We start from the raw sequence: 279,261 nt of genomic DNA on the forward strand, positions 1-279,261 counted from the left end.
ACTCCCAAAAGGAACCTCATTTTTAAAATATATTTTTGAAATGACAACACGACCCCATTTTACTAAGAAGCAGCGTGAAGGTCTATGGGAACCTCAAGTCACGTGGCCTTGGGCCCCCGCCGGCCCAAGCAGAGCGGCGCTGAAGGGGGCATCGGGCCCTCCGCTGGATTCGGAGAGATCCGGCGGGTCCTTAGGGCTGCTGCCAGGGTTTGTCCCTCTCTTCAAACTTTTTTCTCTTCTCCACCTCCCAAATCTCTCCCTTTGACACCACTTGATCCCTCTCAACGTTGCCCTAGAGTGAGCATGGTAGAAAAAAATTTTATTGATTAAATGTGCTTTTCTATTTCGCTATTTGTAAATGAACCCAATAAATGTTATGCAGGAACAATGCACGTTGTTGAATTTGTTTCTCATATGAGAACCGCATTCTTAGGGGTGCACTCCTCAAAAACTGGGACCAGGAAGGAGGACCCTGCCCTGAAGCTGCCCCAAACCACCTGCAGTTCCAGAAGGCCTGAGGCCAATGCCTGCAGCGCCAGTCACTCTACGGATCATGCCCTCCTCCTCCTCCCCAACCACATTTCCTTCTCACGCATAGGGATTCCTGTGGATTTGTCAGGCTCAAGATTTTTTAAACTTTTTTTATTTATTTATTTTAGAGAGAAGGTAGGGGGAGGGATAGAGGGAGAGGCAGAGGGAGAGAATCTCAAGCAGATTCCTTGCTGAAAGGAGGAGCCCGATGCAGGGTTTGACCTCATGACCCTGAGATCAGGACCTGAGCCCAAATCAAGAAGTGGACACTCAGCTGACTGGGCCCCCCAGGCGCCCCTCAGGCTCAAGCTACTTATTCACTGTCCAGTCTTCACTGATCTCAAATTACTCTCTCCTACAAGGCTTCTAATTACTTGTATACCATTCCTTCATTCATCAAATACTAATTAAAACCCCTACCTGATGTTAGTTATACTTAGAGGAAAAAATTATGTTCCTATCTTAACCGAGAATCATGCTTGGGTGGGGAACAAGCTTGGAATCCACTACCACTCTCGGACAATTGAGCCAACTTAGTCTTCACTGAGATGACAAGGGAAGGGGCCCTCTTCTGCTGGCCTGCCCAACGGAAGGTCTAGACCACCATAAGGAAGATGTGGTTGCCAAGTGGTCCAAGAGAAAAGGGGTTGGTGATGGAGAAGGAAGAATTCAAAGAGCAGTGTGTAGCCTCCATTTGTTTTCCCTTTTGGCCACGGGAGTCTCGAGGTCTGCGGCAGGAAGAGCTCGTAAGCGTGTTCATAAGGCAGCGGAGACGGCGTGTTCATAAGGCTGCGGAGACGGCGGGCTCTCTCTGGGTCTGTTCCCGCATCAGTACACGTCCAGCATCTAGAACAGGCTCTGGGCACAGTGCTGGCTCAGTAGGTCGGTCCTGGTGCCGCAGAGTCTGGGAGGTCCCTGGCCTCATCCCAGGCCTTGTGCTAAGCAAGGCTTCAGGAATGACTCTACGGGGTAAGATTAAAACTCTGCAGACACAGTACTGGCTCCGCCAAGGCTCTTCCTGGCTGCCTGAGCCCTACAGGAGAAAGCGCTGCGTGCAGCTTCAGGAACGGGCGTCCTGAGAAAGCTGAGAAATCGCCACTACAGACGCGGAACAGGGGACCACGCGGGGCCTTGATCAGACTTGAAATGGAGGCAAGGAGAGCGAGATCTTTAAATGGGATCCTTGGACCGCCGTGATAGATGAAATACTAAGGTCAAGTACGTTGATTCTATATCCAGAATTGGAGAGGAAAGTGGAAGAGTGTCTACTGCACTTAGAAAGGAGAAGAGGGGAAAATCTGGCCTTTCTTTCAGGCTAAAGGCAAACTATTATTTCACACTCGCTACCCCCACAGATACGCAGGACCGGGAAGGGACTGACGCCTGCGTTGCCTTTCCTAAAAACTGTCACTCCATCAAACCGAGCAAAGCTTGTGTTGTCACTTAGACCCACTGGCCTCCACTTTGTCTCCCAGCCGCTCCTCTTGTCCCCATCCTGGACTACAGGCTTCACCTTCAGGAAGTGGAACAGAATCAGGTGTTGGGTTTTCTGGGGCTTCTATAGGAAATGGGAATGGGGCTTCCCAGGGGCCTGGCCCGGGGTCACGACACAGAGGGCTTGGGGCCCTGGGCTGGGAGAGGCTGCCCACCGCGGTCGTGGGCAGCCGTGCCTGCAGTGACCGGTAATGATCACTGGCTGGAACCAATGTGCTGTGTCCACATCTGGACTGTGTTCTCTTTACTTCCAGGAGATCAAGGAAGTGAAGACTAGGCTTTCCAAGGGAGTCCTCATTCCTCACACTCCAATGGCTGATAATGTCTGTCCTCCCTCTGGTCCTGGCTGGCGGCCCCCCCTGGTAACCAGGAAAGCGAGTGGGGTGCGGCCGGTCTGCCTGTGGGCCGGCAGGGCGTTAGCTCCAGCGGTAAGCACTCGCGTAGCATCCGAGGTGTTCTCTCCCACCCTCCCCCTTGGTTTCTATATTGCTTGTTCTGTTTACAAACCCGGAGCTTCTTACCTGCGAAAAGATCCGAGAAACTTTGGCACCTCTGCTGTACCCTTGTCACTGCTGCTCGTGGAGACCCTCGGCCCACCTTCCAGCATCCCTTCCCTCGCTCCTGCCCCAGGCTCGGCACTAGCTCAGGTCTCAACTCAAATGTTCCTTCTTCAGACGTGTAGCTAAAATGCTGCCTGCCCGGCCTCTCGCGCCCCGTTCCATCTCCCTCACAAACATCAGGGCCTCCAGAAAGTACAGTGAGTTATTCGTTTGTTTTTCTCCTTCCTGGAATGGGAGCTTCCTGGGTGCTCAGGCACGGTCTGTACAAAATGCTGGAACGTACTGCATCCCCAGCGTCTAGAGCGAAGGTCCTACAACCTACGGCTACTGCTCTGACCTGATGGAGCGGGTAGTGCGGGAAAATCAAACACCAGTTAATTCTTCAAAAAATATCCCACCACATCTCCAAAATCTTAAAATAACATTCACTAACTCATTTTGCTTCTTCTTTGTGCTTTTTTCATCTTCCTGTCTTTCTTACATTTGACTGATAATTGGCTATTTTAGTTTTTTTTCAAATGACGGACTAGATTTGCTGTATTCCAGCTAAGCCCGTGTTTCCATTTACCATTCTTTTCTCTTGCTTGCTTTAGAGTCTCTTTTTCTTACTCCTTATGTTACATGCAGATTATTTATTGTAATGCTCTGTAACTAGAGAGTATTTAAGGGTAGAATTTTAAACTAGAGAGCAGTTTTTGCAGAACCTAAGAAACAGGTCATTCAAAATTCCCATTTTTATGAGTCTGAGGGTATGCTTTTGATTTTTCTCCAAGGTGCTCATTTGAGAATTAATATTTTGTTTGCTTTTATGTTTATTCTTTTAATGATATTGTCAAAGTTTATTTTGTGTATCAGTTTTATGTATCAATATATGATTATATACACAAGATATATGGTATGTATGTGACATTTGAGCCCATGTATGAACGTTACTACTGATGACTAAAAATGGGAAAGTCAGACATTACGCCCCTCATAAAGTGACGCACACAGTACCTCTCCAATTTTATTGTTGAAATATTTGATCCTGAATCTAAGTGAGCCGCTACCTCTAATTACCAGTTTACAAGAAATCGAGCAAATCAAGAAATATGTCAAGGGACACCAAGAAGATGCAACTGAATTAATCAACAATGTGGGAAATGATGTAGGATAAAGACTTAGCTCCTTCAACAAATCTGTTGGCATAAATTCCCACTCTGTAGGATACTAGAATAGTGGATACATGTTATTATACGTTTGTCAAAACACATAGAATGTATAACACAAGGAGTGAACCCTAGGGTTAACTATGGACTTCAGTCAATAATAATAATGTATCAATATTGGTTCACTTGTTATAACAAATGTCCCACGCTAAGGAGTTATGTTAGGAATAGGAGAAACTATGCAGGAGGAAGAATGACGTTGTTTACTGGGACCTATGTACTTCCCGCTTGATTTTTCTTCAAATCTGAAAGGGCTCTAAAAAATAAAGTATATTAGTTAACTAATAACAATCTAAAAAGAAAAGCAAGAGACCTTCTATGGAGGAAAGGAGACTTAAAACATTGAAGAAAGTGTGGATTATATTTGGTTTCTTAGTCACCTGTTAAAGGAGATTGTGTCTGTAAAAATCAGAAGTCTGGAAAAAAATGTGGATATTAGATCAAGTCATGATTGTTCATTAATTAACAGCAAACTCTGTATACACACAGATGTAACGTTCTCCTTGAGCTAATTCCCTAATTCCACTTTCAAGAAATTGGCACATTTTCAGCCTTATCTCTACTGCCAAGTTCCAGAAAGAGAAATGTACATGAATGTCCAGCCTTCCTTCAGGCCACAAGCTACGTAGCAGGACACCTGCGTGTGGCATTTCATTGAAACTGCCTTCATTCAGGCCACTATGATCTCCTTAAAATTGTAAAATCCAATGGGAACTTCTATATTTTTTCTTACTTAGGGTTACAGTTTTTGAAATAACCCCCCGCCCCCCCCCACATGAATGATCTCTTCCTTGGGTTTAGACAGCACCATTTAGTTCTTTTTGAACTCTTCAGGGTCCTTTGTGTCCCCATTTTTTCTCCATCTTTCTTGATGATTGTTCTCTGAGGTTCTGTCCTTGGTCCACTTCTCTCATGCTAATTGTAGGGGGATGTGACCATTCTTTTTTTTTTTTTTAAAGATTTTATTTATTTATTTGACAGAGAGAGAGAGACAGCCAGCGAGAGGGGGAAGTGGGAGAGGAAGAAGCAGGCTCATAGCGGAGGAGCCTGATGTGGGGCTCGATCCCATAACACTGGGATCACACCCTGAGCCGAAGGCAAAGGCCCAACGACTGAGCCACCCAGGCGCCCCAGATGAGACCATTCTTAGATTGCATGTAAATCGCTCTATAAATGTGATCCCCTGCTCACAAGAGGCTCAGAACAATTACCTTACACCTGTGCTACCCAACAGAGATATGCATCATACTTACAATTTTAAATGTTCTAGTAGTCACATTAAAAAGAGCAAACAGAAACAAGTGAAATTAATTTAATACTGTATTTTATTTAACAATATATCCAAACTATTATCGATTCAACAAGTAATCAATACAAAACTTATTAAGGAGGTGCTTTACCTTCTTTTCCCTGTGCTGTTTTTGAAATACGGTGTCTATTTTACACTTGTAACACATCCCGCTTCATAGTACATTTCAAATACCTTAGAGCCACCTGTCGCTGGGGGCTACTGTATTGAGTGGTCCAGCCCGAGACAATTTATTTCACTTTGCTTCATCACAAGCACTGTCGATATTCTGGAAGGCCATCTCTCCTGAGTTCCAACCTTTATCCATAATCCCTCACTGCTGTCTCCACTTGCACATCCCATGAACATTTCAGAACTAATAGGACATGGAAAGAACCTAATAATTTCTTTCCCCAAACCTGCCTTAGTGAAGAATATCAGTCTTGGAGAAAAGTACCACCTTTGGGACGCCTGGGTGGCCCAGTCAGTTAAGCGGCTGCCTTTGGCTCAGGTCATGACCCCAAGAGTCCCCCATCCCGTTCCCTGCTCAGTGGGGAGTCTGTTTTTCCCTCTCCCTCTGCCCCTCCCCCTGCTTGTGCTCGCTCTCACTCAAATTAATAGATAAAATCTTTACTAAAAAACAATTTTTAAAGCACCACCATCCATACAATGGCCCAAGCCAGAGACCTGAGGACTTCTCTATCCCTCCTCATCACCTGCTTTCAGTTTCCCACTACACTCTGTCAATTCTACCTTCCTGTAGGAATTAGAAACGCTAGCTTCTTCGCAATGATTCCTTCATTAACCCAAGCGAATTTTGTCACGAGGCCCTTGCGTTACTACTCATTCTGCTTCATGGCTCAGGAGTCTTCGCGCACTTGACTCTTCCATTTTTAGGCTAACCTCAGAACCTTCTCCTCAGAGCACTGGCCCCTGAATCATCGGGTGGGTACGTCCATCATACCTGAAACTATCTAGTGGATTATTCTGGTTTTACTTTTCTCCCTATACAGGAATGGGAGGCGTATGTCTGGCTTAATTGTGACTGAACCCCCAAGACTCGTCGATGGCATGGGACCCCAGAGCTAATGGCTGAGGGAGGCCCTCGTCCACGTACGCTGAAGGGATAAATGAGTCTGACTGAAGCCAGTGCTCCGTAAGGCCATTCCGTGTCTCTTCGGGTCCACGAAGGTGATGCCCTCACGCTTCTCCTGACCGTTGACCTGAGCTGTCATCTTTGCCCAAGCCGTCTTTTGCACAAACGGCTGTCATTTGAGAAACGCAGATGCGGCCACGTTGCCGTCCAGGGTGAAATCACTGAACGGTGACCTTTCGCGGGCAAGAAAGTGTTCAGAGCCCCTTATCCTCTGCGACGTCGTCCCACTCTCCCTTGTCCGCGACTGAACCACTCCTTAGCTCCCCTCCTTTCCGGATGGCTTCATTCCCCCGAGACCTTGCCTGGGCCCCAAATGCCCATTTCTAAGTCAGTTGTTTGGCTCGGTATCCAATAAAATGTAATTAAGGTGTGGCCTTGAGAAGAAGAGGAAAGAAAGGGGAAGAACAGGAGCAAATGTTCTTTTTTTAAATTCTTTTCTAATTTTTTAAAAGATTTTATTTATTTATTTGACAGAAAGAGAGGGAGTCAGCACAAGCAGGGGGAGCGGCAGGCCGAGGGGGAGCAGACTGCCCTCCTCTCCTCACGCAGCCCCCACCCCAGCACCCCACTCTCGGCAGGCAGGTCTGGACTCATCTCAGATGGAGCTCGGCAGGCCCCCTGGGACTTGACACTGGGTCCAGCCTCAGATGCCATCTGGAACCTGACTGCCCAAGGGATGGAAGAGGCGTTCCGAGTCCCTGGCCTTACCAGGCTTCTGTGGACGCGAAGACTCCATGAAGGCTGCGAAGGGGACACGTGGGTAACTCCTGGGAGGAAGAGAGAAAGGCGCAGGCCCCTTCCAGGTACAGGAACAAGGAGAGTGGGGGGGTCTGCAGGGGGAGGGTCGGGGTGGCAGCACATCCTTTATTTGTCTTACAGTCACCCCCAGAGACCGACGTGTTCCTGAGACGTGGCCTTCTACCCACCAGCAAGGATCCGTGCGTCTTCCCTGCTCCAAAATGTGCCCATAACAATGTTGGGCCATTTGAACAAATGACACTTTCTCTGAGAATTGTCTTTTCTCTAAGTAAATGTCAGTATCTGGGAAACCTGATATGTTTTCCTCCCTGACCAGAAAGGGTCAGTTCACTTCACTCTCAACTCCCCCAAATCTTGCACATCACTTAATGGAGCGCAATTTGGCCAAATCCATCAAAATTAACCCAGCCACTGCGCTTCTAGGAATTCATGCTACAGATACCTTACATGTGCCCCAAGTGTACATAAGATAGCAACTCTAGCGTTATGTGTAACGTCAAGGGACTGGAAGCCCCCTAAAGGCCCATGGACAGGAGAACAGTTACATAAATACGGTAAATCCATAAGATAGAATCTTTAGCAGGCTTGAAAGGGGGAAGAGGAGCACAAGGTGAAAACCTGAAAGGTCCAAGGTCTATTGTTAGAAGCAGCTTTTCACAGAACCTACGGTGAGGAACCAGATACATAAAAATACACTTAGCTACGTAGATAGCTTCTCGTATGTTCCTTCAGCGTCTGTGGAAAGACACATAAGCATTTGCTAACTCTGATTGCATTTGGGGAAGGGAGTTGAACACTGGGAACCCTGTGTCCCACACAACTCTGTTTTTGAAAAGGAAAAAAAGAAAAGCAAAAACAAACCCATTGTATTCTTTTTTTCTAAGCAACGTGGAGCCCAACACAGGGTTTGAACTTACAGCCCTGAGATCAAGAGTCAGACACCAGCCAACCTGGCCACCCACGTGCCCTGGGCTCACGGTAATCTCTAGCCCTAACATCACTGACGGCGCTTCTTACTTTCCGGGCCGGGCCGAGCGGGGACAGGCGGGCTGGGGTCGTGATGAGAGGAGGGCAGGGGAAAATCCGACCAGGCAGCCTCACGGGTTCCCACGGGGCCCTAGCGACCTGAGGGCCGGACGGTGGGACCTCAGCTGCTCCACCAAATGCCCGTGGGAGTGGAGAAGGTCAGGCGGCAGAGACCTCAGGCCTCGCCTGTATTGCCCCCACTGCACAGCATGTGGGTGTAGGGCCTGCTGGGGTGTAGGGCCTGAAGGGAGGTAACAGAGTGCAGCCCGTGTGACGTCCCCTGCAGGCCCTGAACTGTCACCCGATGGGGCGTTAGCCATGAGCTCGGCCTGTAGCTGCGAAAGCCCAGCTGGTGACCAGCCAGGGGCCAGTCACCCTGGAGCTACCTGCTCGCATCTGTTCGCGTCTCAGCCCCTGAACGGGCGCCCTGCACGTTTACAGGCCCTGGATGGAGTCTCTGTCAGGCTGTCCCATCACCAAAGCTCAGTTAACCCCTCTTCTATTTGCGTCACCTAAATAACGTATTTATTCATTCAGTATGGAGTTTGTGGGATGAGCTCTCTGTAGTTGCCAGGAATATGCCGTGAAAGTCAGAATCGGGATCTGTCCCAGTGACTGAGAGAACTGAGCCAAGGCTGGGGTGTGCACCCCCCGCCCAGATCTCACAGGAAAGCCCACTGCTGCTGCTCCGGCGGAGCTGATGGCCTAGCCGTGGAGGAGACGGACCAGAGACAGTGTGAAGCACAGGGGACCAACAGTACCGTGGGGTGGAGGGGTGGGTCAGAGTGAGAAGCAGGAGCCAAGATGACCGTCTCCAGACACCGCACGGTCCCCATCTGTTTCCAGATGGATCCTGCAGCATCAAAAATTAAAGCTGAACCTTGATTTCCTTCTACCAGTTATTTTGTTCAGCAATTAAAAAAAATAAACCAACAACAAAAAACCCACCACATTCCTTTTTATGTCTAAAAGAATGTTTAACTGGCATTTTAAACTAAAATAAAGTGCTTATCTTGAATTGCACATAAATGATCATTTTTCCTGTATTCATGGCCTTTCCACTTACGCGTGGACGAGACACACCAGGAACAGATGTGCAAACTTGGAGCCTGGGAGGGCCTACCCCAAAGCCACCTCCCAGACAGCCGTGGTGTCAGCCACAACACTCAGCTGATAATCGTAACTGAAAAATGCGGAAGGAGATTCTGGAATCTCCGTGTTAACTCCCCAGGCAGTTCCTGATGTGGTTGTCCCCAGATGGAACATGCTGCCTTCCGTGAACCTGGCAACCGCGCACCGTGGTGGAGACAAGGAGGCCCATGCTCTGACCCAGGGCCCTGTCTGGGATGTTAGGCAGTTATTTGGTCCTCACTCCACCTGGGTGGCCCTAAAAATCAAGGGCTCATCGCACTTGTGGATCTGAGAGACACGATACTCTCTTAGTATCCAGAACCGCCTCATGCCATCAGCATCACCCTCGGAAGTCTTGGGGCTTGGGCTCATGTTGAAAACGTGAAAAGATCATGAGAAAGAGCCGGAAGGCAGGGACTGTCCCACGGCCCAGTCCCATCGAGTGAGACCCTACCCTCGCCTGTCTGGACCTCTGAGAAAGGATGGGGTGGAATTGCTTCTCTGCTGGGAAGCTTTTGCAGATTTGTTTCCATCTCCAGGAGCCTCTAAAACAAAAGGGGGAAACTATTTGGGTTCTGTGTATGGCACCGACCATGGCCCCTTTGTCTCCTTCTCTGATTTTGAAGGGTTTCTGGAACTATTGCTCAGGACTGGCATTACAGTGGAAATAGGGAGGCCGGGCGGTGGTGAGGGGGTCCCAGTCAGGTGGGTCAATACTCCGTTAATGACAGACTTCCCAACCCTTCCTTCCTTCCTTCCTTCCTGTGTGAATTCAGTTTCCACAAATTCCATTGGGGTCGTAACCTTCCTTTGCCGGAGTCTCCAGTACTTTGCAATCCCCGCCGCAAGCCAGGGTCTGTTTGGAGACCCGGGCCCCTCGTGTCATAAACAGTCTGGCTTCTCTCGGTCCCCGTCTTTGGCCTTCCTGTTTTCCCAGGTTAAACCCCAGGAAAATCCCCGATCCGGCTAGCGGAGAGGGGCTGCCACCACTAAAATTCACTTCTCAAGGCTGCTTGTGACGGGGGTGGGTGCCCGCCCGCCACACTGCACCGCGCACGGCTGACACCAAGCGACCGCGCCTGGCGCGGACCTCCTTCCTCTCCGAGCACCTCCGCCCTCGTGGGGACCCCCATCTCTCTTCCTCTGTGTCCCCTCACCGTCCACACGCGGGCGGGTGGAATGTGGGTCAGGACATCGCCAGCCCTGCGTGGAGCCAAACGGGAGAAAAGGGCAGAAAGAGCCAATTTACTAGGCTTCAAAGATGTCCAGGATTTCCCTGGCTTCTATGTGCGCGTAAAATGAAAAGCAGGCCCAGGTGGGGCACCTGTGCGACGAGATGCACCTCGGGGCCCCGACCTCAGCGCGCGAGGGCGCCCCCCCGCGGCGAAGTGGGGAAAGCGCAGCGCCCGCGGCCCCGCCCCGCGCTGCCCGCCGTCCGCGCACGTGGTTGTCGCGCCCCGGCCGCCGCGGGCTCCGCCCGGCTTCTCGGGACACGCAGCTTCCCGAGCTTCCCAGGCTGCTTCCCGGAGGTGGATGGGGACCCGGCCGCCTGCCGTGGCAAGCTCTGCCCCTCGCTTGCCATCCGCTTCTCCATTTGGGACCGGAGAGTGCGTCCCAGCCGCGAACACGCGAGCTCTAAAAGGAGTTGTGATGTCACCTGCTGTGTACAAAAAACACATGCCCTCTCTGAGGCTCGAACTCAGGACCTTCAGATTATGAGACTGACGCGCTGCCCACTGCGCTAAGAAGGCGATGGAAAGCTTGTTTTTGCTTAGATTTAAAGGAGTCATCTAATTTCTGGAAACCATGATGTACCCGCTGAACAATTGTGCTTGACCGTTGGCCGTTATTTTCTTATTTCCTATTGATCTGGATCGCCTTTCCCTCAGAGATCGATTTTTTTTTTTTTTTTACTGTCCACAGTCTTCCTCGGTTGGAGTAGCAGACTCAGTAAATAGTAGTTGAATGAGTCTCTCCGGAACGTGTCCATAGTCTATACCTACCTGTCAATTAATTCTGCATTTCTACCTATGTGTCCTGAGGTATTCTCCTTGAAATATCACAAACTGATGTTATAAATCTCCATATTTTCTCCACCTCTATACAACCAAAAATGCTGTTAAAGACCCTCTCCCCCTCAGGAAGCCTGGCTGGCTTGGTGGGTGGAGTGTGTGGCTGCCTCATCTTGAGCTTGTGAGTTCAAACCCCATGTTAGCCAGTACTTATACTGGCCAAAAAATTTATACACGTAATTTCATTCAGTCCAATTCATTTTTTTTGCCATAAATCTATATATCACTATCCCCATTTTACTGATAAAACTGAGGCTGCACAGAATTAAACCCATAGCTGCTCAGTGGCAAAGCCGGACCTTGAAGCAGATCCTGATCCCAAAAAGCATGCTTTCCCCGCTCGAGATCATTTTCTCTCCACCATTCTCCACATCACCGCATTCTTTAAAGCAAATACATATACAATTAGGGATTCTCCAGTTCATTCGACAAACATTCATCCACAACCTGCCATGTGCTTGGCAACTGGGTTCAAAACTTCCAAGGCAGGCTTGGCCCTTCGTCCCGCAAATCCCCACACGCACTTGAGATCATCAGTTCTCAACGTGAACAGATCCACGGAGGTCCTGAGACACTTTCAAGGTGAGGCCAACAATATTTTCATAATAATATCAAGGCTTTATTGGTTATGAAAAAAGATGATGGTGCAAAAACAGTAGGTAAACTGCGGCTGCGTCCTACGGATCCAGGCCGTTTATGAGGCGGCCCTCGCCCTCACTGCGTCCACAGCAATAAAAAAAAAAATTAGCTCTTACCCTTAAGTACACGCCTTTTTAGTAATCCATGTGAATGAATGCTAAGTGCGGAAAAAGCACTTCAGCTGTGTATGAAAGTAAGACAGTGGTCTAAGAAAAGTGTTGGGTGACTGTTGACTTGCAACCTGATCTAGATGCTTTGTTTTGTTTTCATGAACACCATTTTTATTCGAAANCAGCGCGGAGCGGGCGGGGGGGGGGGGGGGTGGGTGTTACTTCAGAACATCCTTGAAGAAGCAATAAAAAAAAAAATTAGCTCTTACCCTTAAGTACACGCCTTTTTAGTAATCCATGTGAATGAATGCTAAGTGCGGAAAAAGCACTTCAGCTGTGTATGAAAGTAAGACAGTGGTCTAAGAAAAGTGTTGGGTGACTGTTGACTTGCAACCTGATCTAGATGCTTTGTTTTGTTTTCATGAACACCATTTTTATTCGAAAGAAAAATAATAGACAAAACTATGATATATTCAGACATTTTCTCAAAATTAAAGAAATCGGTCTGTAAAAAATAATAATTCAAAGAAAATAATTGAGAGGATTTGCAATGACAAATTATTAGCTTTCAGGTGAAAATTAGTATTTGGGAAACTTCAAGAACTTGCAGCTTCCCAATACTTAGAGACATTTCTGATGAAATTGGTGATGGTATTAGTGTTCTTTTCTGTTTGATATTATATACTGAAATGTTTCAACGTTTCGAAAAGCTGAATACCTCCATGGACCAATATGACCAAGTTGTTACCAAATCACGCAGGGGTAAAAGATCCATTCAAAGTTAGTGCTAAGGTCTCAGATTCCACATTACAACCAACCCTAAAGAAGGTGCCACCTGTCAAGTGTTGGTATGAAATCAGAGAAGAGTGTCCACAAGTACCTGAGAAAGCTATGAAAATACTCTTTCCTGGGGCGCCTGGGTGGCACAGCGGTTAAGCGTCTGCCTTCAGCTCAGGGCGTGATCCCGGCGTTATGGGATCGAGCCCCACATCAGGCTCCTTCGCTATGAGCCTGCTTCTTCCTCTCCCGCTCCCCCTGCTTGTGTTCCCTCTCTCACTGGCTGTCTCTCTCTCTGTCAAATAAATAAATAAAATCTTTAAAAAAATAAAATACTCTTTCCTTTTCTAACAACATATCTGTGTGAAGCCAAACTTTCCTCAGATGCTGACAACATTTCGAATGTAGAAGCAGGTTCGAAAATCTGTCTCCTACTCAGCAGTCATTAAGGAAAGTTAAAGAAAATATACATATAGTTCTTTTTCATAAAATGTTACTTATGATAATACCTAATGATTGATTGCTTTTATTTTAGAAAAAATTAACAAACACAAAAATTTTAAGATTTTTAAAATTATTGCTTTTAAGCAACCTCTACACCCAACATGAGGCTTGAACTCACAACCCCAAGATCAAGAGTCCCATGCTCCACAAACTGAGCCAGCCAGGCGCCCCAACTAGTAAGTACTTTTAAATGTGCAATTTTAAATCTTAACATAGTAAATATTGATGGATATAATCCACGAAGATCTTTGGGTTTCAAAATAATATTTAAGAGTGTAAAGAGTCCTGGGGTGCTTGGCTGGCTCAGTCGATAGATAGATAGTTGTAAGATAGATAAATAGTTGTAAATTCAAGCCCCACGTTGGGTGCAGAGATTACTTAAAAATTAAAAAAAAATTTTAAAAAGAGTCCTGTCACCAGAAAGCTTGAGGATCAGTACAGTAAATTATTTCTACAAACCTCTCTTAAATCTCTCTTCCTTTTCATTCCATCATTCATTCTGCTGATCATTATTGAGAACATGTTCTGTGCCCAGCGTTGTACTGAGGTTGGGGATTCACAGAGAATTGAGCAATCCTTGACCTCAGGAGCTGACAGGATGAGAAAAGGCCCAGTTCCCATGCTCTCAAACTTCCTCATTCTTACAATTAAATATATCCTCCGAAATACTTCATTTTGATAACATAACCCTTCCGCTCTGGATTAGCCAGCTAGGGCCGCCATAACAAAATACCACAGACCGGGTAGCTCAAGCAACAGGAATTTTTCTCAGTACCCTGGAGGCTGGATCAAACCCAAGTTCAAATCAAGGTGTTGGCAGGGTTGGTTTCTCCTCAGGCCTCTCTCCTTGACTTGTGGATGGCCACCTTCTGTGTCCTCACGTGGCTTTTCCTTTGTGTGTGCACATGTCTGGTTTCTCTCCGTGTCCTAATCTCCTCTTCTTATAAGATTAAGGTCCACTCTAACAACCTCATTTTAACTTAATTCCCTCTTCAAAGGCCCTATCTCCAAATACAGCCACGTTCTGAGGTACCCAGCGTTAGGGTTTCAACATAGGAGCTTTGGAGGGACACAATTCAGCCCATAACATGCTCAAATGTTCTACAAAACTTTTACCCCTGGATTTTCAGCCTTTGCGGTCACTACTCCCCTTCATGAGTATTTTAAAGCCCCCTCAATTAAAAAAAGTCACACACCTTTCCTCATAGAAGAATTTGCCTGGTCCATACAGCCGTGATTTCTCATCTTCATTCTTCAAGGCCCGTTCTTGATATTTTGATTCTTACACGATCTTGTCTTTTTTTGTCTGAATGCTGTGACTCCTTGTCAGGAACCATCTCATAGGCGTGGTGATTATCGTGTTCAGTATGGATATGTTGTCTCTTTCATGACTACCCTCCAGTAGTCACCACACCTGGAAGGAAACGCAGCCACTGCGCAACAGTCCAACACCTCACGGACGCGTGGATTCATCATGGATTCATCGTTTATGTGGCCTTGAGAAAGGACTGGCTCCGAGTCCTGCTTCCGAAGGTAGTTGTAAACCGCAATTTGTTATCTTTTTGTTCCCTCAGGCTCATGTCAAGTCTATGGGATCTAATGCAGACCCCAGGAAAGGGAGGGAGAGTGTAGTGCTGGGCCTGCTCCTGTTTCTACCTGCCTGGTTGCCGGGCGGAGCTCTGGAACATCCACGCCATGTGGGTTCTGAGATGGTTTTCCTCTTTTGCCATATTTGGATGAATCTTTTTTTTTTTTAAGGATTTTATTTATTTATTTGAGAGAGCGAGAGCGCACAAGCAGGGGGAGCAGCAGAGGGAGAGGGAGAAGCAGGCTCCCCACTGAGCAGGGAGCCCAACATGGGACTCGATCCCAGGACCCTGGGATCATGACCTGAGCCGAAGGCAGACACTTCACCAACTGAGCCACCCAGGCGCCCCGGGTGAATCTTTTTTTTCTCTTAATTTAGGGAAGTCCTTCCATTCCTGTCTCACAGTCTAGTCCAATAAGCGTCTCTTACAAAACTTCTCCATGCTACAGTCCCTGCAGACCCTTCTCAGTTCTTGTCTTAGACCTTTGGGGGGAGGGTGAAAGGTTGGCCAAAACCACTTTCTACATTGCTGCACACCTCCATTTGAGCTTGCATAGTGACCTAACATGAGGGGGGAAAACCCACTTATTGGTATCACAAAATATATAGGACAAACGCAAATAGGGAACTGCAGATAATAGGCCAGGAATTATCTGCTTTCTGCTCTGGTTTAAAACGGTTTTTACTTTGTGGTGTGTTAAAGACAGACAACTGGGAGCCATTGGCCAGAACAAGATATTATTCCAAAGGTGCAAGAATCAGGACACAGGCAACTCCTGGCTTATACCTAGAATGCTCTTGTTGTAGGGGAAGGAGGCAGGCTTCGACGCACCCATTTTCAGCTGACATGGTTCTAACAGACAGCAGGGCAGTTTCTTCTTGATCTCTGAATCTCTGCAAAGACCTACAGGAAATGGCCATTTTCCGATTGCCTCCCTTCCTGACGGTGACACCCGGCAGCCTCCCCGGAGGACCTGTTTCATACGGAGGCTACGGTGGCCGGCCCGGAGCCTGGCCCTCCAGCCCCTCCAACTATTTAATAATTGCGCATGTCCCTCTATTTAAACCATTTCTTAAAACTGCTACGCTCGTTTCAATCATCTGTAGCAGAACTCTGCCTGATGCTTTTCCCCGATCCATGGGAAGCCTGGGTAACAGCAACAGGCTCGACTGACCCTGCGACTTGCTGCTTCTCCTTAGATGTGCACAGGGAGACTTTTGCCTTCCCAACAACACCCCCCTTGTCTCCATGCAACTCCAGGGGCCTTTTATCTTAAAAACATCTCCACACACATTTCTTAACACCAAAAAACATATTTATGAGAGGCTAAAACCTTACATTGCCACAATTAGTACTTAGAAACTAAAGTACACATTTGGTGAAGTACGTATTTGGTTAAAGGCTATTTATTTGTTTTGGCTTACGATTAGGCCATGGAAAGATAAATGTCAAAATTTGTTTTCATTCTCAAGGTAACCCTTTTGCCTATAGAAAATGACATTAATAAATTATATGAAGTACTATACATTATGTATATTAAAATGTCTTAATCCAGAAAGAGAAATTTGTTTTCCTTGCCTTATGGGGCAAAAGGAGGTGTAAAAAGAGAGGTTTTCTTTATTTATTGAGGTGTAATTGACATATAACATTATATTAGTTTCAGGTGCACAACATAATGATTTGATATTTGTATGTGTTGCAAAATGATCTCAATAAATATAATTAACATCTGTATCCATATAGTTACATTTTTTTATGATGAGAACTTTTCTTTTTATGATGAGGACTTTCTTTTTTTCATGAGGACTTTTAAGATGTACTCTCTTAGCAACTTTCAAATATAAAATACAGTTTTATTAACTATAGTCACCACGGTGTACATCTCCATAATTTATTTATCTCATAACTGGAAGTTGGTACCGCTTGACGACCCCCTTCACCCATTCTGCCCACCCTCACCGCATTAAAGAACTCTTTTTATCTTTCTTGCCATTTCTAAATAAAAATAATATAATGTTTATACCCATAGTCAGAAATTGAAAATGTCAAGTGGCTTCTTTATGTTATGAACATTATTGTATCTGCCATATGCGTTTGGATTACTCACATGGGGCACTGTCTCTCAGATCCGTGAGATGTCTTTTCTTAGTATGATAAAGTCATAATAATGACAAAACTAATTAAGAGACACTCATACTACTGTATTAGTTAGCCCTCTCCAAACTCAGTGATATAAATGTGACCATCCCCTGGGATAGACCATATACTTAGGTCTTCCCTTATCATTTTATTTCCATTGTGTCCACTGGGACACATTTTTCCCTACCTCCATATGAAGACCTACACAGTTTCATGATTCATCCTGAGTAATACAGTCTCAATCCCAAAATTAAAATGTTGATTTCCCTGTAACACCCTAAAATTCATACTTGACATAAAGATCAAACTTCTCCCTTCACCCATTGGAGACTGTTGAGCAATGGTTACTTGGATAGTCCCCAGGGAAAATGTTTCCTTTCTCTTTCCTCTTGCTTCTTTTTCCCTGAGTTACTTTCGTTTCTCCACTTGGCCCATTTAAGCTGGCTTTAAGTTAATCCCACGCCAATGCTCCCTCTCTCCTGTTTCCCACACGTGTTGTTCTCTCTTATTAAGGAAATTATATTAATTAGTTTTATAGTATAAAATTATATTTTTATAGTGTAATATTAAACTAACCGAATAAATCCAACTTAACAAAAAGGATGTATTTTATTACTGGACTTTTATATTTTCTTAAGTTTTATTTAAAATTTAATTCAAATTCATGTGTGAGAGTAAATCTTATTTTCATTCTCACATAGTCTTTCTTAGGTTTGGGGTATCAAAATCACTGCTAGTCTCACAAAATTTGTTGAGCTATTTTTTCCCATTCCTTTTCCTGTAAGTTTCTATAAGATCAGAAATATCTTTATAAATGTTTGATAAATTCACATCTCAGATCTTTTTGGTCAGGTATTTTTTGTGGAAGATGTGAAATCATGGGGGCGCCTGGGTGGCGCAGTCGTTAAGCGTCTGCCTTTGGCTTGGGGCATGATCCCGGCTGGGAGCCTGCTTCTTCCTCTCCCACTCCCCCTGCCTGTGTTCCCTCTCTCTCTGTCAAATAAATAAATAAAATATTTAAAAAAAAAAGATTTGAAATCATGGGTTCTTTGTTAATACGATGGAAAGAATAAAATTTTCTACAAAAAACATTTAGTGAATCACATTTTTCAAGAATATGTAAGTTTTGAAGTTTATTAGCACTAAATTTTCATCATCTCCTCCTAGCTGTTTAACCATGGGAACATCTGTGGTTGTATCTCTTTTCAAGTATATTCTCCCCTGTTCTTTATAATCTTGCCAAATGTTTGTCTACTCCGTGATCTTTTCTTTGGCATTGTTGATCCTCCCCCTTGTAGTTTTGTTTTAATGTTTTATTACTTTATCTTTTTATCTGAAAGAGAAGTAACAACTGATACCACAATATTGCAAAGGATTATAAGACACCACTATGAAAAATTATATACCAGCAAATTGGACAACCTACAAGAAATATATAAATTCCTAAAAACATACAGTCTTTCAAAACCAAATGAGGAAGAGATAGAAAATCTAACCAGACCAATTACTACTAGTGAAATTAAATTAGTAATCAAAAAACCGCCAAGAAACAAAAGTCCAGGACTAGAAGATTTCACAGCTGAATTCTACCACACATTTGAAGGAGAACTAATACCGATAATTCTCAAACTATTCCAAAAAATACACGAAGGAATGCTTCCAAATACATTCTATTAGGCCAGCCAGCATTACCATCATCCCAAAACCAGACAAAGACAATAAAGAAACCCTCAAACCAATGTCCCTGATGGACATAGATGCAAAAATCTTCAAGAAAACATTAGCAAACTGCACTTAACAATACATTAAAAGGGGGCACCTGAGTGGTTCAGTCGGTTAAGTGTCTGCCTTCAGCTCAGGTCATGATCCCAGAGTCCTGGGATCGAGCCCTGTGTGGGACTGGAGAAAAAGGAAGCATCGTGCACCGTTGGTAGGAATGCAAGCTGGTGAAGCCACTGTGGAAGACAGTATAGAGGTTCTCAAAAAATTAAAAACGGAGCCGCCCTGTGATCTCATAATTCCACTACTGGGTATTTACCCAAAGAAAACAAAAACTGTAATTCGAGAAGATAGATGCTCCCTTATGTTTACTGCAGTATTTACAATAGCAAAATATGGAAACAACCCAAGTGTCCATCAGTAGAAGAATGGATAAAGAAGACGTGGTATATAGTATAGATACGGGAACATTACTTGGTCTTAAGAAAGAATTAAACCTTGCCATTCGTGACAACATGAATGGACCCAGATGGTATTATGCTAAGAAAAATAAGTCAGATAGAAAAAGACAAATACCATGTGATTTTACTTATATGTGGAAACTTAAAAACAAAAGAACAAATACAAAAGCAGAAACAGATTCATAAAAACAACAAACAAACTTGTGGTTGACAGAGAGGAGGAGGTGAGAGGGATGAGCAAAATGGGTGAAAGGGACTGGGCGGTACAGGCTTCCAGTCACGGAATGGGTAAGTCACAGGGATGAAAGGTACAAACAGCACAGGGAACCCAGCAGTCGTCCTGTAAGTGCCTTACATGGCGACGGAGGGTAGCTATGCTTGGGTGGGCGTAGCCTAACACGCAGAGCCGCTGAATCACTGTGTTGTACACCTGAAGCTGGTGGACTATTGTGTGTCAACTATATGCCAATGAAAAATTTTAAATTAATTAATTAATAGTTAAAATAGGCAAAGGATTCGAATAGAAATTTCTCTAAAGAAGATATGTGAATGGCCAATGAGCACATGGAAAGATGTTCATCAGGAATCATCAGGAAATGCAAACTGAAACTACGATGAGATATCGCTTCATACCTGCTAGGACGGCTATAATTAAAAAGAAAAGGAAAGTAAATGTTGGCAAGGATGTGGAGAAACAGGGACCCTCACACAATGCCAGTGGGAATGTAAAGTGTAAACTGCTGTGTAAAACAGAAGCCCGCCGTTTCTACCCTAGGTACGTACCCTAGGTAGCCGAGATCAGATCCACATAGACACTTGCACACCAGTGCTCCCTGTAGCATTGTTCGCAAGAGCCCCAGGTAGAATGACACAAATGTCCATCAACAGGTGAGTGGATAAAACCAAACGTGTGTATATACCACAATGGAATAGTATTCAGCCATAAAATGGAAGTTTTCGCACACGCTAAAACACGGATGAACCTTGAAAACATTATACTAAGTGAAATAAGCCAGACACCAAAGTATAAATATTATATGAATCCACTTATATGAAATATCTAAAAGAGGCAAATTCATAGGGACAACGTGGACTTGAGGATATGGGGAGTTGGGGGAAAACAGGTATGAACTGGTCGAGTGTCTATTTGGGCGATAGATAAAGATTTGGAAATAGTAATGATGGTTGGTGAACATTGTAAATGTAACTAATGCTTTTTAAATGTACACTCAAAAGTGGTTACAAATGGCATGCTTTATGCTATATACATCTGACCACAACATAATTTTTAAAAAGAAAATGAAATTTGATTTCTTAATAACATACCCCAACACCACAAAATCAGTCAACATTGGAAAAACAGGAATTCTGACGTGGCAAATGGCTGACTCCAAATCATTGCCTGGAAATGACTTAAAACCAGCTGTTTGCACATAATCCACTTGAAATAAGGGGAAGGAAGCACAGGGTGGTGGTCTGAGGTTTTTTCTCCCAACCCCACGGATCCAGCTGTACCCTAAACTTGGGCTCACTGGTCTCCTTTACAGTCTGCTTTCGGAAACCACGGCACCGTATGGGCATTCAGCCAGGGGTGGCAAAATCACAGGGGTCCTAGGCTTAGAAACAGTATGCAGATGTACACGGGGCTGTGCAAGCGGTTCCACCAGCTCACCTGAGCTGAGAATGAATCTCTTTAAACCACCTTCTTGTCTAAATCTGAACCTAACTCCACGGGCGGAATGGACAGGATTTCAACAAAAGGATGCATAAACTAGGAGACGGACTCCCAGAGCACAAGCGAGGCTGGCAGAAGCAACTCAAAGATTCAGGGGCTCTCACTGCACATGGGGAATCTCGTAAGGGTTCAGTCTATTCCAGGAACACGCTTTAGGCTCAGACTTCCCAGGGTTTACCCTCTTTGGGCTGTGTTCATCCCCTCAAGGCTAGTCCTCCAAGTGTATCTGGTTGAGGATGAGCTGAAAGAAAGGAATCCTGAGAAATAGAAGGAGAAAGAGAAAAATCATAAAGTCACTGAGATATGAAGACATCATGAAGTGGAGACAAAAAGAGAAACGAGCAGTCTCAAAATGTCAGTGTTTGGTGTTTACTGGGTTTAGAACAGTTTGGAGCCAAAAGAAATCAAAGGCATAGTTCATGCTCTTTAGAGAACTATCATTTTAATGAGTACCTGCTTCGTACCCAGCCACTGTGCTGGCCTCTGCACAAATTACCACATTGCATCCTTCCCACAACTCAGGGAGGGGGTGCTGCGTTGTGAACTTGTAACAATCAAGATGGAAAGACAAATGAGAGTTGCAAAACAGAGACTATGGAGAGCTGGAAAGAAAACACAGAAGGGCAGTCAGCTGGTATTCAGGAGAAGGATAATGGATGTCTCCCTATGGGTAGCCAGATAGACTCACTGAATGACAGAAGAGGTAAATTAAGAAGAGGTGACATCGCAGGGCACCTGGGTGGCTCAGTCGGTTAAGCACCTGCTTTCATCTCAGGTCATGATCTCAGGGTTCTGGGATCGAGTGCCACATCGGGCTCCCTGCTGAGCGGGGAGTCTGCTTCTCCCTCTGCCCCTCCCCCCACTCGTGCTCTCTATCTCACAAAAATAAAAAATCTTAAAAAAAAATAGAGGCGTAAAAGCTTTCCCTTGACTAAGTTAAAATCTGGCTGGGTTCACGGGTGCGAGGACAATCACCAGAACTCAGGAACAAGATAAGTGCAAAGTGAGGACGCTCTCAGGTGATGTGGGGTCTGACTGCGCCAAAATCTTCATTGGCAGGGCGGGCTTCAGGATCCCAAGAATCACAAATGTATCTTCCACATGGACATAAGAGAAAGTACATCTCTCTGGAGTCCACCCTTGGTGCGAGCTTAGAGCTGAGCTTGGGTGTGAGCAGGAAAAACCTCACCCCTTAGCCCTTCCTTTAAAGTTCCGCTTTGATCTTGATTATGTCCCATCCCTAAGATCATCCGTGTTAGTGCGCGTCCTAGTAAAATATGCCTGCCTCTTTAGTGTGTAAGTTGCTTCGAGGGATGATTTAAAAAAAAAAAAAGAAAGAGAGAGACTGCATAGAGTCTAAGGAGGATTTACAACCTTTTCAAACGGAATTCCAATGTATCTATAAAATGTATCCTTCAAAAAAGCTCATTGATCACTTCCCTCTACAACTCAATTCTCCACACCTTAAATTGCCAAGCGCAACTCATACCCCCATCCTGCCGACCCACTTGCCTGATCATGCTTGTCCAACCAATGTAAATCTACCATCCACTTACCTGAAGTCACTTCCCAACCAAATTCACCCTTCCACCTAAGTGTGGCCCACACCCAACACCTCCGCTGGGCCCTGACCGGCCCCCTCCCCCAGACGTCCAACGCCTTATTCTCCTACCTGCCATTAGCCCAAACTCACATTTCTTCTTTCCCAAATCACCGCACCCTATTCTTTCCAAATATCTGACTCCAGCCACAGAGCTAACTCTTTCTCTCCTATAATCAGATCCCATTATCTTAAAATACTCACAGGATCTAACTCTCTCATGTGATATCTTCTCACCATCCCAAATAGAGGCATCCTAGGAAGGTGTGGAATTTTCCGCCTCATCTTATCACAAATCCTGCTACTTATAAATTAATTCCTTTCACACAAGTGTCTCTCCTTCCACACAAAGGCTACTTCTAGGGCTGCCAAATAAAACACAGGATGCCCAGCTCGATTTGAATTTCTGATAAACAATGAATCATTTTTTAGTATAGATGGCCCCATGTAAAAAAGCTTAAAAATACATTATTTATCTAAAATTCAAATATAATAAGCCGCCCTGTATTTTTTTTTTTTTCTGAATCTGGCAACCCTAGACACCACACACGCTCCTTGGGGCCGAGGTGGCATCTCATTTTCTAGCGTCTCATCTCAGAAAAAGGTCTCAGACTGATGAAATGTGCCTGTTCGGGGTTGTAGGTCACAATTTCTAACCATTCACCCCTACTCACAATGGTTGTCCCTAACCCTTCATCTCAATCCCCAAACCCAGATGCTCTTCAGAACCAAAGCAACCAGATGGTGATTCCTTACCCAAAGTGAATTCCCAGATGGCAAAAACAGGTGACTCTGAGGGAAAAAGAGGAAAGGTCTGGAAGGATGCTACCAAAATGAGGCATAAGAAGGAGAGTGCAATGGCAAAGACAATAAAACATCAGCCACAAATATTCTGAGGAGGAAATGGGAATTCCAGCTTGGGACAGGGGTCAATTCTTTTAGCCTCCAAACTCACATGCTATCCCCCCTCCACCTGCCCTGCTTATATTCACACACTGTCAAGAGAGGGGGAGCAGAGCTGAGAGAGAACTCAGAGAGGGACAGGTGCGCTCAGGGGCAGGATGCTGGAGGACTCAGAGAAGATGAAGAAGGTAGAGAGAATGGAGGAGTTTGGGTTCTGGGATGAGAGGAGTTCGGTAAGGGTGAGAGCTCAGTCTGAGCCGGTGGCCTGTTGGCACTTACCTGGAGATAAGTCTACCTGGAGGCCAGCATTTCTTAGAGTCTTCCTACTATCACAATGGAAGATCTGGGTCAGGAACACCCACCGCATAGGAGACCTAGCCTACAATAAAGGAACCACTCCCTACAGTTGTCACAGGGTCCTGCTTTCCCTTTGCACCAGGAGAAAGTCAAAGATTGCCTTCAAAACAGATGTCGCAGACACTGCTGAATGTCAGCTTGTCGAGAACATGACAGGTAGCCAGTCTAAGGAGATATAAGTCTATCTCAGCAAGAGGATGGCCATGAAATTGAGGGCCAAGCCAGACACTTGACCTGCTTCCTTGAGTTCTTCTTGGGGGAGATGCGTGTTCTGGTGAAGATGGAATGGAGCCACTAATGGCATAAGACAAGACATCCTTGGCAATAGCCCTCCGCTATCTCTCCTCCAGACTGGAGCTGGCTCCTTCCACTTGAGCTCTTTTGAGGGGAGACTTCACATATGGCCAAATCTCCCGTTGCTTCCCGTCAGATCGCCCAAAGGAAGTTCTGCCCTCCCCATATAATCCACTCCCTCCCTGTGTAGGGGACCCTGCATACTACCGACTTTATTTCTGGTTACTTCCTTAAGCTGATTCTCTCTAGGCTTTTGTTTTGTTTTGTTTTGACCTCTTACTCCTCTTACTCAGTGGATATCACTGTTTCTTCATCCTCCCTTGCTGCAAGGGAATTCTTATTCCACTGTCCATTTACTTAATTATTTGGGGTTCTATTCCTATGGAAGAAGACAAATACATATATTACATGTCAGGGGTTGGGCATTCTACATACAAGAGTCATGCTGAAAATAAAGAGACCACTTACCTTGACAAAACCACCATTTACGTGACTCCCTCCTCCCCTTCCTCCACACCCGTCCCCAGGTAATGTCCATATTCATCTTCTTCCGTAGGAATAGAATTTGCGAGTAGGTGTGGCTATGTGACTAAGGTCTGGTCAGTGAGAGGCAGGTGGGCTCCCTGGGCTGCGGCTTCTTGGAGATTTCCTTTAATAAGAGCTGGCAATGCCCTTTGCCTTTTCTTGTCTCTTCCTCCATCTTTCTGTCTGAAATCTGAATGTGATGATTAGAAATCTACCCACCAGATAAGGGATGATAGAAAATGAACTGGAAGGAACCCAGGTCCCCGGAGACTTTGTGGAGCAAAGCCATCACCACAGCCACAGACTGCTTACCTCTGTTTGTAAAGCTTCCTCCGATCCCCCCGGGCAGAAACACCCTCTTCCTCCAATGTTCTTACTGCCCTTCGCACGATCATTCCTCTAATACATATCTTTTCGAATTAAACTTTCTCTTATGCACAGGGATTTACCCAAATCAAAGCCCATTCTGACTGACAGGCAGTGGGTACCGTGTTGAGGAGGAACCAAGCCTAACTTTTCGTTGCTTGGAAAAGAAGGTCACAGGTGATGGGTGTTACCTGCCTGGACTACGGCGGTGAGACCTGTAATATGCCCCATAGATTTGCCACCTCTGAACTCGGCGTATATCTATTTTATTTTTAACTATCATTTCTAAAGGATAAGGAACAAATCTTTTCTTATTTTCTATTTCCAGCGCCCAAGTAGACTGGAGGGTAGGATGCAAACTGCATGACTTTTAAAGATAGAATGAGACCCCTGAATTAATGCTCCCGGCAAGGAGCGGCGGGGCGGCCAAGCCACATGGCGGAAGCTGCCGGGGCCGCCGGGCCTGCACACCGGCCACAAACAGCACTCCACGGGCCAGCCGGGGGCAGGGGGAGCTGGGGTCAGCGAGGCACCCACAGAACGGGGAACAAGCACCGGCAGAGGCGGCGGTCGCTGGGCCCAAGAGGTGGCCCTGCGCAGCTGCTCCCTTCCCCTGGTGACCAGCGGGAGACTCTGCAGGAGCCGCTGCTGGACACCACGGAATACGGGGTCGGTGAGCCACACAGGACGCGACCGGTGCGGAGCAGGACACTGGGACATTCGCAGCGCGGCAGACTCGCGCCTCTCTGGTCGCCACTGCAGGATCTGCAAGAAGCCGCAGGACAGACGCTCCTCGCTCAGGCGTCTCAAGCCTGGGGCGCCGAGAGCGTAAGCACACGTGCATTCAGAGCACGCGGGGCCTGGCACGCCATCCAGCCAAGGGAACAGACCGGTCAGAATCTCTAAAAGAAAGAGTTTTATTTGAGCCCAGCTTAGGCCAGCCGCCGGGGAAACAGGCTCTTCACAGGGCAGAAAATGTTCTGGAGAAGGAACAGTTTTTACAGGGTCCTATACTTTTTTGCATCTTGTGAGAGCTCAAAGGACGATAGATGGGCACACAGGCAGGAATGAGTTTTACTGCAAAGGAATGCCAGGAGTAGGAGCACTGACCTCGGTCTCGAGGACAAGCTGGTTTTCCTTCAGGCCACTCCTTTACAAAGCAGATGTACAATGTATGCGTCGTGGGCCATGCATTAGGCTTTTGGTTCAACAAAAGTTTATGCACCATTACACTAACTTAGAAAGAAATTAAAAATGGCTTCCCTTGTGTATGAGGTCTTTAGAGTTTTTCTCCCATCACCTTCTGTAGAGCGGTGTCATTCAAAGCTTTTCCATGCCCCGCGCACACCCTGGGGGCTCTGGAATGGCCCCACACTGCCTGGAGGAGGGCACTGTGTGGAGTGCGGTTGCTGAGGGATTCTAGGGCACGAACTGGGAGAAGGCCACGAAAGAGCCCAAACGCATCAAGACCATGTCTGAGTGAGCTCCTGCTTCTTTCCTCAAGTTGCAGTGATTGGGGCCGGCAGCTCTGCTGCCCTTGATGCCCTTCAGTGCTGCTCGTGAACGTGGCTCGTGAATATGGGCCCAGGCAGCTGGTTCCACGGGCTGGTGGCCATCTTGACCTCTGTGGTTTGTTCCAGCTGCTCATTTCTTCCTCCTCAGCCCAGATTTGGACGCAGACTAGTTGACATCCGTCTTTCTCTTCCCAGCTTTTGTGTGACCTATTAGGAAAATAAATATTTTTAACAGTGCAGCAATTACTGTGGCTTAACAACAACAACAAGATAAAATGAGACCCTCAAATTTGGCACCTATGACAAGGCACTTTGAGGCACGTGTTCATTTTCCTCTTGCTTGGGAGTCCTTCAGTGAGAAAATCCGAGCTGCTCTAGGAAATCAAGAGATGAAGAACAGCAATGCTGTCCTCTTGGAATTGCTGGACCATCAACATGGTGATTTTTAAAAATATGCTGTTGGTTGTTATCTTTGGAGTAGACCAAACAAGAAATACTTTTGAGAGAATATAACTCCACTGAATCAGGGTTTTGGTGACTAATAGAACAAACTGGAAGCCTGATGAATATGGTACCTGTGGCTAGTTGGGATTCCTTCAAACCCTAAAAGGGTTTCTGAACAAGACCCAAGCAACGCAGATGTAGTTTCCTTCCTCTGATCTCAGATTGCTTCTCTGGTTAAAGGATCGATTCTCCCCAGCATTTTAGAACCCAGCCTCTCCTATCTCCCAAGTGGCCTCAGATACCCCTTTTCTGAATCTTCATCCTCTCCATTGGCATTTTTCCTTTAGCAACTTAATAAAATCTCTTGCACCCTGAAGCTGTAGGCTTCCTTGTACTTCATTCCCCTCATTCATAAGATGGGTTGTTGTGAGGATTAAATAGCAAAGGGTTCTTGGATGATTGAATTAGTACACAGAAGGAGCTTATAACATGCCTAGAACATTGGAATTCTCAACTAATCTCTATAATGAATGACACTGCTGTCATCAGTCTTTTATTTGAAACTCTCCTCTCTTGGTTGCCCTGACCCATTTTTGTTTGTTCATTTTCCTCATAATTTGCTGGTTGCTCCTTCTTATTCTTTATCCTTATCTTTAGGTTTCCTGTTTTGCTTCTCTCTATATTTTAAAATAAAATCATCTTTCTACACAAATAATAAAAATAAAATCATCTTTCTAAAGATTTTCAGTTTGGAGATAATTCAGGTGTCTTACGAATGTTTTCCGTTTCCTACAAGTCCATTAACTGAAATCACATTCAACTATCTCCTTTTTCTCATCTTCCACTCCAGTCCCATCTTCAACTCATTGCTTCTATTCTTTTAAGCTTCACCTCATATTTCATACCCTCCAGAGTCTTCTCTGAAGTTTTCTCAAACAGATTCTTACCTAAGTACTCCTTCTCTATGCTCCCAGACTATGTCATGTAACTTTTACCTCTACAACGCCACTCATGACACCTGCTGTCTCCATGCTAGGGTGTGAGCCATTAAAGGAATGGGACTGAGTCTCACCTGTCTTTAAATTCCTCAAATCTAATATAGAGTCACACAAATTGGTAGTGCTCCATAAACATTATTTGAGTGAATGAAGCAATAAATACAATGAGCACTCTGATTGCGCCAGTGTGTCTTGAAAGAAAACACTGAAGAGTTCACCACGTATTGAGACCTTCTTACGTGCAGTGCGGGGATCAAAACCATTTGCTTGACTTTTATTCCAGTACTTTCCCCCGGTACACTCACCACTATCGAGGTAGCTGTACAAGGAGTGGTTGCAAGCACAGGCTCTGGTACCCGGCTGTTCATCTTTCAGCTTCACCAGTTACTACATGTGTGACCTTGAGCAAGTCACTTAATCTCTGTGCACACCAGTTCCCTCCTTAGAGAAACATAATAATGCATATCAGAATTTTTCTTACAAGGTAATGAGATAACACATGTAAAGTGTTTAGAACAGGGTCTGGAACATACCACATATACAACTTAAAAATTATTTCAAATATTAAGACGACTCTGGATAGAGTATTTTGGCCTTACATCGTTTTCATTAAAAACAAATACCAAACTATGGGGCATCTGGATGGCTCCGTACCTTAAGAGACCCACTCTTGATTCTGGCTCAGGTCATGATCTCAGGGTCCGTAGATCAAATCCCCGGTGGCCTTCCCCTCTCAGTGAAAGTCTGCTTGAGGTGCTCTGTCTCCCTCTGCCCCTTCCCCTACTTGCACCCTAAATAAATAAATAAAAATCTTTAAAAAAAACATTAATGTAAAATAAACTGCCGCTCCCCTGGAGAATTCCAGAATTAGAAACATGATTGGTTAACCCTGAAGGCGTGCCTGGTAAAACCCCGATGATGTTCTCACCGCTCCCCATCCCCATCCCTGGCTCACAATCGAATTCCCTGGCTGCATTACCCAGGCTTTATTCCTTTATTTTCTCAGTATTCATCCTTCCTCTTCGCTGAGGGCTTTTTTAAAAAACTTGTGTTCACTGAACAACTGAGCAGGGAAAACAGATCTCCATTGATATTTCACTCTGAAGGGAATGTCTGCTCCAACCCAAACAGAAGTGATTACTGTTCGTTCATTCCAGCCCAGAGACGGTACTGGGGACCCTGATGCCAGCGCAGCCGTGGCCTCTGCGGCACCTGCCTCCACCTGCACGAGGCCGCCACCACCCCGGGTAAAGCATTTCCTCCGTCTCGCCGGCCACATCTTCGCTGACCGAGCGCTTCCGCTGCGCTTCGGGATCCTCCATTTCTCCCGGATCCTTCGGGGTGTTTTTCTCAGGGTCGGCGTTCGTCCCCGTGACGCTACTTCTGGCTCGAGTCCTCTTTTAATTGCTTTGAGGAAAGAGCACAGGAGTCGGACACCGTGATATAATCAACGTTGTTTCTTCTTAGACAAAGTGGCAGGGGAGGCCTCCCTTCAGCCCAGGACCCCGCAGGCTCCCGCGCGCTCCCCGGTTCCCGGCCCGCTCCGCCCCGAACCGCCGAGGGCCTGGAGCGCAGGCGCCCCCGGGCCCCGCCCCGACACCGGGGCTCAGCCCCCATTGGCCCAGACGCCGGGGGCGGGGCGCCCCGGCCTCCGAAGCAGGGGTGGTCATGTGACTCGCGGGGGCGGGGCTGCGCCGGCCGCTTCCCAGCCTGGCTGAAAGGGCTCGCGTAGCCGGCCTTGTCGGCCCTTAAAGCGCTCATTGGGCGGCCTGGCCCCAACTCCCCTCCCGAGCCGCGCAAAGGGAGCTGCTCCTGGCTCTCGTCGGCCCCCCAGGTTTGCTTTCCTTCTTTTCCCGGAGGTGGGCCCTGAGGTCCACCGCCGCGAAGCCTGCGGCCGCCGGGAAACCCAAACCCGAGAGTCCGGAGACTAACCGGAAGTGCGGTCCCAGGCGGAGGGGCGGTGCCGGCTGCCGCCGGGGTAAGCGCGGCCCGCGGGGCCTGGGAGGGGCGCGGCCGCGGGGCCCGGGGGAGGGGGAGGGGCGCGGCGGGACCAGAAACCACCCCCCCCCGCCCTCTCCGGCCCCCTGGCCTGCGCAGGGGAGAACAGCTCCTGCCGCTCGCCGCCGAGCGGGGTCCGGGACCCCCCCAGACGGCGGACCGAGAGGCGGTCAATGAAAAGTTGAAAGAAGAGCCGCTGAGTACGACCGTTCTTGGAGAGATAATAGTAAACATTACCAGGCACTTTTCTAAGCGATCGGTATCTCACATATTGGGGAGAAACCCAAGGACATTGAATGAAGTCCCCCCCACCATCTTTAAGACAGAGAGTAGTTATGTTGTACTCGAATCTATATACAGAAGATTGTTTAAACATTTCATGACTACGGTTTGGAAAACTGCACTATATGTAACATTGTACTATATGCACGTATCAACCACGTCTTGGGGTTTATAGTGGTAGAAGAATGGGCCCTTGACCTTAGAAGTTGAGGTAATGCAAACAAAAAACAATCAGCAGAAAGAAAAATTTAAACAAACGAGGAAAACAGGACTCAGGGCTTTCTTAAGTTAAAGTTAGCTAGCCATTATCCAGAAGGATTCTTGATGTTTTATCTAGTGCTACTTGAGAAGGAAGTGATGGCTACCAGTGGCAGCTGCTTCTTGCAGGAGAAACAGAATGTAAGCAAATGTGGGAAGAGGTAAGATGTGGTTGAAGGATGCCGACTGGGGAGTAAATGAGACCGATATTTAGATGTCCAGCTCCAGAAAAAATAAAATTTCAGAAAAAAATTATAAATTTTGACATTGATTTTTCCTCTAGGAGAGGGAAGAATTAAGTGTTATGAATACTTATGGACTAGAGACCTTTTGAAGCCAAAAGGAAGACAGTCTTGAGTCTTCGTTGTTATGGTAAGTGGCATACCAAGCTGTATGTTTCTGTATACATGTGGATTTTGGAGCAGTTGGTGGGGGTTACTAGGGGAGGGCAAGAAGGATTGGGAGAATATAACATGAAAAAGGGATTGATACTTTCTTAGCTCCTGAGATAGCAGAGTGATAAAACTGGATCCTGTTCCACCAATTTGAGTGTATTTTCTACTTCTTTCCAACATGTGTATTCACAGTAGGCTTGTAGTAATTGCTTCTTGATTGATTTTCAGCCCAAAAGAAGGCAGTATGCCCAAAGCTTAGGCTCCATAGTTAGAAGATTGAAATTTAAATCATGGCTGTGCTACTTACTAGCTGTGAGTTCTTGGGTAATTATTTAATTGCCCTAAGCATCAAGTTTTCTGTTAAGTGCAAGTATTGATATTAATACCTATTTTACAGAGTTCTTGGGCAGATTAAATGAGGCAATCCATGCAATCAATGAAAAATAAATGAGATAACCCCTCGCCTCTGGCCTGATGCAGTAAGCATTATTTATTTTTTAGATTAATGCTTTATCGGCTTTGCTTGTCCCATACATCCTTTAACTGTCAGAATAACCTTGAGCTTTGAAGTTCTATACTCAGCTTCTCTGCTTGGACTTTTATTGTTGCCTGTTTATTCTGCACACTCTGACCCTAGCCATGGAAGGGAGAACCAGCCTCTTCCTAGGGTGAGGTAGGAAAAATCTCTTGGAGGAGGGTACCCTGGTGGGCTAGCCAGGGCTACTAGCCTAGCCTGTTGCATTGCTAGGAGGGCTCTAAGGATTATGGCGGTCCTTTTTTTGCTGTGGCATTTATCATATTTTTCATTCATTCAACAAACGTATTCTAGAGTCTAGGGATATTGTAGTGAACAAAAGAATAAGTCCTAACCCTAATGGAAGTTACATCCTAGTAGGAGAGAGAGAGAAATTAACAGATGTAAAAACATGCCACAAAGTTGGATGATGATGACTGCTACGAAGAGAAATAAAATAGGATAAGAGAACACAGCTGTTCGGTATAAAGTAGTCAGGGTGTGCCTCCTTTTGAGGAATTAATTTTCAGGCAGAGACTTGGGTCAAATCAAGAAACAAGCTACCTGGGGGAAGAATATTCCAGGCAGAAGGAACAAGTGCAGAAGCTCTGAGGTGGCTTGTGAGGCTAAAGATAGGCGGAGGTGCCTCATTATATGGAACAGTGAGAACCGGGTTTTATTCTGAGTCTGATAGGAAACATTTATAATATCTTGAACTAGGGAAGTGTCATGGTCTACTTTAAGTTTTGACAACCAGACTATATTTTATTTTCTAGGTGCTGACATCTAAAAGACTTAGATAAGAATAAGAAAATGATTTCCTTTTTTTTTTTTTTTTTTTTTTTTTTTTTTTTTTTGATGCCCCACAGTTTATTGGCTACTTTGGGCAAATTGATAGCCTGGGGTGATAACTAGAATCCTTTATTTCTACTCTGCTTTCCTTTGGACCTGAGCAGTAATACAAATTTTAAAAGACGAAAGCTTCCATAAACCCACCATCTTATACCAGCTATTTGTCTATACGCCTGCATATCTTTACTTAGTAGTGATTCTGAATTTTTCCTTTTCTTCCTAACATTTCTCCATAAATGTTTCTAGTTTTTTCATAATCTCCATATTCATCATTAACTGGCTGAGTTATTTTATTGTTCATGATTTAGTTAATTATTTTTTGTGGATTTTGATCAAGGCTTTACAGAAGAGGCAGGTGCAGAGGGTGAACTCGGTAAATAGGGTTTTTGTGTGTGTGTGAAGATGGAATGCAGAAAATAATAGAACCTGTCATTTATCGAGTGAGTATCTGTTGAGACACAGGCCCTGAGCTGAGTCCTGTAGTGGCGACATCTACGTTCTCGTGGCAGCTCCGTGAGGCATGTAGTAGTATCTTACCTATTTTATCAAAGGGGAAATTGAAGCTGAAGGAAGTTAAGTAATTTACCCAAGTTCTTGCAGCTACAGAGGAGCACAGTGGGAATTTGAACCAAAATCTGATTCCAGAACTTGAACATTCAGTTTTAACTAACATAATATATCAACCCTCAGCTGCCGTGTTCTTTAAAACCAAACTAAAATACCTTTTAATTTTGAAACAATTTCAGGCTTATGAAAAAGTCGCAAAACAGTACAAAGATTATTCATATACCCTTTGTCCGTGGTCCTAAATGTTAACGTTTTACTATATTCGCTTTATGATTCTTTGTGTCTCTGTTTACACATACATAATACGTTTTTCTCTGAACCTTTTGAGAGTAAGTTATAGACCTAATGATTCTTCTCAAACTATGAGAGAATTAAGCCCTAAAGTCTTATGACATGCTAAGCCCTAAAGTCTTAAGAGAATTAAGCCCTAAAGTCCTAAGGTATGTTATGAATTAATTTCTCTCCTACGCATGTACAGTGCTCCTAGCTACATACCATCCTTGGAAGAATTAAAAAAACAATTACTCAAATCATTTTCTATAGGGCTTCATTCTTTCCCAGAACCCCAGTTAAGAATGCCTGTCCTAAAATATGCAACAGTTTATTTCCTAAAAACAAGGCTGTTCTCTTACCATTACAACTATCAAAGTCAGGAAATTAACGCTCAAAATACTATTATCTTATTCAGATTGACCCAGTTCTTCCACTAGTGTCCTTTTCAGGAAAAGGAAAAACAGTTTTTGTTGTCCAAGATCAATGCATCAGTCCCCATTTCATTTAAATGTCATGTCCTTATTGTGGAATATATATCCTCAGACTTTGTCTTTTATAATCTGGACTTTTTTTTTTTTAAGATTGTATTTATTTATTTGAGAGAGAGAGGGCACAAGCAGGGGGAGGGGCAGAGGGAAAGAGAAGCAGACTCCTCCCAGGACCCTGGGATCATGACCTCAGCCAAAGGCAGATGCTTAACTGACTGAACCACCCAGGTGCTCCATTGACTTTTTCTTTAAAAAAGGTTTGGCCATGTAATTAATAGAGTTTGTCTCAACTTTGGGTTTGCCTGATGTTTCCTCATAATTAGGTTCAAGTTATACATTTTTGGCAAGATAGCACAGAGGTGATGTTCTGTTCTGTTCTTTACCTTCTATTAGGCAAATTGGACACCATGTTACTGGTAATGGTAACTTTGATCACTTGGTTAAGGTGGTGTCTTCCAGATTTCTGTACTGTGAAGTTACTCTTCTGGTCTCTGTAATTATTAAAGAACTAGTAGGGAGATATTTTCAGATTGTGTAAATATCCTGATCTCATAAACTTTTCACCCACAGATTTTTACCTGAAACAATTAAATATTCCTTTGATTGGACATGGTGATTTTTAAAAATTCCATCATTTCTTCTACATTTAATTGTTGGCTTTTTTAATATAAGAAAAACTCTCTTCTCCATCTTTATTCACTTTTTTTTTTGATCTGTGTAGATTCATGGCCTCTTACCGTGTTACTAACTTATCACAGTTACTGTTTATCTTGATGTTCTGTTTGTTCCAGATTCATACAGTAGCAGCCTCTTTAACGTGGCTTCTGGGTCCATTTGGCACATTGTCACCACTTTTTGAGCACTTCCTTATCCTCTGGCACAACAAGATGTTCTGGGTTCATCTTGTACTTTCTGAGCCATTTCTCCCAGGAGCCCTGATAGCTTTCAGTGGAGAATGGTGTTTAGAAACCAAGACCTCAATGTATGGTATGCTCATTATTACTAGGATTTCATTCTTTTTATGATCTTTCAGCAGATGTTACTAGACAAATAAAATGAACACACACTTTGACACATACACGTATTTCTATTTTTTCTTTATATACTGTAAAACCTGGGCCTCATACTGATACTTCTAACTCCAGTTAAACACTACAGGGTTCATTCTTATCTTTCCCTTTTCTATATTTATAACCCCCTTCTCTGACAATGAGGAATCTGTGTGCCATTTTACCCATAATATATTTACTCATTTGTTAAGTCCTAGGGTATACATTAAGCAGTATATCTTTACTACCTTGGAGAGGAAAAAACCCTTCTAATGAGAATTCAGTAATTGTTTATAGTTCTTTTTATCTTTAGCTTGAGTTTATATAGTCCTAATACTGTATTAAAGTACTATTTGAGTTATTTGAGGGTTTTTTTTTTCCCCCTTCTGGGTGTTGTGTTATTCATTTGAAACACAGACTCATTTGTTTTTGTTTGTATTACATTTTAACATTTCTCTGTTGTATCTTGTCTATTTATTTATTGAATATGTGAAATGTAACAGTTCTAAAAGTAAAAATGTTGTGTGTGTGTTACAAAAACGTATAGTCCTAGAAGTGTGATTCTCCCTCCTTCCACCTGTTTACACCAGTTCCACATGTCCTTTTAATACCATTTCACCTACCTTGTGGTGATAACCACAGTCATTAGTTTCTTTTACCTTTTCCAAATTTCTTTTTGGCCAAATGAATAGATACATGTGTAGTTGTTTGTTTTTTAAAGATTTTATTTATTTATTATTTTAGGGAGAGAGTGTGCACTAGCAGGGGGAGGGGCAGAAGGAAAGAGAGAGAACCCCAAGCAGGCTCCACACTCAGCACAAATCCTGATATGGGGCTTGGTTCCCACGACTCTGAAATCATGACCTGAGCCAAAACCAAGAGTCACGCCACTCAGGCTCCCACAGATACATGTGTAGTTTTTTATTTCTACTACATTCTTACACAAAATGTAGCACACTTCTTTATACCATTATTTTTTAAAATTTACGGTATGTCCGGAAAATCACTGCACATCAGTTCATAAAGCTTTTCTTCATTCTTTTACAGCTTCATAGTACTCTGTTATACGTGCATATCTCAAGTTTGTTCAACCATTTTCTAACATATGGGCATTTAAGTTTTAAATATTTTCAAATTATAAACATTGCTACAGTGAATAACTTTATACTTCTATATTTTTATATTGTTGGAGGTGTATCTTCAGAGTCAATTTCTAGACATGGGATTCTGAGTCAGATAAAATGCGTATCTAGTATTATTAGATGTTGTCAGATTCCCCTCCAGAGAATTGTATCAATTGACTTTCCCTCTAGCAACATAGGAGAGTGTCTGTTTCCCCACAGTTTTGACAACAGAATGTGTTGTCATGCTTTTCAGTGTATGAGAACTTGATTGGTGAGAAACAGTATTTCACATGCCCTTTTCAATTATTTCATTTTTTATAATAGCCCTTTTTTTAGAGTACTTAGGTTCACAGCAGAATTGAGTAGAGAGTACATATTGTTGCTGTATGTCCTCTGCCAGCCCCCACCTGCCCACCCTGGCCTCTCCAGCTATCAACATCTCAGCCCAGAGTGGTACATTTGTTACAACTGGTGAATCTGCATTGAGATACCGTTGCCACCCAAAGGCCATGATTTACTTTAGTGTTCATTCTTTATGTTGTACATTTTGTGGGTTTTGACAAATGTAAATGACAAGTATCACTGTATATAATGTCAAACGGGAGTTTCACTGCCCTGACAATCCTGTGTTTCATTTATTCATCCTCCCCTCCCCCCCACCCCTGACAACCACTGATCTTTTTCACTGATTCCATAGTTGCCTCTTCTAGAACGTCACATACTTGGGATTGGACAGTTAGTAGCCTTTTCAGACTGGTTTCTCTCACTTAGCAATATGCATATAAGGTTTCTCCATGTCTTTCCATGGCTAGACAGCTCACTTCCATTGTAGCGGTGCTGAGCAAGCTGGCGCTGCCTGGATGTAGCAGTTTATTTATCCTTTCGTTGACTGCGGGACATGTTAGTTGCTTTCAAGTTCTGGCAATTATGAATAGAGCTGCTATAAACATCCTTGTGCAGGGTTTTGTGTGGACATACATTTTCAGCTCCTTTGGGTAAGTACTAAGGAGCACAGTTGCTGGATTGTATGGTAAGAGTATGTTTAGTTTTCCAAGGTGGCTGTACTGTATTGCATTCCCATTGCTTTGTAGCCTTATTGGAATTTAGTATTGTCAGTGTATTGGATTTTGGTCATTATGTGTCTGAGTTTTTTTAAAGATTTTATTTATTTATTTGAGAGAGAGCTTGCACACAAATGGGGGGAGGGGCAGAGGGAGATGAAGAAGCAGACTCCCTGCTGAGCAGGGAGCCCGGAGGAAGGGGCTTGATCCTAGGACCCCAGGATCATGACCTGAACTGAAGGCAGGCATTTAACCAAGTAAGCCACCCAGGCACCCCGGATTTTGGTCATTATAATTTATCATAGGAGCTCATTGTTTTAGCTATCCGTTCCTTAATGACATACAGTGTTGAGCATCTTTTCATATGTTTATTTGCACATCTGTACATCTTCTTTGGTGAGGTGTCTGTTTAGATCTTTTCCCCATTTTTTATTTTATTTTATTTTATTTTATTTTATTTTATTTTATTTTATTTTATTTTATTTTATTTTATTTTTTTAAAGATTTTATTTATTTATTCAACAGAGATAGAGACAGCCAGCGAGAAAGGGAACACAAGCAGGGGGAGTGGGAGAGGAAGAGGCAGGCTCATAGCAGAGGAGCCTGATGTGGGGCTCGATCCCATAACGCCGGGATCACGCCCTGAGCCGAAGGCAGGAGCTTAACCGCTGTGCCACCCAGGAGCCCCTTTTCCCCATTTTTTAATCAGGTTGTTCCTTGTTGTGTTTTAGGAGTATATAAATATATTGTATATTTTTGATGACAGTCCCATATCAGATGTTTTTTGCAAGTACTTCTCCCAGTCTGTGGCTTTAGACTGTGTCTTTTGCAAAACAGAAGTTTTTAACTTTAATAAAATCCAGATTCTTACTTCTTTTAAAGACTATGCCTTCCTTTGGTGTTATATCTAAGAAGTCATCATTGTCTTTATTCTCCCCCATGTTATCTTCTAGGAGTTTTATAGTTTTGTAAGTCTATGACCTATTTTGAGTTAGTTTTTGTGAAAGGTATGAAGTCTTTGTCTATTTCATGTTTTTGCATGTGGCTATCCAGTTGTTCCAGGACCATTTGTTGAAAAGACTTGTCTTTCTGCATTGTATTGCCTTTGCTCCTTTGTCAAAATATCAGTTGACTGTATTTATGTGAGTCTGTTTCTGGACTCTGTACCACTGATCTGTTTATTCTTTTACCAATACCACGCTGGGTTACAGTAGCATTGTAGTAAGGCTTGAAGTTGAATAGTGTCAGTCCTCCCAGTTTTGTTCTCTTTCAGTGTTGTGTTGGCTATTCTGGGTCCTTTGCTCTCCGAATAAACTTTAGAGTCAGTGTGTTAATATCAATAAAATAGCCTACTGGCATATTGATTGGAATTGAGTTCAGTCTATAGATCCATGATAGGAACAATTGTCATCTTGACAAGGTAGTCCATGTTCACGGATAGGAAGACTATCTGTTCATTTATTTAGTTCTTTTTTAATTTCTTTCATCAGAGTTTTATGTTTTCTTCATACAGATCTCGTTAGTTTTATATGTAATTATTTCATTTTCATTTTGCAGAGGTGCTAATGATACTGTGGTTTTAACTTGAAATTCCAGTCTTTTATTGCTGGTATGGAAGAAAGTGATTGCCTTTTGTATATTAACCTTCTATCCTGCATGCTTGCTATAATTGCTTAATTAGTTCCATTTTTTTTTTGTTGTTGATACTTTTGTATTTTCTACACTGACAATCATGTGGTCTGTAAGCAAAGGCAGTTTTTTAATTTTTCCCCCATTCTGTGTTATTTTTATTTCCTCCTCTTGTCTTATTGTATTATCTGAGACTTCCTGTATGATGTTGAAAAGAAATGGTAAGAAGGGACATCCTTACCTTGTTCCTCATCTTAGCTAGAAAGGTTCTAGTTTCTCACCATTAAGTATAATATTAGCTGTAGTTTTCTTGTATTCTTTATCAATTTGATGAAGTTCCTCTCTATTCCTAGTTATTTCATGTACTTTAATTTTGAATTTCTCTAAATATAAGTGAGATTGAACATCTTTACATATGTTTAAGGAACATTTTTTTTCTATTTTGTGTGAGTATTGTCTTTTGCCTATTTTTCTCAGGTTTTTGGTGTTTTCTCTCAATTTTTAAGAGATCTTTATATAATAGATATATTATTTCTTTATCTCAAATATATGTTACAAATTTTTCTCTCAGTTTGTCCATTGACTTTTGACTTTGTTCTTTTTACATGCAAAATGTTTTTAATTTAGTCAAATGGTCAGTCTTGTGTCATAAGCCAAAAAACCTTTCTGTACACTGATATTACCTGTATATTCAGTACCATATTGTTTCAGTTTGTAAATTTAGATCTTTGATCAATGTGAAGTTCATTTCGGTATATGGTGTGGGGTATAGATCAAATTGTATCAGTTTTCATGTGACTATCCTGATATTCTAACATTGTTTATTAAGAAGTTCATTTTTTCCCTGGTGATTTGAGATATCACTCTTACTGCATACTAAATTTCTGTGTATGTTTGTACCTATTTCTGGATTTTCTGTTGGATTCCACTTATCTTTTTATGTATTCATGTACCAGAACCACATTTTTTTAATATTAGAGGCTTTATAGCACCCTTCAATCTTTCTTTTCATTGTTTCCTGGCTTTTCTTGCATGTTGGTTTTTCTAAGTGAATTTGAGTAATAACTGTAGTTCAGGCATTGTTGGTTTTTCTGTAAAGGGTCAGAAAGCATATACATTAGGCTTTGGGGGCTATATGTTCTTCAACTATTTAATTTTGCCATTTGAGAAAGAAGCCATGAGCAATACATTCATGAATAAGTGTTACCTTGTTTCAGTGAAACTGTATAAAAACAGGCTGCAGGCCAGAATTGACCTGCGGGCCATCATTTGTCCACTTTTGGTTTAGTTCATGAAGAAGCTTATTATTTTTGTTGCAGTTGTATTCATAAATGTTTTAGGAGGAACTAACATCTTCATTATACTGAATCATTCTATCCAAGAACAAAAGATATCTTTCCATTTGTTCAGGTCTACTTTTGGGTCTTTCGGTAGTGTTTAAAAGTTTTCCTCTTCTTCATTTTACATAATTACGTACATAATTTACATAATTATTGTTTAATTTATCTTTAAGTATTTCTATGTTTGTTTGTTGTACAAGGAGTATTCTCGTCTATACTCTAGTTGGTTGTTACTTGTGTACAGAAAAGGGCTGTTCATTTCTATGTGTGAGTTTTATATCCTGCGGCCTTATTGAATTCCTTTGAGTCAGTTTTAATGTTGATTCTCTCTAGGGTTTTCTAATTATACCCTTCTATATCCAAACAGATATAATTTTCTCTCTTTTCTATTCTTATACTGCTGATTGATTTTTTATTTTCTAATTGCATTGGCTAATACTTCCAGTTCAGAGTTTAATAACAAGAAATAGGGGTCATTCTTGACTTGTTCCTGATCTTATCAGAAATGACTAGTTTTTCTCACTTAGGTACTGGCTGTTAGGCTAAAGAATGTATATTTTATCATTTTAAAGGAAGTTCATTAATTCCTACTTCCTCGAGTATTTTCATCAGGAATGGTTGTTGATTTCTGTTGTGAGTTCCTTCAGCATCTTTGAAGATAATCATGATTTTTCTCCATAGACCTGTTAATATGTGTTATTATAGTCATGGATTTCCTGATATTTAACAAATCTTGCGTTCCCTGAATAACTCCTACTTTGTTGTGGTATGTTACTTTTCTTAATGTGGTTTTAGATTTTTATTAGTATTTCTCACACTAATACTGGACTATAAACATTTTTATACTCTTCATCAGGTTTAGCTGTCAATCTTAAACTATTTTCACAAAAGACTAGAAGTTTTTCTTCATTTTTAATGCTCTAGGAAACATTTTTGAAGCATTGGGTTTATTTGGTCTTTGTAAGTTTGTTAGACTACCCTTACGAAATGATCTAGATTTAGTGCTTTTTTGTGGGATAATTCCTTAATGACTTTCTATTTATTCTGTGCATATTACTGTTTTAAAACTTTCTATCTCTGATAGGGGTGATTTTGGTGAAAAAAACTCAGTCTGCTTCATAGGTTATTACATTTATTTGTATAGAAGTCTACAAAGTGATCTGTTAAGTGTATGTGGGGCTTTTTGTTTTATTTATTTAACCCTTATCTTTTCCTTTTTTGTAAATATGTACTTTCTCTTTTTCTTCATTAAGTTAGCTAATAATTTATCATTTCTTTAAGCTTTCCCAAGTAAGTAGGATTTTGATTTATAATTAGGTGGTTTTCTCTTTAGTTCACTGATTTCCATTTTTATTTTCTTCCTTAATTTCTTTTTTTTTTTAAAGATTTTATTTATTTATTAGAGAGAGAGAGACAGCCAGCGAGAGAGGGAACACAGGCAGGGGGAGTGGGAGAGGAGGAAGCAGGCTCCCAGCGGAGGAGCCCGATGTGGGGCTCGATCCCAGGGATCCAGGATCACGCCCCAAGCCGAAGGCAGACGCCCAATGACTGAGCCACCCAGGCGCCCCTCCTTAATTTCTTTTGATTTACCTTATTCTTAGCTCTTTGATCTGAGAATCTAGTTTGTTCACTTAATTCTTTTTATTGATATAAAAGTATTAAGACTATAAATATTCCTTGATGACTGCTTTAAATTTTTTTCATTGATTATAATCTGTAATAGTTTTAATTATCAGTATTGAGAAATTTTGTTTCACCTCCCCATTTGCTGAAGAGTTGTTTTAAGTTTATTTTCCCCATTTAGGTGAGGCTTTTAAATTTGGTATTTTAATAAATTTTTAGTTTCATGTCACTTTATGGAACTTACTGATGCTGTGTCTATGACCTAATACATGACAGAATCCTGTGACTGATCCATGTGTGCTTGAGAAGAAAGTGTCCTTCCTATTACGAGGGTGTAAGTTTCAGTAGCTAGCCTGAAGACTTTCTCATCAGATTCTCTGGGTCCTCCGCGTCATTACTTACTGTTGTGCTTTAGTGTGTCTTTATACTGATAGTGGTATGTTGTTTTATTAATGTTTCTTGTTATCTTTTGTAGTTTTTGCTTTGTAAGGGTGACTGCTGTGTAATTTGGTTCAAAACCATAACTTTATAAGCTATATTATGTACGATTATGATTTTTAACATTAAAAAGTGTCCTTTATCATGTTTAATGTTTTTCAGCCTGAATTCTCCTCTTCCTGATATCTTGAACACAATGCCTTCTTTTATTGGTTCTCTTTGCCTGTATTCCTTTTTCTGTCCCTTTAGTATGAGCCTTTCTGAATCTTTGTTTTAAGAGTCTCTTGTATTTAGCATATAGTTGGGTTTTCGTGAGCCCTGGTAAAAACATTTGAATAGATGAGCCAAACTCATTCGCATGTACTGATATGGTTGATAAGTTTCCTCTCAGCAGGATCATGTTAGTTTTATTTGTCCTGTTTTTTCAGCCACTTGTTGTGTTTTCATTATAAATTTTTTTAGAATGTTTGATTTTTGTTACCGTGACTACCATTGAACATAGATCTTTTGTAATGCCTTAGTCCCATTTTCTTATTTAGCCTTTAATTGTCTGGTTTTTCAGTTTTCAGTAGTATCCTTTAACCCCTGCCTGCCATTAATGCAATGACCAGTGAGGTTATTTTAGTTTGTTCTGTCTTCTTCTCCCAGTTGGATTATGTCTGTCTTATTAGAGTATGTGTGTAGCGAGACTGCTAATTCAGTGACACTTTGCTGCTTTTGCCATGGTGGTAAAGTTTTGTGGATTTTTTGTCTTTTTTCTTTTTTTTTTTTAACTAGATGGCTTTTTTTCTTTTTTTTAAGATAGTGGGGACATGGATTGTGCCTTTTTATTTTCCTTTTTTCTAAAAAAAAATGTTCTCTTCATCTTGAAGGATCTTAAGTTTCTCTCTGCTCCTTTTTTCCTTACTGTGCAGTCCAAAGGGTTCCTCTCCCTTACTTGCTCCTCTCTTTCCTAAAGAATTGCCACTCCAGGACTGCCTCTTTAAGTCTGCTGTGCGAGCTAAGTCCCTTCCTAAGACCCTGTTCTGATCAGAACTTTAAACTTTTGTACTTTCTGGCAGGACTCTCGGGTGATTTTGTGCACCGCGAGCCCTCCTCTCTACCCCGCGTTTTTGGATCACTTTTGCTCGTTGGTAGCCTGCAGAGCTTGCAGATGAGAGCGAGCTGCTCATTGGTAGCCTGCAGAGCTTGCAGATGCTTGGTGAAGGTGTGGGTTTGTGTTGTGCATTTGTTTCTCCTCTTGTTCTTACAGCTTTTAAAGGATGTGCTGGGAGATTGGGACTTCTGCAGCCACCATTTCCCCCTTCCTAACTTTGCTTTCTTACCATGTCCTGTGTAGTTCTTCCACAAGTAATTCGTTCGTTCGTTCTTCCATATTTAAGTCCTTTTTCTATCCATTGAAGTCAGCTTTAAATTGTCATGGAAGCTCATAGGTTTTCTGAAAAATCCCAGTTGAATTACGATTTAGTTTCCCAGACTTCTTTGCTTCAGGCTGTATTGCATTCAGGCTAGGGGGTACTCAAGGGAATGACAACAACAAAAAGAGTCCCCTCACTGCTGGTTGGGTTGGGCTTTAAATTTTGGTCTCCCTCGACCTGCATGCTGTTTACTTTTCAGAGTCCTCAAGTAGCTGGCGCAGACGTTCTGTGCAGATGTCATGCATGCACCGTGAGGAAAAGCAAGAACAGCCTGTGTTCGTCCGTCTTAACCTGGAACCAGAACCGTGAAACATGTCATCTTCTGCTGGCTGCTGTGTAGGGACTAAGTGCCACAGAGCCCCAGCCAAATGTCCCCGTGTGCTGTCTGCGGTTCCTTTTTTGCTTCCGATCCTCAGTAGCAGAAAGGTTCTTGAGGGAACTGAAGCCTCAGTGACCCGGAATAGGCAGGTTAAAGCTGCTGAGGGAATGAACCAGCGGACACGTCTGAGCTCTTGAACTTCTTTTATGCTCATAATTGACCGCCTCCCGAATTGGTTATGGCTCACACAGAAGTCCCCTTAGGCCATCGTACATTTTGAATAACCAGAAATGTGATGATTGCGCGCCCTCCAGTGAAGGAAGGGCGCTGCTGCTCAAGGATGGCGTGTGCAGTCCTCCCGGAGAGTCAGGCTGGGGCCCTTGCCTTCCTCACCATCACGTCCCGGGGAAGCTGCAGATTGTGCAGATGGCTCTCCGAGTCTCTGTTGGGCCTTTTCTGTAGAGTTCTACGGGATGGTTTGGGACTGCGATTAACCTCCTCAGAACTGAATTTAAGGGGCTGTATAAGAAAACCCAACTGCTCTTTTAAGAAAACTAGTTAACCCATGTCTTCAAGTGAAGTGACCCAGAGCTAAATCTGCTCACATATAACTATTTATACTTTCTTATCCTTGTGTTTTACAGACGCTTCTTCCTTGAGAAATCAGATTCTCAGGACCAGGAGGTAAATGCTGCTTTCCTTCCAGTTGGATTCTAGGTAAGCTACAGTTTCTCTCGCCTTCAGAGGTACGCCTCCTCTCCCCTAGACTGTGCTCCATCAGAGAAGCTCCCGTGTCTTCTGGCATTCGGCCCTCTTCCTTTACCTTAGGGACACAAGTAGAATTGCACTAAGGATTTTTTTTCTTTTCTTTTTTTTTTTTTTTTAAAGATTTTATTTATTCGACAGAGATAGAGACAGCCAGCGAGAGAGGGAACACAAGCAGGGGGAGTGGGAGAGGAAGAAGCAGGCTCACAGCAGAGGAGCCCGATGTGGGGCTCGATCCCATAACACCGGGATCACGCCCTGAGCCGAAGGCAGACGCTCAACCGCTGTGCCACCCAGGCGCCCCCTGCACTAAGGATTTATTCGTGCACTCAGCAGAGGCTTAGTAAGCACCAACTGTATGCCTCGCACTGCTCCATATACTAAAGAAAGAGCAGCACACAAAACAGATAAACGTCCTTGCTGTATTTTAGACAATAGACAAACGAATTATATCGTGTGTCAGAAGGTGGTAATTGCTGTGGAGAAAAGCCAAGCAGAAAAGCGGCATAGGGAACACTGGGGCATGGGGGCAGTTTACAGTCCTGATACAGCGGTCCGGAGGGGCATCCTTGAGAAGTGACCATTGACGAAATAGTTGAGGAAATTAAGAGAGAGCTGTGCACATCCCTGGAGGAAGAAAGCTCGAGACCCAAGAAAGGAAGGGCAAAGGCCCTAAGGGGAATGTGTGGGTGAGGACAGCTAGAAGCCATTGTGGGTGCCTTGCAACACGCAGAGGGAACGTGAACGAGCGGGTTAGAGCAGCAGTGGTGGGGGTGGCAGAGCGGCCCTTGTGAGGCTTCTTGGGCCATCGTGAGGCCTGGGGGGGACGGGAGGGGGGAGGGGCAGCCACTGAAAGGAGCAGAGAAGAACCTATCCTCTTGTTTTAACAGGAGGTCACTGGCTGCAAGGTTGAGGGCTTGAGTGTAAGGAGGGTGGTGATTGGAGGGTGGCATGAGGTACCGGGGCTGCCGTGATGAAATGCAACAGTCTGAGTGCTTTCAGCAGCAGATTTATTTCCTCACGGCTGTGGAGGCTAGAAGTCCAAATCAAAGTGCCAGGCTTGGTTTCTTCTGACATCTCTCCATGGCTTGCAGACAGCCACCTTCTCTGTCCTCATACAGTCTTCCCCCTGCACACGCATCCCTGATATCTCTGTGTCCTGATGTCTTCTTATAAAGACACCAGTCAGATTGGATTAGAGCCCACCTAACTTTACCCTTTAAAGGTCCTGTCTCCAGGGGCACTTGGCTGGCTCAGTCAGTAGAACATGGGACTCTGGATCTCAGGGTTGTGAGTTCCAGCCCCACGGCAGGTATAGAGATTACTTAAAGATAAAAAATCTTTTTAAAAAATAAAAAAATAAAGGTCTTGTTTCCAAATACAGTCACGTTCCAAGGTCATGGGGTTAGGGCTTCATACAAATTTGGGGAGCACCCCTTCAGCCCTTAACTGGTGGGAACCAGTTAGGAAGTTTTTACCATCATCCAGGAGAGAATGAATGTGATCTGGACCAGGCTGCAGCGGCAGACGCGGTGAGAAGTGGTTGCTTTCTGGTTTTGAGAGTAGAGCCCGTGAATTTGTTGATGCTCGATTGTGGAGAGGGAGAGAGAAGATTACAGGCTGACTCCAGAGTTTGGGCCGGAGGGCAGGAAAGGATGGATTTGCCCTGAACTGAGATGAGGCGAGGAGCGGCAGGGTGGGTCCGGATTTCAGCTCTGCGCAGCCGCTCTGCGCAGCTTCTGTTTGAGCGCAAGTAAAGCAAAAGCGGATAGAGGGCCCTGAGTTCTGAGCCACTGAATAGAGCGCGTGCTTTGTGACGCCACAGGCCTTGTGGCTGATGCGGCAGCCGCAGAATGTACTCTGTGCTTAGTACACTGCATGTTGTTAGTAGTTTTCGGTTTTGTTTTCGTTTTGGTTTTTTGCTAGTAGTTTTTGGATAAGTCTTTCTCAAGAGGCCCATGGTTCATCAGTACCCAAGGGTATGTGTTCTGCGGATACCTGCAATTTCTTTAAGTTTTGTCGATCATGGCGACATGATCGGATATTTGAAATATCTGGGATGTGGAGTTACTGTGTTTAACATAAACGTGTCATTTTTGTTCAGCTCAGCTGCTTCCCTCTCAGCTGTGGACTTGACTGTTTCAGTGGTGCATCCCATTTCTTTCTTTCTTTTTTTTTTTTTTTAAAGATTTTATTTATTTATTCGACAGAGGTAGAGACAGCCAGCGAGAGAGGGAACACAAGCAGGGGGAGTGGGAGAGGAAGAAGCAGGCTCATAGGAGGAGCCTGATGCGGGGCTCGATCCCGTAACGCTGGGATCACGCCCTGAGCCGAAGGCAGACGCTTAACCGCTGTGCCACCCAGGCGCCCCCATCCCGTTTTTTTTCTCATTTTGTCCCTCTGTAGTGGTTTTAACACTACATTTCCTATGGACGGTCTATACCTTGACTCAAGAAACTACTCCCACCCCATGCAGTTTTCTCTCATCCCCTAAAACTAAACCTGAGAACATGTTTGAGTTGACATTTGAAGCATTGGTATTTCTTTTTATATTTATAAATAACTTTTTTTTTATAAAAACTGTCTCCATGCTTTACACATGAAGAGTTTACAAATTGCTGAATGGAAATTGGAAAACCAATCAGCAAATTGATGAAACAAAGTCATCCATCTTCTGGATCCTTTCGCCTCATTGTTTCCTCTGAATTCAGGTGGCCGTTGCTTATTCTGCTTGTATTAGCTGCTTTGTTTGAGTTTGGGTCCATCACACTTACTAGGGTGATGTTCAGTCTGCTCTCACATTGTGTCTTCGCACACGAATACGCAGGCTCTCGGCCTGCACATCACAGTTGATGAATGGTGGACTCTGTCCCCAGAAGAATGTACACATACCAAATAACATTTGCAATCAATTTCAGTTTTCGTAGGTTATTTGGGAGTCCAGAGATGCCAAGTAAGGACTTCCATTCTACTTCGAGCTCCTACTGTGTGCCAGGGATAGGGGAACAGCAAATGAAATGAACAAAAAGCCTTATCCTTTAGGGGCTGACATTCTATGGAGAAAAATAAAACAGGAAAGGACAGGAGTGTTGCAGGTGCGGGTCAGCTGGGATGCAGGTGTGTTACAACGTACAGATGGCCAGACAAAGATTTGAAGAAGACGAGGGAGGGAGCCTTGACAATCCAGAGGGGATAACGCTTTAGCCAGGAGTGACAGAAAGTACGAAGATCCTGAAGGGGGGGTGACCTAAATGGTTTGAACAGCAGCAAAGAGGCCAAGGTGACTGGCACGTGCTCAGTAGAAGAGTCAGGAGAGGAGTCAGAGTGGAAACCAGGAGGCAGGTTGCTTCGGGGCTTGTGGGTTTCCAGCAGGAGCAGTTTAGGTAGTGATGAGGGCGAATGTTAGGTTGGAGGATGTTCTAGAAACCTTGGAAGACAGGAGTTGGAGACAGTGAATGGATTTATTTCTTCCGTGGAATTTTGCTGTAAAAAGGAACAGAGGAGTAGGATAGTAGCTTGAGGGTGAGGTGGTCAAGAGAAGTTTTCATGTTGGTTGTGCATTTGTTTTAGGCGAGCAGGAACAGGCGATTTGCTGGTTAGTGTGATTCAGAAGAAAACAGGTGCAGGGTGGGGAGGAGAGAATTGCTGGAATGATGTCCTTGTGAAGGAAAGGGATGGAATCCAGTACCTGGATGGAAGGGTTGTCCTTAGACTGCGCAGAGGCAGTCTGTCATCCAGAGTGACGGACGGAAAGGTGGAGTGCATGACCGCACTGGCAAGAAGGTGGTTGATGTGGTGGGAGCACGGAGAAGTGGTTTTCTATGTTTTTGTTTTGAGCGTGTGTGTTGTGGTGTTGGTTTTTGGTTTGCTTAAATTTTCTCAGTAAAATAGGAAGTACGCTCATCAGTTTTTACTCCTTAGATGCTGAGAAGGGCTTTAAATGTACGAGGAGTTTCAAACATGGAAATGATCTTTGAAAAGAGTAAATGTGAAGAACACAGAAAATGGTGTTTTCTCCCCTTTTGTTTCTCATGTGTTTCTTCTTTGGTTTATTGTGAGCGGTTGATAAATGCAATGACCAGTTCACTCCCCCATGCTGCTCCCCTGAATCAGCCCAACGTACAGCATTAGGCTGTCTTTCCATATTTCCTGTTGGCTGTGACATCTTTAATTCATCTACCGGTGTAGCCTCATGAAAACAGGTCCTCAGTTGAAAGACCTCCGTATCTCTCTCCTCTCTTTGAAGAAGTGGCCGCATGTCTTACCCAGGAGTGGAACATTGGCAGCCTGAGCAAAGGGCCGTTTTCAGTTCATTTAGAACGGAGAATTATGGAACTGTGATCTTCTTTTGTCGAAGGACGTATTTCTTGAAGATGCTCAACCCGAGGTGCTTTAATACTTACACATGCCTCTGACAGGAGAGGAATTCTTCCACACATCTTCACTGTATGAAGAAAAGCCTGGTGTAAAAGCAGGTTTGAAGCCAAGCCTTCCTCTGTAGTCAGTCAGGATTTTTGAGCAAGGGGCGCCTGGGTGGCACAGCGGTTAAACGTCTGCCTTCAGCTCAGGGCGTGATACCGGCGTTATGGGTTCGAGCCCCACATCAGGCTCCTCTGCTATGAGCTTGCTTCTTCCTCTCCCACTCCCCTGCTGTGTTCCTTCTCTCGCTAGCTGTCTCTCTGTCAAATAAATAAATAAAATCTTTAAAAAAAAAAAAAAAGATTTTTGAGCAGGGTTTGTGCTCATGGGATCGTGACAAGGCAGAATCTTTATCATAATCGTAGCGTAAGAGCTAACGCCGAGTGCTTACTGCAAGACGTGGCGTGGTTAGCTTACTGTTCAGGTCAACAATGTGAAATCATTTCTGCTATAAATCCCAGTTTACAGAGGCACGAACTAGGTGGGGAAGAGTTACTAAGTAACTTGCCCAGCATCACACAGCTGGGACGATGGAGCCATAGAAACCCTTCTCTCTCCCGGCGCCCTGGGAATTCTGATGATCGTTACCGTTCCTTCCACACCCTCCCGACAGAGAGGACTGCACAGATGTCCACGGTCCCTTTGGGGTGTGCTTTGAGCAAGCATACTGTTAGGCCTGTCTTGATTACTCAGGTGAAGCAAGGGAAAGAGGAAGAACCCTGGTGTTGAGATCACCTGGGTTCCATAAAAGAAATAACTCTTCTTGGTCTTTTCCCCATATGTGTTGCTGACTAGTTCTGTCTTAGAAAAGAGGAAAACTACCTGGTTTCAGCTCCTATAAAAACTGGAGCACTTATGGACTCTAATGGAGAATTTCTGTCTTTCCTGCAGTAATTTTAACTTGGAGCATTCTTTTCTTAGTTACAGGAATATAAATAATATTTCTTCTTTGTCTCGCAGGGTTGGAAATACCAAGTAAGAAATTAGTGTATATGATGCTGGAAACGTGTAGAGACGAGCTGCTCATGACGGAAAGGCCTGCAACAGATGTATCTTTCAAGTTCTTGCCAAGAAAACGACTATGAAGAACACGATGGGTCAAGAAGACCAGTGGAAAACTCCCTAGGAGAGAGCCATAGAAAATGTACACTTCAGAAGAGAGATATAGTCAGAGAACTCAGAAAAGGAAAATCTATCATGTATGCCCTCAGAAGGGTAAAAAGATTTTTATTCATGTGCATGAGATTACTCAAATAGATGATCAGATATACCAGTGCCTTGAATGTGAGCAAAACTTCTGTGAAAACTTAGCACTTATTATGTGTGAGAGATCCCATACTGGGGAGAAACCTTATAGATGTGATATGTGTGAGAAAACCTTCATCCAAAGCTCAGATCTTACTTCACACCAGAGGATCCACAATTACGAGAAACCTTATAAATGTAGCAAATGCGAGAAGAGCTTTTGGCACCACCTAGCCCTTTCAGGACACCAGAGAACACACGCAGGTAAAAAATTCTATACGTGTGATATTTGTGGCAAGAATTTTGGTCAGAGCTCCGATCTGCTTGTCCACCAGCGAAGCCACACAGGCGAGAAACCGTACCTGTGTAGTGAGTGTGATAAATGCTTCAGTCGAAGCACAAACCTCATAAGGCACCGAAGAACTCACACAGGTGAGAAACCATTTAAGTGTCTGGAGTGTGAAAAAGCTTTTAGTGGGAAATCAGATCTTATTAGCCACCAGAGAACTCATACTGGTGAAAGGCCCTACAAATGTAATAAGTGTGAGAAAAGTTACCGACACCGTTCCGCCTTCATCGTTCATAAAAGAGTTCACACGGGGGAGAAGCCCTATAAGTGTGGGGCCTGTGAGAAGTGCTTTGGCCAGAAATCCGACCTTATTGTACACCAGAGAGTCCATACAGGTGAGAAGCCTTATAAATGCTTGGAGTGTATGAGAAGTTTTACTCGGAGCGCCAACCTCATCAGGCATCAGGCAACTCACACTCACACTTTCAAATGCCTTGAATATGAGAAAAGTTTCAGCTGTAGTTCAGACCTCATTGTGCATCAAAGAATTCACATGGAAGAGAAACCACACCAGTGGTCTACATGCGAGAGCGGCTTCCTCCTAGGCATGGACTTTGTTGCCCAACAGAAAATGAGAACACAGACCGAGGAGCTGCATTATAAATACAGTGTATGTGATAAAAGCTTCCACCAGAGCTCAGCCCTTCTTCAACGTCAGACAATCCGTATCGGCGACAAACCGTATATCTGTAATATGGGCGAGAAAGGTCTTGAGCTCAGCCCTCCCCATGCATCAGAAGCCTCACAAATGTCTTGATCGGACAAGAAGTTATAATACCATAAAAAATGTATGTACGTGTCAGAGAACTCAGTCAAGAACTCCAGGCAAATCTCAGACTTTTCCTCAGAGCTCAGACTTCAGTGGGGACCAGCGAGTGCTGCTGTGGGAAGTTGAGAAATGGTTTGCCCATAGAGCTACCCTAACAGAACATGTTATCAGTCACTCCAGTGAGAAACCTTACAAATGCCCTGAGTTTGGGAAAACCTTTAGTCCCAAGCTCATATCTGATCACCCACAAGGGGAGTCCTACAGGTAGGAAACCTTACAAATGCAGTAAGTGTGAGAGAGCTTTCTAGCAATGCTCACCCCTTCTCCTCCCAAGAGAATTCACACCAGGGGACTTTTTAAATGCCCTCAGCGTCAACAGGGCTTCAGACAGTATGCGCGTCACATTGGACGTCAGAAAGCCCACAATGGGGAGAAACCCCAGCAGGTGTGTAAAAAGCTTCTAACAGAACTATGACTTCCTTACTCTTCAGAGAAGCCATACTGATGAAAATGTGTGTATTTGTCTTGAATGTGGCAAAAACATGAGTTGGAGAGCCTTCTTGGGTTTGCACCAAAGAAACCCAATCCGAGGAAAGACCTTACAAGGTCTCTGAGTGAGAAAAACTTCTGTCAGTGATCAGCTCTTGTGGTACACCAGGGACCTCAAATAAGTGAAACCCCTGAGTCTGAAAAAAGCCTTGCTAGAAACTCCTACCGTACTGGGTCCCAAAGAACATATTCTGTGGAGAATTTTGTGCCAGTGAGAGATCTGATTGTGGACTGTGTACGTATAATAGGTAATAGTTGACCCGTATGGTAGAGCTGACTTTTAATGGAGTCAATATGTAAACGGTTGTTTAGATACCCAGAAGCTTGTTCTGGGAGGAGCTAGGGCTGGTCACAGTAGGCCTGATGGGTAACTCAGGTAAAGAAGCTTTTCTTTTATCTGAACCACTTAATGATTGCTTTACTTTTCACTTTTTAAAATTTGGAAATCCAATAAAGGAAAGGACTGTAACCTTATGTTAGAAGGTGTGGCATGTGTTCCTGCTGGGGGAGAGGATTGTATTGACTTGGCCTCTGTCGAATTTTTATTCTCGGCTAGAAGGGGGACTAGTGTGCTGACCGTAGCCTGGGATACCTTCTGCTGGTAGTGAAAAGAGCCGAACAGCTAGGGAGTGGTTCCCTAGATCAAAACTCTCCCAGGAGTTCCCCCTCTGGAGGGCCAACCCCATAAAGAGACAGAATACTCAGCTTTTTACTTAGTGTGAGTTAAGGCATTCCCCTCAAAAGTTTCCTTTCCCTCGAACATCTTTGAGACGATCACTGGTATTTGAAATTTCAGCTTTAGAGATCTATTTCTTTTAAACTCAGAAATGCAGCTTTCGGTATAATAGACATGTCACGATGTCGCTAGCATCCATACTTTTATGACTTTATTTAACTTGTTTCTTTCGATGATAAAATGCTCTTCAGCTCCTTGCAAAATGATTAAAGGGAAACCAAAAGAAAGGTTTAAGCGTGAGTAGGCACAGAGTAAAACACATGATGATGCATTATTAATGAAGGAGCTAAAACTTTTTGATTTTGAGTATCCCAGATTCCAAAGCTGGTGTTCTTTTCACTCCGTTATCCTGCTGTTTATAACAAATCAAGCCTCATAATGATATGCCTTTCATTTATGTTAGTTCTGCCAAGGAAAGAGAAGACTTCTTATTCCCAGGGAAAGGATTGCAGTCACCACAACATAAGGTATCTGTGTGGCTTGGAATGTAGAGTTCTGAATGCTAGAAGGGAAAAGTGGTTGGCAGATATATCCGAGATTAAGGATAAGCACTTATCTCCAATTTAACAGGAAAATTAATGATCATCTTTAGCATTCTCTAGAAATACTGTAAGTAATCCAGGGATTATAAATGGACAATTCTGAGGGGTTTTTTCTTCCCTCAGATTAAAGGACATGTAGTATAAATACTTAAGATTCCTACAGTATTTGGGACTATAGACTGGTGAGTAAATATTTTGTTGTTACTCTGGGTTCTCTGGTTTATTTTAACAAACCCCTGAACCCCAGAGAGTGTTGGCATTCAGACTTATGGAGGCGGCCAACTGCTACCGTGTGTATGGCTCTAAGCTTTGGTTCTAAAGACTGGTTGATGAGCTTAATAATCTTAGGGTCAGTCGGTATAGCTTATAGTGATGATGAGGAATCTGGTTCTAGGGTGGGATTCTCTTGGTTTTTTTGGTGTTTTGGTTTTTTTAGAAAACAAATGCTGGAAGTTTATTTGACTTGTTGTGTTTTAGTAATTTTCATTAATAGCTCTTATACCATGAAAAGTTGCCCAGTGTGATAAGACACACAAGATGTATTTGTTTCTCTTTGGTGCAGATCATGCCAATAGCTGGTATATGTTTGAAGGTTATAATACTTAAAATAGCATCGGGTGTATGGTATGGTGGTAATGAAAGTTAGTCCTTATGGCTACTTGTTAGTCATTAGAACTTGGAGAAGGGGACAGTTTGTATCATTGGCAGGGCAATAACTTGCCCCTTCTTTCAACTAATTTTACTGGTAATTATCTCTAGTCTTTAGGTAAATTAAGGATGGACCATCCCTCAAATGGAGAACAGTCGGAGTATGAGACAGGTCTGAGTGTGAGGGCCTTTAACCGTGGGGGGAAAAAGGTGTTGGTGTTATTCATAGAGCATAACCTGAGGTTGGAGAGGACCACTTGGGAGCCTGTAACCAAAACTAGAAGGTAACTTCTGGGATGGATGGAGGTTCTCTTGAGACAGTGCCAACCTAAATCTACCTCAGGTAAGTAGTTAGAGTAACTTTTTCAAGATTTCAGACCAAACGAGACACTTGTATTCAGTCAATGTATTCCTATGCTTTAATGTTTTTGTTTTCCCTTAATTCTTAAATAAACATTTATTCTGAAAAACTCCATTTTTGTCTCCACTCTACTAAGAACAACCATTTCTCCTACACTCGCATGAGAATAAAGCAGACATTCAGGAACCCTTTCACGCTGCATACATAAATCATGCTGTACACTTTACCTTCCAGTCTTTTCAGTGAGAACTCATGGAAACCAAACAAAAGAATAAAGTAGATATTCCTGGGACCCTTAGGCCTGGTAGAGGTGATCGCCATTAGAACATCTCTAGAATTCCAGGAGTTTTTGATGCTAATGCAGAGAAGTGAATGGAAACTTGGAAGGAACTTTGTGCTCTGCTGTGGGTATGGGGTCCTTTTGGAGCCCCCCCACTGCATCACCGAAATAGCACAGAAGAGAGTAATAGCCTCAACTGCCCGTATTTGGGGCTAAAATTCAGTAACAACAAAAACATCTATTGTTTGTGTGAATAACCTCTGTCCTGAAACACAAGAAAAGGGTTGAATTTGCGGTTCTCAGTAGAAGCCAAATACGGCCGCGGTCCTGCCACTTCCCACCTGATCTGTTGGCGTGGGGGCCAGAGATGGGGTCAGAATGGGGGCCCCGATTTTCCTCCCATTATCAAGTTTGCCTCCGCTCATATGTTTGCTCTGGCAACCAGAATAGGTCTCCGGGTTTTCAGTAGCTTTTTTTTATTGTGAGAAAAGAATCAGAGGGGGAGGTATGACCTCCGGGTGGATGAAAAGGAGAAGGGATAATGGCACAGCTAAATTTTGTTTTCCTCCTGACCTTCGTGTAGAGTGGTATGCCTGGAACAAGGCCTGCGACCCTCATGCTTCTTTCCTCCCGCTGACCGTGTGGCTCCATCCCCACGTGGGCTGTGCGGAGAGACGTTTCTGGGGGAAACAGCCACATTCCTTACACGTATTGGAAGAGAAGTGTCTGAGGAAGTAGAAAAGCCAAGGTGGATCCCAGCACACACATGCCACCAGTGTTTCCTGAAAGCGTTCTTTCTGTTGCTCTTTGAGCAAAACAAAAAAAGTTTATAATGAAATTGAAGCTTGCTTCTTTGATCCTCCAAACATTAGCTTGTGTCATCTTGTAGGGGCCCCACTATCGGTAGTGACCGGTAACACAGAAGAATTGGTGCTTAGTCTAGTGAGGAAAAGGGAGGACTCCAGAGTAGCTCTTGTTATCTTTTTTGCCCATTTTCAAAATCTCTGCAACCCTCCTTTACCCTAATTCCTGGCTCAGACAGTTGCATTAATATATCTGAAAACGAGGAGAAGCCTTCTGGATAAAATTGTAAGTGGACCCCCTCACTGAATCCGGCTCCTGTCCTGAATGGGGAGCCTCAGTCTTGCAGCTGGAGGAGGTTGGAGCTGCAACTCCTCCATTTGTCTTTTCTGTAGAACTTTAAATTCATTTCTTTCATTGAGATTTTTCCTCACGTGTTCAAATATGTATAGATACTCTCGCTCCCTGTGTAAAAAAAGTTTAGGTTGCCCTTAGTGCTAGTTTTTCTCTTTTCCCCTTCCAGAATTTACCTGCTTAAAATCTATACTGCTTCCGTTTCTAAGTGTTCATTTCCTATCATGCTACAATCTGCATTCTCTCAATTTTCTACTTAGCTGCTCTCCAAGATCACTGATTTTTGAACCGAAGTGCAAGAAGCATGCGCTTTGCAGCACCCCCCGCCCGCCTCTTTCATCGCCTTGGCAACCCACCCTGCCTTCCCGACTTGTTTCCTCGCCCGACGCCCCCGGCCTCCGGCCACGCCTCCCGGCCTCCGGCCACGCCCCTCGCCTACGGCCCTGCTCGGCGCCCTCCAGCCCCGCCCTACGCCCTCACGCGTGCCTTGCGCCCTCTAAGCTCCGCCCCCGCCGCCGGGCTTCCGAAAGGAGGCCGCGCCCACCGCCCCAGCCGTTCTGCGGCTGTGGCTTCAGGCTCGTCCGCGGCGCTGCAGTCCGGAACTTGTGGTTCGCATTTCTCTGTCCTCCTTTCGCGCGTATGTGAAGCGTGCGTTTGCGGTTACATGTTCATATCCGAACGTTAAAGTGCATTGTTTTGTCGTTGTAAATCAAATGGGAAACCACTGGCAGATAGTCACTACGTACACCCAAGGGATCAAGAGTTCCTTTTCCTCCAGAGATGGTAGGTAGAACAAAATGCGAAGTCCGGGAACAGATCGGCACTTTATGTAGGAATTTACTATATTTAAAAAGTGTTGTTTTAAATTAGCGCAGAAAGAATGATTCATTCACTCAGGAAATGTAGATTTGTCAGATAAAAGCTTGGGAGAAAAAAAAATTACATCCCTACAACGCTAAGTGCAAAAATAAAGTACTGGTAGGTTCAAAGAATGGAATTCTAAACCAAACTCTACCACAATAAAATCACATGACCTTGAAGAAAATCCCTTAATACCTCTGAACCTCAGTTTTCCACTCTATAAAATAAGCATTTAAACCATATACTTGCACTATTAAGGTAGCTAGTAGCCATATGTGGCTATTGAGTACTTAAAATTTTAGAAAAAATTAAGATATACTTGTGAGATAACTAGATTTGGAAGACTTAGTACTTAATACTTATACCTTAATAAGTTATATCAATTGCATGTTAAAATGATAATATTTTGGATATATTGTGTTAAATGAAATATGTTAAATTCTACCTGTCTAACTTTTCTGTTCATGTGGCTATTAAAAAATTTAAAACTGCGTATGAGGCTTGCATTATATTTCTTCTTTTTTTTTTTTAAGTTGGATCCATGCCCGGCATGGAGCCCAACATGGGGCCTGAACTCAGGACCCTGAGATCAAGACCTGAGCTGAAATCAAGAGTGGGACACTCAACTAACTGAGCCAGCCAGGTACCCCAGAGGCTTGCATTACATTTCTATGGAACAGTACTGCTGTATAATATCTCAAGCTTTAAAAGTCCCTTCTCTGCTGTGCCCCAAGCATTCTGGCATGTTTCATCTTATATCTGAGGCATATATGGAACATGATTCTGTCAGAGTTTAGTTAAGTGTCTGTGATCCTCAGAGATCACACCAGGACTGTCTGGGTGCCAGTGGTGTATCTGTATTGGGGGAGGAGGTCCCTTCTTTTGACCTGTTGTTTGTTTCCCTCCTGGGGGGTACAGGTAAGCCTCAGAGTTAGACCAGCTTCTTTAGGTCTGAACCTCCAGCTTCTGTAGGAACTAAAGAGAAGACATAAAGAAAAAAAATTCCAGGGCAACAAAATGAATCTTGAAAGAGACCTATGTGACTAAAGACACAGGCATCCAGAGCTGCTCCTCATGTTTCCTGACTTGCTTCTCTGTCTACTAGAAAATTTTACTGCCGTACTTTACAAGAGAGCAAAGGTAACTTTTCCTCCCAAAGCTATAGACTAGCAAGTCCAGAAACAGATCAGTGATTTAGATAGAAAGTGATTTACCTTCAAATTGGTATTTAAATCATAGAGAAAGGATAGTTTATTTAAAAGTATTCTTACAACATTCAGTGTTGGGGGAAATAGCATTAAATTCCTACCATACCAAATCTAAAAACAGTCTGGAGAGGTTTAATTGGAAAAATTAAATATTTTCTTAATGTAAAATACAAGATCATGGTTGTGCCAGAATAAAGTTTAGGGTAATTAAAAAAATAATAATCCTTTGTTGGAAGGCCTTTCTTCACAGACCTGTCAGTGTCAGAAATTATGAAAGAGTTATTAGGCTTGACGGTATAAAAACTAAAAACTTATGTTACGTAGTTACACCATCAGCCAGGTAAGGAAGTATACTTACCGTATGTCATAGACAAGGGTTCCTATTCATGCTATAAAAGGGCATCTACAAATTAATAAAAGAAACGGGGGAAAGATGTGAACACAGAGTTCACTGAGGGAATACAATTGGCCAATACACACTTGAATAGGGCCACATTAATATCCAAAGTAATGTAAAATACTTTGATTATTTTGAATTACCCAACTCTTTTGTAATGTTTCATATTAGCAAAAATTTAAAAAACTGTGATAGTCATGTTGGTGGCAGTTAGGAAAAATAGACACTCTGCTGTAGATTGAATGTTTGCATCTCCGCAAAATTCTTCTGGTTTCAAACATAATCCCCAAGGTGATGGCATTTGGAGGTGGGGCCTTCGGGAGGTGATTAGGTCATGAGGGTGAAAGGCTCACGAATGGGATTAGTGTCCTTGTGTAAGAGACCCTAGAGAGCCTTCTTGCCCTTTTGGCCATGTGAGAACACGGCAAGCAGACCACCGACTGGAACAGAACCAGGAGGAAGGCCTTCAGCAGAATTCTACCCTTTTGGCACCTTGATCTTGGACTTCCAAGACTACAGATTGTAAGAAATAAATTTCTGCTGTTTATAAGCTGCCCAGTCTATGAACAGACTGACACTCTTAAACATTACTAGTGTAAGTATAAATATGAAATATTTATATACTTACATACTGTCTTATTGGAGTAACAAACTTAATGCCTGAAATGATTGGGAACTAGAACAATAGCTTTCATATTTAATGTATATATTCTTTAACCCAGTAATTTCATGGTAAGAATGTTTCCATGAAACACTGGTGAAAAGCTGTGTCTCTATATCTAGATGGGTATTTATTGTAGCCAGCTTGTGCTATAGCAGAAAATTGGAAATAATTTAAATGCTAAGTTAAATAAACTAAGGTGAATCCATTTGATGAAATGCCCAAAATATATTTGTGTAAAGAGTAGTAAAGTAGTATGTACATTATTGTAAAACATGGTTTGTTTGTAAATGCAAAGAAAAATAATATTCTAGGAGAATACTGATAGTGTTTTTATGAATGTTACAAATAGGACATTTGCATTTTCTAATTAATGTATTTCATATCATTTCATTTATTTAAACGTTAAAATTCAGAAAAAACATTCTGAAGAGAACATTAAGAGCTCTATTTTTGGTAGGTAAAGAGATATAATACTTCGTGGTAGAGGCAGTGTCTGAAAGGAATGTTAACTACTCTTCTGGTGTCTCGCCCTCACTGTCCTCTATATCTGTCTTTAATGCGTGCGTGCGGCCGTCCATCCTCTGAACTAGTCACAGGCACAGCTCTGTTCGTGGCCCTGCTGGCAAGGCCAGCGCGCACTGGATCAGGTCTCTGTCCCCAGAAAGCTTGCACAGTCATTACAGAATCGTTAGGGATTCTGTGTATACACACACATCCACATGCCTTTATACATTCGTATTTATACGTATATTTAAGCGTGTGGTTAAATGGACAGGGTAAGAGTTAAAGCAGTTTTGAGAAGGGAGAGGGTCTTGCAGGCTGGAGAAGGCAGGGAAAGCTTCATATAGCATGCGGGGTTTGCAGTGGGAATTGAGTCCTGTGTACGAGTTTAGGGTGTGACAGGCAGAGTGGGAAACATGATCCGCGGTGTGATGATGGGGGTGAGTGTGTCATGTGTGAGAGCCAGACGGAGACTGAAGTTACTGATAAAAACGTAGGGTGAGGCCAGAAGGTGGAGGATCGTGACCAACAAGCCCATTGCCTGTACCCTAACAGGTTCCAAGGAAGAAGTTTGACTCAGTGAGAGAAGTAGATATACAGAGGAGGAAGGAAGTTCTGGAAAATGCCAAGATGGTTTTGTTTGGGGAAATTGAAGGATAGCTGTACTCCTGAGGAAGACTGGATTTGGAATGAATATAAAGAGGATATTCTCATCCGTACACCATCAGTCAACACAGAGAAGTAAGCAAAGGCCCAGGGCAGAACATTCCGAAAGAGCTTTTCGTAAGAGTTGCAGGGGCCCCTGGGGGCTCCGTCTGGGAAGCGTCTGCCCTCGGCTGCAGTCGGTCGTGATCCCGGGGCCTTGGGATCCAGGCCCCTGTCGGGCTGTCTGCTGAGCGGGGAGTCTGCTTCTCCCTCCACCTCTCCCCTCCCCCCCATCTCGTGCTCTCTCTCTCAAATAAATAATAAACTTTATGAAAAAAAGGGTTGCAAAGAGAATTCACACAGCCAATAAATGGCAGAACAAAGAGTCAGCATTGGTAGCTAAGCCGGTGGCTGGTGTTTTCTCACTCTGCTCCTGTGGTCTATGGTTTAGTTTGGGTAAAGGAGCTCACCCGTGAATCTAGTACGACTCAAGTCCTGCTTTTTTCTTTAAAAGTAGGATTCTCAACACTGACTTCACATTGGCATTACCTAGCATCCTTCTTAAAAAAACCCTGATGTGTTGGCCCTCCGTTCCACAGTTTAAACGAGAATTCAGCGAGTGGGGCCTTGACACCCCCATGCTTTAGAGACTCTGCAGCTACTTGTATTGTTCATCTGGAGTTGAGAGCGTTTAGTGAACTTCTTCCCTCGCAGTGGTTGCAGACCCTGGTCTCCTTCCAGGAATGCCTGCAGTACCCTGTGTCTGAACCAAAGAAGTTCACGATTTCTTTATGTGCTAGATGGTTTTGAAATTATTTCACATATAAAATTTCCAGTCCCTTGTGGACTGGTATTGTTTGTTGTATTTCACAGAGACTCAAACACAGTACTAGACACAAAGCAAGAATGAACAGACTCGATTTGTCTTAATCAGAATCTTATTCCGTCATAAGTATATTTTGCTTGGCTTTGTTTTGTTCTACATTCCATTGACTTCTGGGCTTGGAGCCCTTCAGCTGGGCGATTCTGGATTTGTCTGATTTTTCAGGAAGCAGTGACATTCAAGGATGTGGCTATAGAATTCACCAAGGTTCAACTGGATTCTGAACAGAAGGGTTTACACTGGGATATGATGATCGAGAATTATAGAAATCTGATCTCATTGATCAAAAATTCCTTTCCCAGGGCGCCTGGGTGGCACAGCGGTTAGGCGTCTGCCTTCGGCTCAGGGCGTGATCCCGGCGTTGTGGGATCGAGCCCCACATCGGGCTCCTCTGCTATGAGCCTGCTTCTTCCTCTCCCATTCCCCCTGCTTGTGTTCCCTCTCTCGCTGGCTGTCTCTATCTCTGTCAAATAAATAAATAAAATCTTTAAAAAAAATTCCTTTCCCCTTTGAAATGTCTTTGTCTCTTTTTGACTGTAAACAGTGCTGACATATCACAAGAATTTAATTGACTTCTTTCTGATGTGGGTTCAGAATAATCAGATATTTCTAAAGCACATTTTAAGCCAAGAGACTAGCTGTTTCAGCTTCCCATTCCCCAGATGTGTTAGTTTGAAGTACGGCTAGAAACTAGCCAGTACGTTAACTTACATGACACTATTCTCTTTACCCTAGATCAGAAACTCTCTCTGAAGTACTCCTCATGTCAAGATGTACTAGGAAATATACTAGAGCTTAGTGCCTCAGAGCTTAGGGAGTTCATTCACCATGAAATCCACCAGCGCGGTACCCTGGGCGTGTCACTCAACCTTTCTAAGTCGTTTTGTCTAAGACAAAATAGTACATTGTTTGGCTACTTATTATTCTCCTAGCAAAGAAAAATACAGTATATCATAATATGTCTGATCACCTGCCTCTACCCCTGCTCCCAGCCGGTGCTGTCTCTTTCGGGGGACATATTCATGTTTATTTTGCACTGTCTTCCAGACCTTTCCGTGTACCTTGTATTCCAAAGTACTCAAGTCTTTGCCGAGGACCCTAAGTAGATTTTTTTACTTTGAAATCTCCAAGATCTTATTTTACTCAACCAACATTTTAAATTCTTAATGTTTCACTCCTTTTCTTCCTGAAGAAGAAATTCTGTCTCAGGACTGTGACATAGAAATCCTGCCTGAGTTTCCGGCGTTGGCCCACTCTACACATAAACCAATTAGATAGGTAAGTGATGAGATAGATAGATGGATAGATACAGAAGCGGGGAGATCTCTATTGAGAGGGAGTGAGGCAGGAAGATGAGACAGAGAAGGAGATGTATCATATATGTTCTCTGGAAGAACCATGACTCAAACAGCCACTGACATTTTTTAGTGTCTTGTTACAGAGCAAAAGCTAAATGAAGCGACAAGGCTAGAAGTTGTCCAACAGACCTAATTACATCCAAGTCAATCCTTTTTGGCAGAATATCATGTGCTGTGTGCTTCCTGTGACTTCATCAGGAAGCACATAATGTTAATTTGTCCCGTTGTTAATGGTGCTAAATCTGATCTCTAGTTTCAGTGGAGACATAAGTCTCTTCTTTGTAAGGGTTTTTCTCTTTGCAATTAGCAAGATAGCTCTGCGTTGCTACTTTGGTACGTGAGAATATGCTATTTCCCGGGGAGTACACTTTTACCTGGTAACTTAAGGGTGCATTGAGGAGCCTCCAGATTTTCGCCTAAATGGTTTTCGCTTCTTCCTTGCTCTTCCTGGTATCTTTCCCCTTTAATGTATCTTCATCCATACAGAATCCTTCTAGGGGCTGTTCTATCAACTGAAGTGTCAGCGAACAGTCTCTTTTTGAACTGAAAGTAAATTCTGTCCGGATGTCCTTTTTTCGATTATATTCACACTTATTCCGGTCAAGAGCGGTCCGGCACCCTGCTGCCCACCCACTCAACATTCTGAGGTTCCTCTCTAAGAATAATATCTATACCATCAAAACTTGTTTTGAAAACAAACATAGGAGCAACAAAAATCATGAGGGGACATTTCTTTAATATATGTATTGAAGAATACATACACCCAACGAAAGCTTCGTTTGTAAATTCTATCATACAGGTGAGGCTGGAAAAAATAAAATGATCATGTTTGACAAGGCAACGCTGGTCGTCATCGTCTCTGTGGCGCAATCGGTTAGCGCGTTCGGCTGTTAACCGAAAGGTTGGTGGTTCGAGCCCACCCAGGGACGGCCCTTTCTATTTAATGAACCCTGCGAATGATTTGCGGTTTTCCTTCCGAAATTTTGTCCGACAATATTGTTTGCGACCATTCTCACAAATTAAATGAAAATCTAGTTGATATGCTTAGCCAGTTCGTCTTTGGGACTTTGGGATAGGCGTGATATTCTCTTGTTCAGTGATTAAAAACTTAGCGAACGCCTTCAGTATGAGCTCAGTCCCGTCATTTTGTACCTAATTCTACTGAATTTGCTCCCACATTCCATCCCCTTCATCTGCGTTGGTCCATCCGGCAGCGTGCACGTCGCAAAGAGCAGCAGCGGTCGCTTGGCCAAAGCCCCGCAAAGCTCGCGGTCCGCCCCGAGCGGGCCCACCCTCTCCCTGAGTCAGCTCCTCGGGTAGGGCCTCGGACATCCTAAAAGACTGCCAACGACCAGCGACGGAGGCTTCTGTCTGCGCTATCCGGCTTCCAGTGACTGGTATTTTTCTAAATCATCTGTTTCCTCACTTACGAGAGGAATCCCAAAAATGGTGGCTTACACTTTTCATAAAAGGCATTTTGACATTATCTACCAAAATTACTCTGCGAGTTCGTATACAATTACTATATTTGTACAAATAAAATTGACCCATGTCAGGGTCATTCATGGCAACATTAAAAAAAAGAGAAAATTGTAAGTGTAAAAAAGATGTTCTCCTGCAGTCAAAGGGTTTAGTGTCCAGGGAATCAAACTGACAGTTCCTGGGAAATTCATTTTCTTGCACCCATTCTTATTTTCTCACACAACCTGTGATTTACCCAGTTCACAGGTGTGAGTTCATTGTGCAGAACTATTGAACTGGAGCCTGAAATGCTGACCTTGAAGATACTGATACTTAATGCTACCCAGCCTGAGAACACAGTGTATTTCATTCAAAATATTAAGCCCTGTATGTGTTTCACTTTATAAGTTGTTAGCAACCTAAGGGGAAGAAATTTCTTGATCTTGATATTCTCTTTATCTTGCAAAGGGGGCAATGAGCACTTAGAATTCTGGGTAAAGGAATAACTTATCAAATTCTGACACTGGATTTTTCTGGCTCACTTGGAAGACACCTTGACCTGAGGAAACAATCCACATGAAACAAACTCACAAGAAATGAACACAGAAACAAGGGTATCAAGTTCCTAAGACTGAGGGTGTAACATTACACACGTTTTTGCTGGGTATGAGAGGTATAGCCATTGTGGGAAATGTTACACCATCATTTTTTACTGTATGGTTATTTTTATTCTCCCAAATAAAGTGCACCTGTCAAATTAAAATCTTAACATGACTTAAGATTTTATTTTAGAGCCAAAGAAGTGGATTAATCCACTTCACCCAAAAAACAAACGAGTAATTACACTGGGGACAGTGCAGGGTGGGGGGGGAGCCCAAGCAAACCCAGGTTATCGAATCATTCTACTACGTCCTACACGTTCAAGGAACTGATATTGACCAGTTTCTTTTAAGTTGTTTAAGACTTTGTGAGCATGAGCAGGAGGAGGGGCAGAGGGAGAAGCGGACTCCCTGCTGAGCAGGGAGCCCCGTGTGATGTGGGGCTCAAACCCAGGACCCCAGGATCATGAACTGTGCCGAAGGCAGATGCTTAACGAACTGAGCTACCCAGGCATCCCCTAAGATTTTTTAACTGATCTCTACACCCAACCTGGGGTTCAAACTTAGAACCCCCAAATTAAGAGTTGTATGTTTTGCCAACTAAGCCAGCCAGGAGCCCGTGACCAGTTTTAATTTATATATTTAATTGTGTTAAAATTTATTTTAGTTTACTGTGACACTCAGTTTTCCGTTTCTCTTAGTGGCTGACAGATTCTTTGTGGCCTCCAGGGCTGCTCTGCATGGTGTCTGTGAACCCTCCCTCATCTAAGCACTAACCACAGACATGCACCTGCAGAACAGCCTTTGTGCCTAACGACCTCCCAGGCTTTGTCAACCTTGACAATGGTTTGAACCCAACATTCCATCCAAGAAGCTTTGTTTCCAACAACAGGCCTACACCAGGCTGTCAGACTTCTGTTCACTTTTCAGGACTGATCAGGAAAACTTGGTGAAAACTGACTCATCCCTGAAGAGTGTGATCCGGAATCAGCTCCACATTAGGCACTGCTTACCTTCCCAGATGGAGTCAACCATGGCCTCCCATGGCCCCTACTTTACCCCTTACATACATCTACTGTGATGCCTGCAGTGCCTCTGTGCATTTATTGCTTAAATGTCTGTCTCCTTCTAGAGGTAACTCTTAATGCCAAGGGCCATGGGTCATTACCTACTATCCCTATGTCCTCATATAGTGACTTAGTAAATGCTGAACTAGATAACTGATAAAATGGGCTAAGAAATTAATTTGATAGAAAGGGGTCCAGGCTGAACTGGGGGGGTGCAGGGAGGAATGGTGGCTCTGAGACCAGGAGATGAAGTTAAGGGGAATGAACAGGACATGAGGAGATAGAAGTTAGAACTGATAAAATGCCACCCACCCCTAATAAACTACAAAGGAATATAAATATATATATTTTTTCTTTTTTTTTTTTTTAAGATTTTATTTATTTATTCTACAGAGATAGAGACAGCCAGCGAGAGAGGGAACACAAGCCAGGGGGAGTGGGAGAGGAAGAAGCAGGCTCCCAGCAGAGGAGCCTGATGTGGGTCGATCCCAGAACGCCGGGATCACGCCCTGAGCCGAAGGCAGACGCTTAACCGCTGTGCCACCCAGGTGCCCCATTTTTTCTTTTCTATACATACATTAAGGTGGCGCCCAACCCAGTCCCACCCCATGAACCCCTGACTCTGTTAACCTTTTCTAAATAAGAAGGATGTTGCTGCTGCCCTGCACCCACACTTGGGAAAACCGCTGCCTGGACTCGACATTATCACTCTAGCTTGAAGTAAAGGCTCTTCCTGGGTCCAGAAAGTGGGATTTTTCGAGGATCCCACTGGGCAGGAGGCGGACAGCCAAGACTCAAAGAAGACAGCCACCTGCAGCAGTCATACTCTTGCTAGTATGAATTAGGTGCCTCAGCCAGGCAACAGGAGTTGGAGGGGGGACCAGAGGCCCACAAGACATCTATGTCTAAGCACCCACCAGAGACTCCTGGTCTTAGAAAGATAATATAATCATTATCAGTAGTCATTATCAGCTAGACAGGAAGCAGGGCTAGGAGATGGAAGGGTCTCTCTGCCCTTCAAGAGTCCCTGACTAGTCAGGGTTCCTCCATGCTCTCTGAAGGCGGTGGAGCTCCAAAGATCTTGGCAAGCAGCCCTCGGTTGGAGCGAGCCTGGTCCTGGACATTGGCCAGGCGAGCCCGTTCACGTCCCCCTGGCCGAGCCGCCTTCCGGGCTCTCAGCTCTTGCTCAGTAGGACGCTGGGCAAAGGTCCAGGTGCCATTCGGGCGGGCAGAGTCCCCCTCAGAGGCAAGGAAGCGCTGTCCCCGTTCCACACTTCGAAGATAGAAGTCAGTCTCACGCTTGGCCTGGGCAACCTCGGCCCTCAGGCGCTGCCTGCGCACCTGGCGCTCAAAGGCAAGATGTTCACTGAGGTGGGACCACGTGAAACGGTGCAGGTACTGTGGACAGGAAAACAAGAAAAGATCTGGGTAGGGCATGTCAGGAAGGGAGAGGAGATGAGAGAAAGTAGGGCCAACAAGAGGAAATGAGGTGTAGCAGGCGAGCCTACCCCCTCACCTTGAGGTTCCACAGGTCGTAACGGAAGGGGCTGCGCTTTCGGGCTCCCATGGGCGTGTTGTGAAGACTGGCCGCCACGCGCTTGGCTACTCGCTTGTCCCGGAACTCCACCCAGCCCTCGGTGTAGTCCTTGCTGTACTTGGACCGCTTTTTGCCTCCCGCGGCCGAGGCTGCCGCTGCCTTCTTCTTGCGCCTCACGAACCCGTCTGCGGGCCAAAGACACCGCAGTGGTTGAGGAGGCCGACACGACACCCAATCAACGTCACCTCCCACTCGCCCGCGAGCCAGGATCCCACCTCAAGGCCTTTGCCGGCAAGAGAACTCCAAGGTCCATCCTTTCCCCGTACACCCTTTCCCTAAGTCAAACTCAAGCTTTTCCTCAGACGTCAACTCCTGCATCAGATCTGCTCCGCACATGCACACGCCCCCAATCCCAAGTCAGTTAGTGCCTTTAGGAAAGCTGGCGTCAGCTGATCATACCCTGTCTCTAGACCTGGGTCACGATGACAAAGGGGATGGGTTCAGTTTTGTGAAAAAGCAAGCCGGCAGATTCGGTTCAGGAACGGGGGGTATGCGGAGTCGACATTACAAGCCAAAGGTAACTATCCGAGAACTACTCATCTGTGCTTACTGAGCTACCTACATCCAACCTCGGGCTCCCCAAAGAAGCCGGTGCCGCCACAACGCCTCGGACCCGCGCAGGCGAGCCCACCCGCCGGCGAGCGCCACCGTCCTCCCCGCACAGCCAGGGCCTGCGCTCTTACCCTCGGGCTGGAAAAAAACGCGCCCGACCTCGCCATACGCGCTGAGAAGGTTCCGTACATGCAGAGGCCGAAAGCGGGGCGGGAGGTGGCCCAAGTACACAATACCCGGCACCACCCGCTTCTTGGCGCCACAGACCGCCTCTTCGGATTCCTCCTGCTCCGCCTCTGGTTTCCCATCTGTCCCTTCCAGAGGCTCCTGCTCCGCATCTTCCTCCTCCAACCCCTCCGCCTCCATGCTGGCGGAGACAGGAAGCACGGCAGCCGTAAAGCGCTGCGCCGTGTGCAGCACACCGCGTGCGACGGCCGGCGGGGAGGGGGCGGGGCCGCCGGGGCGGAGATGAATGGGAGCACCTGATTGGGTGGAGAGAGCGGAAGTGGGGGCCGGGCCAGTCGCGAGCTTCGGAGCTGGAAGGCGGGAGCGAAGGCTCGGGATGGCTGGATGGCGGGACTGGCGGGGCCGGTGGGACTCGGGGCTGGAGCGACTGGAGGCGAGCGGGTAGGTCCCCAGGTGAACGTACCCTAGCGAACGCCTCGGCCAGATGGAAGAGCGTGGGCGGCGGGCTCTTCTGGAAGTGTGGGGAAACTTTGGAAGTTTGGAGAGCTTTCTGTGGGTCTTAGCGCTCAAACCAGCGTTTCACCCAAGGGACCCGGTGCGACTCTGGTTGGGGGATGATTCACCTCTTAAAGTTGATTCAAACTTCAGTTTTTAAAAACGTCGAGTTTTGAAGTTTGAATGATTTTTCAAAATTTAACTTCGAGTTCTGAGTGTTTTTAAGTTTTGAAAATGTAGCTTAACTTTGCAAATACACTTTTTGGAAATTTAATTAGACTTTGAAGATTTCAGTTGTGACCTCATTTAGTTTAAAACGTTTTGTTTACTTTAAAATATTAGTTTTCAATTTGATTTTGTAAATGTCCATGAAATTTTAATGAGCAACAGTTATTTCTCTTGTTTTCACAACGTTATTGGGCGCCTGTCGTACATTTGTATTGACACGTGATGCATATGAATATTATAAACACCTGTTGTCATGTGTACGCGCGGCCCCGACCGAGGCGACCCCGGGGCGGCGCTATTCGCTCGGCTCTCCCGGGACGTGAGTCGGCTGCGGGCGGCGCGAGGCCGCGGGGTGGGCGGTCCTTGCACCCCAGCCGAGGCCTCTCTCCTGCGGGCGGTGGTGCGGGCGCGGCCCGGGAGGGGGCGCCGTCCGCAAGCTCTTGGCACCGCGGTTTCTCCCACGCGCACCTGATGCTGGGCTGACTGCAAAGACGAGCCGCCAGGAATGCGGACCACCGTGCAGCCGGCTTTCTGGAGGAGGCCCCGGACGAGTGTAAGGATAATATAAGCCCACCCTCGCTGCAGCGAGACAGGATTTCCGATCCCTCTGGAACGGGAGGGTGGGCAAAGCCAGGCAGCTACCATCCGAGGTGACAGCTCCTGCCAGGCAGGCTTCCCGGCATATTTCTGCCGGAACATAGCAGCACGCTCTTTCGTGGAGTGGGCGAAAGATCTAAGAAAACAGCCTCCTCGAGTTCTTACACCACTTATATTAATTTTATGGAAGAGAACTTTGTCAGTTGCTCGCCGCTTCTTTTTTGGAGGCGGGAGGGGGCGGTAAAGGGAATAGAATTCCCGTCTTCAAAACACCAAGCAACGATGGATGAAAGGAGAGCTCAACTTGGTATTGCTTCAAAAGGTGGGGGGTTGGAAGGGGGTATATGGGGGAATCGAGGATGCCAGTGTACAGGTGTTATGCCCTGATGGTAATTTATGCTGTTTTCTCTACTTTGCGTGTATTTGAAACTGCCATTAATAAAATGTTTATGCAGTTAAATATCAGCATAACGGAAAGGCCCATGGGACCTCCAAAATAAAACGAAAACCTTGGGCCAAGAGGTCCTTCCCGTTCTCCACGAGCGCCATAACCCTTTCCCAAACTCCATGAAAGGTCACTGTCCCTGGAGACCCCTTCTTACATGAGCAGTTTCTTGTGTATGTACCTGGGGATCGTTTACTTATTATCTTTTTATTATTATTTTCAGCCTTACAAATTCATCTGTGAGCACAAACGAGAACATGCCCAACTCTTCAAGTTTTCTTACCTGCGCTAAGGGTCCACGCATGCGGCATCAATGACAACCTGTCAAAAGCTTAAGTCCTTCGAGCCGGATTCGAACCAGCGACCTAAGGATGACCACGACCAAACATCTACAGTCCTCCGCTCTACCAACTGAGCTATCGAAGGATTGGTGGTACGGTTTGTCAGAATACCTTGACTAAGGTTTAGCCCAGTGGTTTTAACCACCTTTTTAAAATAGAGGCAAACATGATTTTTTCTAGGGTGCTACAAATGTTCTAAAACTGATAAGGGGTGGTGATGATAGAAGTATATTAAAAAACTAATACCCTTGAACACTTAAGCTTTTTGCTTTTTACTGTCTTTTTTTTGTTGGTTTTTTTTTTAAGATTTTTTAATTTATTTATCTGAGAAAGAGAGAGCACAAGCAGAGGGGCTGAAGGAGAAGCAGACTCCGGGCTCAGCAGGGAGCCTGATGCGGGGCTCCATCCGAGGACCCTGAGCTGAAGGCAGATGCTTAACCAACGGAGCCACCCAGGCACCCCTGTTTTAGATCATTAAAAAAAGAAAACAACATGACTCATGTTCTGTGTCCTGCTAGCTTAGGTATAATATGGATAGGACCGTCACCCTTACTTATTTCTCCTGCTGTCCCTCTGTCCCTTCTGCTTACCACCTCTCTATTAAAGTGATCGATAAATGACAATTTATCCTAAATATGGACAGCTGGTTAAAGAGGGACCAGCCATCTTGAAATGGACATACTGCCGAGTTCATTTTGGAAACATTGCAATTCTTTTTGAAGGACGATGAAAATAATGTATAGACACAAATGTACTTGACCCAAAACATGAGAGGCATTGTGTGTGTATGTGTGTTTAGGAATTGAGTGGCTCGTATTTAGTGGAGCAAGTAAATGAAACCCACCCCTCCCCAGATTTTAAAAAAAATATGTAGACATGTGTTTGTAGGGATGCTGTCACATACTGCTAATGAACACTTATAATGGCATTTGGCTTCCTGGCTAAACACTGATGGNCGTCATTAATATGCGTATTTTAGAACATGATCATCTTGCATATACAATTTTTTTTAGATTTTATTTATTTGATAGACACAGCGAGAGAGGGAACACAAGCAGGGGGAGTGGGAGAGGGAGAAGCAGGCTCCCTGCTGAGCAGGGAGCCCCGATGTGGGGCTCGATCCCAGGACCCTGGGATCATGACCTGGGCCGAAGGCAGATGCTTAACAACTGAGCCACCCAGGTTCCCCTGGACAGACTTTTCTTGATGATGTATCTATAGAAAAGATGTCTGGTGAATTTATAAAAGATTATTGCTTATTAAAAATCAAAGTACTTCACAACTGTAGTCTTGAAGAAATAATTTTTTCTTCAAAAGGTCCTATCCAGTGATTTCCGTGAGAAATCTGCAACACATAATTCATATTTAATTCAGTTATTCAATTCCCTCTCATGAGAAACTAGGAATATATGGTCTGGTACATTTCTTTCCAATAATCTAACCTAATCTGGAGGAAATGTGGGAAGCTAGAGTAGAAAAGGCTTAGAGAAACGAGTGGTTTCTGTGTGAGACCATCTCTTTCACGTATCGAGTGTCCTGACAGAGACTTGAACACCACAGACTTGAAAGCAGCCAAACTCTAGGATCTAAGTTCACATTGTCTCTCAAATAAAAGCTTCCCCAATTTTCTTTCTTGTTTTTTGTTTTTTTGGGTTTTTTTTTAGGAATTTTTTTTTTTAAAGATTTTATTTATTTATTCATTCGATAGAGATAGAGACAGCCAGCGAGAGAGGGAACACAAGCAGGGGGAGTGGGAGAGGAAGAAGCAGGCTCATAGCAGAAGAGCCTGATGTGGGGCTCGATCCCAGAATTCTGGGATCACGCCCTGAGCCAAAGGCAGATGCTTAACCGCTGTGCCACCCAGGCGCCCCTCTTTCTTGTTTTTAATGGAAAAAAATGTTTAAATTTTACTTAAGTCTCTTAGAACACACGAACATTGACACAGTAGTCATCACACAGGACAACACTCCCTTTCAGAGGTCTCTCCTCATCGTGGAAGCCTCCCTTGCCATAACACAGCAGCTAATACAAATTTCTTTCTCTTTTCTCTTTTATAAACTTCCAAATGCTCTCTCTTAGCCGGTGCTCTTTGGCTTTTGACTTTCTGAGTGTCTCCTCATCTTCAGCGTCTGCCTTTTTTCTTGTGTAACTGTCTAGCTTTTCCAGTAGGTCAGTCCAAACTTTACTTTTACCCGATCTACCAATCTCTCTCTTTTTTTAGAGTTTAAATTCAAGGTAGTTAAGATATAGTGTATTATTAGTTTCAGAGGTAGAATTTCGCGATTCATCAGTTGCATATAACACCCAGGGCTCATTACATCCAGTGCCCTCCTTAATGCCCAGTGATCCCATCCCCCACCCACCTCCCCTCCAGCCCCAATTTTCACAAAGGGCACAATGGGACCTGAGGAAAGATTCTGTATTTTTCTCATCAGCCAGTGCTAGGTAATGTACAAGTGCTCATTTGAGATCGAGAGCCTCATGTCTCAGTCACGTGGTATCGCAGAGTTGATTTAAGTCTGAAATGGTTCTATAGCTAACTGACTCAAACTTCCTGCTCCAAAAGCCTACAGACAATATTCCAGTGGAATACTCAGCGTAAAAAGAAACAAACTATTGATAGATGTAACAACAGGGATGAATCTCCCTTATCCTGTAGGCAGGTACAAAAGGCTACATAGGACATTCTTATAAGCACAAAACTAAAGGAACAGAAACTGTCAGTAGTTAGCAGGGTAGAATGTAGGGGCAGGAATTAACTACAAAAGGAGCATGGGGAGGTTGGGGGTGTGATGTAACTATTTCATATCTTCATTGTGGGTGTGGTTATATGACTACGTTTGTCAGAACTTGTGGCACTAAAGGGCATTTTTTGTAAATGTTGCCTGAATTTTTAAAGTGGGAAAAGAAGCTTCCAAAAAATTAAAGCAGGTGAAAAGTTTAAGTATAGGTTGGAATTTATTAGAAATCAATATAATCCTGTTATCAGACTAAAAAAGACCTGTCCGATCATCTCAATAGTGCAGAATAAACAAGACAAAATCAGGACACATTCATGGATCAAGTCTCCGCCAACTAGTAATATAAGAGAATTTCACCAACCTATAGAAGACTAACCTGAAAGGATAACCCTACTGTTAGCATATTTAATAGTGAAAGACTGAATGCTTCGTCACTGAGATCAGGTCTAGAACAAGGCTATCCGACCTTGACTTCTATTCAGTATCTCCCTGAAGGTTCTAGCCAGTACAAGTGACGAAAGAAATAAAAGCAAAGATTTGGAAAGGAAAGGCAAAACTATCTCTACTCACATATGATGTGATCATTATGAAAAAATGCTGAAGAATTACTTTAAAGCTACTGAAAATAGTAAGTTTACCAAAGCTACAGGAAACAAATAAAATAAATTATAATTCTATTTATTAATAAATAGTCTGGTTTATTAACAATGAACAGCTGGAACTTGAAATGTAAAAATTTGGAAGGGTATAAAAAGTGAAGTTTTTAGATAAATTTAACAAAAAATACAATAAAAACAACACATTCTATAACAGAAAATTCCACATTTTTCAGATGCAAATTCTTCCAAACTGACTTACACACTGAATGCCATCCCAATCAAAATCTCAAGGAACAGTTTTGTAAAAATGACAAGCTGATTCTAACTTACATAGACTGCCAAAGGTGCAGATACCAAAGCAGTTGTGATGAAGAGCAGAGTCAGAGGACTTAACACCACCTGGTTACAAAACTTACTAGAAAGCAAGAGAGAGTCCAGAGAAATGGACCCGCATATCTCCATGAGCAGTTGGTTTTGACAGAGGCGCCCAGATAATTCAGTGTGGAACAAATAGGCCTTAACAAATGGCGCTGGAAAAAGTGGATATTCACACGCTTCTAAGTGAACTCAGACCCTACACAGCATAACGGACAACACTTAAAATGGATGAAGACCTAAACATAATGACTAAAACCGTAAAACTTCTAGAAGAAAAACTAGGAGAAAATCTTTTAACTTTAGATTAAGCAAAAAATTCTTAGAGCACAAAAAGCATAAACTATAAAGAAAAAAATGATAAATTGGACTTAAGGTCTAAAAAAAAATCTCAAAAGATACTTAAGATAATTAAAAATCAAGTGACAGATTGGGGAAAAAATATATGCAAAACATTTAGGTAAGTGTTTAAGTGATAAATGATAAAGGACTTGGATCCAGAGTGTATAACACACTTGCACAACTCAATAGTGAGCCATCTTGAGGTTCCTCAAAAAGTTAAAAATAGAGCTACCCTAATGGCCCAGCAATTGCGCTATTGGGTATTTACCAAAAAAGTACAGATGTAGTGAAAAGAAGGGGCACCTGCCCCCCAGTGTTCACAGGAGCAATGTCCACAGTAGACAAACTGGAAGGAGCCAATATGTCCTTCAGCAGATGAATGGATAAAGAAGATGTGGTTCACATATACAATGGAATATTATCAGCCATCAGAAAGGATGAATACCCACCATTTATATCAACGTGGATGGAACTGGAGGGGATTATGCGAAGTGAAGTAAGTCAAGCAGAGAATGACAATTATATGGTTTCACTCATATGTGGAACATAAGGAATAGCATGGAGGACATTAGAGGAAGGAAGGGAAAACTGAAGGGGGGAAAATAGAGGGAGAGATGAACCATGAGAGACTATGCACCCAGGAAATAATCTGAGGGTTGGGGGGGGCAGGGTTAGCTCAGTGATGGGTATTAAGGAGGGCATGTGTTGTAATGAGCACTGGGTGTTATACTCAAACAATGAATCATGGAACACTACATCAGAAACGAATGATGTACTGTATGGTAAATGATTTGGATAGAACAAAATGATTTGTTCACAAAACAAAATGTACAGATGGCCAATAAGCCCATGATACAGATCCTCAACGTTATTATTCATTAGGGAAATGCATTTTACAAGCCTCAGTGAATGAGACTTCCTGTTGGCTTCACATCCTCACCAGCATTTGGTGTTGTGTTTTGTATTTTGGCCATTCTAACAGGTGCGTAGTGGCTTCTCATTGGTTTTTCAATTTACAACTCCCTAATTACATATGATGTGGAGGATCTTTTACTTGCCACCTGTATATCTTCTTTGGTGAGTTGTCCAGATCTTTTGCCCAAGTTGTCTATTTTATTGTTGAGTTTTAAAAACTCTTTGTATATTTTAGATAGCAGTGCTTTGTCAGATATGTAAATTTTGCAAATATTTTCTGCCAGTATGTAACTTCTCCTCTTATTCTTCGGATAGTGTCTTTTTGAAGAAGTTTTTAATTTTAATGAAGTCCAACTTCTCGATTATTTTTTTTCATGAAGTTATGCCTTTGGTGTTGCATCTAAAAAGTTGTAACACACACCTATACACAACGTTATTGCCATGCTCAAGGCTACCTACATTTTTTCCTATGTTATCTTCTAGTAACATTACAGTTTTGCATTTTACATTTAGGTGTATGATAGTTTTGAGTTAATTTTTGTGATTCATCTTTTTTGCATGTGGATATTCAGTTCTACCACCATTTGTTAAAAATACTGTTGATTGATTTTTGACATAGACGACAAGGGAATTCTATAGAGAAAGGATAAGCTTTCAATAACTGATGTTGGTACAACTGGACATCCATATATAAAACAAAACAAAAAAATCTTCGACCCTACATCAAAACGATGTAAAATAATTAATTCTAGTTTGATCAGAGACCTAAATGTAAAAGATAAAACTTCCTGGGGCGCCTGGGTGGCACAGCGGTTAAGCGTCTGCCTTTGGCTCAGGGTGTGATCCCGACATTATGGGATCGAGCCCCACATCATGCTCCTCCCCTGGGAGCCTGTTTCTTCCTCTCCCACTCCCCTGCTTGTGTTCCCTCTCTCTCTGGCTGTCTCTATCTCTGTCGAATAAATAAATAAAATCTTAAAAAAAAAAAAAGATAAAACTTCCAGAAGAAAATCTCTGTGATCTCTGGTTAGGCAAAAAATTCTTAGAACACCAAAGAACACCAAAAATACAAGGTATAAAAGGAAAAAAATGATAAATCGGGCTTCATCAAAATTCTAATGTTTGCTTTTCAAAAGATACTGCTAAGAAAATGAAAAGTCAAACCACAGACTGGGAGAACATATTTGCAGGACAAACACCTGAGAGGAAACACTTTTATCCAGAATATATAAAACACTCTTAGAGCTCAAGAAGGAGGCAAACGATTCAGTTTTTTTAAAGAAGGGAAGGATTTCAACAGTCACTTCACCAAAAAAGATAAACAGGTGACAGCTCCCTGTAAAGGTAGACATCATTAGTCGAGGGAAATGCAAATTAAAACCACATGAAATGCCTCCACACACTCATTGTAGGAGGCAGAATTCCAAGACGGCCCCCAGATTTCCACCCACTTCTCAGAATAGCGGAATAATCCCTGCCCCGTAAACGTGGGTGGGACATATGAACATGTTGTGTTAGTTACAAATTTGAATGGCTAATATTTAAAAGACTGTTCCAAGTATTGTCTAAGATGCAGAGAAATGAACTCTCATCCATTGCTAATAAGAAGGTAAGATGTTACAGCCACGTTGGATAACAGCTGGTAGTTTCTTTGAAAGTTAAATATACACCTACCGTGGGGTGCCTGGGTGGCTCAGTCGTTAAGCGTCTGCCTTCGGCTCAGGGCGTGATCCCGGCGTTCTGGGATTGAGCCCCACATCAGGCTCCTCCGCTGGGAGCCTGCTTCTTCCTCTCCCACTCCCCCTGCTTGTGTTCCCTCTCTCACTGGCTGTCTCTCTCTGTCAAATGAATAAATAAAATCTTTAAAAAAAATAATATATATATATATATGTATACCTTCCATAGGATCCAGCAATCCCACTCCTATATATTCACTGAAAACAAAACACATGGCTTATACCCCAAATACTTATAGCCATGTAATAATTTGCGAAGACCGCCATCACAACGTACCACAGACTGGGTGACTGAAACAGAAATTTCCCTCCTCACAGTTCTGGAGGCTGGAAGTCCAAGATCAAGGTGTCAGCAGGACTGATTTCTTCTGAGTCCTCTGCTTGGCTTGAAGAAAGGTTCCTTGTTTCCTCTGTACATGGGTGTTCCTCTGTACAGTCATGCCCCTAGTGTTTCTCTCTGTATCCTCATCTCCTCTTCCTACAAAGATACCGGTTAGATTGGGTCAAGGCATCTGAATGTAGTAACTTCTTTCAAGGCCCTATTTCCAAATACATTCTCAGTCTGAGGTACTGGAAATTAGGGCTTTAACATATATGAGTGGGGGGCACGTAATTCAGCCCATAACAGGCTGTCTCATTAATAATAATAAAAACAGTAACAAAAAATTTTCATCAGTTGGTGAATGAACAAATTCTAATGCATCCCTACGATGGACTACTGAACGGTAAAAAAGGAACTATGGCTACATATGACAAGGATGGATCTCTACAGCATTGTGCTGAATGGAGGAAGCCAGGCTCAAAAGCCGCATCTGTAGGAGTCTGTTCTAGAACCATCTGGCAAAGGCAAAAGTACAGTGACAGCAGATCAGCACTTCTGAAGACACAAGTCAGCTTCTTGGAGAGATGAAAAGGTTCTATATCATGAGTGTTGTGGTGGTTATATGATTGAATATACTTTTCAAAACTCATCAAACTGTACACTTAAAAAGGAATGAATTTTACTGTGTTTAAGTTACATTTCAATAGCGGTCATTAAAAACAAAACTAGTTAACCATGCAAAGACTACAACATCAATTGGATGTCTTGCTGGGCAGTCCGCTTCTGGCGGCACACAGCCCCCTATCGGATTCCCAATTGACTTGTTTACTTTTCTTTAGCCCTTAGTACTTACTATTTTTAACACATTATACAATTACACAAATTTGTTTTTATCGTATTTTAAAATTTCCAGTACTTTCAAGCTGATGTTGTCAATATTATACCCAACAGTTGTAGTTGTCCTAAATGCCACATTTGGAAAATGAGATGTCCCTTCTGGAAGTTTGAGAGATAATGGGCAATCCACCACACCCCTCCTTACCCTTACCCTTACCCTGACGAGATAATTTATGATCTGAGTTGTAGAACATCTACAAGCCAGGGTCCCGGAACGGAGCGGAGCCCACCCGCCAAACCATGTTATATGACACGGAAATAAGAATTTCTGGCTATGAGCCACCCTGATCAGCAGGAGGGAGGGAATGCTTGTTACACTGTAACTTAACCTATTCAGGTGGACACATACAGGAAATTTGAAAGTCTGAATCTGCTAAGAAGGCTTATTCGCCTTCAAGGAAAATACCGAACAAAAATGTGTGAACTTCTGTGCCAAGAGCTATGGTAAGAGTATTCAGATTTTTTTTTCTTACAATTATCCATTTTATATTACCGAGTGAAGAAAAAGCTCCGTGAAGTTTTGCCAAGAGTCTTTCTGTCAGCCTAATGTCATTGTATCCTATTTTAAGCGATGTATTTTTTTCAGTCACTCCAAGAAATGGGTTCTGGGAAAATGTTCTGAAATAATTGCTAATAATAGGCTGAGGCTGTTTGTGGAATTCCTAAGTGTGTTGAGCTAAAAGTGGAACCAATTTATTGGCGTGAATACAAATCTTGGATTGGGATCTAAACATACTATGTCGACTTTTCAAGATTGGAAACTGCGGGAGCTCCAGCAAAAAGGATTTAATTTAAATGCTTGGACAGAGGCGTTTACACGCCACGGCAGCCGTAGTGACTGCCCTTGTCCTTTCCTCTCTCAGAATCTCTCTGCTTTCCTTCTTTCTTGATAGCTTCTCCCAGACATTTGGTCTTTGGGAGCAGGCTTCCCCAAAGACAGACTGAAAATTATAGCATGAGTCTTCAAATCCAAACCCTCCTAATTCTTTGCTGCTCCTGAAAATTACCATTCAAGATCACTTTTCAGGGTTGAGTTTTATAGCAAACTATGAGTAAACAGACTGAGCATGCTAGTCTGAGAAGTTCCACGACTGTGTCATGTATGTGCCGTGGGTACTTCGTGGCTGAAAGATAGAGGCAACCTGGTCGCTGTCTTGCCCCCACTTGTAGTCCTACTGGCAGGGCGTGTACCCGCTGCAGCCGGCTTTCTCTGGACGCGTCCCGCCGCAGGGACCTCCCCAGGTGCGGGCGGCTGCCCACCCGCGCGCTGGTAACTCGAAAGGGACAGCTCTATGTGAATTGTCCTCCACTCCTGGCGTGTGCAGAGGGAGCAGAGGCGGTGAGCTGTTCTGTCCGCATCTCGGATTTGCGCAGAAAGGGCAGGGTGCGGGAGGGGTGTGGATTTGGGGTAGATGGTGCCAGCAGGGTGGCTGTGTGTGGGCGGTGGGTCCGGGGACGTTCATGATGCTACTTCCCACTTTGGGGTAGGTCTGAGATTGCTCCAGTGACAGGCCCCTTGGGAAATTACCAGGGTGACCCGGGATCCTCGACTCCCCAGGGGCGGGGTCTGGAGACCTAGGGGGCGGGGCGCGCCTGGCAGCCGCGCGCGTGCGCCCTCCTCTCCGCTGCTTTGCGCCGGGGCCCGCCTGGGGCGCAGGGTGCGGCGCGCGAGCCGGGGAGCAGGGGGGCAGTCTGCGGAGCTGCGCGCCGCATCCCCGGAGCCGGGGCGGGAAAAGTGAACGAAGCCTGCTGGGCAGGTCTTCCGTGGAGCCGGCGGCCCTTCCCCACAGCAGCCGCGGCCGCAGCCCGCTCCGGACGTACTGCGTGCTTGTAAATACGAGGGCTCAGCGCGCTCTTGTCTGAACGGAAAGTGCAACCTGTCCGCCGGAGACCCGCGGGAAGGGATTATTTCCCGACGTTCCGGAAGGATCTAAATTTTACGGTGCGTTCGCGGGAGAAGCCTGGGATTTCCAAAAGTCTCGTCCTTCGAGCCGGATTCGAACCAGCGACCTAAGGATGCCCAACTGTCTCACCTACAGTCCTCCGCTCTACCAACTGAGCTATCGAAGGACTCTTGGGAAGGGCTGTTATAGGATTCCTAAAATAATGTCTCTCCAGATGGTTTACGTTGGTAATGTTCATATTCACTTTTAAAAGTGCAGCCTTAAGCTGTCTTCTTGGACAGCGAATGTATTTTATGCAGTGATCTGGATATCTGGTCCATGGGTTTGTAAATCTATAAAATCGTTGGGTTGTACATCTAAGACGTTAGGGTATTACTTATGTCTATCTCAAGAAAAAAACCCAAAGGGTATCCCATGTCCTCCAACCGTAAGAATAATACAGCTGAAAATAATGCCTCGGATTATGCCCAATTCCTTCCCTCCTCTCTGGTTACTTCCTCCTTCTTCTCCCAAAAATGTCATAGTGTGCTCAATAAATGATACAGTAGCCCTAAATACAGGCAACTAGGTTGGAGAAGATCCCTGGGTTGTGAACAGAGCAATGCCCCCTGCATTTTGGGACATTGCAGTACTCCATTCTGAAAGTCGAATGGGAAATCATGTATATTCATGACTCTAACGACGAAAAATGTGGAGTGTTCTGTGTGTGCATGTGTGTGTGTAAATTTTTTTTTATTTGGATAAATGATTTGGGTGGTTCATATTATATTGCATAATTATAGTAGAGCAATTAAAATGAAACAAATTCTCGAAATTCTTAAATGGAAATATAAATATTCCTTTTCCAAAGCAAATCATCCAACACTGAGGTTCAACAGAGATGGATCAGTTCCCTTGCACCTACTGCAAAAGTAGGCGGATGGAGAGCATGCTACACTATCCGGGGCAGAAAGGCCTCCCTCTGCAATATATTTAAGGAAAAGATTAAGTGAATTTCTCTATAAAACATCTGGGTTTATTAAAATAAAATTTCTATAAAACTATATTATTGAAAACATTCTTCCAAATTTTTCTGCAGATGTCAATCACCAGTGCCTCCTGCTCAAACTGCTGAAAGCACGTGTTGTTCTTGAACTCAGTAATTAAATCCCTTTCCATGAGAAACTAAGAGAATAGCGCCTAGGAACTTTTCTTTCAGTGTTCCTAACCTGATAGAGAATTCGCAGCTAGAGAAAAAGGATCCTAAGCAGTGGACAGTTTCTCTTGACATTATCAGGTGTCCTTTCCATGCCTTGAATACCAAGTGGAAAATAGCAAAGTTGCCAACAAGTGGTGAAATTTCGGGCTGGTACTGGATTCATTCCTGGGGCAACATTTAGAGGAACAGAAGTCCCCAGAAGGGAAACAGGAATGAGTAAGCCCACCTTTCCCCCTCCTCCAGCCTTGCATTCTTCTCCTAGTTTCCCCTCTGGCAAAGCCTAACATGACGGCAAGCAGGACACCAGTAATGTGGTTTCCGGAGTCTCATACCTTATCAGGGCAGATTTAAAAAGGATTATTGTCTTAGTTGGCTCAGGCTGCTGTGACAAAGGGCCACAGACCGGGCGGCTTAAACATCAGAAATTAATTTTTCTCACAGTGCTGGAGGCTGGAAGTCATGACCGAGGTGATGGCCGTTTGGTTCCTGGTGAGAGCCCTCTTCATGGCTTGCAGATGGTCCTGTCCTGGCTGTGTCTTACCCACAGAGTGAGCTCTCTAGTGTCTCCTCTTATCAGGACACTAATCCTATGATATCAGGGCCCCACCCTTACAACCTTATTAACCGGAATTACTTCCCTATTCCAAATACAGTCACATTGGGGGTTAAAGCTGAAATATAAGAATTTGGGGTGAACCCAATTCAGTCAGAGCGGAGAGCTTAGAGTTGAGTCAATAGTTTAACAACTGGTAAAACTTCTATGTGAATTTTAAAATAATAGTCTTGATTTTCATTTAGTCTCTGTGGAAACTGAGTGTTGGAAAATGTAATCCCCAACCCAGCGTTACTGGAAACCAGCACTCCCAGCTCAGGGTTGAAAGCCCCCAGACAAACCAGTCACTCCCAGTTCAGTCATGCCAGTGCCCAATCCGTGGATCTGAGCCGTGGAATTGGGCTATGTTCTGTTACTAAATTCCACACCTACACCCCTAAGGGAATCATGGAAAATGAACAGGGAAGGGAAAAAATGGAAGCCAAACTGACTTCTGCACCTGGGCAAATTCTGTCCTGGGAAGAGTAGGGGGAAAGCACCCAGATGTTGGAGAGAAGCAGGGGAAGGCTGACCTCGAACCAAGTTTTGAAATGAATGGTTGTTTCTATACCCACTTGGAACACCTGAGTTGTGAACTCTCTTGTCTAAGTTGTGGGGAGGCAAGTAGATGGAAAGTTTCTTCCCTCAGAAGGTGATTCATCCATTGTTATCAGCCCTGATTGCAGTGAGCAAGCAAAATGGAAGTGCAAACGTCAAGGTCATTTTAAGGATCTTGGAAAGGCCTGCTCTGCATAGAGACAGAGAGTCACTTTCTTAAATGAGGTGTTTCTCCTATATTCAAATTTTGACCACTCGCTTCAGTGTCATTGAGAGTAAAAACTAACACTAAACCGAAGAGAGGAAGTCTCCAAGGACGGGATATTAGGAAAAGCAACAGTTGAAGGTGTAGATGTTGGTTGAAGGCCTTCATATGGTTTTCCTGCACGTGACAGGCTTCTGGCTCCGACCGGCACCAAGCACAATACCTACTAGTACCCAGTAGGTCCGGAAGAAAAAGACACGAATACTACCTTTGTCATTTTGCAAAGACTCTGGATCTAAACCTGCAGTCATAATTATTTCAGCATCCTAGTAATGTTACCTTGGAAAAATAAAACGTAACCTATACACCCTTTGAACAAACTCCGGACTACAGAAGCCAGAAAGGAGAAATTCACTGGGACGCGCGCCCCCTCGTGGCCATAAATCACGGACGGTGATTTTTTTTTTAAAAAGCCAGACCCCGGATCCTAAGGGGCATCTATAGGGACTCCGGAGAATTTGTTTCTGGAGCCAGCAGCGTCAACTGGTGGAAATTTTAGGGGTGCAGGGACTTCAGGAACTATTGCGAAGGCCAAAACCGAGCCACATTGCTTGAGAAACTTGGTTTTTCCTCCTGGATGCGCCTGCAATTCCTTCCGGTTCCCAGGTTCCTCGTTAGGATTCCAGGTTGAATTCTTGCCCGGTTTCTAAGACAAGGGTTTCCGTAGGCCTCCCTGGCCCGGACTCCGCCGCCCTCTGAGGTCTTGTACCGACAGGATCCGGAACTGTAGGACAGGTGGCAGGTGGCGCCGAGGGCCGGAATCCCTACTGCTCTGCTGCCCCGCCCTTGGTTCCCGTGGTCAACGCCGCTGCGAATAGGTGGCGACGCGCTCCAAATTGCCGCCGGATGTCAAAGTGGGTAAGAGAGGCGCGGCCGCGCGTCAGGGCGGGGAATTAGCTCAAATGGTAGAGCGCTCGCTTAGCATGCGAGAGGTAGCGGGATCGATGCCCGCATTCTCCACTTTTACGTTCTCTTACCCGTCGGCCTGTACTCACGATCCTCTAATACCAAGCTAAAACATCACCAGCTGGGCGCAGCACGCATTTCCTAGCAAGGGTGGCCTTTCCTGCAAAAGGCACGCTGTTGTTCCTTCGTCTTCAGAAAGTGCTAGGATAGGCATGGCTGAGTTCTTTAGGATTTCTCAAACTTTTTGCAGATTTGAGTATCAGTCGCTGCCAGGTGGATTTACAAATCTGCGCTTCAGTTATTTATGCATTAATATTACCTTTTTATTCTCGGAATCTATTTCTCACATGTCCGACCTATTGAGGGCAACCTCAAGTTCTTAAAACAGAAACGAATGATTCCCATTTCTTAATGACGTGGTGAAGTCATATAATGTGTAGGTATGTTTGAAATGTGTTTTTTTTAAATACATGCATTAATTTAATTTAATTTAATAATTAATTTAATACCTACATGAATACTCTTCCTTTTCTGGGATCGTCTGGCTGCGTCTTTGCAGGTGGTGGTGATAACGCTGATACTGATACTGGACTATGGCAGAATATAGGCCCATTATGGGAGGGTGGAGAACCTCTGTGGTGCCTTAGGGAGAAGCTCAACCCAGGACTATCTAATAAACTTTGCATCCAAAGCCCAAATGTTATCTTTGAAAAGAAAATTGGACCATTTTTCTTCTTTACTCTTTTGCCCGAGTTCGCGTTCAAAAAGCAAGAAGTTAAGCAGGAGCTATCAGTTTAGACCAATGTTCAGCCCTTAATAGGTATAGTTTCCAATACATTTTAGGGAGTGGTTCTCAAAACACTACCCCAATTCCAGAAGCCTGGGCTTCTGTGTTCTGACATACACCAAAGTTTCAGAATCATTAAAAAATAAAAGCTCTGAAGCATAGGAAGGAAAATACAAAAAATTGCCTGGGACAAAATTCTCACACAATTCTTTGTACTTTGATGTAATATCTTTGTAGTTGAGGACTCTTCCATAGGTGCTTGGCATCACATTTTTGAGGCAGGGTTGAAGTGGGATTCATATATCTTAATGAGATTGGCCCAAAATTAGCAAATGCTTTCTATTGTTAAGAGAAATCTCTATCTTTTGAGCTAATTCCCCAAATGAGTAGAAAATCCTGCCCCGGTGATTCTATACCCACCAACTTTTCTCAACCAGGATAGAAAACCCTGTTACAGAATTAAACCGAGAAGGGGTAGTAGTGCCCCTGAATGTCATCCCACCCTAAGACCCGCCAGCTGCCCTCAGTTCAGCATTCTTAACCTGGAAAAACTCCTTTCCAGAGACTCGGGACTCTAAGCCCACCAGGGCGCGCGCGTGTCCCACCAATTACCCGCAGGTCGTGTCCTTACGCAGGTAGCGTCCTTCCTCCCAGGGTTCCGGATCCCGGGTGGGGGAGCGGAGACGCGTCTGCAGCCCCCTAGCCCAGCGGGACTGCCTCTGCTCCGCCTCGTCAGAGCGCCGTATTTCTCGGCGGCCCCCAGCTGTATTGTATGGAAACTATGGGGTGGAAGTCTGATCGCGCGTGTTAGTCATTGTTACAGAAATTAGTAATTTTAAAAATTGGATTGGCTGTACATCGAGAATAGTCTTAGTAGATGCACATCGAGGATTTATGTAGCTGAGATACGCCTTTACATGATGGGGATAAAAAAAAGTCACAAAACGCGAACTCCTTCGAGCCGGATTCGAACCAGCGACCTAAGGATGCCTGGAGAGCTTCCACTACAGTCCTCCGCTCTACCAACTGAGCTATCGAAGGAACCACGCTGCTGGGCCTACTCGCAGAGGATGCCATCTGTGCGCGAGGTTGGGAGCCTGTAGGTGCGAGTTACGGACCCAGCCGCGAGGTTCACAGGTCTGTCCTAGCCGCGTCCACTTTTTTTTTTTTTTAATAATAATCCAGCACCTCCTCGAAAGTGACACTCAAAGGTCCACTGCCCGAATTTTGACTCAACTTATAAACAGGATTTGAAGTGCTTCAATATGCAATTCTAACAGGATAATTAACAGGAGGAGGGGGAAGAAAAGAAGTATAGGGTTAAACTTTCCCAAACCATACTAAAATGATGTTTAATTGAAATTAGTCTTTGTAGATAAACCAGACCATCACACTAATTCTAAACTCAGCAAAAACCTATCAATAGGGAGCTAAAACAATGTTTTTAAATTCTCTATCCTAACACAAGGTAAAAAGTAATGCCATTCAAATACATTCATTCCTCTGCTATGAGCCTGCTTCTTCCTCTCCCACTCCCCCTGCTTGTGTTCCCTCTCTCGCTGGCTGTCTCTATCTCTGTCAAATAAATAAAAATAAAAAATCTTTTAAAAAAATAAAATAAAATAAAATAAAAATTAAAAAAACCAAATACTAGTTAATTTTGAAAAACGTGAGGTTTTAGTCTAGTTTTCTAGTTCAGACAGGACTGTCTGAATCTCAAAAGGTCCACTGCTCTCTTTGTTAATGAAATCGATCTGAAGTGGCGTCTGACATCAGGAATCTGTTTTATTCTTCATGTTCCATTAACCATCATTACATTGTCCTATAATGGAACCATACACATAAGGCAAACGATCCTCCTTGTGCACGTAGAACATTGAGACCATCCGTGGCACAAAGAAAGATTTCTTTTCTGAATAAGAATTAAAAACAAGTTGCTCATGGGTTAATTTAGCCATTAACCTCCTCAAGTCTTTATGAAACATCTATTTGAAGAGGGGTCTGAATGGAATTAAATATAAAATTTTGTTTCCTCCCCAAGCCCGATTGACTAAGTCATTTTGTAGATGTAGTTAGTATTCTCCATTTTCTCAAAGTACACCTTTCAAAAAGTTAAATGTATGACACTTACACAAATGTATAAGTATACAAATGACACTTTTTACAAATGTAAAAAAAAAAAAAAAAAAGGCTTTCATTTTGTTCCGCTCCATATTAGAGACGATTCAGACAGAGGTTGAAAAGACAGGCCTTAAGCGAGCCTTGGAGGGAGCGGGAGAGGGGGAGGGTACAGGCAGTAGATTTGAGGGATTGTGAGATGTGTGTACCACCTGTATTCTTGTAGGTGAAGAATCTAGTGATTATATTATATAATTATATACAATTCTTTTCTGTATATCCTCAAAATAAAATATAACTCCATGTGAAAACGGGAAGAAGCAGGAAAGTGGTGTCCCTTTAGTCTCCTTCCTAAGGTTGCTTGGACACAGTTGGGGGAGGAATTCGGGTCCACCTCCCCACCTCTCTGTCCCGCTCCCTTAACGCGGCGAAAGGAGAGCCTGGGCCTCGCGTGTTCTGAGCCCAGCAGGCGGCGCGGGACGCCGCGGGCGCCGGTGCCGTGGGCGCTCCGCACTCCCGGGCTCCACAGAGAGCCAGGGGAGTCCGGAGGTGGGGGTGGGACGGCTCGCAGGCTCCCCCCGAAAACCAAAGCGCGCGGGGGCGCCCCTCGGCCAGAGGGCGTCTCTGTGTGGCTGCGCCCCGACGGCCGAGTTGGGCTCCCACCCGGAGGCCCTCGCCCCCTCTTTCACTTTTCTTGGCTTCTTCACTTGCCCCCCGCTGCCCGAGCGCTCCGGGCGGGTTGGGTCGCGGAGCTGCTGTCCCACCAGCTGCCGGAGCGCGCCGCCAGGAAGCGGACGGCCGGGCGCGCGGCGGGCGGGGTCACGTGGTGGGAGGGCGGGGCGCGACGTGCAGCCGCTGGGCGGGGCTGCTGAGCTCTCGGGCCCCCCTCCCGCTTGGACCCCCGCAGCCGAGCTGGCCGCTGCATTATCCGCCAGATAAGTGTCCCCTCGTTTTAATGGGGCCCGCGCTGCCGCGCCAGAGGTCGCTCCTTCCGTTGTCCCCGCGGTAGGGCTCCCTGCGCGCCTGCTGGCCCGAGGCCCCGCGAGGTTGGAGCCCGGGCTGACGGCCACGTGCGGGGCGGCGCGGTGCTGAGGCCGGTGCCGGGCGCCGGTGTCCCGGGGACGGCTCGGCCCCTCTGTGACGTGTGTTCGCGGCGTTACTGTGTTGTAGTACTTCCTATAGGCAGGGCCTGTTTAACACGAGTTAAAAGTAACTAACGAATTTCGCTGGTAGAAATTACAGCAGCATGGCAGATTATTCAGTAGTGTGTGTGATGTAATGGACAACAAAGGGTTTGGAGCCTTTAAGGCCACTTGGTTTTGGTTTTTTAATTGACGTATAATTAGCAGTGTTATGTTAGTTTCAGGCGTACAACATAATAATTCAGCATTACTCATTGCTCAGGAGGACGAGTGTCACCATCTGTCACCAGACATCCGCACAATATTATTGGCTGTATTCCCTATGCTGTACTTTTCATCTCCCTGACTTAATTTTATAACTGGAAGTTTGTACCTCTTACTTCCCTGTAGCTCTTTCACTCATTCCCCCACCCCCTCCCCCTGGCAACAGCTGGTTTGTTCTCTGTATTTAAAAGTCTGCTTTTTTCTTTGTTTTGTCTTTAGAGTCCACTTATAAGTGAAATCATGTATTTGTCTTCTCTCACTTATTTCACTTAGAACTATACCCTCCAGGTCCATCCATGTTGTCACAAATGACAAGGCCTCATTCTTTCCTTTTTTTTTTTTTTTTGTAAGATTTTATTTATTATTTGAGAGAGAGAGATTAAGGGGGAGGAGGGGCAGAGGTAGAAGCCCACTCCCAGCAGGGAGCCCAACAAGGACCGGAGCCCAGGACCCCGGGATCATGGCCTGAGCCAACGGCAGCCGCCTAACTGACTGAGCCACCCAGGTGCCCTCATTCATTTTTATGACTTTTTTATGAGTAATGTTCCATTGCATGTGCACCTATATATCTCATCTCCTTTATCCACTCGTATCTGTTGATGGACTGGGCTGCTTCCATAATGCGGCTACTGTAAATAACGTTGCTACAAATGTAGGGGTGGATGTATCTTTTCAGATTCGTGTTTTCATTTTCTTTGGGTTAATACCCAGTAGTGAAATTACTGGGTCATATGGTATTTCTATTTTTAATTTTTTGAGGAACCTCCATACTGTTTTAGGCAGTGGTTGCACCAGTTTGCATTCCTACGAGCAGTGCATGAAGGTTCCTTTTTCTCCACATCCTCACCAACACTTGTTATTTCTTGTCTTTTTGATGCTAGCCATTCTGACAGGTGTGAGGTGATATCTCATTGTGGTTCTGATTTGCATTTCCCTGATGCTGAGCGATGCTGAGCATCTTTTCATGTGTCTGGTGGCCATTTGTATGTCTTCTTTGGAAAAAGGTCGATTTGGGTCCTCTGTCCATTTTTAATTGTATTAAAATTAATTAATTAATTAATTGTTAAATTGTGTAAATTCTTCATATAGTTTGGATACTAACCCCTTATTAAATACATCATTTGCAAATATCTTTTCCCATTCAGTAGACTGCTTTTTCACTTTGTTGATGGTTTCTTTCACTGTGCAAATGCTTTTTTATTTGGCACAGTCCCAATTGTTTATTTTTGCTTTTGTTTCCCTTGCTTGAGGAGATATATCTAGAAAAATGTTGCTCAGTCTGATGTGAGAGAAATCACTACCTTTGTTTTCTTCTAGGAGTTTTATGGTTTCCTGTCTCACATTTAGGTCTTTTTTTTTTTTTTTTTTTTTTTTTAAAGATTTTATTTATTTATTTGACAGAGATAGAGACAGCCAGCGAGAGAGGGAACACAAGCAGGGGGAGTGGGAGAGGAAGAAGCAGGCTCATAGCAGAAGAGCCCGATGTGGGGCTCGATCCCATAACGCCGGGATCACGCCCTGAGCCGAAGGCAGACGCTTAACCGCTGTGCCACCCAGGCGCCCCGACATTTAGGTCTTTAATCCATTTTGAGTTTATTTCTGTGTGTGGTGTTAGAAAATGGTCCAGTTTCATCCTTCTGCATGTAGCTGTCCAGTTCTCCCCACACCATTTACTGAGGAGACTTTTTCCCATTGTATAGTCTTACCTCTTTTGTCATAGATTAATTGGCCATAAAAATGTGGGTTTGTTTTTGGAATCTCTAGTCTTTTGTGGTTCTATACAAATTTTAGTGTATCTTGTTTTAGTTCTATGAAAAATGCTTTTGGTGTTTGATAGGGATTGCATTAAATCTGTAGATTACTTTGAGTGTATGGACATTTTAACAATATTAATTCTTTCAATCCATCGGCATGGACTATCTATTTGTTTGTGTCATCCTCAGTATCTTTCATCAGTGTTTTATGTTTTCAGAGTACAGGTCTTTCACTTCCTTGGTTAAATTTATTCCTAGGTATGTTATTCTTTTTGGTGAAATTGTAAATGGGATTATTTTCTTAATTTCTCTTTCTGCCACTTCATTATTAATGCTTAGAACACATTATTAATGTTCAGGCCACTTTTGAATCCTGTCTCATCCTAGCTGTGTGGACCTCTCGAACTTTCTTGTGCCCTATGCAAAATGGGGATGATGATAATAAAGATAATATGGATCCTTAGGGGAATTATTGTGATTATGAAATGAAATAGCATTTGTAAAGCAAAGTGTGTGGGGTGCACTGCTCCATCCCACCCCCAGCGGTTTGAGCAGGGGAACCCTCCCAGGGCGCTCTGACAGATTTTCATCTGGGCCCCACCCTTGGGTAATTCAGAGTGGTACGTTCCAGAACACACCATATGAAGCATAAGGGCAACAGTTTAATCCTTAAAACCACAGGTCCCAAACAACATCACAAAAAATACAGGTACATGGAATTTAGACTGCATAAGTGATCAGATTTGAGTAAGATTAATTAAGGAAGCCCTCCTAGATGGAGTAAATTCTCTAGACAGTAATTTTGAGAGGAGATTGATAAAAATCACTTTTGACAAAACTAGAGACATTTTTCATTGATTCCAGGATCATGCATATATATGTAAGCAAAGTCTTCACGTTACTTGATTTTTATTTATTTTTTTTACATTGGGTTCAGGAGTCATCATTGAATGAAAAGTCAGCTATTAGAGTTTTGAGATAAAGTTAAGGAAAGGGAGCAGTATATACACACCAGGGACCTTTACAGTCACAAACATGTTTCGGGCACTGACTATCCAGGTACTGAATGTGTGCTAAGTGCTTGGACCACACAGCAATAAATAAGACAGTCTCTGTTCCCAGAAACTGTCAAAATTTAAAAGCTCAAAGAATAAGTTTGAGTAGGTCATGGAGTTAATGGTTGTAGCTTTGAAGGTATTTAAGTTAATGGAACCTCCGTTATTTAATAAAAGTGTATTCTACTAATGTAAACATTTGTTGTTTTTTTTTTTTAGAAAAAGTCCTAGAATTCTTTGAACGCTAGACTCCAGTTGATTATGCACTTATGTGCTGAGACGCAGGTAGTGAAGATGACTGGCCAAGGCTAAACTAAACTAGTCCCATTTGCTGATACAGGCCCTGCCTTAAGGTAGGTCTTTTCGCCTCTGGTACGCTGTATAGACTGGCTGCAGATATCTCGCATGAAGACTGTCATAAGATGGTTAAAATACCAACAGATTTAAGTATTTCCAGGAGTTTCTCAAAATAAAATTTAACATTTTTTTACCTTGAGTTTTTTTTTTTTTAATTGATTTGTAACTTCTCCTTTCTCCATGATTTCTGGAAGTGGTATTCGATACTTGGAAGTGTAAGCTTGAGGAAGGGAAAAGCTGAAAGAGTTAGAAATATAAGAAAATGTAAGAAAAGTAAAGGAAAGTCTGTAAAACTTTGCCCCACATTAGAGAACCATCTGGACCAAGAGTCTAACGTGTCCGGTACCTGACAGGTACTGGGCGTCACGCACGCTTTACCGACCGAGGGACCCTCGGTGCTGACGCGTTCGTCGCAGGCTCTTGAGCACAGGGCGTGGTGCCTTCAGTGCCGTGAGGTCTTTGTAAGTGGTAATTGTTATCAGTGCGTCATAAATTTCAGTGAATGAAAGAATGGTCATAGGTAGCCCTTGTGACACTGTATGACGTAGGAATTAGTATTATCAAAGAGGTAACGTATCCAAGAGTTTATTGCTAAGAAACCCGGTCACGGTGTATCCTGGCGTCCGACGATCTGTGTGATACCTTCACCTGTTGATGGTGAACCCTGCAACTACACGCACGAGGGGAATCGGGGAGTCTGGCTGACTGCTCTGGAGAAAAGGTACAGCGTAGAGAACTGGTAGAGGACTTCGGGTTACAGACAAATTTGGTGGAAGGTAAATGAAAGCTGAATGTGAGAACTCATTATCTGATTGTTCCCAGTCCTCTTGGCTACACTGCTTTTCATACAGTCCCCCTTCTCCCTCGAGAAGCCTTATTACAACATGGCGCCCTCAGGCCTATCCCGACTCGTGTCCCACCTCCCTGGGCAAGCCTGTTAGCTGGAACAGTCCTCCCCGCCCCCCCGCCTCTTTTTTTTAAACACCTACTGAGTCATTAGCCAAGATCTGTGGAAGGCAATTTCTTGTCTCCCACTTGGATTCTTACAGGTATTAGGGAGAGGTATCCCTTTTCTGACTTTATTTCACCGTGTTCCCTTTCTGAAGCCTGCTTTGAGTCTGTTATTTCCACACTGAACGCTGATAGATTTCCAGTGAGAACACATGTTCCTAGAAGGGGGCCTGTGGAGGGACCTTCCCAGACACAGCTAACTTTTGTGGAGACTATTTCTTACACTCAGATCCTAGGATTATTCACAGAAGCACTAAACATTGGGGGCAGTGCTTTATCCTTAATGAGACTGGTGACTGACAGGCTCGTTATTTTAACCTTTACACTCAACACGAACGGATCGGTTTCCTTGTTCTTTGTTACAGGACAGTTGAGGCCTCTTTCCCAGAGGCTCACCCTGGAATCCAGTCTTGGGTACAGAAGATCCCTGCGTTATAGTCTCTGAAAGTGGCTGAGCTCATGCAGTTACATTTTCCTCTTCATCCTGTTCAGAAAATGACACTGTCTCTTGTTTCTGGAACGCCTAGGCAGTTGTCCCTGGGGCACTGGGGCAGATAACCACTCTTGAGTAGGATACTTCCTCTCTCCTCAACCTATGGCCCGGCCTCTAACAGGTTTCCAAGTCCGCCCTGGAAACAGGATTAAGCCCCTGCCTTCCTTCACTCTTTCCTCCACTCACCTACCCAAGGCTTCCGGAAGCACATTTAACTGCAGAATGCTGTTATCTCCTTCCCTGAACAGGCGAAACTAGAACCTTATGTTCACAACATTGTGGTTTTGTCTCCCTTTCCTTTTTTTCAGAGACTGACCTCCCAAGTTCAGATTTATCTCTAGGCTTATATAGACTCGTCGGCAGCCCCTCACATTACTGATGGCTTTTTTATTCACCTCTGGCTTAGTCCAGTACCATCCAAGCTCTAGTTATGAACAGTCTGTGCATTCTACTTCCAGATTATCTGTCCTGAGGAAAAGCCCCTGTAAGATGGCTTTTTAGTTAATTTAGTAGTGTTTATTATATAGTGTTGTCTGTATAAAAGATTGTGTTGAGAGTCATAAAGACAATACAGCTAAATCATTCACTCAACAAGTATTTGAGTACTTACCACGTGCTGGAGAAGTTTCTGAATTCCAAATGTCATCTTGTGTTTTAGGTGGGTTTTTTGGTGGTGGTTGTTGTTGTTGTTCCCCTCCTACGGACTGAATTGTGTCACACACACCCCCCAAATTCATATGTTAAAGCTTTACTGAAGTTTACACTGAACCCCCAGTGTGGCTGTACCTGGAAAAGGAAGGAATTCTAGTTAACTGAGATCATAAGGGTGGAGCCCTGATGCACTAGGATGAGAGTCCTTTCAAGAAGAGCGCTCGCCCCTCTCTTCCACGTGAGGACACAATGAGAAGGCGGCCTTCTGCGGACGGAGGAGAGAGCTCTTACGGAGACGGCATCAGCTGGCCCCTTGATCTTGGGCTTCCCCACCTCAAGAACTGAGAAAGTACATTTCTGCTGTCTAAGCCCCCGGTGTACGGTGTCTTGTTCTGGCAGCCCGAGCATAATAAGACACCCAACCCAGGCCCTTCCTAACCTCCTTTCGTCAAGGACGGCTTTGCTTCAAAGGAGTTAGGTTAACTGGTGCTCAGGACCAAGCTCAGGGACAAACGTGGCCTTGAGACGCTGCCACAGGTCTTAGGTTCAGAAATTCAATTTTTAAATACAGCCAAGGAGCTATAAAACCAGGAAAAAGCCTTCTGTTCCAAGCAACCCAAAAGTTGTTTTTAAGCCAGAAATCCAGTAAGTTCATTGAGAGAAGGATATGTGGCTGATTGATATTAGTAATACTTGTTCTACCAGGACAACCCATGACGGTGCTCCTGGCACCCGGGAAATCAAAACATAAGCAGAGGCCACAGGCTGAGGAGAGGGAGTTGAGGCTTTACCGTAGACTTGGGGCACCCTAATATCTACAACATGTGGTCTGGAAATGCTCGCTGGTTGTTCTGTCTAGTCGGTAGAATGTCTATATGAATCAGATATAAGGTCTTCGTTCCTTTGATTTTACTTGGTAAACGCTGGTTTCTTAACTATCCAGTCCTATCACCATCACCTGTTTTTAAATCAGTCACATCAAGTCCCTTCATTTCCTAGGGCCAGACAGTTAAAACACAGCTGAGCATTTATCCTCATTGGATCAGATACTTCCACTCACTGGGTGGAAGACAGCCTTCTTGAAGGCACGGACCATGGTGTGTGTTTTCATTTTAAGTATCTAACACGAGAAAGCGCTTACTATAAATGTGTATGTCGGCTGATTTGAAAGATTCCTTGTCTTGTTAAAGGAGACTTGGAAAACAGTCAAGGCTCAGTGTTACCCTTCTAGGAAAGTTACTTCCTGTTCATGAATTTCCTGGTTTCATTGTGTACATAACGACAATATCTCCAAACACTAGGGAGTCCACCTAGTTTAAATCTTGTGATTCCCTGTGCCGGACTTACAGGTGTGACTGATCTAAACAGGCAAAATATGGAAGAGTTTTAGAACTAAATATAACATCATATGGACCCAGTGATCTATTAATGACAATATTCAGGGTCCTGGGTAAAGAAAAAAGGAAGGTTTGGTTGGGAGAGGATGGAGAGTGGAATCTGTGGTGACGCCATCGTGCCCAGAAGTGGGCACCTTCCAATAGCGTGGATATCCCAGGGTTTGAGGCAGTCTTGAGGGGCAGACAGCAAGCGGTATCAGGTGTTCACAACAAAAACAATGTCATCATCTAACTCTTTTTGCTCATACACTAGCCAACCTTTCATATGAATTTTGCCTTCCTAAATTTGAGGGCAATTATAAACACACACACACATACACACACACACACACACACACACACACACACACACGGCCACCTTAAGTTGTTTCTCAGCGTAAGTTTATAAAGCTGGAATTCTGACTTAAAGTGATTCTTGACTGTCTTCACATCCCCATTCACGGCCACCAGGCAGGCCCTGGGACAGCCTTCCAGATATACCCAGAAATCTGGTCACTTCCCCACTCCTGTGACCACTCTGGTCTGACTTGACACTTTTGGTCGCCAGGAGCCTCCTAACAGGTATCCTTGTTTCTACCACTGTCCCCTTGAGATCTGTTCCCAACACAGCAGCCAGGTAGATTAGATCCTGCTAGTCTTCTGCACGGAAATTCCGGAGACTTCTTGTCTCACCCAGTTCAAAGTCCTTACAACGCCTGTGAGGCTTCACATGTTTTTACCTCCGCCTCCTACTCCTTTCTCTTCAAACATTCTGCTCCAGCCACACTACCGCAAACATGATTTTGCCTGTGGCTCCGCCTGATTCCTCCATTTAGAAACTCTTGAAAAAAACATTGTGGCTCCTCTGTGCTCAAAGGTCACCTTCAGGACACCTAACCGACAACCCTGTTTGATACGGTAACATGCCTCCCCTGTTCCCAGCTCTCTGACCACATTCTAACACCAAATGTCATTGACTTGTATGTTTGTTATTGCCTAGCTCCCTCCATAGACTGCAGGGGGCAGGGATCTTTGCTTTGTTCACTGATAAATCCCAAACACCCAAAACAATGCCTGACACATAGGAGTGATCAATACATATGTAGAATGAATAAATGGCTGAGTGTGTTTCATTTTTGGTCATTAGCACCTCATCCTTCCAGAGTTTACCCGAACTGGGAAGAGGGAGGGGGAGAGAGAGGCAGAAAACCCCATAACATCAAGTTTGTGAACCCAAAAGCTAATACACACCTAGAACCCGTGTTTCTCATAGACATTGGTTCCCTGTGGAATTCTGGCCTGACGGGCAGCCGACTTGCCATCTCCACCACGTTCGAATAGAGAGAACCACCTCAAAAGTGCAGGCTTCTGAACCATCGGGGATTCGGCTTCGCAGGGGCTGAGAAGGGGCCCAGGAACCACATTTTTGATGGTGACTTACCTGTACAGCCAGATTCGGACACCCAAGTTAGAGCATTTCCACTGGGCTGTCCTGAGGCCTGAAGAGAACATTAGGACAACGTTAGCGAAGAGAGGACCGCATATGGCTAGTTGTGCTTTTAGAATCAATGAAGAGGTATGCATGAGTGTGCTTTCTCTATTGTGGCCATGGGCATTTCGTCAGTACATGCTAGTAACCCAGGAAGGCTTCAAAGGAATGATAAAGGAAGACAGGCATGGTGGAATTTCCACAGAGGGACAGGGAAATTTCACAAAAAAGTCTTGGTCAGTTTCACCGTGGGAATGATTTTCAAGCCACTCAGTAATAGCAAAGTCCACTCCTATCTGGGATAGTATTGCCCATGCGCAGAGCTGAGTTGACCTCGTCCACAACCAGCACAGATGGTAGAAGTAAAAAGGGTACATGGTAGTCACGAAGTGAACGAACACCGGTGGCTGGACCGGGCAGGTTTTTTCGACAGGGTGGAGAGTTCAGACGAGTTGGAGATAGAAATGCAGTTTGGATTTTGAAAAAGAAGCCTAAATCTTTAGATTTCACTTCGTAGGGAATTGCAATCTATTGTGGGTTGTTTGGTTCTAGTTCTTCTTCATATATGAAGGGAAGAAAGGTTGGAAACGGCATTGTCTTTTAGGAGGTACGCTGTGCTGTCTAGGTGTGGGTGAACAGGAGCGACCACGTGTGAGGCAGTGGTAACAGCAAATTCATCTCCCAATAAAATAAGACGAAATCAGAGAGGGAGGGAAACCGTGAGAGACTCGTAACTCTAGGAAACAAACTGAGGGTTGCTGGAGGGGAGGGGGGAGAGGGTAACTGGGAGATGTAATGAGCACTGGGTGTTATAGGCAACTGATGAATCACTGAACTCTACTTCTGAAACAAACAAACAAACAAACTAATAAAAGAAAAAAATGACACTTGCTTGGGCTAGAAAGTGGAGTTGCCATTCTCAAAACTCTGTGTGGACATTGCTGCCCATCAGACTGTTCCTGTGTTTGAATTGTCTTCTCCACCTTCAGACTTTACCTTTTCCAACATCTCTGCATCCTTCTCCCCATATCCCAAACCCTTTTTCGTGGGGGTAGTGCTTCAGAATCATCCGAGGCGTTTAAATATACAGCGTCCATGGCTTACGACAGACTTGTAGTATTAAAATCTCCACTAGGTCAGAAAAATGCATTCCCACTAGGGGGCGACAAGTCTAAAGTTTGCAAGATTGAGAGAGCAGGTCGGAGTAGCTCAGCGGAGCCCTTGACCGTGGCCACTAACCATGATTCCATAATTCCACACCTTAAAAGTGATCTCCAAAACTCCTCTTGTTTGACAGTGGTGGGAGACCTCACTTCTGAATGCAGAAATATGGCTAAGAAAAAAAACAGTGAAAAAAAAAAGTAAAAGTGACCGCCCAACGTGGGGCTCGAACCCACGACCCTGAGATTAAGAGTCTCATGCTCTACCGACTGAGCTAGCCGGGCAGTTAGGAAGACGCCTCCCCTAATTTATTATGAGGACATACAAATTCTGTTTGGGACTGCTAGGACCACACGATTCTGGATTTTCTGTTTTTGTTTTACAAGGGGGACGACATGAAAGGCAAAGCATATAAGCATTATCTGAAATTTTTTGTACTTCTCCACCATCAAGGCTTACACACACAGATAAGGGGGGCAGGTGCGATTTCATTTTAATATAAAATATTTGACAACCCCTGAAATACAGGATCCAGTTTATTTTTTTATGTTTTGTCTACCACTGACTGCAGAAGTTCATTAAATCTAATAGATGCTAAACAAATACATGCTTAATGAGTGTACCAACATCTCTGCAGGAGGCGAGAGAAAGCGCCCCTTCCCAATAAGGAAGCAGAACCCCAGTCTCCTGAAAGATGGGGGAATAGTCAACGCGATGCTAACGAGGAAAGCAGAAATCTCTGATACAAAGGTTGCCAAAACCCCAACTCTATAGCTCACGGTTTCATTTTTCCATTAAAAAAAAAAAGTATGAATGGTGGATGACACTGAATCGAGATGCGACCATCGTCTTGAAGAACCGGAAACATGAGCCTTTGCAAGAATCACTTCAGAGCTGATGGAACACGGAATAAAAGGTAAAATGGAAAAGTGCTGGTCTCTTGCGAGTTACCAAGTTACTTCTTGGGGCTGAGTGCACGCGCAGCCTGCACATTTCTACAGGAAGGTGTAACAGTAGAATGGGAGGGCAGCTGTGTGCGTTTGAGCTGTGTGAGAAGTTTAACAATGAGTTGGTAAAAATTGAGCGACAGGTCAACAAAAGACGGGCTCGTCCGGGATTTGAACCCGGGACCTCTCGCACCCTAAGCGAGAATCATACCCCTAGACCAACGAGCCACACATGATTCCCGTCTCTCTGAATATATTAAATATTTAGTAAAATTTTTTTGTATTCACTCATGTTTGGGTGCATATAATTATAACCGACCTTTACTATGACCCTCCCTCCTTTCCTTCTATGTTTAAAACCGGGAAAACGTGGCTCTCAGCACTTTCCCGGCTCTTTTCGCGACCCAGGCCTTTTAAGGAGCGTATAAAGCCTTGTTTCCTCGCAAAGGCCCCTGCTTTGTACGAAGCAGAAGCCCGTGCTCCTGTCACCTGCACGGAGTGGGCGCGCGGGGGCGAGGCCGGAGATCCCCGGCCCCGCAGCCCCGCAGCCCCGCAGCCCCGCAGCCCCGCAGCCCCCGCAGCCCCGCAGCCCCGCAGCCCCGCAGCCCCGCAGCGGGAGTCAGGCCCGCCGCTCGCACGCCCCCGACCGCTAGGGGGCGTCGGCCGGAGCCCGGGGTTCTCCGCTACGAGAGCGGGCGCGTGGGAGCTCAACGGGAATAAAGGAAATCAGCCGAGCCAGGAACACGAGGACACGAGTCAGGGAGCCGTGAGCCGCCTTCGGCGGAAAAAGAGGCTGACTCCGGGCGTACGGTGGGGAAACGGCCCGAACAGCGGGGCTGCGGGCGTCGGCACCGAGACGCGGCGCCAACAGCGGAGTCCTTCCTTCCCTGAGAACATGCTTGTCTCTGGACGGATTCCTCCCCTGCCCTGCGTGAGGCCGGACCCAAACCCGAATCCTCAGCCGAGCAGTCGGCAAACCAGCCCTGCCTTCTCTTCCCGCAGGTGCCGGCGTGGCGGGCACTATTTCGAGGGCAGTGTTTGGACATTGCACAAACAGGTGACACGTTTTCCTTCTAATGAATGGGCTAGCCCTAAGTAGTCCTGCTGCTTTTCTGCTTCTCCGGGCAAACTTTCTGAGCACGCTGGCTTCCCAAGAAGGGTTCTCGGGGCTCTCCTCGGGTGGTTTGGTCTCTTGGCAAAACGTTGTGGGGGAACACAGCAGGCTGTCTTACCTTAGCCGGTGATCCTCATTTTCCACCTGAGAGTAGCGAAGAGTATTACCCACGGTGAGAGGATGGAAAACAAAGCACTGGCCCGTACGGGGATCGAACCCGCGACCTTGGCGTTATTAGCACCACGCTCTAACCAACTGAGCTAACCGGCCAATCGCGTCGTTCCCGCTGTCTAGATAAGAAGGTATTCTTATTGTTGCTTTTTACTCTGTAAGCAGCATGGGATACCCAAGATGCGGGCTTTGCCCACCACCACCCACCCACCCCCGCCCCGAGCTAGGTAGGCTTCGTCCTTTTCCCAGTACTTGTCCTATTTTTTTCGCGCCATGACGCAGCAACGAGGCGCTAGCAATACCCCCTTGTCCCCTCTCTGTATTTTCAGGCCAAGATTATCTCCGCCTTTGAAGGCCAGCCAGATACTACAGTCTGTCCTGGGCTGATTTCCAGGCTGCTCTGCTTCGGCCGTCTCTCCCTTGGGTGTTTTTATCTACGTTTCCACTTTTATCAGTTTCAGATAAAGATATCCCCAAATATCTTATTTATCCTGTTTCTCTCTCTACATACACAATTCAAAATGCAATGGGAACAAGAACACCGCAGGAAATTGTTGAAGAGGAGGATATGAAGTCTAATGATACAACATTTTAAAAACATAGTTTCTGACTGTGTAGATAAAAAGAACTTGGAGATGCCGGGGATCGAACCCGGGGCCTCATACATGCGAAGCATGCGCTCTACCACTGAGCTACATCCCCAACCCTAAGGGTGTTCCTTTATAANCCTTTGCAAGAATCACTTCAGAGCTGATGGAACACGGAATAAAAGGTAAAATGGAAAAGTGCTGGTCTCTTGCGAGTTACCAAGTTACTTCTTGGGGCTGAGTGCACGCGCAGCCTGCACATTTCTACAGGAAGGTGTAACAGTAGAATGGGAGGGCAGCTGTGTGCGTTTGAGCTGTGTGAGAAGTTTAACAATGAGTTGGTAAAAATTGAGCGACAGGTCAACAAAAGACGGGCTCGTCCGGGATTTGAACCCGGGACCTCTCGCACCCTAAGCGAGAATCATACCCCTAGACCAACGAGCCACACATGATTCCCGTCTCTCTGAATATATTAAATATTTAGTAAAATTTTTTTGTATTCACTCATGTTTGGGTGCATATAATTATAACCGACCTTTACTATGACCCTCCCTCCTTTCCTTCTATGTTTAAAACCGGGAAAACGTGGCTCTCAGCACTTTCCCGGCTCTTTTCGCGACCCAGGCCTTTTAAGGAGCGTATAAAGCCTTGTTTCCTCGCAAAGGCCCCTGCTTTGTACGAAGCAGAAGCCCGTGCTCCTGTCACCTGCACGGAGTGGGCGCGCGGGGGCGNGCAGCCCCGCAGCCCCGGGGCCCCGGCCCCGCAGCCCCGCAGCCCCGCAGCCCCGCAGCCCCGCAGCCCCGCAGCCCCGCAGCGGGAGTCAGGCCCGCCGCTCGCACGCCCCCGACCGCTAGGGGGCGTCGGCCGGAGCCCGGGGTTCTCCGCTACGAGAGCGGGCGCGTGGGAGCTCAACGGGAATAAAGGAAATCAGCCGAGCCAGGAACACGAGGACACGAGTCAGGGAGCCGTGAGCCGCCTTCGGCGGAAAAAGAGGCTGACTCCGGGCGTACGGTGGGGAAACGGCCCGAACAGCGGGGCTGCGGGCGTCGGCACCGAGACGCGGCGCCAACAGCGGAGTCCTTCCTTCCCTGAGAACATGCTTGTCTCTGGACGGATTCCTCCCCTGCCCTGCGTGAGGCCGGACCCAAACCCGAATCCTCAGCCGAGCAGTCGGCAAACCAGCCCTGCCTTCTCTTCCCGCAGGTGCCGGCGTGGCGGGCACTATTTCGAGGGCAGTGTTTGGACATTGCACAAACAGGTGACACGTTTTCCTTCTAATGAATGGGCTAGCCCTAAGTAGTCCTGCTGCTTTTCTGCTTCTCCGGGCAAACTTTCTGAGCACGCTGGCTTCCCAAGAAGGGTTCTCGGGGCTCTCCTCGGGTGGTTTGGTCTCTTGGCAAAACGTTGTGGGGGAACACAGCAGGCTGTCTTACCTTAGCCGGTGATCCTCATTTTCCACCTGAGAGTAGCGAAGAGTATTACCCACGGTGAGAGGATGGAAAACAAAGCACTGGCCCGTACGGGGATCGAACCCGCGACCTTGGCGTTATTAGCACCACGCTCTAACCAACTGAGCTAACCGGCCAATCGCGTCGTTCCCGCTGTCTAGATAAGAAGGTATTCTTATTGTTGCTTTTTACTCTGTAAGCAGCATGGGATACCCAAGATGCGGGCTTTGCCCACCACCACCCACCCACCCCCGCCCCGAGCTAGGTAGGCTTCGTCCTTTTCCCAGTACTTGTCCTATTTTTTTCGCGCCATGACGCAGCAACGAGGCGCTAGCAATACCCCCTTGTCCCCTCTCTGTATTTTCAGGCCAAGATTATCTCCGCCTTTGAAGGCCAGCCAGATACTACAGTCTGTCCTGGGCTGATTTCCAGGCTGCTCTGCTTCGGCCGTCTCTCCCTTGGGTGTTTTTATCTACGTTTCCACTTTTATCAGTTTCAGATAAAGATATCCCCAAATATCTTATTTATCCTGTTTCTCTCTCTACATACACAATTCAAAATGCAATGGGAACAAGAACACCGCAGGAAATTGTTGAAGAGGAGGATATGAAGTCTAATGATACAACATTTTAAAAACATAGTTTCTGACTGTGTAGATAAAAAGAACTTGGAGATGCCGGGGATCGAACCCGGGGCCTCATACATGCGAAGCATGCGCTCTACCACTGAGCTACATCCCCAACCCTAAGGGTGTTCCTTTATAACTCTTCCCAGTCCTTTGAATCCTATTTTTGTCCCCAGCAACTAAAACATTTTTTTTGAATGCTGACGTTACATTTTCCTTTACTTGTTTAGCAAAATCATGAAATGGTTAAAGGGACATCAGTGTTCCAAGTACAGGAAGTCTTCCAGCCATAGGGCCCTTGTCAAGCACTTAACCTGGAGACCAAAGGATGGAACAAAATACCTAAAAATCTGATGAGAAAAAGGAGAGGGGGACTCTACTCTAAAAACTCTTTTCTCACTATATGTTATCTAACTCAAATTTAAATAAAAATCTGAAAATAAAATAAAAAGCTTTCTTTCCTTTTTTTCTTTTATTTTAAGGACAAGTGAGGGATACTGCAGCCATGTTAGGCTGACTACAGGCTGAAAAGATAACTGGAAAGTTGCAGTTGAATTGAGATAAGTGGAAGAGAACTATGGGAAGTGTCTCAGAACATGGGATACTTATTTACTTGAAGATAAATTGGCTGAAGAATTAACGACCTAAGAAAAGTCTTCCACCTAGATAAAACGGATCCTGGTAATACAGGAGGCTCTCACCCACATGAAGCAGGAGGTCTTCTAGAGTCCCAGTTTGCCTTGGAGCTCAGGACATCCAGTGCTAAAACTGGGAAGAGTTAGTCACCCCACTGCCCCCTAGCCCATTCCCAGAATCCAGAATTCCCAGCCCAAAGCCTTAAGTGAGCTTCCAGAAGGATGGACCTCCTCTACGAGTCTCTGGAGCACAAGGCTGGGAAGAGGAGGGAGGAGCGGGTCAGCAGCAGGCCTCCTGCTTCTTTTGGACCCTTGTTCCCAGCAGTGGAAAGGTTAGGCTGCCCTAGTGTTTGCGGAGCATGTGTTCAGTGATCAGTAGAATCTCATGCCCAAAATGTGCTGGTACTGAAGAGCACCGACTGGGAAGATGATTAAGTAAATAGAGATGCCCAAATAAACCCGAGATTGGTTCTGGTTTGGTTTTGTTTTGTTAAAATAAGTCCTTAAGTTTGAATTTTATCATGGAAGTTTCCACAGCATATTGTTCAGGAACTTAGAAACACCGTAATACATGCCAAATTGTAAAGAACATGAGATGGAGAAAAAAACCCAAATTCAAGACAGTGTTTACCCGGGAAGATAAGGAGATAGGACCCCCGGGGGGGGGGGGACAAATGAATGTTGGTAATTATCTTTCTAAGCTGAGAAATGCAGCTGTATTTACATGTGCACAGTATTCTAATTAGTTTTCTTAAAATGCATATATGATGTAAGATGTGAACCACCAAGGACACTGGGTATATGGGAACTCTGTATATTTTTGCAATTTGGTAAATCTAAAACTACTCAAAAATTAAAAGTTTATTTAAATAAAAAATAAATAAATAAATAAAGACAGTTGAGACCCAGCACAAAATCAAACTGCTCCCTGTTTCTCGACCCAGATTCCGGTGTCCAAAGTGCTGCCCAAAACCTTAGAAGCACCAGCGATGGATCAGCTTCCTTTCGAAAGTGCTCTATTTCAGCCCAAATGTAGCATGTTTGAGATAGGTCTCTTGGAAGCCTAGGAACTGAAGGCCAGCATTCTGTAGTTCTTGACCGCCCTGAATTCTATACAGGATAGTGTATATCTACATATATAGTATTCCTCTATACATACAGTCTATAGCTATACTTTATAGAGTGAAAGAATTTGGGGGAACTAATATAATACGGTTAGATCTTGGTATTAAAGAAGACCCTCCTTGCGACTGAGTTTCTATGCTGATTAGTGTATTTACAAACATTTTCTGAATGCACAGTCCTGAACCAGAATCACGGGTCAAACTTGTAAAATAATTCCTCCTTCAAGTTTGTAGATAAATTGACTACAGGTGATGTGTCAAAGGTACCTCATGTGAGCCCGGATAGCTCAGTCGGTAGAGCATCAGACTTTTAATCTGAGGGTCCAGGGTTCAAGTCCCTGTTCGGGCGGTAGCACTTTTCTTCCCTGTTCTTCATTTTTAGCCCAGTAAATAGTAACAGGAAAGAAGATAATCTCAAATCACAGGCTGATTTCACTCAAAAACAAGAGGGGATCCCAAGCACGGCACAGATATCATAACCTGGGATCTGTTCACAAAATAGAAGAGCTTTCTAGGAGAGTGGATGGAAGCTGCAGCACAAAACATTTCATCTGGAGCACAAGTAACAACGGCCACAAATCACCAAAAGTCAAACTCTCATTTGAAAAGCCACAAAAACACACAAGTGCTCCCTCTAGCATTGGACTGCTCCCTTCCGATCCTCTCCTTTGCTCAGCCCTGGGGATGCCCACGTAAACCCCAGGGGTCCTGGCATCCGCACTTCCAACTCAGGGCCCAGTGGCAGCAGCTTCCAAACTTTTTTGGCCATGACCAGTTTGAACTTGAGTTTACATCTGGACCCAGACACACAAATGTAGCAGGAACAAAATTGTCTGAATTACCACTCAGTCTCACACACGCACTGCATTCTGATGTTTCAGATTCCATCCTATTCTTGGCCATGCTGGGAGCTACCCACCGTTCGATTGATTTCACATCCCCCTCATTGGGAAACACTGGGCTTAGAGTCATCATAAGGATGCAAGGTAACATATAGTACAGGGTGATGGGTCCTGTGCCAAGTAACCTGCCTTCCCTGCCTCTTCCCCTAAATCCCAGTCCCCTTCTTAGAGGGACCCCAAAACCTCAAGTCCCCTGAACACACTGGCACCAACACCATCTCTGCCTTCCTGGGAACCACTGAAGAAACAGAATGTGGCAGCCCTTGACTGAACCTTCATTTGGTCACTGCCCAAAGCAGAATTTTCATCCTACTGGATCCAGAAGATAACAGAGAAAGTGGATTTTACACTGCTGTGAAAAATCATCAAAGTAGCTACAAAACCTCTGAGAAAAAAGAACACTTCCTGTCAGTTGCCTTGTTGACACAGTAGGCAGCACGTCAGCCTCATAATATGAGGGCCTTGAGCTCAATCCTCAGAGACAGGATAGCATTTTGCAGGGGGAAAAAAGCAAAACCAAAACTGCATAAGTTATCCAATGTGATCATTGTTATTATTGCTACTAGAGCCACAGGAGAAATATTTTCTTGAAGCGCCCATCACTTCATGAAAGCTTTTCCTGCCTGTTGGGCAGTCCACTTGGGCTGTGACCCCATGGTTTCTTACAATGCTCAGAGCTTTTTCGAAAGGAAAGAGACCTCCATTCACTTTAATTAAACACAACAGGGCAGTTGTCTCTCACAATCTTTTAAAAATAAGCAGTGGGAGGGAGTCACAAAATTGAATATTAATTCCAAAATGCCTCCAACATGGCCTCAGAGAGTGTGCTAAGCAGGAAAATAACCAATGTTGAGCAGCTACACTGTTCAAGAAGACAAAGGACTTCCCAACACATCAGTATGCACAGTTAACAGTTAAAAGATTCCCTTTCTTTTCTCAGTCTTGGGGGGCAAGTTTGGGGCAGAAGGAGAAGACAACCATTTCCACTCTTCCTTTTTGGATCTTAGGGGCTGAAACCCCAGCCCTACTGTGCTGTTATCTGTGCTCCGACAACAAGGGACCACCTGGCTGCAACTGATCCATTGACAGACTTGACGAGAATGTTACTCCAATTCCAGGAGGCAAGGGACTTATATATTAGATCATTATAACATGGCACTGGATTAAGGAAACAGACACTTTGTATGTCCATTTTACACTATTGTCCCAATCTCTAAACCTGTCTCCATTAACCTTCAAACACTTAAAACTCAACTAGTGCTAATCATTTGCTTTACCAGACAAAGCCAAATGTGTGGCTGGCATCCTCCACTCAAGAAACCCAGCTACCTTGAGGTTGGTGCCCAGAGGAAACAGCTACTAGAGGTTTCCCTGGGTCTTCTATTGGGCAGATGAGTTTAGGCATTCAGATTTAAATTTCCCAAATCACACTTCTTAAAAAAAAAAGTGAAGAAAGAAAGAAAGAAACAAAACACAAAAACTTCAACAAGTGAAAGCAACTCATTGTTGGGACATAATCCTTCATGAATCTCTCACATTTCTGCATGTATTGCTAGCAAAGCACTGACTGCTCTTTGTTCTGGATTTTCTTTTCAAGGATGCTGATACAGCAAACACTCCTGCAAGAGAGTCTCACCAGAGTGATGGGTAGGCATGCTTCCTGCTCATTATAAAAGAATAGAGAACCATGGTTTAGGGTTTCTCTCTTAGAACCCACTGCACGTACAGATATCTGGTTTTGCCCTCTGAGAACTAGAGCCAAGGAACCAGAGGAAAAAATGCTGATAATCTGGCTACTGCTATTACTAAAATAATAGGCTTTCCATTGTCCCCTAACCCAGGAGCCTTGTGAGTTACACCAGTCTCCATGAAACCATGTGGCCAGTTCAGCTTGCAACCTGGGTACAGTTTCGAACCCTTCGCATTTCCTGGCACTCATCAACCCCATACTCTCCTCTTCCTTCAGGGAAGGAAGGGTGTAGACAGCATTCTTTAGCATGCGTATCTAAATGAATTCATACATATTTATATATATTTAGTACGTATTATATTATATATTATATAGTTATATATATAAGTAACTAAAATTAATACAGTTAACAATACTGTGTTATATATTTGAAAGCTGCTAAGAGAGTAAATCTGGAACGTTCTCATCACCCACACAAATTTTTTTTGTCACTATGTAAAGTGACGGATGTTCACCAGACATTGTGGTGATCATTTCACGACGTACACAAATACCGGACCATTATGTTGTACAGTTGAAATTAATACATTATGTGTCAACCGAACCTCAGGAAAAAATGTTTAAAAAAATGACCGAATTAAGGGGTGAATTCTGATTTATTTTTGTGCTCCCTCAAAACTTCATGTGATTAACTTCATCATGGTTACCTATAAGAAATGTCACCATGTACAAGAAAAATAATAGTTAAATCACTAGTATCTACATCTATGGGGGTGGGGCCCTCAACCAGCCAGACACTGTGGTCAGGACCCTTGCAGGGTTTCTTAACTTGGCGACTGGTGAACTTGGATGGGAAAAAATATTTACATCTTCAAAATCTCGAACCTTGAACTGAAATCTGGCATACCCTTCACATATGAATGTAGGGAACAAACCACAGTCAGAAGTTCCTCTGCTTTTGTCACCAAGGAAAATCACAGACATTTTCGCGTTGATGAGAACAAAGGCAAGAGAAATGTACCTTAAATTAAATCTCCTTACAACCCGCAGCCCACTGATAAATACCTAAGACACGCAGCCTGGCATTCCTCAAGAACGCACGGCTGCCTTAATGTTCGTGTTTTACTAAAAACCTAAAGCTTCCTTACCCGAACAACAGCCAGAACTCCAAGGTCCTGGGGGCCCTGCTTTCAGCAAACAGAAATTCCTGGAACTTACCTTATCTCCACCTTCCCTCCCTCCACAAACTTAAAAGTGTATCATCAGTCCCTCCTCAAAACCACAGCTGCAGCTCTTCCTGCCCCGGACGTCCCTGGGCTATAAGAAAAACAGCTTTTGGCACCGAAGACGTCTCAAGAATTCTTTCTTGGCCGTTCGTTCGCTCCCGAGCCCCACATCCAATCACATCCATGTGAGTACTTACTACCGACGGCCGGTAGTCCTCAGACGGGTCTTGGCCTTTGTGTTCAATGCGGCAGCGCAAGGTTCTTCGACTTGTTTGGTAATGTTTTGTAGTATAATTGACTTTCTTCTTTTCTTTTTTCTCTTTCTTTCTTTTTTTTCTTTTTTTGGTCATTCTATGTCTTTTCTTACTGTTTTTTAGAATATAATCTTGAGAAGGGCTCCACGGGCTTCATCATACGGCCAGGGGGGGGGGCCCCCCCGTACCTAACAGATGCAGAGGCCGCACACCAAGAGACACGGGGTTCCGACAGTCCCCTCACCGAAGGGACTTGGGGTGAGCGCCCGGAACCCCCAGCCTGAGCGAGGTTGCGACGGGACTGAACAGCAATACAGGCAAGGAGCCTCACAGCCCCAGCCTCGCTTACCCAGCTGGAGTCAGGACGCCAGCCCCCCTGGGTAGGGGCCCGCGACACCGAGAGGGGAGGCCTCCCAAGGGCCTAGAAGGGCCGGAAGCGCTTCGTCTGGCCGTGCCCGGGGCGGATGCGGGTGGGCTGTCGGATTTCACGTTGATGACCCACATGGAGACCCCTGGACGGGCCTGAGGAGGCCTGGCGCCCGTGTTTCAGAGATCACTGCGAGCACTGTTGAGGCTAGGACTTTTAGAAGAGGCAGTGAGGCTCTAACAGGATGCCCGGAGGCCAGCAAGGAGGCGGCCACGCCGGCTGTGGGGAAGGTCAGTGGCCTGTCCTGGCCGCATCCACGAGCAGCCGGATCCCACCAGACAGGCCCAAGATGGCGGCGCCACGACGGGAAACCCCTGAGCGAGGGAGGAGGAAAAGGCGGGAAACCCTGCTTCTGGCCCCACGTAACAAATGCTCCGGCCCCTAGTTCACAGGGGTCAGTAAAGGATAGGAGCCCAGCCCCCAGGACGCACGGCTCTCTCTCTTTCTCCCTCTCTTTCTCTCTCTCTCCTCCCTCTCTGCTCTCAAGGCTGGAGATTGTACTTTTCACTTTAATAAACTTTCCCACTTATGTCGCTTGTCCACTGTGCTGCGCGTCTGTCGAATTCTTTTTCATGACACGACCAAGAACCTTTGGTGACGCCCTCGGGTTTGAGTGAGCGGAGGCCTCAGGGCCCGGGGTCTCCCCAGCTCACCAGGCAACAGAACTAAGAGGGACAAGGGTGGATACAGGAAAATGTTTCCCTCCCTCATCTTTCTAGCTCTTCCAGGACCAGTGCCTCAGTTTTGAGGGTCAGAAATTTACTTATGGAAAACTCTGGATCACTAAGTCTGTTTGGTATAGACACCCAAATTCTCAAGATATTCATAAACCAGGATGTTAATTTATTAATTTACAGATAAGAATGTAAGTGCCAAGTGGACCAGAAAAGTGGACAAGGAGGTTTAAAGTGTAGTTTATTATTTCCTAATTTGCTCTTCCCTGCTTAGAAATATGTCTAAAAAACTAGCATCTTTGTACAGAAAAAAATCAGACTTTTTAGCCTTATGTTGCTACAGAAACACTGAAATCCTAAATTCCATATGACCACTTCCCCCTGGAATTTAGGGTCCTTTCATTACCACCCTTCTTCACTGGGAATTACAACTGTTTAGGACACAGCATGTTATTTCTTGCATTTTGTTGTTTCTTAATGGTATCTTGGGAAATTCCTTGATTTACTCAGAAACTGGATGGATTATATTTGAAATTTATACCACTGATCTTTTCAACAATGAGAAACCTTCTAGGCCCTCGAGTTGTAGACCTAGGTCTTAATTAGGATTTTCCTATTCACTGTATTATCTCAAGGCAGATTATTTAATCTCTATTTGCCTCAGTTTCACTAAATGTAAAATGGGGATAGTAATATTCAGCTCATAGGGTCATAGATATAAAATTATGCATGGAAATCACTGGACAGACAGTATTTGGCAAAAAATGAGCACTTAAGAAATACTTTATTATTGTAAAAAAAAACCCTAAAATTTGTTTGGTTAAGCATTTAAATCATTTTTTATTTAACAGTTTATTGAATATGTACCATATTCTCTGGCAATCTTTGCAAATGTTATTACTCTTACTAGAAGGCTTTCCCCTACTCCTTCCTTGCTTGACCATCTCCTGTTTTCATTTTGTTGCTTTGGTGTCAAAATGACCAAGGAAGTTCTCTCTAAAACCCCTTTATGTTCTGGCATCAGGGGCAGGGCTCCTGCAGTGTTACCACAACACTAAGCACAGTACTGTGGTGACTTTATTGCATTTGACAGGGAATGTTTTTCTTTGGTCCTGATCTGTTGCTTAGCAAAGAGAAAGCACAGATACATGTTTGCTGTTTACCAAAGAAAATGGGCTGGGAATAGTTGAACAGAGGGAAGGACAGTAATACAGCATGATAAAGTAGAATTTCCTGCAATTCAGTGTGACAGCCATCTAACTGGTCTTCCTCCTTCACCTCTTGCCCACCGCGACAGCCTATTGCCCGCCCCCCCAATCCCAACGTTTAGATTGTGTTCTCTGTTGGCAACTCTAATGGTATCCCATCACTTTCAGAGAAAAATTGCAGCCTGGAGTTTTCCATTTCCTGGTCCCTAGTTATCTTTGCAATCGTATCAGCTATCATCCTTACCCATCTTCTTTCCAATTCAGCTGCTTCTGATTCCTTGTTCTTCCTCAGGGAGCCAAACAGCCAAACACATTTTCACCTCCTGTCTCCTGGAGTGTTTTCCCCACATATTGACACCTCTTGTTCCTTTATTTCATTAAGTGCTCTGCTCAAATGTCATCTCATCATGGAGGACTTCCCTAGCCACCCTATCGAAATAGCACCCACTTTTACTTGTTTACTTAGGCCCCTCCTCACATAAATCTGTGTATTTTCTAACTCTCCCCCCAGGCCCAACTGGAATAAAAGCTTGGTGAAAGCAGAGATTTTGTTTTTTCACTGCTGTGCTGCCAGCACTTGGACAATGCCTAGCATCAGAAAGAGTAAAAATGGGAATAAAACCATGTAGAAACAAAATTGTCCGCACATACACAATATATGGTTTACCTATGTAGAAAACCCAAAAGATTAATTAATGAGAGTTTAGCAAGGTTGCTGGATATAAACATCAACTTTAGCTAAAAACGGAAAATGTAGTAACTAAAAATATACCATAAGAGTAGTGTCAAAAAGTATAAAGTCCTTAAGAAATATTAACAAAAGACATTCATGGAGAAAATTATAAAACTTTATTGAAAGACATTTAAAAAGGCTAAATAAATGGAGAACTATATCATGTTCATGGATTGGAAGACTCAACATTGTATTTAGTCTATAAATTCAGTATAAATCCAATAAAAATTCCAACATTTTTGTTTTTAGAACTTGTCAATCTAATTCTAAAAGTTGTACTGAAGAGCAAATGGCTAAAAATAGCCAAGATACTCCCGAGGAAGAAAAATTTGGTGGTGATTTTTTTGGAGGTGGGATTTGTCCTGAGATACCAAGACCTTTTTTCTAAAATAGTACTCAGGATTGTATAGTACTGCCACAAGATTAGACAAATTGACCAGTGAGTCAGAATAGAAATCCTCAACAGACTCACCCACACACAGAGACTTTATTTACGAAAGAGCTGGTGTTATAGATCAGTGGGAAAGAATTAAGTATTCAGAGAATGGTGCTGGGACAACCACCACTTATACACATGGAAAAAATATTATATTGAACTTCTATCTTCTACTTTTCACAAAAATCAGTTCAGAGCAGACTAAAGACAAATGTGAAAAGCAAGACTATAAAATGTTTACAATGCAATAAAGAATATACCTATGACTTGGGGTAGGAAATGATCCCCCTACCACCAAGCTAATTCGTATTCAGCTTTATCAGATACTTTTCAAAACCAGTGACTTCCAGGAGGACATGGCTGACAATCCATAACATTTTACAACTTTCAAACTCCCCTCCCCTAAAAGTCAACAGTCTTCTGTTGCTGTTTTGAAAAGGTGGAGTTCTCAGAAGGGGTGGATATTTCACAAGAGGCGTGTAAGACCTTGTCACAGGTCAACTCTGACATGGCAGAAAGGGGCGAAAAACTCTAAGATCATCGATGGGATGATCCACAAACTACAAACAGGAATCTTGGTCTTTGAGCAACACCATCTTGATATTATCACCAGAAAGCCTGAGTATTATTACCCGACACAGGATTTTTGGGTGGCCAAGGCCACATCATAACTATTTCAGGAAGTCAAGTGTATGCTGATGGCATCAGGAAAGAAGACATGAAGTTTTGCTTCTCTCTGTTGTAAGGCTTCTAAGCCAAAGTGGCTGACATGTGTGAATGTCAGAGAATCTCTCCTGGGAACCAAGAATAATCTTCAAAAATAAGGACAGAAGATCCCATCTTCCCCCATTTCAATCCACCTTCTGAGATATTCTATTAGTGGTATTTGCACTTTCTACAAGACAGCAACAATGTGTGTTGTATGCTAACAACATAAGTTTGGAAAGAAAAAAAAACAAATTCTACATTTTTATAAAACTTGATTAAAGAAAAATAGTATTTCAAACAGTAGAGTCACTAGAAGTACAGAGCTATCAAAACAGTACACTTCACTTGGCATCCCCACTGCCTTCTGCTTTCTGTGACTGGGCAGTGGAAGCATCTAGGTTCTTTGCAGCGTTGTTCCCCTCCTTGCCACCATCTGCTTTCCCCTTTCTCCCTTTGGGCAGCTTCTCTCCTTTCTTTGCAGGGGCCTTTTTAGGCCTGGGTTCTGGCTTTGGAGGAGCCGGTTTAGCGGACAAGCGTGCCGATCTCCTCTGTGGCTCATCCTTCACCTTCCCCTTGTCACCTTTAGCATCTCCCTTTGCCTTTCTCTTGGGCATGGTGGCAGCGGCGCTTGGCAGGTGGCTTGGCCAGTCCAGGGAGGGGAGCGGTTTCTGTCTTCTTCACACTGCTCCTAGAAAGATTTCTTTAACAAACACAAAAAGTGTAAACCATAATGGGAAAGACTGACAAATTTAACTACATTAAAATTCAAATTTGACTATATTAAAATGAATAATTTGTGTAAATCAAAGTATAAAAAAGTAAAAAGTTATAAGCTGGGTAATGATATTCATAACACACATAACTGACAAGGGATTTGAATCCAGAATATACAAAGAATTTCTACAGATCCACGAGAAAAGGACAAAAGGAAAATATTAAAACAATGAGCAAAAGTGTTAACAAGTACTTCTCAGAAAAAGTATAAATGGTAAATACACACATAAAAGTATGCTCGACCTCATTAGTAATATGAGAAATGGATGCTAACACGCCACACCCATCAAACTGGTGGAAACGAAATTGCCTGACAAAATCAAGGGCTCAGCAGATGTGCAACAGTTAAAACATGATATACTGCCAGAGTGCGTGTTCTGTGTGTATAAATTAGGGTATTAAATCTGAAAACATTCTGAAAAGCAATTTCAGTTCTGAGTATTTCCCCAGAGGAGTTCTTGGAGATGTGCAGAGGATATCCCTACGAGAATGTTTATGGGGACTCAGTAATTTCAAAACCCAACACCACCAACTGGTCTTCAATAATAGAACAAATACGTTAGTAGCATCTCAGCGAGGGAATGGTGCCCAGCAGCAGAAACGAAGAGATTACAGCGACATGCAAAAACACAGACGCGTCTCGAGAGCATGCTGCTGAGCAAAAATGACAGGCTGCACATATGCACGGCATCGATCCACTTGTAAGTACGAAAGTAAAGGACATGTTTAGGCTACAAGCATGTAGTAAAACTAAAAAAAAAAAAAAAAAAAAAAAAAAAAAAAAAGGAAGATAAAAATTGGGACAGTAGACACATCAAAGGGGGCTGAGAAAGGGATGGTGGCTGGAGAGGGTAAGAGGGTCCAGGGGAAGGGATGGGGGTAGCATTCTCTCCCCTGAACTGAGGGTGGGGTGCGGAGGAGGAGGGACATGGCTGGCGTACTATTCTCTCGATTCTACACAGAGACATTTTATGTATCTGCTCAAGAATTAATGAAAACTACTTTAAAAAGTACATAGCCAAAGCACCGGTTCAGGGACACACAGATGGAAAGTGATTTATCTTGAGTTTGGGTAATCAGGACCTGGGCCGACGGATGGCATTCACAAGTACTGTGCGAACTTTTTTAAAGCTTTAGGCCAGGACTAGCTACTCACACCTCTGCACCACCCTCGAAAACATTTCCTGGGGAACTCTGTAGCCCTAGGCCCTGTCCCACTCCACGTTTTAACTTAAGAAGAAAAAAAAATTATTATCTGCCCCTAAATTGTTCCAGAGTCTGGTTTTGTTCTGTTTTGTTTCTGCTGAACCTCACTATGTGGATAGATAGTAGGCAAACATGATCCTTGAGCAAACCTGGTTTTGATTTTGATGTTCCTTGGCTAACAAAAGTGACCACCTATAAATGGTGCTAAAACATCAAACTATTTTTCTCCCCATTTTCTCATCAGAATTACTGGAAATTTTGCATTTTTCCTTCCTTCATGTGCAATAAGAGGGAAAAATATGTTAGTATAAAGAAGAAAGGAGAAGCAAAGTGCCCTGAGTAAGTCAGTATTTTTCCCTTGGTACTTTAAAGAAACTCTGGGAACAGAGATTGAAATTGAGAGGAGAAACACTTCTATTCTCATGCTGAAAGCAATTCACTGAAAAGCTAACGTGAAATTAGCTGGACCCTTCTCCCTTACTGTGCTCTTCCCTTGCCTCTAAATATTCTAAATTCCTGAGGCCCGAAAAGTCCCTTTTGCCAAATGCACTCTGCGGATCGATGGATCCAGCAGGCTCAACCCGCTCTCTCCAGAGGACATGCTGCCCTAGACATTACAGGACTTTATTCCCAATTTATTCTTTTTTCTCTCTCCCAAATGTACCACTAAAGAAATGTGTGAACAATCCTTAGAGAACAAAAGGCTTTTTTTTAATCCAAATTTTGAAACAATAAAGAAAATAATTTTTAAAGAAAGTAATTGAGAAGGACGCCAAGGAATCACATAGGTCAACTCTGGGTATGGTAAAGGTGTGCCCAGAAAGCAACAAGTAGGAAAAGACAGCTGTTATTAAAATGAAGGAACCAACATTGAGAGATATTTTATAGCATGAAAATCACTTGGTATAGTATTAGGGTGACTTGGTTTATACCTGTTGCCCTGGTGTGATTATTAATAATGCTCCCATTCACTCTCAAAAGTGTGCCAACTTGAATAAAAAATAATACTGTCACGCTAAACATTCTGCATATATTCTTAGAGGCCTTTTTGTTACCAGAGAATGAGAGAGGAAACCAAAGGGTGAGCTTTTGTTCTAGGACACACTTCCCTAAAGAATGGACACTCCATACCATTCTCCTTCCATCTCACTCCAAAACTCTGTTTCTTAGCCCAGGTCATGGGGTGGGAGTGCTCACAGTCTGTTTCCTGGGCTCAGTCTTCTTCATGTTAGATCCCTTGCAGTCCATCCCAAGCAGGGGGGCCATGATCTCCACATGTCAAAAGCCGAAACACAGCAGGTAACACTAAAGATAAATTCAAGGAAAACAGGCCGCTGGCTGGATGCTGTATCTGAGTATATGAATATGGATTAGTTCCTTGAAACTCACCTTTAGGAAGCTTATCAGGAGACCTCGGGCTGCCTCTCCAGAGACCTTACAAATTAGGAGACAGATAGACAAATAAGGAAAAAGGGCCAGTGGGATAAAAGTCATTTCATTTCCGTGAAGGCCAAAGAGGGATGGGGAGGGCAGCGTTCTCACCACACAGTGGTGTTAACTGAAAAGAAATCATTTGACGTGGAGTAAAGGGACATATTGGACAATGAAACTATTCTGCATGCATTATAATTGTGGATACATGACACTATGCATTTAGCAACACTCAGCTGTATACAAAGAGTGAAGCCTAAAGTAAACAATGGACTTCAGTTAAGAATAATGTGGAAACACTGCCTCCTCAATTGTAAGATGTACCACACTAATGCAAGTTGTTACTAACAAGAGAAAGGTTAATAACAGGAGAAACCACTTTCTGCTCAACTTGTCTGAAAAACTAAAACTGGCCTTAAAAAAATAAGGTCTATTAATTTAAAAAATCCCATATTTTAAGAATTAAAAAATAAAATAATTTGTAGGCAACAAAATAGAGAAGTCATAGGATTACAAATATTCCATCAGGCATGTGAGAGAAAAGAAATATTATGAACTAGCAGATAAATCATATAAATAATTTTATATTTTGGGAATAGAGAGATAGGACTTTCAGTGCTATCACCAGGGCAAGAAATTATCAAGACATGGCAACAATTTTTAAAGTTCTAGGAATTTAACAATTCCCCTTTGTTAAAGTAACACTTCCAAGGACAGAATTATATTAACAGAGAACAGAACAAACAAAATAGTGAAAGTGTTGAATCATTCATCTTCGCATTGCAAAGAATCAGACTGAAATTCTTGTGAAAGTTCACAATTTAACTCTTCATTTAACCAAATTGCTTGTTCTATAATGTGGAAAGGTATCTCTCCCTCGGCAGCTTCAGGGAAGAGGGAAAATCTGCTCCATCCTTTTTTAAAAGTACTTTTGTTAGCTATGAAGACTTGCATATTTTCATTAGAAGCAGACCCACGAAGTTTAACTGGTAGAAGTAGCTTAAAAAACCTAAAAGCCAAATAAAAAGCAAACAGTCTATTTCATCTGCAAGAGAAATATGCGAATGATGAGTAAAATGAGACGCAGGTGTGCTACAGTCTTCTGTGAGGTTAACTGCCGGGAAATCTCCAGACTCTGTCAATAATATATGTAATACGTCGATCTCAGTCCCCAGAAGTCAGCAAATTTGCCCCTCCTCCCCCACCCAAATTCGTAGGTCGAAGTCCTGACCCCCAGGACCTCAGGAGACAGGGCCCTTAAAAAGGTAGTCAAGGAAAAATGAGGTCATATGGGTGGGTCCTAATGCAATACAAGAGTAGGTGAAGACACCAACAACACGGGGTGACCACGCGAAGAGAAAGCAAGAAGGCGACCATCTTCGCGCTAAGGAGAGAGGCCTCAGAAGAAACCAAACCTGCCACCATCTTAATGATGGAGTTCCAGCATTTAGAACTGTGAGAACATAAATTTCTGTTGTTCGCAAGACCCAGTCGGTGGCATTTTGTTACGGAAGCCCTAGCAGACTACCACAGGAGGGAAGAGTGTAAAGACCTCAGTGACCTACAACATATCTGGGATTAGATTCACTATGAGGTTTTGCATAGCTCTCAAAATCCTCTTCCCATATTTTTTTTCTCTTTCATTACAAGCCTGTCTCCAGAATCCATGGAGCAAATCCTGCTCGTCCAATACGCGCCCCACCCATTCCCAGCAAACAGGTACAAGCACATTTTAGCAGCACCCTTTTGCTCCCTTGACCTGTTACTGACCTGGGTTTCTGTGAGATAGTTCTAACTTGGGTTCTAGTCTCAATCCCACCCCAAACTCAGAAGGCCACCTTCTTCTCTCTGTGCCTTGGGGTTGGAGGGAAGACCTGGGAGAAGGCTTAGGAAAGAGAGAAGAAAAACTATAACAAAATAAAAGGTCATATGTAAGGTGCAGTGTGCCACGGGAGCAAGAGCTCACATGGTGTCAGCCACTATCTAGGGCCCATTTGTTCTCCACCTTCCAAAGGAAGTATCAGCCAAGGTGGGCAGCCTGGGCTTCCATTGGGCATTGAGGGAGACTGGGAGACGGAAGCGTAGTGAGGTGAGAGGGCAGAGTATCTGAAAGGGTAGGGCTCCTTCTGTGTTTTGCCAGAATACACCGGGTTTGAAGAGAAGGAGAAGGCCATAGGCTTCCAATGAAACCATCACCCCTCTGCAGCTGGTTGGCTTGGGGCACACTTGGTTTCCCAGCTAAAGTACTCCTGCCCCCTGGCATCACAGAGTGATGGGAGGGGACAAATCTCCCAACATCTCCCAGGCCCCTGAGATCCGAGCCTCCTTTCAGGGCACCACCTTAACTCACTTGTATTTCTGACCAGTATAGACGATTTCAAATGAAAATGTCTTAGATACATTTCTACTGAGCACATACCAAAGCTTACTATTATCTTGCTAACAAGGGAATTAACAAGATGATAAAAGCAAGGGTTTTTCGAAGAAGGTATGAAAATGGAGGAGAAAGAGGGAGCTGGGGAGAGAGAGAAAGAAACAGCACATTAGGTAAAGATCGCCCTTTCTTTTCTTAGGGCCCTAAAAACATCACATTCATAGCATTCATTTCAGGTAACGTAGAGCATTGGATCTGAGAGACGAGGCTTGGCTAGCCCCTAAAAGTAGTAGTAGCAGCAGCAATACAAACACGAAAAGTAGGAGCAGTCGTAGTAATGCATCTAAGAAGGAAATCCTGAGGATACACCCGAGGCTGTCAGGTGCAATATCAAGACTTCTGCACCAGAAAAGCCTCTGATGGATCCAATTAACACGGAAGCAGGCCTTGTGTCAGGCAGAGGTCAGAGGCCACACACCAGGGCTCAAGACCCGATTTTAAACAGGGGCTGCCAGGGACTCTTCTCAAGCTTCGAGGCACTACGCGGAACCCACAGTTGGTCCGCTTCTTGACTTTGGGATCGTTTTCTTTCAACGGGGAGCACAGAAGGCCACAGTGGAGGAAGCCTCGGGCCTGCGGCGTCCGCTCGCTGGGCTCGGGGGAGAGGGGCGGGAGAGGCCGCGCGCAGGCCAGGCCAGCCCACCCGACCGCTGCCAGCCGCGGCCCGGGGCCGCGCGGGTGCCCTCGGCTGGGGCAGGGCCGGCGCGGGCCGTGGGGCCGAGGGGAGACGCGCGCAGCGGGCCCTGCCGGGAACAGGAAGGTGGCGGGCGGCGAGGAACCGCTTCCGGGGCTGCGGGCGGCCGGCGGCCTCGCGTCGGAGCGGGGGAGAGCCGCTTCTCCCCTCGCGATACGTCAGGCCGCCGCCCGGGCCGCGGGACCCCGACCTACCCCGGGCGGTGCCGCCTCCGCACCACGGCCCCGCCACAAGACAACAAAAGGCGGGGGGCGTATTTATGAGGACGTGGTATTTTTCCAATGCAGAAGACAAAATTTTAAGGAATTAGTTACAAAAAGACAACGGCACGTGTTTCCGCCCGGTTTCGAACCGGGGACCTTTCGCGTGTGAGGCGAACGTGATAACCACTACACTACGGAAACGCGACGGCGAAGCATTTCCCCAGAAGGCAGTTCTCCCTGCAGAACATGCCCTTCCATCCTTGCAGCTGAGTGTCGTTTCTAGGTGCATGCGTCCGTGCACCTCGAGCGCTCACACCAGACGCCATTGGGAAGCGCAGATCAAGCCCTTGCAGTGTACAGACCTGAAGTCAAATCCTTAACAATTTATTCTGAAAATGGCCAAATGCAGGAAAACAATAGAAAGACTTCAACCTTTATGACTAAGATCGCAAAGGGCATGCCCCGGGAACCGCGCACATTCCGTGGGCAGCTAAGTGCTCCCGCGTGGCCGAGACGCGGAACCCGCTCTGCAGTAGGGTGATAACCCCTGCTGTGCTAAAAGCTGCCCTTCTCGCTCCGGGAACTTGCAGGCAAACCTCCCTTCACCCGAATTTTCGTACTGCATGGAGCTCCTCGGTGGTGTGCAGTGGAAAGAAGTAAAACAGCTCTGCGCACCCCGAGCCAGCCAGGAGTCGAACCTGGAATCTTCTGATCCGTAGTCAGACGCGTTATCCATTGCGCCACTGGCCCGCACGGGGATATGGGGGCGCCTGTATGCTTTCGTGAGGACGCAGGCGTCGGCGGGTTCCGGCGAGGCGCGCTCGCGCCCGGCCGGTCCCCGCTGCTCCCGGGCTGCGCGCCCGGCCGGTCCCCGGCAGCCGCCTGCTCGGGCACCGGCGCCCGCGCTCCGCCCGCGTCCCCTCTCCATCCACGCGTTCGCTCACCAACCTGTGTTACCTACCGTTCGAGGTGCTGGAAGCCCATCCGAGAAGAAAAGACAAGTGATCCCTGCCCTTAGAGAAGCTTACGACCACGAAGCACTAAATAAGTAAAATAATCATGATAAGCACTTGGAGGAAAACGAACAAACCGGGAAGACTAGGAAAGCCCAGCAGCGCCGGTGATTAACACTAGAGAAATGCGGCTATCAGGGAAAGAGCCACGTGGAGGGGAAATCTCCAGCGCCGAGGCCTGGAGGTGGGAGCACGTGCAGACCACCTCCGGCGCTGGAGACCCTCGCAAGGGCTTTGGATGTGACCCGTAGGGAACTGGAAGTCATTGTGGGCTGGCATGATAGGACATGCTTTCTTGTCTCGCCTCGGCTCGTTACAAATTTTGTATTTCAGTATTTACTAAGCAAGGCTCAGTGCTAAGCACCTGATCGGCCTGTGCTACTACCACTGGGCCTACAACTCAGATTTTGGCACCCTTAAAAGAAGCAGCATCAGCTCTCACGTGTTTGCTTTATCAGGAAGCAAATAAGCATCTCTTATGTGTGCAGTTCAGCCTCTGTATTTCTGAGAATTAAGCGTTATCTCCATGCCTGGGTGAGCAATCGCAAGTAAGTTGAGGGCTGTTAACAGATGGAGTAAAGCTGCCTGATACTGAGAACATACACGATGAATTTAGAAAATAGTTGTTTTCAGCTCTTAAGACGGCGGCAGCCCTTAAGAAGAATATACAGGTTGCTACTCTTTCTGCATAACGTGAAAGTCGATCTAGTTAGGAATTTTCCCCAGGACAGTAGAGCAGGGGACTCCTGACCAGGTTTTGTACTGTACCCCTAGGGCACTTTGGTGATTATGGACTGCCTCTCAGAATAATACTTTTAAATATAAAGATAACAGATAAATATGTAAGATTTCAAAGGGAACTCAATTCTATTGAAATATGTTATCAAAATTTATTAAAAATGTATGGTATGGTAATATTTGTGCTCCTTTATTAATGTGCTAAATGACAATCTACAGCAGGAGGTCTGATAAATACTGTAATTTCAAAGCACTCATGAGCATAAATGGTAAAGAAATTTGTAACAACTGTAATTTGATATGAAATATTTGTGATTTCCAAAAGTGATAAAGTAAAAAGGGCTGAAATACAACTGTGATCTGTTGCCTACATTCATAGTGGAAGAAAACACAAAATTTCAGTAACAAATTAGTCAAGATAAAAATGTATTTTCCCATCCAAGTTCACAGACTATCCCCTCCCTGTAAGATGCAAAAGGAGATTTTTCTTCTAAAGAGAAGTTTGGAAACATGAACAATCATGCCTGAATTTTCAGAAGTGAAACAAATGGGTACTTCTTGGTTCTATTTTATGCTCATCACATACCCAGCATGGCCTTCTCCTGCTGCTTCAAACTTCTCTGCCGTGTGCACAGCCTGACATGAGCCGAGGCAGGCTGTCACTTCGTTTTTGGAGAACTTTCTACCGCTCCTTCTTTTCTGAGAGATCCAGTTTCTAATTTCCAGTCTTTTCTTCAGTGGTTGTTATCAGTCAGAGAAACAGAGTCCAGAAAAAAACAGAACCAGTAAGAGAATATGAATGAATGAATGAATGAATGAATGAATGAATGAGTAAATGAATGAATATTTCTAGGACTGGCAAGTCTGAATTCTGCTGGACAGGCCTGTGCTTTAGAAAATCTCAGGCAGGAGCTGATGTTATAGTCTTGAAACCGAATTTCTTCTTTCTCAGGAAACCTCCATTTTGCTTTTAAGGCCTTTCAACTGGTTGGAGATAATAATTGGTTGGAAACAATAGTTGGTTCAACTGGCTGGCTCACGCATATTACGGGGGATACTTACAGTCAACTAATTGTAGACGTTAACCATATTTACAAACTATCTTCACAGCAACATGTAGGTTAGTGTTCAGTTGAGTAAGTGGATAGCAAAGCCTAGCCAAGTGAAAGCATCGAGCTAACCATCGAAGTGGTGGACTCCTCTCCTTCTCTGTGTCTCAGGACACTGTTCTTCTGGTTTCTCTCTCAAGAGTCCAGAAAACGGCAGTCTGTCCCTCCCTTTTCTTTACATTATTGTCCGCAGCCTGTGACACGGAGATGTGTGCCTTCTCCAGTTCCAGATACGCGACACAGAACCAATGTCCATGGTCTTTGCTGGTCACACTGGGAATGGAGTAGAATATAGAATTCACGTCCAGATTTCTGGAAACGATTGCTCTAAGGCTCAAGTTTTTCCCCAAGATTTGTCTCTGGCTTGTTAAACAGCTGACTTCCCAAAATTTCAGTGCAAATTTTGACCGCTGCTCAAAGGAAAAACGCAAACAAAATACTGTTGGCTCTGCTGTCTTTCTGTCTGCCACAGTTTGGTCAAAGCCACAATGGGAGTGACTGTGCTGTTCATGAATATATTGGCTCCAAGCACACGAATAATATGATGGGTAATCTTATAATAGTAAAGAAAGAGGTGCTTACTTCATGGACTTTCAAACTGATTTCATAGACTTTCTGTGTTTTACTGAAATGAGAAATCTAGCAGAGTCCTGCTTTCACATTTCATCCTTCACCCCCATCATGAATGTAGGTGGAGCGAAGTGCCAACTTTTGTAGTGTGACAGTGAAATCCTTCAAATATTGATACAGTTTAGAAAAACTAAAATGCTGATTTCTGCATTATCACCATGACAATAGATTTCAAGCAACACCACCGATCATAATTTCATTGGGGAAGTTACTTTCACAGTTATGGCCACATAATTTGTAAATTCTTGGGAGTTTCACTAATGCTCTCTCTTCAAATTCTACTCCCAAGGGAAGATTTATTTTACAGAGAATAAATTGGGAACAGTTACAAATACACAAGTCCCCATGATAATATAGAAATGCTTGTGAATGCTCTCAATTTGACATCTTATCTAACAGATCCTTCAGACAATTATAGGCCAAGAAATCTTCTCTGCCTCTGTAGTTGCAGATGACAGGTGACTGCTCCTTTCTCTCTAGTACTAGGTTTTAATTATGAAGTCTTGTATTTTAATTATGAAGTGCGACTGTGGAATTCCATTACCTAACGTTATAAGCAAGAAGCAGGCAGGTGAAACCCAATCTTTACGGAAAGAAATGGGGTAAGGAATGACTGGACTTCGAACTAAACACCGTGGAATACAGGACCGAGAGCTCGCTTCCTGAGGGAGCAATTTTCGGTGCTGGAAGTGTTCGGGTGTGAACTTGACCTTGGGCCTCAAGTCACACTCCCAGCGGAGGCAGGAGAACTCCTCTGGCTCCACCGGAAGTGGACTTGGTTTTCCTATAGCCGCGCGGCTTTTTAGGTCTTCGAGGGGGGCGAAGCGGGGACTGCTTTATCTTTAGGGTGGGGGAGAAGCATTTGGGCTACTCTTGACCCTTAATGGTGAGAAAATCCAGAAATGCACACAAAAGCAAGGATCATTCCTTTTCACTGTCGATTTGAATTAGGAAAAATGTGTTGGCTCCGTGGCTTAGCTGGTTAAAGCGCCTGTCTAGTAAACAGGAGATCCTGGGTTCGAATCCCAGCGGGGCCTTTTGTGGTTTTCCCACCCTCGATAAAGAGGATGAGTGATCAAACTGTAATATTTAGGGCAAATTCCCCTACGGGATTTAACTGAAGTGTTTCATATGGGTCTGAGGGTGGGCTGTTTGTTTGCAACGAGAAGATACAAAGATGAGCTTACTTTTCTTTAGGGAGAAAGAATTTCTAACTTTCTTGATGTCAACATCTTTATTTCCATGTAATATATTTTTAGCACATACTAAAGGAACCAGGGAATGCAGAAGGGAAAATCACCAAGTTTAAACTACAAGTGACATCATCATCTCTGGTCATTCTATTTTCTTGCGTGGGGGAACTCCGAGCGGATGCACTCTCACAATCTGCAGGCAGTATTTTTAGAAAGGTCAGCCTCTGGAGTGATTGATAAGCTGCAGCATCTCAGTTCATAGCAGCCACTAAAACCCAACCACATAACACAAGCCATAAGTAAGTGCTTTAAAAGGTGGTTTTGTGCCCAGAGTTTTTGGGAAAGGAAAAATCAAACAGAAACAAATACTTGTCACCAAGATTTCAGAAAAGAAGGTGACAGGGAAAAGCATCTACCTGACCATTATCAGAGTGGACAGCCACTAGAACAGGCTGACTTGAACATGGCAGCTTCCAGGCTGACTTGAAGAAGTCCAGAAGAGCTGCGGAGCCTACTCCCGAATTCTCCAAGAGGGACGAAAAAATAGGAAGTGGGAAAGAAGCCTGGAGTTCTACCAGCAGCCGGGCCCCTACAGAAACTAAGAGCCAGAAGTGGAAGCTCACTGTAGCTGTTACCAACCCTCTCGCTCATCTCCCACCGCCAGGCTCCCCACCACTGGGCACAGAAAGTTCCACCAGCCTGCTTTTACCTTCAGAGCACAGCATTTAATGTAGATGGTCAAGGGTTGAATATGATCTCTTGTCCTATCTGTGGAAACATCATGTCCCAATACTTTGAGAAATAGTTCAGGAAACAGCTCTATCCTTACGGAGAATTTCTCCACTCACTCTGCAGCTTAACTCCCCACTTTTCTTTATAGGCGGCAGAGGCAGACCCTCTTTTTCACTACATCCTCCCATCCTCTGCTCAGGAAAGCCTTTCTTCCAGGTCTAGACTACAGACTTCTATCAAATGCAGAGGACAGCTGAGTCACCGGGCAGAAGTCAACACTAGACCACTATTTCATCCTGTGACTGAGTCTGACTTAACCTTCACCCCCTGCTCCATCAGCATCCAGGAACACCTTTACCGGGCGGCTTCCAGCCCACAGGCCCTCAATAGATGGCATGATCTGTACCATTGAGGAAATAGCACTGGCTACTGAAGCTAGAATATTCCAGGTGAGAATTCTCACCATCTCTCCCAAAAGCTTCAAAGCCTTTCTAACTCTCCATGTATCAATCACAGAAGTGATTTTTATGTACCAGTGGAAAGGACTTACAACCAAATGCTTGTTTGTCCGCCCAGCGCCTATTTGTCCGGAGCCAGTTATATGGCAAGCACCAGGCTAATCACACACACGTGGGTCACGAGTTCTGCTCTAAAAAGGCTGGGGGAGGGGGTGGCAAACAGTCAGATGGTGGCATGTAGTAACACTGGGAGTGGGGACACTGTGGGCCACGGTTTGCTATTTAACCCAGACTGACGGAGGTAGAAGGAGGTGCGGGCAGACTCCGTGCCAGAAGTGATGCCCAAACCGCGTGTGAAGGAGACGTACAACTTCTGCAGGGGAGAGGGTCGGCGGGGGAGAAGGTGTGGACAGAGTGCCCCGGGCAAAGGGAACGGCGTGTGACCAGAGGCGACAAAGAGGATGCCCCGTGCAGGTAAGTGGAAGCAATGAGGGGAGGAGATGTGTCTGCACCTGAAACTCTTCTTTGCGTGGACATGACCGAAGGCCTTTGGGCATCCTCATCATTTGTGGCCTCATGAGGACCACAGATGGACTTGACCTGACAGTTGATAAGTATCAAGTGCTCCCTGGTTTTTGTTCGGTTTTGTTTTGGTTTTGCTTCGTGGTATTTTTGTTTTCTTCAAAAAGACCCTGTGTTACCAAAGCAGTAAGGGAGGCATTTGAATTTACTAGTTGTGAAGTAAGTGGAGTCTCTCGCTGGACTGCTGAGGTTCTCCTGTGTCTCCCATTTCACCCTGGGTAGCAACGCTCATCTACTTGCTTTTCATCTGACTTTGTCGCCATCCTGTCTGCCTCCTGGGGCAAAGGCTATCTCGGATCTCCGGAGTTCCACACAGGCCCCAGCAAACAGCAGGTGCTCCTATTGTAATAAAAAATTGCATTTATCTGGTGTTTATTATTTTCCAAGCATTTGTTATTTGCCTTCATATGTATACAAGCACTTCATATGTATACAAAGTCAGGAAATTTGCACAGCATCCGCATGAGTGTGCGTTCAGCTATTTCCCCTACTTTAAAGAGTCACTTGCCTGGAAGGCCATACAACCCATAAGTGGCAGAGCCCAGGGTGGGCCCATGGAGCCTGAATAGCACTGAACCAACCTGTTGACCCTCCAAGTATCTCTAAATGCTTCTCCTCTTTGCACCTATTTGCCATTTCCTCCTCTGCCGTACTTTGCCTAGGCCCAAGTGGGGACTAGAAGTGGGAAGAAATGGACCGAATAAATAGGCAATAGGAGAAACCTTGTTTGGTTGTTCTTTTCTAACCTTATTGATGATAATCTTTCTAAGAAATACCAATTCACTTTTCTTTCAGTGTATGTATGAACGTTTCTGGGAATTTTGAGGAATTTGGGAGAAGGCAGAATGATTCTGAACATCATTATCATAAAACAGATTCACCCTGTTTTTGGTCTTTGTAAGCAGGTTTTAGATTGGATTTCTTTTTTAAGAAGGAACGGTGAGAAGAAAATTCTAGTTACCTGAGATTTTTTATTACTTGGGGCTTTGCAATAAATTATGTGAGAATAAGAATATTCAGGGTCCAAGTTTGGAGTTCAAAATAGAAACATTGTATGCTAATATTTGTAACTAGCTATTAATGCTTAAGATAAGTAGGCTAGACATCAGGAAACTTGAATTTGAGGGATAGTTCTGGAAAATGTCGCTGAACATGGATTTCTGTGTTTCTAAGTCACATTCCCTGGATCCTGGATCCTGTTATGAAGTGCAAACTTTGCAAACTGTCAGAGCCTCATGACCTGCCATTTCCTCCTGCCGTATGTCAAGGAAAGCCTCAAACTGGAATACTAGGAAGATGTTCTCGATAGCACCTTGATAGCAAGGCGTGGGACCCGAACTGGGAGTCATCCCTGGGCGCATAGGCACACACACGCTTGCAGATCTCTGTGCAGCAGTTAAAAGTAATTGGTCTAGATGTGCATACAGCAACAAAATAAACCTCAAAACCATGGTAGGACAGGAACAAAGTGAAAGTAGAATGGAATATATGAAACTGTGTCGTTTATGTGAATTAAAAGCACAAGCACTGAAATAAAAAATATGTGTCCTGCAAAAACATTTAGAAAGAAAAAGATGAACTTTCTCCAGTAATTTCTTATGGGGGTGGGGGATGGGAAATGAATTAAGAAAAGGGTATTAGTGGGGCGCCTGGGTAGCGCGGTCGTTAAGCGTCTGCCTTCGCTCAGGGCGCGATCGGGCTCCTCGGCTGGGAGCCTGCTTCTTCCTCTCTCTTTCTCCCCTGCTGTGTTCCCTCTCTCGCTGTCTGTCTCTCTGTCACATAAATAAATAAAATCTAAAAAAAAAAAAAAGGGTATTAGAAATCTGTAAGTAAAAACAAAAGAGGGGCCCTGGGGACATCAGTGTAATTTAGGAGTTGACATTCCTTTAATTCCTTGAATGTGAGAGAGGAGATGAGATTAAAATTATTAGTTCTTAAATCGTCTTCTAAGTACATAGTGCTTAATTCTAGAGCGCAGATAAAAAATTTTAAAAAATTGATGATTCCACTATGGGGAATATAGGAAAAGGCAGCAGGATATATTCATTAGTTCAACCAAAAACATTGCGTTGTCAGGAGTGGGATTCGAACCCACGCCTCCAGGGGAGACTGCGACCTGAACGCAGCGCCTTAGACCGCTCGGCCATCCTGACTCGCCTAGCGTCGCTCTTGCTCCGAATTCATTTCTGGGTCTCCAGAAACACTATTCGGTTCTTGGTGCAAGATAAGGGAACTCTTGGGTAAAAGAGTGAAGGCACGCCTTCGAGAGCCGCCGGGGCGCTCGGTTGCCGGGGCGGCCGAGGGGCACCTACTGTACGACCTCGGGTTCGATTCCAGGCCCCCCGGAGGGGCGGGCCGGGATGCCGGGGAAGAAGAGCACTCTCCCTCCGCTCTCGGCAGAATCCTGTTAAACAATGCCGCCGCCTCGCTGGAATACACGCTTTGTCCCAGGACGCTTTAGGACGTTCCAGGTGAGCGCGGGCTGAAGCGGAGCCCGCAGGTGCTCGCGAACTCCTCCCCAGCCTCTCCTGTAAATCTCCCAGCCGGCGCTTCCCCTCCCCACCCCCATCCCCCTCCCCTCTACCCCGCACTCCCGGAACCGGGGTTAGGAGGCCGGCTGGTCTGGCTGCTCGTTCTGAGTTCATTTACCTCTATGCACTGAGGATTTGCGGGCGTTACTGTATAGATGTTTTACTGCAATCAATAGTTTAAAAAGAAAAAGGGGTGAGTAGTTTCTGTATCTAGTAAACCTGGCCGGCGGGGGCGGGGGGGGGGCTGGATGCCTCGCCTCTACTGCCGCCCCTTTTCGGATCAGACCTAAGGTCACATGGCCCACCGTTACAGCCAGGATCCTGTGCTCAGAGCAGCACCGACTAGAAGTCGGGAAACCCGACTGCGAGTTTCAACCAAAGCTAGAACTGGTCAGTTAGCTGCCTGCAGGATTTTAGACGAGTCACTTTTGCCTCTGTCCACCTGAGAAACTGCTTTCCTCGCTGCGTAAGTCACATTTAAATTCAGTTGAAGAACGACAGCGCTAATCTCTTCAATTACACATCAAATCCCAATCCCCAGGGAACCGGGTGGAGGCAAATTCTCAGTCCCATCCCGGCCTACGCAATCAGGTATTTTGGGGATAGAGTCCCCTAAGCTGTGTGTAACAGACGCTCCATGTGACCCCGAGGCTCGCCCAAGTTCGCGAGGCACCCGCTTAAAGCACAGCAGCCCTGCAATTCTTCAGGGAGACGCCGCCCTGCCGTCAGCCGGAGGTGAAAGGTCAAAGCCTGTCGTTGCTGCCAGCATCCTCCCGCCTCAGACCCGAGAGTTCCACCTGGGGATTGCATTAGGTAAGATTTCCCCTCCACCCCTGGGCGATTCTTCTGTGCACACAAGTTTGAGATCATTATTTTAGGGTTTAGCTTTAGGAAAAGGCTGAATCTTTCAGGGTAAGGTGGAGCAGCCACATTCAAAAAAGAGTTCAGGCCCGTATGGTGCAGGACTCTGGCCCAAAATACGTGTGAATCATAGAGCGCAGGAGCCCAAAGCACCATTTACAAGGGCTGTAGGCTCGGGTTGTCTGCGCCCACCTGCACTGCGATGTCTCAGTGCCACTCACTGGTGGTAGCCAGGGATGCCTGTAACCCAAGGACAGTGCTCCCTGGGACCTGAAAGGCCAGAGGCCCACCTCTCCAGGAGGTAAGATGGAAATTATCTGTAGAGAATGTTAAAATCCGGTTGTTGGAGCAGTTGTATGGGAGGAGGTCGTACGGAAGCATTTTGTGAGGACAGATATATCTCTCAAGGATGCAGATAAGCTTTCTGGGGTTTAGAGATCCAGCAACACCCAATGTCATCTCTTTGAGAAAATTCAGAAATAAAGCTAGAACTACCAACGCTGATCATTTCCTCCAGGCCTTGGTAGCAGGTGCCAGCTGGAAAGAGAGGCTCATCAGATAAGTTCTTCCTTAGAGGTGTCTCATGCAAAGAGGCTAGAGCTGGGGGTGGGGTGGGGGTGGAAAGGAAGGACACAAATGTTTCCTGTGAATCTACTGTCAGCTCAATACTGTGTCTGGTGACCATTTTCCTTGAACGATCAAGGAAATCATGGATCTTGGGGAAGTCAAGGATCATGGGGGAAGGGGCGGGGAGTCACAGAGATGATTAAAACCTATCATTGTCTTTCTTTCTAGTCTGAGAGAGGGGTTCTTGGGGCAGCCCCGTCTATTTGGGGTGAGATTTCACATATACATGTCAGGATACACATTATACATTAAACTAGCAGAGCAACTGCCTGAGGTTCCCAAGTATTTTTAAAGAACTTTGGACTTTGTTTTTCTTGACTGTCTCAAAGTATAATTTGAACACAAACGAACATGTAAAGCTGTGATAAATTATGTTCTTCTCCCAGGGGGACAGTGTGGGGTGAGAAGTGTTTGAGGCAGGGGCATGGAAAGGACACTGGGTGTTGGAGATCCATGAAGTGACAGAAGAAGGGGCCCTTTCTATCTGGCTCTCCAGGTGCCAGCCCTCGTCCGAGTAGAAGGTGGTACGCTTAGTTGCTTTTTTCTTGTCCTGACCCTCTTCATGCCTAAGACTTTCCCAGGCCAGTGAGGCCCACCTCGATAATTTCTCTAAGCCTCTAGTCCTGCTCTCAACTGTGATTTGTTCCACAGAAGATGTCCTGGACACAGAAAGCAAGGACACCCCTGTTCAGGTCCTGGCTTGGATACAGACTATATGCTTTAAAAAGATCACTTTATGTCTCCTGGCTTCAGTTTCTCATCTCTGAAAGGAGGCAGACGGAATAAATGTTGACAGTCACTTCTCATTCGTTACATCTTCTTCTCCACCCCTTCCCCCAGATAATACTTGTGTGGTCTCCTGATTTATAAGCCTTCATGCGGGTTCATTTTAAAATAACCTAGCAATATGTATATGGAAATGCGGTTACCTAGATATTATTGTGTAGGTCTTGAACCCCAAGTCCTTAATCACAATCATAACCAAACCTAAACAGAGTTGGAGCCTGGGGGCTGACAATAGCAAAGGTGAGTAGTGGAGAGTTGTTGACAATGTCGTATGTCACAAATCACAGTGAACGTGGTAATAATAGACTTGTCTGGTGTTTAGAATTGCCACCGAAGAGAGAACATTGGGTTTTAATTTGTCACAGTCTTCTGTGAGGGTAGTTAGTAGACTGAAAATTTAGAAAAGTTGGTTTTTAGCTTAATCATGAGAAATGTAATGTGGCACAATAATGGAAATAATGTTAGGGTGAACAAAATTTGGAATTTGGATTTCTTGTTTGATCCGTAATAGATCTGATCTCGATGATTTCTTAGTGGGAGACACACATCTGAGGTGATTTTCCCACCACTTGGTGAACCTTTGGAGACTCCCATTGTGGCCCTTTGGGCAGCAGGGCTGGTTGAATTGCATTCAGGTCAGACCGTCTGTGAAGGAGACCATTCTTAACCCCTGCTTGGGGCGACACGGGAAAATGGGCATCTCACTGAACTACAAGGCTCTTCAAGTAGGAATCCATAGGACTTCCCTCTGGAAAAGGGGTTTCTAAAGATTACCCAAGTGTTTTTGGTGTTGGTTTTCCAAGCACAAGGCATTATCATTAAAAATTTCCCAAATATTTCCTCCTCCTGGAAAAGTGTTAACATTTGAAGAGGTGACCCCACTCACTACACCAGGAGTCAATTACCTTTTCAGGAGTAGACGTGGAGTCGCCCCGGAACAGAGGCTGAGGGTGGGCAGCCGCTGGCACGGGGCAGCTAGAGCCTCACGGGACAACAGCCCCTTGTGCCCCCTGCCCTGGGGAGCCCACCGCCATCCGGCTTAGAGATGAGTCCTGGACACGCAGGTGCTTTCCTGGTTTTATTTCACTTGCACTTGCTGGGATAGAGAAAGGGGGCAGATGCTGCCTTCAGCAATCAACAGACTTATTTATTAGGTTAAACCCCTGGGCGAAAATACTCTGCAAACTGGAAAAAGGCAATGGAAATGGAAGGTGTGAGCCCAGATAAATCCGCAGTCCGTCGGCTCGGCGAGCCCGTGCATCCAGGAAAATGCACACAAGGGCCGTGCTCGGCCTGGGGGCGCCCACGCGGGGACACAGGGACGCGGCGGCGGGGGCCTGGGGAACAGCAGCCTCTGGGAACGCGCGGTGGGGGGAGTGGACGCTGGCGGGGGTGCTCGTGTGCTGCGGGGGGAGTGAACTGAAGGTGTGTTTGAGGGCTTTAAACCAGAGCTTGGGAGGAGGGCTGAGGGGCCCCGAGGCCGCCCCGGGCGGATAAAGAGGTGATGTCACTGAGGAGGATTCCTGGAAAGCCCTGGGATGGAGAGAGTCTACACGGAAAGGAAGAAGAGAGCTGGAAACCTGTGTGGTGTCCACAGAGCGAGGTTGGGATGAGCCCCGAGTGGGGGGCGGGCGGGGGGAGAGGCCGTGGCAGAGAGGAGAGCAGGATCTGGGACACGGCCAGACACCCAACCTGGGTTTTGTCTGAAGTTCTCCCCTGGATCAGATCTTCGGTCTGGCCCCCAGCCCCGCTCATTTCATCCCTTCCCCAGGCCCCCATGCCAGTGCTCAGATCCCGCAGAAGTAGGGTCAGTTTCCTCCACAGGATGTGTCTTAGAAAGCTGGACATACAGGCCCAAAAAGTCTAGAAGCTGGCCAGGTGTTCATCATTGGCCTGGGTTCCCCTCATGGTCCTCCATCCTGATGTCCCTCCCCCCGAATTGCTTTATGGGATTTCAGCCTTGACTCTTCTCTTCCCAGAACCTTTTGGGGTTCCTGCTTGCCTAAAACCTGTTTCTCTACACATCCCTATTCTGGACACCCAGATGTTTCTCTCATAACCCCATGCCAAACTAACCCCATCTTGATCGCTGGGGATTTGGCCTCTGGGGATAGAAGAATGCTAGAAGCGGCTTCAGAGTCACCTCCCTGCCCCCTGAGTATCAGCGCAGAAAAAGATGAGGAAGGCCCCACACCCCACACTCTCTAGCAGCCGCAACACAACCTCCCCAAGGCCAGCTGATTCCCTACCCAACAGGCAGAAACAGCTGGGTGGAGCGGGCAGCTGGTGCTTCAGAGGTGATGGAGGGGAGGGCTGAGGACAAAGGAAAGCAGTTGGGCTGGGACATTCCTTAAGATGCCCTTTGGCTGGGCTGGGTAGGGATTAGCTTAGAATGGAGGGTATCTGTATCCCCAGAGGCAGAGAACTCCCCCATGGGGGACAGTGGGATCTCCTTAGTGAAGTCCCTGGCATCAGCAACTACTGTGACTCTCTCAGGCCTGTCAGCGACTGGGCAGATGGTCAGGGGCTTTTTACCATAGGACCACAGGCAGAAGAAAGGCCGGAGGGGACCAGAGAAGGAGGCATTGGAGAAAGTATAGATATGGGACCCAGTGGTCATATTGTAGAAGGAGACGTCTCCTGATTCGTAGTCCAGGAAAATCCCAACCCGATGGGGGGGTCCTGCCAATGGGAGAGGGGTCCGCAGTGGGGTGAGGGCCCAGTACCCATTCCCATACAACTCCACAGCCCAGAACCCATTCTCAGGAGTCATGGGGTCAAACCCTTTCTTCACCACATTCTCCCTGCACACCCCAACCGCCCAGTCAGCCCTGTCTCCCACCTCCACCTCCCAGAAATGTTGCCCTGATGTGAAGGTCTCACGACCCAACACGCAAGGCCAGGAGTCAAATCTCTCTGGTTTCTCAGGCAGTTCCTGACGTGAATCTTCTAGTCGGACAGATCTGGAATCCTCATACAAAAAGAGGTGGGGGTGTGCGGTGTCTGGATCCAGAGTCACATCAACTAGAGACAGAGAGAGAGGTACTCTGAGCATCAGTGAGCATTAGGGTCACAAGACCTATTCTTTCTTCTCAAAAAAAAAAAAAAATAGAGCACAGTTCTAGAAGTTGGCAGGTCCCTTCAGAAGGAGAACTGTTTGGCCTCTTCCTGTGACCCGTCAACAGTCACAGGGTGATTTGTGAGCTGATTGTCACCAATGCCTAACAGGTCCCTGTCAGAGGGGCTTCTCTTTTAAACATCTTCCAAAGGCCCTCTATATGCCTCAAGGAAAGTGCCGTTTGCCATCATCTTTCCCCTATCTATCCTCACCACAAAAATGGGTTTGTGTTTTTATTTCCAAGTATGACAGAACTCTGAGTCCCTGGGGGGTAGAGCCACTGACCTGCACGCACCGTGGCCTTTCTCCATTCTGCAACGAGAGAGAGACAATCAGTGACGGGTGTTCTAATGAGAGAGAGAACAGCTTGTTGGTGAAATAACGACAAGAAGAGAGAACTTACTGAGCTCTTCCAGGAGTTTCTCTGGAAAACAAACAGAAATACCTTACTCACCTTCTAGAATGGACATGAGGGAGGGGTAAAAGCTGGTGTGAGGAACACACAAAGGAGTAAAGGGCTAATTCATGACCATCTGATTACTGAAACTTTATCAATAAATGAGGAACAAGGATCATGGGTTTTTTTCTAAGAAATGTGCAGGAAGTTCCTACTGGCTTGGGATCAGATCTTTAATCTTTCCTGGGAAACCGAGTTAGAAGTGAGGAGAGAGTCAGGGGGGTAAGTGAGTGAACAGCAGGTCTAATATCTCAATTAGCATTGGTTTTGACTCCTTCTACACCCCGGACCTTCATATTGGGTATCAGTGGCTTCCAGTGCCTTATAATCCCCCCTCTTGGCTCTCAGAATTCTGGAATCAAATATCCTCCCCATTGGCAGCCATCCAAAAGGACTTGGATCCAATCCCACTCGGAAGCATGCCTGACAAGCAGCCTATGACTTACCCTTAGAGCTGAATTCATCCTTTCTCTGTCTGGATCTTTCCTTGTAGAGTCTCCAAGTGCAAACTACGGACCCGACTGTGAGAAATCCTAGGACCATCAAGATGACAGCCACTGCCACCATCCAGGGAGTCAACCTTGGGAAGAAGGGAGCTGAAACACAATGCCCAAGGAGGAGTTGTGGTGCGACTCTGAGCAAGTCCAGCTCTGCTTCTGATGTCGAAGGGGGTTGGGAGAGAGGCTGAGTGGCCCTCTCCCGCTCCTCCCACAGCGAAAGATTGTGCTTCCAATGCCGCTGCTCTAAGCTTTTCAGATTGATCTTAGGTAGGAGAGGGCAGAGAAAGAGAATGAAGATGAACAGGAGTCATTTTGGACTTGCTGGTGTCACCTTAGAGATGGGGACTGGCTGGGCTTGCGAAAGGATCAACATGCCTTTGGCTCGGGATTTACTACACCCGCCCTTGGAAGGGGAAAAGGAAAAAAAAAACCATAAAAAGAAATGGCTAGGGGACTCCGGGGTGACTCAATTGGTTAAGCATCTGCCTTCAGGTCAGGTCATGCTCCCAGGATCCTGGGATTGGGCTCCCAGCTCAGCAAGGGGGAGTCTGCTTCTTCCTCTCCCTCTACCCCTCCCCCAGCTCGTGCACGCTCTGTCAAATAAATACATGAAATCTTAGGAATGAAAAGAAAAGAAAAGAAAAGAAATGGCTAGTTCAAAGCCCAAATTCCTATTTTATGGGTGGAAAATGTCAAGGCTGCTACGAGATCACTCTGGATTTCGGCCATGCTCGGACAGTGGTTCTTTGTGTAGGCTGTTCAACAGTCCTGTGGTAGCTGACAGGAGGAAAGGGCAGACTCACAGAAGGGTGTTCATAAGAAAGCAACACTACTGGCCCCCACAACCTCTTGAATTTCTGTTATATTGCAGGAAGACTGAACGGTTCAGTAATTCCAATTAATGTACCGAGATCATGTAATTATATTTAATTTTGTAAGGGATACAACAGTGATCTATTTTGGTGTCAGTTTTTCAATAAACTTTTGATTACGGGCAAGGAGAAAAGAAGAGTCATTTCAATTAGGACCTGGGAAATAAAGAAGATAATGGATCAATTTCTTTTTATTGTGGAAATTCCTACTTAACTATCAATGCAGGATGGGAGCCAAAGGGATGAAGCACATAAACCAGGAAGGGAAAATGTCACCTGTGTGTGACAGAATGGGACTGGATGACCCAAGAATAAGGCAAGGTTCCTGCCTGAACCAGAGGCAGCCTGGGGGGAATAATGAGAAGATTTGCTTTCCTGAGGACACTGGAAACCTAGACAGAGAGCTCTAGCATGGGGTGGGGAAGACAGAGGGGCAAGGGTGGAAGTGGGTTTTCTTGTTACTCAAGGAGAGAAGGCCCCCAGAGACAAAGCTTCTGTATCTAAAATATATCTCCTAAAACAGAAAATCTGGAATTTCTATGAGATCGAGGGAGATTTTATGCATTTAGAATCTTTTCTAATGAAATTGCTGGAGCTCCTTCATGTCAGTGGTCAGGAGCTTAGGTGGGGACAGTGTACCATGAGAGCCTGCCTTGGGCAGGTGTCCCAGGTAATATGGCTCTGAAACTGTGTCCGATAGGAACCCAGCATTGATTTCACTGACCTGGTATGGAAATGTCTACTTCCCTCTGCTGGCCAAGAAGGAGGTTCCGGATACAGCAGGATATATTCTTCATGGAGGGGTCTCTGATGATCACTGAAGCCACCACAGTGAACAGGCCTTCTTCGTCAGGATTCCTAGACTCTGATGTGGATGGAAACGTCTCTCCCTCAGAAGTACTCCACTGTACCTGGGGCTCTGGGTACCATCCCACTGAGGTACACTCCAGCCGGACCTCTCCACTTTCTCCAACTTCCATATGGATGTGAGGATCAGAACCCAGAGCTATGGAGAGAGAAGCGGGCCTTACTCTTGAGAAAGGAAGCGCGCAGGGACTGGGAGTGAGAGGGACTTGTCTCCTGTCTCGTGCCACAGAGAAGCTGTGGTATCAATAAAAGGAATTTCAGAACCTCATTGGGGGGGGTCTATTGGGGGGGTGTATTGGGGGGGGTGTATCAGGGGGGTGCCCTATTGGGAGTTAGGGTTTGAAATGCAGGCAGTTTGATGGACAGACATAGGGAACTTTTCTAATCAGCAGGAACAGCGAGACCAATGGTTTAGAGGCGGGTAAGGGAGCTCCAGAGATGGTAGAGGGCTTTGTGGTGGGAAGTATTGTGAAAAGACTTTGAGGAGAAGAAGAACTACGAGTGGGTATTTGAGGATGATCAAGGAGGAGTACTTGAAGAGAAGGGGGACTGGACTTTCTTTGCATTGAGATTGTGGCTGACAATCTAAGTTTCCTTTACTTCTGATTCTGATTCAGGGATTTTCTTAAATGAGTTTCAACCTCGTCTTCCCCACACACAGTTATGTCCTAACGTATATCAACGTAAGGCTGTTTTTCCTTTCTGTCTTCAGCCTGATTATTTTCTTACAACTCTACAGAGTACAGACAAACACCAAGCTGCAGAGAAGAGTCCTCAAACACGTGTCCACACTGTTGGTTTAAATCCATGTTCCACGGTGTGTGTCTATGTCACAACGTGGATTCTTTTCAGGAAAAGGGCCGCCGCTTTCAGCAGATTCTCGGAGATGTCTATCACTCATAAAAGGTAACAATGACAGTTTTATGCTATCAAATCTCTAGGATTTTATAGTCAACTTTTAAGATACTTCCCCAAAAAGGAGATGTGAGTTATACATAATGCTTCTGCATGGGACACCCTGTTTTGAGGCAGGGACCCAAATTATACCCAAGTATTTTTGAAACCTTACCTTTATTTATTTTTTTTTAAAGATTTTATTTATTTATTTGATAGAGACAGCCAGCGAGAGAGAGAACACGAGCAGGGGGAGTGGGGGAGGAAGAAGCAGGCTCACAGCGGAGGAGCCTGATGTGGGGCTCGATCCCATAACGCCAGGATCACGCCCTGAGCCGAAGGCAGACGCCCAACGACTGCGCCACCCAGGTGCCCCTAAACCTTACCTTTATTTGAATATATACATAAAGGCAATACATTGGTATCCTGCAAATTCCAGGGCAGTCTGAGGCACCGTACTAATATCTCACAAGTACACAACCCTTCTGCAAGCATCGCCGAGGCACTTTCTTAGGTATTGTCTAATGTTATTTCATTCTTGCAAAATCTCGTTTGATAGATGCCTGCCCAGGTTTACAGTAGGAAATAAGGCTCAGGAAGAGATGTGTTTGCTTCCATTCACTAGCAAGTGGGAAAGTCAGAGCTCAATGCATACTTTCCTCCTGAACACTTAACCATTTCCATTATGGTTTCCACCTTGGATTTGGACTTGAAGCCAAAAAGGAAACAAAACCCAAAAACTCTTCTAGGTGGATCAAGGATGTTAAGGAGCAGCCACGCTCTAGGATCTTAGGAAATCCGTCCTCAGGCACTAACCCATAAGGCAGCCTCAAAGGGTGCACCCCACAGCCTCTCCGTGGTGGTGAAAAATAGACACGACTTCAATGTTCAGTTCTGAGACCGGATCAAGTATATTACGGTGTGCTCGCGGAAAAGAATGTTCTATAGCCATTACACCCTCCGTTTATTCAACTAATAACATGGGAAATGCTCTGTCCCCACTCTCAAACACCCTCCGAGTCACCTCCCACTCTAGGCCTGCCAACCTTTTCCATCCTAAACGGGATTTGGGCAAAGCCTTGGTGATTTCCAAAGTCTCGGGGCCATAGGAAAACAGACACCGCCTGGACGTGACCAGAGAAAGACAAACCCCGCGCGCTCACCGGCCACCTTCAGGTGCACGCTGGCCTCTTCGTAGCTTCCGTCCTGCCGGAAAAAGCATCGGTACTCGCCGTCGTCCGAGGCCCTGACCCGGTGGATCCTCACGGCGACACGCCCGGCCGCGATGTCGCGGTCCACAAGCGTGGCTCTGCCGCGGTACTCGGGCACCTGCTCCCCGGCCTGCTCGCGCCCGTCCCGGCGCACGAGCACCGCCGCCGCCGCCTTCCTGCGGAACCACCGCAGCTCCATGCGCTCGGCGCTCACGTTCGGGGACAGGTGGCAGGGCAGCTCGACGTCGTCACCCACCGCGGCCAGGATGGGCTCCGCTGGCCCGATCACGTCGAAGTGCGCTGTGAAAACCAGGCGGGCAGACAGGGTGTTGGGGGGATGGCGGAGGGCGGGAAGCCCCGACGCCAAGGTCGGTCTCAGCGACCGTGGCTCCTCCTACACCTGGACCCCCGCGGAGGGCGCCAGCGACAGCCACGCGGGATGCCTCACCTTTACTGAGAGGTTTCAGCCCGGGGGTGGGGTGAGGGGACCAGAGAGGGAGACCCAAGCGGGATCTACCCGAATCCGGCTTGCACAGCTGGAAGAAAGTGAGGATGAGCAGACCCCTGGGGAGGCAGGAGTTTGGGGAAACTGCCATCTCCGGCCTTCCGGGGGCAGCAGGCTGCTGGGGGTCCACGGTCGTCAGAACTTCCGCCTAGGAGATAAATGCACAGGACATCACGAAGTTTCTTTAGATAAACTTCTGCGTCCTCCCTACAGCTCTTTCCAACTTGGAACGCTCCAGACCTTCGCACCTGAAGCCTCCCCCTCACCTCCTGCCACTGCACGCTCTGGGTCCGTGCGTGCCCGGTCTGGTCAAGCATGTATAGAGCCGCGAAATAGGCCCTAGAACCCCGACAGAATCTTAGGAGAAGGGAATTGTGAGGCATAGTACCCATTAATGGGTTGCGTGTCAATGAACAAGTCTTGGAACCACTGCTCCAAAAAGCCTCTTTTTCCCCCAAATATAGTAATTTGTATTCACTTTCTGCGATGACAATAAAGACGACGCAATGAAAGCAGAGACAGAAACCAGGGGACTGAACTGGAGGAGAAAAGAGGAAAGTCGAGAGGAGAAGGCACAAGAAAGGAGCTGGAGAGAGCAAAGGGTCAGGGGTAGAGGGCCCAGGACTGGGGAGGAAGGAGATAGAAGGAGAGCAGATGCCCTCCTGGCTGCTGGTTCTCTCAGGGGAACCAGAGCCGTCACAAGTACTGACCTCTGATCTTGGAGGAAGAGGCACCAATGAACCCGGCTACCAAGTGACAGAGCTGCTCAAGGCCCCAGGCCCCAGCGGCAACAGTTAAAGGCCAGGGGAAGAAGGAAGGGGGAAGTGCTCTCAGCAAAGCCTGCCCCCAGGCCCCAGAGGCATTTACTTTGGGGGGAAAGAAGTTTTCCAGAGAGATGAAGGCTCTGTGCATTTGGGGTCTTCAGTGCAAAGGCCAGAATATACACTGATGAGCTTACTAAATAAAAGGCAATCGGGTGGAAAAGGAAGAGGGTCAAGACACCACTAAACTGAGACGTAAGGCCTTAAGCCAGGTAATTCACCTCTTCAAGCCTCACTTCTTTTACCTCTAAATTGGGAAAATTGTTAATAATACCCTTTTTGGAGAGGCACTGGATGAAATGAGATTAAGCAAGTAAAGTGCTTAGCACACCGCAGGGGTTCAGAAGAGGGTGACTTGTTATCCTATTGCTTCTGTGGGCTGAAAATTTAAAGGTAGGCTGGAAATGCACCTGTGATTCAGTTTTCAAGGTCTCTCCAAGTTACTACCCTGCAAGCAATTCAGCCCGCATTTCCTTATTTTGGGCTAAACTTCTTATTGTTATGAAAAATTTTAAATATATGGAAAAACATGTTTATTTTTTAAAGATTTTATTTCTTTTTATTATTATTATTTTTGAGAGAGAGAACTAGAATGTGAGCTGGGGGGTGGGCAGAGGGAGAGGAAGAGAGAGAACGTTAAGCGGGAGCCTCACTACCAGTGCTGACTCACCAGCCTGCCATATGACTTTTCCCAAATGCAAATCTGATCGTGTCACTCTTTGCTTAATGTCCCCTTAGTGACCCCAGCACCAAGTTCAGACACTTCCTCTGGTCAAGAAAATGCTGTAGGATCTAGTGGTCTCCCTGCTTCCTTCCTCTCAGCCTCTCCTGCCTCCCCTCCGAACTCCGTGCTATGTGGCAGCCACAGTTCTGACCGGGTAACCTCCGAGTCATTTCTACATAAACTAACAGCCTCGGACCCCCAAAGGCAACAGATTTGACATGCCCTGTCCCTCCAGGCTCGCGTTGTGAGATGCCTGTATGATGTGGGGCTGTTCCGGGGAAGGTCCTGCCACTCCCAGGCCCTCTGGAGACTGGAAACACCTTCTCCCCCTGAGACATGAAAATCATATGAGCTGAGGAATGCAATGTGCTCTATATGGAACAAACCTAAAGGCAAAATGTCAGGACTTGCCTCTTCTGCCCTTTTCCCCACTGCTCAAATTTCCCAGTGCTGTAGACTGATCAAATCCAGTGATTACTCTCCTCCCTACCTGACCTTCATCAACCCTTCCCCGAGGCGACCACTGGCTCGTCTCTCTTTTGTTTTTAAGTTTAGTGATTTATTTACTTATTTATCTAAGTCATCTCCTCCGACAGAGCCAGTCAGGCCCTCTGCTCCTTCTCTTTTTAAAATTAGTTTTTATTCTGCTAAAGTACTCCATATAGATTTTTAAAATTTTTAAAAATCCAAACAGTTAAAGAGCTTTTAAGAAAAGCATCAGTCCCACTTCCACCTCTCCTCATTCCCCAGAAACAGCCTTCTCACCTGCTTGCTTGTTTTATCTGGCATTTATCTAGGTGTTTCTCAAGACTATACCATACTTTTTTTTTTTTTGCAAGACTTATTTATTCACTTGAGAGAAAGAGAGAGAGCGTGCACATGCAGGTTGGGGAGAGAGGGAGAGAATCTTTAAGCAGACCCCCCCACACACCCATGAGATCATGACCTGAGCCAAAATCAAGAGTGGTTGCTCAACCGACTGAGCCACCCAGGCACCCCAAGTCTATAACCTATTTCTGTTGCCCTTTCTTGACATACCCATTTTTAGATATTACTTTTCAAAGCCCTATCAATGAAGTCAATGATAATTTAATTCTTGTGACGGTTAATTTCATGTGCCAACTTGACTGGGCTAAGCAATGTCCAGATAGCTGGAAAAACATTATCTCTGGGTGTATCTGTCAGGATGTTTCTGGAAGAGATTAGCATTTGAATATGTAGATCTGTTAAAGCAGATTTCCCTCAACAACGTGGACGGGCATCATCCAATCCACGGAGGGCCTGACTAGAACAAAAAGGCGGTGGAAGGACAGTCTGCTCTCTGCTTGAGTAGGTGGGGGGGCCCTCTATCTTCTCCTTCCCTCAGACATTGGCTCCCTTGGTTCTCAGGCCTTAGAATTTGGACTGGATCTACCCCCCGCTATTCCTGGGCCTCCAGCTTGCAGGGAGCAGATCAGGGGGGTCTCTGCCTCCATAATCACATGAATCAGCCCTCCTAACACATCATTTTCTACGTATCTGTATATATCTGTTGGTTCTATTTCTCTGGAGGACCCTGACTCATACAATAGAAATATGTCCCTTCCGTTCAATGTTTCCGATACTGTTGGTTATGAAGCTGTGATTTTATGGATCCAAGCATCGCACCTGATTTCATTTCTTTTCCTGTATAACTTCTTGTGCTTGTCGGGGATGGAGGAGGGAAGGTGTTAAATGGTTCATCTTGGTTCCTTTGCTTACATTTCTGTGTTCTCAGCACACATTTTTCCCACCCCTGCAACAGCCTCTGAGGACAGTTTCCACCGTGACACATACCAGATGATTTATGAGCACAAGGTCATCCCCTCCCGCCCGTCCCTCCCGGAGTGCTGCTGCTTGAACTCACCTGGGCCTCTGCTTCTCTGGAGGGTTTTCTAAATAACGGATCCTGATCCAGTAGCTCTGGAGCAGGGTCAGCGTTCTCCCAACCGGCTGCAGGTCCGCAGGGGCTTTGCCTCGATCCTTCTTCGGAAGCTGCAGGTGAGGATGTGGCCGCGGGCTTTCCGTGAACTGTGGAGATGGCCCTGAGGGCTCTGGCTCAGGGTCTCGGGTGTGTTTCTTTCGCTAAACAGGCTGGGACAAAAGGATGAGGGCGAACGGGCACCAGGTAGAGTACAGAATTTAGTGGCTTGCAAGGGAGCTTTGCGGTTAACTGCTCTTTCTGGGGCACACGCTGCTGGCATGCTGACCATAATCAGAAGTGACCTAACGATATGTCCGCCTCGTAACAGGGACACCACTCCCCTATCGACCAAGCCTGCGTTCAGTTTAGATGCATTGCTGCACCGGGGTTTGCATGCGTGTGGGGGGGCTAGACAGGAAGTGAGGAGGCCTGGAGAAGATACAGATGGATTCTGTGTAGTAGAGGGGCTCGCGGAGGTGGAGGAGATGAAGTGTGCCTGGGTAGCAAGAAGATGCTGAGGTCTGGTCGAGTGGGGACATCTCTGAGTCATATTCCTGGAAATCCTTTTTAAATGGAAAGTTCCGGGAACACAGAAGAGGGGCAGGCAGGGAACTTAGGGAGCCAACTAAGTGAGGTTGGACTGAACAGAGGGAAATAGTAGGATCCCGGGAAAGAGGTCAGGGTCACAAGGACCACTCTTGAGTTCTTTCCAGAATCTATGCCCTGCAGCCTCTCTTCCTGCTACCTATTAGGCAAACCCTCCAAAGCAGGGCTACATGCATTCGCCCTCTGCAGAGAGGCTATAAAAACATGAAAATACAGACTTTAGCCCCTCTTTGGCTGAGGATCTCCCAGGGTGAATATCACAGAAAGTGTATGCCAGGGATTACTGAGAGAGACAGAAAGACACACAGAGAGAAAGGGAGACTGAGAAGAGGTAAGAGGAGGGGGAAGGAGGAGAGGGGAAAGGAGAGACAGAGTTAGTGAATGTGAGAGATTCCAAAGGCTTCTCTTTTTTCGCCAAAGAAATGAGGCACCACGCTAAGAATTGTCAGTTACCCTCATGAGAAGACCTTTTCCAGCCTGCAACCGGCCCCCCAACTTTTCCTAATTATCAGCTACGGGTGAGTGGGCCTTCAAGTTACTCAGGGAAGAGAAATGAGTTCACTAATCCTACGGTCACCTTCCAAGAGGCCTATATGTCTCCTAAGGAGCAACTTGAGGCCATTTACACTCTCTCTCTTCTCTCCGCCCTCATCGCTAAAATGCTGTCAGTCAGTATTTTTCATTTTCTTGTAGCTGAGGCTTTGAATCCATAGTAAGTAGGAGCTCAGAGTCCCAGAGGAATGAAGAGCCACTGACGTGCATACAACTGTGGTTTTTCCATTCTGCAGTAACAGAGACATTTTATAAGAGATGCAAAGCTTTGTTTATAGAAAACTGTGGGAGAACCCCAGAATTCTCCAAGCTCTTTTAGGAGTTTCTTTGGAAAATAAACAGAACTAAAGCAATAAAGATTTGAGTTAAGACGAGAAGGAGGATGGAATGTGCTTATGAATCACACAATGGAGTGACTGTTCCCTTCTGTGAATACCTGATTACCGAAAACCTATCAATAAATCACAGGAACAGGAATGCGTTTTGTTTCAGTTTAAGTTCTTAGAAATCTGCAGGAAGTTCCTTTTGGCTTTAGATGCTGAGGACGTTGCTGTATCTGGGGAACTTACCTGAAAGTCTGGAGCCAAGTTCAGGGTGGATGGGAATGAGCGCTGGGAGGCTGATAGCGTTCTGACTTGCTTGTGGCCATGCTGGACCCCACCAGCTAAAGCCCACCTGTGGCCGAACCAAGTTGAATTTGATGGTACCTGTGACAGCAGCACGGAGCCCACACACTGTGGGGAGGCTGGGAGGTGGGGTGTCTCAGTGAGAGGGTGTGGGAGGAATTTATAGGATTTCAGTTTGTGTTGGGGGTTTGGGAGAGGGTCTAAGAAGGAAAGGTTGCTTTGGATGAATGCTGTTGGAAATCAGGCCACTGTTGCATGATCAGACATTCCAATTTTTATAAGGAAGTAGAACAGAGCGGGTTAAAATTGTAGTTGCTGAAGCAGCAATCAGCCGAGACAAGGATGTGCGGTCATTTTTGTGGTTTGCACGAGGCCTTGTATGTTTGTCTGTGCTCCGACCTTTGTCTCCATCACAATCATGGAAGGGTCTTGTCTGATGTTGACAGCAGCTGTCATACCTGCTTCTTGCTTTCTCAATTAGAGACCACATTCTCCTTCAGATCTAAAGGTATTTGGGGGGGCGCCTGGGGGGCGCAGTCGTTAAGCGTCTGCCTTCGGCTCAGGGCGTGATCCCGGCGTTCTGGGATTGAGTCCCACATCGGGCTCCTCTGCTGGGAGCCTGCTTCTTTCTCTCCCACTCCCCCTGCTGTGTTCCCTCTCTTGCTGGCTGTCTCTCTGTCACATAAATAAATAAAATCTTTTAAAAAAAATAAAAATAAAAATAAATAAAAATAAAAACCATTTAAAAAAAAATAAAGGTATTTGGAGTTTTATAATCTTGAGAATCCCTTCCAGTTTGTGACAAAAGGTTACTTAGGTATGTAATCTCTATACCCGACATGGGGCCAGAACTCAACCACAAGACGGAGAGTCGTGTGCTCCTCCGACTGAGCCAGCCAGGTGCCGAGTCCCTTCCAATTTTCAACAACCCAGAATCCTATTTCTAGATTCTGGATTGGGATGACTTTTGACTGGAAGTCATCTTAAAAGGTATGGAACCCAAGCACGTCTAAGGTTTAAATGGTTACAAGGCACACACCTTTGACAAGCAGCCTGACGTGATGTAACAGGAATCAAACTCGTCCTTCCTCCCTGTGTGGCCCCCTCACCCCATTTCATTCCACAATAAATATACTGTCCAAATGAGAAGCTTCAGGCATGTGACGACCACCAAGCAGAGAATCAGTCTTAGATGTAAGGGAAAAAAAAAAAGTCCCAGAAATTTTGATGATGAAAGGTAGAATAGGACACCTCAACTATGCCACTTTGTCACAGAAATTATTTTTTTTAAGATTTTATTTATTCATTTGACAGAGAGAGACAGCCAGCGAGAGAGGGAACACAAGCAGGGGGAGTGGGAGAGGAAGAAGCAGGCTTCCAGCAGAGGAGCCTGATGTGGGGCTCGAACCCAGGATGCTGGGATCATGCCCTGAGCCGAAGGCAGACGCTTAACGACTGAGCCACCCAGACACCCCTGTCACAGAAGTTATTTTGAGCTGAACATAATTTAGAAGCAGCCAACGCAGTTAGAGGCAATGACTTCAGTAGAATTTTAGTTCTGAACACTGCAGGGAAAATGCATTTTCTTTGGAATTATCCATTATGTGCATTTAAACTCTGCCAGAAAAAAATAACTATGATGTTTTGAATCTTTTTGTATTTAGTAGTTATTTGTATAAATTAAGTTTTCAAGTTAGAAAAGAAAAAGGGGCATCTGGGTGGCTCAGTCGGTTAAGCATCTGCCTTCTGCTCAGGTCATGATCTCAGGGTCCTGGAGTCCCGCATTGGGCTCCCTGCTCAGCGGGGAGTCTGCTTCTCCCTCTGCCCCTCCTTCCCTCTCTCTTTCTTTCTCAAAAATAAAATCTCCAGGCGGGGGCGGGGGGAGGGAAGCAGGAGCCAACACAGGATAGGCTTTTTACCTTTTTTTGCCTAAAGGCTGGATATAAATTCTCCTTTTACTGGAGACTGACATTTACCAGCCCAGAGGGGAACCAGTGGAATCTGCAAACGAACCTTTCTCCATTACTTCCCTCCTTCTGTTTACCTTCCCTTGGCTCCTAAATTTGTTTTCCTTTGTCCAGTCACTTCTCTGCAAATTTACTGTCCTTTATTGAAGATGGTAAATAAGTTGGATTCTAAGCTGCCACTGAGTTACTTTTCCTGTAGGTTTCTCTCGGGATGTGCACTGCATGCATTAACTGTTTTTCTCTTGTTAATCTTTTCCTTAAGAGTCCTAGCTGAAAACCTAAGATGGGGAGGGGTAGAGTTTTGCCTCCCCTCAATGATCTAGGGAGAAAGAGCAGGGTACCCCATGATGTGCCCCTCTGGCATACTGATTATCTTAATTAAATTACTTACAAAACAGCGACTTCAAGGACCCTCACACCCTCCTTCGTCCCACTGAAAGAAGGAAGCAAATCTCCCATATGAAAAATACCCTCCCAGTATTAAGAAGTAAAAAGGCATCCAAATCATCAGAGAACAGGGTCTGGAGAAAGCCAAGAAAGAGGACTGGGTGGGACTGTTCCCAACCCCAGGGCTCTTTGGCTCTCAGCAAAGACAGACATTGACGCAAGCCCAAGAAAAGATTCAGGCAGTGTTTATTGGGGGCTTACGCTCCAGTACCGGGGAGGCAGCGCTGGGAAAAAACGGCCCCGGGCCCTGCAAGTTGGTGAAAGGGTTGAGGCAGGAGAGCAGGGACCTCCGGGGTGGGGGTGGGGGTGGGGGTGTGGAGCTAGGGGAAGCTGCAAGAAGGCACCGTGGACAACTTGCGCCCACAGCGAGCACGTGTCTCATTAGCATGTCAAGTCCCCGCCCCGGGCCCTGACTGCTAGCACCATCCGGAGGAAAGAGCAGGTGTAAGGGTCAGCACTGGGGTCCACCGCGCACAGGCTGGTTTAGTCCGGTTTCTTCTGCAGAGTTCTAGAAAACATCCCGCTTCTGTATCCCTGAGATCTAGTGCTCAAAGCCGTGGTGTTCAGCCTTTTCTTCTAAGGTGACATGCAGGGAGCCATGGGCTTCATGGTTAGGATGGGGCAGGGTCCCAGACGCAGCCTTTGGTCTATCTCCGTCCCCCACGGAGAGATTTTACCCTCCTTATTCCTAAGGAGGAGGGGCCGAAGGTCTCATCTTCTGGAACTGCTTCTTGCTGAGTGGGGTGTTGTCTCTGTCCTACCCTAGAGGAGTAAAGATCTCTCCTGGACTGCTTTAACGCTCTATAGGGACATTATTCCTCTTGGGACCGGATAGGTGGGACCCTTGTGCCACCATCAGTTTGACAGGAAACTGCTGTCTAGAAGACACAAACATAACCAAAAGATTAAAGAGACAGGGTCTGAATATTAACAAAAGAATGATGGCCACCAGGGGGCCCAGGACAGGAAGGAATCATGCAATGCTGGGCACAGAGGATCTATTCGAGTCCCACTGAGTTTGGGCATCGTGATTATTGAGCACGCGCAACCACCTGGCTTGTCTGTGAACCTCCCGACTATTTAGTTCGACCTCCCCAGAGTCGTTGATGAAGGTACAGCAAGTGTCGTCGACTGGGGCACAGACACCCCCTTGTTTGGCCAGAAGATAATCCAGAGCTAACCGATTGTCAAGTATGACATTAGCCAAGGAATCCAAGGACTCCTGAAGGCCCTCGAAGCTGTCACTGGTGTTTGTGGCCAGGTTTTCTATGACCTGGGTAAGGTTTTTTAAGGTTGTTTCACGATAAGCAAACCCCCGCCAGGGGGCAGCCAGTCCTACGCCTTCCCCAGTTGCTGCCAAGATGAGACTGAGCGCTCTCTTACGTCTGGTTTGAGAGGTGATATTATATACAGTGGCGCCTAATCCTTTAGGGCCCAATCGTCCCAAAGTGCATTCTCCCCGGAAGTGAACATTATCTACACATGAATAGGCCACTGCCCGAAGAGGCCAGGAGAAGGAGGAATTAGGGCTCCCTTCGTAGGGGAGTTTATTTTGTGGTGGACCGCAGAGAAACAGATACCCAGGTGGGGTACAAGCTTGGCGGGGTGAAGAGGAATTAAACCAGCTTCGTAAAAGGAGACCCCAGCTAGATGTACTTTTGCATCCGGGGGACAGGGGCCCTCCATCCAGTGGCCCCCCACCAAGCTCTGAATCCTCTTCTATTCCCTCCTGGCTATTGAAGGCAGATGGGGTCTGATAGGCGAGCCTCCAGGAAGGGGATGCTGTTCCTTTCCAGTATGTACAGGAGAAGTTAGGTCGGTCATCTGGGGAGAGTAGAGACGAGTCCACACACCAGTGGGTCTGGTTGGGGGTACATGAAGAGCTTGAGGAGGAAAATGACATAGGGAAAATGGAGGGCGAGCTTCCCACACTGGGAAGGCAGGTATCTGTCCAGCAGGGGCAACAGGGCTGTCCTTGTTCTTTACAGAGAAGAGGCCGCTTAACCTGGAGACCGGTTTGGTTCCAAGAGTCTGTAAGCCTGACACATCTCATATCGTCACGACCATCGAGCTCTACTGTTAGAAGGGGTGTGCTCCTAACAGGACCAGAAGTCAAGGTGAGAGTAATATCCTCATTTATAGGTACAAACTGGAACTTAGGAGCCCCATCTTGTGGGTGAGGATGACAGATCCAACAATTAGAGAGATTATTTCCCGAGGCCACAATGCTAGAAAAGTTGACAACTGAGTTTTCTCTCCAGGTTTCCCCCACTTTGTTATTTTCTTCCCAACTCATCCCCAGGAGAAGGGCCAAGAGAAGGGTCCACGTCATCATTCCCATCATTGGTTTTGATCTTCTAGACCCCGCAGTAGCAGAATGGGTCTTTCCCAGGGAGTGGAGGTGACCCGAAACAGTACTCACAGAGAAGAAAAAGTAAAACAAAGGCAAAAAAAAGCAAAGTCAGCAAACCAAACCACCAAGGTATAATCACTTATCTGACTCTGTGGGCCGCTTCTTGAACAAGCATTTGAAGTCTTCGCAGGCTCAACATGAGTAAGATGGTTCGGGGCCTTCCGGGCATCTCTGAGTATGTCCAGGAGAAATAGGTTTTAGCCTGGAAAGACGTACCTGGCTAGGGATTCCTTCAGCTTAACTGCTGTTGGGGTGACTAAAATCACTCAATAGGGGCATTCCACTTGGGTAGCAACTGATCTTCCAGGGAGCCCTCCTTCCAAGGAGGTTTTAAGGAGGACCTGAGCCCCTGGATGAATTTGCAGAAGTGGTGGGGCTGGGGGGGGGGTGTCTCCTCTAAATTACCTCTAGGGGGTGCTGGTAGCACGCGATTAGCATAATCCACAATAGCTTTTTCTACCTGGCCCAAATAAAATGCTGCAAACTCTGGCTTATTTTCCCATCTAGTAAAATATCTGGGGTGAGGAGGGGTTTCCCATGTCATTTCAAATGGGCTGAGTCTTAGGCTAGGCTTTGGGGCAGTGGCAATCCTGAGTAGTGCGATAGGAAGCAACTGGACCCATGGCTCATGAGTTTCTTGACAGAGTTTTGTTGAAGTCTTTTTTAGGGTATGATTCATCTTTTCAACCTTCCCTGAGGAATGAGGGAACCAGGGAGTATGCAATTAATAATTTATTCCCAGGGCCGCTGAAAGGCTCTGGGTAATTTTAACCGTAAAAGAAGGAGTCTCCCACTTTGGAGAGACTTAAGAGAGGCCGAATCGGGTAACTCTCTTTTAGGAGGGATTTATATTCCTCGGTTGCCTTCCCAGACCAGGTGGGGAAGGTTTCCACCCATTCAGTAAAAGTATCAACAAACACAAGGTGGTATTTGTAGCCTGCTCGTAGTGCAACAGGGTAAAGACTACTTGGCCCACCTTCCCCAGGATATGTCTCCTGGTGTTGGACTGGTGTAAGAAGTGGGGTCTGATTGGATGGGTCTGTGGTTTGTTTTTGGGTGCATAAGTGACAAGCGAGGGTAACTTGTTTTATTGTCTAAGTCCCTATCCTGAAAAGACCTTTTGCACCAAGTCCCAGGCCGTCTCTTCCATAATGCGCGGCATCATGGGAATGCTGAATGAGCTTCTGCTGCTGGGCTTCCGGAATGAGAATGTTGTCCTCTCTCATAAGCCACCCAGTGCTTTGTTCTGTATATATCCCTGTTTCTTTGCGTGCTCCTGTTCTAGCGGGAGGTTCTGAGGGTGGCTGGGGAACTCATGGCGGTAATCTGAGCGGGCTCCTGAGCTCAGGGTGCCTGTTTAAACAGACGATTGGGGACGCCTGATTGGCTCAGTCCCTTAGACGTGTGCCTTTGCTCAGGTCATGATGCCCAGCGGCATCGGGGTTCCCTGCTCAGTGGGGGCTCTGCTTCTCCCTCTCCCTCTGCCTGCAGCTCCCCCTGCTTGTGTGCTCTCTCTCTGTCAAATAAATAAATAAATAAATAAATAAATAAATAAGTGTTTTAAATAAATAAATAAAACAAACAGCTGATTGGTCAGCCTTATTTCTTTCTTTGCTTACAGAGGTCCCATCTTTCCGGAGGACTTTCACAATGGATGACAGCCACCTGATTGGGAAGCTGCACTGTCTCTAGGAGGGTGAAAATTGGGTCCTTCTGTTCTATTGGTGAATTTGTAGCTGTTAAGGTTCTCCTTTCTTTCCAGGCGGCAGCATGGGCCTATAGTATAGGGAGCCCACATTTTGAATCAGTATAGAGACTTCATCTTTTTCCTTCTCCCAACTGTAAGGCCCTGAGTAGAGCTACCAGTTCAGCCTTCTGGATGGGTGGGGCATCAAGGCAGAAGAGCTCAAGCCTCTAAGACTCTACCCAGGCTCCTTATCAGGTAGCCTGCCTTCCAGATGCCTCCCTCTGCAAAACCGCTCCCATCCATAATGGACCCCCTATCTGGATGGTCAAGGCATTTGTCTTGAAGCTCAGGTCTGCTAGAATAGGTCATTGTCTCCATACACGGATGCTGAGGACCCTCATCTTTTACAGATGGGAGCAAGGTAGCAGGGTTTCGTCAGGCATACTTTTAAAATAACATCTGGGAATCTAGCAAGAGGGCCTGATGGTTGGCCTTCCTCCAGTCAGCCAAAGGTGCGCTTTACTTTCTAATACCGTCTGAACCTGTGGGGAGTTCGATGTGGAGTCAAGGTCAGCTTAGAGGCCTCACTCACTAAAGCAGCTGGGTTATACCTGTGCGACTGGGTCCAGTTATTTTGAGAAATAGGCTACCAGTCTCTGATCAAGACCCAGCTTTTGAGTTAGGACCCCCAAAGCAGTGTGTACTAAGTTGTCCCTTGAGGACTGGGGGTTTTTCATTCAAAGGTAAGTAAATATTGACTCTCCTCATAAAAGGAATATGCAGAAAAAGCCCGTGGTGGCAAGAGAGGCCACACAGACTCTAAAAGAATCCCTTCATTTGGGGTTTTGATATTTCTCCTCACTTCTGAGATCTTTTGCGGAACAACTCCAATTGCAAATAGTATTAAAGTTTAATGATCCATTTTGGGGCCACTATTCCTCGTCCCCTAAGTTATATTGGGGCCAGTGTTGCAAAATTAATTAATTAGTTAATTAATTAATTTCCTTTTCTTCAAACCATCCAATTTAAATCGATCCCTTCCTAGAAGGGAGTCTTTTGTCACATTTAAGGTGTTGCTCAGCTTGGGAAGTTCGACAAAACTGGTGACTTATAAAAAAGGGTGAAAGCCGACCAGCAGGTGTAATCCCTGGGACTTGGATCTGTATGAATAATGGACCTCTCCTCATCCCACGAAAGATGAGGGAAGCTTGATTTCTTAAAAAAAAAAAAAAAAAGGCGGCTCCCCCATACAGAACAAGATTAGTCTTTGAGGTCCCGAATCCGGACCAAGGTCTGGCTTTCTTCAACCTTACACCAGAACCAAGTCTGGCTCACCAGGAATTGTCCTTCCCTCTGAACAGAATAACAAGTTACCAGGTGTTTCACTAGACAAACAAAAAGGGAAAAGACAGAATGGTCGGGGGCAAGACAAGACTGATGGTAGGAAGCTAACGCCCCGCTTTCACAAAGACGACAATGAGATTTCTCAGGGCGACAGCCCTGATCCGGAGAGACAACAGAAAAAAGAACACAGATCTGAACCCCAAAGAAAATAACAGAGTCTGGAAGTAATTCCAGGTTTTAAAGAAACCCAGGAAACACAGACCAGCCAGAAGGAAAGCCGGGGGAGGGGCCAAGAGCCCCAAGACAGGGGACACTCAGGACGGGCTCAACCCACCAGAGGGTCCTCCAGTGACCCTGCAGGGACCAACAAGGGGAGGGTGAGAGTCAGGGGACAGGGGACACTCGGCCCTGCATCGCGGAACCAGAAAACCTTCCTCTGCGGGAGACATTCAGACCCAAGTGACAGAGAGGCCAAAACAGGCGAGGCGGTCCGCGGGGCCTGACTGGAGGGGCAGCGTCGCTGAGGCAGGAGGCAGAACTTACCGCCGCCGAGTCGCCGGACTAAAGCTCCAGGCCGCTCGTCAGCCCCAAGGGTCGGAGGGGCCCCGACCGCCGTGCGCCGACTCCGGGTCCTCGGGGACGCACGGGGGCTCCCTCCTGGGCTGCCTGCGTGGCGGCCGGAGTCCGTTCCCGACCCCCGGGCTCTTTGGCTCCGGCGCACACAGAATTGACAGGAGGCCAAGAAAGATGCAGGCAGCGTTTATCGGGGGTTGACCCTGGGGGCAGAGGTCCCGCCGGGCTCCCGGCATAGACCGCGCTGCGCGGAGCGGCGGCGGCGGGAAAGCAGCGGCGCCTCGGGCGCCGGGAAGCTGCGCGCAGGCGCAGTGGGCGCACAGGCGCCTACCTGCCCCGCGTGTCTCATTAGCACGTCGAGTCCCCACCCCGGGCCGCGACTGTTTTCCTCCGGCCACCGCCGAGGAAAGAGCAGGCGACGGGTCAGCGCTGGCGTCCGCCGCGGCACAGGCTGGTTTAGTCCGGTTTCTCCCGCCCCGTTCTTTCTGGCAAACACTCTGCTTCCGCATTTCTATGAGATCTAGTGCTCAAAAAACGATTGCGCCGCCTTTTCTTCTAAGGTGACACGCCGGGAGCCCTGGGCTCTGTGGCTGGGGCGGGGGTGGGGTCCAAACACAGCCCCTGTTCCATCCTGGGACCACTTTTGATGGCAAAGTTAGGAAGGGTCTCCTGGGGAAGTGATGGTTTTGGGGAGACTTGAGGACTAGGAAAGAATCAGCGCGTTTGGGGGGCCACCTGCCCAAGGCCCCCGCGTGACTCACCTCCTAACCCCACTCATCCCCCTTCTCATTTCCCAACTTACTTTAGTTTGGAGGAATTTAAATGCCTATCCCAAGTGTTTGATTTTATTCTTAATTTTGCAAGCGATTTTCCACAGTATACCCCCCAGCCCACCCCAACCCCTACCCCCACCAACACTTACTCGCCTCTTGCCTAGAAAGAATCAAAACCTTCCTGAGAAGGTCAGGGTTGAGTTCTGCGCAAGTGAAAGCGTTTATAAGATATAGAAACCTGCTCAAAGCTTTATGGTACAGAATGCAGAAACCCAGTAAGGCTATAACTTGCTTAGAGCATAGCCAGTTATTAGTGACACAGGGAAGCTGAAGGGACTGCATTTTAGGAAGGCCCCAGGTACCCAGGTATCTCACCTTGCGTCTGAGTAAGCCAAAGCAGCTCTGTTCCCAGGCCAAGGGGGGCGCAAGAAAGTGCGTCATTCTGAGTTTCCTCCTAGGCCCCCCGTACACCTGATAACATCTGAGAAGAGCCGACCTGAGCATGTTTCAGGACGCTAGCTTCCAACAAACCCCGGTTTTCACTGGTGTCAACACCCCCTACGTTTGGTGATTTGTGGAATAACACCTGAGCTTTTGGATGGGACCCTACCCTGGATTCCTTTAGGAACACGCACCCTGGACCCCTTTCCAATATAAACCCCTAACCGAAGTGAAGAGGGCGCTCCGTTCTCTAAGTCTCCCAGACACTCCGTCTGCTATATTCTATCACTTACACTATTGAGTAAACACGGCTCGCGCTTTTTCCTGGCTCTCATTTGATTTCTATCCTGCTCCAAGCCCGGGACCCTCTTGGCAGGTTTTCGGACCTGCTGGGTCTTCAGAACTGGCCTGCCTACCCATGCATGAGGCAGCCCTGGTTTTCCGACTGGACTTGCACACCTGTGCTTTTGGTTAAACCTGTTCAAATAATATTGTAACAAGAGAACCAAAGATAAAAACCACACATACGTGTTAATAACCCAGTCTTCCATCTTACCAAGCCAGCTGTTTCAGTGCCCCACACTTTCCAGAACGTGTCCATGCATCACTGCCATAGTTAATTTTTTAAATTAACATTTACTGTATTATTTGTTTCAGGGATACAAGCCTGTGTTTCATCAGCCTTACACAACACCTAGTGCTCACCACAGCACACACCCTCCCCAACGCTGGAAGTTTTTAAATACTTGTTCAGCCCACTTTTTCCAATTGGATTACTACCATTTAGGCCATCACTTTAGATACCTGAGTCTGTTCCAGGATCCTCTCTCCTGGTTCTCAACATATGATTTGCAGATTTCGGGGGTGGGGGGTCCCTGATACACTTTTCAAGGAGTCTTCAAGGTTAATACTATTCACATAATAATAATGATGACATTATTTGTTTTTGCTCTCATTCTCTCACTAGTGTACAGTGAAGTTTCTGGAGATGACATGGCCTGCGATGCCCCAACACTGAGTATAGATGCACACGTCAGGGTCCAGCCCATCTTCTAGTAAAAGCCAGAAATTAGATTTGCAGAAACCTTAAAGAATGGCACATTTCTCAATAAAATTTATTTTGCCTTGGAAACAAGTTATTTTTTATAAAACATGTTTTTATATTAACTTATAATGGGTTTATTATTGCTATTTTAATATACATTATAAATACATTTTTAAAATGTCTCAGTTTCCATCTTCAATGCCATAAATAGTGACAGATACAACTCAAATGAGCAAAAGGTCTTTGGGGTCCTCAATAATTTTTATTTAGTTTATTTATTTTTAAAGATTTTATTTAGTGAGAGAGAGAGAGAGACACAGAGAGAGGAGCAGGAGGAGGGGCAGAGGGAGAGAGAGAATCCATGCTGAGCGTGGAGCCCAATGCAAGGCCCGATCTCACAACCCTGAGATCTCGACCTGAGCCAAAACCAAGAGTCAGATGCTCAATCCAGTGCGTCACCCAGGCGCCCCCTTAATAATTTTTAATATCTAAAGGCAGCCTGAGGTCAAGAAGTTGAAGTGCTGCTTTCCCCATTGGACCTGGTCCTGGGGGTCCACTTGGGTCAGTACACACCTGCTCAGCTGGGACCTTAAACCTCAGGCCACACTCAGTAACTGGGCGCTGACTTCCAGTTTATCGAGGGGACAGCAGAGCCAGGCCGAGATGTGTCTTCATCCTTCTTCAGCTCAGTTCTAGGCTGGGAGAGCTTTGCTGTGCAGTCTGGAAAGCTCAGGGGAGGGTGGAAATGGCCCATGAGCTCCTGAGTCCCTGGGCTGTGATGGGGAGGCCCACAGCACCCGCACCCTTGGTCCCTCCCACCTCCCTGACCTCCAGCTGTGGCTTCCCTCCCCTCACAGCCTGCTGTGTCCGGATGCCCTCACCCTGAGTCCACAGCGTCTGACGTCCACCCGAGCATCAGGCTGAGTGTGTCACTCCGATGTTAAAGCCTGTCACTTTCTCACACTTTCTTCTTGTTGGGAGCCATGTGGCAGCCCCTCTCTGAGACTGGACCCTGCCCCACGGTTCCCAGCAGACAAGTTACTAAAGCAACAGCCTGTTGAGGGACGGATGGGGCTGGGCCTGAAGAGGGTGTCAAAGGGGCCTCTGGAGGCTGTTGTTTCATGAGGCTGGAGGGAAGGAGAGCCCGTTTCCTTCCAGGGTGCTGTGCTGTGGAAGCAGAGATGGCCAAGGCTTCTCTACTTGGCTCTGAGGCCAGGGCTCTGTGCCTAGTGGCTGTGACGGGTCCCTGTCCTGTGAAGGATCAGGCCGCCCTCAGGCACCGGGACCCCCCGGGCCCCTGCGAAGGCTCGGCAGATGATGAGGGGGCTGTCATCAGACCCCAGCCTGAAGAAGGGTCTCAGGGGCTCACAAAAGGGTGAACGGGGACATGTGTAGATGTGTGATCTGTCCCTCATGTTATAGAAGGAGATATCTCCAGCTTCATAGTCCAGAAAGACCCCCACCCGGCGAAGACGCTCTTTCAGGGGGAGAATCTTCTCGGGGGAGGACAGGACCCGGTACTGGTTTCCAAACATCTCCAGGGTCCAGAAGCCATTCTGGGGGACCAGGAGGGCCTCCCCTTTCCTCTCAACGCTGTCTCTGCAAACCCCCACAGCCCACACCATCACATTTTCAACCTCCACCTCCCAGTAATGCCTGCCTGAGGAGAAGCTCTCCAGGCCCAGGACACAAGGCCTGCAGTCGAATCTCTCTGGGTTGTCGGGGACACTCTGCCTGGAGGGGCCTCGTCTCACACTTCTCTGGTCCTCTGTCAGGAAGAGCTCAGGATGAGCGGTATCTGGGTCCAGGACCACGTCAGCTGCAGAATAAGTCTCCAGTTTAGGCCTGGGGTCTCAGGAGATGGTGCGATTCCTGGACCCCAGGGAGGCCCCAGAAAGGTGGTGGGAGATCCCTGTGTGGCGGCCTTTTCCACGAAGTCCCCTTGATCCCAGTTCCCAGGCAGCTAGCTCACAGAACTCCTGAGGCTGTAGTTCTGCCTCCTACTAGACAGGAGACTGGCCTTGGGCAGGGGATCATCAGGGCTCTAAAAATGTGGGAAGTTTACCAAAGGAACCGAAATTCATGGCTCCCACTTTCTCTCAACTTTCTCCAATCTGCCCCCTTTTCTACTGAAGACATATGGTCTCTGGGACTCTCTTTAGTTAAGAATGTTCCAATTTGGCTTAAACGAGCCAAGAGGCCCATCCCGCCCCCTCCAGTTTCCCCCTGTAGACTCCTGGGTAGTAAAAGCTCCTTTCATTGGTTCCCTGGATTCCAGTTTCACCAGGTGACAACTGATTTAAATGACTCCCAAGGGCACCCCCTTCCCAGGGGAAACCGGGAGGGTCATGTCTCCACAACCTGCTTCTGCGTTAACAACATGGGTCTGACCTCTCTGGATGCAGGAAAGGCTTCAGACCCCTGACATTCTGCAGATCTCCCACCCACAGTGACTACTTGGCTGATCTACATTTCGCTCGTATGAATGTGATTTTCTCCTGTCCCCACATTGCTGGGATGTCTGACTCTGATGCTTTTGAAATTCACCTAAAGAGGAAAAGTTCAAGTACCACGGAGTCTGGTAAAGCCTGCATTCCTCGGTGCTTTTGAGCAGAAGGGGAGAAATCATAAGAGGCAAAGTGCTCATTGGGATGAGGCATTTGGATCCTATGCTCTCCCCCTTGGCCAAGCCCCCTCCCCTCACAGGCCATTCCCAGAGCATCAGTGTCCCCGCGGAACAGAAAGGCGTTTGCGGCCACCTAAGCGTCCACCCTTGAATGGGGTCTGGGGAAGCCTATTGCTTTTCCATCACGTGCTTCTCCAGTTATGCAGAGGCTGTACCAGCTTCCAAATTAATCCAGGATCCAAAGAGCAGCAACTCCTAAAATGTAACCTTTGGGGTGGTCCACTGTGTATGGTAAAGCTCTGGTAATGATAGATGAAATTATTCTAAACAAGAGGACACCTCCCCAGGAGCCGTGGGGATTCCCTGATAGCAGAGCAGGGACCCAGCACTGGGGGGGGGGGGGGCGGCCAGCCAATGCCCCCCAGCCCCTCTGCCTCCCAGCACCCCCTGCCCGGCTCCTCTAATACGCCCTGCTGGCTGGCCAGGGGGAGAAGCCCGAGCTCGGGTGCTCACCGGCATGTAGGAGGGTTCTTCTCCATCCTGCAACGGGACAGACAGACAGACAGACAGATGAGCTTCAGGAGCTGCTGGCTAACCGAGCAGAGCGCAAACCTGCATGGCTACTTCAGGAAATGGCACACTTACGCAATTCTTGAAGTTGCTCTGAAAAAGAAACAGAAACCAGTTCATGTCCTCGATAGAAGAAACCAGAGGATTTGAGTTTGTGTTAAACGAGGGAGGGTGGGCCCTTCATGAACACCCCCGTCCCCCCTCCCCCCTGCCTATGGAACTGTCAGGATTCCAGAAACAATCGAGCCTGGAGAATGGGAGCCAGCAAGTGGGAGGGTGAGGCCCCGGACAGCACCGGTCCAAGCCCCTTGCTGTGGCCTCTGTTCATTTCCTCCTCGTCCTCAGGCTTCTAGCTGCCACAGCCGGGGCCCTGCGGGACAGTGACCTGTCCTCCTACTCTTTTACCTTTTATTTGACGTTCTTTCTCTTTTTCCACATGGTCTGTCTCCAATTCCTTACATGCAATTTCTTTCTCTTCATTTTCAACCTCCTTCCCCCCGTGGAGTTTCCTGACGAGACAGATGCTCGCGGCGGATAAGAAGAGCAGAGAAGGCAGGATGACAGCGAGGCCCACCGTCCAGGGGAACTCGCGGGGAGCAGAGGATTCTGAAGGGAGCCCGAAGAGTCCCATTCGGTGAGAGAAAGGAGAGCCCGGGTGAGAGAGCACCTCAGGATGCCCTTGGGAAGGGCTCCCGGGTCCCTGCTCTGTTGGCTTCTCTCGGAAACCCCGGACAGAGACCTTGGCCCTGCACTGGCTCCCCCTACAGCAACCGCAGGGCTGGGGGCCAGGAGCCAAAGAGCAGGGACCCCTGGAGTCACCATAGGAAGGACCAGGGTTGAACAAAGCTAACTGGCCACCATGGAATCACCACAGCAACCACCCGGCACAAGCCACCATCCCTTCTTGCCTGAAAGGTTGCAGTTCCCCATTCCCTGCTTCTGTCCACATCCCCGGCAGTCTGTCCCCAGCACGGCAGCCTCAGTGAGATCATGTTGCTTCCCTGCTCAAAACCCTGCAGTGTCTCCTATGTCACTCAGACGCGCAACACTCCCTGCCTGCCCGCCGGCCACGCCTGCCCCTCGGGGTTCCTTGAAGCTGCCACACATGCTTCTGCCTCAGGCCCTTTGCACATGCTGTTCCTAGTACCTGGGTTGCTTGGTTCTCAAATATCTGCAGGGCTCATTCCTCACTTGCCCAACTGCCATCTTTTCAAGTGAAGCCTTCCTGACCATCCTATGTATAATTACAACTCCCCCATTCCCCGGCACTCCCTGTCCCCTCCCCCAGTTCAGTTTTTCTATAGTACTTCCTTCCATCTGATATAATCTGCCACTCTAGAATGTTAGCCCCATGACCATAGGGATGTTTATGTATTCTGTTCACTGATTTATCTTTGGTGTCTAGAACAGTGCCTCGAACATAGGTGATACTTGTTAAGTATTTGTTGAATGAATTTGTACATGTCTGTAAATAGAGAATCCCGCCCCCCTCCCTTGAGAAATGCCATGGGCAGGAAGGGAGAGATTCAGCAGGCAGCCCCTCTGTGTGTAGATAGCCACTCGCCCATACCAGTCTCCACTTATGATTGCTCTAAATGTTTTAAAAATGACTGCAGGGGTGGGGGGCGCCTGGCTCAGTCCATTAAGCGTCTGCCTTTGGCTCAGGTCGTGATCCCGGGGTTCTGAGTTCGAGCCCCCTGTCGGGTTCCCTGCTCAGCGGGGAGCCTGCTTCTCCCTCTCCCTCTGCCGTTCCTCCCACTTGTGCTCTCTCACTTTATCTCTCTGTTAAATAAATAAAATCTTTTTTTTTTTAAATGGCTGCAGGGGCGCCTGGCTGGCTCAGTCAGAAGAGTGTGTGACTCTTGATCTTGGAGTGTTATGAGTTCAAGCCCCACGTTGGGTATAGAGATTACTTAAATAAATAAATAAACTTAAAAAAAATTGCTGCAGGATAAGGACCATGACAGAGAAACAACTCTCCGAGAAGACTTTGATTTTCCTCTTGAGACAGAGGAGAGGCCTCAGCTCCGCCGCAGGCTTCGGCTCCTGGGGGCTCAGGGCCCTTCCACCCCACGCCTCTATCTCCCCATCCCTCATCCAGGCTCCACTCTCCGTCTGAGGATCCTGCCTTGGCGTGATGAACCTCCCGAGGGCCGGGAACTCACCTGGGATGAAAATCACCGTTTCCTTCTCCTGGCCAAGCAGGGTGCTGTTGACGGAGCAGGATACGTTCCTCACAGAGCGGTCCCTGATGATCATGGCCGTGGCGACCGTGAAGAGGCCGCCCGCGTCCACTGCGTAAGCCTCCTCCAGGGCTGGCAGGATTGTGCCATAGGGGTCCCTCCACACCACGTGGGGCTCCGGGAACCACCCTGCAGACGTGCACTCCAGCCGGATGCCTCCGTCCTCCTGGCCCTTCATTTCAATGAGGGGCTTAGAGCCCAGGCCTGGGGACAGAGACCAGGGAGCAGCTAAAAAGGCAGTGGCATGTTAGCCTGTGTCTTCGATCAGCTCTCCATGGGGAGAGCCAAGGGACGGAGGAAGGCAGCAAGGGGCCAGGGGCCAGAGAAGCTGGTTGTGAGTATTCCACACGTTCCCCCAGTAAGTACCCCTTCTGTGAAGGGCCAATGGGAACAAGGAAGAAGACCCTGGAGTTGGACAAGTCCGGAGACCAATATGCCAATAAATCGTGAGATCTCTGCAGGCAGGACGACACCGCAGTTCGCTTTGTGCTCCTCCCGTGACCCCATCACAGTGCGAGCATCCGTCTGTCTCCTACCAAGTGATTGTTGATTGATTCATTCAGTGAGAGGGTTTGGTTGACTACTGCTGGGTGAGTGCATCTGCTCTGACCTGAAACACGCAGGTTGCGGATTTCCCTTTCCATCCTGGGAGGACTTCTCAGCAGCCTTGGTCTCCTGGAGCTCAGGAGCAATAAGATAAGGACAGAAGCCTGCCAGGCCAGCAGAACCTTGAGAAACTTTTTGACCTCAAGACATTGTCCCTTCTCTCCCAGCTTAGGGGTTCACGTGACCACAGGTCATCAGAAGTGGTTGGTTTTTAGGAGAATGGACAGAACTAGAATGCAGAACCAACCCTTACCCCAGTTCAGAGACGTGTACCTCCCGGGGGCTCAGCCAGGGGATGTCCTTATACCCCTCCAAGACACCTACCAATTACAAAGATCTGGGTGCTCCTGGGATCCACAGGATAACAATATCACCTCCTCAATGTCAGCAGACCATCACAAAAAGTCCTGACTCCAAGCTCTTCCCAACTCATTCTGTCTCTCTCTCTCTCTTTTTTATTTTATTTTATTTTATTTTATTTTATTTTATTTTATTTTATTTTATTTATTTGACAGAGAGAAAGGAAAAACACAAGCAGGGGGATAAGCAGAGGGAGAGGAAGAAACAGGCTCCCCACCAAGCAGGGAGCCCGACATGGGGCTCGATCCCAGGACCCTGGGATCATGACCTGAGCCGAAGGCAGACGCTTAACCCACTGAGCCCCCCAGGTGCCCCCCCAACTCATTCTGTCTTTAAAAGAATCTCTAATAAAACAGAATAGTGGTTCAAGGCCTGAAAGTGCACGGTCCTAGGAGACTTCTGCCCTTCAGGCAGGGGTCTAGTGATCATACAAAGTTCTTAATTAAATTAAATTTTATTTGATTTAAAAAATTTCAGTAAAATGAAATTCCTGTTTATTGTTGGACAATATTGTTTCATGCAAACATTTATTTTTAAGATTTTATTTATTAGGGTGCTTGGGTGGTGCAGTCAGTGAAGCATCTGACTCTTGGTTTTGGCTCAGGTCGTGATCTCAGGGTCCTGAGATTGAACCCTGAGTGGGGCTCTGCACTTAGCATGGAGTCTTCTTGTCCCTCTCCCTTTGCTCCTACCCCCACTCTCTCAAATAAATAAATTAAAAAATCTTTACAAAAAAAGATTTTTAAAAAATTTATTCGAGAAAGACAGAGCAAGCATGGAGGGGGGGGCAGAGGGAGAAGCAGACTCCCCGCTGAGCAGGGAGACGGGGCGGGACCCCAGGATCATGACCTGAGCCAAGGGCAGATGCTTAACCGACTGAGCCACCCGGGCTTCCTGTCACCTTCCCTGTTTAAAATCTGCTGGGCTGCAATGGGCCTGAGGTTAGGAGAGAAACTTCCCCTAAGGGTCACCCTGAAAAAGCAGCCAAGCAAAATGAAATGACGCACCTGCCACCATGAGGCGCAGGATGGCCTCGTGGTAGGATCTGCCTTCTTGGAAGTAACAGTGGTAGATGCCGTGGTCGTGGGCTGTGACGTTGTGGATGACGAGAGCCACGCTCCCCGTGCTGATGTGCTCGCTCACAAAGGTGGTTCTTCCCCGGTACTCCTCCATCTGCTCCTCCCGGCTCTCCCGTCCACCCTTATACACGAACACTGCCGGGGAGAACTGAGCGCGGAACCAGCGCACCTCCATGCGCTCGGCGTCCTTCTCCGGCGACAGGTGGCAGCGGAACATGGTGTCTTCTCCCACCATGCCCAGGACAGGGTCAGCTGGCCCCACGACAGTAAACTGGCCTGTTCAACAAAGGAGCAGAATCAGATGGCACAGCCATCAGAGATCTAAGACAGGAAAGGAAGCGGATATTCCGCAGGACAGACGTAATCTTTCCCAGGCCACAGGGGCTTCCTGAGCTGAGGATTCCGGGGGCTGAGGTTGGTGGGGTATCCAGTGAGGCTGCTGGTACTTATTAAGAAGCACGTACTGAGTGCCTCCTGCAGCCCCTGCGCTTACAGAGATTTTCCCTCCATCCCCCATCCAGCGCAGGGCCGGAGTGAACTAGCATACACTCAAGCTGTCCCTTATGGCGGCCACCAGCCACCAGCTAGTCCCCACTGGAATGTGCTGCGAATGTACAATACACACAACTTGGAAATGTTAGAATAAAAATGTTAACTATCTCACTTCATATTTTACATTAATTGAAAGTTTAAGTAACAATATTCTGGTTATTTGGGGTTAAGCAAATGCATTGTTAAAATTTATTTCACCTGTGTCTTTTTACTATTTTAAAGGCAGCTACTGGAAAACGTAAAATTGTATGTGCAGCCCGCCGTTGTGGCTCTCACTGGGTTTCTATCAGAGGGCGCTGGCCTAAATTCAGGGAGCGCGCGCAGAATGCAAGCCGCCGGACCCCAACCGCAGTACTTCTTCACTCGTCCTCTCGGCAGACCGAAGTGTTGATCGTTCCCCTCTGCAGGGCTGGCAGGAGCTCGAGGCAGGCGCCCCTACCTGAGAGCAGTGCGGAGCAGCTGAGGAGCGCGAAGAACAGAAGGGAGCGCGGCGCGGAGAAGCGCAGAGCGGCCGCAGACTCCATCCGCGCCAAGGACCGGGCTCCGGGGGAGTCAGCGACCCGAGGCCTGGGAGTACAGACGAGGAGAAATCAGCCAAGGAGACTTGGCACCAGCTCTGATCGAGGTCACACTTTCCTGTGACCCGCACTGGGATCCTCAGCGCCCCAGCTTCTGTGTGGAGCAGCGCCCTTCCTCTCCCGATAGACCGACTCCTTAAACATTCCACGGATAAGCCACAATGCGATGATCCGAGAGGCAGTGTTCCGCCCTTCCCGGCTCACTTCCCTGGCCAGAGTTGAGTTTCTTCAGGTGTCACTTGATATTTTTCCATTCCCTTGCTCGCCCCCCCCCTCCCCATCCTCCCCTGGAATCCCGCAGAGCGCAGGGAGGTAAAGGCAGAAGAGGAGAGCCGCCCCTCTCCCGGGGACCTCGCCTTCCTGCGTCTCACTTCCCACCTACCTCCCCACCCCTGTCCCGGAGGGCTAGCGCGACCTTCCCTTTCCTACCTTCCCCAACTGACTTCTGCGCTTTATCTTTTCTGACGCTCAAATGAAGATCTTCCTGTTGCCGTTCTTCTCTCTAATCTCATAGTCACAATCGGAGAACAAAACGTCCTGAAAGCGGAGAAAAAAGAAAAAAAAAAAAAAACCTTTTCTACGCCTCCCATTAGTCGCGGCATGCGCAGCGGCGGGACCTGGGACCGCGTCCACTGGGACCACAGAGTCCCTAGATGTCAATGCATGGTCTCGAGCTAGGATTGGCCGGCTGTGGGTCAACCAGCCAATGGTATCCCTGAGCCTACTTCCTCACCAGTCACTAGGCAGAATACACACAAAGTTTAGAAGCGCACAGCTGCGTGCAGCTTTTTGAGATTATCTGGACTTTTAAAATGTCCTTTTTCTAATTTTCAGAAGCAAGCTTACCCCAGGAGCGGCCTCTTGTGTAGACGGATGAGTGTGTAGTGGTCGGAGTTGGGGGTGGGGAGGTGACGAGGGAAACATAAGCAGCCTTCCTTCCAAAGCCAGAAGGATCTGTTCCAGTTGCCGGGCTTCTGGGGGCGCTAGTGGGAGCGCGGGAGAGAGAGGGAGGGAACCCAGGGCGGGGTGGGGGGCTGGTAAAGAGGACGCAAGACAGCAGCCGCGGTAGCCTTTGCGGACGCCGTGTCATTCACTCAAAAACGACTGGGTGAGAGATCCTAGGAGAGGGAGTGCGGGGTCCTAGTGGGGCTGGAAGATAGCGCCCCACACAGGCTTTCTAGTTGGGCTTCGTGGTCGGCCCGCAGACGGCCTGGTTGAGCCCAACACCCCCGACACCCACACAGTGCTCCCCTCCCAGACCCCAATCGGGCCACTGTACATTTTCTTGCAGAATAATCTTACAACGCACATTTCTTAATATTCCCCCAAGTGCCTACATGCTTCCTCGGGAGGCTTCCAAATCCCTTCTGATTCACTTCAAAACTCCACTGGTCTTGTATCCCAATGCTTGAAGTCGTGAGGCCCGAGCTCTCTCACCCGCCTGGCTCTCCATGTCCGCCTCTGGAGGCCCGGCCTCGCCTGCATGCTCCCCTCGTCCCAGAACAACGCCACAAGCTCCCAGCTGGCAGTGTTGTCAGACTCTTCTGGTGGCGGAGGCTCTGCCCGTCACTCCCCTCTGTCCTGCCTTACTGTCGCGACGGTGGTTCAGGGACTGGAGTTTGTGCTCGCCAGGAGCAGACGCGTGCACTCTGTGGTTCCTCTCTCCCTTACACACCTGGCCCTTGCTCTGCACTCAGCTGATGTTCGGCGCCTGCACGAGGAAGCTCAGTGAGAGGCCACCCCTCAACGCTGTCCATCCATGCATCTGCTTCCGTCCACTCTCCCTGCAGATCACCTACCTTTGCTTCTCTGGACCACACTGTGGATGAAAACTGCCCTCCCGAACCTCCCAGGCATACCTGCTACAGGTGTGACAGTCAAAAACTGCAAGGCACGCCCACCGGGCTGGCCTGGCTCGGGGGTCCAGACCAGATTCAGTCCCTGTGTGTTGTGCGTTGGGTGGGGGGGCGCGCAGCGGGGCCACAGTACGTGGACATGTTTTGGAAGACAGAAGTCACTGCTGCTCCGTGGATGGGGCTGGAGGGGGGCTGACAGATCTTACCAGGCATTCCCTATATCCTCCGAGGCGAAGCCTTGTAAAGAATGCTGTTGATGTGCAATCACATGTACCCTTGGTCCCCGTCAGACAGAGAGTGTCCTGCAAGGTAACAGGTTCCCAGGTGCCCACCTTCCTCCATCTGAGAGCTTTCTCTAACACAGATGATACATGCTTCTTTGCGTATACGCAGCCCAACCTGGAAGAGCAGGGGAGTTGACACCCCTACAGGCAACCTTCACGCAAAGGCGGCTGGGGGCTGGGCCTAAGTGGCCCAGGTTCCCCACCCCTGTCAGGAGGGTTCTGAGAGTATGGGGTGGGATTGGACCCAGTTGCCCAGACAGTAACCAAATAGCTGACAAACCCTTTCTGCCACTTTTCATTTAGTTGACTTTTTTCCCCTTTATTTCTGAACTTGGGTTTCCTGGGGTCACTTTCCAAGTAGACTACCTGCACCCAAGTCCTTGACTCAAAAGTCATCATTTGGAGAACCTGAACGAAGAGATGGAATTAGAAATTTTACCAAGCATTGTATCTGACAGTGATCTCTCCTGGAGGAGTGCACTCTGACATACAGACCTGTTTCTCTACTGAGAAACTTTCATGTGTTATTGCCTTTTCTGTGAACTAATAATTCATGTCCTTTGCTCATTTTTCTCCTGGGCTGTTTTCTATTTTACGGAGATTAGCTTTTTCTCTAAGATAGGAGTTGTCTAAATCTTTTTCCCATTTTATCATTTTGTCTTTGCTTAAGGGTCTAATATTGACCAGTTCTCATCGCGGTCAGAGACTGTGGGCCAAACAGCTTTGCGGGGAAAGAAGCTTCTCTGGAGCGAGGAGGCTCGGGATTGCTGCTCTGTGCCCCACATTCACTGTGAAGACCAGCCCCGAGTCAGCAGCGGAGAACCTACACCCTCCTTTCAGTAGCCTGGCTCAGCACAGGGGTCCCCGAGGCTGCCCAGGGCCCCACCTGTGATGCGGATACCGGCTGTCTTTTCCTGGCCCAGGAGGGAATTCTGATGACACAGGATACGCCCGCCCCAGAGCCCTTCTCAGGCTCACAGCTGCTGTGGCTGCACACAGACCTGCTCCATTGGGAACCAAAGGAGCTGCCTTGGCTGGGGGGCTCGCTCCCTCGGCGCGGCTCTACCGGGTTCGGGGACGGGGACTCACGCTGGTGGACATGCACTCCAGAAGGATCCTGCCATCTCCGTAACACTTCATTTCAGTATGAACTTCGAGCAGAGCCCAGTGCTGTAGAAGGATCAATGAGCCTGCCTTCTGGGGAGCTTCCTGCATCCGGGAGACTCAGTAGGCGACAGACAGCACTCTCGCCTTGGATAATCCAAGAAGGGTTTCCCTAAGGAGCTGTTTACAAAAATGTGGACTAGAACTATACCCAGGGTCCAGGAATGGTGGAGCTGTTACCACCCACCGCAAACCCCAAGGGGAGGAGGAATAGAGGCTATTTTGAAAATCTAGAAGAATAGAGTCATGTAGAGAGGGCTGTCTTAATAGGAGCTGTGACCTTCGAAGGGGAAATTGTAGCCAGCTAAGGCGCCCCCCAGGGAGAGAGCCCAGGAGAATAAGTACCCAGACTTCTCTCTCCTCTCTCCCTCCTCCCGTGTGTGCTATGGCTCCCATGGACCAACCCCAGCCGGAAGCCACAGGTCAAGGGGGTGCCCTGAGAAGGAGAAATGCAACCCTCAACACCTGGACATGGGCCTGGTCTCAGTGCTCTGTTGAACACAAGCAATTTCATGGGACAGCAACATCAGACAAAAGCATTTTGTCGCTATGAAGGATCAAGACAGAGGATCACTCAACAATTGTGCATGAACGTGGAGGAAAACATGAACACCGTCCACACTGCAGTGGGGACCAAACACCACCCTAGGAGAGAGGCTTCGACAGACTGCTGAACCTTCGCCAGTTACAGCCTTAGCCTCCCTACATACCGTCTTCCCCCTACACCAGACCCATTAAGATACCTACCTGCAGAATGACACCCCCCACCTCCCCCGCAGCATCCAGTCCAGACAAAGCCCCACTTCCGTAAGCCCTCCCCCAGATTCCCTAACGCAAGCCCAAACTCTATGCCGTGTCCTCTCTGACAGGCTCTCCTGGAGACACCCCGCAGCTCCCACAGCTGCAGCAGGTCGCAAACACCACTCGCCCAGCCGCAGGTGTGTGCCTGGGGGCCTTTGGCTGGAGAGCCTCAGCCACCTGCGGTCAGCCTCCCGGGCAGCTGGAGGGCGCAGAAGCCATCGGGACACAGCTGATCCCGAACCGCTGGGGGCCAGTCACTGTGGAGACGTTGCCTTCTCCTTCCTCTCCCTGTCCTTCGACTTCCCAGCTTAGACCCCGCGGAGCAGCACGAGGGAGTTCTTCACCTGATGCCACTGGGTCCGCAGGGATTCTCCTGGAGGAAAACCTGTGTCTTCCTCACAGGCATCGCAGGAACAGTTGGAAGGCGGTGGAGGCAGTTCCTAGGGACCAGCCGGGAGTGTTCCGAGGTGGATTTGGAGTCTGAACTCTGCATTTGCTCCCAGGTTCCACAGAGACAGGAGCAGAAGCCCCGGGGAGGCCACTGGGGCGGGGGAGGGGAGAGGAGGGCACAGATGTATCTCTGAGCAGCCAGACCAGCTCGGACTGTTGCTTACTTTGTTACAATCTATCTTTCCATTCAGCCCCCTATTCATTCTCTCTTATGTATTTCAATCCTTACTTATTTTTTTGTTTCATGCCTTTTAAAGTAAGTGGCAGACATCAGTGTGCTTTCCCCTGGATAATGCAGCTCACCTGTCAAGTAGAAGAAAGTGATTACGAAATGCTCCAGGCACCAATACAGTATTGGGAATATGTGGAGGAGTAACTTTCAATTGTCTGCTCTAAAATGATCAGTGGGTTATTTTTATCTGGGTATCCGTATCTCCTAAATGCCTGGCCATTCCTGACATCAGTGGCAGTGTGGCCCTAGGTACCTGGCCACACCCAGTAAGAATCAAGACTGCCTCCAATGGGGCTTCTGGAAGCAGGAGGGCTCTGGAACTTTCCCTCTCTTCTGTCCATTCCCGGGCACCTGCTGGGAGAAGTGCTCTGCAAGAAGGACTAGACGTTCTTGAGGACCCGAGGGCCCCACGGATCCCTCGAAGAATGACAGGCATAAAATCATAACACTGTGAAGGCTGAGGACAGGCATGGGGTTGAGTTCAGAGACACAATAAAATAGAAGTGGGCACGGCAGGGGCGCCTGGATGGCGCAGTCGTTAAGCGTCTGCCTTCGGCTCAGGGTGTGATCCCAGCGTTCTGGGATCGAGCCCCACGTCAGGCTTCTCCGCTGGAAGCCTGCTTCTTCCTCTCCACTCCCCCTGCTTGTGTTCCCTCTCTCACTGGCTGTCTCTCTATGTCAAATTAATAAATAAAATCTTAAAAAAAAAAAAAAAGAAGTGGGCACGGCAGTACAGAGGAGTGAGGAGTGCGAGTTAGCTCGGAATGTAAAAACTGGCCCAGCATCGGCAGGCTGGGGTGATAGACACGTCTGCTAAAGCCAACAGCATAGTTAACAGGAGATACGATTTGTCCGATGTCACGCTGCAGCCGCAAAGACGCAAACAAGCCCCTTCTCTGAGTGCCTCCTGCTTTCTTATTCACTGAGAAACTTGCTCTTTAAAATTCACAGGCTACCAAAAGCTTCTTGCTCGAACTCATATTGATGAGAGGAAACATTCCATTCTTGCCTGGAGGATCCACGTTAGTTTGATGCAAAGAAGCAGCCTGATTTCCAAACTAGATGCTAAACTTCAGGCAAGGGCCCTGGAGGGCACGTTTCCCCACCCCCAACCCCTTCCAGACACTGCCTAACAGATACACAAAACCCCAGACTTATTGATAAGGTCACGTGCTCTTGGCCGGACACCTCGATTACAAGGTTAAGGTCACCAAATTCCTCTGATGTCGTTAGCGTCAGGGCTATTTAAGGACAGGCTCCTAAGCTGGGGGAAGCGATGAAACGTGCAAACACTGCCTCCCTGAAGAATGGTTGCTATTTCTACATATTCTAGAACACGGAAGGTATATATATTGCTTTGGGTACTGCTAGGTGCTGTAACAACAATATTCCAAAATGTCAGGGGCTTAATTCAACAATAATTAATGTCTTACATAATTGTCAGTTGCTTCTGGTGACAGGTAGGTTTTGTAGGTGTGACCCTTTCATGTGTGAGTCCCCACCCCTGACAGCAGAGCCAGAAAGGAGAAACAGAAATTGGCCATCTTCTAAGGCAGGTGACACACCTCACTTCCACCCATATTCTGTTGCCAAGAATCAGTCCGTAGACCCCCCCCCCCCAGCTGCAAGGGATGCTGGGAAATGTCTTCTCCCACTGGACAGCTAATTACCAGAGATAACTCCATACTCTGGAAGGAAAACATGAATGTTGGTGGGTAAGCTCCTCCGGCTCAGTGGGGAAAGCTGTTGATTCAGTGTGCGCCTGAGAAGCAAGCCCCACTTCAGAGAACAAACAAACCTGCTTTGTTTTTGCGTTTGTTTGTTGTGGGGCTGTTGTCAGCCGAGAGGGAGGTCGTCCGGAAATGTTGGTCTCAGCTCCGGGAGTGGTGCTTTCTAACTGACAGGGGTCCGAAGGCTTGCATGGGTGCATCCATGCATGGAATGAAGCACATACCTTAGACCCTATATCTGTTTGTTTTAGAAAAAGACTGTACCTGAGGCCAATTTGTGGAATTTGAGAAGTTTGACCTCAGGATATCCAGTCTCCTCTGGGTACTCAGTTTCCGACGCCCAGGGCCTGCTGACTTTTAACCCCACCCCTTATCAGATGTGCTCTGTAAGGTGAGGCGTCTTGGATTTCGCACTGGCCTACGTGAGGGGAACTGGAGTTGGTGCCCAGACCACTGGCTGAATAAAAAGAGAAAGAGATGACAGGGGGAGAGCACGATTATGTACCTTAAACACTCATCCGCTCTACTTTTTTTACATTGCATTTGAAATCTGTGATTTCTAATTGTTGACTAAAAGGCTATGTCCCTCATTAAATAGACTTCAGGAAATAGTGAGCAGGTTGGAAACAGATTTTCAGGTGCGAGGGAGTCCTCTCATCCCTGGGATTGTCCTTTATCCCGATCCTGCCCTGGAAGTAAGCCTGTTTTCCCTGGAGTGGGGGCCGGGGGGAGCAAGGGCCCTCTTTCCTCCAGTTCCTCCCCCAACTTCATGCTCAGCAATGATTAAGCTGCTCAGATTCACAAAATAGGAACCTCAGACATAGCAAAATAGTCCCCCAACTAATCAGTGGTAAGGATTTCCCATTCTTCTATTTAAAAAAATAATAATGGTAATAACATCTACTCGATACTGGATGTATGTGTATTCGACAGGTTTCCATTGTAACCACGCCTCAAAACAAAGCAAACATCTCAGGGGCTTATATCAAGCACAGTTAGAGCCCCGGCCCACTTCGCTGCTACACCCCTGGCCAAGCCCAAAGCTACAGAGGTGTGGCACGGCAAAGACACGTGGCTGACAGCAGGACAACTGGGGGCAGTGGTCCTATCCACCACGGGAGAGAGCTCTGACCCCAGAAGTAGCATGTGCACAACACTGAACACACATACACAATCTCAGCACCAAAGGAAACCCTAGTGGCCCCCCATCCACATGTGTGCTCGAGCCCAAACCGGAAAGTCATCCCTGCTTCTATCCTCCCCTTGCCCCTAGCATCTAAGCCACCAGCATCTAAGCCACCAGCATCTAAGCCACCAGCATCTAAGCCACCAGCATCTAAGCCACCAGCAAGTCCTATCAGCTCTACTTCCACATAAACCCTGACTGACATTCTGGGACTCCACGGTTACCACCACGGTCCAAGGCGGCACCATCATCTCTGGCATTGCTAGCTGCCACTGTTTCCCGAATAGTCTCCCTCCTCTGCACTTGGCCCTGCCCCATGTACCTTGCATCATGGGGAGGAAAGGTCACCATGGCAGGCTCCCCCCTGTACCTGCCAGTGGTCCTTGTGTCAGAGTAGACAGTTAGTGAGCTCTAACGGGATGCCCGGAGGCCAGCAAGGAGGTGGCCACGGCCGGCTGTGGGAAAGGTCAGAGGCCTGTCCTGGCAGCATCCACGAGAAGCCAGATCCCACCAGACAGGCCCACGATGGCAATGCCACAACGGGAAACCCCTGAAAGTGAGGAAGAAAAAGCAGGAAACCCTGCTTCTGCCTCCCCCCCCCAAAAAAAAGATAGAAACCCAATACCAGGTCATGCAGCTCTCTTTCTCTCTCTCTTTCTCTCTCAAGCTCCCCCTCTCATCTCAGGAGAGTATAGTTTTCATTAAAAACAAACTTTTCCACTGTGTCGCTTGTCTGTTGTGCTGCACATCTGTCCTTGAATTCCTTCTCATAACAAGACCAAGAACCTTTGGTGACTCCTTCAGGTCTGGCTGGGTCAAGGCCCCAGGGCCCAGGGTCTCCCCAGTTCAGCTGACAACACTCGCAGCTTAAATAAGATCCAAATTCCTCACCATTCTGCAGGGCGTGCTTCCCTGACTGAGAAGCTGTCCCCATGCCCTGGGTGGGGATCTTATTAAAATGGAGACTGACTCCCTAAATCTGGGGTGGGGCTCGAGAGATTCTGCATTGTGAGTGAGCTTGGGGAACACCCTCTGTGACCTGCGCCCTCCCCCGCTTCCTCTTTAGCCACCTCCTTCGAAGGCTTTCTGTCTATTCCTTTCCCACTGAAAGCTCTCCTGCTCCCAGGACTTGCCCTGAGCCTGCATGCCCTCCTCTCAGAAGAAGGCTCCCTCCTTCGCATCATTCCTGTCTCAGCTCAGCCGTCGCCCCTTCAACTGGCTGCTCCTGCACCCCATCTTGCTTGACAGTGTCTCAACCTCAGCACTACTGACACTTTGAACGGGGCGGCGGGGAGCTGTCCTGTACATGGTCGGATGTTCAGTAGCGTCCCTGGACTCGACCCTCTCGGTGCCAGGTGCAGTACCCACCACCCCCCCCCCAGTTCGTAATAAACAGTAATGTCTCCATCCATTGCCAAATGTTCCCTGAGGGGCTGCAAATCACCCTCAATCCCCAGCTGAGAACCACTGCTCTATCCCACTGACGAGGGAGCAGAAAGCAAGGGGAGGACACAGCGGAAACTGACACCCCGCACCCTCCCCTCCCCCACCCTGGGATGTAGGTGACATTCCTCAGCGCTCCAGACTGCCCCAAGCGACAAAGAAATAGTTACCCTATAGAGACCACAATCCTGCAAGACTTGAGTCTCCCTCTGTTTGCAAATGTCTTAGCAGTTACAAGAACGAAGCATTTCTATCAATAATCTAGTTTCCAGAAGGAAAAGTAGATACAATTAAATGTCCTTAATAATGGGCAGCCTCCAGGAAATTCCCAACTATCTTCATGCTAATGCCTTACTAGAGGGAAAAACAACCTTAACTTGACAATGGCAAGGCCTCCGGTGTCCCGTGAGTCTTCTTTAACATATGAAAATACTTTCTCAACCTCCCTGTTTCCGCACCTCCCCCAACCCCAGGGTATATAACCAGCCACCCCCCACAACCCAGGTGCAGCTGCTCTTTCTGCCCACAGGTCCTGTCCCCGTGCTTTCATAAACCACCATTTTGCACCAAAGACGTCTCAAGAATTCTTCTTGGTCGTCGGCTCCGGACTCCACCCCACTGAACCTCACTGATACCCCACAACCTCATCATTACCAGAGTTTTATTTCCTTCGGGCATCTTGTTTATTTGTTCCTTGTCACCGTAGAGCCTGAACTCATATATGTCTCTTCCCCTGGTGCTTCAGACAGTGTCTAATACATTGTAGGTGTTTGGCAAATATTTGTGGAATGGATCAATGAATGTATTTTTCTTCCCGGATGCATTCCTTCATTCCTTTTTTTTTCTTTTCCCCAATGAATTCTTAAAGTTTTGTGCCATTTTACAATTCAACAGTGTAGTAGAAAGATGTTCATGCCATTTTTTTCAGCATATTTTTCAATTTTTTATTAAGGAAAATTCCAAACATACACAGAAGTAGAGAAAATAATATAAAGACTCCCTCAGGCGTCCATCTCCAGCTTCAGCAACTCTCATGTTTTGCCAGATGGAAAATGTTACATCTCTCTGGTCCCACTTTTCTCCCCACATGCCACACAGCTTTATCCATAGGGTTAAGTCTCCAATAGTTAAGGCCCCCCCCTTTTTTTAACACAATCACAATGCCTTTATCATGCCTAATAAAAATTAAGACTAAAGTCATATGTAAATTTCCCCAAACATCTCAAAAATTTACTTTTAAGATTGGTTTCTTCAAAACAGGGTCCAAACAAGATCAGATCATTGCCATTAAACGTGCCTCACATTCAACGGTGTGAGGGAGTGGGGATGAGAACTAGCTTTACTAAGTGCTAATTACTGGCTGATTCTTTTACAGGGACTCTGCTAATGCTTTATATATGCATTATTACATGTAATCCTTAGAACATCACTTTTAAGCAGTAAATGGTGAGACATCTGAGGCTCGGGGACGCTAGTGAGCTGCCCCAGGTCACTGACAGAGGAATCGCCTGCTCAGATTTAAAGCCAAATGTCTCATTCCAGAGTTTCTGCTTATAACTGGTGATGTGGGAATGTAGGGATTCAGAGTAAATGGTCAAGAAAGAATTCTTGAGACACCTTCGGTGCAAAAAGGCGGTTTTATTAAAGCACGGGGGCGGGACCCGTGGGCAGAAAGAGCTGCACTGGGTTGTGTGTGACAGGTGACTGATTATATACTTTCAAATTGGGAGGGGGTTAGGGATAGCTTAAGTCACTAAGGAATTTTGGAAGGAGAGTTTCTAGGACCTCTACGGGGCTGGCTGTTGTTAGGAAAAGGTCATTTATTACTGTTTAGTAAAAACTCAGTCATGAGACCCTTCAGGTGTAGATCGGTGGGCCATATGCTGGGAGGATGATTGCTAACATCTATCTTGAGGGGTAGAGATGCAGGAAGTTTCCAAAGGAATTTTGATATGTTAAAGAACTCTTACAGGATCCTGGAGGTTGGGATAATATTAAGCTAAGATTGCCTTTTGCCCTTGGCAAAGTATTAACATCGAGGCAGTTAAGTTTCTAGAGGAAGGTCACTCTGCCTAAGGACTTGTCAGTGGGCTGTAAGTAGTAAGGAAATTTGATTTTTTCTTTTGTCTTTGTTTCCCACATCAACTGGTATGCTGTTCTGAATCTTCACGATAATAGAGAAAACTGTGGACAGTAATATAGGTTGTAGATATTATAACATAAAGGAAAACATTTTGAAGGAAACATTTTGACTTTCTGAAAGTAATTCAGAAAAGCATCATGCCACCTGCTGTTTGTTGACCATGACGTAACACAGTAGGTGTATTTCCACTATACGATAAACTCTATGATTCGTCTCCAAAAATGACCATCAGAAGAATTAAAAAAGGATTTGTCTAGTGAATGTGTATCACTCAATATAGGTCAATTAACTTACGGGTAAATTTCAGTTGACTCATAAGTTTGATATTTGAAAAGAATTATAAAACATGGCTGTGTTAGTCGTCCACCAGTGCAGAAACCATTTCAATGCCATCCTTCACTGGCAGCCATCAGATCTCTGCTTAAGCATTCTCCAAATGGGCAGCTCACTACCTTACAAAATGAACAAGGCTAACTGTGAGAAAGCTTTTCTCCTACAGTGCAAACTCTGCCTCCTTGGACCTTGCTTTCACCTTCTGGCTCTAACTGCTCTGTGGAGCTAAACAGAGCAGCTCCAAAGGTGATGATTACAAGTAACAAAGTCTCTCACTTTCTCTTGTTGTTGTTCACATTAATGGAGCACTTGCTAAGGCCTGTGCGAACTCATCTGTTCCTCACCAGAACCTTAGGAGGTGGGGGGGAGGGGCTCTAGTCCCTGCTTTACAGATGAGGAGACCGCTCAAAACCCTCCCTGACCACTGCCTCCTCCCCTGCCCTTCTTTATCTTTCTTCCGTGCTTAATTTTCTCCATAGCATATGGGTCACCATCGGACATGCTGTGACCTACGTTACATGTTTATTCTCTGTCTCCCTCTCTCCAGCACGCCAACTCCGAGGGGGCGGACGTCTGTTAAGTTGTGAGTACTGACTGCTCCATCCTTTTGTCTGAGCTCTGACGGGAGGACCGCACTCTTGGCATGTTATCCAGAATAACCACAGGCATGGACTTAAAGTGTGAAATAGAGGAAAGCTCCAGCAGCCTCGACATCCCCACCCTAACTTTTCCTCTTCATTTTGTCACGTATAAAAGTCTGTTTTCTGTTTTAATCCACAGTATTTCGGGTTGAAAGTACAAGTGGGTAGGAATCATGATCCAACTGGGTGTTTGTTAGGAGAAAATGAAACAGTATCTACAACACACTGTAAGAAGCGTCCACAAGAAAACTACAGGGCTTTAGACCTGACCTCCCTGCAGTTTCCAACTCCCCCAGAAATGCAGTCTTTTAACAGGTCAGGAACTTTCCGGTCTGCACCTCACCGGGGGAGTCGGCCACCTGCGCCCTCTCCAAGCCCCTCCCCCCACTCCTAGGGGGAGGGTGACTTCGCCCGAAACAGTCCTTCCTTTTATTTTGCTAATAACCTCCTTGCCCCACCCTCCTTCCTATAAAGTCCGCCCGTTTCTGTACACCCCTCAGAGCTCCGCCTCTACCTGCGAGGGGAGGTTGCCCCCCTCCTGGCTCCCCTAGTAGAGGCAATTAGAGCTTCACGTTTACCTAGTCGAAGTTTTGATCGTTAACAGAGGTGAAGTACCCTCACTTAACTGCCGTCCAGACAATTACGTTTCCCGCCCAATAACTTGCTTTCCCTCCTCCCCTGCTCCCTCCGCCTCTCGTTGCTACTTCGGCGGAACTCCAGCTGCCTCTCTCCACCTCCCTCTCCCTCTCCTGCCCCTCCTCCCTCCCCTCCTCTCACCCCCTCTCCTCCCGTTCACCTCCCACCGGGTCATCTTTAGGCTTCTCCGCCCCCTAGTGGCCGCCGCGCGTGTCTGCACGCGCCCCGCGCCGGGGAGCAAGGCACCTGTCGCCCGAGATCGGAGGGGTGTCCTGTCAATGGACAAGCCGAGGGCTGCGCACAGTGGGGATCCTAAGAACTGAAAGACGTGGGTTTTGCCGGCAAGAACGTTGTAATAGAATTAGAAGATCCCCCGAATCGGTTTGAATGCTGTGGGCCACAAACCCAGGACGTAATGTGGGGGCTCCCTGTTTCCTCGGATTCGTACCTCACTTGAGGGGTGAAGAGAAGAGTTTGACTTGTGCAGGCGAGGCGAAGAGTCGCTGGCTCTCGATTGCCATCTGCCCCTCTGCCTCCGCATCCTTGGGCTGTGGTTTCTCAGCGTGCAACCACGCAAATCCTCTTCTCTCCCATCCTGGCCACGTCTGGAGGAAGCCTGCCAAGCTTCCTTTCCCTCCTGTGGTTCTGACTGCCGTGGTTCCTAGGTCTTTGTTCTGACATAATCTCACACTTGTTTGTTTGTTTTACTGAGGCCTGCAGTAAGAAACACATTTTACACCGTAACTCAGGACACACATTCTAATTTATATATCCTGTATACTCTTGATGTGATGTGGGGACAGGGGGCGTGGGCAGGAAGAGCGGCACTTGTGTTTGTGAGGAGTGACTGATTAAATACCTTCTAGTTTTGGGGGGGGTTGCTAAGGATAGTGTAAGTGTCTAAGGAATTTGGAAGTAGAGATTTCAGGACCTTGAGGGGCTAGCTCCTGCTAAGTTAGTTATTTACTACTGATGTGGGAAACAAAGACAGAAGGAAATGTAGATAAAATTAAATCTCCTTATAACCTGCAGCCCATCGACAAATACTGGAGATAGGCAGATTACAACATTCCTCCAGGATCCCGAGTTTTCTCCAACCTATGAAAGTCCTTTTGGAGGGGAAAAAAAGAAAGTCCTTTTGGAACTTCCCTTTTCTTTACTTCTCCCAACCCCAACATATATAATCACTTGCTCCTCTCACTCCTGGGACAGCAGCTCTTTCTGCCCACGGGTCCAGTCCCTGTGGTTTAATAAAACCACCATTTGCACCAAAGACATCTCAAGAATTCTTTCTTGGCCATCAGCTGTGGTCCCCACCAAACCTACCAAAGTTCAAAAAAATGACATCACTACTACTGCCTAGGAGAACATCAGTCTTGAGACCCTTCCAATGTCTGTCAGTGGGCCGTATGCTCAAGAGGCCATCGCAAATTTATCTTGGGGAGTGTTTACAGCCATCAGGGAAAGTGACACTAATGAGAGCAGAGAAGAGCTTTCATGGGGGGGGGTTCTCCTGGGTCAAGCCTCAAAGTTGCTACCTGGCTGGTTACAATTCTTCCACAGTCCCTGTTTAGATCCCAGCCACATGGCCACCCCTAGTTTGCAAAGGAGTCTAGGAAATGTCGGTTAGATAGAGTTTCTGTGTTGCCCCAAATTCCCACGTTGCAACCTGAGGCCGGTGTTATTGTGTCTGGGGCTTTGGCAGGTGCTTAGGTTGAGGCTTCACGAATGGAATTCGTGTCTTTATAAAAGGGACCCCAGAGAGCTCCCTGGCCTCTCTGCCCCAGGCGAGGACACGGCCATACCAAACCTGCCAGAGCCTTGATCTTGGACTCCCAGCCTCAGTTCAGCCCCCCAGTCTGTGGTCTCTTTGCTTTCGCTGCCCGCTGCCCGGGGGGCTGAGACAGTTGTATTTCCAAGAGGAAAAGGAAGCAGGCTGTGATAAATCAACCACAGCAGCCTCTGCCATGTAACTAACCACGCGTTCTGCATCCCAGGGGGTCCACCACCAAACGTGTGATGGGCATCAAGTCTGAGAGTCTGATTTCTTGAGAGGCTGCCACCGCGGTGGGTAAACTCCCTGGTGTCTGTTCTTAGCAGGGAGCAGTAGACCTGATGTGGTGGGGAGGGGGTGCGGGAACCCCTGGGAACATACTGTGTGGAGGGCAAGCTGACCTCCACACAGAGCCCTAAAGTGGCTGTGTCTTGGCTTTTAATTTAGTTACTTTTAATAGGTAATGAGTACATGTCTGAAGAAAATATGTAGCATGCTAGATGTAGCCGAGTACCACAGAGAACAATAAAGCAAGGAAGAGAGACGTGGAGAGAGGGAGGAATACAGCTTTGATGAGTGCTTGGGGATACTCCTCGTGTCTTCTGTGTAGCTCATGAGAGACTCCTGAGTTCATCTCAGTGGTGGGCTTAACAGCCATCGGTCAGACCTCGCGTTATAAAATCAAAAGTGTGACCTCATATTGAGCGTATTGTATTTAAGGAGACACGCTGAGGAAGGAAGGGTGAAGAGGACATCGCCTCCCTCCTCAAAGAAACGTTCATGATTTTTCCCTTATGGAGGCCAGTGTGGCGGAGACAGAGCACAGAGGGGAAGGGGGTGGGGGAGGCACCCACCTTACCCACAACAGGCCCACCAGTGGTCATTTTTCTGCACCTGAAGGGGGGACAGTGAAAAGTCATCACACTGCACCTCTGTGGCTGTCTTTTCTAACCTCCAATTCCTCCTTATGACTGCCCCTCTGCCTTTCTCTTTGAATTAGTTTTTTAGTTATTTTTTTTTCTTGTGGTGAACTGTGCACAACCCAGTTTGCCATTTTAACAATTATTGAGTGTAAATTCAGGGGCATGGGGTGCAATGATATTGTTGTGAAAGCATCGCCACCATCCATCTCCAGAACTTTTTCATCATCTTAAACTGAAACTCTGACACCATTAAACAAGAACTCCCCAGCCCCCCCCTCAGGCCCTGTGACCACTGTTCTTCCTTCTGTCCCTGAATTTGACTATACTAGGCAGCGCCATGTAAGTGGAATTCTCCGATATGATAAAATATTACAAGTACAGCGTCTGTCCGAGTTCCTGCTTTCAACCCTTCTGACTATATACCTGCAAGTGAAATTGCCGGATCGTATGGTCACTCGACGTTTGATTTGTCGAGGAGTCGCCGCACTGTTTTCCACAGTGGTTGCATAGTTTACATTTCCGCCACAATACAGAAGAGTCCCAGTTTGTCCATGTCTTGCCAACACCCGTTATTTGTCTTTCTTTCTTGGTAATAACCACCATAACGGGTGTGAATCTTTCAACTAGGTTTTAAACACACATAATTACACTCGACCCCTGTTTCCTACCCCAAACACAAATTTGTGTTGGTGTGGCAGAGGCAGCCCGAACCTTGGCCTACCCAGCAGGTGCGGGAGGCTTGAGGGTGGCTCCCTGCAGGAGTCAGGAGCCAACCCAACCAAGCAGGGGGGCCATTCGGAGGAGGTGGTAGCAGATGGGGTCTGTGTGCAGGGGAGCGGTCCGGAGATTTCAGCAACGTGTCTTGTCAAAGAAGGTGTGAAGATCTCAGTAATGAGATGTGTGATGGGAACACAGACGTCTGGAGACGCAGCCCAGCTACTGACATGGTGGGAATCTGTCAGCAGGGGGGTGACGGTGGGCAGCAGACAGCCTGTGGGAGGGGCCTGGCCAAAGCCAAAGGGCTTATTCCTGGAGTCCCTTCCTTTAGCTCTCTAGGACTAAATCCAAGTGTCTGGACTAGGTACTAGGTAGAAACAGAAAACATGGACACAAAGACAAAGCCGGCTATCAGAATTGAGGCTCAAGATCCAAATAAACAGTAAGCATGATTTGGTGCTAAGACCCCGGCTTGGAGGGGTCCTGAAAACTCACTTGCCTGAGCCTCAGATTGGAATAGGGTGATTAAAGTCTGGAAAGCCTGGGATCATGGGTCTCTGGGTCTGGGAAAGAAAAGGCTACCCAGGCAGCAAAACTAGGCAAAGAGTGAGAGAAGCAACTTCGTGCTCTGGGAACTTGTTAGAATGAATAACTATTTAATTTTAAAATATGATCTCAAACTGCTCCAATATTAGCAACAGTCGGTTACAAACAACCAGACAGAAATCAGCTGTGCCGTGCGTAACTATGAAGCAGCAACTGAAACAGATAAAAACTCCTGTGAGTTACAGTGTCCACTGCGTTTTAAATTCCAGTTGTTGGCTTGAGTTGATGTTAGTTTGCACGTTCATGTTCATATGCAGCCCTCTTTGTCAATGCCTGCCTGATTTTAGCTGTAACCTGGCATGAGAGCTATTTTTATTATTATTTTAATTTTACTTATTAAAAAAATAATAGTTCTAACATTTGAGATAAGTCAGTTTATTTAATTCTGTTCGATGACAGCAAACTCTAAATCTATGGAGGAAACTAGCAATTGACAAATGTGAGTGTTACCAGTCTCTGCCAAGCCAGGCTGGTGATGTGTGCAAAATGCTTTTAAGAGTTTCAGCAGGGGCCTCTGGGTGGCACAGCGGTTGAGCGTCTGCCTTTGGCTCAGGGCGTGGTCCTGGCATTACGGGATCGAGCCCCACATCAGGCTCTTCTGCTATGAGCCTGCTTCTTCCTCTCCCACTCCCCCTGCTTGTGGTTCCCTCTCTCCTGCATTACGGGATCGAGCCCCACATCAGGCTCTTCTGCTATGAGCCTGCTTCTCTCTCCCACTCCCCCTGCTTGTGTTCCCTCTCTCGCTGGCTGTCTCTCTCTCTGTCGAATAAATAAATAAAATCTTTTTTTAAAAAAAATAAGAGTTTCAGCAACCCTTAGGGTCACCTGGCTGGCTCCCTCGGTGGAGTGTGTGACTCTTGATCTTGGGGTTGTAAGTTTGAGCCCCATGTTGGGTATAGAGATTACGTAAAAGAATTTCAGCAAGCCTTACAGTGATAGTAATTACACTAACATTTATTTAAAGTTTGCTTGTTTAATAACCCCTGCAGCTGCCATGGGGCTTGAACTCAAAACTCACAGATCAGGAGGGGCATGCCCTGAGCCAGCCAGACACCCCACTTCCTAACGTTATTGAGAGCTTATTGTGAGCCTGGTAGGCATCATTCTAAACATACATAAATATATAAACTCACTTAGAATACATGACATTTACCAACGCAGTCCTAGGAGGCAGGCACTACTATTATTATCCCTATTTTGCAGGTAGATGAGGAAAGTATAAGTTACAACTCTCAGCCAGCAAGGATCACACTGAATTCTCTGGCGCCCGCACACCTGTACACCCATTCCTTTTGGTAAGCGGTCTCAGATTCTCCCAAACTTTGGTGCTTTACTCTCTCAAAGCCCAGGTTATCTCACCTCCCAGTGCGGCCGGCTCCAACACATCCCTCCCGCAGGTGCCTCACCTCGCCCCACCGCCCCACAGAGCGAGTACCAGCCAATACCCGCGTTTAACCTGCCAAGGGTACTCGCAACCTGCAAGGTCAAACACACGCTCCTTCAAGCCGGTATCTACGTTCCTTTGCAATTCCCACCCCGAGCCCTGGGCTCTGGACCGATTTTTCAAGATTAAGAAAAGGAAACCCTAATTTCCGGAGATAGGTCTGTCTGTTTCACAACAGTGGATCACTTTTCAGAGTATCTTTTTTGGGAGTTCAAAGAGACCTCTCACCATTCGAGGAGATGGTCTGCATGATGTCAGGTCTCCGGAAAAATTCCCCTGAGATTCAAAAGCCGGATCTCCAGGTCTCAAGACAGGCGCTTTGGCCAGCGGAACCACGGGGCCAGAATTACCAACTTGCTCACACAGAAGATTCCTTGCTCTTTTCGGGGGGCAGTTTGAGACCCAGTGATCAGATCCTGGAGGCCTCCCGCAGTAGGAAAGCAGCCACGTTTCCCCGCAAACGGAGAGCAGAGGGTGCGGGGAAACGCGGATCGGTCCTGATGGGTGCGGCGCGGGTCACAGCGCGCAGCCCCCGCGTCCACCTCCTTCCCGGACGCGCCAGCTGGAACCTACGCTCGGGAAACAAATTCGAACCGCGCGCTGGTCGCCCTGACTAGGGGGAGAGAGGACACACAATTTTCTTTGCTACCTCCCCTATCTCCACGGCACTCCAGAGCGACTGGCCTTCAACAGCCATATTTCTCAAAAGACAAAATGTCCATTTTTCTAAAAAAGACAAAAACAAAACAAAACAAAAAACAACCAGAACTCTCCCAAACATCTATTTTTTATGTATATGGAGAAAACCAGGAATGAAATAGGGTAGGAAGGACTGTAAATAGAAGCAATTGGGAGGCAGAATCGGGGAGTGATCGGAGGGACAGCATTTTGGTCCAGAAGAAGGCAGCCGGGCACTATATCGTATTCACCTTGTTGAGCCTTCACCGCGTGCAGAGAATTAATCTCATGGATCCGGTTGACAGGTAAAGAAATCGGGGGCGCCCTCGCGGACCTCGTGGCGCAACGGTAGCGCGTCTGACTCCAGATCAGAAGGTTGCGTGTTCAAATCACGTCGGGGTCAGTAATTTTAGCGTCTGTGGAAGGTCCTGGACTGGGAAGTGAGACGTAGGAGGAAGAGAGATGTGCCTTCCACGCTTTCTCCCACCCTGGCTGCCCTCATTAAAATAGCTTTAAAAAGTAAATAATGATCAGCATACACAGGAAGATATGATGTCGGTATTGTATCTTTGGACTTTTTTTTTTGGGGGGGCCATAGAGGCGTTTTTACCTTTTTGTTGCAAATGTTCTGAATTTCGCTTTTCACCAACTCGTGCGTTAATATGCCCAAGGCTCCCGGCCTCTCCGCGCCCGCTTCTGTGCTGGCAGACCCATCTCTTCACCCACGGCTTTTTCCAACCTTCCGAACCTTAGCAGATCTTCTCGGACAGCTCGTCTGCTTCTAGTGGGCGACCTTAGCTCACCTGCTGCACCCACGGGTCAGCTTTTCTACGCCAGCGCGAGCCCACAGCGAGCCCACCCTTGGTTTGCTGGGATTCCTTCCCGCTGATTCCTTCCCACGTCAAATCACGGAAGAGGTCACTTCCTTTCCCGGCGCAGAAAACCCACACACAGTTTTGTTCGTCCAATTGAGACTATAGGGAATGAGAGAAAGGTAGCCTTCTGGGCTAGAAGTTCCTCGAACCCCCTAAAACTGTGTCAAGATTACGTGCAGGAGTGTGCGTCTTACTCTCACCTGGGGCTGCAGCCTCCGTCCCCCATCAACAGACTATGAGCGATCGCACTAGAGCGCGGAAGGGAAAGCACGTTTACTGCACCAGCCTCCATCATTCTGTATAACTTAGAATAAGTTGGAGACGTGGCATTTGGGGATCAGCAGACATCGTGCTGTAAGGTACACATTCTCACGGCGCACGGTCAAGGATGTCACGGCTGAGCACGCCTCCGAGCACCGGAGAGGCGCGTCCGCTGTCGGCTCTTTCCATTTCTTCTTCGCCCTTCTCTTAGGAGTTCGTTCAGGCTCAGGGCTCCCGCATTACAAAAGACAGATTGCTACTCTGAAGGGGAAAATGACCCATTTTTCTATTCCTGCAGATTGAGAGGGAAAAGGCGGGGGGGGGGGGAGAAATCAGGGAGGAGCCGAATATTAACTATGAGGCCCACGTTCGCCGCAGCAGAGTGGCGCAGCGGAAGCGTGCTGGGCCCATAACCCAGAGGTCGATGGATCGAAACCATCCTCTGCTAGGCCCGGTTCCTTTTCTCCCCAAACGATATACTCCCTTTAGCACAGGGAACAGGAAAGAAGGGATTAATTCTTGATGGGAATCTGTGAGAGGTTTGATTCTTTAAATTACGTCTGTGTCAACAGGATAGAAATAAAAACCTAACAAAATTTGCAACATGTCACCTATAGATCTTTGGTGGTGTCTGAAAAGCCCTTTGGCCCATTTTTTAAACATATGAAAAGGTGCTCCCCATCATAGGTCATGAGAGAAATGAAAATTAAAGCAACAACGGGATACCACAACATACCTCTTAGAATGTCCAAAATCCAGAACTCTGGTATCAAAGGCTCCAAGGACATGGGGCAACAAGAACTGTCATTCACTGCTGGTGGGAATGCAAAATGGTGCAGCCACGGGGGAAGACAACTGGCCAGTTCCTTACAAAATTAAACGTACTCTTACCATACAACCCAGCAATTGCACGACTCGTTATTTGCCCAAAGGAGTTGAAGTGTATGGCCATGCAAAAACCTGAACACAGATATTTACAGCAGCTTATTTGTAATTGCCAAAACTTGCAAGCCACCAAGATGCCCTTCATCAGATAATGAGATATTATTCAGCATTAAAAAGAAATGAACTACCAAGCCATTAGACGACATGGAGAAACCTTAAATGCTATAATGATGGATACATGTCATTATACATCTATCCAAACCCACAGAACTATAACACCAAGGGTGAACTGCAATGTACACTATAAACTTTGGGTGATTACAATGCGTCAAAGTAGGTTCAGCAATTGTAACAAATGTGCCACTCTGGTGTGGGATGTTGATAATGGGGGAGGCTGTGCACGTGGAACCTTCCTCTTCATCTTGTTGTGAACCTAAAACTGCTCTGAAAAATTAAATCTTGAAAAAAAGAGAGAGGAAAAGAGTTGGTACTTAGAAATACTCTCTTTGCAAAACTCCCAATCTCTACTTTCAAAGAATAATGCATTTGAAAGGTCTTCCTTTTTGTAAGTTTCTATCATCTAATGTGAGGACTAGTCAATTTTGAAAACAATCAATTTAATGATATGATTTAAAGAAAATTTACATAAGTAAGAAAAGAGTAGTGAACTAGAGCTGGAGACTATTATTAACATTTCTGCCACTTTGTGTAAAATGATATTACAAAAGAAATTTAAAAATAAAAAATGTATATATATAATTGCAGGACCTAAGAAAGGTGAGAATTGTGGACCTCAAAGAGGGTAACCAAAACAACGAGCCAGCCAGGAGTCGAACCTGGAATCTTCTGATCCGTAGTCAGACGCGTTATCCATTGCGCCACTGGCCCACACCCATATATGCTATTTACACTTACAGAAAAGGAAGTACTGGATTTGCTATGTTGCTCTAAATACGAATGTGTGAAATCTTTTCTTTCAACTTCCTTTTTCCCTATTACCAGGATTTCCAACCCCAAACCCTCAGAATTCAAACACAAGAGTTCTATTGGTTTCCTTGCTTTAGTTCACTCATTCAGTATGAGTCCTTCGTGGTCACTTAGAACTCCAATTTGATGTAACCTGAAAAAGTCTGAGGGAATGTTTACTACGTTTAAAAGTAGGCTGTAACTGAAGGTGAATTACACTGAATGGAGAAGGTGCAAATACGTAAAAAGATCACCTATCGTAGTCGGCAGGATTCGAACCTGCGCGGGGGGACCCCAATGGATTTCTAGTCCATCGCCTTAACCACTCGGCCACGACTACAGCTATCACAAGGGTTTTTTGATCGCCTCCCTGTTACTGTATATCTTGTAGCCTAGGCTACTTCAGGATTTAGTAATACAGGAGAGCAAAGCAAAGGATCTCCGTTAATGAAATCGAAGAGGAATCAACCAACTTCCATTCCAGCATGTGGTAAATTGGGAATACTCTTTGGGTCTTTTCTAGAAAGCAAATCAGTCATATGTTGCTATAATCCTCTTTAAATAATCCCCTTTAAATAATTCTTAAAATAATCCTCATTTTCTTGCCAAAACAGAAAATTTATCCTTCATAAATAATCTGACAACGATGTCCTCACGGATACCCTATGTCTTCAGACACCCAATCCAGTGCCTGGAATAAGGGCTCGATTAATGCCAGCTGCTATTGTAAGCATCATGTTTAAATTCGAGAAAGGGGACTCATCAAAATGCTTCACAGGGAAACCTATCTCCTGTTTCTTGGTAAAGCTCAAAATATTTTAAAGCGCCTGGTAGAAGACTTTCGAATGAAACAGGGCAGTAGACAATATTTCTGAAAGTCAAGTCCACTTCGTTGCATGACACCTTCTCTCATGAGGGGAAGCGACTGCATCTGATCCTCTGTGGGACATAGCTTTCAGATCTTCACACAGATCACTTTCAGAGCCAGAGCAGATCCCCAGGATCTCCACATTCCTGAAAGTGTACAACCATTACCACCATCTTCTCCGTGTGTGTGTGTGTGTGTGTGTGTGTGCCTTAGTGTGCAAGTAGCTGCTTCTGTCCTTCAGCAATGGCTCCACTCCGTGAACAGAAGGATGAGACATTATTGGTAAGCCACCGCTCAGGTGCTGCTGGATTGAAAATTTACCTGCAGCCCAGACCTCTCTCCTGGGCTTCGTAATACACAGCTGTCCTGGTCAGTTCTTCTTGCAGGTGCCTGGGCTCCTCAAAAGCAAGACATCCCCACATGAATGCTCTGCCCTTTCCCCCCAAACTTGAACCTCCTTCAGCAACCCAAATTTCTTCGGGAGCCAAAACCAATGACTGAGAACTCCCCTTAACTTTCTTTCTTTCTCTGACTCTCACCCCATCGCCCTTAGGTTACCAGGCCTTCAATCCAACCTCCTAATTATTTCTCAAATCTGGCTCTTCCTCCCAAGCTACAGGACCATTTTCTTAGATCAACTTCTTACAGGTTGGCATTGGAGTCATTGCAACAAGTTCTTAGAAGTGTTTTGGCCCCCAGGCTCTTGTCCTTGAACTGATTCATTCATTTCATCATTCTTTCAAAAGTTTTATTCTGAGGGGTGCATTTTTTTAAAATTGAAACTTATACTATAAAAATTTTCGAACATATAAAAAAGTTGGAAGAGTAAGGGATTATCTATGTACCCACCATCCAGATTCAACAACTGTTAACATTTTGCCATGTTGTCTCATCTACCTTCTTCTTCTGGAACATAGAGGATTCCTTCGCAGACATCATGATGCATCCCACCTACACACATACACGTGTATCAGCTACTCACGTGTCTTATATAACCGTGACACCATTATCATCATGGAAAAATCCAGTGACTCTTTATAAAAACATCTACCATGCTGGCCTTATTTAAATTTCTTTAAGTAGATCTTTTGGAGCTGGTGTTTCTAACCAGGACTCTATCAAAGTTCATGCATGCCTTGCATTGGATTTGTAATGTTTCCTTAGTCCCTTTTAGTTCAGAACAGCATGCCAGCTTCTCCTTGCTGTTACTGCTTTGACATTGACTTTCCAAAAAATCCAAGCCAATTGTCTTGTAGAATGTCCCACATTCTGGATTCCTCTCATTGTTTCCTTAAGGCAACTTTTAATGTATTCCTTGACCCTCTTTAAACGAGAAGTTAGTCACAATTATCGATTAGATCCACTTTGATTAGATGAGATTCGGGTTAAAAATTGGCCCTGACACCGTGTACTTATTGGCGACAGCGCTTACTCCACGGAAGGGAGGCATTTGTCAGGTTATCCACCGACAGTGAAGATACAGTGGTCGCCTCAGGGCTTGTTTTTCCCTTTGCAATTAGCAAGTAATCTGGGGTGGGCCTTTAACACCTTGCACAGTTTCCCAAAACCCCTAAGGGTCCTAAGAGTTTTGAGATCGTGAATGCTCTTTGCTGAGTGTATGATTTCTCTGGGGATCGCAGATGGCGGGTCTTCCAATTCCGCCACTCCCCTGCACTTGTTGGAGGGTGTTGTGAAGCCGACCTTTCTCCTGCCTTTCCCCGCCCGCGGTCTTTCCCGGGGTTCCCGCGGCAGCTTCACCGTCCAGGGTCGCAGCCGTCGGGGAATGCAGCGCGCAGGGGGGCAGGGGCGCCGGCGCTCGGTCGCGGGTGTTTGCAGCGAGGGGCGCGAGTAGCCTGGGAGGCGTCGGGCAGCTCGCGGGGGCTTAGCCGCGGGCGTCAGGACTCGGCCGGCTCGTCGGCTGGACCCCGGTCCGAGTCCGCGCCCCAAAGATCCTGACTTTGTAGGCGAGGGACGCGCTGGAGGGGGGGGGGGGCGGGGACTGGCCGGGAAGGTCTGCATTTCCGAGAAGCCACCAGGTGCTGCGGCTGGTCCGCGGCGCGGAAGGGGCTGCGCCGCTGTCGTGGGACAGACGCTCGGGGGGAGGGGAACAAGGAACAAGAAGGAAGGAAGGGGTGTGGAGGAGACAGACCCGGGGGAAGGAGCTACTAGGTTAACATGAAAAGAAGATTCTGCTTGCAGACTTTAACCTAGAAAACAGCAGTAGTAAAAAGTGGACCAGCAGGAACTGGCCCGGGTGTCTTCACCGGACAGTAAAGAAACTCCACAGCAACCACGAAGGGATTCGAACCCTCAATCTTCTGATCCGAAGTCAGACGCCTTATCCATTAGGCCACGTGGTCTCCCTGCAAGACAAGGCGGTGTGTGTCCAAAATTTGTTGAACGAAAACGATCTTGGCGTTGTAACTGCAACCTAGGGAAATTATTATTGTAAACCAAGGCATTTCCAAAAATCTTCAGTCTAGAGTCCTAACCACAGAGAACATACTGAGGGTTCCGAGAGGGAGGTGGGTGGCGGATGGCGGAATAGGTGATGGGGTGCAGGAGGGCACCTGTTGTGATGAGCAGGGGTGTTACACATAAAGGATGAATCACTGAATTCTACACTGAAACTGATATTCGACTGTATGGTAACTAACTGGAATTTAAAGATCTTGAAGAAAAGAAATCATACAGTCTAGTTGGAGAAACAAGTTGAACCTAACAGTCAAAAACACGGTAAAGTTACAACCAAGATAACCACCAGGGAGAGACAATAAACAGTAAGACAGGGCTTTATCTTCAGAAAGGGATCTGGCAGAAAAGGCCACGGCAAGGAGGGGACACTTGAGCGAGAGCTGGGGTGGGGGGAGGCAAAGAGACACTGGATTGCTACCTGTACCTGGAACTGCCTTGGCAGGTAGAGATTGTGGATAAACTCAAGAATTCACTTCTGCGCACTCCAGAAACCCCGCTCAAAACAACTCCAGCATAGAAGTTCAAATAGGACAAAAGCAGGTGGGGAGAGGCGATCACAGCAACAACACAGTTTGGGATCTGGAAGGCTGATGGAGGCGTGCTGGTTAGCTTGTCAGATTCGAGAAAGCTGAATCCTGAGCATGTCGTGTGGGAAAAGCAAAGAGGGGATCAGATTTACCCATAAACCCTCCATCCTCATGCCCCAGGGCCAAGCTCAGGGATTGTCAGCAGGGGCTTCATCTGGAAACTGCCGTTTAGGGGCAGAATTGTGTGTTCCCCCCCTTCACATGAAGCCCTAAGCCCCAGTACCCCGGAATGTCACTGTATTTGGAGGTAGGGCTTCTGAAGACATAGATACAGTAGAGCGAGGTTAAACGGGTGGGCCTTACCCCACATGACTGGTGTCCTTACAAAAAGGGATTGGGACACACACACACACACACACACACACACACACACACACACAGGAAGACACACCACGTGGGCCCTGGGAGAAGAGAGTCATTTACAAACCTTGCTGACAGGGTTGATCTCCCGCTTCTAGCCTCCAGAATCCTGTCTGTGGCCCCGACTTGTGGCAGCCCCAGCTCATCTATTGCCCCTCGTCCATCCTGGAAGAAGACTGGACATTTATTTTCTTGAGAGAGGAAAGTATGTGATCTCCAGGCTGGAGCAGTGATGCTCAAATTTCCCCTGAATCACAATTGCCTGGAGAACTTGTTAAAATGCAGGCCTCTGGGGCCCACTCCTGGAGTTTCTCACTCGGGGGTTCTGGGGTGTGGACAGGATGTGCCTTTCTAACAAGTTCCCAGCTGATGCTCATGATCTGGTTCGAGGGAGCACTCTCTGAGACTCCCGGGACTAGGGGAAGATTGTGCACGGGGCTAGCAGAAAATGGTAAGAGCTCGGTAAATATTACCCGCCTGCTCTGAGCTGTCACTTGTGGGCTTGTATACAGACCAGAAGGCCCTTGCACTCTGACTGAGAGGGGCAAGTGAGAATTTTAGGAAGAGATGTTAGTAATATATTTAATTTATTTTTATTTTATTTTACTTTTTTAAATTTAAATTCGATTAATTAACATATAGTGTATTATTCATTTCAGAGGTAGAGTTTAGTGATTCATCGGTTGCAAAGAGAGGTCATTTAAACTAGGCTGGGACTTGTTTGAGTCTTAAACTAGTTTGAGACTAAGCTTTTCAGCCGGTTGAAGTTGGGACTGGAGGCTGCTGAGAAAGGAGGGAGGTGGGACTGGGCCAGGGCAGGCACTGCAGGGCCAGGCAGGGCCGGGCAGGGCTGGGGGCCCATTTCCCAAGAGGGAGAAGTCTAGTGAATTCTAGGAAAAGTAGTGCAAAATGTGTAACCATTATGACTTCTGTTTCACTGTGGATCTAAACCCAATACGTACAGGATTTGTCTCCAAACAGGAAAACTTTCACAGTGGAAAGACTGAGCATGAGAAAGCAGCGAATTTTCCTCATAAAAAGCACTTGGGTTTTTGCATCAATATTTAATCTGGTCGATTCCTTTCTTTTCTTAACAAAGCATTAGCGAGTTATGGATAGAGGGGAAAAAATGATCAAAGCCACCAATAAGAAGAAATAAATCTTTAGAACCTGAAGGAGAGGAGAAAGGATTAATTAGGATTTAAATCCTAAATTAGAAGAAAAGACTCTCTTTCCTGTGGCCTCGTGGCGCAACGGTAGCGCGTCTGACTCCAGATCAGAAGGTTGCGTGTTCAAATCACGTCGGGGTCAGTTGTGGGTACCTTTTTAGGGTGAAAAAGAATTGAAAAGCAAGACTATTTCCCTCCGAGGTGTATATCTCGTAGCTGGCTTTGAGAGGCTTCCAAGGAGTTGTGATTGTGAGAAAACAAAATTTCCTGAGTTTTAAAGATCTTACTGGCTGTATTGAACAATTCATGAATTGGGCAGTATTCCATCTAGTAGATAGAAAGGAGCTCCAGGGAGTTGTACAAAATGAGACTGTTACAGGCAAAAGGGACTGGGAACAAGGAAGTGATGCCAGCCCAATGCAGATTGGTTCAGGCAGTCACTTTCCTTTAGGGATGACAGGCAACCATCAGGCTGATTACCTAACTAGTGCTGATCAGGTGATTTCTTCCCTGACTGGTTGGAGATTCCATGTCTGGGAGATGCTGAAACTGTGACCATTAAGTCCAAGTCTCCCTTCGGGGATTGGGCTTAGCATAAGTGACTCCATTTCGGGCCTGTGGTTCTGTTTTTTTTTTTTTTTTCAATGTGATCTTTAATTTTTTTTTTTTTTCTTTTTTTAAAGATATTATTTATTTATTTGACAGAGATAGAGACAGCCAGCGAGAGAGGGAACACAAGCAGGGGGAGTGGGAGAGGAAGAAGCAGGCTCAANCAGGATAAAGAGCTTCTGCACAGCCAAGGAAACAGTCAAAAAAACTAAGAGACAGCCCACGGAATGGGAGAATATATTTGCAAAGGACACCACAGATAAAGGACTGGTATCCAAGATCTACAAAGAACTTCTCAAACTCAATACACGAGAAACAAATAAACAAATCATAAAATGGGCAGAAGATATGAACAGACACTAGACTGGTTACATGTTACAAATGGCTAACAGACATATGAAAAAATGTTCAAGATCACTAGCCATCAGGGAAATTCAAATCAAAACCACACTGAGATACCACCTTACGCCAGTTAGAATGGCAAAAATAGACAAGGCAAGAAACAACAATTGTTGGCGAGGATGTGGAGAAAGGGGATCCCTCCTACATTGTTGGTGGGAATGCAAGTTGGTACAGCCACTCTGGAAAACAGTGTGGAGGTCCCTCAAAAAGTTAAAAATTGAGCTACCCTATGACCCAGCCATTGCACTACTGGGTGTTTACCCCAAAGATACAGACGTAGTAAAGAGAAGGGCCATATGCACCCCAATGTTCATAGCTGCATTGTCCACAATAGCCAAATCATGGAAGGAGCCGAGATGCCCTTCAACAGATGACTGGATTAAGAAGCTGTGGTCCATATATACAATGGAATATTACTCAGCTATCAGAAAGAACGAATTCTCAACATTTGCTGCAACATGGACGGCACTGGAGGAGATAATGCTAAGTGAAATAAGTCAAGCAGAGAAAGACAATTATCATATGATTTCTCTCATCTATGGAACATAAGAACTAGGATGATCGGTAGGGGAAGAAAGGGATAAAGAAAAGGGGGGTAATCAGAAGGGGGAATGAAACATGAGAGACTATGGACTATGAGAAACAAACTGAGGACTTCAGAGGGGAGGAGGGTGGGGGAATGGGATAGGCTGGTGATGGGTGGCAAGGAGGGCACGTATTGCATGGTGCACTGGGTGTCACGCGCAACCAATGGAGCATCGAACTCCACATCGGAATCCGGGGATGTACTGCATGGCGACCAACACAACACAATAAAAAATCATTCAAAAAAAAAAAAGATTGGTTACATGTTGCAGCACGACAACGTACCCTCACTTAGCAGCTGGATGTAATAGCCATGTATGATCTCACGGTTTCTGTGGGTTGCGAGTCCAGGCTCACTGCGGCTCGGTCCTTTGTTCAGGGTCTCATGAGCCGGGATGGGATCTCACGGAGAGGCTCACAGCCCTCCTCCCCACTCACTCAGGTTGTTGTCAGAACTGAGCTCTCATTGCTGCAGGACTGTGGGTCTCGGTTCCAAAAGGCTGCCTCTGTCCATAGGCATGCACGACATAGCTGGCTGCTTAAAAGAGGTAGGATCGCACCTGTCTGCGGCTTTGCTTCGAGGCTCTGACCTCCAGATCATCTTTCAAAGGTTGTCCCTGATTAGGTCAGGCCCACCCTGTGGTTCTGTTTTTAACTTGACAGAAAGAACAGAATATCCGCTCTTATCCGAGTTTTGTGGGAAGTGTTGTGATTCCTCTTTTGCCCTTAGCTTGCCATTGGAATTCTAAATGAGGGAAGCTCTTCCCCAAATGGACAGTGCACCCTTGGTAACCTTCTTTAAAGAAAGATTTAATTTAAACACTCTCTTCTTGGGCATCAGGGAATGCATAGTGTTGTGGTTTTCCTCTTTCTTCTCTGGTTGCTTTCCTGACTGTTCCTTTGTGTGTCTGCCACTAACAATGTGTGCATTCTTCTCAGCTCCACCGGCCCCACCCTGCCCCCACTGAGCCAGGAATCTAGAGCCAAACTGGACACATCCTTTTCTCTTCCCGATCTGAGCAGTGAGTTCTGCTGAGTTTTATTTCCTCAAACGTCATAGCCTGTCTGTCCTCCTCTCTACAAGGACCTCTTTTCTTCCATCGATATCTCTTGCCCGGGATGTTGACATGAACCTCCTAGCTCCTCTTCCCAGATCCCCTCCACTGGAGACCTTCTTATGCATATTTTTAAACACAAATCTTGTCCTGATTATCCTCCTGCTTGAAACAGCCACCTGCCTGTCACACAGGCCTTCTTTCAGTTCCTCAAATACACGTTGCTCCTTCCCAGGACGGGGCCTTTGTGCCTGACCTTTCCTCTGAAAGGAATGTTCTCCCTTGTTTGCTGCATGATTCTGCTGCCCCGTGAGCTGGGGAGACCCCAGGCCCTGAGGCCTCACTCCAGCCAGATCCACAGGCCTCACCAAAGGGTCTTAGTCTTGTCAGGAGAATGGATTCAAGGACAGACGAGTAGCACAGTGGATGAGTAACACGAGTGGGAAAGTTTATTCAAGCCAAAGCACACTGTGCAGATATGCGAGCGTGAGGGCAGCGGGAGGGAAGGAAAAGAAAGGGGAGTGAGAGAGAGCGAGAGAGAGCGAGAGAGAGCGAGAGAGAGCGAGCTCCCGGAAGCCAGCGATTACCCTGGAGCTGCCAGCCCCGGGGAGGGCTGGGCTCCTATCCTTCACTGACAGCTGTGAACTAGGGGGCGGAGCATTTGTTACGTGGGGCCGGAAGCAGGGTTTCCCGCCTTTTCCTCCTCCCTCGCTCAGGGGTTTCCCGTGGAGGGGCCGCCATCTTGGGCCTGTCTGGTGGGATCCGGCTGCCCGTGGATGCGGCCAGGACAGGCCACTGACCTTCCCCACAGCCGGCCGTGGCCTCCCCCTTGCTGGCCTCCGGGCATCCTGTTAGAGCCTCACGGCCTCCTCTAAAAGCCCCACTAACATGAACACCAACTACGCGTCTTACGCAGGAGAAATAAGGTAAAATTTCTGACTTTCAGTGGTTCAATAAAAAGTTGCATGAAGTAAAAATCAGTAGCTAATATTTAACTGGTGGGTTTATACAATTTTCAAGTCGCTTTAATAGACATCAGTTTAATTTACCTTTAAAGCCCCTAGAGGAATGTAGGGCAACTACCCCAGGCTCCATTTATAGAGGAGAAAACAAGAGCTAAGGCATCATGTAACTTGATCAAGTTGATTTATATGTCTCAGACTGTCCACTTCTGTTTTCTTCTCTTGCTAGGATTTGGAGAAACCTATTTTGTGGCCCACATTCTTCCTTTAAGATCAACATTGAGAGCCATTTAATTTGCTAATGTAGCTTCCAGCCATTCCTCCCCTTCAAAGCATCCCAGTCGCAGCTGCCAGGTAGATCCAGTAAGTTCTCCATGCTGAGGATGACGGGAAAAGATAGAGACGAGAGCAAGATAGAGGCATGTGAAAAACCTCCTGGCTTTCAGGTGCTTCATATAATTCAAACTCTCAGAGTCCATTACCTCCCTGAAACTCAAACCCAAGACTCACTTCAGCAAAGATAATTTTCATCGATTGTCAATGTTTTTCTCTGTGTTGGCTTTTTCTCCAAACTACTGAAAAGTCCTCAAAAACAGGGGCCATAACTCCTATTTATTTCCGTTCCCCCTTTGGCTTTTGGTTCCAAAGCCCCACACGGACCACAGCCGCTGGTGGTCATCCTCCCAAGCAGCAAGTGATGGGGATGAATGTAAGGAGTAGGATTTGGGAGAATTCCAACTTTCAGCATTTTCTTTACTATTCTTACTTCTGAAGACGATGCCTTCATTGTCCAAACTTGAGTCCCCACAGCGGGATGACAAGTAGGTGTTTTTTCCAAAATGAGATAACTTGTTTCAAACTTGGATTGAGGGCTGTGACCTAGTAATTAACCGGATTGGCTTGTATCTTAAAAACGAGAGATTTTCGGAATTTGTTTTCATTAATGATTTAAAGGGGGGTGAGGGGGATGGAGAAAGACATTTTTATATGTTGGGTATTTATACTTGTTTTTCACCTCCAAAAGCCTCCAAGGGCCACATACCAGTTTCACCTTTCTTCTATGTCAAGAGTTTCTCAGAGTGTTTAGGTATAGGTTTTTCTTTCATTGGGTTTAAGGAAATCCTAGAGAAAAAACATACAATCTCACTATTTTACTAATAAGGCAAAGAATGAACTATAGTTATGAGGATAAATAGAGAAGGTTTATCTCGTCTAGCATTGGTGGTTCAGTGGTAGAATTCTCGCCTGCCACGCGGGAGGCCCGGGTTCGATTCCCGGCCAATGCAGTGTCTCGTTTTTACCCACAGCAGGGGCAAAAACATTGTCACAGAAAATTACAAACTAAAAATAAAGTAACTGTGTTTCTCGTATACGAGTATGGCTGAGAAAGATCAAAGTTAACCCTCCTCTCGCAGTTTCACCTTTCTAAATTATGCCAATTGGCATGCATTTGGTTTTCCAATGACCTGAAACCTCATCCTGTCGGAGCTGGAGTACACCCCGACCTCAACTGATTGGTCTTTCGGAGGCGAATTGTAAGTCGCTAGTATTTGAGGGCGGAGTGTAGCCAAGTGCCGAGATCAAGGTATCCTTATCCTGTCTTGGCAGCGAGCACTGAAAAATAACCAGAAAATTCAGAAGAAGGCGCCAAAATTTATTATTTTGAAATTTAAATTTTGAAAAACGAGCCCTTTAGATCATGAGCAGAGTGGCGCAGCGGAAGCGTGCTGGGCCCATAACCCAGAGGTCGATGGATCGAAACCATCCTCTGCTATCTATCTCTTTGGCGTCTCTTTTGGTTCAAACGCAAATTTTAGAAAAAGGGAGTGAATAAAGTTGATCACTATCAAGAAAGGGTTTGTGGACCAGTTCTGGATGAGTAAGAATCCCCATGGTAATTTGTTTTTACAGTCCCGCTTCCTGTCTTTAACAGAGGCAAATCTATTCATTGTGGCTGGTTAGTCTGCTGTAATTCAGTCTCGGACTTGGGGACCACTGCACCTGTTAAGGACTGAATGCGGCCCTCGCAAGGGCTTTGGTATCTCGCACGTCAAGCAAGAGTTGCAATTTGTAATAACTTCTGTTACCAGCATCTCGATATTCAAAATCTTGTTCTATTTATTGTGATGACAGGTACTCCAGAGCAGTTGTCATGGAAACCAATAGAAAAGTCAGTTTGTAAACCAGAAAGGTATTATTCCTCATGGGAATATATCCAGACAGCTAGGGAGCAGTCGTGTAGTCGTGGCCGAGTGGTTAAGGCGATGGACTTGAAATCCATTGGGGTCTCCCCGCGCAGGTTCGAATCCTGCCGACTACGGAGTAGTGTTTTCTTTCCAGGTGTTACACCTGCTAGACCAACTTTGAAAACGGCAAAACACACAAAATAGCACGGAATACACCGTTTTCCTGGGTATTATTGTATTTCTCCATGAAATTATAAGCAGGTAGTCTAGTACTCTAGTGTAATAGTAGGTGAAAAAAATTTTGAAAATGATTTTGGGAAAACACTAGGGATTTCTGAGACCACTATATAAAGATGCTGAAAAAATGCCCAGGCTTTCATTCATTCTTTAATTTGCTATTTCCTTATCTGAAATCCAGCCCGGGTCTGACTTCTTCCGCTTGTCGTTTTTGCAGGAATTAGGGCCCATCCAGGGCATCACTATCCTACTCATGAGCACGTTTGGTGTTTTGGAATCATTAACTGAAACAGAAATTTCCAATCTTTCCTCCTTCTGGACCCCTCTTATCATTCCACTCAGGAAGCCAGAATTGCAGAGGGGAAGTACAGGATAGAGAAATTTCAAAACTGTTTTCAGACGTTGGCTGAATCTTATTTTAAAAAACTGTTTTGCTTGATAAAACTAACACCTACACAATACTGTACATGCAACATAAATAAGAGTAAACGTAACAAAAATCTGTCTTTTATCGCACTTGCAATTGCTCCATTACAGAATGCAGATAAGCAAAAAGAAGGAAGTAGAAATACTTAGAAATGTGAAATTTCTCAATCCTTGAAATTACTGGTAAATTCCTGTTTTATATTTAACTTTTTTTCTTCTTGCATTTTCTATATTCATACATGTCCTAAGAGATTTTTCGGTGTTGACAGTTTCCTCTGTAAACCCATAGGTAGACAAATGTTCATTGTCCAGGTTAGGAATTTAATAAGTACACAGTTTTGATTTTTTTAGGAACAACGGTACTCAAGACCTCCGTGGGCCCTGGGGAAAATTCCAAGCAAAGAGGAGCCCTGTGGTGCTTTTCCCCCGCGGAGCAAGTTTGTTGCTTCCTTGGATTCAGGGACCATGAACCTTCTCACCTGTCCGGTATAGGTACTCACGTGCGGCTCGCTCTATGAGCATCCAAAAGCTTGTCCGGGAAAGGGGCTCTATGTGGCCCCATGGTGTAATGGTTAGCACTCTGGACTTTGAATCCAGCGATCCGAGTTCAAATCTCGGTGGGACCTGCTAATCTTTTAACTAATCTTCCGTCTTCTCTTAAATCATCCCCACATCCTGACTTGGCCAGAGACACCTGAGCACTTGCGCACCTCAACAGCGCGTCCCAGTCGGCAAGGCGACAATGTTTTCTGCACTTTTTTCTGGAATTCTACGTCAGTCTTCCTGTGCCCCTCCTCCTTCGCTGGGGAATCAGGTTATTGTCCCAACGCCCTAAGTACTGTTTCGCACCCCAGAACTCAGTTCTGTGTTCGGGTTCCATGAGTTTGTAACACGAACTTGGCCATGCATGTGAGCCCTAGTTGTCATGTTTATTTTGGAACATTTGCTGTCTGGGAAACAGCAGATTTTCTATTAATGTTTAAGAAATTAAAACTACAGTCTACACCTTGCTGAGCACAGTGACAAACTCTGCATTGAATATTCATAGATATTCCATCAGAATCATACATAAGGTGGCCCCATGGTGTAATGGTTAGCACTCTGGACTTTGAATCCAGCGATCCGAGTTCAAATCTCGGTGGGACCTGCTTTGATTTTTGGTGACCTCACCCCATATTTCAAATCGCTATTGCATCCTGGTGTGTGAGCGGGAACTTTCCATTCATGCTTTCTTCACCGGAAGAGCTTCCGGTAACTTCTTTCTTTCTTCTCAAGCTTATGAAGAGTGACCTATTCATATCACCTTTGTGTCCTTGTGGAACACTCACTCTGACTCCCTGGGTTCCCGAGGTTCATCTGTTTAGTCTTAAGGCCCTAACGGTTCACGTGTCAGAAGCCCCTCCCTCCTTTCTTCTCGGAAGCTCGTCAGAATGTAAGGGCCCCCTGCGAGAATATGCATAACAGTGGCAGTAGCAAGCTCCTCAGTGAAGGACTCTGGAGAGCACTGTGGGCTCCAAAGCAGCGATTCGAGTCCACGTCTCTTTGGGGTCTCAGCAACACGTTGGGGGTTTCCCTCTGGGTTCTCCTGACTCATTTGCTCACCTTCGAGGTGTACACGTGCCGTTCACTCTCAGATCAGCAGCCAAATCGACACAGAGACCCTGGCCAAGAGAGAATTGTCTCTGACTACCCGCCTCTGGATTCCTAGCCCTGCTCCCCCTCACACTCCATGTCCCTAGTTTGCCTTTCTGCCCAGAGCTTCTCAGATCCTGGTCAGCGGGAATCCTGACCCTGGTGACCAAGAGTTTATGTTTTACAGTCCCCAAACGAGGTCCTTCCCTTCATGGAGCCCACGTAAAGTGTTCCATCAGCTTCCAAACACTAACACGTCCTGCCGAAGTTCTGCTGCGCGATGGTACAGCTGTAGAGTACGTCTGAGAGCCTCCATGTCTGTCCCCCGAGGCTCTGGGTGCACCTCCAGCTAAAGTGTCGCCTCCGTTATTCTGAAGCTACACGGGTCTGTTAGGAGTACTCAGCGGTCTTTCAGTGGGACCCAACTTCAAGGGCCTCATGACGTGACGGGTAGCGCTTGGACTTCAAATCTCAGTGGACCTGTCTCAGTTTTGGTCACCTTGCCCTTGTGTTTTCCCGAACCAGGAGTCCGCTTGCGTATGGACAGACACTCCCTTAGACTCGCACCTCCTCCCCCACGTCAACACCCAGCTCCTTGCTTCCCTCTGGCTACTGAAAATTGCACTCTCCCCCTCAGCCTCATGTCCTCCTAGAATCTCTCCTCCTGGTGCCTATTTCTGCTCCGCCTGGTGTCTGAAGTCAGTCAGATCCCCGAGAGTTAATTACGTGTTCCGTGATGAAGAGCTCGTATGTCACAGGCCCCACCTCTGACTTGTCTCCCCATGATGTCCATGCGCATCCTCTGTAGACCTGAAAATGTCCCGACCGTGGAGTGAGACCCCCGCCATCATAGTCATTTGAGAGTTTCCATCATTTTCATACAAGAGGCTATCTCCTAATGTGTCTTAAATTGAACTCATGCCCACACCTTGAAGATCGACTAACCGGATGCGAGAGTATGCATGACTTCCCTTGAAGGTTTGTTATACACAGGTCCCGTGGTGTGACGGTTAACCCTGTAGACACTGGACCCTAAATTCCTTCTCTTGACTCTCTTTAGTTCAAGCATATCTTCCAGTGCTCTCAATGACAGCAAAAGAAGAGCCCCCTTAAACTCCTCTGGTCTCTAAACATTGTTCCAGAAAAATCCCTGCGAACTTCCTCATACCTATTAGAACCCAGTCATGGTAATGTTTTAGAACCTCTGTGTTAGTTTCCTACCACTGCTGTAGCAAATTACCACCCATTTAGTGGCTCAAAACAACACAAATTACTTTTCTTACAGTTCTGGAGATCAGAAGTCTAAAATCAAGGTGTCAGCAGGTTTTCTGGAGACTTCAGGGAAGAATCTTGTTTCCTTGCCATGTTTAGCTTCTAGTGGACTCTCCCCTGCGTCACCTTGTGCTTTTGTAGTCATGCTTCCTATTAGTGACTCTGTCCTTCCTCTGGGTATCCTTGGAAAATCCAGGATAATCTCTTCATCTCAAAATCCTCAATTTAATCACATGTATAAATGCAAGGTAATGTATTCACAGGTTCTGGGGATTGGGATGTGGGCCTTTGTTAGAAGCCACGGTCCAGCCTACCACAGCCTCTCTGACTAAATAGCACGTGTCTACTAATGGTCTTTAGATTGATTCTATTGATCAGGACTTTTTTCAAAGGTAATCTACAGATCTCATTTCCACACATGTCTTTTTTTCAAGAGACTCTTCTGTAGGGGCTCCACGGTGTGATGATTGGCATCTGAACTCAGGTCTGGCAATCTTAGGGTACCTTGTGTGTCCACCTTCTCAATGGCCTTCCCTCCCAGCCACAGGATCTCTGGGCCATCAGGCCTTCCTGAGTTTATTGGTTATCTGTTGTATAAACTACCACGAGACCGGCACGTCAGACAAGATACTCTTCATCTTTCAGGCGCGGTGGACCCCGAGGGTCAGCATAGCTGGCTTTTCTGCTTCCCGGTCTTTTGTGACCTGCATTCAAGGTGTAGGCTGGACTGGAGTCATCTCCACGCTCAACTGGGAAAGGATCCATTTCCAGACTCGCATGTGTGTGGCAGGCTTTAGTTCCTCAAAGGTGGTGGAACTGAGGGCCTCAGCTGCTGGCTGGTTGCTGACTGGAGTCGGTCCTTGGTTCCTTGCCACATGGACCTTAGCAACATGGCAGCTTGTTTTGTCAAAGCATGTGAGCTGAGAAAGCAATAGTGCAAATGTTTTGGTAAGTCGGAAATTACAATCTGTTCTAATCTAATCGTGCAACTGAGATCCTATCACATTTACCGTGTTCTATAGGTTAGGAGCAAGTCACTAGGTCCAGCCTGCACTCAAGGGAAGGAATTTCACAAAAAGGATGTTTCAAAGACCCTAGCGATGCCGAAGCTGAATGGGCCCTGCTGGCTTTGGCCTTCTTCTATCGCTGATACTTTGCAAGCAGATTGATTGATTGATTGATGTCAGCAATTGCTATATTGAGAGCAATTCCTGGTACCTCCCAACTGGGAAAATTACTTCTAGGTTTTAGCTTTTATAGTTTTCCTTTATCTTTCTTTAGAATTAAGCCAGCATCAAAGAGCTAGACTATCACTCTTCTAATAATCACTCCTGACAAGTGAATCAGAATCTCATGGTATAATGCCCGACTTGGCTATTTTCCTAAAGTTCCTCATGGATTCGAATGTGCAGCCAGCAGTGAGTCTCCCTGAGCTAATTTTTCCCTGACCACCCTATTCAACCAGCAACCCCTCCAAGGCATTTACTACTCTCTGACATATCGTATGCTTTGATTTTTTAATTATTTATTGCCTATTTCTGCATAGTTCAGTTTCAGCAGGGCAGGGAATCTTTTGTGTGGTCCATGCTCCTGTACTCAGAACAGTGCCTGGCACATACGAGATGCTTGATAAATATTCTTAGAAAGACTGAATAAATGAATCAATGAGCTCTTCAGTTTGGCCTCAGTCATCGTGTTTGACAATTCCCAGCCCTAACCGTACGGAACCCAAATACATTTTTTTTCTTTCCAGAAACATTTAGAATCTGTCAGTCACGTAAGCTTAAAAACAATTACAGCTTTGTGGTTTTTTTACTCGTTTTATAGCTATTTGTTATACTGATTTGATAAGTAATATGTTTGCTATTTATTAACTCACTCCTTGACCTCCTTCGAGCCTGCTGTTTGCATCCTGCTCACGCAGAGCACGTGCGCACACACCCACAGTTTTTTGTTTTGTTTTGTAATGACATCGGATATAGATGAGAAAGAGAAAAGCAGCCCCTGGCGTCCAGGAACTGACCTGACCGTCCACGAGGCCTTGGGCATTGTCAGGAACTGGCCTGGCAGTCACTGCGAGGCCAAGGGACTCTTCTGTGGAACAGAAACAATCTCACACAACAGGCGCGTCAGACAAGGGCTTTCTCTGATCATGATGGTGTCAGACAGAAACAAACACCCTTTTCATAATCTAGTCTAAGAACAGACAGCAAAAGAAGGTCACTCTGTGTACCACAAAAATACCAAACTTCTTCTGCCGGCTAACACAAGGGGCCGCTGGTTCTCCAAATTTAGCTTCATTCTATTCTTACCTTTTTCTAGATAGAATTTATGAAGACCCCAAATCACAGAATTGTGCCCTCCCTTCCTGACAGCACCCAACCCAGGACAGAGCCCGGCTTCCTTGTCCCCTCCCTCAAATCACCTGACAGAAGACAAATGTTACAATAAGCATCCCCCCTTTTATTTATTTATTTATTTTTCAAATTTCAGATATAACTGACATGTAACATCGTGGAAGTTTAAGACGTGCAACGTGCGGATGCCTTTATGTATTGCAATATGGTTACCACGCGGCATTTCCTAACACCTTCATCGTGTCACATAAGTACCATTTCTTTTTTGTGTGATGAGAATATTTAAGATACGGTGTCTTAGCAACTTTAAAGTATATAATATGGTATTGTTGACTATAATCATGAGCTTCTCCCCCCACACAGCCCCTGATAACCGCCATTCTATTCTGTATTTCTAAAAGTTCAGCGTTCAGCTTTTTAAGATTCCGTGTAGAAATGCAATCACGCGGTAGTTCTCTTTCTCTGTCTGACTTGTCTCACTTAGCATAATGCCCTCAGGGTCTACCCAGGTTGTCACAAATGGTATTTTCCTCCTTTCTTATGGCTGAGGAAGATTCCATTGTCTGTGTAACTTTGTATATACATAGATGCATATGCTTTCTCCATCCATTCCCCGACCCTTCGGTTGTTTCTGGATTTCGGCTAGTGTAAATAACGCTGCAGGGAGCAGGGCAGTGCAGGTGTCTCTTTGATAACCTGTTTTCATTTTCTCTGGATAAAAACCCAGAAGTGGGATTGCTGGGTCACATGGTAGTTCTATTCTGAATTTTTTTTTTGGAGGAACTCCGAACTGCTTTCCACAGTGGCTGCACCAATTTACATGCCCACCCGTAGTGCACGAGGGGTCCCCTTTCTCCACAGAGTTGCTAACACTTCTTCTCTCTTGGCTTTTTGGTGGTAGGCATTCTAACAGATGTGCGGTGGTAGCTCATTGTGGTTTTGACTTGCGTTTCCCTGATTATTAGCGATGCCGAGCGTACTGGCCATTTAGATGTTTTCTTTGGAGAAACATTTTTCCACGAAAGGGAGGTCTACACACAATGACCTCCAAACGCCGAAGGAGCCGGAAGACTGAAGGAATAGGCCAACAAGTCTATTTTGAGGAGAAACGGTTTGTCAAGGGAATTTAGGGATAGAAGCGTGTCTTGGGTGACTCCATCTCCCGTATGACCTGCTTTTCTAGCCTTGGAGGCTGGGAGCACCTGCAGGGGGCCCACCTGGAGGAGATGCTGGAGACGCACAGGTGTATCTCCGGAGCAGACTGAGGACATCGTGCGGGTGTACCTATGAGGGTGCGGCTACACGGAAAGAATGTGCGTGGGGGGGTTGGAGTGTGTATGGGGGCTGTGCTCGGGAAGGCTTCAGGCCACAGAGTGGTCATCAACGCAGATTTGTCTAAAATGGGGTTAGTCTGGTTCACACAAATGTCTACACGGTTCTCTGACCATTTTTAAATTGGACTTTTTTGTTGTCATTGAGTTGTATGAGTTCTTTCTGTATAATAATTTTGGATATTAACTCCTTATCCAATACATGGTTTGCAAATATTTTCTCCCTTCCACAGTTTGCTTTTTCATTTTGTTGATTTATTTTGCTGCGCTGAAGCTTTTTAGCTTGATAGACTTTCCACTTGTTAATTTTTTTCTTTTGTTGTTTGTGCTTTTGGTGTCATATCCAAAAAATCATTGCCAAAATAAACGTCAATAAGCGTTTCCCTCTCATGTTTTCTTCTAGGAGTTTTATGGTTTCTAGGTTTATATTTATGTCTTTGATCCATTTTGAGTTAATTTTTGTTAGTGGTGTGAGATAGAGGTCCAATTTCAGTTTTCTGCATGTGTTTATCCAGTTTTGGATAAATCCAGTATTTGGGTTATATCCAATATGAAGTTTGCATATGACCGTCATTATGTTGAGGTACATTCTCTCTATACCCAACTTGTGGAGAGGTTTTTTGTTTTTTAATCATGAAAGAATGGTGTGTTTTGTCAACAACATGGCATGACATGTGAAACATGAAAGGACATTTGTGTTTAGTAAGACTTTTACTGAGATCCCCCTTTTACTGAGATCCTCCAAGGTCTCTCGAGGTGTGTGCCCTTGATGGTTGCTGCTTACCCAGCTGCAGGCGTGTTCCTGGTGATCTTTGGCTGGAGGGCCCTGAAGTTGGCAATAAAAAAAAAATAAACAACAGCAAATTATCCTGTTTAAATGAAATTTACCTGTACAAAACAAACACAACAAATCGAAACAAAACAAAACTCCCTCCGATGGTCCTAAGAGTTCAAAATCTTTGGTGTGACGCTGGGAGCCAGTTCCAGATCATCTGGCCTTCAGCCCCCAGCCCCAGCCCCTCACCCGTCAGCCGCTCGCGCTGCCTGGGAGGTGAGGACTCTGCGAAGCGCTGCGTCCATAGGGCGGACACCTGACGGTCCCGCCGAGGAGTTTCCTGCAGGAACAGATGCAGCACAGCTCGTCTCACGACGGTCTCGGGACACGTGGCCTCAAGGAACGACGAAAACCAGTTCGACGCTTACAACAAAAGCAGTCTTGACCTCCGTTGTCCGTCGGAGGCTGCCAGGTGTCCGGCGGAGCGGTATTCGGGCCCACTCCACCCCCAACCCCTCCTTCCCGGGACTGTAGTCTCTTCTCATTTTTTCCTTTCTCAAGGCAGGAGGGTCACTTGCAGAAAGCAAAGAGGGCTTCTTCATTAACGAAAACATATAATCGAGTAATGGGACTGTGCTCCGTAGAGCAACATAGGGCTTATCTGATGGCCCCAGCACAGGCGACGAGGTGGCCGAGTGGTTAAGGCGATGGACTGCTAATCCATTGTGCTCTGCACGCGTGGGTTCGAATCCCATCCTCGTCGGCGGCTTTCTCACTGCGCCGCTAGAGTGAGGTTTTAGCTCCTCGTGGACGCGAGGATTCGCCGTCTCTGCCGGAAGTGGCCGGGCTGCAGGAAAAACCCCAAAACAGGTTTCCTGGCAGTGACTTACCTCTTTAACCGTTTTACGGAGGTTTCCAGGGCTGGGGAATTCGCCGCCGTCGCCTGGGCGGGAGTGTTGCCCCGACTCCGCTCCCGCGGCGGGGGGCACAGGTCCGCCCCCGTCCCCGAGCCCCCGGGGTCTCCACTGAGGTCTGAAACTCGGGTTCCGGACCCTCCGACTTCCTCACGCCGGTGAGCGGCTCGCGCAAGCGGCCCTCGGCCCCGCCTGCCCGCGCTCGCGACGAGGTTGCGGGCCCCGCGCGCCCGGGAGTTTCCCCGACGCCCGTCCCCCCGCCCCGCATGCGTGACCTCGGCTCTCCGGGGTGAAGTCCGGCGGACCGAGGGCGTGCGGCCGCACGGGCATGCTGGCGCCCCCTTGTGGCCAAAGTCCTTTCTCCAGGCCCACAGCCTAGTTCCGGAGAGGCAGGCGTCGTTCTCCGTGTTTGTATTTCAGTTGAATTACCTTAAATCAAAGATCTTTTGCAAGCGCTCCGGCCTCTATTGGCTTCTCCCTTCTTTGGTCATCTTCTGCCATTTGCATCTTAATTTGAGCACGTAATCCCACAAAATCAATCCTGTCACCTCTTTTCACTTCACTGCGAACTAGAGCAAGGGGTCAGGTACACAGTAGAATCACAGAACTCGGAGGGACCGTAGAGATGATGTCTCTGAAAACGTTCCCCCTCTATCACCTGTCTCTGTTTTACAGATCAGGAAACTAATTGTTTTTAAAAATCATAGAACGAGCCTTTCCTTATTAAGGTTCACGGGAGCCGAGTTCTTTCAGATCAAGTGGTTAGGGTGATGAGGCCTTTCCAACATGTTCAAATCCTGCGACTGACTCTGTGACTTTTGATATCTAGAAAATTCTTATGAGGGACACTTGTCATGAGCCCGTGGATCTTCCAAAGCCTCATGAGGATTGAGGCCTACAAAGCATGAAATTTGAAGTGATATCTGATTTTGAATTTCATCTAACAATATCTGGCTTATATGGGATATGTAGTTTGCAGATGGTTTACAAACTCTTAAATGAAAGAAGACCACCAGACTACTAAAAATTATATCATGCTAAAAAAATCACAATGGAAACCATCGATAAAATTCTTTTTTAAAAAAAGATTTTATTCATTTATTTGAGAGAGAACACGAGGTGGGGAGGGTCAGAGGGAGAAGTGGACTCCCTGCCAAGCAGGGAGACCTGATGCGGAAACTCGATCCCAGGACTCCAGGATCATGACCTAAGCCGAAGGCAGTTGCCTAACCAACTGAGCCACCCACACGCCCAACATTGATAAAATTCTTAAATAAAAATATAAAATTGTCATATGGCCCAAGGCATCCCATATCTCAAAAAAAACATAGCATGTTAAGATAGAGCAAACTGGAAAATTTTGTCACTCCTATGACATACAGAGATTGTCTTCAACTTTTTAACCCATCTCCCCTTAACCTGGCTAAGTGATGGATGAAGGGAAGATATCACATAACAGTTCATTGCCTTTATGTCTGTGATACTTAGTGCTTGAAAATTCAAGATAATTGATCTCTGGCCAAAACTATGAGGAACACACTGCAGTTGAACAAAGTTGGATTTATTGTCTTGTTGCAATGGTGAGGGGGAGCAAAAATATCATGGTGATCTATTAAGTGACTCAGTAACACTGACTGGTTATCTTAATTTTTGTCTGGAAGGTGAGAGGATCAAAGTAGGACACATGATTACGGACAGGTTTTTTTTTTTTTTTTTTTTTTTTTTTTAATCTCACTTCCTGATGGTCAGAGTGGCCTTACCTGTTGTTGGTATCCTTTGAAATTATTTATGTTCCACAGGAATTGACCAGGGCTTAACTGTGAGGGCCAGGCCAGCTCCTAGCAACGCTAAAGCTGAGCTGTGAATGTCAGACCCGGTCCTGGTGGCCAGGGGCTTCTCTTCTCTTTCTCAAAATGCATGTAATTCACACACTCAGGAACTCATTTTTAAGATGAAATGCAATAAGGTTTAGTATAATAGGAAAGGATGAATGATTTCTAAAATTCGTAAATCTGCATTGACTCCTCAAATGATTAAAGTATTGGCCTCAGTTTTCTATTCCTTCCTGTACCCAAGCCCTTTGTCTAGTAACTTCTCAGTTCCTCTTCAAGAGATGGAGTGTCGCCCCTGGTCTATGGCCTGGGGCGCGAGGATGACTTCGATCAATGGGATGTTAGTAGACATGAGTTAAGCAGGGCCTTTAAATATGTTTGCATGGTTGAGCCTGCCTCATACGTCTCTGCCGTCTTCATGAGAGGAACTCTCCTGCAGGGAAGGGACCCCCTTCAAACTAACCAGAGCCCCTGCAGCGAGGAGCCTGGAAGCCAAGTGGCGCCATACCCACAGCTTAAAATACAGCCCTTACTTAAGCTTGGCTGCCATCAGAAGCTTGAGTATTGCTATACGCTTCTAAGCATTTGCACTTTGTTTTGTTTGTTTGTTTGTTATGGAGAAATAGCTAATTGAAACACACCGTCCTTGCTCCTTCCGGGTCATAAACAAAATCCTTACATTTTTGAACCTATCTGCTGTAATATATAAGTTACTTATATATTATCTAATCCACTTACTTTTTGTTTTCTGTGTTGCTCCCTTCCCCTCTCCCTATCCCCCACCCCAAGTCTCTTAAGGACATGGATTTGTGCGTACTTTGTTTACTGTGATCCTAGAAGCTTAGATCTTATATCCTAGAATCCTAGCACTTAGGATAGTGGCTGGGAGGGAAGTTGGTACATGGGATGTGCTCCATAAGCATTTATGACATCTGTGAAGCTGTTCTTCCCCTGCCCAACAGGGCCCAACTCCCAGTGTTTGTAATCCACACACAGGCATCTTTATTTCTGTTCTCCTGGTCATCTTTCCCATCCATCTCTAAAAAGTGTTATTTTTTTCTGAATCCCCTTCTCAAAGCAGAAAGGCTTACACATCTATTGGGGGTGCATATATTCTTATTCTCTGGATTTGGGGACAAGCGCCTAAGCTCCAAGGACCATTTAAGGTTCAGGATGTCTGCAGACTGGTGTATCATTTCAATTTTCTTCTGTTTGGTACTTCCTGGTCTGCAAAGGCTGCCTGCTCCTTTCGGTACGCTTTGCTTTGAAGGCAGGAGAAAGAGAAGGAAAAAAGAAGAAAGAGGGAAAGAATTTGTGTCAGGAACATTTTTATCTTCTTGGATCAGATTTTCCACCTCCATTAAAGTTCTGAGGAGGGTGTGGGCAAAGAAAAGTCCATTTATCCTCTGGTCCTCAGGGTTAAATACCCATCGGGTGGGGAGGAGGAAGCTTTTGCGTCTTCTCAGGAAACCAGAAAATGCAAGCAACTTAAATATTTATTAACTATAAGTTTATTCAGTTCTTTTGAGAGTATATCCTTTTTCTGGTTTGTAAAAGGATACTTAGTGTGCATGATACATTTTGTGAAAAGGGAGCAGTGAATGGCTTCACATGACATTAACACGTAGCATTTTTTGGGTGTGTGTCCAAGAAATCTCAACGCCTGGGAACCAGCGCTCAAGCCCCAACTTTTCTGTACAATGTGGACTCTGTAGCTGATTAGGGAAAACCAGAGTCATACCAGAGATGGGGAACGGAAGAAGTAATTATCACCTTGTTTTAGTATTCACTGCTTTCACCTAGCAAAAGCATCCTCCACGTGATTTGAAGGAACTGTGTTTCACCATGAAGTCAAGAATTGGAAGTTACTTTTTCTTTTTTTTTCTTTTTTTTTTTTTTAAAGATTTTATTTATTTATTTGACAGAGATAGAGACAGCCAGAGAGAGAGGGAACACAAGCAGGGGGAGTGGGAGAGGAAGAAGCAGGCTCACAGCGGAGGAGCCTGATGTGGGGCTCGATCCCATAACGCCGGGATCACGCCCTGAGCCGAAGGCAGACGCTTAACCGCTGTGCCACCCAGGTGCCCCGGAAGTTACTTTTTCTTAATCCTAAGTTACTAAATTCCATTATTTAGGCGCAAAAATGTGTTTCTGTGTATTTTGTGCAGCTGTCTTCTCTGTCTTCCTGCTTGCCTCACACTCTGTAAAAAACAGCTGAGTTCTTTTCATGACCTTATTTTTTCCTGTTCTGTAATTTAGGTTTGAATCTGGGCTGTTCTCATCCTTTTGATGACAACAAAAGCAAAAGAAAAAGGGAAGTTAAGAGGGAAACGGAGGGTAAGAGTGAAAACCAGAAACACAGACTTCAGCGGCCAGATCTTCCAAGGACATGCAGACTCAGCCTAGAAGAGAAACATGAAGAAAAGAGGGGGGAAGGAGAAGCAACAGGCTTCCATTGTGCTGGCCTCTGGGGCCTAACGTTGGTCTGAGAATCAGCAAGTCTTAGAGAAGAGTGGGTTTATAGATTTGAGTTCCCTTGAAACTGTGAAAGTGAAACTCAGGCGCTCAAAATCCAAATTTGAGGAGAGCTTGAGACCCCCCAGATTATTGGACGGCCTTGTTCTAGTTTTGACTCCTAGCCTCTCTTGGGTCCTGACACTGGTTCTCCCCAGGCCTTTGAGATGGACCTCTTTAGAGCTGAAACTGGAGGGTATTATGCTGAATGAAATAAGTCAATCAGAGAAAGACAATTATCATATGGTTTCACTCATATGTGGAATATAAGAAATAGTGCAGAGGACCGCAGGGGAAGGGAGGGAAAACAGGTGGGAAGGCATCAGACAGGGAAAAAATCCATGACAGAATCTTAACTCTGGGAAGCAAACTGAGGGTTGCAGATGGGGAGGTGGGTGGGGGATGGGGTAACTGGGTGATGGACATTAAGGAGGGCACGTGATGTGATGAGCACTGGGTGTTACACGTGAGTGGTACATTATCCAACACTACATCTGGAACTGCTGGTGTACTCTAAGTTGGCTAATTGAATTTAAATAAAAAAAAGAGGAGAAATAAAGAAATGGGTTTGGAAAAGAGATGATTTCTCCCACTACATGAAACACGGCAATTTTGGGGAGCACGTAAAAGCTGGAACTAACCACGAAGGGATTCGAACCCTCAATCTTCTGATCCGAAGTCAGACGCCTTATCCGTTAGGCCACGTGGTCTCCAGGTGCAGCTTTCTGCCGCAGCACTTAGAAAGTATAATGAGCTTTCTGGCCGGTCCTGAGCTGTCAAATAGCGCCCCGGCCGCCCGTGCTTTTTGTCATTGAAAAAATGGAAATGAGATAACCAGGGTTATTTGGGGCCACGGAGTCGGGACTCATGAAGGGTCGGAACTGACAAATAATTTCGGTCTTGGGTACTGCACAGTGAGAAAAGTCATCGACATGACCACTCCTGAGCGGAAGTCTGTTTATGGCCCCCGAAAGATGCCAAAATGCCGCATATTGTCTGCATTCACTATTCGGAAACTCCGGGTACTTGGAAGGTCCTCCTGGACAGTTACCCTGCAAACAGCACCCAGAAGGCAGTCTTAGCATATGCACGATTGCCTTCCTCGCTGTCCTGCGTGGATACCTGTAGGGTCCCCTTCTCATTCTCCTCTGGGACTTTCTCTGTTTGTTGTAATGTGACATCAGAGCACTTTTCGCCGCCGTGTGGCTCTGTTTGGAGAAGAAGAACAATCTTTGGTTGGCGATTCGGGAGGGCTGTAGAGTGGTCCAGGGTCATTAACGTTATCTGCAACGTCTATATATTAAGAAATAAACACTATAGTAGGATTACAAAAAAATTGGCTGTTAACAATTCTTACATTTAATAGATGATTCAACACAAAAATGCGGTGCAATAAATAATTCTATGGGCAAGATATTTATAGAGTTTATAATGTTCTGTAGAGTGCTTGGCCCAATAAAGTGATAGAGATTTCAACTTATATTTTGGATGACTTCTTTCGAGATCTTCAGTGAACCGGTGTGACCTCACGCACCTTGTTTGAGGATACTGTCTACAATCTGCACGTATGGCATTACCTTAATTTTCTTAAATCCCACACCTTGGGATCTTTGGCCCTCTTGGCTCATTTGTGATGGGTGAAGTTAGCAGCTTCTGGAGCGCAGAAATGGGGTCTTTACATAGTCTTTTCCCCGCCCCGTCCACAGAATTACATCTGGCAAATAGTAGGAGCTCAATAAAAATGTGCTGAATTTCTCACGTATATTTTTGAATTTTACAATCATTTTTAATGTGGGCATTATTTAACTGAAAGACCCTTTTATCCTGCAAGAATCTGCATATGGGCTTGTTCTCTTCCTCTCTCCCTGGAAGCAGGAAGATGGTGGCTAAACCATCAGGGGTTGTGTTGGGTTACATGGTAAGAGGAGACCCCCAAGACTTAGTCACCCCAACTGGTGGAGGGAGACACGATCTTCAGGAAGATCCGTGGCAAGGAGACCCAGCCAAAAGAATTTTTGAGGATGACTGGTGTCTTGGTGTCCATGACATTTCCCTTCAAGCATCAACATGTTTTCTGGTGATACCTAACAAACGGATATCCCAGATATCTGTAGCAGAAGATCATGATGAATGCCTTGGACAGCTAATGATTGTTGACAAGAAATGTGCTGCTGATACGGGCCTGGTTATGAAATGGTGGCGAATGAAATTTGGGAGGGGGGTCAATCTGTCTGTCATGTTCATCTGCATGTTTTTGAAGGTAGGCAGATGAATTGGCCTCCTGGTTTATTTTTATTTTTATTATTATTATTTTTTTGCATGTATCTTTTTATTTGTGTTTTTATTTTTTATTTTTAAAATAATATTTCTTTATTATATTATGTTAGTCACCATACAGTACATCTGGCATCCTGGTTTAGCATGCTGTAGGGGTAATTTTCTCTTCTCTTGGCAATGATCAAGTTTGCAACTTCCAATATGTTAGACAGTACACTTACTTGTGAGTGTATATAGAGAGGTTGAAGAAATAATTTTTAAAAACCCTATACATTATAAAGACATTCTTGTATAGTTTATGATAAAAACAAATGAGAAAGAAAAAGAAAGACCAGACCACAAACTTGAAAACTCCAGCGGTTTTTTCTCTAGCTAGAAAATTTGATTGTATTACTCCTTTGATCAAACTTGGTGATGGTTTCTTACTGCCCATAGAAAAAATCGAAACCTGTTTGCACTGCAGACTCACTTCTTATGGCTGTCCCTTTCCCTATCTCTTCTGCCACAACTCAGGATTATATTGTAAGACCTAAAATTTCAAGGGCTCCTTTGACGTCTGTGAGCCTCACAGGGCCCCACCCAAACGGTTCTGTGAATCCACCTGTTCTCACAGGATATGCCCTCTACCTGGCTAATTCCCCTATCGACCAGACCAGGTATATCCCAGCCCCTCAACCTAATGGGTTTCACCTTCCTGTCAGCCTTGGAAACTATTAAAATAAGCCAATTCCATCTTTTGGAGGAAACGAGGGGTCACCCTTTTCTCTGTCTGCTACAAAGCTTACCTCCCACAGGCCTTGCTGGTCACTCTACTCGGAAGTGCGACCCGATGCAGTGGAGTGGCAGGCGGTGCCCTCCTCCTCCAGGCTGTGAGTGTATGTGACGGTAAACAGCTACCAAACTCATCTGCCCCGTGTTGAGCATGGGGTGTGTGGCCATTTGGTATTAGGCAGAGGATCCCTCCTTCACCTATAGGGTGAACGGGAGGTGATCAGAATACAGCCACTTTACTTTTCTCCCCAAATCCTCCTCCTCCAGTCGCCCTCACCTCCATGCTGGATCACACTGAATGTTTTGTAGTTTTCTAGAAACCCTTAACTGTTATGCCTCCTTGTATTTGCTTGCTTTGTTTTTTCTACCGAGAAGCCTCTTCTTGGCTACCTGCCAACCTCTTACTCATTCTAGTTTGGACTCCAAATCTGCCACCTTTCCCAAATTGGGCCATTGCCAGGGCAAAGGTAACTCAACAAATCTATTTTACTCAAGTTTTCACAGATGTCTGTAGCCATGGTGATGACCCTTGGTCACACCCGGTGAACTAAAATACTGGCGTGTTCACTTAATTACTGGGTCATGATGTTATCCTGTGTGCCTGAAGCAGTGGGTCACGATGAATCAGGTTGTCAGCATATTTCAAGGAAACTCGGAAATTCATGATGTGTATCTGGTGTCCGGATGGCCAATCATGTGGTAGGCATGTGATGAGCTCCCTTTCAGAACGTGGGCTCCCATACTCAAGTGGACTTTGCTTGGGAACCACAGCTCCCACTGGTCCCTGCAAGTTCACAACTGGAGAGAAAGAATGTGGATCATCTCTGAAGATGGAGCACCAGAAAGACTTCTCTTGTGTTTGCTTGTGTATCTTTTCCTGCTGTGTCTGCACTTTTCCCTTTGCTGTAATAAATCTTAACTTTGAGTACATGTTCAGTCATGGAGTCCTTCTAGCAATTCGTCCAATTACTGGGTGATCAGGGGGTACCAGGAACAGTCATTCTTCCTTATTCCCACTGCACTTGGTGTATAATCTTTTAAAAGAAATCCCTTATTCTACTATACATACTTGTTTGCAAGCATGTCTAGACTGTAGACTACTTAAATACTTTTCTTACTGTTTAGCACAGTATCTGACACATAAATATCTGAATAGGGAGCTTTTCTGAAAGATATGTAAAACATACACTTTAAAAAATGAGCATAGAGAACAGTCCTGTTAGAGAATGTAAAGGAAGGTAGGCGGTGGAGACACCTTTACCAGCAGCGACCACGTAAGTGGCCACCAAGACTTTGTGCTCTGGCTCCAACTGTTACTTATTTACTCCGAAGATTAAGACTTAAGTAGTTGCAAAGGTTTGGCGCTGGGATGGCCAGGAGATTTCTTGTCTATCGCTTTAGCCCCATGGCCACAACTACCTAACAAGTAGTCTTTCTGAATTATGTATAGAAGGAAATTAAACCCCTTATCTGGACTTCCAGCCCTGCCCTCACCGCCACACTCAACTTTTTTAGCGTTTTCCCAGCTTCCCAGGGCGATGAGACTGTCGTGATAACTGCTGGCAACAATAGCACTATCACTTTGGCAACCACTAGAAATAAAGTTTATTGTGGGGAGACATATTAGTTAATGATAATTGAGTGTCCTTTACCGACGTTCTATTTATCTCTAGAGAATGTAAACGGTTTCACGTTTATTTTCAGGAAATAATTTAAACTCCAGAATTAGACAACACAAAACAAATCTAGCTCTATTTTCTCTCCGTGTTATGAAACTAAGCTACAGAATTTTAATTTAAAAGGTGTATCAAAAAAGAACCCTAGCAGAGGATGGTTTCGATCCATCGACCTCTGGGTTATGGGCCCAGCACGCTTCCGCTGCGCCACTCTGCTCCTCTTCGAAGGGCTTTTCCTAATAATACTCTTAACTCTTCCCGGAGGATTCCTCTTACTGGAAGAACCCACGCGAGGTCGTCTATTTCCTTCAACCCCTTGGCTACCACAAGCTGCCAGCTCTCTTCGGAATAATACCGCTACCAGAATCAAAGAGAAAACAAAGTAGGCGCAGAGAAGGAAAGATTAACACCCTGTTGAGATTTCGGACGCCGAAGTGAGAGGTGGCTGGATATATAAAAGAGAGTGACAAGCTCTAATCAACAGGGAAGGAAGAGGAAGGCCGGGTAAGGATCGCGGGCGAGCATTGCGCCTCGGAGACACTAACCAGGCACGCATTCGCCTTTGGGAAGAACACCCTCCCGGGCTTGGTGATGGAAGTGCCGTCTGGCCACGTGAGCCAGGCCGCGGCTTGCGGCGGGAAGGGCCGGTCCGCGGGCGCAGGAACACCGCGGGCGCCGCAGGCCAACGCAGACATCTGCGTGACCGGACAAGCCACGCCCCGCAGCAATAGACATGGCAAAACGGTCCTTTCTTTAGTCTGACGCAGTTAAAAAGGTTCGAAATTCCCAGGTGGGGACCCAGGACGCTCTAGCCGCGCCGCAGAGGGCACGGTAGCGGAGAGGGTGGGGGAGAGCGACGGCGGGGCCCAGCGGTCCGTGACGTCACAGAGCCCGCTGCTAGGGGCGGGGCCGCCAACGGCCATTCCCGCGTGCGCTCTTCCAGTCTTCAATTAGGTCCGCAATCCGCACATATAAGGAGGTTGTCTTAACGGCTTCCTTGCTTTTTTGGAAAATCCTTTTGGTCTTGCAGCTATGTCTGGTCGTGGCAAGGGCGGGAAGGGCCTGGGCAAGGGGGGCGCCAAGCGCCATCGCAAGGTGCTGCGCGACAACATCCAGGGCATCACCAAGCCCGCCATCCGGCGGCTGGCCCGGCGCGGCGGCGTCAAGCGCATCTCCGGCCTCATCTACGAGGAGACCCGCGGGGTGCTCAAGGTGTTCCTGGAGAACGTGATCCGGGACGCCGTCACCTACACGGAGCACGCCAAGCGCAAGACGGTCACGGCCATGGACGTGGTCTACGCGCTCAAGCGCCAGGGCCGCACTCTCTACGGCTTCGGGGGCTGAGCACCCACGACCCACCGTATTTCCAAACACAAAGGCCCTTTTCAGGGCCGCCCACATGTCATGAAAGAGCTGCATCACTCGTCACTTAATAGTCTTTGAATCGCGTTTGAGCGTTGAGGTTCCAAATGGGTTAATTATGGTTGCAGTTATCGCCTGGCGCGAGTCATTTTTTTAATCTGGCCGCTTTGGAACCCCGGGAGTTAATCGCATTCTTCGGCCGTGTGGTTGTTGCTTTGCGGCAGCCGGATCTGTTTAGATTTTCGCCGCCTGAGCGCTTTATGTCCGCAGAGCCGCTCACGTGGCGTTGTCTGCTTTCCCAAGGAGCCTCCTCTGTTCTCGAGCACTTCCGAGTTAGAAATCGTGCTCGCTTGCTTCCTGACCACTAGAAAGCGGGGGTCCCCGGCCGGCAGGTAGCGGGTGAGCCTTCCCCGCCCGGCTCCTGTTCCCAAGATGGCGGGGCGGGCAAGGGACAAAGAGCCTGCCGGCGGGGGCGGCGGCGGCGGGGAACAAAGACGGGTTCCCGCCGAGGGGCCGCCCCGCCCCCGGCTGGGGCGCGCTCTTCCCGCCGCTCCGTGGTCCGGAAGGCGCTGGGGGAAATGCACTCGCGGGGAGACCTGGCAGGTGTTTAAGCACGGCCCCGAAATTCTCTGACAGTTTGAAAATCTGAAGTAGTTAAGGTCGATGTTACCTGATGAGTAGCATTTTAGGAACCTGTACACATAGGGATCAGGATATTTCACCCCAAATTACTGAGTGTAGGGGGGGAAGAAGTCCTCTTCCTTCAAGGTCTTCCAGCTAGACTAAAATTTACATGAGACATGAACAGGAGAAAAAAAAATACAAAGTTTTATTACCTGCGTGTAGAGGCCCCATAATGAGACAGACATAAATGACCGAGGCGGGCAGTTTTTATGCCTTTTAGACAGAACACAATACATTTGTGAGGAATTGACAGGATTAAAAACATGAAAATTATCCTTTAATATAACTTTTAATATTAAGGAAAATTTACTGCACTGACCTTATTTTTCTCACTTTTACAAAGAGTAGGGAAAATAGAGAATAGAGAAAACTGGCACCGGACTAATAGTAATCAGACGAGCATTTGGAAACCACTGATTTGTTCAAGTCCCTCATTTCAACATTGAAAAAAGTGTCTGAATCAGCTCAGCTAATCAGAGAAGGGGGCAGGGTTAAAGCAGATTTCCTATTTGCCCTATAAATATATCTACTATTCATTTCCTGTATTAAGCCTTTTATTTTGTCATTATAAGTAATCCACACGTATGTTATTAATACAATATTATGAAGTAATCCACACGACAAAATTTCTACTTAATATTTTATATTTCAGCAAAGCATCCTAGAAATTTTTTTAAGGCAACCAACAAAGCAAATGTCAACCAATAGATAGATGAATTGTGACATGATCAGGCACAACCTTCCAATCCAACCTGGCTCTGAAAACATGAACTTTAGCCACATGTGATAACATGGCAACTCATTGTTCCCTGAATAAAGCAATTCCCAGGAACTAGATGCAATATAATACTATGTTGATCCATTTAGGCTAATTATGCTGTGATAAACAATCCCCAAATCCCAGTGATTTACTATGATAAAGGTTTATGTTTTGCACATAATGTTTATTGACTGTGGGTCATTTATTTGGTATAAATTTCTTATTTTGAGGTTATTTGAATTTCCTTTGAGTGTATAAAAGGATAGTTCTTTTACAAAGTGGGATTGATAGCCGTCTTCTAAGTTGTTGGCAACACCACAGCAATCTTTAGGGTGACCCTAGCTTTCCCTAGTCTGGGAATGATTGTGGATGGCAATTTCGTGATCTATTCTAGCTTTAAAAGTGCAGCTGTTTTCCTGAAGATGATTCCTCATTCTGGCTAGACACTACAGCGAGGTTCGGCAAAGAGAACTGGAGGCATGGGAACAAAACAGGAATAAAAAGTTCCTGAGCAACTCTTGTGTGAATTTCCAGGGTCCCTTCCATATAGCCCAACTTACTGTTAAATGAGGTACCCTTAGTACTAGTGAGACATGGGGAAGTCCCTGAAAAATGAGTCACATGTTGCTTGAGTTGGCAGGCAGTGATAGGGAAGTCCCACAGCCATAGGCCCCAAGTTGTTCTCCAAAGAGTTCAGGGTAAAGAAATGTTCAAAGGAGGGGTTATAGACTGTTAGAAGGGAGTTATGTTGTTCACACTGCCAGACCAACCCTAACTAGTGTCACTTGCTGGTAGGCTTTGTGGCCTACTGCCTTGTTCAAAGCCTCAAGACTCAGATTCTAATATGGGCAGGACCAAGGGCACCTTCCCTAACACTTCAACCAGAGGTTTTAAGGGACAGCTAATATTTTGGAAGACTTTCCTCCGTGTAGGTACTGTCCTCAATGCTTTACTGTATTCTTTTACTGATCATGCAGCAATGCCACGTGGCAGTTACTAATTATTATTCCCATTTGAGAGGTAAAGAAATGCTAACAGAAGGTTTAAGAAATTGGCCCAAATTTAGCATTGAAATAGGTTGCCAGGACTGTATTGTGTCCTAAGGGATTCCTCCTTAAGCCACACTTGTATATCTCTTTTCATGTACTATTTTCAAATGTACTTAAAATTAGCTTTGGGGAGCAAGAAGTGAATGCCTTCATTACATGTGGGGCTTAGAGAATCTTCTTCACAAGCCCCATTACAAAATTGAGTCACTTATATAGGAAATGGTTGGGGTTTAGAGCCAATGGCCCAGAAAGAATTCTTGAGACGTCTTTGGTGCAAAGAGGTGGTTTTATTAAAGCACGGGGACAGGACCTGTGGGCAGAAAGAGCTGCACTGGGGCCATGAAAAGTGGCCCATTACATGCTTTCAAGTTGGGAGGGAGTTAGGGATAGCACAAGCCTCCAAGGTATTTTATAAACAAGGTTTTTAGGACCTTGAGGGAGCTAGGTATTGTTAGGAAAAGCTCTTTTATTACTACTTAATAAAAACTCAGTCATGAGACTCTTTAGATGTATAACAGTGGATCATATGCTTGGAGGATGATTGCTAACAGATAACTCGGTGGGGGTAGAGTTAAAGGAAGTTTCCAAGGGAAGTTTTGTATGTTGAAGTAGACTCACAGGATCCTGGGGGGGTTGGAATAATGTCAAGCTTAAGATCGCCTTTTGCCCTTAGCAAAGTCTTAACAACTGGGCAGCTGAGCTCCCAGAGGAAGCCCTTTCAAGGATTTGTTAATGAGCTGTAGGAAGTAAGGAAATTTAATTTTTTCTTTGCTTCCCACATCACTTATATTAATGCTCACAGAAATCTACTATGTAGGTATTTGCAGATAAAGACATGTGGCCAGTAAGCAGAAACAGATTTCCGAGCTCAGTTATACATTGCCAATGCACATGGTTTCCCATCTACAGCACATCGCTTAGAAAGGTTGAATTCGCCGCCGGCTGATCCTTAGCTTCCATATGTCGCTGTGTACTTTGGCTGGTTTAGGAATTGCTGTGCATCAAAGGACAAGCGTTATCACCTGGTCAGTTTTGCTTTTGTTTTATTCTAATGCTCAATTTTCTCTCTGAGCCTGTTACCCCATTCTTATGATTGCAACTGGCCTCTATAGCTTGAGAAAAATCTAATAGTGTGGAAATAGTCCTTAGATAGGGATTCAGATCCCACTTTTATTTATTTATGTAAGGAGCTACTTAACCTTAATTCCTCAGGTCGTTCACTTGTAAAATGGGAGATTCCATTTTGTATGACTGTGATTGTAGGCTGAAATCATGCGAAGGACAAGCACACGAACGTTAATTCCTTTTAACTCCTCTCACTTAAAATAAAATCCCAGGGAATGAAGACGTGACTGAGGACAAGATCATTCAGGACACGGAGAGGTTTAGGGAGAACTCTGGGACTCCTTGGGGCTGAAGAGTTAAGAGGCTGACAGATTGAGGCAGATCGCTATCTCTTCATCAGCCCCCACCCCGAATTAAAGATGGAGACTTTCACTTGCTTCCTTACCCCTCATGCTACCCAGTTGCAGACAGTGTCTTTTAAACCCCATGTGTATTAAACGGGGTAGAAAACCAGTGGATCAGTTCTTGACCGTGCCAAGAGCAATATTTAGCTACGTTAAAACTTGCAGTGAAGAACTTCATGGAATTGGGAGGACGTGGGTTTGAGACTGGCAGAGACCCGCTGTCATTTAGACACCCAAGTTGTAAAGGGTACATGACTCCATTAGATGCCGCTGTTGTCACTAGTTAGCTCAAAGCAAGTTAAAAAAAAAAAAAGGTAGTTTCATTTTATCAAGAATGCTTACTCCTACTCCTCTTACTTGCTTTGATTTAGGGCTACTCAAAACCTAGACTGTTTTCTCCTAATTACTCCCGATTCAGAAGTAGTGGTAGAGGACAAAATGAATAGTCCATTGAGGTGGGAGCACCTTAAGTATATTACTCTCAGTAGCTAGCTACCGGAGCAGATAAGCAGAATGCGCTACAGTCCAATTGCTTACAGATTTACTCTTTGGTGACTGGATCATGCCGGAAGCAATTTGTGTCCCCAGATTATTATACTCAACAAATTAAATATTACAATGGTTCTACTATTTTCACCAAGCTTGTAAAGTTTCAGCTCTTTAAGTGACAATGTGGGTGGCTCTTAAAAGAGCCTGAAGTCGTTGGTGCTGTTCGAAGGGACAAATTTACTTGGAACTGGTGTATTTGGTGACGGCCTTGGTGCCCTCGGACACGGCGTGCTTGGCCAGCTCCCCGGGCAGCAGCAGGCGCACGGCCGTCTGGATCTCCCTGGACGTGATGGTCGAGCGCTTGTTGTAATGCGCCAGGCGCGACGCCTCGCCCGCGATGCGCTCGAAGATGTCGTTGACGAACGAGTTCATGATGCCCATGGCCTTGGACGAGATGCCGGTGTCGGGGTGCACCTGCTTCAGCACCTTGTACACGTACACCGAGTAGCTCTCCTTGCGGCTGCGCTTGCGCTTCTTGCCGTCCTTCTTCTGCGCCTTGGTCACCGCCTTCTTGGAGCCCTTCTTCGGGGCCGGAGCGGACTTCGCCGGTTCAGGCATTGCAATGAGATAACACACCCAAAAGAAAACGAAAGATATACGCCCACGACCAAGCGCGGTCCTATTTATTTGATGAGTATGCAAATTAGGTATTGCAGAATTACGATTTCTGATTGGTCTCTTCAGTGTCCTAACCTCTGATAGGCTCCTTGTTTATGCTAAACTCTCATTGGCTTGTCCCCTTATTTCAACCCCTTACATAATTTGACCTTGCAACTGTAAACGCCCTATGTAAATTAGGGGCGTTGTTGTTTTGCATATGCCTCTTGATTGGCTGGAATTCGTGTTCGTCCAACAGCATAGGCTGCTTTACCAGACCACCGCAGAGTATAATTGTTAAGCTTCTGGCCTGGTAGAGGGCCCGATTCTTTTCTGTTTTTAGCGCGGTGTTAGTACGCTAACTATGTCTGGACGCGGGAAACAGGGCGGCAAGGCTCGCGCCAAGGCCAAGACGCGCTCCTCGCGGGCGGGTCTCCAGTTCCCGGTGGGCCGTGTACACCGCCTGCTCCGCAAGGGCAACTACGCCGAGCGGGTCGGGGCCGGCGCGCCCGTGTACCTGGCGGCCGTGCTGGAGTACCTGACGGCCGAGATCCTGGAGCTGGCGGGCAACGCGGCCCGCGACAACAAGAAGACGCGCATCATCCCGCGCCACCTGCAGCTGGCCATCCGCAACGACGAGGAGCTCAACAAGCTGCTGGGCCGCGTGACCATCGCGCAGGGCGGCGTCCTGCCCAACATCCAGGCCGTGCTGCTGCCCAAGAAGACCGAGAGCCACCACAAGGCCAAGGGCAAGTGAATCTGAATACCGGTGTGTGCAGCTAAAACCTTTTTTCCCAAAGGCTCTTTTCAGAGCCGTCCACGATTTCACATAAAAAAAGCTTGTAACAAAGTTTAAATTCTGCTTTTCTATAAACGGTCACAGTCTCTGGGTAATCGAACGATAGTTCACTTAACTGCGATTTATATTGGCTGTTTAACGTTATTTTGAAATGTGCCCCAGCGAAACGGGACTTAAAAAACCTCAGTATGGTATGGAAGGGTTTAATGTAGGGGAGGGGAAGCTAGTAACAGGTACGGTGACGTTTACAAAACCTTGTCTCTAGATGACAGGTTGATTCCGTGTTCCTTTAATCGTATTTAGCAAGTAAAACACCTAGAATAGGGAAAACCAGAAGTAAGGGGGTAGTTAAATGAACCGCTGTGGAAGCGGATCTGTAGTTTCTTAAGACATTGAAAACAGAACTGTAGGACCGGAAGTCGGCGCGGGCTGTTTCAAAGCCGAATTGAATAAAGCTAATACTTTCTGACCACCATAAGGAAGTCAATCACCACTTGTTGCACACTGATCGCCCGTCGTCTCCGGGCCAGGCGTTTCACCTGCGGTTTTGGAGTGCAGATAGGAAGGGGCAGTCCAGACCACTCAAAGCTCAGTTCAGTAGAAGTGACCATCTGAGAAAAAATATTCTGAAGTTTGTTCTGAAAGCGTGACCCTCGGTCTCTTAGGCCCCATTACGTAGGTCTCCAGAATTGGCATCTTCCCCGATACCCAGGTGATTTCTTAGAATTTGAGATGAGTTGAAGCAGCATATTACTAAGTTAACTTCTTGGATCGCTGAGTACAACAGAGACGGGATTGGAATGTTGACTAATTCATCCAATCCAAGTCTCCTAGGAATCCACCAATCACGTCGTTCACTCTTTAGCCAATGGTTGTATTGCGCGGGACTTTTGAAAAATGCAAGACCAATCGGGAGGCTTCTGAGTATATATAAAGGCAACGTCTTCATGCTCATTTCTTAGTTAGGCTTCTTTCCCCTGTTTCCTCCGAGATGGCTCGCACGAAGCAGACGGCGCGCAAGTCGACCGGCGGCAAGGCCCCGCGCAAGCAGCTGGCCACCAAGGCGGCCCGCAAGAGCGCGCCGGCCACCGGCGGCGTCAAGAAGCCGCACCGCTACCGGCCCGGCACGGTGGCCCTGCGCGAGATCCGGCGCTACCAGAAGTCCACCGAGCTGCTGATCCGCAAGCTGCCGTTCCAGCGGCTGGTGCGCGAGATCGCGCAGGACTTCAAGACCGACCTGCGCTTCCAGAGCTCGGCCGTGATGGCGCTGCAGGAGGCGTGCGAGGCCTACCTGGTGGGGCTCTTCGAGGACACCAACCTGTGCGCCATCCACGCCAAGCGCGTCACCATCATGCCCAAGGATATCCAGCTGGCGCGCCGCATCCGCGGGGAGAGGGCGTAAAGCTTTCATTTCCACCAGTGATCCAAACAACTCAAAGGCTCTTCTAAGAGCCACCCACTTTGTCTGTAAAGTTGCTGTAATACAGGGACCCTCAAGCAGTCTCGAGATTAATGCTTTTCGAGATTCTTTGAAATTGGTTCCCGAGATTAGTGGAGTTTTAGGGAAGCTTGGTAGATGGCCTTTGGTTCTGGAATTGTGAAATCGTTTTTCCTGACCTTTCAGATGTGACCTAAACCCTTCCTTCTTGAACATGAATTGGGTAGATTACATGTGCAAATTGCCTAAAGATAGTAACTTCTGGCTCTGAAGAAACGGTATGTAAAGATCTTCCTCTGAGGGTCGCTGTGACCTGGGTAGGGGATGAGCCACTTTAAGGTGGTTTGCAAGTGCAGGTTATTGTAAGGCTATCCGGAAGGTGAGGTCCTTTAACCACAAAAGGTTGAACTTGTGTGAAGGTGGCTGTGCATTTGCTACTTACCTCTTGTAAAGGGGGTAAGTTTATGCAACAACAGGTGAAAAAACTCAGCTACGTGCACATGTCTGCCTTTCCATGTCTGAAACCTCAATTTGCTCAATCCCCATCTCTAGTTAAGTGAGAGTTTTAGCTTTCCTGTAAAACAACCTTTTACACAAGAATGCAGGCTTATAGTTGGCTTCTAAAGAATCAGGCTTTCGAATGAGCTTACTGGTCATGATGGCTTCTACAGTCTGACTCAAAGTGTCTGCCCACCAATGCCTTGGACATCATTTGGGAGCTTGCTAGAGATGAAGGTTGTCAGACCCCCCACAGGCCTAGTCAGAATCTACCTTGTTCAGGTGGTTGGTTGACTCTAACAGTAGTTTAAGAAGCCCATTTAAAAAAATATTTTTGGCCTCATCAAGAAAGCAGCCTGTGAACTTTCACCAGGAATCAGCATTTGTAAACAGCATGTTTATGTCACAGAATTAAATGTTTTCTAAATTAATTGCACATAAGAAGAACCTGGGAAGATAGTTTGACTTAATGGAGATCAGTGATCTCAATATTGAGTGCACATTACGGACAATTGGACGTTTTATAAAAAATATCTTTGCCTGGGGTCCAGTCAGTAGCATTTCGATTGTAGTCTGTCGGGGTGATCCCAGGCAATAGTAATGAAAACTTAGGTCCTTCCAACAGGTCACTAGGGTCGAGAGCAGATGCTACATAACTTCCAATCTTGTGATTAGCTCCTGACTCCAGGTTTAGCAAGGATTGATCTGTAGACTCAGGCTTCCTTTCGGCTTGCTTTCAGAGAGAATGTCCTGCTCTCCAAAAGAGGCTTTTCTGGCTTGCTGGAGGACTGTTAAATCTCTGCAATGAATCAAACAGTATCTGGCTTTTGTAGTAATTTCCGAGGATGGGGCTCATGGGAGTCTGTGATGACAGGTGGACCTGCTTTGGGCGATTGACAATGCCAGGTTTTAAGGAATGCTACAAAGAAGAACCTTCTGGACTTCCTGGCAGATGATCTTTCAAGACCTGTCTATCTTCCCATTGGGCACAAAGTCCTGTTTGGGTATCCACCTGGTTTTTCTCCATGGCCGTTATTTATTTATCAATTTATCTTTCTTTTTCCCCATAGCTATTCATTTCACTTTTTAAAACCTTTTTATTATGTGGTATTTTGGAATATATGAAAGTAGAAATATTAGTTTCATAAACTCTATGTACCCTGCATCCAGCTTCCACATCATCAGCACTAGCCAAATATGTTTTAGCCGTGTCTCGTGCACCCCCTTGCCTTGATAATTGTAAAGAAAATGGTATCATTTTTGCTTTCAGTATTTTAAAACATGTCCACCACTTTAAAACCTAATTCTGATGCCATGACGATTCCCCCAACAAACATTCTTAACCTGGGTGAACTTAAAAATTTTATTTACTCCACATATATTTGTTGAGAGTTTACAATGTGCTGGATGTTGTTCTGTGCGTTGGGAATATACTCAGAGAACCATCCAGACAAATAATCAGATAATCCAGACAATATCCAGACAATAAATCAGATAGATACCATGTGTAGTATGTTAGGGGAAAAATAAAGCTAGAGTTAGAGAGTGATGGGGAGCTGAGATTTAGATAAGGCCACCTGTGAAGATGGCACTAAGAGGATACTGTAACAGCGGAGACGCGGAGACTTGAAAGGCGTGGAGAGTTTGAGAAGGGAGTGCTGAGGTGCCAGGAGGCTGCCTGCCGTGGGCAGGGCACAATCCGGGGAGATGAAGGCAGAGAAACAAAGAGAAGCCGGGTCAAGTAGACGGGGGCTCCGAGATGTAAGGCCTTGAGAGGAGTCGAACACAGGAATTTCTGTGACTGTTTCTCATATAAGCCGTTCTGCTTTATATTTAGGTAGTCTCCGTTGGACTCCAGTACAAAAATTAGGGCCCAGTTTTCTTCCTGCTTTGTGCTATCCAGACCTTGAAAATGGAAGCTGACCTTTAGCATTTCATAGAGAGAAAAGAGAAAATCGCTGAAAGGTAGGGGTTAAATGTAATTCATATCCCAGTTATTTCATATTCACTAGTTGTTTTTTATTGTTGTTTCTTTTTTTTGCCAGTTTACTCTCAGGCAACACTCTCCGTTTACTCGGATTGCAAATTCAGGATAATAAATGCGAATATCTTCTGGGTCCACAAAAGAGATCCTTCGTATCCTAAACGGGGGGTGAGCTCCGCACCTGCACTTCAGTCAGCAGCGGTGTTTCTGGCGGAATCTAAGCCCTCCGACCGCCAGCTGCAAGCTCTGGGTAGCAGCTCGGTGTCTGTTAGGTCATTTGTCCAAGAGAGGTGTTAACGACACCTGCCGTGGGAATTGTGTAGGTAAAAGAGCTGTGACTTCATTAGTTCAAAAGTGTCATTTGGTGCCTACATAGATCGTTTTATTTAGTCCACAGGATAACTATGGTTAGGGACCGTGAGCCCAAATACGACGCTGGAGAAATGCACGCACAGCGAGGCGAGCTACTGCCTACAGCGGCTCGTTCCCGTACTGCAGTCGTGGCCTTACCTCCAGGGCTAGAGAACGGAGGGCCATTGTGTGTTACTTGCATAACTTAGTTTTACTTTATCCATCCATCCATCCAAAACTTCTTGATTACCTACTATGTGTGCCACATTGTTCTAGGTGCCAGAAATAGGGCAGTGAGGAACATGGGGAAAGTTCCCTGTGTGGAGTTCACGGATGTTCTCATTGTGGGAGACAGGAAATAAAAAAACCCCAAATACAGTATGTTGGTGGGTAAAGAGATTAAGAAAACAGGCCAAGAAGATTAAGGACTGCCAGGGAGTGGGAGCGATGGGTGGTGGAGGGTTGTAGTTTTAAACAGAGTGGGTGGGGAAGACTTCACCGCTTAGACGCCAGTGAGCAGAGGCAGGAAGATCATTCGAGAAGATCATTCCACAGGGAAGCTACCGTGATGACGAAACAGATCCTAAGTTGGGAGCATACTCAGCGGCACGGCCACGGGTCTGACGACCAACTAGACAGAACCAGGGTTTTCTTGTTTTCTCAAGCTGGAGTTTTCTTTCTTTCTTTCTTTCTTTCTTTCTTTCTTTCTTTCTTTCTTTCTTTCTTTCTTTCTTTCTTTCTCTCTCTCTCTTTCTTTCCTAGATTTTATTTATTTATTTGACAGAGAAAGACAGCCGGCGAGAGAGGGAACACAATGCAGGGGGAGTGGGAGAGGAAGAAGCAGGCTCCCAGCAGAGGAGCCCGATGTGGGGCTCGATCCCAGAACGCAGGGATCACGCCCTGAGCCGAAGGCAGACGCTTAACAACTGCGCCACCCAGGCGCCCCTCAAGCTGGAGTTTCTAGGTAAACTCCACATTAATTCACATGTTTTTAATATTTTTAAAAAGTATGATGCCAGGTTCCTGAGCACACCCAACTTCTCTGGTGATCTAAGAGGCAAGGGCAGGAAGAGATGCGTGTTAATCTCATGGAGGACTGCCAGCCTGATTCAAAGACACCAGTACTTAAGGAAAGAGTATTAATTGTGTGATAATTCATTTAAAATAAAAAATAAGATTTGAGGTTCTAAATAATCACTGTCATAATTTTTCAGAAGAAAGAGTACATCCACGGAGTGGTTCTGCGTAATGCCTAAGGTCACGGAGCTGGGAAATGTCCTCTGTAGGTGTAAGAACTCATCAGTTTCCCTCTTGTCTTATTTATAATATTTATAATTTATAATTAGCTATTTAAGTAGGAATTTCGTACTTATATGAGCTGTGGTAGGGACTGCCACACAGCTGTCCCCTGAAATAGGTTTCCTTTCTACGTACTAATTGAACTCCCCGGCTTCGGGGGGAGCTAGTGTGGCCGTGACTACGTGTGCTCAACCGTCTGTTAGCAAAGGCAGAGAGACGCCATTCTCGGGATTTCAGTAAAGGGTGAGGGCGCTTCTTTACCCTTGCCTCCCTCCTTCAGGGTGGAAGGTGGAGCAGACATCTTAGACTACGAGGTAGGAAATCACCTACATGTTAGTCTAGTTTGTCGTATTTTCAAATACACTGTGAGGCAGCCATTTCTGAGGCGCATGGCCTCCAGTGCAGGCTGACAGGGACGTCCCAGCAGCCGGACAGCTATGTGGGTGTTGTCTGTAGAGGGCAAATGCAGCTAATATGGAAGTCACCAAATGGCGGGACAATTTAAAATTACATAAATACTGAGTACCTCATCAACATTTAGTGTCTCACAAACGTTTGGCGCTTCTCGGTCCTTTCCTCTCTTCCTATCTTCGTGTAACACGTGAGCTCTGCTTGCTTTTTCCACGTGTAACATGTCTTCTGGGCAACTGATTTATGATTTTTGGTAAATACAGCTTTTGAATTATGTCTACATTTCATAAAATTCCCCGCTTACCTATTTAACACTTCTTAGAAGTTTCTTACTTAGGAATCACCTACTTAACATTTCTTAGAGTTTCAGCCATCCAGTTTGTTGGTGTTGTCTTGGTCCTCCATAGCAGAATTTAATAGCAGAATGTATTTCAGAATATTCTCAAATAATAGAGAAAACACACATTACACAGAGAGAGAGAGTTCCCTCAGGAGAGCGGGGCCCCATTCCAGGCCTGAGCTACGTATCTGTACATGAGAAATGACTATTTTAGGTTGTCGGTCATTTCTAAGGGTACCTAATACTAACTCATAGGCATACATAAAAGTCCTTAAAAGGATTAATGGACCAGATTTGCTATGCTAGCTTTCCTTTCTGCATTTCAGTAAGATCGGATCCTATGTTTTAGTAAGGCACAGCATTAGCACTTCTACAAAATCCTTGTGGAGCAAAAATGAGACACGGCCAGATGAAAGTATAACTACATAGCCCCTGTTGTTAACTATAGTCCGTAAATACGAACTCTGGGTGTCTTTTTCTGCAATCGATTCTTCTCTCCCTCTTGCTGTCTCCTCTTCCTTCAACATTGTCTCTTACTCCACCTTCCTTCCAGAATTGCTTTTCAAGATTAAATCCATTCAGCTTTGGGCAATGCTAAAGTGATCTTCAGACAGAAGCTTATCCCTTCTGTTAGTGCGGTTACTATTTAAATGTCCATTCTAGACGGGAGCCCTGTGAGGTCAAGAATGGTTTCTAACCTGCTCACTGCTCTTTCCCAAGTACCTGTCACTTTCTGAAACTTAACAGGCTCTCAATACATGAACTAATTAACTCAAGAGTCCTAGTCCTTCCACTCAGCACATCCTTTAGGGAAGAATTTGGTCTGTGATCCTAGAATACTCAGCACTAACCATCACTCTCCCTGCCCCACACTCCATGACCAACAGGGAAGTGCCTGTAAGGGCGGACTTGTCAAAAGCCAGGACAGTAGCAGAAGTGCTGTGCTTGAGATTAATCTCAAGGCATTTTGTAATTCTATAGCCGACATCGTATTCTGTTAATGATGCCTATCAATCCCTCTTAAAGGAAGACTACCCAAGCCTGGCTTCTTTGCTGGCTGCCAAAGACATTTCTGTAAGAGAGGCATTGTTCCCAGGCTGTTTGCTGCCGCTTCTTTCCCTTCTCCTTCCTTTTATAAACCCTGTTTAACCTTTTTCAAAGAAGACTGAATGCCTCTATTACTTGCAGAGTAATAGTTTGAGTGAGTTATTCTTCAAGACATCCTTTTCTATTCAGTCAAGTCTCCCCGTCTACCCCTTCCATTTACTAGAAAATTTGCTGGTCTCACGCTATCAGGTATACGGTATCCTATTGTTTTCCACTAAACAAGTCTCACAGAGACCCATCAGGCACAGTATGTCTATAAAGGACGCCCAGAATATACTCAAAAATTTCTCAGCTACAAACCCTGTCAAAAGATCTGCCCTGAATTATTTTCATTTTCTGAATCCTAAACCAAGAGTTTAGCAGCTAGACCTGATTTCTCAGTTTTCAAACAAGTTTTTCTGAGCTTGCTAAAGCCATCTCTGTTCTAGTGAAGCACGATACTGAAAAAACAAGGATGGTAATGTAAAGATGAAGGAAATAGGCACTCTAACTTTGGCACAGCTTTTCCCTAATATTAAGATGGTTCAGTATAAAAGCTCTTTGTGTGAAAGAATTGAGTGGCTCTGAAAAGAGCCTTTGGGGTTGGATTACAAAACGCTTCCTTGGCAAGTTTACTTGGAGCTGGTGTACTTGGTGACGGCCTTGGTGCCCTCGGACACGGCGTGCTTGGCCAGCTCCCCGGGCAGCAGCAGGCGCACGGCCGTCTGGATCTCCCTGGACGTGATGGTCGAGCGCTTGTTGTAATGCGCCAGGCGCGACGCCTCGCCCGCGATGCGCTCGAAGATGTCGTTGACGAACGAGTTCATGATGCCCATGGCCTTGGACGAGATGCCGGTGTCGGGGTGCACCTGCTTCAGCACCTTGTACACGTACACCGAGTAGCTCTCCTTGCGGCTGCGCTTGCGCTTCTTGCCGTCCTTCTTCTGCGCCTTGGTCACCGCCTTCTTGGAGCCCTTCTTCGGGGCCGGAGCGGACTTGGCTGGCTCAGGCATGACAAGTCTCTGACACCAAAACCTAGCAGAGTGAGAGCTAAGCGGAGGATTGGCCTCCTTTTATATGGCTTGTATGCAAATAGAGGCTTAATCTGTCTTAATGCCTGATTGGAGCAAATCAGCCAGTAGAAACATTTTATGCAAATAAGGAGACTTCAAATGTTCTTTTTGATTGGCTGTTTATGTGGCTGCAACTCTAGACTCTTTTCTCCATCAGAAAAAAGCGTTTTCCAAAACAGTAAAATGCCTCGTCAATATGAGCCCTGTGTCTCCCTAGATCCCCACCTAAAGAGACAAAAATCTGATATAAATTTATGACCCTGTTTTCCTGCTAAATTGCAGTTACCCGGATACTAAAAGCAGGAAAGAGAACACAAAAATTAGCTAAATATTTAGATATTTTCAAAGTTATGCCATGGCATTCCCAGTTTGATCAAAGTCGGCAACATTTAAGCTTTAAGAATCAGAGGGTCGTCACATTTACACAGCGATGCTATTTTTATGTTCCCTAGAAACTCTGTCTGGAAGAGGTGCCAGTGTTTGTGTGTTCGGAGTTATGGGATAGGGTGTTTCCATTGCTAAAATAAAACGTTTCTTCAAAGCCAGAAGCTTTGAGAAATGATAAAGGACGAATCTGGACTGGGTCAATCACGTCCAAGAGCAGAGTTTCTGAAACCGCTCAGGAACTGTAAATTTTCACTTTCGCCTCTTCCCAAATTTAATCCAAAGGTATTAAAACAAAGCCAATTAAGGTACTGTAAACATAAAATGCAGGCGGGATAGGGACCCAGAACTGTTAAGTGAGAAGATAGAAAACACATTTCAACAGAAGACTTTTTAAGTGAGTCCTGGTAGCCAATCACAAGGCCCATCACGTTACTTAATTCACCGCGCGGAATTTGAAGATTCGGACCAATCAGGAGGACGTTGCCTTTATAAATAAGAGTCGGCGCAAAAGCACTTTCAGTTGTAAACCGTGTTTGCAATCTCTCGTTATGGCTCGCACGAAGCAGACGGCGCGCAAGTCGACCGGCGGCAAGGCCCCGCGCAAGCAGCTGGCCACCAAGGCGGCCCGCAAGAGCGCGCCGGCCACCGGCGGCGTCAAGAAGCCGCACCGCTACCGGCCCGGCACGGTGGCCCTGCGCGAGATCCGGCGCTACCAGAAGTCCACCGAGCTGCTGATCCGCAAGCTGCCGTTCCAGCGGCTGGTGCGCGAGATCGCGCAGGACTTCAAGACCGACCTGCGCTTCCAGAGCTCGGCCGTGATGGCGCTGCAGGAGGCGTGCGAGGCCTACCTGGTGGGGCTCTTCGAGGACACCAACCTGTGCGCCATCCACGCCAAGCGCGTCACCATCATGCCCAAGGACATCCAGCTGGCGCGCCGCATCCGCGGGGAGAGGGCGTAAGTTGTCACGGAGGAACATAAACTTTTAACCCAAAGGCTCTTTTCAGAGCCGCCTACAATTTCAGGCCGAAGAGCTGCCGCACAGTAGGATCTCCGCATTCCCCCTCCCCCCACGGGTGGCGGCCTTTGCGCGTTTGCTGGCTGCCCACCTCCCGACCCCGGCCTCCGCCCGAGCAGTCGTCAAACCTCGCGACCCTAACCGTGAGCAGGCAGTGTGTGCTCAGCCCGATTGTGCTGTGTTCCCAGGAGAGAGTGTTAGACAAGTCTGGGCTTTTCTTTGGAGCCGTCCGTGTGGCACCACTGAACCAAACGCGGGGCCTGGACCAGTAGCTGAGGATGTGCACAGCAGGAGTTCAGAGCTTGTGGCCGCTCATACCGGAAAACGCAACACTGAGCCCCATGTGTGTGCACCTTTGTTGTGTGAGAATCATGGTGTAGTCATTAGGGCAGAACCCAGCCCTGGCACAAGTGGTGGTGCATAACCTGTTATTAATCCTCGAAGAACCAAGGAGGCAACAGCTCCCAACGTTTCCTCCAACAAATTCAGAATCCTGTGACAAACCCTAGAGCCTCAGAGGATTTGTGCATGAGTCAGGTTTTACCGACGTGAGCCGTGGGGAACTCCTAGCCTCATCTCAGGGTTTATCCCTCGCTGTGGGGATTACTGAATACTGGACGCTTTTCGGGAACTGCATGAACAGCTCTGGACATCAGTGAAAACACAAGTCCCACAACAGGGGCCACAGGACGGGCATACCAGCAGTTTCTTCAACAAACATTGGAGGCTCTTGGTGGGATAAACCCTTAGCTACAGAGCCCAGAAGTCAGATTTTGGAAACAACTGAACGTGTCACTTGATGCAATATTTTGGAATCTTAAGTAAACTTATAAATGGTAAGAGCAACACCATGTGATTTCTTTGTGACTATTGAAAGGGTTATGTCTCTCAGCCATCACTGCAGTACTTTTGTGTCTTAAAAGTAATTTTAAGGTGGAAAGCAGGAAACAAAACAACAAAACTGGCAGGGGCGGGGTGGGGGGGGAACACAAAACAAAAATGTTGTCCCTGAAAGTTCATAACAGCTTTATTTGCAATAGCCTTAAATTAGAAACAATTTAATATCTTTCAATGGATGAATGGTTAAATAAATTTTCATGCATCCATGTGTGGAATCCTACGCAGCAACAAAAAGGGAGGCTAGTGATACATGCAACAACCAGGATGGATCTCAAGGGCATCATGCTTAGTGAAAAAAAACTATTAGGGAGGAAAATTTTCCTCTACGCTTGTAGGTTCTTTGGCTGTAAATTGATATTAAAACAGAGTAACAGGAGACAAATCTAATTCTGTGTGTATGGGAGCCCCATAAGAATGGGAGACCCAAGGATAAGTCTGTTGGTAGAGATTTTATGCCACCCTGAGCTAAAGAATGAGATAGGGACCTGGGCCTTCAAAGGGAGAGAGGGCAACCTACAGACAGGCCTTTCAGATAAAAAGTTATCTCTGGTAATAGCTCTCTTTCTGGGCCAGGGTCCCCACCTAAAACTTTTTAGTTAGTTAAGGAGAGGTAAAATTTTTCTTGAGTTTGCTGAGTCTTGATTGCCTTCAGTTCAAAATAACCCACGTGCCAAAGCAGCACATTTTGGGGTCACATATTTTGCTCCCCCTCAAAGTCGTTTTTGAAAGGTTACATATTATATTATTCATTTATATAACATTCTCAAAATGACAAAGCCAGAGATGGATAACAGATTGATGATTGCCACAGGACAGGGGAGACGTGTATGGATGTAATATAAAGGGGTAATAAGGAGTTCATTGGTGATGTTGGAAAAGTGCCGTACCAGCATTGCAGTGGTATTTACGTGAATCTATATACGTGGGGTAAAATTGCATCGGGCTACACACACATAAAGACAAATGAGTGCCTGGTAAAACCGATGAGAGTTGAAAAGGCCTGTAGTTTAGTTAACAGTGTTTTGCCAATATCAATTACCTGGCTTTGATATTGCAATATACGGTAGCTATGTGGGATGTGACCATTAGTGGAAATTGGTTCAAGGGGCTCTAGATACTACTGCGGCAACTTCTTGTGAATCCAGTTACTGCAAAATAACAAGGCAAAAAAACAAAATCAAAAACAAACCCCCAAAACAGCTGTGACAATTTTTTTTAGCAATTCCTACTTTGCATTGCTTGAGATTCCACTGTTTGTTTTAGAAATCAATGTGATTTTTTTCCCACCACAAACAGCAGTTTTTTGCTTTCTTCTGGCTGTTCTAGTGGTGAAATGTCCGTCAGGTTGATGCTTGATTCATTTATGTTTTACGTGATGTTTTAGATATTGCTACCCTTACCTCAAAAGTAAATAGAGCTTCAGAATTTGATATTCCTAATCTCAAATTTTCTGATGGTGTGCCCCGCCGGCTAATCCCAACACTTTACTTGGTACATCATAAGTATCGAATAAAAATCACTTCTTATTTAAAAATTCTATTTATTCTAAGGACATCATTTATATTTTCTTAAAGCTAAGCTCTCACATAACTAGCTCAACTCACATATTTTTCATTAGAGTTCATGACAGCTTTGCTTGTGTTCCCTGCACTAAGCCCAGAAAAGGGCTGTCCACCTTCTGTCCTCCCTATGAGAAGCACAGGGCCTTAGCCCCTGGCAATTTACATTCTTTTCCTCTGCAACCCTTTTTGTTTAAATATATATGCTTAATTTGTATAGAAAGAGCACACTGTGCATACTAGTGTTACATTGGAAATGTTTTGAAATCCTTCCATGCTCTTCAGTCTTGTATTATAAATACTTTGTTTTTAAGCATAGGATTCCTGGGTGATATGAATTTATTGTTCATGAACTAGATGCCAGTCATTTTGCTTCTAATAACTCACTTACCAACAAGTACTCTTCCTTCTCACGGCCAGGCTACCAAAACTCAGGTAGATCAGCAAACACGTTCAGTGTGACAGTTTGAAAGAGGCCACTCGCTGATCCCAAACCTGAAGCCTGGCCTGGTTGCTCCCCAATATATTTACAAATTCCTCTGTTTCTTGGGATTTGGGCTTGTTTAAATTCCAGTGTGGCCAACGATCCAAGAATATATATGGGAAAGATAAATCTTTAACCACATGTACGTGTATATGAAGGAGGTCGTTTCTTTTGTGTACATGTCTGAAGCTGGTGCTTAGAGGCTCTTCTTTTCTAAATACCAGTAAATCTCCCCACCCCGTGCCTACTTGAGGCCGTAGAAGCAAGGGGCGAGGACTCTGAACGATTTCCTAACTTTTCTGGTGTTTTAGTTTTAGTGTTTTAGTTTTCACAATTGTTACAAAAGGGGCCGCTGGGGGCTGGTATTAAGGACCTTGGACTGTAATACCCAGTGACTGCTTACTGTGGACGCGGCAAGGGCGGGAAGGGCCTGGGCAAGGGGGGCGCCAAGCGCCACCGCAAGGTGCTGCGCGACAACATCCAGGGCATCACCAAGCCCGCCATCCGGCGGCTGGCCCGGCGCGGCGGCGTCAAGCGCATCTCCGGCCTCATCTACGAGGAGACCCGCGGGGTGCTCAGTGTTCCTGGAGAACGTGATCCGGGACGCCGTCACCTACACGGAGCACGCCAAGCGCAAGACGGTCACGGCCATGGACGTGGTCTACGCGCTCAAGAGCCAGGGCCGCACCCTTTACGGCTTCGGGGGCTGAGCCTCACCCAAGTCCTCACATCCAAACCAACCAAAGGCCCCTTTCAGGGCCGCCTGCTCTTTCTACGAAGGAGCTCTCACTCGCCGCTCGGTGCTGCGCTGTGGGGGTGGCCTGGTACAAACGTCGGAAGTTCATGGGCACAACTGTCGCTCATGCAGTTAGGTCTTCACATCAGCTGCTCCGAGTGTAACATCGGACACTCTCCGGATCGGCAGGCGGGAAGCGGTTAAATCTGGCGATACAGCAGGTAGTGACACGGTGGGTTAGACAGGTTCCTAGATGAGGGAGATTTGGGGGCTGCCGCCAGACGGCGCGGATCTGACCGCCGCACGGCCTCTTCCAGGCGGCTGCGCCAAAGCACCACAAAGCGCACTGCAGTGTTCTCTCGAGAGTTAGTGTTTATTTTTTCAGTACATTTGTGTGTGTGTGTGTGTGTGTGTGTGTGTGTGTGTGTGTGTAGGCGGAGTCTCCCAGCCACATTATGTTCTGCCTGGTCAGATCTGTTAGTTCTAGAATAAACAGTAATGAGCATAACCCTTAGCATACGCCACATTGAATGCATTCGTCCCACAGAATTTTTGTCCTATGTCAAACCTATTTTTGACGAGCTGGTCAAAGATGATCAATGCTAAAATCTTTGGAAAAAAAGCTGGGGAACACTAGATTCAAATGGTGTCAAAGTATCTCCAAACAATGTTATTTTTGCAAAGGGAAAAAAATATCTTTGCAGTGGAGCGATGCCTCCCGGCCCTCCACGGCGTGTTAGCCAAGCGTTCTAATTTAGCACAACTACAAGTACCTGACCACCTGCGTGCCTTCCCTTGTGCAATATACATACGGAACATCACGTTTGACAAAGGTCTAAGAATCTAATCATGCCTCCAGCTATGGCTTCCAGAGAGTACGGGGGATAAAGGAGCCAGGGAAACGCCGTCACAAGCGGAAAACATCAAATCAGAACATGAGACATAATATAATACAATTAATTTGGCTTCTGCCAAAAGCCAGTCATAACAAAAAGGTGGAAGAGTGCTCCAGATTAAAAGAGCCTCAAGCAACAGAGCACTGAACAAGATGTGTTGATTGGATCCCGGCCCTCTAGATAAAGCTATACAGGCCATTATGGAGGCAAATGGGGAAGCTTGAATGCAGACTGGATATTAGATCATTTTATGATTTAGTTTCTTTCTTCCTTTTTTTTTTTTTTTGGTTTGATAATGTTGAGATTATATGGAGAATCCCCTTATTCTTAGGAGTTAGAGACTGAAATATTCAGGGGTTCAATCCTCATGATGTCTGCAATCTACTTTTTAAAAGGCTGAGCAAAATACATATATGCATATAGACATATACACAAAAGTGGTAAATTGTGCTCAGTTCTGGAATCTAGGTGCTGGTTATAAAGATAATCAGCCCACCTTTTATCTTTTTTTGTGTTTGAATATTTTTTATAATAAAAATTGGGGAAAAATAGAACAGGTGACAAAATGTGTTGGAACTGATGTGTGTCATTAGGAGAGGTTGTCGAACGGGTAAGTGTAAAGGCCTGTCTCTACGCTGAGAGGGGACAGGAGCAGCAGGACCCTCGGCGCCATGATGTGTGTCAGAAGCTCGGGTCTCATTCCCCTTGTGCCGACTCCTTGATCAGAAGTTGGCCAGAGGGCAAGGACATGGAAGAGGTCAGTCTGGGCCACATTGGCAAAGAGTAGGACAACCACCAGAGTCAAGATCCAGGGGGACAATGAGTAGTTAAACGCCACGGAGACTGGGAAAGAATTTCTGAAGAAGGAGGCCCAGCAGTTGCCTGAGGGAGGAAGGCCCCTCCCATCAGCTGAAAACCTGGGGAGCAGCCTGCTTACTTCACTTCCTCGCTTCTGGATGTGGTGACGGTCCATGAGCTTTGTGCTGTCACCATTCAGTCAAGGTCATGACAGTGGACAGATAGCCCCTCACACTGGGCAATAGGAGGAGCTTTCCTCTTTTTCCTTTAAAGATTTTATTTATTTATTAGACAGCGAGAGAGACAGCCAGCGAGAGAGGGAACACAAGCAGGGGGAGTGGGAGAGGAAGAAGCAGGCTCCCAGCAGAGCAGGAACCTGATGCGGGGCTCGACCCCAGGACCCCAGGATCACACCCTGAGCTGGAGGCAGACGGTTAACGACTGAGCCATCCAGGTGCCCCAGGAGGAGCGTTTCCTAAAGAAGCTATTTGCAAACTGAGTGCAGGATACAGAAACCCCAAGAAATTGTGCCTCACCCTAGGCCTGGTCCGTGGGGCAGCTTACCCCCTACAAGCCTGACTGGGCCAGGAAAGCAGTTAAGGGAGCTGCATGGAGAGGGATCCCCAGCAGGTGCTGCTGAGGCTTTGAGAGAGGGGTGCAAGCAGCCTGTGGGGACCCCTGGAGGGGAGACTGGGGAGTAAACACTCACAGCACCCATCTCTCCTTTCCTCCCATATCCTACAGGTGGTTTTCATTGACTGCACCCAACCAGAGGTGCGGGTCCAGGTAACACATTGGTGGGATCCATACAGGGAAGCCCCATGTGGCCTAGGACCAGGGGGAGAAGGTAGGACAAAGTCTGGAGGGCCAACTGGAAGATACCCAGTACAGTTATGTTTCAAGTAGACCATCTCCATGTTTTATAAAATGGATGTTCCTGAAAGTTATCTGTTCCTATGACACGCTTTCTCCGGGAAGATTTAAAATTCTTTGTCTTGTCCCTGGAAGCAGCTTGTAGGGATGATGTCATAGTTTAAACCATTCATAGACCACATAGGACTTTATAAACTATTATAAACAACTTACTGCATATACCCAATTCCACAGAATTAAATATTTACTCTCTAAATCTATGAATTTTGAGTTTAGGGTGATGTATATTTGGCATTTGGCTTTCCCTGTGAAAAGTTGAAACCTGACAAAGTAATCATGTGTTTTAAGTTTAAAAACAAAACAAAAAAAAAATGAAAGAGGACACAACAAAGCTTTTTCAAAATAGGTGTTAATTCAAGGTTGCAATTTTTTTTTAAAGATTTTATTTATTTATGTGACAGAGAGACAGCCAGCGAGAGAGGGAACACAGCAGGGGAGTGGGAGAGGAAGAAGCAGGCTCCCAGCGGAGGAGCCTGATGTGGGACTCGATCCAGGAACGCCGGGATCACGGGATCACACCCTGAGCGGAAGGCAGACGCTTAACGACTGCACTACCCCAGCACCCCTGCGTTTAAAACTTTTAAAAGCTTTTCAATTCACTTTCCCATAGGCCCCAGAATATTTTGGGCCCTTATATAATATGACAGAGTTTAAACAGCAGACGAGCCAGAGTGACTGGCTTAGAATTATGGCTCTAACACTTACTGGTTGTGTAATAAGTCACACAACGTCTCTGTGCCTGAGTGACCTCATCTGTAAAATGGGGATGATGATTCTTTCCCCACAGGGTTGTTGGGAGGGTTTTGGAGTCAAACAGACATGGCTTGAATCTTGGCTTCTCTCTTTTTCTGGTCTGAGATCTTGGAAAGTGTAACACTTGGAAAGTATAAAAAGTAATAAACCCCTAAAGTAGTGGTTTGGGGTATTACACGGTGGTTGAGAGTTGGGTTTTTATCTCTAAACCTTAGTTTAACCCATGTGAGGGAGAGATGTTGATTACCAGCAATTTTAAATGAATTTTTCTCTTATGTTTTTCTTCTCAAACCCGAAAGCATCTTCAGTTCTTCAAGAAAGGGAGAGAAAAGGAGAGTTTTGAATCGCGACAGGGCTCTTTTAGCTGCTACCGCGCTCGGGAGAGTGTGGCTCAGCTCAGTTCTCCAGGACAGGCAGCATGCATGGGACCCTCAGTTCTCTGCCTTCCCACCTGCTTTTTGCTAACTTGGCCACCCTCACATCGTTCAGTGGAATGGCTACCTGGCTTTTCCATCCGCTGAAGTCTTAATCCTCCTCTCCGTAGTTTCTGTCACTCTGCACTATAGACCGAAGTGGGTTCCCGGGACCCTTGTGTTATGCGTGTCACAGAACAGACTTTTCCCTTCTTTTCTTCAGTTCTTTGGCTGGTTGAATATTTGAACTTCTGTAAGACAGACTAACAGAAGCACCACAAATTTTGTACATACGGGAGCCCCCCAGCACGAGATTCCCCGGCAGTCAGGTAATCGTGGTGTGTGTGTATCATCCTGAGCTCAGGAGGAGGGGGCCGGGCTCTGGGGCTTCAACGGGAAGAGCGGACGTTGGTGGGTAGATGTCTCCACGGGGCAGAGAGTCTCAGATACGGAACTTACCGCTGTAATAGCCCGGAGCGGCTGTGAGGCCGTTTAGCCTCATCATCGATTTTGTCCTAGTTTCTCAACAAGTGCTTAGGCCCTCGGGGGGAATGGGCTCAATTCAAACGCACCCCAGTGAATTTCTAAGTAAGAATGGTAAAGCATAAGCCTAACGTGGATGTGATGTCGAGAGTCGTGGCCTCCAAGAGCGGAGGGCTTTCTACAAGAGCTGTGAGAGCTATTAAGTGCCTTGTCTAAGGTTTCCTTGTCGGGTTTTCTGAGAGAAGCTTGGGGTCTCTTTACTAAATGGCTCTGAGCTGGTAACCATCCATTTGTTTACAGGTTGTGGTTGAATTGGACTAATAATAAGGGTTTAAAACTTGTGTTTCTCCAAAGCTGGTGGTTTCCCTCTTCCCTGCCGTGTGTGCTGCACTGCGATTCTCTGAGACGGGCTCGATCATGCTGTGATCGCAACATTGCAGGCCGGAGACGTGAAGAGGCCAAGGAGTGGGGTCTCCTCTAGGGCTATGACCTCTATTTTTATTCGGTGCACGCCAGGTGTCCGGCACTGTGCTGGGGATCCATGAGAGGAGACGGCTAATGTCCAAGGGCACAGAGATGGTAATTTCAGAGGCTGAACAGTGCTGCGAAAGAAAGAAACGCAAGGTGGCAAGGGAGCGCGGCTTAGAGCATCCTGCAGATGCCGAGGATTTGGGGTTTTCCTCACACGGAGGAGGAACATGATCTGGTTTAGGTTTCATGTGTCCAAAGATGCACTCTGGAGAAGCGACATCCGTCCTTTAGTGGAGGTCGGATGGATGTTGTGCCGAGCAGTGCGGAGGCCGCTGCAAACGGCCGGGCCGGAGCCGAATCGGCCTTCGATGATGGCGCAGGTGGTGAGGGGACAGCGGGGAGAGACTGATTTTCACTCTAGGATTGTTTTACTTGGGGGGGCCAACTAATCCTTAGACCCATTGCATCATTCCCCCTCAACAATGCCGCCTACCCATTGACAAGTTCTTTTGTCTCCTTTTAAAAGAAACCTATCAGAGGCGCCTGGGTGGCTCAGTCAGTGAAGCATCTGCCTTTGGCTCAGGTCATGATCCCGGGGTTCTGGGGTCAAGCCCCGCATCGAGCTCCCTGCGTGGTGGGAAGTCTGCTTCTCCCTCTCCCTCTGTCCTTGCTCATGCACACTTTCTTTCTCATATAAATAAATAAAAATCTTAAAAAAAAAATAAAAGAAACCTATCAGTCTTCCAGCAACTTTGGTCCCCCCACTGTTCTGACAAGAATGATACACGAATTCATTCTGTATCGTCTTTTATGTCAGTGCACTTTAAGTCAATGCCTCCCGTTAAAGGGGCGTCCTGGCTCTGTTCCTGGGGTTCAGGTGAAGTCTGAGCCATGGAGGGAAACTTGTACCTGAGGGAATTTGTACAAGTCACTTCATGTCTGAATGACTGAAAGAGGATAGATCACCCTGCCTACACACAATGTTGTGAGGACCTGATTAAGTGCTTTGTGTACACATTGTGAACTTTGAAGTGTTCTCTTTGAAGTATTCTAAAGTATTTACTGTGACCAAGCATTCCACCCCAATGAAAGCCTTATTGTCTGAAGCAATTACCTAATAAAGAGCCAGGGATTTACAGCAATGACTAATCCTTGGTTCTTTTTTCTTTTCTTTTTCTTTCTTTCTTTCTTTCTTTTTTAAAATTTCTCTCCCCCCTCTTTTTTTAAAGATTTTATTTATTTATTTGACAGAGAGAGAGAGCACAAGTAAGGCAGCAGCAGACATAGGGAGAGGGAGAAACAAGCTCCTGGCTGAGTAGGGAGCCCGATGTGGGGCTCTATATGGGGCTCAATTTGGGGCTCGATCCCAGAACCCTGGGGTCATGACCTGAGCCGAAAGCAACTTTAACAGACTGAGCCACCCGGGCACCCCAGCTATGGTTGGTTCCTAATTGTTTGCATACAACTTTGGAACTGCGACATGACATTTTGAATTGATGCCAATTGGGGCCTGTAAGTCCTTTGGGCAATGATTGGATTCACTAATGCTGGGAGTACAAAACGTGTTCTGTCTGTCCGGTCTTATTTTATCCACATAACAGCTTGGCCAGCACCTATGCCCCCATCTAGAGATGAGAAAGTGAGGCTGAGAAGTTAAGCAGACCGTCTGGACTGTCCGAGATTAAATACTGAGAAAGGTAAATACAGGTAGTCGATCCAGGACCTATAGGAGGAAAAGTCCATGGTCTTTCTTCTCTAGCATCCTGTTTTATTTTCAATAGTTATCCATTTATGCCTGCTCTACCTTTTTCTCTCAATAGCACATCTGTCCTCCAACCAACAATTTGGGGATTAGCTGCTCCCTTAGGGCATGTGATTCTGGTTAGGCTGCCCTCATGGCAGGCCGACAGACCGGGCCCCCCGCAGTCAGAAGATGGTGCAGTCACATAGCGATGATCTATGTTGTGACTTTCTCTTGTTCCATATATATATATACACACACACACACACATATATGTATGCATATATATGTATATATGTATGTACATATGTATGTATGTATGTATATATATATATTTCTTTTTTTTCATTTGAGCCTGGGTTGCGGGGGAGGAGCAGAGGGAGAGGATCTCAAGCAGACTCCCTGCTGAGCGTGCAGCCAGATGCAGGACTGGATCCCAGGACCCTGAGATCAAGACCTGAGCTGAAATCAGAAGGCAGACGCTTAACCCCCTGAGCTACCCAGGGGCCCCTGCGGCACGCATATTTACCGTATTTGTCCGTCATTTGGTTTTTCTGGCTTGTGAAGTTCCTGAACAAGTTTTTTGTTCAGCTTCTATATCATTTCCCACTTTCTGTTATTGATTTAAACAGGTACTGATTAATATTCTGAACCCCAGCACTTCATCAGTTTTATATCTTTTTCAGTTTTGTGACTTCTATTTTTGATCTTTCCATGATTGCTAATATAAACTGAACCCGTTTTGTTTAATACAGTCACATTTACCCATCTTTTACTTTCTCTCTTTTTTGTCTTATTTTACAAACTTTCTTCTCTAATCCATGGTCACAGTGATATTTACTTATGCTGTTTTCTAGGAGTTTATGTTTTGCCTTTCACGTTTCAGTCTTTAGTCATCTTGGGGTGAAGTTTTAATTTCATGTGTTTTCCCCGTGGATATCCAGCTTTCCAAGCATCATTTACAGAAGACATCGTACTTCCCTTGCAGGTCTGTTATGCCTCCATGCTGAGCGCTCCCAGGTGTGAGGGTTTCTGGCTTCTCTCCCACATTCCGGTGGCCTTCTGGTCTGGACTTGAGCCAACACAATATATTGTTTTTTCACCATGATGCCTCGATGATCTGGGAGCAGTGTCCACCTCATTGCTTGTCACATAGGAGATTAAGTGTTGATTTGATTAAGAATCTAAAGGAATCCATAATTAAAATAATTATGCCTTTTACTCTGGGAACTAGGCTTTACTATGGCAAGTGTAGGTTCAGCTCCCAGGTAAAAGCTCCAGTCAAACTCTCACCATACGGCAAGGGAAGCTAAGGCTGCTTCAGTCAGGCTCTATCAGTCGTGTATTCGTTTCCTGTGGCTGCTCTATCAGATTAAGACAGATTCAGTTGCTTAAAAGAAAAATCCTGAAATTTATTAAGCTTACACTTCAGGAGGTCGGAAGTTCAAAATGGGTCTGCAGAGCTACGTGAGGGTGTAGGACTGCATTTCTTTCCAAAGATCTAGAGGAGATTTTTTTTTTTTTCCTTTTGCAGCTTCTAAAAATCACCCACGTTCCTTGGTGTGCAGCCCCTTCCTGTGTCTGCCAAGCACATTGCTTCAGTCACTTTCATGGTCATTTCTCTGACGCTCATGCCTCCTTTCCTAAGGATCACGGGGTTCACTTTTATGATCTGGAATCATCCCCTCATCTCCACACCCTCCATTTCATTCCATCTGCAAAGTCCTTTTCAGTGAGGTAACATATTCACAGACTCTGGGGATTAGGATGCGGGCATCTCTGTCGGGTGGGCTGGGCTGGGTATTCGGTCTGCCACGGCCGCAACAAGGGCTGAAAACTTTCTGCGTCTGTGGGGGATCAGAGCATGCCACCTCAGTACATGCCGCTTCGAGATCGAAGATCAAATCAATTGGACTTGATAAGCAAAATATTATTTTCAGCTAAAGGCACTTGAAAAACACTAGATGCAAGAAGGGTGCTCTGACCTTCCTTTTCTTTCCAAGCAGGAGGTAAAATTCCCATGTGAAAGGTGCCCCTCCCCATCCTGGGAGGAAAGAAAATTTTTCTCACCAGAGACAGGAACTGAGATGGCGAGAAATCTGTAAAAACAGACCTTGTTAAAATAACCCTTATCTTCCTTCAGCTTCCCTGTATCATTCTGGTCACTTCCATAATCTCGTCTCTTTGTGCAACTTCATCTATAAGTACGCAGGCTTGGCCATGTCTTGGGTCTTCATTTTCTTGTGAAGACTCCCATGCACATGGGAAGTAAAACTTGTATTTTTTCTCCTGATAATTTTACCTTCCCTACACATCACTGCTGGGAAGCAACTTGAAGTACCTAAAATACACAAACTCTACCAGAAAGTATTTAAAACCATTTAATACCTTTTTTTTTTTTTTAAAACTCAAAGTGCTTAGTTGCAACAAGAAAGGTGACTCTGGTTGATCAAACATTAAAGGTGATTTTTTAAAAAAGATTTTATTTATTTATTTGAGAGAGGATGCACAAGCAGGGGGAGCGGCAGGCAGAGAGAGGGAGAAGCAGGCTCCCAGAGGAGCAGAGACCCCGATGCAGGGCCCAATCCCAGGACCCTGGAATCATGACCTGAGCTGAAGGCAGATGCTTAACCCACTGAGCCCCCCAGGTGCCCTTAAAGTTGATGTTTTAAGGGGTAGATGACCGCGTCCTGGGAAGGGCTGTGGAATCAGGCCTGAAGACATTTCCAGGTACAAAACTCGAAACCAAGCTGCGAAGCAGTCTGGTGCTGTGGTCACAGCTGCCACTGCTCAGCCCGCACTTGACCTCCTGGAAGCCATGGCTGCTGCTACCGCCAAAGTCTGGATGCTTCTGACAGCTTCTCTCCCAGCGGAATCAAAGCTCTGTCTCTGCTGTCTCATCCAGCAATTTTGAAGACAAGTCTTTCGAAGGTGAGACTGACCCGTGGAGCCTGGCCACAGGTGTCCATTTTAGCTGGGAGGGAAGCTGACAGTTGTAGTTTGGAGACCTGGGTGTGTGACGCCAGTTCAAACCTGGGAACTGTGCACATTGATAAAGGAAATAAATGTATCAGTAGCTTGCAAACTTTTTGTCCTCCAAGTCCCACAGTAATAATAAAACAAAACAAAAACATATATACTTGAAACTAAAAATTTGTGATGTGACATTTTCATTTATTATGTGAGATGGTACTTTGATATTTTCTATATATTATTACTTTTTTTCTTTTTTTTTTAAGTCCACATCAATGGATACGATGTAGGAAAGATGTTAGGGCTTGAAGCCAATGGCCAGGAAAGAATTCTTGAGACATCTTTGGTGCAAAAAAAGTGGTTTTTAAAGCACAGGGACAGGACCCATGGGCAGAAAGAGCTACACCGAGGCCATGGGGAGTGGCCCATTATATACTTTCAAGTTGGGAGAGGGTTAGGGATAGCGTAAGTCTCTAGTTTCCAGGACCTAATTATTGTTACGAAAAGGTCATTTAGTGCTGTTTGGTAAAAACTCAGTCATGAGACTCTTCAGATGTATATCAGTGGGTCATATGCGTGGGGGATGACTGCCAACACGTATCTTGCGGGGTAGAGAGAAAGGATCCTGAAGGTCAGGTTGAGATTGCCTTTTGTGCCTAGCAAAGCATTCACACTGAGGCAGCTGAGCCCCTAGAGAGGAATGTCACTCTGCCTGTTTCAAGAACTTGTGAAAGGGCTGTAAGTAGTAAGGAAATATAATTTTTCTTTTGCCTTTTTTTCCCCACATCAGATATAGGTAAATCCAAATTTTATTCAGAAGTGTAATCAATAACTCTGAATAAACATCATTTTCACTCAGAGTAAATTAATTTGGATTAATTGGATGATTAAATATTTTCATTAAAAATCTGTTGCAATAACTATTTTTCATACTGTATAAGTGAATATGCTAAAAACATAATACCATACATTCTTAGGAAAGTTTACATCGTAGAAAAGATCAACCCTAGTTACAGAACTAAAGAAACAGTTTGGTTTTTTTTTTTTTTTTCAAGTAGGTGCCAACATCCAGCGTGGAGCCCAACATGGGGCTTGAACCCACGGCCTTGAGATCAAAATCCAAGCCAAGAATTGGATGCCCATCCAACTGAGCCACCCAGGCACCCCAAGAACTAGTTTCTTTGGCATCACACTTAAACCAAATATGGACCCCCCCAAATTCTGCTAATCCCTCTTTTATTTTCTTTCTCTTATAACTCATGCCAGCAAAATAAAGCTTAGGAATTTATGGCAACATATGACTATTCCATTAAATAGTGATAGAAATCTGGCTCACTTCGATTACATTTGAGTCTAGGAAAGTGGCATTTTTTGTGAGAAAATTTTGGGTAAAATTATCCTCTTTGAAAGGTGGACATTAAAATAAAGACCTGTGAGAACAAGAAAGAGAAGGCATATTTATTTTATACCTACAGGTTGTGACTCATTAAATTACTTTTATCACAAATTAAGGGCTTACAGTCTGTATCTAAAAGTCTGCAATAGTGCTTTGTAGCCAGAAGCCTGACATTTGTGTAAAGGAAAATGGTAAGAGAGGAAAAAGTTCTAGGGGAGCAGATAAAACTATTAAAGGAGAGGAATTTGTATAAAGGTTTACTTGTGGCCTTTGATAGTTTATTCATTCCATTGAATCATTTAGCCACTGCACAAATATTTACTAAGTGTTTAATAGGTGCTGGTAATTACCTGGGTCCTGAGAGTACCAAAATGAAGATGCTGTCCAAGCCTTCAAGGCATCCAGAGAGCCGCTGAAGTGCGTAGCAGCTCTGGAGTCCAACAGGGCCCCTAAAGCTGTGTTAGGTGCATGCGTGGAGGGGTGCCTGGGTGGCTCAGTCGTTAAGCATCTGCCTTCAGCTCAGGGTGTGATCCTGGTGTCCTGGGATCGAGCCCTGCATCAGGCTCCTCTCCTGGAAGCCTGCTTCTTCCTCTCCCTCTCCCCCTGCTTGTGTTCCCTCTCTTGCCGTCTCTCTCTGTCAAATAAATAAATAAAATCTTAAAAAAAAAAAAGTTACATGTGTGGAGCACATCTTTTGGAATGTCAGGAAGTCCGAGGCATTGATTTTGCCTGGGAGAATCAGGTGAAGTTTTCCAGAAGGAAACTCTTAAAGGAGTGAAGGGGATCAGGATCTGCCACCCCAAAATATGCCACTTCATATAAGCACCTATACGAAGCATAAGAATTAATTTTTGCTGAAGGCATTTGAGTTCCAGAAATCTTTCTTTACCTCAAAGCAGGTTCTCTCAAAAATAACTCAGTTGTCATACATCCCTTCCTCGGGAGCAACACTTGTCTCTTGTTGGAAATGAGAAGTTGGTACCACACCTAGACAGACTTTGTCATAAACGATCATATCTGCCATCTATTCTTTTAGGGCCCATTTATCTTTCCAAAAAAGTCATTTGCTCTTCCGTAAGAGCCCTTCTCTCTCCCTGCCCCGTACTGTTAGGTACATAGACCTAGAACTCGAAATTCCACTTTGAGTTACTTATCGCTGAGATCTTACGTGTGGATGTGATGTGATGTGAGCTCTTACGTGTGGATGTGATGTGATTTGTGCTCTTACACGTGTATGTGATGCACACGCTAAGCTTGTTTGTTTTCCTCTTGTTAGGCTGTCTTTTCTTAGTCTCATTTACCGGACGCAGCCAGAGAACCTCAGAGCATTTTTATAAAACTTCCCGAAGAGTTGAAGTTTCTTTGTGGACGAAGACACAGTGTATATAAAGGATGCTGTGGAGGAAAAGAAAGCTCCAAGTATGACAAGTTGTTCACGATATTCAGCTAGAGAAGTCGCTGGTGGATGGGGAGAGGGGCTGGAAGAGGAAATTGTACCGGTAAGCAGGTGCCAGATAAGGACAAGAATCGGATTTTATTTTGCAGATGTTGGGAGAACCAGTGAAGGCTTTTTATTTTTTGTGGTTTTGCCTAGATGGTGTAATGAAATGTGCACGTCACTCAGGTCTCCGACTGCAGTGAGGTGGGGGGATGGCGGGGGTTGGGAGTGAAGGATGCAGGCAAAGAACTAGCAGGAACCTGTGGTCACAGGAAGGCATTGAAGATAGGACTGGGAGGCTGCGTACAAGAGGCAGAACGTCTCGCTACCGTTTCAGGGTCTCTGGCTGAGCCCAAGAATTAAATTGACATAAAACAGATTAACAAGAGAAAAGCATACACGTTATTTAATACTTTTATGTGTTCATGGGAGTCTTCACAGGAAAATGAAGACCCTGAAAGGGATTAGGCCTAAGTACTTACAGACTAGGTTGAACAAAGAGGAGTAAACCTGAAATAGCAACAAAAATAGGAGGGGACGAAAGGAGATACAGGGTTATCTTAACCAGGTCTGTACAGATTTCTCTAGGCATGGCTCTGTTTCTGCTGTGTTCTCTTTTCCTGATATAAGGATGACACCTTTCACATGGGATCATTATCTGCCTTCAGGGAGAAATGGGAAGGTCAGAGCCCCATTCTCACATCTGCTTTTCAAGTGCCTTTAGCTTAAAATAATTCTTACGCCAAAATGGTGTGTGTTGGGGTGGCCTATTCTGCTACCTCTCAGCTAATACTCAGTTCTTTCCCAGGGTGCCTGGAGTCTCACCATCTATGGAAGAGTCTGGAAGAGATGGCTCAAGGAGGATCTCTGGCCTGATGTGAAGAGAATGCAAGTTTGTTCTTTGGGAAGAATCACAAGCAGAGGGATAGGGCCCCAAAAGCAAAGTGATAAGAATCATGGCGAACCTAAGATCTGGGTCAGGAAGAAAGGTACTGCAAAACCCTGTGAAGAGACTGGCGGGAGGAGGGATGAGCAGAGTCAGGCGTAGCAGATGATGTTCTTGATATAATTCTGGATTTGGCAATTAGGTCACTGGTAACCACGGCAAGGGTATTTTTAGTGAGTAGTGCAGAATGACAAACACAGAGATACTCCAGATTACTTGGAGATGTAACACTAGGAAAGATCTAGTAAAAGGGATCTGGATGAAGTTGAGACACAGACACGTTACATAGATAGTAAGGAACCGGTAAAGGAATATTAAAACTTAAACCAGCACTTAAACCAGTACTACTGTTAGGTCAACCAACTAAGAAAGCTCACTGGTCCGTCAAAAAAAGCTATCGATAGCACCTTGTGGGTTCCGTTAACAGACGGGGACTGCCCGTGGTAAACAGGGGCGCGCTTTCTCTGGCACCCAGGGACGCCAATGCAAGTCTCCAGGCAAGGAAAGCCGACTTCGAAGGTAAGTAGCAGGGTGAGCCTAGCCTGAAGGCCACCTCTGCGCCTGCCTGGCAGGAAAAAGGGAGGGCCGAGGTCCTACGTGAGGCGGCCCGGGGAGAGCGGACAGAGCGCACGGACGCAGGCCCGGCGGCGCCACGGGGCGCGCCTTCCCGCCCGGCGTTCACTGGGCGCCGCCATCTTGGTTGGCCGCCAACCGCCACCGGTCGCGGGGCCCGTCGTCTCCAGAAACAGCCCGGGCAAGGCGCTCGTTCAGCCAGAGCCCGAGGGAAGGACAACGACAAATAGCTTTGTCCTCCAAGCACAGCTCTTCCTGTGACCAAGTGGGTGGTCCTGAGAAGGACCTTTGGAGAATGCGGCGAGGCTGCGGCACCCGGAGCTGCAGCGAAACTCAGCCCCCGAAGCCGTAGAGAGTGCGGCCCTGGCGCTTGAGCGCGTAGACCACGTCCATGGCCGTGACCGTCTTGCGCTTGGCGTGCTCCGTGTAGGTGACGGCGTCCCGGATCACGTTCTCCAGGAACACCTTGAGCACCCCGCGGGTCTCCTCGTAGATGAGGCCGGAGATGCGCTTGACGCCGCCGCGCCGGGCCAGCCGCCGGATGGCGGGCTTGGTGATGCCCTGGATGTTGTCGCGCAGCACCTTGCGGTGGCGCTTGGCGCCCCCCTTGCCCAGGCCCTTCCCGCCCTTGCCGCGACCTGACATGTCGAACAGAAAATTAATGTCACACTCCAGTACGGGATCGCTGCCTGCCACCCTTTATATACCACTCTTGCGGACCTTTTAGGAAACTGAAACGCTGGGGGCGGGAAAGAGTCCTTCGCTCCGCCTCTTCCCACCTTCCTCGGCGGGCTTGTGTTTAGCGACAGGAGGGGCCGGGAGGGGGAACCACGTCTGACCGCCCTTTCCTTGTAGAGGCCGGAATCGGTGGTGTCTGTGACTAGTCCTGTGCCTGTGGGGTCTCTTAGATCAATGATATTGTCTAAGTCTCCTCACCTCTTTTATAATTTAGAAAAAGGAGGCAGTGACACTACGATTGTCTATAAAAGAGAGGGATAACAATAAAATTACTGTTTAAATGTGAAGATTCTTTTAAAAAATGCAAGTATTAATGCTTACAATTTTAACAATACTTACTTAAATGTGGCAGATCATGGAACAAATATACTTACGTGTTTTTCAGCATTCCTGATAAAAAGGGAACTGTAGGAAGGGGAGCAAATGTTAACTGAATTTTCACTCTTTGCTCCCAAATTTATAAAGCACTATTTGCATTGCAGAGATGAGGAATTCCAGGCTTGAAGAACTAGTCCTGTTCTAATAAGCGGTATTGTTGGAGCAGAGCTGAGGTCTTCTGATTCTGGTCTTAAGATCTTGCCACCTACCACTGATCTATGTCAGTAAAACATTAAAGATGCATCATGCTGTGTAAAAGTTTGCGTATCAACAGAATTAATAATAAAAAAACACTAAGAAACTGAAATATGATCCAAGTAAAAAGAATTACAGAATTAATATTCTATACATAGATGATACATTGATATGCTTAATAGACAAATGTGAATATTTACTCATTCCATACATTCACAGTAAGTGCCCCCCTTCTGTGTACTATAAATGGTAATTAAAACAAATTCCTTCTCTGCTGGTACTTAACAGTATAGAGAGTCAGCAGATTATCATTTCCCTTAGTCAGACACTATTAGAAATTTAGCTCAGTTACAGTTACCTGCGGACTTAAGACGCAGTGATCTTCCATGCACCAAAGAAGAATAACTGATTTGTTCATTCATTCAACTTAGGGTCTAGTATATGCCAAGATCAATGTACAAATACCAGGTTTACAAGGACAATCATACAGGTACTTTTAAGGAACTCAGAGCTTAGAAGAAGGAAGAGAAGTGTCAACTCAGGGTGAGGGGTCACACATCCACCAAATACTAGTTTCCATCAGGCGGTAATGGGTGGAGCAGCTGTATCTCAGCAACCTTAGCCTCATCTGAGAGCTTGTTAGACACACAGAATTTTAGGCCCAACCCCAAGTCTACTGAATTGATATGGCATTTTAAACAGGATCTCCAAGTGGGTGGTATGCTCATTCAAGTTTGAGAAGAGGTTTTTTTTTAAAGATTTCATTTATTTGAGGGAGAGAGAGCACGAACAGAGGTGAGAGGCAGAGGGAGAAGGAGAGGGAGAAGCAGGCTCCCTGCTGAGCAGGAAGCCTGTCTTGGGCGCTTGGCTGGATCCCAGGGTCCCGAGATCATGACTGGAGCCAAAGGCAGACGCTTAACTGACTGAGCCACCCAGGCACCCTGAGAGGTTTATATAGCTGTGTTGCCCTACATTAGCCAATAGCCAAATGTGCTCATTTAAATTTACAGTAATTAAAATGAAATCAAATTAAAAATTTCTTCTGTCACTCTAGCCACATTTAACTGTTCAAGACCACATGTAGGTAGTGGCCATCTATTTGACAGTGCAGATAAAGAACATTTCTATCATAGCACATATATCCTATTGGGCTGTGCTGTGACACTGAATTTCTTCCAGGATCTTCTAGTTCAGACTGGGAAGGGAATTTGGTGGATATTTGAAAATGAGGCTTACTGCAGGAAGTGAGGATTGGAGTATTTTTGAAGTATGATAGAGATTAGTCAACTTCTGGGTATACCAGATATCGCAGATAGAGAGGGACATACAAAAAGGAAATTGGAAGTTTGACGTCAGTATTGCCCTTCGTAGGGAATAAAATGAGATATAGTTATCCTTGGAGAAGAGTTTTAAGTGGGAGAGTGCCCTCAGATGAGACCATATGATAGGAAATTAAACTAGATGTGTTTTCTCATGGCCCTTCTGAACATCTTTGATTCTAACACAATGCTCTATCTGTTATAGAGCCCCTATGTTTTCTTCTCTCTTTTTGGTATTTATTTGGTATTTATTTATAGTCACTTTTCTCCTTAAACTTTGAAATTCACTGAATTTTGGAATATGTAAGTACAGCCACCGTGAATTGACCTGGTGGGTGCTACGTAGATCTCTCACAGTGGTTTACTATGATGAGAAGGAGGTTGATACCAAAATTGGGAGAACATGAATTCACAAGTGAGCTACCCATCACTCCTCCAACTGTGGTTGTTATTTTTACATCTAAAGCGTGCGAGTTTCAGTCCAGTTCAAAATCAATTGTCTTAACATATATAGCCTTACGTTTCAAAAGTAACAAACACAACTTTTTTTGTGAGCTACCAAAGTAATAGGTGGAACCTTTCAAGTTTACAGTCCCTTGGGATGAGCCAGCTTTCCAGAACATTGTCCATGCTACAGTTACAGAGAGGATAAGTACCTGGGTCTCAGGTCATAGCAGTAAGTATTTGCAGCCAAGCCCTATCCTTCTATAAACATCTGGGGAAGAACTTCTCAGGTGGATTCATGTCTCAATTATTGCCTTCCAGGAAGGGCAGGCATTACCTACAGTTAAGGAAATAGCCCCAAATGTCTTCTCACTTATGTGGAACCTAAATAGCCCTGGGAACCGGTAAGAGTTGTACAAGAATGGAATGGGGACATCTGCTGTGGGAACTGGTCACGTATCTTAAATTGAGTGTATGTAACTTAGGGAGCAATTCCAAGGAGTATTCAACAACCGATGTTTTGACTACAGTGATGACCAAAATGGTAACTTTTAAAAATCTGAGTTTTAATTCCATCATTAGGTCTAGATAATAATAGGCTCTGGTCCGAAAAGGAACAGGGCCCATGTCGTGTCTTGGACCCTTGCTGCTGACATCGATGCTGCTCAGGATGGCAAACAGCCCCTCCCAGACGCACGGGAAATGCCCGCTTAGGGAGAACCGCACGTTGCAGTCCCGTTCCTGTACGCGCGCTCTCCGCACACAGTATTTGCTTGGTTTTTAACACGGACTCAAGTCACAGAGGCGTGGTTTCAGCCTGTGCCACTCAATAAATGACTATTTAAAAACAGGCCAAGTGACTTTTATGGATTTAGTGAAGTGTGGGGAGATGACATCTTCAAAACTGGTGATCCTATCTTGGATTTTTTAGTGAAAATTCTTAAATCATCATTGAATATAAGCCAGAATAACAACATTTTTGGAAATAAGGGTATTTGTTAGACGAGAGATAACACCAAAATACTGTTCTTGTTTATTTGTTTTAACAAACATGGAGTTTAATTTCACTATCTGATTATTTGGTAGATAATACTAGATTTGTGCTTAATTATCTAGTATTTACCTAATTTCATTAGCTCTGCTGTGTTGCAAACCAACAGTAAAGCAATAAAGTGGGTCACGTTTGCTGTGAAATGTTTGCTCTATTTCTTAGGCGGACTTATTTAGCCAAATAATTGACGTTGTGACAGCCTAGTTCATATTCTGTTAGGAAAAAGCCCAGGGAGCACTGTGAAAATTCAGAAAGAGTGATTTAAAAGAGAACTTTTTCTTTCTAATCTTGGGTCCCTACTGGCAATGTTGGAAAAGAGTTAAATAAAATCTGTACTATACATGTCATTTTGAAATGCAGGAAATATGTATAAAATTCTATGTACGTATTGGAGGGAACATATCTGATGGACAGGGTGTGTCATTAAATAATTTACAGTTTTAAGAAGATGGGATGCAAACACGTGCGTGTTGTTCAGCTCCTACCTGGTAGAATGAGGTAGAACTACATTCTATTGCTTCAAGATTCACTTTTCCTCTTTGTAGATTCGGTGGTTGATCTCTAATGCCCGTTCTAGGTCTGAAAAATCTATTCTACCACTATTTCAGGAAAGTTGCTATTTAGAACTCTTTATGTGGAAAAGGAATGGAAAAGGAATGGAACATCCTCGTCCCCCATCCTTCCTAAAATATTTAAATCTCCAAAACACGGGGATCAAACACAATTTACACACTGGCCACTCAAATACTTAAAAATGAATCTATTGAAAAAAATAGTTATCCATCTTGTACGTAGAATTTTCTATCCCAGTGCCAATTCCCAGGGCTTCGTGCAAACAGCTGCAGGAGAGCTGTGTTATTGCTCTCGCGAAAAAAGCGTCTTTCCTTGAATATTTGAGTAACAATGAACTTATTTATATAAACTTGCAAAGAAAAGAATGTGTAGAACAATGCCCTGGAAGACAGACGTGCAAAGGAAACAGAGAGAAATAGTATTTTTAAGGAAAATCTGAAAGTTGTCTCAATGTGACCGAAGTTTTAAAGAGAGTTGGGGGAATCGGCCAAGTTTCAGGGTACTGGTTTTGAAACTAGGTATCGTAAATGAGGCAGGAATGAAGCCTGAAAACTCTTGGATCCGTTTCCCCCAAATCTCTAATTATTTCATGCCCAGATTTCTTACGTTTTTCTTCTTTTTTGAGAGGAAAGAAACACAGCCACACTGCAGAGCGGAGGAGCTCTTCCGAGCAGCGCGGCGCAAGGCGCAGGCAACCAATCATCACTCAGCCGCTCTCTATATAAACCCCCGGCCGCCGGTCTCCGAGACACGCCGTTCTGACAGTTTGAGCGTACTTTTTGTCTTTGTTGGCAAAGCAGAAAAATGTCGGAGACTGCGCCGGTTGCTCCCGCTGCTCCCGCACCTACAGAGAAAACACCTGTTAAGAAGAAGGCGAAGAAAGCGGGCGTTGCTGCTGGAAAGCGCAAGTCGTCCGGGCCCCCGGTGTCCGAGCTCATCACCAAGGCCGTCGCCGCCTCCAAGGAGCGCAGCGGCGTGTCCCTGGCCGCGCTCAAGAAGGCGCTGGCGGCCGCCGGCTACGACGTGGAGAAGAACAACAGCCGCATCAAGCTGGGCCTCAAGAGCCTGGTGAGCAAGGGCACCCTGGTGCAGACCAAGGGCACCGGCGCCTCGGGCTCCTTCAAGCTCAACAAGAAGGCGGCCTCCGGGGAAGCCAAGCCCAAAGCCAAGAAGGCGGGCGCGGCCAAGCCCAAGAAGGCGGCCGGGGCGGCCAAGAAACCCAAGAAGGCCACGGGGGCGAGCACCCCCAAGAAGAGCGCCAAGAAGACCCCCAAGAAGGCCAAGAAGCCCGCGGCGGCGGCTGTCGCCAAGAAAGTGGCCAAGAGTCCGAAGAAGGCGAAGGCTACCAAGCCCAAGAAGGCCACCAAGAGTCCGGCCAAGGCCAAAGCCCCGAAGCCCAAGGCAGCCAAGCCTAAAGCGGCCAAGCCTAAGGCGACAAAGGCAAAGAAGGCGGCGCCTAAGAAGAAGTAAACATTCTAGCGGGATGTCCTGCTTTGAAAATCTCAAAGGCTCTTTTCAGAGCCACCCACTGCTTTCAGGCAAAAGAGCTTAGTAACTAGTAAGTATCTAGATAAATTTACTTGCAAATTGGCTTTTCCTACTGTTGCTGTCTGCACGTAGCACGTTTCCAGGCCACCGAGGTCTTTCAAAATTTACCGCCTGCGTCTGATTGGCTCGCTTTCCCTTAAAGCGACAGGGTCCTGTTTCAGCGCGCAACAGGTCGCGTAGTCGGAAATGGGTTACGATTCTAGCCAGGTCGGGTCACAGTTCTCGTAGGAGAAATTTGGTGGCTCTGAAAAGAGCCTTTGGCTTTTGTTTAAAAAAAGCCGTCACTTGGCCTTGTGGTGGCTCTCGGTCTTCTTGGGCAGCAGCACGGCCTGGATGTTGGGCAGGACGCCGCCCTGCGCGATGGTCACGCGGCCCAGCAGCTTGTTGAGCTCCTCGTCGTTGCAGATGGCCAGCTGCAGGTGGCGCGGGATGATGCGCGTCTTCTTGTTGTCGCGGGCCGCGTTGCCCGCCAGCTCCAGGATCTCGGCCGTCAGGTACTCCAGCACGGCCGCCAGGTACACGGGCGCGCCGGCCCCGACCCGCTCGGCGTAGTTGCCCTTGCGGAGCAGGCGGTGCACACGGCCCACCGGGAACTGGAGACCCGCCCGCGAGGAGCGCGTCTTGGCCTTGGCGCGAGCCTTGCCGCCCTGCTTCCCGCGTCCGGACATATTAGAGAAGAAAGTGTAATTCTCAAACTAATCTGAGGAAGGGATTATTACAGTCTCTGGTTTCATAAATTTCCTTTTCCATTGGTTTGCAGCGCCTGTTGAGAATTAGCCAATCAGAAGGTACTCTTGGCTTACGTGTCCCCTAGAGGAAGAAAGAGCTTCACCAATTAGAGGTTGAGATATTAAAAGTTGTATATACTGTGAAGCAGTAGAAAATCTTTGACTCCCCCCCCCCCATCAGATGGAGTTCCCCTTTGAGTGACTGGTCTCGCTATTCTTCGCTAAAGCTGCGTAATTATTTACCACTCTGATACTAAGGAATCTTAAAAAATGTAAACGGCACTTTGGTGGTTTATAATTTATCCTCTCTGCCAGATTCCTTCCCCTCGATTGTTGAGATGTTCCATGGAGCCATGGTTGGCTGTCGAATGTTTCTGCTGAATACTCAAGGAATAGGTAAAGTGAAACCATGAGGGGGAAAAAAAAAAAAAGAAAAAAACCCCAAACTCTTGGACGGCTGCGTGGTTGGTGAGAAAGTTCCCGGAGTTGAGGTGACCAGGGCAAAATAAATGGGTTATAGATGGCTGATCCGGATGTTGCAGGCCTGCTTTTCCCCCAAGGCTGAGGTGTTTTTATTTTTTATTTCAGGGAAGCCCACTTAATTTTACTGGGAAATCTTGGCAAATATCTGAGGCCTAGAGATCATTATGGGGCTGTAAACCTGGATGGGGAGACATTGTGTCTTTATTTTCACAAAGTGTAAATGAAATTTAACATTTCCTTCAATTGTGTGTGTAGGCAGCTAATCACAATGGATTTTGCAAGTGCCTGTGGCTTTTTCAGCAATGGCAATCACAGATGTTTTCTTATCACTTGAAGTCCTGTAGATATCTTGAAATAAAGTTTACACTCATTCTGAGCTCTTGACAGTGAAATTCATTATTCTACCTGCTTCTAGTTGTATGATGTGTTCCTGATGAAACATTATTACATGCACATAGTTAAATACACTTCCATAACAATTGTAATGTTGCGTTCTTATCCTGTATGCTTTACATATTGAGAAGGTGTGTATAGGTCTCCCCAGACTATCCAAGGAGTCTATAGTAGGAAAGAAGTCATACACTGGTGAGTGTATCTCCAGTGGGGGCACAAACACCTCACAGTTGAATAACCTTTTCACTTAATTTCTTTGTTTACAGCCTCCCTCTCCGATGCTTATTGGTTAATAGCTTATTGAAATTGACTATTTAAACTTTCTCACAACAGGGTGGGGTGATGTAACCTGGGAGTATCTTTCTAGCCCTTCTAAGTAGGAGTTCGGTTTTTCCCCATTGCAGCTGCAAACCATAATTTCTTCTTTTCAGAGAGTCCAAAAAACTTTTATGACAGTGGCTTGTTTGAGAACGAGATCTGGATATGGAAGGAATTTGAAATATTTACTCAAAAAAGAATCTTTTTGAATACGAGAGTTTGTGTGGAGCGGGAAAGACAAGAGGCAAGAGATCGGTGAGCTGTTTTATACCCAGAATGAGAGCGCTAGGCTTCATGAGGACTAGGAGAATTATGCTGCAACGCGACATTTAGGGAGTGGTCAAAATGACTATGGAATATCCCTGTAGTTCCTTACAATTTATAGAGCACTCTGATCCCCTCCCCAGAAAACTTTTGAATTAGGTTACCTAATTGTATTTTAACTAGTTAAAATGCTTGTTTCACAGTTAATAAAATTGTGGCTCAGAACGATGAAACGAGCAGAATCACCTTGTCAGTAAATGGTGGACCTGGGTCTCAAATACAGTTTCTTTGCTCTTAGGTCTGTTTCTTTACACTGTGCCCCGTCTATTATAGGAACTACTGAAGGCGTGGAGGTCTTGGTTTCATTTTTAGGCTCATCCAGGGAGGTAGTAGGGTTCACGTAATTCTGTTTTAAGCCCTTTGTGAATTAACTAATTCACAAGCCCTTTGGAATGCATCAGACACAATTTTAAACATGACTTCATCAGTGACCTAGTTTTACTCTGTGGTCTATGTTAATTAATATTCAAATTCCTTTCCTTTGGACAGGCCTTTGTTTTCAAGGGCATCAGAACTTATTCCAATCTTTTCCCATCTCCCCACATTTTTGTTGCAGTCAAATCGTGAGTCAAGAAGACCAAAGACGTCTTGGTGTTCTGCACCAGGAAGATGAGGGAGCAGGAAGCTCATTCCCAGTCACCGTATTTCACCAGTAACCACGTCCCTACATGGTCTCCCTGTGAGGGTCTCTTGAAAAGCTCATGCTTGGGTTTCTGATGCTCTTTTGCTGCACAAAGATGGTCTTTCAATTATAGTGGCAAAAACTCAGGTTTAGAAAAACCCAACAGATTGACTGTTGAGGATGTTAAAACAGCAGACAGGAGCCTGTGTGAGGAGTTCTCTCTGAGCCACAAAACACAGTCAGTCCATTAATATTGATCAATCAATCAGCCATCTTAGCATGGAAAGTGTGAAACACATGTTCAAATTTTCTTAACGGCAGGAGGGTACTCGTGCACATGGCATAGGTCTGAGCCAAGAATAATTTTTAGGCCCAGGCTGAAGTAACCACTTTCTGCTTTCTGCTTAGGAATCACCTGACTCCTTACAGCTGGAGGAGGCACACTGAGTTCATGGCCCTGTATTGAGGCATTGCTCATTCCTGTCAGTCACTAAATCAGGTTGATGTTTAACGAGTGTAGGCAACTGACATTTTCTCCTTTCTCACACACTCTCCTCCTCTCACACTTGGGATAATCTTATTGTTTCCTAACCAGCATCCTAATTCCAGTGTCTCCAGCCCCTAATTCTTAAGTTCTGGTCAGTCTGTCTCAGGTCTTATGAATAGGGTCGCTGGCTTCCCATGGCCTTAGGCTCAAGTAAGGACTTTGTAGTCTTTTTTTCATAATAATACCTTCTGCTTGCATTAATTAGCACTAATAACAACTCACATTGACCTTTCAATGCCTTTTTATTTGTTTGTTTTCTTTTGCTTTAAACAGCTCCTTCACCTGCCATTCCTTCTCTCTTCTCTACCTGGGAGAGTCTTTCCAATTCCATCTCAAGCTCTGTCTCCATGAATAAATTCTCCTAATTAGAAAGTCTTCTCATAATGTGTTTTGATGACATTTAACAGTTGGGTGCCACTATTATCAATGGCCAATTAATAATGCTTCTATTCTTTTCTCTCATTAAAATATACTTTAGGGTGTTATTCTTTGTCTTGTTTTTCCACTACTCTTAAGTGTGTGTTTTTAATTGAGGTTTTGTTTTTGTTTTTTATTTTTCATCATGATAATCATACTTTTGAATTCTCATCCCTTATTTCTCTCATCCTCCCTAACCACCTCCCCTCTGGTAACTATCAGTTTGTTCTCTATAGTTAAGAGTCTGTTTCTTGGTGTGTCTTTCTCTTTTTTTCCCCTTTGCTCTTTTGTTTCGTTTCTTAAATTCCACATGAGTGACGTCATATGGTATTTGTTTTTCTTTGACTTATTTCGCTTACCATAATATTCTCTAGCTCTATCCAGGTTGCTGCAAATGGCAAGATTTTATTCCTTTTTATGGCTGAGTAATATTCCATTGTGTATATATATGCCACCTCTTCTTTATCCATTCATCAGTTGATGATGGACACTTGAACTGCCGCAATAATTTGGCTGTTGTAAATAATGCAATGAACATAGGGGTGCATGTATCCCTTTGAGTAACTGTTTTTGTACTTTTTGGATAAATACCCAGTAGTGTGATTATTGGGTCACCGGGCAGTTCTATTTTTAACTTTTTGACTTTTTAACTCCATACTGTTTCCCAGAGTGGCTGCAGCAGTTTCCATTCCCACCAACAGTGCACGAGGCTTCCTTTTTCTGCACATTCTTGCCAACACCTGTTGTTTCTTGTGTTTTTGTTTTTAGCCATTCTGACAGGTTTGAGGTGATTATCTCATTAGAATGGACTGAATTTTTAATCCTGTCCAATGGGTGAGATTATCCCCAGATATTGAGTAATTTTATTTTCTGTTTTTCTATGTAGGAAGCCAAGAGTAATAAATCTCTCTGCCCCTTTTCTGTTCCTCCTCCTCTTGGCTTGACCTATCCATTATCTCTCTTACTTTCTAAAGCATGCTGCCCAACATGTTGGGACTACAGCAAAAAAACACCCAAAAATATTTATAACATTTTTATGGTAAAAAAGTCTCCCTATCGATATAAAATATCAATATTAACCTGTGGGCAGATGGGGTAGATAGGGTATGCAGAATGAAATGGAATTTCTGAAGTGTGTTGACTTTTAGCTATCATTGCTATAAGAGGAAGCTCCTGGTCATTCAGAGATTGTACATTTAAACAAAATGATATGCGATTATAGGCAACCCTATTAGTCTGAAATGGATATACAACTTAATATACCAGTAGGTACAGATGAAATGTGACCTGAGTCATATTTGTGATCCTTCTCCAATAAAATAAAAATCTATTTTAAAAACTTTGATAACAAGTACTACTATTTCAATGTATACCTTTTAAAATAAGAATATATATATATATATACACACATATATATATATATATATATATATATTTGTGTGTGTATGTGTCTTAAACATGAGTATTGTTTGAATGGTGGGCAGAAGGGCTAAAAATTGTCCATGTCATATTTTTATTGTTATACATTGGATATAGCTCTGTGCAACTGGCTGTAATAACTATAGTTTAATAGAACTTCACAATCATATAGGACCCTATAAATTTTCAAAACCATTCCATTTCCTTTCACAGGTATGCAAGAATTAAGATAAGGATGTCAGTCTTCCCCCCGACAGCTTTTCCTAGGAATAAAGCCACCAGGGATAAGTGATGAGTATTATGTTGATGCTGTTGTTTAATAGAGTAATGCCTAATGAGAAAAGTTTTGGCTCTACCTATGCCTTATTATCTGAAACTTTCTGACTTTCAGTTTCCTTATCTGTAAGGCAGTAATAGAAAAATAATTGTATATGATAGATAATATTAGTAGATCATGATTGAACTTTCCTTATATTGTGGAGCCTTATACCTCACTTCTGGCTATTTGCAATGCACTCAATAAACTTATTTCTACTTAGGAAAATTATATATTAAAATTACATGAACTCAATCTGTTATTCTGTAATCAGAAATGCACCAAACAGTAATCTGTTTCTCCAATAATTTTTTAAAAAGATTTTATTTTATTTACTTGAGAGAGCGAGAGAGAGAGAGAGAGAGAGAGAGAAAGAGAGAGCATGAGCAGGGGTGAGGGGCAGAGGCAGAGGGAGAAGCCGATTCCCTGCTGAGCAAGGAGCCTGATGCAAGACTCGATCCCAGGACACTGGGATCATGACATGACCTGAGCCTAAGGTAGACGCTTAACCGACTGAGCCACCCAGGCACCCTAAGTTTTTATTTTAAATTCCAATTTAACTAAAAAAAAAAAAATTCTGAGTGATTGTTTTAGGCAAAGGACCATTCTAGATGTTCTGATGGATTTAATGATATGACAAGATGTTTCCTGTGCCTACTATGTCCTCATGTCTTAACAACCAACATTTGGTGAGACAGAAACACACATTAAAAAACTGACTATGCTAGAATCTCAAAGAAAGTACAGGATATGGGAAACCACAGTCTAACAAGAATGCCTTTATCCAACATTACGAATATCGAACACTCCAGTGATTCTCATTATGGATAGCTACACTCTTTTCCATAGGGACCTAGAGAGTCCCTATTCCCACTTTCCCATGTCTCAATGCCTAATGGAGTTCCAAAAACAAAAATTTCTTCTATAAAACCTCCAGGACTTCTTAATATGGCTAACTTGTCTGTGCACTTTATTTACACCTTTGTCCCTGTTAAATGTACCACCGCCTAATCTCTTTCCTTAGTGATCCTTTGAGGGGAAACAGCCCATTAAAAAAATTGTTGACAGAGGCCTCTTAATTCTATAGTTAAGTATACCTTCTCCCATCTCCAAACTTAAATTTGCTAAAGCATTTATATAGATGAAATCCTTCCAAATAGCAGACAGCATCTAAATTAGTAAACATCATTCTACATTTCCAAATCACTGCCTGAATGGATTCAAAACAGAATTCCTGATCTCCCTCCCATTGGGCTGCCAGTTTAGAAACTGAGGAATCTGTTATTTCCATGGGAAGAGAATATCTGTTTAATAAGTAATAAGAGAAAACCGTTTTCTTGAAGGGATAGAAGAAAACAGTATTTTCAGCAAGAAAACTATCCAGCTTCCAAGGAATTGTCATGTTTTACTGACAGATATGAAGTACTCTCCTCAGATTTAATTTAGAGATTAATATAGAGAATTTAGGAAAACTGAAAGAACCTTTTTGTAGAGTATCAGTTAAAGGGCAGCTGGCCAGCTCAGTCGGTAGAGGATGCAACTCTTGATCTCGGGTAGTAAATTCCAGCCAGCCCCACATTGAGTGTAGATTACTGAAAATAAAATCTTAAAAAAAAAAAAAAAGTTTCACTAAAAAGGATCCTAATCCCTGCATTCTTCATTCCCAGTGGTAGTTTGAGACCCACACAAGCCTCCCTTGATTGCTTAGCCTGTATTAGAGACCACGGTGAAGAGGGACGCCAAGATGTCTGCAGAGAAAGTTGTGCTCGTACCTTTCCGTCCCCCAGCTAATAACATAAGATTTGGTTCCCAATAAGTCGCTTAAGTATATATCCTTGATCACCCCCTCAGGATTCTGGCGGTCGCTAGGGAGTTGGGCCCCCAGATTCTATTGAGCAAAATGCAGACGAACGGTTCTAGCCTCTTAAGGTGGTGCAATTTCAACAGGGCTACCTCTGGGAAAGATAACCAGAAGCCTTGAAGGGTCACCCGATGGCTGTCTAGTCCCTAAAAGGCACAACAGATCAACCCTTGCAACAGCCCAACTTAGAGGAGCGCACAGGATGCAAGACCCAAGAAACCAGCCGCAACACAAAAAGAGTGAAACTAGCTATTTCCAAAGAGAAGAATAAAGCGAATAAACCTGAAAGCCAAACCCTAGATCTATCAGGCCCGCGATTAAGATAAAGGAACCCGACGTTCAGTGTCACGGCATCTGTCATAGAATACAGTGGGTGGCTCTGAAAAGAGCCTTTGGGTTTAAAGTTGGCATAAAATCAGGTAATTAAACCTACGCCCTCTCCCCGCGGATGCGGCGCGCCAGCTGGATGTCCTTGGGCATGATGGTGACGCGCTTGGCGTGGATGGCGCACAGGTTGGTGTCCTCGAAGAGCCCCACCAGGTAGGCCTCGCACGCCTCCTGCAGCGCCATCACGGCCGAGCTCTGGAAGCGCAGGTCGGTCTTGAAGTCCTGCGCGATCTCGCGCACCAGCCGCTGGAACGGCAGCTTGCGGATCAGCAGCTCGGTGGACTTCTGGTAGCGCCGGATCTCGCGCAGGGCCACCGTGCCGGGCCGGTAGCGGTGCGGCTTCTTGACGCCGCCGGTGGCCGGCGCGCTCTTGCGGGCCGCCTTGGTGGCCAGCTGCTTGCGCGGGGCCTTGCCGCCGGTCGACTTGCGCGCCGTCTGCTTCGTACGAGCCATGACTTAACTGTAAGGTAAAGAAATCTGAGGACGACCTCGGCCCTGCTTTTATACAGGAACAGACTCCCTCTGATTGGATTGCGGGCCGTTCCATCAGTCAACGGTCGCTCGGTTCCGGAAGTGCAGGAGTGACTCGTCATTGGCTTAGCCGATCCGTACCCATTTCTGATTGGTCGATTGCAACTAGGCGACATCTTCGCAGCCCCCTTAAAAAAAGATAATTTCTGAGTTGTTTCATTTACGATGCTTCACAACTCGTTAATTATCGTTAATAATAAATAAAAATCTTGAAGTTTCCTCCTGTTTGGATAGAGAAAGTAGGATATGTTCGAAAGAGAAAGTTCTTTAAAATTTCTCTTCTTAAAACAATGTCCGCCATTTTCTGCAGTTATTCCGTTTTCATCTGGGTGGTATTTCCTGTCTTTATCTATTTGCAAATTCCACTGTGTAAGTATCTCATGAGTTCTATTTCATTTTACTTACAGCAAATATCTAGTTCATTGTAGCATAGTCTCCTAGGACATAATGTTAAGGCGTAAAGAATGTCGTTCTTTCAGGATTCACGTTTTAAAATTGCAGTATCCTGGAGCCCCCGTCTTTTTAATACTGAGTTTGACTCAAACTGTTGATTTTATGTGCTGTTTGGTTTTGATGAATTAAAAAATGTCAGCGGGATGTAATGGCGGCTGTCCTGAGGAGACGGTTTGCTATGCGGAACCTTGAAAAAGATGGCGGCGATCGAGTCTTGAGATTTAAGAATAGAAATTGTCTTGCATCTCCGGGTTCTTGCCGGAGGAGCCCCGAAGAGTTCTGAAGTATTTGTAATAAAGCCAAATAAGCTAATGTTACGACGGGACTGGGCTCGATAATAGGATTTCCTTCGTTGGTATTCGCGTCCAAATCCCAAAGTTTCTATTTATTTTCAAAATATAAAAATAAGGTTTTATTGGGAGTTGTGTCTGTGTGTATTTCGGTGTGTTTTGGTGAATGCACTTATCGTAATGAAGCGGTATTGAAAATCAACCTATTGAAGTCCCTGAAAGCATTCGTTTATTCGTCCAATAAAAACAAGGTTTGGAATTCCTAATTTACATACTACAGTTTTAGTCCAATGAAAATGTAGGCTTTTGAACCTTCCTTTGCATATGTGTCCTATAAATATTCGGGATTGTCAGTCTTCCTTTTTTCTTGGTTCAAATTTCTCTAGCTTCGTGATCAACATGCCAGAGCCTGCTAAGTCGGCCCCAGTCCCCAAAAAGGGCTCCAAGAAGGCGGTGACCAAGGCGCAGAAGAAGGACAGTAAGAAACGCAAACGCAGCCGTAAAGAGAGCTATTCTATCTACGTGTACAAGGTGCTGAAGCAGGTGCACCCCGACACCGGCATCTCGTCCAAGGCCATGGGCATCATGAACTCGTTCGTCAACGACATCTTCGAGCGCATCGCGGGCGAGGCGTCGCGCCTGGCGCATTACAACAAGCGCTCGACCATCACGTCCAGGGAGATCCAGACGGCCGTGCGCCTGCTGCTGCCCGGGGAGCTGGCCAAGCACGCCGTGTCCGAGGGCACCAAGGCCGTCACCAAGTACACCAGCTCCAAGTAAACTTGCCAAGGAAGCGTCTTGTGATCCAACCCCAAAGGCTCTTTTCAGAGCCACTCACTTTTTACATATTGAGAGCTGTAATAGCATGTATTCTCAGCACACTTTTACAGTATGCATGTATTTTCTGAAATGTGTACAGTAGGAACTTGGTTAAAGTTCTAAAAGTCTGGTTTTTTTATTTGTTCATTAAATCTTTAATTTGTCCTTATATTTCGTGTAATCGTTTAGATTTAGAATTATTTTGTATTTGGTGTCTGCCGCTTAATGTTTTCTATGCTTAAGTACATGTACTTGGGTTATTTGTTTTAAATACAATGTCAACATTTTAACAATATAATTGTGTTCCATGAACGTTGTTATGCAATGAGAATTTATTTTACCTAGGACACCAAGTCTCAATTTAGTCATCATATAATAGATACTGAGCTAGGCTTGGGGAATTACTGGTCCCCAGAATTTAATCTTAACTACTAATGTAGACTGCTTCAAAGATACTTCTTTAAATATACGGTAGCAATTTTTTAAGTTATCCTTTTTTTGGCCTCATGTTATTGATGTAATCAACTGATAGCATGTTGAGTCAGTTTCTGAAACTCTAATTTTGACCTACTTTTTTTTTCTTCCCCTCTGTTTCCTTCCTGTATTCATTTAGACAGAAGAAAAATAGTAAAACGAAACAACAACAAAAAAAACAAGAGTAAGAAAAGATAGCTATGTAGGGATCACACAAGATATGGATGGAAATCAAGAGGTTCCATGAGTTAATTATTTAAAAGAACATTTGTTTTTGTGCTGCTGAAAGTAAAATGACTTAGATATATTGCTGTTGAGTCCAGGTCAGGGTTTATAGGCTTGATTGGTATCAGGAACGCCCACAAGGCATGACAGGTGTATGTGCCAGTTCAGTGTTGGGGATATGTATGAAAGGTTACATAGTTGTGAAAGGGAATGTTTCTAGTATAGGGTCCCCCCCCTTTTTCCTTTTTTAAATGAATGTCTTCCATTAGATAAAGATTGCAGTTTTAGTTTATCGTATGTTATTTTAGATGGAACACGGATTGCTGAAGATGCTAAGTTTGTTCGCTAACTATATTAGTTATCTATTGCTGAATAGCAGATGACCTTGAATTTACTAGCCTCAAACAACCCACATGTATTATGTGACAATTTCTGTGGGTGTGGGCATGGTGTAGCCGAGTTCTATATAAGGATGCTATTGAGATGTTAGCTAGGATTGAAGTCTCTTGGATGCTTGACTGGGGAAATAATCCTCTTCCAAACTCACTAGGTGGCTGAATTTGTTTCTTTGTGGTGGTAGGGCTGAGAGTTCCAGTTTCTTTCATGTTGGCTGTTGGCTGAAAGGCTTGTAGGCTGTTAATCTGGAGGCCTTCACTTCCTAAAGAGCCCCACCCCTTCCCCACCTCAGTTTCCTCATTTGGGCCTGCCAGCATAGATACGTGGTCTATCAAAGTCAGCATGCAAGAGTTGAGGAAGATACATGACATGTTACCTAATATACTTAACATGTTAGATAACCTAATTACATACAGAAAATTGCATCACTTCTGTAGTCACAGGTGATGTCCATCCTCAAGTGGATAGATCACAGAAGGGTGAACACCAGAAGGGAACCCTGGGGACTGCCCTAGAGGCCATCATCACAGGATCCATCAGGAAAAATAAAAAAAACATCTAAGAACCCAAAGAACGTTAACTAAAATAACTGTTCCCTCCTTCCCTCTGCCCCTACATTACTCTGGTTCAATTTGCCTGCAGGCAGGAATCGGTGCTAAGAGGTAAGGAGAAAGGCTACAAGGCTTTTAAATAGGTTACTGCCAGTGACTTTCTCTTGAAGCCAAGACAGAGAAGACAATTTGCCTGGTTATTATTTTGGAGGACGCTGCTGCCCCCTTTCCTTTGCAAGTACTGACACATGAGAAAATATTGTGTGGCTGAGTCCCAGCACAGGGCTAGGAGCCTCTGTACCTCCCTTTCTAGCTTTGAAGCTGAGAAACCAGAGGGTTTGTGAGATGAATTAACATTGTTGCTTTTATTATAGAATATCAGGGAATATGTGTGACAAGGTATAACAAACCCCCAAATCTCTGTGGCTAAAAATACTTCATTAGCAATCAGTTTACGTAATCCTGATATAAATGTTTTATGGGGTAGAAAAGCACCCACGTGCCACCTTGGCCGGGTCCTAGTTGCCTGCACTGTAGCACAAGCTGGGCTTCTTGAACCCTTTCTCTAGTCACACAGCTACTGGCTAATCTGACCAAACAAGTTTCTGTTTTGAGTAGTCTAAGAGTACTACATACGTTTCTTCAGTACTCCTTTTACTTCCAGGGAAATAATAACTAGGTTTTAAAAATCTAACCTATTAGTGTGTGAAGCTCATTTAGATTGCCAAATCATGCCAAAGAGATTTTAAAAACCAGATGTAACCGCTAATGAAAGGGTCTGGGAGTGCTTAAAAGCTAGAAAACCCTGTATTGGCAAAACCAGTAGTAAACCTTTAATCCTCCCTGACCACTTAGCGCATTCCAGCAACAGGAAACAGGATTTAAGTTAAAACCATGATTTCAGACAAGAAACCAATCTAATTCCTGACCCTGACAAGGATGAAAAGAGTATCAATACACAAATGTCGCCAGCCCCTTCAAATGAATGGGTGTGTGGCCCTGAAAAGGACCTTTATAATTTTCTTTTATAATTTTCACAGAAAACGGATGTGCGGGCAAGGTCTTAGCCCCCGAAGCCGTAGAGGGTGCGGCCCTGGCGCTTGAGCGCGTAGACCACGTCCATGGCCGTGACCGTCTTGCGCTTGGCGTGCTCCGTGTAGGTGACGGCGTCCCGGATCACGTTCTCCAGGAACACCTTGAGCACCCCGCGGGTCTCCTCGTAGATGAGGCCGGAGATGCGCTTGACGCCGCCGCGCCGGGCCAGCCGCCGGATGGCGGGCTTGGTGATGCCCTGGATGTTGTCGCGCAGCACCTTGCGGTGGCGCTTGGCGCCCCCCTTCCCCAGGCCTTTTCCGCCCTTTCCGCGACCCGACATCCTCAACGAAAAAAGGGAAAAATAGAATCCAAGACTCGTGTCGATAAGAACCCAAGCTTCTGTATTTATAACCCTGTGGCGGACCTTATTGAGAACCGCGACGGAGGCAGGGCTTGCTGGGGGCGGGGTGGGGAGGCCGCGGGTTGTCCCCGCCCACAAATGAGCGCGCGGTCTTGCGTCCCGCGGAGGCACCGCGAACCCTGCCGGGGTCCCTCCCTGTTGCTTCCCTGAATTCTCTGAAACAAGCTCTCTTTGAGAGCCTGTAAGGAAAATTCTCTGCTTTATTAAGGGAGTGAAATAATGTCACCTCCGAAGACAGTAGCTGCTTTTCAAGGGGGGAACTATTTAGGATCCTTGAGCGCCACGGGCAGGTCGTTGACGAAATTATACATTGCTTTGAATTCTGATCGCGTATCAGAAATGTAGTCGAGGGTTTGTCTTCTCTTCTCGCCTTGAATCATTTTGGTACACTTTAAACCAGGAGAGAATAGTGATGTTGGCCAGAGGGTCTCATGGAGGGAGAAAAGAACTCACGTCCCCAGCGGGACTCGGGCGGGGGGGGGATGCCTTTTCCGCGGAGGCCTGTCCCTGCTGCCTGGGCCCTGCACTCGCCCTACATTTCATCTTCTAGGGTCCACGACCTGTTTTGTGACGTGCTCTCTCAATTTCACTTTTGTTTGTTCTTCCTTAGAATGCAAATGTTAATCCCGACATCACAAAAATGGTTTGAAAATCAAAAGGTAAATCTTAGGTCAAGTGTTGAACACAGTGACAACTACTTCGTGGAAATTCTGTCTTCACGCCCCAGGGATTGACTTCCTTCCTGATACTCAAATCTCTCAGTCTGGTATTTTGCAATCGGGATTTATGTTTAGTGTTTATTTTTTATGTTTTCGTAACCTCTATATCTGCTGAAGTTTTAAAATATAGGTGATGTGAGGTGCAGAGCTGACGACCAAGATAGAATTTTTAAGACGACTCTGGTGCAAAAAGGTGATTTTATTAAAGCATGGGGACAGGACCCCGGGGCAGAATGAGCTGCTCTGGGTTTGTGAGGTGTGGTTGATATATACTTGGGAGCTGGGGAGGTGAGGACAGAGGGGGTGTCCAGAAGGACTGTCATATGCCAAAGAAGACTTTCAGCATAATGGAGACCTGGTTATTGTCAAGCCAAGTCTGTTTTTCCCTCCAATGAGGCACTAAAATGAAGACAGTTGGGAGTTTCCTGGGGGAATGTTACATTACTCCTATCACAGGTCCTTGTCAATGGGCTTCAGGTTCAGAAGAAATTCCATTTTATTTACCTTTCCTTCTGCCTCAGTCTTTCTCAATTTTATGCAGCGGAGAGTGATGTTAGGGCTTCAGGAAACTGAGTTATGGGTCTCTGGAAGTTAGGCTACTGATAAGAAAGCTTCTTCCTTGTAAATCACTAGGACATTTGTAAACCCAGGTAGACCCCTGTCCTGCAGGACTGTGATCTTTATCAGTTAACCATTTGTTTTTCCTTAGTGCAGCCAGGAGTGCCTGAGGAATGTCAATATATAACACGGGGGTGGGGGTAGGGGGTAGAGGGTGCCTCTAGACTTTTTCCTCAGCTAGACTTCTGCTGTGTCATCATATCTGTGTAAGTGCAAATCTTTGAGTTTAGGGGTCAGTGCTAAATTTACGTGGTTACATTTAAATTTATATACTTTCCCAATTTACCAGCACTTTCATACCACAAACAATTCCTTCTAGGATTGCATTGATCTGGACCCACTTTTCAGCATTGGGGATGTGGTTGATGCTATGAGGAACTGAATTTTTAAATTTATTTAATAAAAAAATTAATTTAAAAGCTATTATTCTGGGGTGCCTGGGTGGCACAGCAGTTAAGCGTCTGCCTTCGGCTCAGGGAGTAATCCCGGCGTTATGGGATCGAACCCCACATCGGGCCCCTCTGCTATGAGCCTGCTTCTTCCTCTCCCACTCCCCCTGCTTGTGTTCCCTCTCGTGCTGTCTCTATCTCTGTCAAATAAATAAATAAAATCTTAAAAAAAAAGCTATTATTCTGTTCAGTTATTGCGAAGTTTGGGGTATGTTTGAAGAACTTGGGCATGTGAACTCAATTTTTCAACAGTAAATTTTATGGTATTGAAATGCAAATCAAGTTTTTTACTATAAGAATTTAGAGTCAGATTGAATGAAATAGATACTGGATTTAGAAGATGTAAGATGAAAAAAGGAATGTGAATATTGCATTACTAATGTCTTTATATTGATTACATATTGAAATAAAAATATTTTGTATATTTTGGATTATATAAAATATACTATTAAAATAATTGCATCCTTTCACTTTTTAAAATGTGGTTACTGGAAATTTTAAAATTACATATGTGTTTTGCATTATTTCTTATAGGTGACACTTCTCCAGGGTTCTTCCTTTCCTATCTCTGTTACTTGATTTTTTATCAAATCTTGCTGTCCTGGGTTTTGGGATATGGTGGACATTCAATGTAAAATTGACCCTTGAACAACAGGGCTTTGAAGTCCATGGGCCTACATATACGTAGATTGTCAGCACGGTAAATGTGTTATCTCTTCATGATTTTCTTAACAACATATTTTTGTCTCTAACTTACTTTATTATAGGGATACAGTATATATTTATATCATATATAAAATATGCATTTATCAACTGATTATGTTATCAGTAAGGCTTCTGCTCAACCTTAGGCTATTAGCAGTTATGTTTTAGGGAGTCAACAGTTATACCTGGATTTTCAACTGTGCAAGGGATTTGTGCCCCTAACCTTTGTTCATGGGACATATATTTCTAAGAAGCCCAGTTACACAGACTGGCCCCAAACTCAAATGAAGCATTGTACAAAACTTTAAAAAGTAACAAAATAAAATGACATTAGGGAATCATGGGAGACTTGTCAAAGAAAACATTACTCATCAAAGCAAGAAAAGATGGATAGCTAGAAAAACTGCTGACCTTAGAATTCTTCAAGGGCAGGGTGTCAGGAGATGAGACTTACTAAAATTCTGTGCTAATATTTTTTTCTGAAAGTACGTTTTGTTGAACGAGAGCATCCAAAAATGTTTACTAACCCAATTATAGTCCAAAAGAGCTTAAGTTTCTGTACAAGAGAGTGTATATTCTGGTATTTTTTTTAAAAAAAGGCAAATTAATCACTGTGGAAGTACAAAAGCATCTCATGGAAGGGAAGGCTTAGAGAATGGTTTACTGTTTCTAGAATCTAGGTAAAGACCAAGAGAGACAGATTAGAAAAGCAGGTCAATTACTTTGGAGTCTAGAAACAAACAGTTACAGTGTCTACTATTTGATGAATGAGTATGGTAAGAATGTCAAGGAGTCACATCATGAAATTTCATAGAAATTTATCTTGCAGGTTCTATGTTTGTATTTTCTTCCAGCAAGGATTCACAATATAACACACATTATCTGAGATTTGGAAGTCAGGAAAAAAGGATGGGCCATGATGTTTAATATAAAATGTTAAAGACCACACAAAAATAGTAGGACAATTGACTTCGGTCATCTCACTGACCATTGATGGAATGTAACAAATTCAGGAGGGGTTTATTTGGTAGAGATGCAAATAATTTCTGTTGGGTGGAACGGCTCTATCTCCAAAGATTTATGGTCTCTTGGGCATTAATAATTTTGTTTTAACCTCATTCAATATTTCTGTGAAATTGTTTATATGTACCCTAATTTCTTAAATATTCTTTCAACATATTAGAGCATTGTACCTTTTTCAGTCAATGATATTTTAAGTGAACTCTTTGTCACATGTTTATTTTCTATTTTCTGAATTGTTATTTCATCTTTTTGATAAAAGGTAAACAAGTGATGTCATGTGACTTTGACTTGATTGGAGATAAACAGGGTGTCATAAATGTGCTGGTCCTTTCTCTACTTCTTTAGGCCTCGGAAATTCAACACTAGTCCCTCTGGGCGTGGCAAATCATCAATGGTTGAGAGGGAAGGGCGAAAGTGCAGATGGGAAAGCAGATTCTTCATCAGGCTTGAGGTCACTGAGGACAAGGGAAAGACTTTGGTTGCAGAATAGGATAGCTCTGAAACCTGCTAAGAAATATCCAAATACCTGTTAAAGTGAAGGGATAGACTGCATTTCTTTCCATTTTTTTTTATAGAACACAGTCTAAAAGTCCTGTCCACATGTGTTTTTTTTTTAGACTTATTTTAAGAGAAAGTCCTTCTGTTTGACTATTTATTAGGGTCTAGTATCAGTGAAAAATCTGTGAATTTAGATAATTTGTAGGATCTTGATAATTTTAGTGAATTTTGTCCATCGGAGATGGAAATTGTGCCATAGGACAATAACCCTTTTTGATCTAAATTTGCTCTTTTGGTTTCACTCCAATCTTTCTTTTTTAGGGGAGGGAAATTTTTCCCTCCATCCATTTTGGTTCTTGGCTAGGGCCTCTGTTACAAAACACCGATTAGCAAGAGAAAACAATCAGACGTTTATTAACGTATATTTCATATACACATGTCAGAAACCCAGGGAATTCAAAGAGGTGCCTTAGAACTGCAGCTGTACAGTGTCTTGAAAAAGAACAATAGGTACACAGAGAAGTGACAAGACAAAGGAAGGCAGTTTAAGGCCTTTAAGGACGGAAGACTCGGAATGTAAATATATGGGAGGAAACAGAGGAAGGTTTGTTTGCTGACTTATGATGTCTCTCTAGGGTGTTAAGATTCTAAAGGTCTCCAGTATAGCCCTTATATCCTGCCTTAGGGCAGAAAAAGGGAAGGGTGGAGGGAGCTTTTCCTGTGATTGTTGCTTAACTGCCTTGAATCCCAATTTTTATGTCAAAGAGGAATATTGTTTCCTTCACTAGAACTATATCGGTAGTCTTGATAATGCCCTATACTCCTTTGAACTAGATTTAACTTCCTGATAGTCACTTACTGATGAGTTATATATTAGAAAAACTCACTATAGTGAGACTTGGCTCATTATTTGGAGTTTTATACTTTGATAGCACATAATGTATTGGCTTGATGACAATTTCTCCATGTGAAAAAAAATCAGGTTTGCATTTGCTTTTTAGGCTACTGAGGCCTACCTCGTGGATTGGAGACCCATTAAAAAACATCCATTTCTTTTGATTCACTTAGACTTTGACTCCACTAATAGTAAATGTTACCCTTTTCTTTCACAGTCCAAAAGGATATAAGGCTGTATGTAAAGAGATAAGTCCCTTCAATAATCCTATTCTTTTTAGTCCCTTCAATAATCCTATTCTTTTTGATCTTGACTGTCTAGAAGCCATTCTGTGCCCTTATCAAACACAACTACAGTTTGAAAGACATCCTGGCAGGTGAGTAGTAAAGTGTCTAAAATTAAGCAATGGATATGCAACCTTACACACAATTACTATGAATCGAAACCAGATTGTTATAAAAGTCAGTGCATGCTTCCAATAGGACTTCAGAGTATTCTTGAAAAAAAGGAACTACTTTCAGGAAGGGAGATGGAAGGAAAGCATTACAACAGTTTTTTGACAAAGTAGGTGGCTCTGAAAAGAGCCGTTTTCAAAGTCTAGAGAAAATAGCCTTGGATTACGCTCTCTCCCCGCGGATGCGGCGCGCCAGCTGGATGTCCTTGGGCATGATGGTGACGCGCTTGGCGTGGATGGCGCACAGGTTGGTGTCCTCGAAGAGCCCCACCAGGTAGGCCTCGCACGCCTCCTGCAGCGCCATCACGGCCGAGCTCTGGAAGCGCAGGTCGGTCTTGAAGTCCTGCGCGATCTCGCGCACCAGCCGCTGGAACGGCAGCTTGCGGATCAGCAGCTCGGTGGACTTCTGGTAGCGCCGGATCTCGCGCAGGGCCACCGTGCCGGGCCGGTAGCGGTGCGGCTTCTTGACGCCGCCGGTGGCCGGCGCGCTCTTGCGGGCCGCCTTGGTGGCCAGCTGCTTGCGCGGGGCCTTGCCGCCGGTCGACTTGCGCGCCGTCTGCTTCGTGCGAGCCATGGCAATTACAGAGAAAAGGAAACCGGAGAGTAGCAAGCGGCTGTTTCTGACCGTATTTATACAGCATTCTGGTTCGTAGGTCCCGCGCTGTGATCTAATTGGTTCTCAGGTTGCTTTCGCGAGAAATGATTGGATTTCCATTAGGGATTGAATATAGAATCAAAATTTATTTCTTGCTTACATTTATTTTTAGTTTACTTGAAATTGAGTTAATAAAAACGAGATCTCATTTAGAGTTGATTCGTGTGTACTTTATTCATTCCTTTTTTTGTGAAAAGGCAAAACCCAACAGATAAAATAATTTTTAGTAAGAATGAAGGCCGTCAGAAAATTTAAAAATCCCGCCCTGGCGTGTGATTGGCCAGGTATCTCTCCTTTGTTCTCTGATTTCTTTCAAACGTTTTAGACTTTCTGACCGCCAGTTTGAATATAGTGTATATATAATTATGTTAATTTGTATGTACACTGTTTACTTGTATACTAAATAGTCTCCAACATGTTGAGATATTTTGGTTTGCATTACTATCGTTGTCATTCACAGAGCTTATGCCCCTAAATTAGGCCCTGACAGAATTGTCATTTCCTTGAGACTGTTTTTGTGTACTTGCAAACGCTTTATGTAATTTGTTTCATGAATCCGAAATTGTTTAGGAGACCTAAAATTTTTAATGTAAACGAATACTTTGTGGCAATAAAAGGAACACGAGTTACTCAATTTTTAAAATAGGAAACTTTAAAAACAGGTTAAATGTAACAAGATTTGCGTGTAGTCAAATGGTTAATACTTAATAAACACGTCATCTAGGGTTTTTTAGTATTTCAGCGCTTTCTAGAAAAATATGGGTGGCTCTTAAAAGAGCCTTTGATTTGCGGGAGAGGGATAGCAGGATTTATAAACATTTCATTTGCCCTTGGCTTTGTGGTGGCTCTCGGTCTTCTTGGGCAGCAGCACGGCCTGGATGTTGGGCAGGACGCCGCCCTGCGCGATGGTCACGCGGCCCAGCAGCTTGTTGAGCTCCTCGTCGTTGCGGATGGCCAGCTGCAGGTGGCGCGGGATGATGCGCGTCTTCTTGTTGTCGCGGGCCGCGTTGCCCGCCAGCTCCAGGATCTCGGCCGTCAGGTACTCCAGCACGGCCGCCAGGTACACGGGCGCGCCGGCCCCGACCCGCTCGGCGTAGTTGCCCTTGCGGAGCAGGCGGTGCACGGCCCACCGGGAACTGGAGACCCGCCCGCGAGGAGCGCGTCTTGGCCTTGGCGCGAGCCTTGCCGCCCTGCTTCCCGCGTCCGGACATAACTGGTTGTAACTGCGCAAAAGGCCAGAGAAAGAGAGGAAAGAAATGTCCTGAAAGCAGCAAAAGGATGCCAGTTATAGTGCTGGATGGAAGCGGAAAACTCGAGTTGTGATTGGTTAAAGTCATCGTTTGGCGATCCAACCAATAAGAACGGAGAAATGACGCACTCAAATTTACATATTACCCGTCACTAATTCATTATCAAATCAGATCCGGATATTCTTGCATACCTTATTTGCATAGATGGACTATAAAAGAGGAGACTCTGGATGTAAGCGGACATCTTAGGATTTTTTTCTCGTCTGTGAATTGAGGCGTTGGTAGTCAGGATGCCTGAACCGGCCAAGTCCGCGCCCGCCCCGAAGAAGGGCTCCAAGAAGGCGGTGACCAAGGCGCAGAAGAAGGACGGCAAGAAGCGCAAGCGCAGCCGCAAGGAGAGCTACTCGGTGTACGTGTACAAGGTGCTGAAGCAGGTGCACCCCGACACCGGCATCTCGTCCAAGGCCATGGGCATCATGAACTCGTTCGTCAACGACATCTTCGAGCGCATCGCGGGCGAGGCGTCGCGCCTGGCGCATTACAACAAGCGCTCGACCATCACGTCCAGGGAGATCCAGACGGCCGTGCGCCTGCTGCTGCCCGGGGAGCTGGCCAAGCACGCCGTGTCCGAGGGCACCAAGGCCGTCACCAAGTACACCAGCTCCAAGTAAACTTGCCAAGGAAGCGTCTTGTAATCCAACCCCAAAGGCTCTTTTCAGAGCCACTTCATTTTCATCGAAAGAGTTGTAATATTAAGTACTTCTATTTTTTTTTGGTCAATCTCTGCATGCTTTGACATTGCATTATGGTTGGACACTCCTTTCAAGGGAAAAACGACTGATCCCCATGTGCTTAGTAAAGTATGTACGTCTTTCTATGATTCATAATTTTTCTCTAGTCTTCATGTTGTCCGTGTTGCAGAGCCTGGTACTTGGCACACATTTTTTCATTTGGCTCTGCGCGATGCTGTTGAGTCAGGACAGGAGTTAGGTGGTCCTGTCCCCACCCTACCGCTCCGTCTCGCATCCTGGCAGCAGTAAGCAGTGCCATGCCCTCCACGGTCTGATTTCTACACTCAGGAGTGCTTCCAGTCCTGTGCTTTGCTTGTCAGCCTGAATCCCACCGGGCCTCTTTCATTCCAAATTTATAAATTTTATTAACTTTTAGTTTCTTTTGTGCCCCAATCTCTGCTTGTGGCTACTGCTGTCTTCAGTCTTCTCTGGGATACCTCGGTTTTGGCTTTGAAGTATTGGAAAATCTATGTAGCTTTTACTTAAATTATATTTGTCAAAATCAATACTTTTACATTTTCCTGAGAGACACGTGGCTCCAAGCCTCCATTGATTTAAAGGGCCATGAGTACTTTACATTTGAAAGCGTTTATTTATTGCATTTCCTTTCTCCATCAGGCTCTTTGATAATCATATAAAATATTTTCCTTGCTTTCAAGGGACCAACAGTCTCAGGTTTACCACCATCAGTTCTCCCAGGCAGGGAAAGTATTTATTCCAGGATATAGAAATAAATTGAATTTGAGGGCAGCAGTAGTCCTATGGGATATGGGGTTTCCTCTCGTAGCCTAACCAAACCTTTCTTCTTGGCTGACTCTGGACACTTAAGGAAAGCCAAACATAGAAATCACCAGGAAAAGTGATGAGAGAGGCGATAGTTTATGTAAAAGTACTTACTAAAGTGTTGAGACATCTACTGGAACTGAAGTGTCTTTGAATTCTATCCAGACACCTTTGAAAGAGTCCGAAGACTTTGGTGGGAATGTTCTGCCATGTAAATGAGCTTTGGTTCTCACACCCAGTGCGCTTCACTTTATAAAATGAGACTATTACTAAATATTACTAAACAATAAATTGCTAAAAATAAACTATGGACATTTGTGAAAACAAAGGCAATAATTTGTAATAAAAACACATTTTAGAGGGATTTACAATTCAGAAGGTTTTTATGAACATTATTAGGTAAAATTTTCCATTTCTTCTATACTTCATATATAATAAATGAAAGCTTTCTGAAGTAGATTTATAATCAGAAATAATAATACTACAATGAGTGAAGCAACTGTTACTCCATGAAATTAGAGTTGCTGTTCTTAAATCCAGACATACTAATCACCAGGAAAAAAGGAAATGTAAAATGCTGGTTTCAAAACTAGAGACACTTCATTATGGGAGCCCACGATTTTTAGGAAGAATTTACATGCATGTATAATAATTCTGATAATATTTATACATTTAAATGTACATATATGTGCAGTTGTAATCTTAACCTCACTGAATACAGAATCAATCATTCTTAAGCTATGGGGGTGTATTAATTTCTTTTTGCTGGTCTGACATTATCACGAATTTACTGGTTTCCATCAGCACAAATTTGTAATTTCCTAATTCTGTAGATCAGCCTTTGGGCATGGATCTCACTGAGCTAAAATCAAGGTGTCAGGAATTCTGCATTCGTCTCTGGGGTCTCCGACAGTAAATCTGTTTCCTTGCCTTTTCCAGCTCCTAGAGGCTATCCTCTTTCCTTGGCTGAGGACCCCTTTTCTCAATTTTCAAGGCCAGCAATCTCTGGGCAAATCCTCAGGCTGTTAGCTCTCTGGTTCTGTACTCAGGTTCCCTCTTCCAATTTTAAGTATCCATGTGATTACACGGGGTTCACTTGGATAATCCAGGATAATCTCCCTTTAAAAAATCAGGTGATTAGCAATCCTAGTGCCATCTGGAACATGAACTGACCTCTGTCATGGAACCTAACATACTCACAGACCTTTAGAGGTTAGGAGTTAAAGATAATCGGGATGACATTTCTCTAACTAGCACAGTAGGTCATAGTGTTTTTAGAATTTGCTAGAAAGCTATATACCTTCTGTTCTACAAACAGGAAGACTATATAGACACACTAACATGTATACCTTCAGGGAGCTCTTGTATTCCAGGAAGGTCATATATACCTTGTTTAGATATTTATTTCTGAGAATACATAGAGCAAAAATTGACCATTTATAATAATGGAAGCTTTCATATACAGCTACCTGGTATTTTTAGATTTCATTCTTTTACATTTCTCTCCTTATTGCTTTTGTTTTGTTTGAAAATGTATATGTTCTTTGTGTATGTTGTTTTGTGTGTGTGTGTGCCCATTTGCGTTGTGTGGGGAGTAGAAAGTTTGCTATTCATGAAAGAAATTATACAAGAATATAGAATAGTTTTAACTTTTTTCCTCCCTGGGTTGAACCCCTAAAATTACTTCGTATGTGCATTCCTAGCATATAATTCATGTGGGGTACCATTCATGGCAGTTTATAACTTCAAGTAAGTTTCTAATTACAAGAAGAAAAGTGTAAACTTACATTACCATTATTATATGTCTGGATATGCCAGGGCAGTGGTAGTGTTACAAGAATGACATATTAATTTTTTTAAAGATTTTTATTTATGTATTTGTCAGAGAGAGAGAGAGAGAGAGGGAGAGCATGAGCGGGGTGGAGGGCAGAGGGAGAAGCAGGCTCCCCAATGAGCAGGGATCCCAATGCGGGGCTCGATCCCAGGACCCTGAGATCATGACCTGAGCCAAAGGCAGAAACTTAACCAACTGAGCCATTCAAGTGGCCCCATATGAATTTTTTTTTAATTTAAAAAGAATTTTTGTAGACCAGGACAGAAATAAGCTGATATAAAATCCATCCATGAGGAAAATAACAAATTTAAGGGAGTGGCACCAAAATATCCCTAAAAGGAGTTTCTTTCTTGGACGGCCAGCATTATTACTGCAATGTGGAATTTTGCCAATGGTCTTGCCTTTCATTAAACAAGCCATCGGGAAATTCTCATTACAATTAAATGACCCCATCTTGGAGTCAGTGATGTTTGTTTTTCAGCTTTCATACATCGGCTTGTTCGCACCAGTATTTACAAATTATATTGCCTTAAGCAAATACGCATCCGGTAGAGGTGTGCAAAGATTAACCTGGAAATAAACCAGTTTCTTTTTACCACAACATACCAGTAACAAAAATAGCACTACCAAATTTCTTAAGCCCTCTTGGCTTTTCATAGAACCAACGCGTAAAGGACACTACATTGCAACAGCTTCAGTGAAACGTTGTCACCACTTGGGCCAGGCTTGTAGTTAAAATGGGGAGCAGAGACAAGAGAAATCCATCCTACCATTACCTACACTCGTACCTTTCCCTTTCCACCAGTGAAAACGTATGTGTATTTTAAGGTGCTAGTAACACACGACTGCAAGCCTAACATTTTCAGCAAAGTAAAGCAAAACCGTTTCAGCAGTTACAGTAACGGTCAAAACCATTACAACTCACGCTGAAAACCTGGCTGGCTCTTAAAGTGTATTTGGGGTTAAATATGACAACATTGCGTCAGGATTATTTGGAGCTCCAGCTCCCCGGGCAGCAGCAGGCGCACAGCCGTCTGG

At 45.7% G+C, this 279,261-nt stretch overlaps 18 protein-coding genes, 3 long non-coding RNA genes, 32 other non-coding genes and 1 pseudogene across 70 annotated transcripts; 23 read left to right on the top strand and 31 right to left on the bottom strand.

Moving 5' to 3' along the window:
- Positions 1-10,831: 10,831 nt before the first annotated feature.
- On the bottom strand, positions 10,832-10,904 carry TRNAM-CAU. The gene has a single exon. It is a non-coding gene; the product is annotated as a tRNA-Met (tRNA).
- Positions 10,905-25,846: 14,942 nt separating this feature from the next.
- Positions 25,847-29,449, bottom strand: LOC105234778. The gene is made up of 4 exons (XR_853301.3): positions 28,879-29,449; positions 28,554-28,690; positions 28,205-28,340; positions 25,847-26,664 (listed from the first exon to the last, which is right to left on the bottom strand). It is a non-coding gene; the product is annotated as an uncharacterized LOC105234778 (long non-coding RNA).
- Positions 29,450-29,568: 119 nt separating this feature from the next.
- On the top strand, positions 29,569-54,024 carry ZNF322 (zinc finger protein 322). Of its 11 annotated transcripts, XM_034660088.1 has the most exons (7): positions 29,569-29,877; positions 30,517-30,598; positions 30,721-30,809; positions 31,230-31,311; positions 43,408-43,544; positions 44,172-44,244; positions 49,672-54,024. In XM_034660088.1, the coding sequence occupies exon 7, from the start codon at positions 49,854-49,856 to the stop codon at positions 51,060-51,062; it is 1,209 nt and encodes a 402-aa protein (XP_034515979.1). In that variant the 5' UTR covers positions 29,569-29,877; positions 30,517-30,598; positions 30,721-30,809; positions 31,230-31,311; positions 43,408-43,544; positions 44,172-44,244; positions 49,672-49,853; the 3' UTR covers positions 51,063-54,024. The 11 variants fall into 11 exon arrangements, with proteins under 11 accessions (XP_034515979.1, XP_034515978.1, XP_034515977.1 ...); XM_034660087.1 differs by lacking the exon at positions 31,230-31,311; XM_034660086.1 differs by lacking the exon at positions 30,517-30,598.
- Positions 54,025-62,717: 8,693 nt separating this feature from the next.
- On the top strand, positions 62,718-62,791 carry TRNAN-GUU. The gene has a single exon. It is a non-coding gene; the product is annotated as a tRNA-Asn (tRNA).
- A 2,646-nt stretch (positions 62,792-65,437) lies between these two features.
- Positions 65,438-67,541, bottom strand: ABT1 (activator of basal transcription 1). The gene is made up of 3 exons (XM_011217525.3): positions 67,270-67,541; positions 66,506-66,711; positions 65,438-66,387 (listed from the first exon to the last, which is right to left on the bottom strand). The coding sequence occupies exons 1-3, from the start codon at positions 67,502-67,504 to the stop codon at positions 66,025-66,027; spliced, it is 804 nt and encodes a 267-aa protein (XP_011215827.1). The 5' UTR covers positions 67,505-67,541; the 3' UTR covers positions 65,438-66,024.
- A 1,885-nt stretch (positions 67,542-69,426) lies between these two features.
- On the bottom strand, positions 69,427-69,515 carry TRNAY-GUA. The gene is given in 2 exon segments: positions 69,427-69,462; positions 69,479-69,515. It is a non-coding gene; the product is annotated as a tRNA-Tyr (tRNA).
- Positions 69,516-79,339: 9,824 nt separating this feature from the next.
- On the bottom strand, positions 79,340-79,427 carry TRNAY-GUA. Its single transcript is given in 2 exon segments — positions 79,340-79,375; positions 79,391-79,427. It is a non-coding gene; the product is annotated as a tRNA-Tyr (tRNA).
- A 3,334-nt stretch (positions 79,428-82,761) lies between these two features.
- On the top strand, positions 82,762-82,834 carry TRNAA-AGC. Its single transcript has one exon. It is a non-coding gene; the product is annotated as a tRNA-Ala (tRNA).
- A 1,685-nt stretch (positions 82,835-84,519) lies between these two features.
- Positions 84,520-84,608, bottom strand: TRNAY-GUA. The gene is given in 2 exon segments: positions 84,520-84,555; positions 84,572-84,608. It is a non-coding gene; the product is annotated as a tRNA-Tyr (tRNA).
- A 12,041-nt stretch (positions 84,609-96,649) lies between these two features.
- On the bottom strand, positions 96,650-96,722 carry TRNAK-CUU. The gene has a single exon. It is a non-coding gene; the product is annotated as a tRNA-Lys (tRNA).
- Positions 96,723-97,541: 819 nt separating this feature from the next.
- On the bottom strand, positions 97,542-97,613 carry TRNAP-AGG. The gene has a single exon. It is a non-coding gene; the product is annotated as a tRNA-Pro (tRNA).
- Positions 97,614-98,695: 1,082 nt separating this feature from the next.
- On the bottom strand, positions 98,696-98,769 carry TRNAI-AAU. Its single transcript has one exon. It is a non-coding gene; the product is annotated as a tRNA-Ile (tRNA).
- Positions 98,770-99,300: 531 nt separating this feature from the next.
- On the bottom strand, positions 99,301-99,372 carry TRNAA-CGC. The gene has a single exon. It is a non-coding gene; the product is annotated as a tRNA-Ala (tRNA).
- A 257-nt stretch (positions 99,373-99,629) lies between these two features.
- TRNAP-AGG lies at positions 99,630-99,701 on the bottom strand. Its single transcript has one exon. It is a non-coding gene; the product is annotated as a tRNA-Pro (tRNA).
- Positions 99,702-100,768: 1,067 nt separating this feature from the next.
- On the bottom strand, positions 100,769-100,842 carry TRNAI-AAU. Its single transcript has one exon. It is a non-coding gene; the product is annotated as a tRNA-Ile (tRNA).
- A 531-nt stretch (positions 100,843-101,373) lies between these two features.
- On the bottom strand, positions 101,374-101,445 carry TRNAA-CGC. Its single transcript has one exon. It is a non-coding gene; the product is annotated as a tRNA-Ala (tRNA).
- Positions 101,446-103,365: 1,920 nt separating this feature from the next.
- TRNAK-UUU lies at positions 103,366-103,438 on the top strand. Its single transcript has one exon. It is a non-coding gene; the product is annotated as a tRNA-Lys (tRNA).
- Positions 103,439-110,296: 6,858 nt separating this feature from the next.
- Positions 110,297-118,051, bottom strand: HMGN4 (high mobility group nucleosomal binding domain 4). Of its 6 annotated transcripts, none has more exons than XM_034660137.1 (3): positions 114,717-118,051; positions 114,525-114,596; positions 110,297-112,047 (listed from the first exon to the last, which is right to left on the bottom strand). In XM_034660137.1, the coding sequence occupies exon 3, from the start codon at positions 111,959-111,961 to the stop codon at positions 111,689-111,691; it is 273 nt and encodes a 90-aa protein (XP_034516028.1). In that variant the 5' UTR covers positions 111,962-112,047; positions 114,525-114,596; positions 114,717-118,051; the 3' UTR covers positions 110,297-111,688. The 6 variants fall into 6 exon arrangements, with proteins under 6 accessions (XP_034516028.1, XP_011215830.1, XP_034516027.1 ...); XM_011217528.3 differs by having other exon boundaries at positions 114,459-114,596; positions 114,717-118,049; XM_034660136.1 differs by having other exon boundaries at positions 114,459-114,632; positions 114,717-118,049.
- A 166-nt stretch (positions 118,052-118,217) lies between these two features.
- On the bottom strand, positions 118,218-118,290 carry TRNAV-CAC. Its single transcript has one exon. It is a non-coding gene; the product is annotated as a tRNA-Val (tRNA).
- Positions 118,291-118,766: 476 nt separating this feature from the next.
- On the bottom strand, positions 118,767-118,839 carry TRNAR-ACG. The gene has a single exon. It is a non-coding gene; the product is annotated as a tRNA-Arg (tRNA).
- A 3,703-nt stretch (positions 118,840-122,542) lies between these two features.
- TRNAT-AGU lies at positions 122,543-122,616 on the top strand. The gene has a single exon. It is a non-coding gene; the product is annotated as a tRNA-Thr (tRNA).
- Positions 122,617-123,073: 457 nt separating this feature from the next.
- LOC117802201 lies at positions 123,074-125,920 on the top strand. Its single transcript, XR_004625258.1, has 4 exons — positions 123,074-123,502; positions 123,721-123,953; positions 124,254-124,436; positions 125,718-125,920. It is a non-coding gene; the product is annotated as an uncharacterized LOC117802201 (long non-coding RNA).
- Positions 125,921-126,614: 694 nt separating this feature from the next.
- On the bottom strand, positions 126,615-126,697 carry TRNAL-CAG. The gene has a single exon. It is a non-coding gene; the product is annotated as a tRNA-Leu (tRNA).
- A 3,717-nt stretch (positions 126,698-130,414) lies between these two features.
- BTN1A1 (butyrophilin subfamily 1 member A1) lies at positions 130,415-143,652 on the bottom strand. Of its 3 annotated transcripts, XM_019809273.2 has the most exons (9): positions 142,988-143,652; positions 141,204-142,187; positions 137,717-137,921; positions 137,221-137,568; positions 135,021-135,302; positions 133,371-133,520; positions 132,871-132,891; positions 132,753-132,779; positions 130,415-132,373 (listed from the first exon to the last, which is right to left on the bottom strand). In XM_019809273.2, the coding sequence occupies exons 3-9, from the start codon at positions 137,862-137,864 to the stop codon at positions 131,700-131,702; spliced, it is 1,650 nt and encodes a 549-aa protein (XP_019664832.1). In that variant the 5' UTR covers positions 137,865-137,921; positions 141,204-142,187; positions 142,988-143,652; the 3' UTR covers positions 130,415-131,699. The 3 variants fall into 3 exon arrangements, with proteins under 3 accessions (XP_019664832.1, XP_034515967.1, XP_034515966.1); XM_034660076.1 differs by having other exon boundaries at positions 137,786-137,921; positions 141,204-143,652; XM_034660075.1 differs by lacking the exon at positions 132,871-132,891 and having other exon boundaries at positions 141,204-143,652.
- Positions 143,653-145,626: 1,974 nt separating this feature from the next.
- On the bottom strand, positions 145,627-151,954 carry LOC109491086 (endogenous retrovirus group V member 2 Env polyprotein-like). The gene is given in 2 exon segments (XM_019809275.2): positions 145,627-148,042; positions 151,446-151,954. A coding segment is annotated over 1 exon segment (1,551 nt). The 5' UTR covers positions 147,803-148,042; positions 151,446-151,954; the 3' UTR covers positions 145,627-146,251.
- Positions 151,955-154,101: 2,147 nt separating this feature from the next.
- LOC100469130 (butyrophilin subfamily 2 member A2) lies at positions 154,102-162,803 on the bottom strand. Its single transcript, XM_019809262.2, has 8 exons — positions 162,792-162,803; positions 162,210-162,337; positions 161,147-161,494; positions 159,096-159,377; positions 157,336-157,536; positions 157,006-157,023; positions 156,874-156,900; positions 154,102-155,553 (listed from the first exon to the last, which is right to left on the bottom strand). The coding sequence occupies exons 2-8, from the start codon at positions 162,292-162,294 to the stop codon at positions 154,961-154,963; spliced, it is 1,554 nt and encodes a 517-aa protein (XP_019664821.2). The 5' UTR covers positions 162,295-162,337; positions 162,792-162,803; the 3' UTR covers positions 154,102-154,960.
- On the top strand, positions 157,033-162,109 carry LOC117802200. Its single transcript, XR_004625257.1, has 3 exons — positions 157,033-157,206; positions 157,436-157,564; positions 161,993-162,109. It is a non-coding gene; the product is annotated as an uncharacterized LOC117802200 (long non-coding RNA).
- Positions 162,804-181,720: 18,917 nt separating the features above from the next.
- TRNAW-CCA lies at positions 181,721-181,792 on the top strand. The gene has a single exon. It is a non-coding gene; the product is annotated as a tRNA-Trp (tRNA).
- A 1,109-nt stretch (positions 181,793-182,901) lies between these two features.
- TRNAM-CAU lies at positions 182,902-182,973 on the top strand. The gene has a single exon. It is a non-coding gene; the product is annotated as a tRNA-Met (tRNA).
- A 1,252-nt stretch (positions 182,974-184,225) lies between these two features.
- Positions 184,226-184,298, bottom strand: TRNAR-ACG. The gene has a single exon. It is a non-coding gene; the product is annotated as a tRNA-Arg (tRNA).
- Positions 184,299-184,634: 336 nt separating this feature from the next.
- TRNAS-AGA lies at positions 184,635-184,716 on the bottom strand. The gene has a single exon. It is a non-coding gene; the product is annotated as a tRNA-Ser (tRNA).
- Positions 184,717-187,531: 2,815 nt separating this feature from the next.
- TRNAR-UCG lies at positions 187,532-187,604 on the bottom strand. The gene has a single exon. It is a non-coding gene; the product is annotated as a tRNA-Arg (tRNA).
- A 2,301-nt stretch (positions 187,605-189,905) lies between these two features.
- TRNAW-CCA lies at positions 189,906-189,977 on the top strand. The gene has a single exon. It is a non-coding gene; the product is annotated as a tRNA-Trp (tRNA).
- A 4,686-nt stretch (positions 189,978-194,663) lies between these two features.
- TRNAG-GCC lies at positions 194,664-194,734 on the top strand. The gene has a single exon. It is a non-coding gene; the product is annotated as a tRNA-Gly (tRNA).
- A 416-nt stretch (positions 194,735-195,150) lies between these two features.
- Positions 195,151-195,222, top strand: TRNAM-CAU. The gene has a single exon. It is a non-coding gene; the product is annotated as a tRNA-Met (tRNA).
- A 464-nt stretch (positions 195,223-195,686) lies between these two features.
- TRNAS-AGA lies at positions 195,687-195,768 on the top strand. The gene has a single exon. It is a non-coding gene; the product is annotated as a tRNA-Ser (tRNA).
- Positions 195,769-196,851: 1,083 nt separating this feature from the next.
- TRNAQ-CUG lies at positions 196,852-196,923 on the top strand. The gene has a single exon. It is a non-coding gene; the product is annotated as a tRNA-Gln (tRNA).
- A 449-nt stretch (positions 196,924-197,372) lies between these two features.
- Positions 197,373-197,444, top strand: TRNAQ-UUG. The gene has a single exon. It is a non-coding gene; the product is annotated as a tRNA-Gln (tRNA).
- A 6,901-nt stretch (positions 197,445-204,345) lies between these two features.
- On the top strand, positions 204,346-204,427 carry TRNAS-GCU. The gene has a single exon. It is a non-coding gene; the product is annotated as a tRNA-Ser (tRNA).
- Positions 204,428-209,561: 5,134 nt separating this feature from the next.
- TRNAR-UCG lies at positions 209,562-209,634 on the bottom strand. Its single transcript has one exon. It is a non-coding gene; the product is annotated as a tRNA-Arg (tRNA).
- Positions 209,635-213,793: 4,159 nt separating this feature from the next.
- On the bottom strand, positions 213,794-213,865 carry TRNAM-CAU. Its single transcript has one exon. It is a non-coding gene; the product is annotated as a tRNA-Met (tRNA).
- Positions 213,866-214,643: 778 nt separating this feature from the next.
- Positions 214,644-215,039, top strand: LOC100465110 (histone H4). Its single transcript, XM_002928543.4, has one exon. It carries the CDS (start codon positions 214,681-214,683, stop codon positions 214,990-214,992), a length of 312 nt encoding a protein of 103 aa, XP_002928589.1. The 5' UTR covers positions 214,644-214,680; the 3' UTR covers positions 214,993-215,039.
- A 4,613-nt stretch (positions 215,040-219,652) lies between these two features.
- On the bottom strand, positions 219,653-220,101 carry LOC100468878 (histone H2B type 1-C/E/F/G/I). Its single transcript, XM_002928555.4, has one exon. The coding sequence runs from the start codon at positions 220,077-220,079 to the stop codon at positions 219,699-219,701; it is 381 nt and encodes a 126-aa protein (XP_002928601.2). The 5' UTR covers positions 220,080-220,101; the 3' UTR covers positions 219,653-219,698.
- Positions 220,102-220,437: 336 nt separating this feature from the next.
- Positions 220,438-220,930, top strand: LOC100464863 (histone H2A type 1-E). The gene has a single exon (XM_034660125.1). It carries the CDS (start codon positions 220,483-220,485, stop codon positions 220,873-220,875), a length of 393 nt encoding a protein of 130 aa, XP_034516016.1. The 5' UTR covers positions 220,438-220,482; the 3' UTR covers positions 220,876-220,930.
- A 947-nt stretch (positions 220,931-221,877) lies between these two features.
- Positions 221,878-231,278, top strand: LOC100464611. The gene is made up of 4 exons (XM_034660183.1): positions 221,878-222,317; positions 228,956-229,071; positions 229,228-229,342; positions 230,220-231,278. Exons 1-4 carry the CDS (start codon positions 221,909-221,911, stop codon positions 230,741-230,743), a joined length of 1,164 nt encoding a protein of 387 aa, XP_034516074.1. The 5' UTR covers positions 221,878-221,908; the 3' UTR covers positions 230,744-231,278.
- LOC100464112 (histone H2B type 1-C/E/F/G/I) lies at positions 228,908-229,372 on the bottom strand. Its single transcript, XM_002928539.4, has one exon. The coding sequence runs from the start codon at positions 229,335-229,337 to the stop codon at positions 228,957-228,959; it is 381 nt and encodes a 126-aa protein (XP_002928585.1). The 5' UTR covers positions 229,338-229,372; the 3' UTR covers positions 228,908-228,956.
- Positions 231,279-233,883: 2,605 nt separating the features above from the next.
- LOC100464367 (histone H4) lies at positions 233,884-234,486 on the top strand. Its single transcript, XM_002928540.2, is given in 3 exon segments — positions 233,884-233,935; positions 234,136-234,319; positions 234,321-234,486. Coding segments are annotated over 3 exon segments (369 nt in total). The 3' UTR covers positions 234,454-234,486.
- Positions 234,487-253,730: 19,244 nt separating this feature from the next.
- LOC100484809 (histone H1.3) lies at positions 253,731-256,126 on the top strand. Its single transcript, XM_019809269.2, has 2 exons — positions 253,731-254,549; positions 255,583-256,126. The coding sequence occupies exon 1, from the start codon at positions 253,796-253,798 to the stop codon at positions 254,459-254,461; it is 666 nt and encodes a 221-aa protein (XP_019664828.1). The 5' UTR covers positions 253,731-253,795; the 3' UTR covers positions 254,462-254,549; positions 255,583-256,126.
- Positions 254,227-255,304, bottom strand: LOC100483791 (histone H2A type 1-H). The gene has a single exon (XM_034660126.1). It carries the CDS (start codon positions 255,205-255,207, stop codon positions 254,821-254,823), a length of 387 nt encoding a protein of 128 aa, XP_034516017.1. The 5' UTR covers positions 255,208-255,304; the 3' UTR covers positions 254,227-254,820.
- Positions 256,127-264,012: 7,886 nt separating the features above from the next.
- On the top strand, positions 264,013-264,452 carry LOC100484046 (histone H2B type 2-E). Its single transcript, XM_034660115.1, has one exon. The coding sequence runs from the start codon at positions 264,028-264,030 to the stop codon at positions 264,406-264,408; it is 381 nt and encodes a 126-aa protein (XP_034516006.1). The 5' UTR covers positions 264,013-264,027; the 3' UTR covers positions 264,409-264,452.
- An 8,592-nt stretch (positions 264,453-273,044) lies between these two features.
- LOC100482789 (histone H3.1) lies at positions 273,045-273,513 on the bottom strand. The gene has a single exon (XM_002928529.4). The coding sequence runs from the start codon at positions 273,482-273,484 to the stop codon at positions 273,074-273,076; it is 411 nt and encodes a 136-aa protein (XP_002928575.1). The 5' UTR covers positions 273,485-273,513; the 3' UTR covers positions 273,045-273,073.
- An 822-nt stretch (positions 273,514-274,335) lies between these two features.
- Positions 274,336-274,791, bottom strand: LOC100468629 (histone H2A type 1-E). Its single transcript, XM_019809261.2, is given in 2 exon segments — positions 274,336-274,686; positions 274,688-274,791. Coding segments are annotated over 2 exon segments (390 nt in total). The 5' UTR covers positions 274,777-274,791; the 3' UTR covers positions 274,336-274,385.
- Positions 274,792-275,062: 271 nt separating this feature from the next.
- LOC100483542 (histone H2B type 1-C/E/F/G/I) lies at positions 275,063-275,516 on the top strand. The gene has a single exon (XM_002928532.4). The coding sequence runs from the start codon at positions 275,106-275,108 to the stop codon at positions 275,484-275,486; it is 381 nt and encodes a 126-aa protein (XP_002928578.1). The 5' UTR covers positions 275,063-275,105; the 3' UTR covers positions 275,487-275,516.
- Positions 275,517-279,170: 3,654 nt separating this feature from the next.
- The window catches only part of LOC100468378, a 377-nt pseudogene continuing 286 nt past the window's right edge, over positions 279,171-279,261 (bottom strand).

The sequence above is a fragment of the Ailuropoda melanoleuca genome, chromosome 5 (assembly GCF_002007445.2).
Source record: "Ailuropoda melanoleuca isolate Jingjing chromosome 5, ASM200744v2, whole genome shotgun sequence".
NCBI classification, from domain to species: domain Eukaryota; kingdom Metazoa; phylum Chordata; class Mammalia; order Carnivora; family Ursidae; genus Ailuropoda; species Ailuropoda melanoleuca.

Excerpts from the sequence above, each read along its gene's own strand:
- ZNF322 (XM_034660088.1), top strand. The coding sequence starts at position 49,854 with ATGTACACTTCAGAAGAGAGATATAGTCAGAGAACTCAGAAAAGGAAA.
- ABT1 (XM_011217525.3), bottom strand. The coding sequence starts at position 67,504 with ATGGAGGCGGAGGGGTTGGAGGAGGAAGATGCGGAGCAGGAGCCTCTG. Across the intron at positions 66,712-67,269 it reads CGTTTTTTTCCAGCCCGAGG|ACGGGTTCGTGAGGCGCAAG; the intron begins GTAAGAGCGCAG and ends TTTGGCCCGCAG. Across the intron at positions 66,388-66,505 it reads ACGACCTGTGGAACCTCAAG|TACCTGCACCGTTTCACGTG; the intron begins GTGAGGGGGTAG and ends TCCTGTCCACAG.
- HMGN4 (XM_034660137.1), bottom strand. The coding sequence starts at position 111,961 with ATGCCCAAGAGAAAGGCAAAGGGAGATGCTAAAGGTGACAAGGGGAAG.
- BTN1A1 (XM_019809273.2), bottom strand. The coding sequence starts at position 137,864 with ATGGCAGTTTCCCCAAACTCCTGCCTCCCCAGGGGTCTGCTCATCCTC. Across the intron at positions 133,521-135,020 it reads AGTAGACATTTCCATACCAG|CTCCCTTCTTCCCAAGGTTG; the intron begins GTCAGTGAAATC and ends ATTGTGTTTCAG. Across the intron at positions 132,374-132,752 it reads AAAGGCCACGGTGCGTGCAG|TTGATGTGACTCTGGATCCA; the intron begins GTCAGTGGCTCT and ends CTCTGTCTCTAG.
- LOC100469130 (XM_019809262.2), bottom strand. The coding sequence starts at position 162,294 with ATGGAGTCTGCGGCCGCTCTGCGCTTCTCCGCGCCGCGCTCCCTTCTG. Across the intron at positions 161,495-162,209 it reads CTGCTCCGCACTGCTCTCAG|GCCAGTTTACTGTCGTGGGG; the intron begins GTAGGGGCGCCT and ends TTTGTTGAACAG. Across the intron at positions 157,537-159,095 it reads AACGGTGATTTTCATCCCAG|AATCCTCTGCTCCCCGCGAG; the intron begins GTGAGTTCCCGG and ends GGCTCCCTTCAG.
- LOC100465110 (XM_002928543.4), top strand. The coding sequence starts at position 214,681 with ATGTCTGGTCGTGGCAAGGGCGGGAAGGGCCTGGGCAAGGGGGGCGCC.
- LOC100468878 (XM_002928555.4), bottom strand. The coding sequence starts at position 220,079 with ATGCCTGAACCGGCGAAGTCCGCTCCGGCCCCGAAGAAGGGCTCCAAG.
- LOC100464863 (XM_034660125.1), top strand. The coding sequence starts at position 220,483 with ATGTCTGGACGCGGGAAACAGGGCGGCAAGGCTCGCGCCAAGGCCAAG.
- LOC100464611 (XM_034660183.1), top strand. The coding sequence starts at position 221,909 with ATGGCTCGCACGAAGCAGACGGCGCGCAAGTCGACCGGCGGCAAGGCC. Across the intron at positions 222,318-228,955 it reads CATCCGCGGGGAGAGGGCGT|TTTACTTGGAGCTGGTGTAC; the intron begins AAAGCTTTCATT and ends TTCCTTGGCAAG. Across the intron at positions 229,072-229,227 it reads GGATCTCCCTGGACGTGATG|CTCTCCTTGCGGCTGCGCTT; the intron begins GTCGAGCGCTTG and ends TACACCGAGTAG.
- LOC100464112 (XM_002928539.4), bottom strand. The coding sequence starts at position 229,337 with ATGCCTGAGCCAGCCAAGTCCGCTCCGGCCCCGAAGAAGGGCTCCAAG.
- LOC100484809 (XM_019809269.2), top strand. The coding sequence starts at position 253,796 with ATGTCGGAGACTGCGCCGGTTGCTCCCGCTGCTCCCGCACCTACAGAG.
- LOC100483791 (XM_034660126.1), bottom strand. The coding sequence starts at position 255,207 with ATGTCCGGACGCGGGAAGCAGGGCGGCAAGGCTCGCGCCAAGGCCAAG.
- LOC100484046 (XM_034660115.1), top strand. The coding sequence starts at position 264,028 with ATGCCAGAGCCTGCTAAGTCGGCCCCAGTCCCCAAAAAGGGCTCCAAG.
- LOC100482789 (XM_002928529.4), bottom strand. The coding sequence starts at position 273,484 with ATGGCTCGCACGAAGCAGACGGCGCGCAAGTCGACCGGCGGCAAGGCC.
- LOC100483542 (XM_002928532.4), top strand. The coding sequence starts at position 275,106 with ATGCCTGAACCGGCCAAGTCCGCGCCCGCCCCGAAGAAGGGCTCCAAG.